At 38.9% G+C, this 288,358-nt stretch overlaps 2 protein-coding genes, 1 non-coding gene and 1 pseudogene across 4 annotated transcripts; 2 read left to right on the top strand and 2 right to left on the bottom strand.

Annotated features, from left to right (window-relative positions):
* Nucleotides 1-87,447: 87,447 nt before the first annotated feature.
* On the top strand, nucleotides 87,448-229,078 carry DGKK (diacylglycerol kinase kappa). The gene is made up of 28 exons (XM_072956510.1): nucleotides 87,448-88,080; nucleotides 137,144-137,254; nucleotides 137,886-137,966; nucleotides 140,300-140,404; nucleotides 154,314-154,449; nucleotides 154,933-155,036; nucleotides 155,365-155,490; nucleotides 189,981-190,083; nucleotides 195,028-195,211; nucleotides 195,936-196,044; nucleotides 196,806-196,945; nucleotides 197,859-197,940; nucleotides 207,489-207,580; nucleotides 208,446-208,545; nucleotides 209,505-209,721; nucleotides 211,419-211,523; nucleotides 211,978-212,074; nucleotides 213,632-213,739; nucleotides 215,939-216,035; nucleotides 216,312-216,419; nucleotides 217,292-217,405; nucleotides 218,350-218,484; nucleotides 219,702-219,862; nucleotides 220,458-220,599; nucleotides 221,592-221,678; nucleotides 225,293-225,403; nucleotides 227,627-227,750; nucleotides 228,999-229,078. Exons 1-28 carry the CDS (start codon nucleotides 87,448-87,450, stop codon nucleotides 229,076-229,078), a joined length of 3,792 nt encoding a protein of 1,263 aa, XP_072812611.1.
* Nucleotides 162,889-163,448, top strand: LOC102527900 (large ribosomal subunit protein eL18 pseudogene; annotated as a pseudogene).
* LOC116278660 (U6 spliceosomal RNA) lies at nucleotides 181,038-181,144 on the bottom strand. Its single transcript, XR_004187967.1, has one exon. It is a non-coding gene; the product is annotated as a U6 spliceosomal RNA (small nuclear RNA).
* Nucleotides 229,079-250,611: 21,533 nt separating the features above from the next.
* On the bottom strand, nucleotides 250,612-287,889 carry CCNB3 (cyclin B3). 2 transcript variants are annotated; one of them, XM_072956454.1, is made up of 12 exons: nucleotides 287,786-287,889; nucleotides 284,457-284,588; nucleotides 281,771-281,857; nucleotides 276,636-276,763; nucleotides 268,285-273,499; nucleotides 267,254-267,349; nucleotides 265,921-266,013; nucleotides 258,897-259,034; nucleotides 255,459-255,614; nucleotides 254,539-254,688; nucleotides 250,992-251,122; nucleotides 250,612-250,777 (listed from the first exon to the last, which is right to left on the bottom strand). In XM_072956454.1, the coding sequence occupies exons 2-12, from the start codon at nucleotides 284,550-284,552 to the stop codon at nucleotides 250,705-250,707; spliced, it is 6,363 nt and encodes a 2,120-aa protein (XP_072812555.1). In that variant the 5' UTR covers nucleotides 284,553-284,588; nucleotides 287,786-287,889; the 3' UTR covers nucleotides 250,612-250,704. The 2 variants fall into 2 exon arrangements, with proteins under 2 accessions (XP_072812555.1, XP_072812554.1); XM_072956453.1 differs by lacking the exons at nucleotides 276,636-276,763; nucleotides 281,771-281,857; nucleotides 284,457-284,588; nucleotides 287,786-287,889 and having other exon boundaries at nucleotides 267,254-267,352; nucleotides 268,285-273,486.
* Nucleotides 287,890-288,358: the final 469 nt, after the last annotated feature.

Here is a 288,358-nt window from a genome sequence, read left to right as displayed (position 1 = left end):
TGGTTCCTTCTAGTGTGTTATTCATTTCAGTGATTTTATTCTTTAACTCTGTTTGGATATTCTTTATATTTTCCAGCTCTTTGCTAAAAACTTCACTCTATGCGTCTGTTCTCCTCTTGAGGTCTCTGAACATCTTGGCCATCATCACTTCAAACTCTTTCTCAGATAAATTGCCTATCTCCTCATAACTTATTTCTTCTGCTGGGATTTTTTCTTGTGCCTCGGCCTGGGAGATATTCCTTTGCCACCTCATATTTATCTTTCTGTTTGTATTTTTAGGTAGGTTAGTTACTTTTCTCAACCTTGGAGAGGTGACCCTCTGTGGGAGATGTCCTGTGCGTCACAGCAGTACACTCCTCTCTCTTCACCCAAGGGCCAGGGTCCAGCTGGTCCCAGTGTAGAGTCTGGCCTGTGCTTGTGGATTCCTTCCACAGGCTTTGGGATTGTTGTTTTCTTATTTCTGGTATCTGCCCCTGGTGGGTGAGACTGGACTAGAGGCTTATGCAGGTTTCCTGGCAGGATGAGCTGGTGCCTGCTCACTGCTGGGTGAAGCTTAGTCCTGGACCTCCAGTGGATTGGGACTTGTCTAGAGGCCTACGTGGCTTAGGAAGTGTGCTGATGGGTGGGGCTGTGTACCCACCTGTATGTTGTTTGGCCTGAGGCTTTCATACAGGCTGTTGGGTGGGGCTAGGTCTTGGTGCTAATGATCCAATGAAGATGTCAGCCTCCAGGATAGCTCTTGTAGATGAACACTCCTGCAATGTCTGCCACCAGCTTTTATGTTCCTGGGATGAGCTGCAGCCATCCCCTATGTCCCCAGAAGGCCCTCCAAATCCAGCAGGGAGGTCTGGCCCAGGTTCCTATGAAGGAGTCACTGCCTCTTGCTCGTGGCCTATGCAAGATTCTGTGTACGCTTCCCAAGAGAATGAAGGCTCTGTTTCCCCCAGTTCCATGGGGCTCCTGGAGTTAAGCCCCGCTGGTCTTCAAAACCAGATATCCTGGGGTCTCCTCCTCTTCCCAATGCTGGAACCCCAGGCTGGGGGGTCTGACATGGGGCTTAGAACTCTCACTCCTGTGAGAGGGCCTCTGCGATTTATTTATTCTTCAGCTTGTGGGTCGTCCATCCGGTGGGTATGGGGCCTAATTATATTGTGAGCACACCACTCCTACCATCCTGCTGTGGTTCCCTCTTTATGTTTCCAGTTGAAGAAGCTCTTTTTCATTTGTTTCCAGTTTTTTTTTCCAATGGTTATTTAGCAGTCAGTTGTGGTTTCATCGTAGTCACGAGGAGAGGTGAGCTCGTGGTCCTACCATTCCGAACTCCTATTTACCTTTGTTTTTAATAAATTTATTTCATATAAATTTAAGTTTATATATAAGTTTGCATAATTTAATTTTGAATAACTGTTTAACAACCAGCTCACTAAATCTCTGAACATTTAGGAGTCTCTCATGAGCCATTACAAGCAGGATCCAGCGCACCACTGATTTCCTGTGACTGTCTCCCAAACATATGTCTGCAGCCCAGACTGCTCTCCTAAATTCCAGACCTATGTACACAATTGACAATTCAAATCTATTTGGATGTTCAACAGGCACCTCAAACACATTTTGACAATTATATTCACCATCAATTCCCACTGTTTGACATCTACCTCACACTTTGCCTTCCCTATCTCATTAAATGGCACTACTAGTCATCAATCACCCAAGCCCAAAACCTGGGAATCATTGGCTTCTCTCTCTTTCTAAGTTATCCAATATTCCTGAGCCTTTTCAGTCCTAACTTATTAGCTCCTTTCCCCCTGCTATTGCCTTAGCTTAGGTTTCTTCATCTCATGCCTAGAACATGACAACAATTTTCTAACTGATCTCCCTGAATTCCCACCCTATCGCCCTACTAACCTATCCTACACAAAATAACTAGGATGAAATTCACACTTCACCATGTCATTATCAAGCTTAAAACACTTCAGTGGAGATTGACTTCCAGCATGACAATGTGAGGAGCTCCACTGACCACTCCCCAGTGAAACTGGTGAAAATATTTTTAAAACAATCATTTAAATCTCTAGAAATGGTCCTAAGAGCAAACAGCAAATGAGGAGACATCTACTGAAGAAAAGTTGCAAAAATTCAGTAAGAAAAGTGAAAATCTATGGTATTTGAACCAACACTGCAGCCTCCATCCCACTCCCAGTTCAGCAAGGTGGGTAACTGCACTCCAAACTTCTGTAGCTGATAACACAGGGCTCCCCCTCCCCCAGCTTCCAATTGGAGGGCTTTCTTCTCATGAGAAGCAAGACTTCAGCACTTCTCATCATGTCCTTAGCTACTAGTTGCTAAGGCTGTCTTGAGTGACTGTGGTCAAGAGGTGGTGTCTTACTTCCTTCACCCAGCTGTCAATCATGGCGTGGAGACTCTGCCTTGGATGAGGCATGCTGAGAATACTGGGATCTTGATCACCATTTCTCTCCCTCATGAGGTGGTAATTACATGGCAGGAGAGGAAAGCTGAGAGGACTTCAGGTTACTAACTGCAACCCTTCACCAAGAGATCAGCTCTTAGAGTGGGAGTATTAATCAGAAAGAACCACACCATTTTCTTATTCCCTAGCTCCAGGGCATTAGCTCAGAGATTTTACCTGGGAGTAGGGGAAGGGGAAGCAAACCATAAAACAGATATTAACCAAAGGAACTGACTCTATTTGCAACAGAGCTTGAAGATATACAAGCCTAAGGAAACTCTCAAGAACAGTGGAGGTTGCAGTGAAAAGCCATTGGGAGGATTGGGAGGAGGTTCAAGGATTTAATAAAGATACAGTCTAGGTTGTGGGCAGGCTAGTTTGCAGGAGAGAACTGGGGAGGAAAACAGCTGAGAGGAGTCCACTTAGGATCAGAAGAAATATCAAACATTGAAGTCAGAAACTATTGCTTCTGAGAAAATGGAAATTCTGGAGTTTAAAAGTATAACAATTGAACTTCCTGTTTCCAGATCCTCATAAGGAGCTGGGAAGTTGCCACTCCATCCTAACAACAAGTAAAAAGCTAAACAGACAAACATCAACAAATCTCCTTGGATCTATAAGAGAAATGGAGACAGAGGACAAGCTGCTGCCCCCAAGATTAGAGAGACAGACAGACAAATAAATGTTATCACAAATTACCACCTCAGAGACACCAGCAGAAAGCACCTCGGGTAGGAAAGTCTGAACTGCAACTGATAAATTGCTGGAGTCTGAGTGCAGAAAACTATGAAAGTTAAAAACTCCATGGGGATCCAGTTGTGGTTGAGTCCCACAGTACTGTGGGATTTACCTCCAGGAGCTCAAACAAGATGCCATAGTAAGTTTCAGAGAAAAGTCTTCTCACACTTCCTGCAGAGGGAAGGGAAAAGGAGCCATTTTGAAATACACCAAAGCACTGTTCTTAACAAGACCTGCCCTCAGGGGAACCTAATTAACCAGAGGCTAACCTGCTGGAGTATTATCAGAACTTTTCAGGGGAAAGGAAATATTCAAATCTAGCTGTCTCTAGGTATCCTCTTTCACCTAAAGAGGGAGAAAAAAACTGAGAAACACTTGTGAAGTTCAAAGTCCAGAGGTAGAGTCCAGATTAGGTTTCTAAAAAGTTGAGACCTAATCATAGGACTATAGAATGCTTCCCATCACCCCACCAGTCACCACCACATTACTAGAGGCCTATTTGCAACTTTCTTTTACCTGGTATATCACATGTAGCTATTAAGAGAAAATTACAAGGCATATCAAAAGTAAAAAACACAGTTCAAAGAGGCAGAGCAAGTAACAGAACCAGACATGGCAGGGATGTTGGAATTACCAGATAAGGAATTGAAAAGAGCTTCAATTAATAGGCTAAGGGCTTTAATGGATAAAGAAGACAATATACAAGATCACATGGGCAATGTAAACAGAGGGATGGAAATTCTATGAAAGAACCAAAAAGAACTGCTAGAGGGGGAGGGTATAGCTCAGTGGTAAGTAGAGCATGTGCTTAGCATGCATGAGGTCCTGGGTTCAATCCCCAATGTCTCCAATAAAATAAGTAAATAAATAAACCAAGTTATCTACCCCCCCAAAAATAAATAAATAAAATATTTAGAAAAAGAAATGCTAGAGATAAGAAAACACTGTAAAAAAATGAAGAATTCCTTTGATGGGCCAATTAGTAGACTGGACATGGCTAAGGAGAGGATCTCTGTGCTAGAGGATATACCAATAGAATCCTCAGAAACCTAAAAGAAAACAAAGTCTGAAAAAAAAACAGAACAGAATGTCCAAAGACTATGGAACAACTACAAAAGGTGTAGCATACGCATATGGGAATATCAGAAGGAGAAGAAAGGCAGAAAGAAACAAAAGAAATATTTGAAACAATAATGACTGAGAATTTCCCCAAATTAATGTCAGACACCAAACCACAGACGCAGTAAACTCAGAGGACACTAAGCATGTTAAATCTCCAAAAATCTATATCTAGACATATCATTGTCAAATTATAAAAAATAAAAGATAAAGAAAAATCCTAAAAGAGGCCAATGGGGGAAAAGCACCTTAGTTATCAAGGAACAAAGATAAGAATTACATCTGATTTCTCTTCAGAACCATGCAAGCAAGAGGATAGTGGAGTGAAATATTTAAAGTGTTGAGAGAAAATAACTACCAGCCTAGAAGTCTGTACCCAGCAAAATTATTCTTCAAAGGTGAAGGAAAAATAAAGACTTTCTCAGGCAAATAAAAATTGAGAGAATTTGTTGCTAGTAGACCTACCTTGCAAGAAATGTTAAAAGATGTCCTATGGAGAAATGTTAAATAATATAGATCAAAATCTTGAATCTATATAAAGAAAGAAAAAGCATCAAAGAAGGAATAAATAAAGGTAAAATAAAAAATTTTATTTTTATTTTTCTTAACTGATCTAACAGGTAACAGTTTATTCAAAATAAAAATAGACACAATGTGTGCAATTATATATGCTTATGTATATACCTTAGTGTGTATATGCTTAAGTATGCTTATATATAAAATGAATAACAAGAATAATACAAGAGATAGGAAGAAGGAACAAAGATTATTTTGTCATTATAAGATACACTACCTACGAAGAAGTACAGTGTTATTTGAAAGTAGACTTGGATTATTTGTAAATGTACATTGCAAACTCTAGAGCAACCACTAAAAAAGCATAACTGATATGCTAAGAAAGGAGACAAAACAGAATCAGATAAAATACTCAATTAAAACAACAAAAGGTAGAAAAAAATGGAAGACAAAAATAAGAACAAAGAACAAAGGCAACAGATTACTAATAGTAATTAATATGGTGGATATTAATACAACCATATCAATAATCACTTTGGTTTTTTATTGAATATTGTTGACATACAATATTATATTAGTTTCAGATATACTACATAATGATGTGACATTTGCATAAATTGTGAAATGATCACTACTGTAAGTCTAGTAACAATCTGTCTCCATACAAAGTTATTACAATGTTATTGACAATATTCCTTATGCTGTATATTACAGCCCTGTAAAATATTATATAACTGGAGGCTTGTATCTCCCCTACACCTATGTCGCCAACCCTCCTCACAACCCTCTACTCTGGCAACAACTTGTTTCTTCTCCGTATCTGTGACTGTTTCTCTTTTGTTGTTTGTTCATTTGTTTTGCATTTTGGATTCCACATTTTTTTTACATTTTTTATTGAGTTATAGTCATTTTACAATGTGGTGTCAAATTCCAGTTGTAGACCACAATTTTTCAGTTATACATGAAAGTACATATATTCATTGTCACATTTTTTTTTTTGCTGTGACTACCACAAGATTTTGTATCTATTTCCCTGTGCTATACAGTATAATCTTGTTTATCTATTCTGCATATGCCTGTCAGTATCCACAAATTTTGAAATCTCAGTCTGTCCCTTCCCACCCCCACCCTTGGCAACCACAAGTTTGTATTCTATGTCTATGAGTCTGTTTCTGTTTTGTATTTATGTTCTTTTTTTCTTTCTTTTTTTTTTTTAGATTCCACATATGAGTGATCTCATATGGTATTTTTCTTTCTCTTTCTGGCTTACTTCACTTAGAATGATATTCTCCAGGGACATCCATGTTGCTTCAAATGGTGTTATGTTGTCGTTTTTATGGCTGAATAGTATTCCATTGTATAAATATACCACTTCTTCTTTATCCAGTCATCTGTTGATGCACATTTAGGCTGTTTCCATGTCTTGGCTATTGTAAATAGTGCTTCTATGAACATTGGGGTGCAGGTTATCTTTTGAAGTAGGGTTCCTTCTGGATATATGCCCAGAAGTGGGATTGCTGGGTCATATGGTAAGTCTATTCCTAGTCTTTTGAGGAATCTCCATACTGTTTTCCACAGTGGTTGCACCAAACTGCATTCCCACCAGCAGTGTAGGAGGGTTCCCCTATCTCCACAGCCTCTCCAGCATTTGTCATTTGTGGACTTTTGAATGATGGTCATTCTGACTGGTTGAGGTGATATCTCATCATAGCTTTGATTTGCATTTCTCTGATAATTAGTGATATTGAGCATTTTTTCATGTGCCTTTTGATCATTTGTATGTCTTCCTTGGAGAATTGCTTGTTTAGGTCTTCTGCCCATTTTTGGATTGGGTTGTTTGATTTTTTTTCTTATTAAATTGTGTGAGCTGCTTATATATTCTGGAGATCAAGCCTTTGTCGGTTTCATTTTCAAAAATTTTCTCCCATTCTGTAGGTTGTTGTCTTATTTTACTTATAGATTCCACATATTAGTAAGATCTTGAAGTATTTGTCTTTCTCCCTCTGTCATATTTCATTTAGCATAATACCCTCTAGGATCATCCATGTTGTCACAAATGGCAAGATTTCATTTTCATGGCTGAGTAATGTTTCAGTTTATATATATATATATATATGTATGTATGTATGTATGTGTGTGTATGTGTGTGTGTATATACATATACATATATATGTATGTATATATATATATATATATATATATATATATATATATAAAATCTTCATTATCCATTTGTATATTGATGAACACTTAGATTCCTTCCATATCATGGGTATTGTAAATAATGCTGAAAAGAACATTGAAAAGCATATATCTTTAGGAATTGGTGTTTTTGTTTTCTTTGGGTAAATATCCAGAAGTGGAGTTGCTAGATCATGTGCTAATTCTATTTTTGACCGTTTGAGGAACCACCATACTAATTTCATTGGTAGCTGCACCAATTCACATGCCCACCAACAGTGTACAAGTGTTCCCTTTTCTCCACATTCTTGTCAACATTTGCTATTTGTAGTCCTTTTGATGATAGCCATTCTGACAGATGTGAGGTACATCTCATTGTGGTTTCAATTTGCATCTCCCTGACGATTAGTGATGTTGAACATCATTTAGTGTGTCTGTTGGCCATCTGTATGTCTTCTTTGGAAAATTGTCTATTCAGGTCCTCTGCTCTTTTTTTACTAATTATTTTTTAGGTTGAGTTGTATGAATTTTTTGTATATTTTGAATATTAACCCCTTATCAGATAATACATTTTTCAAATATCTTCTCCCATTCAGTAAGCCAACTTTTCATTTTTTTGATGGTTTCCTTCTCTGTGTAAAAGCTTTTTAGTTTGATTAGGTCCCATTTGTTTATTTTTGCTTTCATTTCCCTTGTCTGAGGTAACATAGCCAAAAAAAATATATTGCTAAGACCAATTTTGAAGCGTATACAGCCTATGTTTTCTTCTAGGAGTTTTATGGTTTCAGATCTTACATTTAGGTCTTTGATCTATTTTGATTTTACTTTTGTATATGGAGTTAAAAATTAGTTTGGTTCTTTTACATGTAGCTGTCCAGTTTTCCCAACACCATTCATTGAAGAGTGTCTTTTTCCCACTGTATATTCCTACCCAATTTGTTATAGATTTACTGACCATAGGTGCATGGGTTTATTTCTGGGCTCTCTACTCTGTTCTATTGATTGATGTGTCTGTTCTTCTGCCAATACCATACTATTTTGATTACTGTAGCTTTGTGGTATAGTTGAGATCAGGTAGTGTGATACCTTCAGCTCTGTTTTTCTTTCTCAAGATTTTTTTTTAGTTATTCAGGGTCTTTTGTGTTTCCATACAAATTTTAGAATTATTTCTTCTAAATTAATTCTGTGAAAAATGCCTTTGGTATTTTGATACAAATTATATTGAATCTATAGTTTGCATTGACTAGTATGGTCATTTTAACAATATGAATTCTTTCAACCCATGAGCATACTGTGTCTAACCATTTGTATGATCTTCAGTTTCTTTCATCAGTATCTTATAGTTTTCTGAGTACAAGTCTTCTTTGGATAGATTTATTCCTAGGTACTTTATTCTTTTTGATGCAATTGTAAATGGGATTGTTTTCTTAATTTCTCTTTCTGATAACTTATTGTTAGTCTAGAGAAACACAACAGATTTCTGTATATTAAATTGTATCCTACGCTTTTACAAAATTCATTTATTAGTCCTAATAGTATTTTGGTGGCATCTTTAGGATTTTCTGTATATCATGTCATCTGTAGAGTGACGGTTTTACTTCTTCCATTAATATTTGGATTATTTTATTTATTTTTCTTGTCTGATTGCTGTCAATAGGACTTCCAATACTATGTTGAGAAAAAGTGGCTTGAGTGGGCAACCTTGTCTTGTTCCTGATCTTAGAGGAAATGCTGTCAGCCTTTCACTATTGAATATGAAGTTGGCTGTGAGTTTGTCATATGTGGCTTTAATTATGTTGAGGTATGTTCCCTTTATAACTACTTTGTTGAGAATTATTATCATAAATTGATATTGAATTTCATTGAAAGCTTTTCTTCTCATCTACTGAGATGATTATATAATTTTTCTTCTATTTGTAAATGCTGTGTATCACAGTGATTGATTTGCAGATATTGAACCATCCTTGCATCATTGGGATAAATCCTACTCGATCATGGTGTATGACCCTTTTAAGGTATTGTTGGATTCAGATTGCTAATATTTTGTTGAGGAATTTTGCATCTATGTGCATCAGTGATATTGACCTGTAATTTTATTTATTTGTGATGTCTTTGGTTTTGGTGGCAGGATGATGCAGGCCTTGTAGAATGAGTTCATAAGTGGACTTATGTAGGATATGTTCTATTGTGCCACCAGCACACACCTCTATGGTTACTAGAGCTATATCCTCTAAAGGTATCCCCTATGTTGGCCTTTATGTTTTGGTGACACCATCTTCTGTGGGTGCACAGGTGGTTGAGGCTGGCCCCTGGCCCAGTTGGCTTCCAGGCCCTGCCTCATACTGGGCTGCCTGCCCACTGGTGGTTAGGGCCAGGTCCTGGTGCATCTGGTTGTGCAACAAAGCAGATCTGGAGGTAGGTGGCTGCAGGACCAAGGTGCAGCCTAGAGCTGATGCCAGCCTGCTGGTGGCAGGTAACCTCCCAGTGCTAATAAGCTAAAGAAAGGACTCCAAAACTACATTTGTCATCACCAGTGTCCTCATGATAAAATGTGCTCCACAAAATGGCTTCCACAGTGTCTGTGTCTCCAGGGTGAGTCCCAGTTGCCTCCTGCCCTTCAGTAGGCTTGCCAAGATCAGCAAGTGTGTCTAAGTCAGGTTTCTTTCAAATTACTGCTCATGCACTGGGACTTGGAATGTGTGAGATTTTGCATGTGCCCTTTAAGAGCAGAGTCTCTTTTCTACAGCCCTCCAGTTCCTCTATATGCAAACCCCACTGGCCTTCTAATCTCAACATTCTGGGGGCTTGTCTTCCTGGTACAGGACCCCCAGGCTAGGGAGACCAATGTGGGGCTTGGACCCCTTGTTCCTTGGGTAGAACTTCTGCAGTCAGAAGTATCCTCCCTTTTTGTGGGTCACCCTACCCAGGGGTGTAGGTCTTGACTGTACTGCATCTCTACCCCTCCTTCCCATCTTGTTGTGGTTCCTTCTTTATATTTTTAATTGTGGAAGACCTTTTCTACTAGCCTTCAGTTTGTTCTAACAGATAGTTGCTCTGCAAATAGTCATAATTTTGATGTGCCCATTGGGAGGAAGGTGAGCCCAGGGTCTTCCTACTCTACAGTTTTTGCCACATCTCTCAATAATCACTTTGAATATCAATGATCTAAATGCATCAGTTAAAATACAGAGATTATCAGAATGGATTAAAAAACAACCCAACTATATGTTGTCTACAAGAGACCCAATTTAAATATAAAGATATATGAAGATTAAGAATAAATTAATGGGAAGAGGGTGTAGCTCAAGTGGTAGAGTGCATGCTTAGCATGCACGAGGTCCTGGGTTCAATCCCTGGTACCTCCTCTAAAAATAAATAAATAAGCCTAACTACCTGCCCCTGCCAAATATATATATAATATAAATTTTTATATATAAATATATAAAAATACATATATTTTAAACCAAGAATAAATGGATGGATAAAAATATGCCATGCTCACACTAACTAAGACTTCTGCACAGCAGAAGAAATGATCAACAAAATGAAAAAACAATCCACAGAATGGGAAAAAATTATTTGTAAGCCATATAGTTGATAAGGGGTTAATATCAAAAATATATAAAGGACTTATATGGCTCAAAAACAAAAAGAAAAACAACTAATAATCCAATTAAAAATGGGCAAAGCACCTGAATAGACATTTTTCCAAAGAAGACATACAAATGGCCAACAAATACATGAAAAGTTGTTCAACATCACTAATCATCAGGGAAGTGCAAATCAAAACTACAATGAGATATCACCTCATGCCTGTTAGAATGGGTATCATCAAAAAGACAAGAGTTGTCAAATGCTGTAGGATGTGGAGAAAAGGAAGCCCTTGTACACTGTTGGTGGAATTGTAAAGTGTTACAGCCAATTTGGAAAATAATACTGAGGGTTCTCAGAAAAATTAAAAATAGAACCACGACATGATCCAGTAATTCCTCTTCTGGGTATATATCCAAAGAAAATTAAAACACTATATCAAAAAGATATATGAACTCTCATTTTATAGCAGCATTATTTACAATAGCCAAGACATGGAAACAACCTAAGTGGCCATCAACAGATAAACGGATGAAGTTGTTATACACACACACACACACACACACACACACACACACACACACACACACTGTGGAATATTATTCAGCCACAGAAAGGAGGAAATTCTTTCGTTTGTGACAACATGGATGGACTTTCAGGGCATTATGCTAAGTCAGACAGAGAAGGACAAATACTATATGATCTTACTTATATGTGGAACCAAAAGAAAAAAATCTCATAGAAATAGAGTTCAGATTTGTGTTTGTCATAGGCAGGGCGTTGGGGGTTGGAACTGGAAGAAGGTTGTCAAAAGGTACAAACTTTCAGTTGTAAGAGAAATAAGTACTAGGGATGTAATTTACAACATGATATACAATATATAACACTGCTGTATGGTATATATGAAAGCTGTTAAATGTGTAAATCCTAAGAGTTCTCATCACAAGGAAAAATGTTTTGCTTTGTTTTGTTTTTTTCTTTGTACCTATATGAGATGATGGATGTTAACTAAACTTATTGTGGTAATCATTTCATGATACAATAGTTCCTTCTTATCCATGGGGGACACTTCCAAAATCCCCAGTGGATGCCTGAAACCATAGATAGTACTGAAATATATATATATATATATATATATATATATATTTTTCCTATACATATATACCTATGCTAAAGTTTAATTTATAAATTAGGCACAGTAAAAGATTAACAAAATTAATAAAATAGAACAATTATAAAACAATATAATGTAATAAAAGTTATGTGACTGTGGTCTTGCTCTCTCTGAAAATATCTTGTACAAATTTAATGTTTTTTCCATCTTCACTGTGTACTTATCATGCTTGAACACCATACATTTTGCAGTTTGATATACAACAGCAAAACTAGTATGAATTCCTTTTTCCTTCTTCACAATTTCACGGATAGTTTTGTTCTTTTACTGTGGATCTTAGCAACCTCAGCATATGATTTTTTTCTTTCCCTAGTAAGTGAAGAACTCTCACCTTTTCACTTAAAGAAAGCTCTTTATGGCTTTTCTTTGGCATATCCAAATTGCCAGCATTACTGCTTTTGTGCGTTGGGGCCCTCATTAAGTAAAATAAGGGTTACTTGAATTCAAGCACTGTGATTACTTAGATGGCTACTAAGTGACCAACAGGCAGAATATGCTGGACAAAATGATGATTCACATCCTGAGCAGGAAGAAGCTGGATGGCACATGGATACAGACAAACGGATAAAGATGCGTTATATATACAGTGGAATGTTAGTCATAAAGAAAAAAGAAATTCTGCTATTTGCAGCAATGCGGATGGACCTAGAGTATATTATGCTTAGTGAAATAAGTCAGACAAAGAAAAATACTGTATGATATCCCTTATATGTGGAATCTAAAAAATAAAAAATAATAATAAATGTATATAGCAAAACAGAAAGAGACTCAGAGACATAAAATACAAACTAGTGGTTACCACAGGGGATAAGGGAAGAGGGGAGGGGTAAATTAAGGTTATGGGATTAAGAGATACAAACTACTATGTATTTAAAATAGATAAGCAACAAGGATATATTGCATAGCACAGGGAAATCGAGCCATTATCTTGTAATAACTTCTAATGGAGTATAATCTGTAAAAGTACTGAATCACTATGCTTTACACTTGAAACTAATATAATACTGTAAATCAACTATATGTGAATTTAAAAATGATTTCATCATGCTACTCAGAATGGCATGCAATTTAAAACTTATGAATTGTTTATTTCTGGTAATTTGTATTTAATATTTTCTGACTATAGCTGACCACAAGTAACTGAAACCATGGAAAGCAAATCTGTGGATAAGGGGACTACTATGTATGCAAATAAAATCATGCTGTACACCTTAAACTTATACAGTTGGCTATATTTCAATTATATCTTAATAGAACTGAAAACATTTAAATTCCCTCTGCCAATGGACATTCTCACCCAACTATCTTTCCTTCTTAAATGGATTAAAAATTTCTTGTCATCTTTGACTTTTCTGTCACTTATTCCATGGCACCAATTGATCTCTATATCTAAGCATTTTATCACTTTCCTCTTCACTTCTTTCTCTCCAGCCCCACCATTATCAAACTTTTCTTTACCTTCAGTAGCTTATGTTTGATCTTTTGCAACAGTTCTTCCACTTTCTCTCTCTACCCCCATCCCTCTCTGCCCTGTCATCAGTCCAACTCCCCAATGAAAATTACTCAAACAAAAATGTAATCACATTCACCAAATGACATATAGAAGAACATTCATAGCAGTGCATTTGTAATAGCTCTAAACTCCATACAATTTATCGATAGTAGAATGGATACATATATTGTTATATAACCATACAATGTAATACTGTATTCCTTATGAAAATGAATGACCTGTACCTGCAAGCAATAAATAGATAGACAGACCTCAAAAATGTTGACCAAAAGCCACAAGAAATAAAAGAGTACATATTGTATAATTCCATTTATATAAAGTTCAGCAATGGGCAAAATTAATATATGGTGATGAAAGTAGGATAGTGGGATTTTTGGTTAGTAATAGTGGCTGGAAAGGAAACAACTGGACTTCTGGGACTGGGGAATGAGGAGAAGATAATGTTCTGTTTCTTGATATAAGCTTGGTTGCATGGGTATGTTAAGTATCTGATTATTTATTACCTTATTATCTATGTGCTTTTCTGTATGCACATTATAATTTTAAAATTTTTAGAAAATAATAAAACTCTGGGGTCAATAAATCTTTAAATGAATCTGATTGTACCACTTCCTTTCTAAGCTAGGTATAATAGAATGAGCGCAGGCTTTTGGCATCTGACAGATCTGAGTAACAATCTCAATTCTTCCAGAAAATTGTGTACAAGCTTGGACATGTCATTTCACCAATCCTCAGTTTTCTCATTTGTAAAGTGGGAGTAGTAAGATCTACCCTGAATAATATTCCATTATCTAGATGCACCACACTTTCTTTATTCATTCATCTACTGAGAGACATCTTGCTTGCTTCCAAGTTTTGGAAGTTATGAATAAAGCTGCTATAAACATCAAGATGCAGGTTTTGGCAGGGACATCAATTTTTAAGTCTTTTAGATAAATATCAAGTAGCAAGATTGCTGGATCATATGGTAAGAGTATATTTAGTTTTGTGAGAAACCACCAAATTATCTTCCAAATTGGCTGTACTATTTTGCGCTTCTACCAGCAATGAATAAGAGTTCCGGTTGCTCCACATCTTCTCCAGCATTTGGTACTGTCATTGTTCTGGATTTTGCTTATTCTAATAGATGTATAGTGGTATCTCATTGTTGTTTTAATTTGCATGTCTCTGATGAAATATGATGCGAAGTATCTTTTTATATGCTTATTTGCCATCTGTTGATCTTCTTTGGAGAGATGTCTGTTAAGGTCTTCACCCCATATTTTAATCAAGTTGTTTGTTTTCTTATTGGTGAGTTTTGAGAGTTATTTGTATGTTTTGGATACCCTTCAAGAGTTTTTAACTCTCAAGATAGTTCACACTGAGCCCCTAGAAATTCACTAAAGTTACCATTTAATTATTCCTCCCATTTCTTTGTTCCTGCAGCTTCTGCTTCTGGTAGACTGTGATCTTCCATATTTCCCTACCTCTCCAGCTTTTGGGATAGCAGTTTGTCCTGTCACCTCAGCTCTCTAATAGGATTAAGAAAAGTCATTGATTTTCAGATTGTTTAACACTTTTCTTACCATGAGGATGGAAGTGACAATTTCTAAGCTCTTTACATGTTGGAACTGAAACCAGAAATCCTCTGTTTCAAGCATTTTTGTACTATATGCTTTGTCACATAATTCCAATATCTGTGCCTTTGTTTCCTTTCCCAGGTGAGTTGAGATTTTCATGTTTTTTTGTATGTTAGTAATTTTGGATTACAACTTGAACATTTTGAATATTCTGTTATGGGACTCTGGATCTTGTTTACATCCTATGGAAAAGATGGATATTTTATTTTGGCAGACACTTGACCTTGTTCAGTTCAAGACACAAGTTCCAACTCATTTTTTGTAGGCTGTAGTTCCGATGTCAATTTCATTTTCAAAGCCTTTGCAGTGCTTTTTGGATCTGTCCTGTGTGTGCACCACCCAGTGGTCAGTCTAGAACCTGGACTGCAGTCTGTTCATTATCTCAGTTCTCAAAATCTGTGTTATGCTAATGATGTCCATACATGGACAAGTCACGATTGAGCCCAGGAATTCAAAACCGTTTTTATGGGATCATTTTCACATGCTTTCTCTGCTGTCTCCCTAGTAGTTCCTGGTTCCCTGGGCCTCCCCTTTACTGTCTTCCATCCCCAAACTGCCCACTTCTGTGATTGTGCTGCATTCAAAGTCAAACCAACAGGAGGATTGAGAGAGTGTAGAATAATCAATGGAGTTTGGCCAAGCTTTCTTAGCATCACAGCTCCACTGAACAGAGTAGAAAGATTCTTGCTCATGGATTTGGCCCTTATGGTTTCACTGCTTCCTTCTCTCCCACTGAGGAGCCACTTGTGGGCTAGGGCATGAGGAAAATGGAGGAAAAGGAAAGAAAAGAGAACCAAGGGATTTCTTCTCTCTCTAGGAGTTCCCATTGTCTTTCATTGATCTGGACGTAGAGTGTTTTTTCCTATTATCTCTCTCTGTATGTACTATAAGGCTCACTTTTAGGTTTTGGGTTGCATTGACTTTAGGCCAGAAGATTCCAGAGGAGGAAAAATGGTCAGTTTGCAACTAGTTCAGTGATACTTTGATTTCTGTCATACTTCTTCAGCTGCTATTTACATTTCTTAGTTCTCAAATAACTGCATATGAGTTATTTTCAGGTTTTATAGTTAGACTCAATTAGAGAGAAATGCTGACATATATTTATTCCATCCTATTTGGAATCAGAACTCCTTGCAGAAAAATTTTGAAACATAAATCAGATTATGTCACTCCCCTACTCTCAATTCATCATACTTAAAATAAACTTAAAATACATACTTCTAAAATGTAGTGACAATACGTCCAGCTGGTTTCCCAGGATACAATGTAGAAACCAACAGAAACTTCATTTCATGTATATCAATATCAACCCCAATCAACAAAAAGAATATCAGCAGACATGAATACGTGCTATTCATATGACACACCCTCTGATTTCAAGTAGAAGGGGAAAGAGAGAGACAAATGTAGTAAAACTAAATGAAAATCACAAATGAGACAAGAATTTTCCCAAAGAAAAATAGGTAGCTGCTGAATAAGTGAGCACAGTCATAATCTATGAAAGTTTCACAAGGAATAAGTTGTTACATGTATCAATAGTTAATTCCTTGTAGTTTGGTGCAGCCATTGTGGAAAATAGTATGGAGATTCCTCAAAAAACTAAAAATAGACTTACCATATGATCTAGCAATCCCACTTCTGGGCATATATCCAGTGGGAACCCAAATTCAAAAAGACACCTGCACCCCAGTGTTCATAGTAGCACCACATACAATAGCCAAGACAGGGAAGCAACCTAAATGTCCATCAACAGATGACTGGATAAAGAAGTTGTGGTATATTTATATAATGGAATACTACTCAGCCATAAAAAGAATAAAAATTCCTTTTGATTGCTGAGCAATATTGTACATCTAAATATCCATTGTTTGGATGTACAACAGTTTGTCTATTCACCTGTGGAAGGCCATTGGAGTTGTTTCCCTTTTTTGGCGATTATGAATAAGGCTGCTATAAATATTCATGTATAGGTTTTTATGTGGACATAGTTGTTTTTTCATTTCTCTAGGAGTGGGATTGCTAAGTCATGTGGTAAGTCTATGTTTAATTTTATGAAAAACCGCCAAACCACTTTCCATAGTGGCTATATATCTTTTTGCATTCCCCTAAGACTTGTATGAAAGCTTCAGTTTGCCATTTTCACCAACGATTGGTATTGTTGGCAATTTTTATTTTAGCCATTCTAATAGTTGTGTGGTGATGTTTCACCACGGTTTTTACCTTGCATTTTCCTAACAGCTGAGTATGTCGAGTATCTTTTTATATGTTTATTTGACATCCTCATATCTGCTTTGGAGAAGTATTTTTGTTCAAATATTTCCCCTCCCCTTTTTAAAGTTAGGTTGATTTATTGTTGAGTTTGAGAGTTTTTTTTTATTCTGGATATAAGTCCTTTGTTAGATATATGATTTGAAAATATATTTTCCCAGTTGGTAGCCTTTGATTTTTCATATTCTTATTAGTGTCTTCTAAAGATCAAAAGTTTCTTATTCTGACACATTCCAGTTTGTCTACATTTTCTTTTACAGATCTCACTTTTGGTACCATGTCTAGGAACTTTACATCAAATTTTAAGTCACCAAGATTTTCACCTATGATTCCTTCTTAAAGTTTTATAGTGATTTATGATCTCCTTTGAGGTAGCATTTATATAAAGTTTAGATAAAGGTCCATTTATTTGTCTATGGATGTCCAATTTTTCCAACACTGATTCCTCATTGAATTGCTCTTACATCTTTGTCAAAAATCAAGTGGCCATATTTTTGTGTGTGTATTTCTGGACTCTCTATTCTATTTCTGCCTGTCACTTTGACACTTCCATTCAGTCTTGATTACTATAGCATTACAGTAATTATCTCTATTCTATTCCATTGATCAATTTATCTGTTAATTTTCCAATACCGTGCTATTTTGATTATTGCAGCTTTATAGTAGGACTTTAAGTCAAGTAGTGTCAGTCCTTTGACTTTGTTCGTCTTTTTTCAGTGTGGTATTATCTATTCTGGGTCTTTTTGTCTTTCAATATAAAGGTTAGAATCAGTTTGTTGATAGCCAAAAAATAACTTGCTAGCTTTTTTATTGAAATTGCACTGAATTTATAGATCAAGATAGGAAGAGTTGACATCATAATAATACTGAATCTTCCTATCCATGAATATGAAATATCTCTCCCTGAATTTATACCTTCTCTGATTTCTTACATTAGAGTTTTATAGTTTTCCTTTTATATATCCTGTATATATTTTGATGCCTTTACACCTAAGATGATTTTTTGGGTACTAATGTAAATGGGACTGTTATTTTTTCCTTCAAATTCAAATTTAGTTGTTCATTGCTGTTATATAGGAAAGAAATTGACTTTATTACCTTTGCATCCTGTGGCATTGTTATAATTACTTATTAGTTCCTAGAGAGTTTTTTTTGTCTATCCTTTGAGTTTGTTTATGGAGACAATCATGTCTATCCACACACAAAGACAGTTTTATTTCCTTCTTCTCAATTTGCATACCTTATATTTGTTTTTCTTTTCTTAATGCATTAACTAGGACAACAGTACAATATTGAATAGGAGTGGTAAGAGGGGCATCCTTTCCTTGTTTTCAATCTTAGAGAAAAAGGATACAGTTTCTCATCTTTAAGTATAATGTTAGCTGAAGGTTTTGTATAGATTTTTTTTAATGAAGTTGAGGGAGTTACCCTCTACTCCTAGTTTTCTTAGTGTTTTTATCACAAACTGGTGTCAGATTTTGTCAAACGCTCTTTTTGCACCTGTTGATATATTCATATGCTTTCTATCTTTTAGCTTGCTCATGTTATAGATTACATTAATTGATTTTTTGAACATTGAAGCAATTTTGCATACTTGGAATAAATCCTATTTGTCGTGGCATATAATTCTCTTTATATACTGTTGGATTTGATTTGTCAACATCTTTTTGAGGATTTTTGCATATATGTTCATAAGAGATATTGGTCTGCAGTTTTTCTTTCTTTTAATGCCATTATATGGTTTTGGTATTAGGTCCTCATAGAATGAGTTAGGAAATGGTCTCTTCTGCTTCTATTTTCTAGAAGATACTATAGAGAATTGATATCATTTCTTTCTTGAATGTTTGGTTAATTTACCAGTGAAACCATCTGGGCCTAGTGCTTTCTGTTTTGGACAGTTGTTAATTATTGACTCAATTTATGTATGAATATATGCCGATTCAGATTATCTGCGTTTCATTGTATGAGTTTTGGTACTTTCTGTCTTTCAAAGATTGGTCCCTTTTATCTAGGTTTCCAGATTTGTTGGCATAAGAGTTGTTCATATTCGTTTATTATCCTTTTAATATTCATGAGATCAGCAGTGAGAACCTCTCTTTCATTTCTGATATTAGTAATTCATGTCTTCTGTCTTTTTTCATGGTTATCCTGGCTACTGGTTTATCAATTTTGCCAATCTTTTCAACGAATCAACTTTTGATTTTCTTAATTTTCTCTATGGATCTTCTGTTTTCAATTTTACTGACTTCTGACCTAGTTTTTATTATTTATTTTCTTCTACTTGCTTTAGGCTAATACTGCTTTTCTTTCTCTAGTTTCCTAAGGAGTAGAAGCCAGGATTATTTGCATTATATTTACCTTCTTTTCTAAAATACCCATTCAATGTTATAAATTTCCATCTAAACACTGATTTTGCTGCCTTTCACAAATTTTTAAAATTTTTTTTTAATTTTTTTATTTTAATGTTTTTAATATTTTAAAATTTCTTATGAGATATCGTCTTTGACCCATTTGTTATTTAGAAGTGTTTATTCAGTTTCTAGGTATTTGGGGATTTTCCAGCTATCTTTCTACTACTGACTTCTAGTTTGATTCCATTTTAATCTGAAATTATATTTTTTAAGATTTATATTCTTTTAAATTTTTAAATGTATTTCATGGTCCAGCATGTGGTCTATCTTGGTGTTGGTCCATGTGAGCTTGAAAATAATGTGTATTCTGCTATTGTTGGATGAAATATTCTATAAATGTCAATTAGATCTAGTTCACTGATGTTGCTGTTGAGTTCAACTATATCCTTACTGATTTTCTGCCAGCTGGATCTGTCAATTACTGATAGAAGGGTGTTGAAGTCTGCAACTATAATAATGAATTTATCTATTTCTCCTTGTAGGTCTATCACTTTTTGCCTCACATATTTTGATGCTCTGTCTTTATGGCAATTTTCAGGATTGTTATATCCTCTTACAGAATTGACCCCTTTATCATTATGTAATGTCTTTGTTTATCCCTGATGAACTTCCTTGCTCTGAAGTCTGTCTTGTCTAAAATTAATATACCTACTCCAGCTTTCTTTTGATTAGAATCTTGGAATCTTTCTCCATCCCTTTACTTTTAATATATTTGTTTCTTTAAATTTATATTACTTTTAGACAACGTATAGTTGGGTCTTATTTATTTACCTACTCTGACAGTGTCAGTCTTTTAATTTATGTAGTTTTATCATGCACATTTAAAGTGATTATTTATATAGTTACATTAATCTTTACCATGTCTCTAACTCTTTGGCATTTATTGAACTTGTTCTTTGTTTCTTATTTTATCTTCTGTTTTTCTGCCTTCTCTGATTTTTTATTGAGCATTTTGTATAATTCTATTTTCTTTACTTTCTTAGAATATCATTCATACTTTTTATATTTTTAGTAGTTTCCTTAGAGTTTGCAATATACATTTACAACTAATTTAAGCCCACTTTAATATATTGTAAAATAAAGTAATATTGATTCACAAGAAGCGTGGAGACTTTATAACAAAGTATTTCCAGTTCTTCCTTTTCATCCCTTATAATCTTGCTTTCATTCATTTCACTTATCCATAAGCTACAATCACTGAATATATTGTTACTATTATTATTTTGAATAAACTTTTATCTCTTAGGCCAAACAGGAATAAGAAAAAATTAAATATTTTATTTTATTTTCATTTATTCCTTTTCTACCATTCTTCTTTAATCAAATCTGAGTTTCTGGCCTATATCATTTCCTTCTCTCTTAAGAACTTTTTTTTTAACACTTCTTGCAAGGAAAGTTTACTAGTTACAAATTGCTACACTTTCAGTTGGTCTGAGGAACCAACTTTTACTTCACTTTTGAAGTATGTAGAGCTCTAGGTAGGTGGGAGATTTTTTTCTTTCAAAACTTTAAATATTTCACTCTACTCTCTTTGTGCTTGTATGGTTTCTGAAAAGAAGATTGATGTGAGTCTTATACTTGCTCCTCTACAACTATTTTATTTTTCTCTGGCTTCTTTCAAAATTTCTTCTTTGTCTTTAATTTTCTGCAGTTTGAATATGAGATGCCTAGGTGCAGATTCTTTGATATTTATCCAGCATGGTGCTCTCTGAGCTTCTGGGATCTGTGGCTTGCTGTTTGTTATTAATTTTGGAAAATTCTCAGCCATTGTGACTCTAAATATTTCTTCTGCTCCTTTCTATCTTTTCCTTTTGTTATTCCCATTACACAAATTATCCCAAATTTTATATATTATGTTATGTCTTTTTAATCCTTTTTCCTCTTTACATTTCAGTTTTGGAAGTTTCTGTTGACACACCTTCTTCCATACCTGAATCTTGTTCTGATGCTTGTTTTGTCTCTTCATATTTTTTTTAACATTTTTTATTGAGTTCTAGTCATTTTACAATGTTGTGTCAAATTCCAGTGTAGAGCACCTTTTACCACTCCTTGTAATGTTGTTGTTGTTGTTGTTGTTGTTGTTGTTGTTGTTGTTGTTGTTGTTGTTGTTGAAAGCTAGACATGATGTATCAGGTAATAAGAACTGAGGTAAGTATGCCTTTAGTTGGAGGTTTTATGTTTATCTGGCTGGGAGTTAGGCTGTTTAATTTTTCTGTAGAAAGCTTAGACTTCCTGTAGTGTCCTCATTTTTGTCTCCTCTGTTGTCCTTGAGTTTGCCTAGAGGCCCCTTCCTAGATAGAGTCCACTGTTCTTTCAGCTGTAATCCACTGTTATTATAAAGGTACACTGTTGATGTTGTGGTGAGGTGTGAGAGGAAAGAAAATATTCAATAATCATATTATTAGATGTCATTCTTTTTGTGGGCCTGTGTTTTTATCCAATTTGATAATCTCTCTTTTTTAATTGAATTTTTAAATCATTAGCATTGAATATTATTATTGAGAGATTGTATTTGTGTCTATCATTTCCCTTTTTGTTTTCTATATCTCGTGTCTGTTCTGTTCCTCTATTTCTCCTTTAATGCCTTTTTTTTTGCATTAAGTGAATATCCTTAGTATAACATTTTAATACCACTAGTGTATTTTCATTATATATTCTTACTGGCTTCTCTAGGTATTACCATATATGTCTTAACTTATCAGAATCTACTTCAGAATTATGCTAACTTAATTCCAGTATGATGTAGAAACTTTATTCTTATAAAGCTGTATTGTCCTTGTTTTGTGCTATTATTGTAATACATATTACATCTATATATGATAAAAACCAATAATATATTGTTTTAACTATAGCATTATATAAATTTATATATTTGAAAGAAGCTGAGAGATGAAAGAACAGAAAGCATATTTTATATAGTTTATTATAGTAGCCTTCTTAATTAACTATTTTTGATTTTCTTTGTTTCTTCCTGTGTATTCAGGTTACCTTCTGGTGTCATTTTCTTACTCCAAATCAGCTTTTTTCCTACTCGTATCCTTTGTCCTTTTATTAACAAATGGATCACATTCTATATGTGATGGGCTCAAATACGATTATATACATATTGCTTTATGTGATTGCTCTTTTTATATACCAACTAACCAACACATAAACTTTATCAGTCAATACCTATATACCAGGTAAGGCTGGGATAAGAAAAAGTCCTGTAAGATCTTACGTCTTATACCCCAAAAGCAGTGGCTCTACAATGAGAAGGACTTGGGGGAAGATACTAAGTCTATGTGTACATAAATATTACATGGCAATGGGGATTGATGAGGACCAATATCCACAAGTAACAAAAGACTTACTGTCCACTTCACTACAAAAGACTGTTTCAAAAAAATAAAAAATAAAAGGTCTTTGTGGTGAGCAAAGTATGAAGTTAAGCAAAGTAAGTAGTTTCAAGGATCCTACAGTAAATGTGGGCTCAGCAGTTTCTTGGTCCTGAGGTTACTTGGCCTCTTTCTCCATGCAGTTCTTCCAGAATTCATTTTTTTTTAACTACATTCAACCTGTCATTGATGACATAGGGTTACTACTTTCTTCTTTAGGGCAAAGATGGGGAATATCTGCTTATTTTCATCTTAATAAGTGGAACCTGTGTTTGCAGAGGACTCAAATTCCCCTGTTTGGGAGGTACCTTTTTGATGGGGTTGTAACTTGCTGTCCTCAGGTGTTGCCTGCATACAGCTGACTTACAGTGAAGAGCACATACTGCAAGGACACTCCAGCACACCTTACTGACTGCAGGAGGATCAGGAAGAGTTGTTAGCACCAGGCTTCATTACTGCAAGGCAGTTCTCCCTCTGGACTTGCTTTAAGTAACAGCAGTTCCCCAGATAGAACAGATGTATTGGAAAAGTGCCTCACCTTGTTCTGGCAGCCTTGATTCTTGCTGAAAAGGAACTTAGAACAGAGTCCTTGACATTCAAGTATCTTCTAATGGTGGAAGAAAATCACTGGAGTACTACCTGGAAATCTCATGGGCCTATGACAACGTCATATGTGCAGTGTCCCACAGCTCATTTGAATGCAGCTTGTATGTTTCTCCTGTCATTGAGAGGGCTTCAGATCACTTTAGGCTTCTTCCCTGTAATTTATTTCATCCTTGATTTGCCACTAGATTTGTGTATGATCTTGCCAGAGCTCTGGGTTTGGGGTGGGATATGTGGTTGAAAACTGATGTTCAAGACTGCATATCTGTTGGAAAATTTGCTTTTAAAATCAGCTATACTGTTATAATTTCTTACTTAATTACCTTTATCTGTGCTCATTGTTTATCTTGTGGACTTTAATTACGATTTGGTGTCAGTTGCTTTTAACCTGAAGAACTTTCGTTAGTATTTCTTGCAAATCATGTCTGCTAACAACAAAGTCTCTCAGGTTTTGTTTATCTGAGACTGTCTTTATTTCTCCTTCCTTTTTGAAAGATAGTTTTACTGAGTACAGTTGACCCTTGAACAATGTTGGAGTTAGGGGTCCCAACCCTCTGTGCAGTCAAAAATCTGTATAGAACTTAAAGTCAGCCTTCTGTATATGTGATTCTTCTGTATCCACAGATATAGAGGAACCTTGGGTACAGGGGAACCACATATTCAGATCCTTGAATTCAACCAACCACGGATTGTGTAGTACTATATAGTATTTACTATTGAAATAAATTTTCATATAAGTGCACTCATGCAATTCAAACTCATTCTGTTGAAGGGTCAACTGTATAAGATTCTTGCTTGACAGGTTTTTTTTTTCACCTCTTTGAAGATGTCATGGCACTACTTCCTGGCCTCCATTGTTTAAGATGAGAAGCAATTTGTTCATCTTATTGTATCACCCTTGTACATAATGAGTCATTTTTCTCTCACTGACTTCAAGATTTTTGTCTTTCATCATTTTGACTATATGTCTGTATGCGGCTCTTCTTGAATTTATTCCTCTTGGAGCTCACTGACCTTCCTGCATGTGTAGGTTAATATTTTCCATCAATTTGGGAAATTTTCAGTCAATATTTCTATTAATACTTTTCTGTTCATTTCTCTCTCTCTTCTCCTGGTATTCTCACTATGTATATGTTGGTATACTAAATGAGGTCCCATATTTATCTGTATCCCTGTTCAATTGTTTTTCACTCTTTTTCTGCTCTGTTCAGATTGCCTAATTTTTTTAAATCTATCTTTAAGTTCACTGATTATTTTCTTTTGCCAGCTGAAATCTATTTTTGAGCCATTTTAGTGATTTTTCATTTTGGTTACTTTTCAAATCCAGAATTCTCTTTGGTTCTTTTTGATAATTTCTCTCTGTAATTTTTCAATTTTGTGAGATATTTTCATCATACCATTTTTAATTCTTTAAGCAAGTTTCCCATTAGTTGTTTGAACATATTTATAATAACTGCTTTGAAGTCTTTGCCTACTAAAGTCAACATATGGATCCCCTCAAAGGCAGTTTCTATTGTATGCCTTTTTTTCCAGTATCTGTGTCTTACTTTCCTGTTTCTTTGCATATCTCAATTTTTCAATAAAATGAACATTTTAGATAATATGTTGAAACAACTCTGGGTACAGATTCTCTCTCTCCCATCTATATTTTTATTTCTTGACTTCTTGTTTGTTTGTTTTGTGACTTAGCTGGACTATTTTAGTGAAGTCTATTTCCCCTTGATACTGTTGGTCCTCAGAGGGTACGCCTTAGGCATGCACTGTTTTCCTGTCCACCAGGCATGACTGTGGCTTTAGTCTGATTCTCTTTGAATGTATCTTTCCCTGATGCTCTGTTTCTTAGTATTATACCCAGCTGTTTGCCTCTATTAATTGCTAGCTGATAGCTCTATTGTTTTCAACAATGCTCTGTAGCATAAATTGCTCCACAGTTTGATCTATTTGAGTTGGGTTCCTTGGCAGGGACAGTGTTGCCAGTCCTTTAGGCTTGTTCAGACCTGCCTCACGAAAGAAATTCTGCATTATAGATCAGAAGCTGGGGGTGGGGTGGAAATAAGAAATGGGAAACCCATTATTCACTAGATGTCCCACTTAGATCTTCCCTCTGGAGCAGGTGGGGTGTGTGTGTGTGTGTGTGTTTGTGTGCACGTGTGTGTGTGTGTATAAGAGGCACTGGAGCATACAGGAGGCACTGGTGTCACTCTCAGCTGCTGACACTATATAGTATGAATCTTTTGCAGTTCAGAGCTGGGGAGGATGGGATCTACAGTGTTCACTGGCCACTGAGTCTACCAGGTCTTCCACTGTGGAAATCTTGGCTTGGTGGGAGCTACCACTTGACTGCCAAGTGCACTGGAACAGGTCTCTTATAACCCAGAGCTCTGCAAGAAAGAGGGACTATTTTCTTCATCAGTCACCCTGCCTGGATTCTCCCTATATAGTGGGAGTTGGGGGTGGGGAACAGGTGCCTCCTGGCTACTGCCACCTATTCTACGTAGATCTTCCACATAACAGAGCTGTGGAAAATGGGATCTGACAATGTTTACCAACTTCTGAAAGCACACAAAATAGCTTTTCCACCCCAGGGGCCTGGGGAGATGAGAATTGCCACTTGGCAATGGAGCCTGCTGAAATAGTTCTATGTGGCAGAGTTGTCAGGGATGGCTGCAGTCTTTAGCTTAAATGCTGTGGCTTCTCATTGTTCTTACTGAGTTTCTATATATTTTTAAAATAAATGTTTCTCAACTTTTTGTAAGCCCTTTGGTCAATCTCCAGAGATTTTGATAATTTTGACCAGCTTACTGAATGTTTTTCTGGGCCAGAGATTTCCTTGAGCTCCTAACTTAGCCATTCTGGAAGTTAGACATTTTGGAAGTTTTGCCTTTTATAGCCATTCTTGTAGACTAAGTCATTTACACGTAGTCTCTCCACTTCCTCCTTTCATTTCCTCCTCAAACTATTGAAGTCTGGCTTCTGTCCCTACTATTCTCATATGATAAGTTTCCCAGTGACCTCCTATCTGTCAAATCAATGTACACTTTTCAGTTCTAATTTCACCTAAAACTCTTCACAGAATTTGACTTTGTGGACCAATCCCCTTTTGAAACTCTTTCCCATCTTGGTTTTTGTGATGCCATTCTCTCCTGAGTCTCCTCCTACTTTTCAAACTATGCTTTGACAGTCTATCTTTAGACTCTTCTTTATCTACCTTCCCTTTAAATGATGGGATTTCCCAGATTTCCCTCCTTGTTGCTTCTTTCTCATAAATTCTAACTAGGTAATCAAATTCACCCCTTTAGTTTCAAGTACCACTAATATTAAAGTGCCTCCCAAATATATATCGATATTACCTTGCCTGGAACTTGATAGTTGCGTATCCAAAAGCCTACTGAAAATCTTCACACATCTGTTTCTTGGGCTTTTCAATTTCAACATCTACAAAACAGGCATTATCATATACCTCCCCTCAAACTTGTTCCTTCTGTATTTTCAGTTTCAAAAAATTGCACAAATATCCACCCAGCCCCTCAGGACAGAAACTGATAAATCATCTTTAATTGGTCTCCCTTATTCCCCCACCAATCCAATCAAGTCACCAAGTCCTATTGATTTTATCCCCCAAATACCTCTCAAATTTACCCCCCAAACATCTCTCAGATTTATTCTTTTGTCTCTAGTCTTACTGTGCCTGCCTCAGTTCAGCAACCACCATGTCTAGCCTTAACCTAGTGGTCTCTAGGTTCTAGTCTAGCCCCAATACTTCCCTAGCATTCACACAGCAGCCAGAATGATGTATCTCTAACACACTAATGTTGTTGTCATTACCTTTGTAAAAACCCTGTAACAGCTTCTCATCACCAACAGGATACTGTTCAAATTTCTTATGTTCTATAAGGTCCTTCATGATCTGACCCCTGACCACTTATCTGATTGCATCTCTCACTAATTTCACCCTTCTTCCATCCCTTCCCATCATCTATCCAAAGCTACTGAATACTCTAACAAACATCTTTTCTGCTTTAGATTAGACCTCTGTTGCTTACAATAACAATTCCAACCAATTCATGACCTCTTTGTGTTACTCAGCAAATGAATCAGGCTTTTGAAATCTTCCTCATCTTTTCAGAAGTTCTTCAAAAAGTTAGAGTACCCCACTTACATATTGTGACTGCCTAACAATATCTACAAATTCTTCAAGATTCATTTCCAGTATCAACTCTTCCATGAGGCCATCCTTGGCATTCCTATACTAAATTAAGCATTTTCTCTTTCACTAGACCTGTGGGTTTCCAAGTGTAGTGTTCATCTCTTTACCCATGAGTCCTAGCATGGTGCCTAGTATATAACAGGTGTTCTGTAAATGTTTAATAAGTACATGAGTGATAGCTACCACTTACTGAGTTTCCATTATGTACAGGATGCTCTACTATTGCTTTTTTTAACATATGCTAATGCAACTCTGTCAATAACCTTAAAAATTTTGCATTATTATTATCATCATCCCTTTTATACATAAGGAAACCAAGGCACAGAGAAGCAAAGCCCCTTGCCTAAGGTCATATGGCTGGTCAGTGGCAGTGTCTGAATTGGAATTCAGTTCTTCAGGACTCTGAATCCTACACTTTATAAACTTATGGAGTGAACCTCAAGTTGGGAGTATAGTGAGTAGCATAAACAAAAGTACATAAAAAAACAAATGTGCAGAATTGATAAGAAAGCATACATTTATGGGAAATGAAAGAATTCAGCTGGTTTGTAGATCTGCAGAAGCTGGCATAGTAGGAAAAGATCTGAATGTAGATGATCTGAAATGCCAAACAGAGAAGCATGGATTTTAGCAGACATATATAGGAGTGACATGATGAATGTGTCCTTTTGAGAATATTAACCAAGTGTCACTGTACAAGATGGATTTGAGGCCAAGAGACGGAAGGACAGGAAATAATTTGGGCCCTTGATGGTACTCAGCAATCTTGTTCCTCAACATTTTCCTCTCTTCTTCCTCTCAGCAGGTTCCAGGCTTTTAAACACTTTTATTCAGCCCCTTATCTGCCCCAACTGCTTGCACTTTCAGCAACTGACCTTTATTGAGAGAAAGTTAAAAGACTTAGGTAGGAATGCCTTCCATTCTTGACTCTCTATTTCCAAATTTATTTCTAGCTTGTCCCTTCCTTAATAATAATAGCTACGATTTTGAGCACTTACTGTCTCATATAATCCTTACAAGTACACTGTGAGAAAGGTTTAGTTATCCTCAGTTTGTAACTGAGAGAATTGAGGCCTGGAGTGATTCAGTGCTTGTCAAGTACACCCAGATAGCAAGTGGCAGATCTGGGATTTGAACCTAAAGCTATTTGATTCCAAGATCACCTTATAACTACTACAGCCTGAAAGTGAAAGGTATCTATATCACTCTCCCTTTGGGCTCCATTCCACCCACCCATCTCTGCCCACCTCCTTGAGGACCTTATCCCCTATCTTTCTCCAGTAAAGTCAACCTCTCTATTTCTGTAGACTTTTTCTCTCAGTGTATATATACCCTAAAGCCTCATGTATTAAAAAAAAAGTAACAAGTCAACAAGAGTCAATTTCACCCATATTTTTCCCTATAAACATCATCCGAATTCATACTCTTTATTCCATGTGCCTGTAAATATCTGTCTACCTTGTCTCTACTTCCTCACCTCCCACACTAGAATCTGGTTTCAGTCTCTATCACTACATGACATCACTTTTGCTAAAACTACCAAACTGACAAATCCTAGTTCAGTCCTTAAATTACCTAGTCTCTCTGTTCCAGTCTTCTCCTTCTTGCCCCTCTTCCACTGTATCCTCTAGTGTTCACTTCCATACCACTACCTACAGATTCTTCAGATCCCCATCATTGCTTGTCTAAATAAATATCCTTTCCCCACTTTTGCCATCACTAATCCAATCTCCACACTGGCTGTAAGAGTGAACTTTCTAAAATGTTAAAGCTAACCATGTTATTGCCCTACTTAAAATCCTTCAGTTCAAATACAGAACTATATAATTTGTCGTACATGGCCCTCACAGAATTACAGCCCTTGTTTGAATTCCAGCTTCATCTTCCCCCACTCCTTCCTGCACACACTGTGCTCCAGCCATATGTAATATCTTGTTTACTTGTACCCTCATGCCTTTACATGTGCTTTGTTCCCTCTTTTTGGTACATTTCTTTGCCCTGGTCACTTGCTGAACTTCTCTTCCTTCAAGACTCAATTCAAATGGAGTTTCTTTCATTTTATCTGACTCGCCTTCCTGCCCTTTCTCCACTCCTGCCCTTTCCACATGTCTCAATCTCCCAGGCACAGTTTGTTGCTTTGCCCTCTGTTTCTATACAGTACCTCTAATAGCACTAACAGACTCCAACAACAATCATTTTATGCTTCAATAGGACTGTTAACTCCTCAAAGTTAGAAAATGGGTCATAAACATTGTTGTATCTTCAGTGTCTGGCACATAGTAGATGTTCAATGAATGTTGAACGTAAAGAATGAATGAATGAATGAGGCTGTCGACTTTGTCCAGATATATAAAATAACAAAGACTTGGCCTATGATAGAAGCCATAGGACTATAAAATAGAAGACAGAATAGGCCTTGACAGGATATGGAAAAGAGAAGATGAACAAAGCAGCAAAAATACTTGAAGATGTTGGCATTGATGGCAGAGAATGGAAAGCTGATAGGATTGAAGCAAAAATACTAAAATAGGACTAGTTATATTCAATGTAAACATATGACATATCCAGGTAGCAATTTGGAGCCACTGGAAATAGAGGGACAAAGCTTAGGAATGAAGTTGAGGTTTCCAGTATGGAACCTGGAAACGCCCTTCTCTTACAGAAAATAGATGTCTCGTAGGACTCAGTTTGATTGAAATGTCCCTGTATCGTTTTCTTATCTCCCACAGATTTGGGGAAGATAGTTATTAAGAGCTTCCTATTAGTTATATATAGAGATTTCTGGTCCTATAAACCAGGACCAGATTACTGTGGTTGCATGTGTGTGAGTGAATGAGTGATAAGGGCAGACATTCCAGTTCCCTTTCAGTCACTCATTCATTCAACAAATATTTAGCAAGCACCTACTCTCTACTAGACTCTGGGCAAGGGGCTGGTCTCAACTAGACAGATTAAGTTCTTGATATCCTGTGATACATGAGACTGTGAACAAAACATCATAAAACAAATAATCATATGGATGTATATAAAAGAAATGTAAATTGCAAATTATGAAAACCATGATGATATAAAAGGAGGGAATAACTGGAGGAATTCCTCAAGAATTCTTTGAGAAAGTGATATTTAAGCAGAGGCGTTAAGTTTCATCAGCCTTCTCAATGATCATCTACTTAGAAATAGGGCAAAACCTGTAAATTAAAACTCATTCAATGCTGGGGAGCTCAGCTGTGCATCCATCTGAGCCTCTCAGGCTCACTCCCATATGTATGTATGTATGTGTATATATACACACACACACACATACACACAAACACAAAACACAACCACCATCATCCCCATTCCCACAAATCTGCTCAGTTATGGTGGCAGAGAAGCCAAGACTCCTGGGATCAAGGAATAGGAAGTGCTCTATGATAGGTAGTCTCCAAAGATGACCCTTAATGAACAATACTTCCCAGTGTTCACAACTTTATATAGTTTCCCTGCATTGATTCTAGGCTGGCACTGTGACTTATTTTCACCAATAGTATGTGGCAGAAATGATGCTTTGTAAATTCTGAAGTTGGGTCTTAAGGTATCTGAAGTTTCTGTTTTCACCACTTAAGTATACTCCTTCTTGAACCCAGCTGAGTTGTTGTGAGGAAGCCCAAGCAGTCTTGTGAAGAGGCCCAAAGGAAATAAAACCAAGCCCTCAGCCAACAGTTCAGCTGAGTTCCCAGCCAACAGTTAGCATCAACCAACCGGCCACGTTAATGAGACCATTTCTGATCTTCTAATCATCCCAGCATCTCAACTGATAGCACATGAAACAAACTGCCAGGTCAACACATAGAATAATAAAAATTGATAAACCATTGTTGTTTTAAACCACTAAGTTTTACAGCAATAAGTGAAATAATTCCTAACATCCATGAAAGACCAAAAGTTAGATAATGTGTTTAACGAAAGCTGCACAAATTATCTTCTTCGTAATTTCGAGGTTTTGTTTATTTTGTATTTTCCAAAATTTTTCTTTTATAATGATCAGTAATTGCCTTTGTAATTAGAAAAACATAAACATTTTAAGACTTTTAAGGCAGCAACATTCTGGGGTGATTTGGGTGTAGCCTTGGCCAGAGGCTTGAGTGGTCACCCTGATAGATGACTGCCCACACAATTCCTTTGCTGAAATCTGTTGACTGCACAAATGAGAACTCCATATTTTTTACCTAGTCAGTGCAGTACTGGTAAAGTATCTTCCTGACTCATATGAGTCCAGTCCACTGTTAGAGGCTGAATAAAAGGCACTCCTAATTGTTAGGAGATTATGAATAGAATGGAGTAAAGCAAGGAAATTAAATTAATAATATAGAAAAAAACACAACACATAGCTAAAAAAGCCTGTAAGCTTTGGAGTCTTGGGAAGAGAGTGGCTGGACATTTCTGGGAATAGCTGAAATCCTGCTATTGGGAGAAAAGGCACAGACCTTTAAGTATCCTTGTCCCTCTCAATCCTCACCTTCCTTCTGATGAATTTCTTTGTTTGGCAAGAGGTATACAGATAATGCAGGTAAACTTCAACTTTCCAAATAAGCAGATCAAAATGAGAGTTGCCCAACTGATATTCTCTATCAGACAAGAACCCTTTCTTCTCTTGGCAAGAAGATATCCCATTTGGCACCAGAAACTTTATGGCAGCAAAACAATGCAGAGGAATTGGACACAAAAATGCATTTTCATGTCACTTGCCACAAAAGCAATGAGTTGAAAATTGCTATTTTAGCCTTTAAAAAAAGACATTTTTTAAAAAAAAACTTTCTTCACATTTATCCCTTTCACAAAAGAGAGGTAGGTTTTAAATCTTTTCTCCTCTGTTATTCCATTCAATTAGCAGGTGACAATCCATTTCCATCCAATCTGTTGATTAAATGTGCATCAACTCATTCAGATTCAGTCAACCAGCAACTTCGGTGACAGTCTTCTCTTCCATGTGTATAAATGTAACATAAACAGATATTCACAGCTTGATTATAAATATTTCTGCTTCAACAACACACAAATGCTATTTATTGCTCATCTCCAAATTAGAAATAAACTAAATCAAAGCTGAGTTCAACATTCAAAGTTTAAGACTGAGGTTATTATGAAACAGCAGAATGAAAGAAAATATGCTTTAACAATTTCAAGACAAATCACCAGTCCCAAATTTGTGCTCTGGGAAAAAGCTTTGCTAAATTCTACTTACTGAAAGAAACAGCCAAAGAAATGCACAAAGGGAAATGGTTAGTAAGTTCCTGTCTCATACCTTGATAGTGTGGGTGTTAGACTGTGCATGAGTTGATGGTACATGGACTCAACAGCAAAAAGTGCTCTATTTCTTATTCAATCAACTACGGTTTGATAAAAGTCTCCCTTTTATCTTCTCCTAGAATTACAAAATGAAATTAATATGTAAATGTGTTCTGATTTTGGTAAATACTGTGTGTGAAAACCAAGGCCTGCAGAAGTAAGAAATCTTGCCTTGGTGACACCTAGAAAGGCTGGTAAAGAGGTGACTGAGAGCTAAGAGCTGTTGGAGAAAATGTGAGTTTTGAAATTAATGATGCAAGCTTTGAAATATGACCAGTTCAGGTATAGTTACTTCAGAGGCTGGGAATATAAGGAAGGGTCTTGATTCTAGGTGATTCTGTTGACAGCATCTGAGGAATCTACAATATTTGGAATTGGACAGGAAGGGGCTCATTTATTGAGTCACCAGAAAGGCTGCAAGAAAAGAACTCTGGTCTTGAATGAAAAGTGATATTCATTCATTGATTTATTCAAAATATATTCAATGGGTTACTACTCCATGCCATGCCTTGTTATAGATTCTGGGGATAGAGCAGTGAACAAAACAAAGTCTCTGCTCTCACAGACCCTTCATTTTAGTAACTACATTGAAAATGGCAGTAAACAAAATTTTAAAATGGTTGTAAAAGCGGGATCCATTTGTGAGTGATGTCTGTAATTTCACTTGTACAAGCTGTGTCTGACTCCCGAACTGATTTAAATTCCCTTATGGGCATCTCTCTATCAATACCAGGGAGACACTCCCACCCCTGAGATTCTTCCCTTTCTGCTTTAGCTCTTGACTTTTCATCCTGCAACTCTCTGTGTCTGACTTTTAGGGAGATCAGGATGCATTAAGAAAGAATGCCAACTCCCTATTATGGAATATACCCCTCAGCTTGTTCTGGCCTCAAAGGAAGGTCCTTGAGTGTCCCCGTCTGTTGCCTGAAGGTGATACTAGATAAGAGAAGCTAGGAAGTGTGAAGGCAGGCCAGAAGGTGGGAGATGGATCTGAATTCTGACTCTGGTTGGTTAATTACTTCCAAGAGGCATCCTGCTGTGGGACCATAAAACCAAGAGTACATGATACTGCCCAAGAGTAGTCAGAAAGGGATAAAAACAGGGAAGGACCATAAGCAGAAAAAAGAACCTGAGCTAGAATACAAATAATTGTATTTTCTAGGTTAAAGGAATTTTATAACCTTCTGAATAAAAAAACTGTATGCATTTGCTGCCTTTGTGAGCCAAGGAAGGTGTTAAACTGAAAAATCAAGTAGTCTGAATCATAGTTGATACCCATAAGCATAGTGTTAAAACACACCTGCACCAGGATAACTTTTGAATAAGTTTTGAAGTGAAATTAAATATAATAAATAACTAGCCTCATCAGGCTCTAATGCCCTTGAAACTTTCCAGACATCCTCTTCAGAATTTCCACAAAACTCTCAATCTACCTCTTCATCCTCCTCTAATTAAACCTGATTTTCCTCAAGCACTAGCATTCCAAGTACATAAAATAATTTCGTATTCAATTTTATTGTTTTCTCATTTACTCACTTAAGAGTAGCCCTTTTTTTTCTTTTGCATCACAAATGTTTCCATATTTCAGCTACATCACAAACTAAATTAGCTTGATGGGCTAGCCTTGGAACCTAACAACTATTTATAAAAGATCTTCTTTCTTTCTTTTTTGTACACAGATATATTTATTACTATAAAATTCAAGAAATATTTTAGACTTTTTTTTTCTCGTAATGGATTTTGAATTTCAGTGCTTTTAGTCTTTTCCCTCCAGCTTTATTTAGGCATAATTGACAAACTGTAAGATATTTAAAGTGTACAACATGATGATTTTATACACATTTATTTGTAAATGGGGTCCCTTCATCACTTCACATATTTACTTTTTTTGAAGAGAACATTTAAGTTCCACTCTCTTAGTAAGTTTCGATTATACAATACAGTGTTATTAACTAGAGTCACCATGTCATACACTAGATCCTCGGACTTTACTCACCTTATAACTGAAGCTTGTACCCTTTTGTCAACCTCCCCTTACTTCCCCCACTCCTGCCCCCAACCCCTGGCAACCATCATTCTAATCCCTGATTCTATGAGTTCAACTTTTTTTTTATTCCACATATAAGTGATATCATGCAGTATTGGTCTTTCTTTGTCTGACTTATTTCACTTAGCATAATACCCTCAAGGTCCATCCATGTTGTCACAAATAAAGGATTTCTTTCTTTCTCATGGCTGAATAAAATTCCATTGGTATATATATATATACCACATTTTCTTTATCCATTCATCCTTTGACTGACATTTAGGTTGTTTTCATATCTTAACTATTGTGAATAATGCTGCTATGAACATGGAAGTACAGACAGCTCTTCAAGATTTTTTGTTTATAGAAGATCTTCTACAGGAAAGTGAATTAATTCTGTACTTCAAACAACTGACATACAAGTGAACTTTGCAACTTAGACCATTTGTAAATTAGCTATGCCACGTTTGTGACTGATACATTTCAGATGAATTTGCAGACAACAAATGCTATTAGAATTCAGATGGAAAGAGCCCTTTGTATTAAGAGATTCTGGGAAGGGTTTTACAGAGAAGACAAGAAAGCATCCTATGCAGGTAAAACAGTAGGAGCTGCAGCATGAAAGCAGGAATTTCCCAGGGTATATTTAAGGGTCATTGCTAGAGTGAATGGCTTGGATGGAAATTGTTGGATGAAGCCAGATTATAGAGCTGTGTGAGAGTCTATTACAACAAGGAATAAAAGTAGTATATTGAATTTATATGGTCTCCTCTGTTAGTACTCTCAGCCAAATTAAACACAGGGCAATACACAGTTCTGCATATGTGTGTATGGAAATCATCACCTTCCCTTCCAAATTATGGTCTATCCTTTTCCTATTCTCCTAATCTCAAAGGATAATACCACCATCCACCCATCTACACCAGGTAAAAACCTGGGAAATTTTCCTTGACACATTCTATGCCATTCATTCCTACATGCAAGCTACCAGCAAATCCTGTAAGCTCAGCCCCACAAACAGATCCTGAATTCACCCACTTCCCTCCTGCCGTATAAGCCTCCATGGCTGCCTGCATAATCCAAGCCACCAACGTCTCTCACCTGACTACTTCAATCTCCTCCCACATCCAGCCTTGTCACCTTCAACCAATCCACTCCATACTGCAGTCAGACTGAATTTTTCAGAAAGTCAATCTGATTGGGATACATATGTTTGAAACTACTCAGTGGTTTCCCATTGCTTTGAGAAAACAACATTTCTTAACATGGCCTTTCATGGTTTGCCCCCTACTATATCCCCAACCATACCTCAAAGCATCCACCCCCTACACTCTACACTCAGTCACACTGGGCATTCTCTCAGTCCTTCCTCCTTCCCATGTCCCTACTGCCATGACTCTGAACACACAATTCCTTCACCTGAAGTGTTCTCCCTTTTCTTCACTCTTTACCTATTGTTCTCCTATTCATTTTTCAGATCTCGGCTCTACAGCCATCCATCCCTCTGAGAAGCCTTACTTGATCTGCCAGTCTAAATTAGGCTGTCATGACTATCCTCTCACAGTATGTGGCAGATTTCTTTCCTAGAACTCTTCAACAAGTTGGACCTTTGGTTGAGGGGAGTGAGAATAGCTCAATGGTAGAAGGCATTCTTACCATGAACAAAGTCCTGGGTTCAATCCCCAGTACCTCCATTAAATGAATGAAATAAAATGAGCAAATGTTTAAAATTTTTGAAAAAAAATAAGTTGGACCTTTAGATTTGCCTAAGTCTGTCTCCCTCATTAGACTGTAAGCCCCAGGGGCACAGGGACTATACTTGTTTGGCTTTCTATTGGTTCCCTGATGCTTAGCACAGTGAAAAACATACAATGGGTGCTCAGCAGAAATTTGAATCCAAGCTTCTTGATTCAATCAGCCATACTAGGCTCCTTTCTATTCCACTAACCTATTCCTTGAACACTCCCAGCCAGGAACTTTGGTTCTTGCTCTTCTTCTGCCTGTAAAACTCTTTCTTCAACTCACTCTCTTACATTATTCAGATCTATACTCAAATGTCTCTTCTTTTAGCAAATATCCATAGTGTGAACCCCTCCAAAAGTGATGCTATAGGTGATGGTGAGGATTATTAACCCAGCCTCAGTGGAATATAAGCTTCATAACAGCAGGAATTTTGACTTTTTTTTCACTGCTATATCCCCAATTCCTAGAATAGCACCTGAAATACAGTTGGTACTCAAGAAATATTTGCTGGAAAAAAATGGATTATTCCAGGCACCTAATCAAAACTGTCCAGATTATGAACTAAGACAATTTGGAAGACTACTGAAAAATGAAGATCATTGGAAAATTATTGGGTAGCCATTGGAAACAATTTGTGTGAGGAGATGTTGGAAGATTTGCCAGTTCTTGGAGATTCTCTTGAACTTGGATTCTCTTAATGAGGAACACATCTTGAGGTTTCTCAGAGAGTCAAGTTTGGGTATGAAGGATTTCTCAGCTTATATTCTTTTCTTCGCAGAATTACCTAACATTGACTTGAAAGTTGTTCTCATAAGGATTAGTCTGATCTTCATAACTAACATACAGTGTAAACGCCTTGAGGCAACTGACTGTTTCCCTCTTGTCTCTAGGAGAGACTCAATGGTTGCCAAAACACGTGGAATGAGCCCCATTTAGGGAGATCTTCTGAAGCATCCTCTTTGCATCTGCTTGGACCAGTGCTCCCCTATCCCTTTTCTCCCATTTTTCCAGAAATACTGGAAGTCATGGAGAGGGATAATGGAACTGTAATTATTGCTACAGAAATAATCTGAGTGTTCTCAGATGAATAAGAATACTGGTTTCTTCACATATGGTCAAATGAGTATTAGAGGAATATAATAGAGATGTATTAACTCAGTATAGTTAAAAGAACTATAGCTTCTGCTCAATGGATCCAAATGATAATAGACTTCATAACTAAAATCACTTGCTGGAAACAAATGATCAAACCTATCCACAACTCTACAGCAAGTTTCATAATTCTTATCACTAAGAGAGGGGACTGTAGGATTCAGCTAATTAATGTCATGGGGCCCTGAGTATGGTTTAAACATCAGAGATGAAATACAAAATGAGCTAAAAGTTTTCAACTTTCCTGAGGTTACTTGTTAACAAATGTAAGATTTTCTTTGTTTGTTTGCTCTTCCGTAGGTTGTGTGTCCTTTCAAACTCCTTAAACAGAATATAACAGAATAATAACTATGGAATGAAAATAGCCAAACTTTCAGGTTCTTGGGTGAATATGACCTCAAACTATCCCCCAACTATTCTTCCTAACTATTTCAACAACAAGAGGAAAGGCAGTGGATGTCTTTTCCTTTATTCTTGTAAAGACAAGACATCAACTAAGCATCGCCAGGCTGTCTTTACAAAGCTGACAAGCATTTACACTAGGGAAAGAACCAAACACCACAATATATGCCATTCAAAGCCTTCAACTTACCAGACCTATTTACAATGGCCCTAATGTATGAGTATGAAAAAGGGCCAGGCAGGGTCCTGTCTTGGTGCTGTGAATCAATTCTTGGTAGCTTCTAATCTCCTGTAGAGATGACCCCCTCCCACATGCTAGTCACCTATAAGCCTATTCTGACACGTGAGACACATATTAAAATGCCCCCACATACATGGACAAGGGAATGTCAGACATGTAATCAGGAAAGAGAAATGGCCTATGAAACCAGAACAATCATATAGAACAAGAATCTAACTTTGTCATCTTTCGTAACTGTTTTTGTTTTGCTTTGTTTTTTCAAAGGTATCCCTAAAGCCCAATCCCTCTGTTATTAACTATTCTGTTTTATGGCTCAATTAGCAGTATGGAATCAGCCTGCTTCAATTCAAATCTCAGTTCTGCTTTGTGAGCCTTGGGCAAATGAATTAATTCTCTGTGTCTCTGTTTCCTATTCTGTAAAATGGGAAGACCAACAGTACCTACCTCCTACAGTTTCTGTGACAACAAATATGTTTGTAAAGGACTTAATACAGTGCCTAGCTCATAGGACTTTGATGTTCAATAAAGGGCGATGTTCAACAAAGGATAGCTATTATTATTATTTAGCTCAGGGGTAGAGTAACTAGTCAGTTGTATCAGCCAAGACAAACTATGCCTAAACTCAAGATCAGACAGCCATAATTTGTAAGCTTCTTTCTTGCAGTACACTGGCATCTTGCTTTCTTTCTGTTTAGCTTTCACATTTAAAAAAAAAAGGCTTGAGTTCAACTTGTGTCTCTGCCACTTATTATCTGCGTTATTCGTTAAGTTATTAAACTCTCTGTCTCCATTTCTTCGCTTACAAAAAGACTATATTAAAAGCACCTTCATGATAAGGTCATTGTGAAAATTAAATACGTTATTTTTCATAAAATCCTTAAAACAATGCCTTCTAGAAAGGCTGAGTGGGACAGAGGAAAGACTGAAGAAAGCCAGGGAACGTGAATTTTTAAAACGAGGAAACTGGAATACAAAGAGATTAAGTAACTTGTCTAAAAAGCTCACAGCTAGAAGTGGTGAATCCAGGATTTGAGCATAGTCCAAATGTACTTTTTTCCTAGAGTTTTTTTTTTCCCTTCCCTTATTGCCTAATTCTCCCTTGTGTGAACTGCCTTCTTCAGAGTTGTATATCCACTGGTCCTCCAATATACCCAACCTGCCTTGGTACACACTGTATACCTTGCTTGAAATGGCCTTTCTCCTTTCTTAACACCTCTCTTAATCAGGATCTAAATGAAATTCCACCTTGCAAAATGGAGCTGTGGTGACTTCATCTCCATCCACACTAATCTCTTTGCCTCTCCACTGTGGAATTCTCAGTGTCTCCATCAAACCCCTGACATTACTATTAGTAACTAACACTTACTGAGTGCCTAGTATGTGCCCAGGTATCAGGCTAAGCAGTTAAATGCATGATCTCATTGACTCCTTCCAAGAAGTCAAGAGCTAAGTACTTTGATTAGCAGCCTTATTTTACAAATGAGGAAACTGAGGCTCAGCCGGGCTGTTATTGGTTCATGGCTAGTAAGTGGAGGAGACAGAGTTCCCATCTAGGCCCTGTGATCCCTAAGACCACACTCCTCCCCACAACATTCCCAGGGCTGGTGTCCTTAGACTTCTCTTCACACGTTTCTCTCAGTTCCCCAGCTTGATTCTGAGCTAATTGAGGGGAACAACAGCATCTTATTTGTCTTTATAGTTTCAGTGTGCCTAGTAGCATACTGCTTGGCAAGGAATAGGTATCATAAATATCTATTTAATAAGAATTGGCTTCCAACTTAATCCACAATTTCACCTTGAAAATCAAACAGAAACAAACATGAATCATGTTTATGGATGAAATTAGGCAAGGGAGTGTGGCCTGATCATCAATTCCATTAGTCATTAGTGGCAGGGTGATGTCTGTGTATTCTGGAACCTGAGATAAGCTTCTTTGTGTCTTTCCCTCTTTCTTTCATCACTCACTCATTCAACAAACTGGAATAGAGGTAAAAGCATGCATAGGGTGCTGTGGGAGCACAGAGGAAATAACTGACTGGGGGAGGAGCAGGTGGAGTGGGCAAGGGGAGGGTGTTGGGAAAGGTTTCTCAGAGACAGTGGCATAGCCCCATTCAGCAGCCACTGCAGTGCCATTTCAATAAGTGGATGCATAATAAATGGCAGTAATAATACCATTACCTAAATAAATAATGGAAATGGAATAGAGTTGGCAGAGATCACTTGATTTTAGAATTCTTAGTGAAAGCAAGTTAGGGGAAGGATCTGGAGGCTTATGGGCATGGGATTTGCCAAGGCTTTAAAGCCTCGGTTCTTTGTAAGAAATAAAATGTGGGGCAAAAGACACAAATGAACTTATTTACAAAACAGAAACACAGTCACAGTCACAGAGAACAAACTTATGGTTACCAGAGGGGAAGGGGGTGGGAAGGGATAATTTGGGAGTTTGGAATTTGCAGATATTAACTGATATATATAAAATAGATAAACAACAAGTTACTACTGTATAGCACAGGGAACTATAGTCAATATCTTGTAGTAACCTATAATGAAAAAGAATATGAAAAGGAATATATGTATGTATATATATGACTGAAACATGATGCTGTACACCAGAAATTGACACAACATTGTAAATTGACTATACTTCAATTTTAAAAAAGATAGGGGAATAAAAAATGAATCCCCAGGTACTGAAGGCCTCTTAAGTGACAGATATTTGATGTATATGATATCATTTAGTCCCCAAAAGAAGCATAAGAGATGAGTTTTCCTCCTATTTTATAGTAATAACACTGAAGACCGAAAAGTGAGGTGATTTATAAATGGTGAAGATCAGTTTCACTTCAGCTTTAGTGCTCTTCCATGAATACTGGTAGCAAACTCTCATATAGACCTTATGAATTACAAAGCATGTTTCTTAGCTTATTATACTGATTAAGTCATTTAATCCTCTCAACATCCTCAGTGAGGTAGGTACTAATATTACCATATTATTTTACAGATAATGAAATTGAAACAAGGAAATGAAGAAATTTGCTCTAGATTATACAGCAACAAGTGATGGAGCCAGAATTCAAATAGAAGTCACCTGTCTCTTAAACCAGGCATACAAGGATGCTTTTGGTAGGTAGTTAGATGAGTAGGGGCACTCAGCAGATAAGGTGGAGGAGAGGGAGGATGGTCCAGAAGATGGCGTTATGACCACGTCCAGCATAAAGGGTCTTTACTTCCTCTAAGTGAATGCCAGCAAGAAACCAGTTAGAACCTGACAGCTGCAACTGCCCGCTAGTGACAAGGACCTATCTGGACATGACCCAATGCTCATTGTAATATAATTAGTATTGTGGTTTAGGCACCCCCATGGGCTTTTCTGTGTGCATCATGGGTAAGGACATGCACAAAGGGGACAAACATGACTAAGCCTAAGGGCAAGAGCCGTCAGTCAATCAAAAGAGCACCTCTAAGCGAGGGCATAAGAGAAAGGGCAGAGAAAGATCATTGCTGTCTGCCCTTGGATCAGCCCACCTCCCATTCTTGGAGGTATACTTTCCCTTTGCTAACTAAATTCTTTAAAATCCTTCGCTACACAATGTTCCATCTCCCGTCTGAATTCTTATCTTTCCAGTAAGACAAGAACTGGGGTCTTTTTCCTTATCTTTTTGGGGTATCACATTACTTAAGTCACACCTAGTTAGCTAGAAGGAGACATATGCCCTTCAAATTGTACCTGGCCATTAGCATAGATTCTTCCTGTAGAGATGATTGACTGGAGTGGATATAGCAGAGAGTAGGGAAAGAGATCCAGAGTCAGCAGGGGAAATCAGTACTTCTTACTACCTCTTTTCTTCCCCTTCTTTACCCCGAGGTCAGAGAGGTGGGCGTGTGGCCACCTGGGGGATAGAGGTCATAAACCACTCCCTCACTCCTGTCACTGAATCTAACAAGTGTCTTTTGAGAGATACTCCATGACTAACTCCTCAACCTCATCCTAGAGAAATGCACAATGACTGGTGCAAGAGCCTTAAATTTCACGTCAGTTTGCTTGTTTACTGCCCAGGATGTACCATGCCAAAGAGAAATGTCAGAGTTAACTTAAGGAAGTTTGAGGGGAAGCATAATATTTTCTAGTTCTGAACCACAGGGACCCAAGGTAAAGAGTGAAAGAATGTTCTAGACCAAAGTAAGCCCCATGAGAACTCACTGTCCTTACAGCAATGAGCCTGTTGATTTGTCCTGAGATGGGTTGTCAAAATTAATGTCACCCTTCCTCAGTATCCAACTTACCTTTCACTTCTATTGCCTTGTTTTTTGACAAAGCAGCTGACTCTACGTCATCAACATTTGTCATGGCACTTTGGTGAATGCATTTTGGTGATGTTAGTTGGTTTTAATAGATAGCCAAATAGAGTAGACAAGAGGTTGGTCCAGACTGTGCCGCCTAAAGGCACTTCCATCTGATATGCCAATCCCTCTCTGCATGCCATTCAGTGATATTCAACTCAGGCTCCCCCACATATTCGGAATTGAGTTTATCATGCCAGAGAGCCCCAACTAAGCTGACTGGGACATCCCTGCTTACAGAAAGGCATACCCTAGTTGAAATGGGCACTCCCCAAGCCTATCATGAATAAGAAATGAAGCACATACTTGATTTCCTTCCCCCCTCACAAGTTTCCAATCTGCGAGGCAGTACAGAGAGTGGTTTGTAACAAGCCAGAGAATTACCATTCTAAGTGTTTTCTGCAGCTTGACTTTATTACACTTTTAATTAAATCAATGTTGTGGCACCCACCCCCGGAAGAGGTGATGAATGGAGGTTAGCTCAGAGGATTTCTGAGGAAATAAAGAGCTTCTCCAACCTGTAGGCAGAGAAAACTGTTGGCTGAAACCAAGCCTGCAGCAACCATCCAACCGTCATGGGAAAAGAAAGAGGGAGGGGGAGGGGAGAGAGCTAAGAGGCGCACAGGGAAGGGTGAAAGTGAGTGGAACACTGGAAAGCTAAGACCAGAGAGAAGGTGAAGGATGCAACAGCTGCTGATCAAGCCCCAGAGCACAGAGCCAAGATATTTGGAAGGTTTTTTTTTCCCTCTCTGAGAAATAACCAGATCAGTGAGTATATTAAGAACATCATTGAGTAGAACTGTGGCTACAGCTGCTGGAGCTATGGATCGGGGAAGGCAAAAGACTAGCTCCTGGGTGAGAATTACTTGAGGGGGTCGGAGGTGGAGGAGAATAGAGCATAGAGGATAAAAAGGCAATGATCTATAAAAGTAGGGGAAAAAACATTAAAGGTGGGATTCAGATGTTGACATTCTCTTTGTTGTTCAGTGTCAGAGTCCCTTGGGAGAAGGAAGAATTGCACAAGCCTCAAGGTGAAAGAAAGACACGTGCAGAACCACTGAGGGGAAGAGAAAACATCAGTAAGCCATTCAAATGATGATTTGTTGTCAGGATTAGATACCTAGTGATATAAGTAAATATTCACACAGAGACTGTGTGGTGGGAACATTAATAATTCATACATTGGGATGCTTCCTAGGGATCTATTTGCTACGATTCAAATCTGAGGCATGACAGAATTTGATGTAGCTTGGAGGCCCCAGGGACAGCTGCCTATTGTGGGGTTAGAAATAAAGCTACAAAGGAGACAATCAGATAAATTTTAGAACTAAGGAATCAGCTAATTGAATCTTCCCCTTGACAGATAAAGACACTGCGGCTCAGAAAGGAAAGGCATTTGCTTAGTGAATTACTGTAGGATCTGAGCTTTCAGGCCAGGAACCAGTGCTCATCCCCATACAATGGGTCACTGGTGCCATCTGTGTGGGCCTGGAATTGAGAAGACTTGGGACAAAGTGACACTAGGACCAAATGTAATCTCCTACCCCACCCCCACCTCCAGGATCCTGAAACGGGTGATAAATAAAAAAGAAAAATGCCTGTAAGAAAAGTTGGGCCATTATAGCAAGAGAGAAATGGGCTTTTCATCTCATTATCTGAATTAATTAAATAGAAATAGTATCAAATAACATGCAGTCAAAATGACACTCAAGCATCACCTATACATTGAAAAGTATTTTTTGAGATGCTTCTATGTATTCCATACTATGTGAGGCTGTGAGAGATGGAGGTGAGGCATGATACTTAATTTTCTCTCTCAAAGAAGATCTTTGTGTGGAAAACAGCTCCAGCAAATGAATTTGGCTACCAAAGGCCAGGGTTGTCCAGATCAGTACTCATTTAAATATTCAGCTCTGTGATCCCCTTTGCAAAACAACATCTCAAACCACTGGGTTGAGAAATTTTGGTCACTCGGTCATTCAACATATAATTATTGGGTGTCTGCTGTGTGGCAAGCACTGTACAGGGTGCTAGGGATACAATGATGAATAAGATAAAGTTTCTGGCTTCATGGAGCTCATAGTCTGGTGTGAGACACAGACATGTAAACACACAATTACACTCAAGGGATAAGGGTTATCTTGGAGTGAAATAGCACAACAGGAACAGAGAGGAGAGGACACTTTTATGATTCCTGGAGGCTGAAAAGACTTCTGAGAGGCGGTGATGGCCAAGGCAAGGGCTGAAGGACAAGCGGGAATTAACAAGGCAAAAAAGACACTGAGGAAGGGGATGGAAGGATATTCCTGGTGAAGGAAATAGCACATTCAAATTCCCCAAGGCAAGAAAGCCAAACACAGAAATGACTTCAGATCAACTAAGTATCAAATGGTACATTGAAAAATATTAAGTATATTCAGTCAGAAACTGGGAAACTAAGGGTTTTTTTGCAGGGTTAGGGTAAGTGGGAATGAAAATCCAAAATACTGGACATTGGCAAATATAATTTTGACTTTCAAAAAAATGGAAAAAAAAGGGTTCTGCACACTATTGGCCAGCATGTTTGATGTTAACCCCAGTCTCTATTTCTAAATGTATTGTTGATGGATTAGTTTAAAACATACTTTTTAAAAAGAGAAAGAAACAAAGCAAAGTTCAAGAAGTGTTAGCCATGGCAGGCTAACTTCATTTTGCCTGTTTATGGCATTATTAACTCGGAGAAATGCTACAAACAGGGCATATCTGTGTGCCAGAAAGTCTCTTCTCTTCTGATATCTTTTTCAACAATTGGAGAAATAAGATGATAGTAGAATTGGATGATTCCCAACTGGGTGAATGAACATCCCCAAACATGCAAATGACAAGATGTCAGATATGATGGAAAACAGAATAAGGGGGCACAAAACTCTTCCTTCTCAACCAGGCCATAAGTACTCCATAACTAGAATGACCATCTAATTTATCATCCACACTGGAATATTTTGAGAGTGACAGGGGTCATTTTTAAGAATTATGTCAGTGAAATATGCATCATCCAGGACTGTAACAATTTATCTAATGAATGAATGAACAAATGCATAAATGAATCTCAACTAAGAACACCACTCCTCCTCAAGTCCTTTTGAGGTGTGCCACAGTCAGAAGACAGTATCAGGTATCTTTCTAAATCTCCACTGCTGCTGGGTAATTCCAAAGAATTACCCTTCATGTAAAAAGCCTCCTTTTTTAAAGGTTCTCATTTTCGGCAGGAGGTCAATACCATGTAAAAAACTTCTGGTCATTTTTCCACATTTATTGAAAACTTTGGAACCTACCCCTAATCGCTCCCTCTCTCACACAAGGCTCACTGTCATCCTCATGGGACTTCAATGGTCACTAAACCATCCAAACATTTTTTTCTCTTTAGTCCTGGTGACCTTCTCTATTCTGCTTTGATTGTAACCACACCCTAGACCTTGTTGGCACTTGGAAATGGCATTTCAGAAACTTTGAACTTGAATATCCTATTAGCTGACCATGCCCTCCTATCCTTCTAACTCTCTCACATCCTAACTCCTAGAATATCAATTCTTCATTCTCATTGAGACTTTAAGTTACTTTCTTTAACCAGTATAGAACCCTTGAGCAATACATTACCTCTTTACTCTTCTCTCTCTGCTACTCCCTTCCCATCTTGTCCCTCCATGGCACCCTGACAACCAAACTCTTACATGGGTCACCTGCCCTTTCTTCAACTATCCTAGGCTGAGTATGACTGAAGAAAAATCACACAAGTATGTGGATTACTGTCGCTCTACAATCTTGATCTCGGACATCTGCTTGATTTTCAAATGACTAGAAAATCTTCCTATGTGACCCTAATCAGACTCCTTTTCCAATACCTTCAGTGGCTATTTGAAATTTTCACCAAATACATCAAATCCCCTACCCACCATATTTCCCAATACATTCAGTAGATGACCTCGGCTCCTATTTTACTAAGAAAGCAGAGGTCATCAAGACAGAGACTCTCTCAACTTTATTCTTCTACCTAGAAACTTACATTCACCTGCAACTACCCTAACCTGATCCCTCATGCCTCAGAGGAAAAGACATGTCTCCTTCTAGCCAAGGCTTATTTCTCCATCTGTGCTCCTGATCTCATACTCTGTTTCCTCAAGAATCTTGTTGCATTATCTTTTCTCTCTTGTCTGCTTTCAACAGCTCCCTTTCTCCTGAAATGGCTCTCTTAAAGGTCTCCAATGACTACTTGGACACAGTCACTTTTTTCAAAATTTGTTTTACTTATTTTGAAATAATTACAGATTCACAGAAAATTGCAATGATAGTACAGAGTGGCCCCACGTACCCTTCACCTAGTTTCCTCCAATGATTACTTCTTAATTATGGTACAATATCAAAATAGGAAATTGATATTGGTACAGTGTGTGTGGATAGCTTAATGTCATTTTATCATATGTGTGGATTCCTGCAATTACCACCATAATCAAGATATTGAACTATACCATCACCATAAGAATTTTCATCATGCTGCCTCTTTACAGTTCAATCACCCCCTTACCCTTATTATCCCTAGCTCCTGGTAACCATGGAACTGTTTTCCATGTGTATAATTTTGTGATTTTGAGTCTGTTATATGAATGGAATCATACAATATGTGACTTTTTGATAGTGGATTTTTTTCACTCAGAATAATTCCTGAAATCCATCCAAGGTGTTGCATGTATCAATTGTTCTTTTTCATTGCTGAATAGTATTCCATGATAAAAAAAATATACCACAGTTTACCCATTCACCTGTGTAGGACATGGTGGTTATTCCCAATTTGGGGCTATAAAAAACAAAGATTTTTTAAAAAACTATTCTAGAGTCTGTTTATTTTCATATACATTTTATAATAAATTTGTCTAATGTCTACAAACAATCTTGCTAGGATTTTGATAGGAATTGCATTAAACCTATATAACGCTTTGGGAAGAACTGTCATCCTTACCAATATTGAATCTTCCAATCCATGAACATGAATCCATATCTCCATTTATTTAAGCCTTTTTTTTACTTCTTTCATTAGCATTATGTAATTTCAACATACAAATCTTATACATGTTTTGTTAGATTTATACCTAAGTGTTTAATTTTCATTTTTTGAGTGATATTGTAAATGATATTACATTTTACATTTGTTTCTATGTCTTCATTGCTAGTATATAGAAATTAATTTGACTTTTTAAAATTCCTTTTTTTAACCTTTTTTTGGGGGGGTAATTAGGTTTGTTTTTTTTTTTTTACTATTTAATGGAGGTACTAGGTACTGAACCCAGGACCTCATGCATGCTAAGCATGCTCTTTACCACTGAGCTATACCCACACCCACTAAACTTGACTTTTGTAGTTGATCTCATATCCTGCAACTTTGCTGAACTTACTCATTAGTTACAGGAGTTTTTGTAGCTTCCTGGGGATTTGATACACAGACAATCATGTCCTCTGCAAATAGGGACAGTTTTATTTTTTTCCTTTCTATCTGTGTGCTTTTTATTTCCTTATTGAACTGCTTAGAACTTACAACGCTGTGTTGAATGGCAATGGTGAGAACAGATATCCTTGCCCTGTTTTAGATCTTAGGAGAACATTCAATCTCTTTTTTTTAAATTGAGTTATAGTCAGTTTACAATGTTATGTCAATTACCAGTGTAGAGCACAATTTTTCAGTTATACATGAACATACATATATTCACTGTCACATTCTTTTTCACTGTGAGCTACCACAAGATCTTGTATATATTTCCCTATGCTATACAGTATAATCTTGTTTATCTATTCTGCATATGCCTGTCAGTATCTACAAATTTCAAACTCCCAGTCTGTCCCTTCCCATCGCCCTCCCCCCAACCTCCGGCAACCACAAGTTTGTATTCTATGTCCATGAGTCTGTTTCTGTTTTGTATTCATGTTCCTTTTTTTTTTTTTTTTAGATTCCACATATGAGCGATCCCACATGGTATTTTTCTTTCTCTTTCTAGCAGACTTCATTTAGAATGGAACAGAATAGAGAACATTCAGTCTTAAACTGTTAAGTACGATGCTACCTGTGGGGTTTTTGTGTATGTTCTTTATCATCCTGAGAATGTCTCCCTCTGTTCTTAGTTGGCTTAGAGTTTTTATGATGAACGAGTATTGAATTGTGTCAAATGTATTTCTGCATCAGTTGATAAGATCATGTGATTTTTCTTCTTTAGCCTCAATATGGTGGATAGCATTGCTTTTCTAATATTGAAGCAGCCTTGAGTCCCTGAAATATACACTGCTTGTCTTTCTCTTAGTGATTTTAGTTTGATTCTATTGCAGTCATAGAACAAACTCTATGATTTCACTTCTTTTAAATTTGTTGAGGTTAGCTTTATAACTCAGGATATGGGCTCTCTTGGTATATGTTCTTTGAACACTTGGAAAGAATGTGTATGCTGACACTTTTGGGTCCTTTATAAACATCAGTTAGATCCTTTTGGTTGATGATGTTGAGTTCTCCTATATCCTTGCTGATGTTCTGACAAGTTGTGCTATTGATTACTAAGCCAGAAGTTTTGAGATCTCCAACTATAATTACGGATTTGTTCATTTCTCCATTTAGTTCTATCAACGTTTGCTTCACACATTTTGTAGCACTGTTGGTTTGTTTACATTCAGAATTTTAATATCTTCTTTGTGGATTGACCCTTTTATCATTATGTAAGATTCCTCTTTGTTCCTGGTGATTTTCTTTGCTCTGAAAGTCTACTTTATCTAAAATTAATTTAGCCACTCCTGCTTTCTTTTGACTGTTTGCATGGTATATCTTTTCCCATAATTTTGCTTTCATCCTATGAATATCATTATATTTGAAGTGAGCTTCTTGTAGACAGCATTTAGTTAGATCTCGGGTTTTTTTCCAATTCACTCTGTCAGCCTCTGCCTTTGAACTGATATATTTAGACCATTTGCATTTAATGTAATTATTGATGTTAGGGCTTAATCCTATAATTTTATTTTTAATAAATCTGTTTTTCCATTGTTTGGTTTTTTTGGTTCTCTGTTTTTCCTCACCTTCCTGCAGGTTACTTGAACACTTTTAGTTTAGTTTTTAACTAATCTATAGCATTTTAGTGATTGATCATAGTTCTCCACTATATATGTACAACTTATCACATTCTACTGCTGTTAGTGCTTTTCTAATTACAGTTAAGTGTAGGGACCTTACTTTCCTTTATGTACCTTTGCTCTCCTCCATTTATAACATAATTATCTTAAATAGTTCCTCTATATTCAGTGAGAATGACAAAAGTGTTATCATTTTCCTCCAACCATCAAACATAATTTATAAACTCCTCAGAAGGAAAATGTATTAGTTTACTAGGGTTTCCATAAAAAAATACCACAAACTGGGTGGTTTAAACAACACAAATTTATTTCCTCGCAGTTCTGGAGGCTAGAAGTCCAAAATCAAGGCATTTTTCAGGTTTGGTTTCTTCTGAGGCCTCTCTGCTTGGCTTGCAGATCACCACTGTTTTGTGTGTACTCACATGATCTTTCCTTTATGTGTGTGCATTCCTGTGCCCTAATCTACTCTTCTTATATGGACTCCAGTCATATTGGATCAGTGTCCACCCATATGACCTTATTTTTACCTTAATTACCTCTTTAAAAGCTCCATCTCCAATAGTCACATTCTGAGGTCCTAAGGCTTATTAAGACAGCAACATATGAATTTGGGAGGGACACAATTCAGTCTCTAACATTAAGTTTATTGTATTTACCTGTATTTTTGCTCTTTTGGCTGTTCTTTCTTCCTTCTTGATGTTCCAAGATCCCTTATTTTATAATTTCCTTTCTGTTTTGAGAACTTCTTTGCCGTTCTTTTAGGGTAAATAGGCCTGCTAACCACAAATTCTCTTAGTTTCCTTCCTCCAAGAATGTCTTTATTTCTCCACCATATCTAAAGGATATCTGACTAGGTGTAAAATTCTAATTCAGAAGTTATTTCCTTTTAGCTCTTTAAAAACTCTTGTGTCACTTCCTCCCAGCCTCCGTGGTTTTTTTTAAAACATTTTTTATTGGTTTATAATCATTTTACAATGTTGTGTCAAATTCCAGTGTTCAGCACAATTTTTCAGTTATACATGAACATATATATATTCAGTGTCACATTTTTTTCTCTGTGAGCTACCATAAGATCTTGTGTATATTTCCCTGTGCTGTATAGTATAATCTTGTTTATCTATTCTACAATTTTGAAATCCCGTCTATCCCTTCCGACCCTCCGCCCCCTTGGCAACCACAAGTTTGTATTCTATGTCTATGAGTCTGTTTCTGTTTTGTATTTATGCTTTGTTTGTTTGTTTTTGGGGGTTTTTTTAGATTCCACATATGAGCGATCTCATATGGTATTTTTCTTTCTCTTTCTGGCTTACTTCACTTAGAATGACATTCTCCAGGAGTATCCATGTTGCTGCAAATGGCGTTATGCTGTCGGTTTTTATGGTTGAGTAGTATTCCATTGTTTTTGATGAGAAATTCACTGTCATTCTAATTGTTTTTCCTCTATAGGAAACACATCATTTTTCTATGGCTGCTTTCAAGATTGTTTTTATTTGCTTTAGTTTTCAAAAGTTTGACTATGATGTGTTTTGGCATAGATTTCCTGGCATGGATGTTTTGAGTTCACTTAGCATCTTGAATCTGCAGGTTTATGTCTTTTGCCAAATTAGGAGAAATTTCAGCCATTTTTTTCTCCAAATACTTTTTAGCCCCACCCTTTTTTTCCCTCCATTTCTGGAACTCCATGACATGGAATTTAATGAAGCTCTATTTTTTTCAGCCTATCATTCACATTGGGTATTTTTTAATTTTTTATTGAGGTATAATTGATTTGCAATGTTGTATTAGTTTCTGGTGTACAGCATAGTGATCCAGTTATATACATTAGGTATATATATATATATATACAAACACATATTCTCTTTCATAGTATTTTTCATTATAGGTTATTACAATATATTGACTATAGTTCCCTGTGCTATACAGTAGGACCTTGTTTATCTATTTTATATATAGTAGTTTGTATCTGCAAACTCCTAATTTATCCAACCTCCTTTCCCCTTTGGTAACCATAAGTTTGTTTTCTATGTCTGTGAGCCTGTTTCTGGTTTGTAAATAAGTTCATTTGTCTCATTTTTTAAGATTCCACCTATAAGTGATATCATGTGATATTTGTCTTCTGACTTACTGCGCTTAATATGATGATCTCTAGGTCCACCCATTTTGCTGCAAATGGCATTATTTCATTATTTTTACATTAGGTATCGTAAATAGTGCTGCTATGAACATTGGGGTGCATGTATCTTTTCAAGTTACAGTTTTCTCCTGATATATCCCCAAGAGTGGGGTTGCTGGATCATATGGTAAGTCTATTTTTCATTTTTAACAAACCTCCATACTATTCTCCATAGTGGTTGTACCAATTTACATTCCTACCAACAGTGCAGGAAGGTTCCCTTTACTTCTCCAAGGAAAACATACAGATAGATGGCCAACAGGCACATGAAAAGATGCTCAACATTGCTAATTATTAGAGAAATGCAAATAAAAATCACAATAAGATATCACCTCACACTGGTCAGAATGGCTATCATCAAAATTCTGCAAATAATTAATGCTGGAGCGGGTGTGGAGAAAAGGGAACTATCCCCATTTTACTCATAAAGAGAATGAGGCACAGAGGGCTCATACAGTTAATAAGAAGCTAAGTGAATATATCATTCTAGGATCATCCCTCCCCAATCCAAGCTTACACTGGGTACACCTTTTATGTGCTTCTACATAACTCAAACACACTTATAACTTAGCATTTACCTATTAGCCTTTTTATTGTCTACTCCTCCCACAATACATGGAAGTTATGGGGCTGTTTTTGTGTCCCAACTCCCAGCACAGGACCTGGACTACTAAATGTTTTCTGAATGAATGAATGGGATGATGAGTTGAATGAAACAGAATGAAATTTAACAGGAATGAATGTAAGGGACTGCCCTTGAGTCCCAAGAGCCAAGTCTACAAGATAAGATGGGCAGCTGTGTCTTCACACCAGTCTGTGTAAGAATCATATAGATATGTGGTTTGACAGTGACTCCCATTGCAGCCAGTAGTAGGATGTAGCTGTCAAAAAAACCTAAGGGGATAGCAACACTCATTAGCTCAATCCCTCGCATCTAGTCACTACAACTCAGCCCTGTCCTCATCATGAGCCATTCTGACTTAGGCAAGCCATGTAGTACATTTCACGTTGAAGATAACATCAAGTGGAAGCTACAGCCAAATTTGAAAAATATCAAAATGAAAAAATGGCTGAGGGCCATTGTAAGATGACATTGACTTTAAGATTCCATTCTGTCTTCAAAGAAAAGAAAAGCAGGCATCTTCTGATTAAAACATGAGTATCTGCAGTCTTAGCCACACCACTTGGTGGGACATAAGATAGCCTCACCAGCCATCCATTGGCAATGCTAGGGCTAACCACAAAGCTTTCCTATAACTTCTGAGTTACAGCACTTCCTTAAAATTTATTCCACTTTTCCCACTTCCTCCCACTTTTTGATATTAGTCCAAGCAGTACAACAGGGTGTCTCTCTGTCTGTCTGTACTCATTTCTTTCTTAAGATTCTACTCTTCTGGCCCTATGCCAAACCCTAGTCCATGGGGATGAGGCTGAACCCAGATCTCTGAATCTTCCAGTCCCCAAATGCAACCTACAGTTATTAAGTTGATTTCCAGACGGGAAATTTGAGGGAAGCCCTTTGAGCTTTTGGCTCTTCATCAGATTTTTCCAGTGGCCTGAGGCTTGCTCCATCCTTTGGACATGATGCATTAGACCCACTGGTGGCCCCTCAAAGCCTGGCCTATGCAGCCCAGTTAGTGTCCGCAGGACTGCTCGGCTCTCTTATGAAAAGCAGCCTCACAGCTGCTACAAGAGCAGCTCCAAAAACACTTCATCATGGCTTGAAGCCTGCCGCAGTGTTTAAAGCACATTCACTGCTTGATTATCAGCCTGTGGATCATTTATTTGGTGAATTATCTGTGGTCATTTACAGCCCTTGTTGGCCCCTCCTCACAATTTCAGGGGCTGTATCGAGGCGTCTCCATTCCCAATCACCAGGCTCCCCCCTCCCTTTGCCAACAATTCATGTGTGCGCAGGAAATGCAAACTCATTCTAATATTGGCCCAAGAAAAGCAGAATTAGAAACAGAAGTGGCTATAAAAGAAAATTTTCAATCCATCTCTAAGCCAAAAAGGAGAGAATTTGGAGTTTATCAGTACCAATGATAACCTTGAGGAGTGCATATAATTAAGAGTGGGCTTGATTCTCTGAAGGCATGCTGAGGTCCATACAAACATGTAATATGATGAAGTTCATGCAGCAAAAAGAGGCACTGTATATATTGTAGCTGTCCAGAGGTAGACCATGTTTGATATCTGGTTGAGAATAGACCAGAAATCAGAGAACTTGATAAAACCCCAGAGGAAAAGAATGGAATAGTCTGAAAGCTCATTGCCACTGAAAAAATAAAAGATTTATAGATTCTAAAGAGACCAGGGTGGGGAGATGAAGAACTAACAGATAGGGGTGAGGAGAGGCGGGGAAGAAGAAAGAGAGGCAGGAGAGAGATTTGTAGACACACTGGGGATGTTTGATGGTAACAATGATGAAGATGGAGAAGAAAATCAGCAGTGCTGACTTTCTGCCTGCCGCAGACTAGGGCAGTGAAGCGGACTCCGGGGTAGTACATGCTCTGGGTCGACTGTAGTTGGCAAGAGGCGGCTCAGGGACATCTATAAGGGTGAGCTATAGGTATTTGTGTTCATTTTTCAACAGGCTCAAAATAAAAAAGGACAAACAAGAGATGGTGGGGGAGGAAATGGTAAAAACAAGTGATAAGGAAAAGGAAAACCAGAAAATGGAGTCCTAAAGAGGCTGGAGCAGTAGGGGGGGGGGAGTGGGGGGGACAAGGACCAAGAGAAGCATGTAGAGAAGATTCAAGCTAAAAAATACTTGAGGGCCATGTTGGGGGAGGGTATAGCTCAGTGATAGAGTGCATGCCTAGCATACACAAAGTCCTGGGTTCAATACCTCCATCAATCAATAAATAAGTAAATAAATAAATAAATAAACAAACAAACAAACAAACAAATAAATAAGCCAAATTACCTCCCCCAACAAAATTTTTTTATAAGTAATTGAGGTCCAGTTATTTTAAGAGGCATCTGATGTGGAGAGCCAAATGAGGCACAGCCTTAGTCATCACTGTGCACTCAGTGCCTAGTTCAGTGCCTGGCTTATTGTGAGTATTCACGAGGATTTGGCATGACTCGGGCTGTGTTCACAAATGCAGGCACATAAACGTTCATACTCCTCCAGAAAGTTAGGTGTGAGCTCAAAAATAAAATTCTCTTCAGAGATAGAACAAACCTAGCGGAGTTTATTTTATCTCTATCTCCACAAATGCTTGGTCCTCCAGATCATATCAAGCCTCAATAATGCCCCCCTTCTCAGGACCCCAAGTGCCCCATTTATGGTACCCGCCTTGCTCTGAGAGTCTGATTAGACAGATTGTTGACTGTTCTGTGCAGTCATTGAGCATAGAGAGCAGTTGTCCACAGCACTGCTTGGAACAGAGCTAGACACATAGTAGGTGCTCAAAAAGAGTATAGAGTGAGTGAATTAAATAAGTGGAAAAATCCCAGTGTTCTTCAGATAAATAATGGGTTGATCTTATTCTCCAAGAAACTGTCTTAAGGTAGAAAAGAATGGCAACTTCCCAGCAATGGTGGCTGAAGGCTGCTTATTGCTTCAGAGAACATGGTAGTTGGGGCTGCTTGCTCGCTCTCTCTACTTTCTCCTCCCAGAGCATCCTGACCCCAAAGGTCATACTGGGAATCAGAATACTCTGTTCTTATCCAATCTACCTTCCTGAAAGAACCCCTTTAATATATTCCTACTACATGATGACAGCTCTGCTGCATGCAAAGTGTGCCCTGACATTTTAGGACAAAGGCCAATTTTAAGGCATTCTTGTTTTTTTATTTTTTCAGGAAAATAAATATATCTCTGTATATTATGTTAAAGAGTTTATAGGCAGTTTGCAGGGATGAATCTCATCTTGCACACAAGAAAAAGGGTCCTTATAAATGCCTTAACAGAAATAGGACTATGGGATGATGACAACACCCAACATTTGTGTAACACAATCTGGTTTGCAAAGGCTCCTCATATCTATGTCACTTTTAATCCTCACAGCAATAGTGTGAGGTCCAGTTTACCCTGTCATTTTAAAGATTAAAAAAAAAACCTGAGGTTTGGAGAACTGAAGTGACTTGCTAGTAAGTGGTAGATGCAGAATCTGAACGTGTGTAGATTGCAAGGATTAATTCTACCTAGAAACATTTTCTGCCCAGTCCCACCTGAAAGAGCAGCTTGGTATGCCTTTCTGATAACTATAATTAATTGAAAGCTCTTTCCTGGGGGTGGGGGTGGGTATGGTTCAATGGCAAAGCGCATGTGCGAGGTCCTGGGTTCGATCCCTAACACCATGACTTTGAAAAAATATGAAGAAAGCAAGCTCCTTCCTTCAGGAACTGTTCTACCTCTCCATAAGTTGTCTGAGCCATGGGCTGGCTTATCCTCCTCACCCACTAGCCTTCTTTTAGAGGGCCCAATCTTTCTACTGGCTGCAAATGAGTGGTCTCTGTAAAGTCTGGCTGGATGATCACGAACAAATCACTTAGTCACTAGGAGCCTCATTCCCTCTCCATGGGGCAGTTATGAAAATCAAGTGTGGCAAGGCGTGCCAATCTTCCAGCACAGTACTGATAACAATGACAACAATCATTGTCAGACTATGTGGTCAGCCATGCTTCATTTAAGGAAATATGACACATACACACAGAAACACATGCTCACACGTGTGCACACACACATGTACACACACACTCACACACACATTCCAAACACATACTTCCAATGGCTTACTGGGTAGGGGATAGCCAGTTGTTTACTTTAAAATAATGTTAAGCTGTGTATTTATATTTCATGCATTTTTCTATATGTATGCTATATTTCACACATAAAAAATGTTTTATAAAGTTCTGTTGTTTCTCATTGACATAGTATTATCTTCATTCATCATAGTCTGCCTGTCTCTTCCCCTACTTGTGCCTACCTCCAAGCCTTACCACAGGCTGTTTCCTCTGCCTAGAACGCTACCCCTCATTTCCAACCCAGCTTTTACTTGGCTAATCTGTACTCATCTTCTATCTCAGCTTAGATGATACTTCCAAAAACCCATCCAAGGCTACCCAAAGTTTGACTTGATGCCATTCCTCTGTAATCCCATAGCACCCTGTTCTACCCCTTTTATAGACCTGATCACACTAGATTGTAATGGCTTATCTGTAGTCTGGTTCACCATGATAGTCTCAGCATCTGTTGCAGTTTCCAGCACATAGTGGCTGCTCAGTGAAGGCTATTGAATGAATAAACGAAAGAAAACTCATTTCTGTGTAAACTTCCCCATCTCTCTCAGTCAGAGAAAATTGCTCTTTCCATATTTCATAGCACTTTGTTACACACCTCTATTCTAGGCTATCTCCTATTATAACTACTTGTATACTAGATGTCTTCCCTCACAATCTTTCATGCTTCCAGGGGGCAAAGGAAATAACCTCATTTATCTTTGTATTTTTACTAAGACCTACCCTCTTCCTTATTTGTACAAAGTAGACCTCAATAAATGTTTGTTGAATTGAATTGAATTTCTCTGCCCTATAGCCCCACTGTCACACAGTTAATGATTAGCAATGATTGGTTCATGATCTGTAAACAAAAATTTAACTGCACTAGGGAAATTGCTATTTAAAAGAACCAGTTAGCAAATGGTTGGGGATAGCAAAGAAAAAAAAAGACTATTGTGTAATGTGAATAATTATCTCTTAGTTTATCTAGTTTATAAATCCAAGATTTCATAAACAGAGTTTTCTTCTTGCAAGCAGAAACATACTCCTTTTATTATTTTAAATTTTGCAGTTTTACTATTTTACTGGCTTTGCTTCTTGGCTTCTTGGAATATATATATATATATATATATATTCTGGCCTTCATATATATATATGAAGGACAGAATTCATTTTAGAGAACTAAATGAGAAGACACTACAATGTCGTATGCACACACACACACACACACAGGAAGAGTGTTGTAAATTAGAGAGAACATTTTGGTCTCAGCTCTAACTTGAGAGGGTCCCAGTTAACTGAGATGAGAGGCAGCATAATGAACATAGCCTGACACTTTTGCAAGCCACTAATTTAAACTCCAGGCATGCATATTCAGTCTTTTTAATTTGTTGCTTATATTGCATACTTGTCCAGTCACAACTTTGAAAAATTAAATGGAACCTTGCCATCTCTACTCCATGGATCTCCCAGTTAAACCTCTTTCCCTTGCACAATCCGTTTTCCACAAGCTTGCCGGAGTGCTCTAATGAAAAAATTAACCTGGGGGTGGTAAGGGATAAATTGGGAGTTTGATGTGAAAATACTAATTACTATGTATAAAATGGATAAAAACACATTTCTTCTGTATAGCACGGGGAAATATATCCAATATCTTGTAGTAACCTTTAATGAAAAAGAATATGGAAACAAATATACATATGTACATGTATGACTGAAACATTATGCTGTACACCAGAAATTGACACAGTGTAACTGACCGTACTTCAATTTAAAAAATTACAATAAAAACCATAAATCATATCATGTATGTATACTGCTTAGAACTCTCCAATGGCTTCACATAACAAAATCCGAACTCCCTATCTCAGCCTAGCAGGTCCCAGATGACTCAACCCCTACCTACCCCTCTTAGCTATTCTTCACTTTGCTCCGATTTTCATTCAGTTCCTTGAATAAGCCAGGCTATTCCCAGCTTAGAGCCTTTGAAAATACTGTTCCCTTGTCTGGAATGCTCCTCCCTTAGATCTTCCCAGGGCTGGTTCCTTTTCATATTCTTGGTCTCAAGTCAAATATCATTCCCCAACATTGGTCACTATCTAACTCATGACCTTTGCAGTACTTGCCACCATCTAAAATCATTATCCTATTTATATACTTGCTTATCATGTGTTTTCTTCTTTAAGAAAGTGAGTTCTGTTAAAGCAGAGGCCTCATGCACGGCTGTATCCTCAGCAGCTAGAAGAGTGCCTTGTACAGAGTAAGTGCTTAATAAATATTCATGAAATAAATTATTGTGGAAATCAGTTGGGATTCTTTTCAGTACTGAGTTAGTTCAGTCTCTTGCCAAGGGCTGAGAAATTCAATCTGATTCAATTTAATTTAGTTCAGCAAGAATTTATTTGTTTTTATTTACCTCTGATTCTCCAGAATCTAGGAACAGGGCCTGGCACATTGTAGATGATCAACTAACAATGGTTAAGTGAAGGAATGAACTGTCCACCTACTGTGTGCAATATTAGAGATTGGGGTAGCCCCTGGGGAAGGGGACCACAATAATAAAGAAAGCAGCCCAGGAGCTATTTGTTGATTGCCAACAGGCTGAAGGCAGAGGCTGGGCCTAGTCTCCATGGCAACCTTCCAATAGAAAGCATAGGAAGGAATCTCTCTTATACCTTTTCCCCAGGCCAAATAGGAGCTATAAGGAAGATGAAAAAAGGAGAGGCATTTTTTTTCCCAGGCTCCATGTCACCTCTCCTTTCTGATAACAGGGTGTGGATCTTCAAACTGCTTGCAGAGTACGTTTGGGGAGGGGCCTCTCCATCAATCTTGTTCCCACCGGAGCTCACTGATGGAGGAGTGCAGCACAGCATGTTTCCTAGTAAGGTGATCCCTTGAGGCCTACCTGAATCACTGTGGGGGAGGAGTTTCCATGGAGAGGGCTGCTTCCCTTAGCTCTATTAGGCCTAGGTGAAAGGTGGGGATGGCAAGGGGGAAGGGTCCTAGCCTAGATTAAAGCTGCATCTTGGGAAGCAGGAGACAGGCTCTGTGCCACTTCTGGGGCTCTTCCTACAGCTGCATCTCTCTCCCACCACGCTAGTTACACTATCGGCAACATCTTTATGGAAAAGCACCATCTATACTGTAGATTCTACAGAAAGGTTCTTTCAAAAAGCACTGCTGAGCTGGACTACCTATGAAGAATTGGTCCCAAGTATATGACTTCCATTTCTCCCAACTCTCCAAAGTAGGATAATACTAGCCCCATTTCACAAAGGAGAAAACTGAGACTCAAGTTAAGCTGAAGTTTAAAAGCTGAGACTCTGAAGCCTGACTACCTGTGTTGAGCTCCTTCACTTAACCCTTCAGAGCCTCAGCTTCCTTATCTCTAAAGTCAGGGGAAGGGGGAAGGGTATAGCTCAGTGGTAGAGCATCTGCTTAGCATGCATGAGGTCCTGGGTTCAACCCCCAGTACCACCAATTAAAATAAGTAAATAGATAAATCCAATTACCACCCCCACTAAAAATAAAATAATATAATTTAAAAATTAAAAACATAAATAATGTCAGGGTAAAAATAATATACAACTCCACATGGATTACAACACACATGCACACTAATCCCTTGAAAGCGCTTAGCACATTATCTAGTAAATAGCACATCATTGCTCAATAACTATTAGCTGTTGTCATTATCCAAGGTTACCTAAGTAGTGCAGAGATCAGATTCAAAACCAGGTCTGTCAGGGCCCCGACCTCAAATTTCTTCCATTATACCAGGAGTTCTCAAGCCTTAGCAGGTATCAGAATGATTTAGAGAACTTGTTAAAATACAGCTTTACTAGGCATCACCCATAGTGTTTTTAGGTCTGGGTGGAGCCTGAGAATTTACATGGCTAACAAGTTCCCAGCTGCTGCTGCTTCTGGTTATTTGGAGACCATGCTAAGGGCCACTGCATAAAACCCCAAAACCAGAGCTTTATTCTCAAAGAACATCTAAAAGCAGCTCAAGAGATTTTAGATGATAATAAGGTATGAATGCTTCCAGAGCAACTGCATTTTAAATAGGGGATTATGGAAGCTTCAACTCTGCCTACAGGGAAGCACAAAGTAGGGTTGCTTTTTTAGAGCAAGGAACTGGCTCCTCCAATCACAAGAAGCTATAAGCCAGCTCTTCATCCAGAGACAATAAGAAGGCCCTAGGAGAGGATCTCTTCTTGACTGCTCACCGGAGCCACAAGGGCAAACAGCCAACCCTGGGGCAGAGGGGAGGTGTTTGGAGCTTTTCCAGCCATGTCCAAACCTTATTGTTGGCACTGGTTCAGGCCAGACGGAGCTCACACCTTGGGGATTTGCAGGCTAATGGGAGAGATGGAGCCTTTAGGTCTGTTTTAACAGTGAATCCTCTTGGCTAGGATGGACTTTTCCTTTCAGTGGACAGCTATAAAATACAGGGAACTATGTTCAATGTCTTGTAGTAACCTATAATTAAAAAGAATATGAAAATGAATATATGTATGTATATGGATGACTGAAACATGATGACACATTGTAACTGAACTATGTGTCAATTAAAATAAACAAAAATACTGCCTCATCATTCATTTCCAAAAGGATAGAAATTGGAGACATGAGCCTTCTCAGTTCTCCCACAAACTAAAGTCTATGCTTAGGAATTCTATACCCTGGAACATCCATATTGACCTTCCTAGACTCCTTTCTCTAGTCCAGCTACAGTCAGAGGTAACAATGCACCACCTGGGGCTTATGCTTAATGCCCATAGCAGCTATCCATTTCCACTGTAGACTCTCAGTTATTTAGTTCTCCCTCATACCAACACCATCATAGGCATTCATAAACCAGATTTCAATCTCCTGGTAGACAGAATTTCCTCCCAATTTTCCCATAAACATTGGTTCAAAATGTAGTCCTTGGGCATAGACTCCTCCAAATGCAAAGGTCCCTGGCAGAATAACACTTCCGAACACAGTAAGTCTTAATTGCTGAATGTCAGTGATTCTGGGAGTCCCTTCCAAGTGTCAGCAAGCTAGGAAAAGATGTGGCATGGACCTCAAGCTTATGGAGAGCTGGACCTATGAGGAGCACATCTCCATATTGATCCCTCTAGGAAATCCCTGCTTTTATTCTGCCCTGTTTCTTTTGGTATTTTGTTATTTCTTTGGGAAAGGCAGGTGAGTGTCTACATATGTTAGCTACCAAGTCTTTAGAACATGTCTGTGTATTGAAAATGTAGAAAATTTGCATTACTACCATCCTAGGTCCCCAGTTTTGAATTTTGTAAACAATAGATAGCTTTCTTTCCAGAAACGGGAAGCGCTCTCTCTGTCTCTCTCTCACACACACACACACACACACACACACACACACACACACACACACGTCTCCTCACGTAATGTTACAGCTGGAAATCCCTTAACAATCATCTATTGCCAGTGTTTTCAATTGAAGGCATACATTAGAATCAGCTAGGTCCCTTTAGAAAACCACAGACACCTAGGTCCTACTCCATATCTATTGAGGCTCCAACAAGGGAACTTGGGCAACAGATTTTCAACAACAGCAAAAAACATACCTCCTGTTGCTTCTAATGCACACACTTTGCTGATTTAGTTCACGCTCTTCATTTTAAAGATATAGAACCTGAAGTCCAGAGAGGGAAAGCACTTGTTCAAGGTCATATAGTCAGTTAATGGCAGAACTGACTTTTCAGCCCAGTCTTGAAAGAGGCAATTGATTGCCTTTACTCACAACTTTGTCCAGAGCTGCTCTTTCTCTTTGTGGCTTACAAATTTAAATGTACCCAGCAAAAGCTGTGAAAGAAAGGACACAAAGAGAAGGGATAAAGTTAAAACACGGAGTGGGAAAAAGAAAGTATACTGGATTTCAAATGAGTCAAGGACTTAGAGGAGGATAAGGACATGTGAAGGCCTGAAATTTCCAATACTTAACTAACTGGACAGAATCTGTACAGAAATTATTTGAGAGTCACACTGAAAACACTACTGGGAATTATATGATCCCCCAGCTCAGTCACTGTCATCTTTGTATTGCTATTTGTCAGCTTGGCTTGGTCTTCCATTCCCCAGTATAATCTTTTCAATTGTCCTTATCCTCAGGCTGTGTTATGTGACGCTTTCACCCCACACCAAATCCTACCCAATCTTCTGTCTCTTTGTGGGTCAGACAGGCTCCCATGCATCCTGTCTGTGTTAAAGCCACTTATGGATGGGCAGAGACAATGTCCTCATGGACCTACTTATATGTGTTAGTTTTCTTTTCAGATTTATTTGGGGGAAGGAGGGGGCTGGAAGCCTCTAAAGCTTTTTCTGCCAACACATCAATGGCATCCCCAATGAGAGGAGGGATTTTTTAAGCTGTCACAATTGTCTGTTTGAAATAGGATCCTGAAAGAAATCAAGATTATATTATAAATTCAAGATTAAGAAAAAAAAGCTGGCTAGTGGATTGTTAACATCAGTTACTCAACCACCTTAACCTTCTGCCAGTACACAAGTAACCCCCTACCTTGTGCATTTGTGATTTCTGCCCTTCTGAGCCTTGATAGAAGAGGTCATAAAATTATTCCAAAGTCATTTTATACACAGCTTTGGGCTCTCCCATTACATTCCCCATAATGTCTGTCACATACTTTGCTCAGTCAAGCCCCTCAACTCAATCTTGCCTCCCACCTTACTGAAACCAAAGTCATTCTAAGTGAGTGCCATAGTAGTCCCTTCTCCCTAAATTTTCACCCAACATTCTCTTCCTTTCTTTGTATCACCTGCCTTCTCTGCAATGACTGCCTATATCCATCTACTTGCCCTTTCCTTAACCTCCACCACTGACATCTATCCCCACCACTCTGCAGCACTCTTCCACTTTTATTAGGAAACCCATGAAGTGAAAGAATGACATCGAATAAGCACTTGACAACATAGTAGGTTTTCTTAAATATAAGCAAGCACATGTATGCACCCAAACATGTGCATATACACACGCGCGTGCACACACACACACACGCAGTCAACTCCAATGGTTTTTCCTTTCTCATTCTTTACCTCTGTGTGGCATTTGACACTGTTGACCACACTCCTTCCATTCCTAAAACGTTATCTCATTGAACACCAGGGACATTATGCATTAGTGTAGTGTCATTACTTCTTTCTCTTTTCCTCCTATCCCCTCCAAAGACAGTCACATTCCAAGGTTCACACCGAAATCCCATATCTCTCTAGATTGTATTCTCCATAGAGCACTGCCACTCAAACCATAGTCCACATACCAGTGCTGATCCTCAAATTGTTACTAGTCCACAGTGAGATAAAAAGCGTCTCCAAAAGGTAAATCACTCACATCACTATGCACAAAGTTCAGCTGACAGTTTTTGGTAACAAAGTTTTCTCCATGAAGGAAGCTGTGCATTTATTTACATTCTGCCATGGAGGAGGAGGTGTCTCCTCTTGTCAGGGTCTGGTGCTTTGAGGAGCATTGCCTTGGAGGTCCTTTACATTGTTATGACTTCAATACTCTCCTCTATTCAATAACTCCAACCCCAGCTTCTCCACAGAGCTTCAAACTTGCATCTCTAGCTACCTGCTAGACCCCAACCACCACCAACAACTTGCATATTACATGAGCTCTTTCAACTCAACGAGTCAGAAACCAAACTCATACCTGAAATCCTTTTTTGAAACAAACAAAAATATACATCTCCAAATATGTCTTTTTATGTACATTTTAACCATATGCATTCTTACATGAATTCATTTTTCTTAGAAAAATGATAGAGCTACTGATAAGGTTCATTTTGCAAACTATCAACAGTCAAGGTCCACTCCTCTTCTCCTCTGAAATAGTCATTGTTGACAGTTTGGGTTTGAGTACACTTTTAGATCTTTTTCTACACATTTGCATACATATACAGAATATTTACTTATAGAAAACATAGGTCATTTTAAAAAATCAGTGTTATATTGTAATGTATCATTCTCAAATTGTACTTTTCAATCAACAAACTATTCTGTAGATCTTTCCATGTCAGTTCACATAGATGTATCTTATTCTTTTTTTAATGCTGAATAGTATTCCATAGAAAATACATCCCTAGTTTAAACATATCTCCACATAATAAAAGCTATATATGACAAACCTACAGCCAGCATAGTACTCAATGGTGAAAAACTCAAAAGCTTCCCACTAAAATCTGGGACAAGACAAGGATGCCCACTATCACCACTCCTATTCAACATAGTCCTGGAAGTCCTAGCCACAGCAGTCAGGCAAGAGAAAGAAATAAAAGGGATCCAAATTGGAAAAGAAGAGGTAAAAGTGTCATTATATGCTGATGACATGTTACTATATATAGAAAACCCTAAAAGGTCCACACAAAAGCTACTAGAGCTGATTGAAGAATTCAGCAAGGTAGCAGGTTACAAGATTAACGTTCAAAAATCAGTTGTATTTCTTTACACTAATGATAAATCAACAGAAAAAGAAAGTAAAGAAAGAATCCCCTTTAAAGTAGCACCCAACGTAATAAAATATCTGGGAATAAATCTAACCAAGGAGGTGAAAGAATTATACACAGAAAACTATAAACCATTGATGAAGGAAATTAAAGAAGACTTTAAAAAATGGAAAGATATTCCATGCTCTTGGATTGGAAGAATCAATATTGTTAAAATGGTCACACTGCCCAAGGAAATCTACAGATTTAATGCAATCCCTATCCAATTACCCAGGACATTTTTCACAGAACTAGAACAAATCATAATAAAATTTATATGGAACCATCAAAGACCTAGAATTGCCAAAGCATTACTGAAGAGAAAGAAAGAGACTGGAGGAATAACTCTCCCAGACTTCAGACAATACTATAGAGCTACAGTCATCAAGACAGCATGGTATTGGTACCAAAACAGACATATAGACCAATGGAACAGAATAGAGACCCAGAAATGAACCCACAAACTTTTGGTCAACATATCTTCAACAAAGAAGGCAAGAATATAGAATGGAATAAAGACACTCTCTTCAGCAAATGGTGTTGGGAAAACTGGACAGCAGCATGTAAAACAATGAAGCTAGAACACTCCCTTACACCATATACAAAAATCAACTCAAAATGGATTAAGGACTTAAACATAAGACAAGATACAATAAACCTCCTAGAGGAAAATATAGGCAAAACATTATCTGACATAGATTTCAAAAATTTTCTCCTAGAAGAAATAAAAGCGAGAATAAACAATTGGGACCTAATGAAACTTACAAGCTTCTGCACAGCAAAGGAAACCAGAAGTAAAACAAGAAGAAAACCTACAGAATGGGAGAAAATTTTGGCAAGTGAAACCGACAAAGGCTTGATCTCCAGAATATATAAGCAGCTCATACAACTCAGTAAGAAAAAAATAAACAACCCAATCCAAAAATGGGCAGAAGACCTAAACAAGCAATTCTCCAAGGAAGACATACAAATGATCAAAAAGCACATGAAAAAATACTCAATATCACTAATTATCAGAGAAATGCAAATCAAAACTACAATGAGGTATCACCTCACACCAGTCAGAATGGCCGTCATTCAAAAATCCACAAATGACAAATGCTGGAGAGGCTGTGGAGATAGGGGAACCCTCCTACACTGCTGGTGGGAATGCAGTTTGGAGCAGCCACTATGGAAAACAGTGTGGAGATTCCTCAAAAGACTAGGAATAGACTTACCATATGACCCAGGAATCCCACTCCTGGGCTTGTATCCAGAAGGAAATCTATTTCAGGATGACACCTGCACCCCAATGTTCACAGCAGCACTATTTACAATAGCCAAAACATGGAAACAGCCTAAATGTTAATCAACAGGTGACTGGATAAAGAAGAGGTGGTATATTTATACAATGGAATACTACTCAGCCATAAAAACTGACAACATAATGCCATTTGCAGCAACATGGATGTTCCTGGAGAATGTCATTCTAAGTGAAGTAAGCCAGAAAGAGAAAGAAAAATACCATATGAGATTGCTCATATGTGGAATCTAAAAAAAACAAACAAACAAACAAACAAAACAAACAAACAAACAAAAACAAAGCATAAATACAGGACAGAAATAGACTCACAGACAGTGAATACAGACTTGTGGTTACCAGGGGTGTGGAGGGTGGGAAGGGATAGACTGGGATTTCAGAATTGTAGAATAGATAAACAAGATTACACTGTATAGCACAGGGAAATATACACAAAATGTTATGATAACTCACAGAGAAAAAAATGTGACAATGAGTGTGTATATGTCCATGAATGACTGAAAAATGGTGCTGAACACTGGAATTTGACACAACATTGTAAAATGATTATAAATCAATAAAAAAAATGTAAAAAAAAAGAAAATACATCCCTAGTTTAGCCATTTCCTAATGATGGATCTTGTGTCAGAGACACTGCTATGTGTCCAGCAAACTACTCTATTCTCCTCCTGGGCACATACAAAGTCAAAGGTGGGCAATAGGGCTAGTTCTGGCCAATGGAATGTGGATGGAAGTGATACATTCTACTTGTAGGCCTTGGTGCTAAAATCTACAACAGATTCCTCTGCTCTCTCTCCTTCTCCTCCATAGTGACCATAGGGGCCATGTGTGGAAGATGATGATATTGCATAATGGGAGAGACTGAATCTCTGAATGACTGTGAGGAGCAGATGATCCCTCACTGACCACACTGGACTGCCATATGAGCAAACAATACATACGGTGTGAAGTCACTGAAATTTTAGAGTTGTTTATTACAATATCTATCATTGCTTATCCTAGCCAATATAGATCTTTAGGTTGCTTTCAAGTTCTTGCTACTTCAAACAATGCCACAATGGACAACTTTTGTATGTGTGCAGTTGCTTTCCTATGTTAAATTCCTTTCTTACAATTTAGCCTCTGCTCTGGCTTAAACCTCATGATCATTGTTAACTGCACCCATTTTTTGCCCTTCTCCTCATCCAATTAGTTACAAAGTTTTGGTAATTTTTACCTGGTCATATCTCTTACATTTTTCTTTTTCCCAAACCCTCTAGGATCAACCAAGGTCAGGGCCACAGCCTTCTATCTGATCTCACTGCCTCAGTCCTTGACCCGCTGTAATCTAGCCTCACAACTACAGCTGATCTAAGTTTCATAAACCTCCACTTTGACCAAGAAATGATCATTAGCTCCTCATTCCATATAAGATAAAATATAAACTTCTTGACCTGACACCAAAGGTCACAAATCTAGCCCCTTTCTGCCTTTCCAAATTTGATATCAGTTACTTCCTCAGAGAAACTCCATTTCCATCAGAAGTACCTTCCCTTAAATCTGAATTTGCTGCCTATATTTACAATGCCACTTTTGTTTAGTCTTCTTCTCCAGTTATCTGAGTCCTACTATCTTTTAGGACCAACATTATACCCTTTTTCTTCTGTGAAACCGTTTCTGATCAGTTTACTTTGCTGGAATCTCCAAGTCCACAAATTCCTTCCACACCCTTATGTCTTCATTTGGCTCATGGATCCTCTCTGGTTTTTAACCGTTTTGACAAACGGTTTGATACTACCGCCCACATCAAGACCTTTCTGTAGAATAATACAGCTTTCTTGTCTCAGGATATTATCTGTTCTGAGATTTTCCCAAATTAAGGTCAAAATGGGTAAGGGTGGGGGGCTACAAGTACAAGTGTTGCTGCCTCGAGGAAAGCAGGAGCAACAAAAGATCTTGTGGTCACATCGGGCAGTTCTTGGGAATTTCATAAAAGAGGGCGGAGGTTAGGTATAAAAATGGGTAGAAATCATCCCCAGGAGTTCTAGATGAAAAGTATGGATTAAGCATTCTAGCGGAGGGAAAAAACCAAGGTAGAATTTTGTGCAGCTATGCAAAAGCCACTAGGTTCTTGTATTGAGAAAATAGGCTGGATGGAAACTAAGGGCCAAGTGTTTAGGTAGTGAAAATATACCACTCCTGGGTAGCCAAGAATCTATGATGGCCTTAACATTTTCTTCTTTGTTCCATTCATGATTCATGCAAAAGCTCTAATTATGGTTGATGAGTATAAAAGCAGTGCTGATGCCACCAAATTAAAGAATTGAGAGCCATGCTTTAAAGTGAAATTAAACATGATTTTTAAAAAAACCTGTGTAGCATCTTCTAAAGTCCTTGAAAGTGCCAAAAGTCCTATTCAGAATCTCTACCGAAGCCTTCATGTTACTTCATCCCACTCCTAGTTAAACCAGGTTCTCTCCAAGTACCAGCATTAAAACCCATGTCTTATTCAACTTTATAGTTCATTTTATTTAATTCATAGTACAACAATATTATTTCTCATGTGCATTTTCATAACAAATATACAGCATTTCAGCTCTGTCATGGGACAGATTGGATTTATGGATGCACCTATAAAAGTATCCATCTTTAGCAAGTTCCTGATATAAAATGCTCTAAGTTCCAAGCAACTGCCTTACAACCCAGCTTTAAAAGCACCACCTAGTCTTTACTTTTTTATATGTTTGTACCTGGCTTCATCAAACAGTCCATTTACACCTCAAAGTTAGGGAACCCGCCATTTTCATCTTTTATCCTTCTCTGTGTTTCCCCAGCACTGAGCCAAGCCCACAACCTATATCTTCTCCAAAGAAGAAGAATGGGTTCAGATAAGAATTCAGTTAAATGACCAATGAAACCTACTTTCTCTGTTCCTTTCACTTTCTCTCTTCCTTCACCACCTCACTTCTTAAAAGGCTTGTCTTTCTCTTTCTGGCTTACTTCACTTAGAATGACAATCTCCAGGTCCATCCATGTTGCTACAAATGGCATTGTTTTATTCTTTTTATGGCTGAGTAGTATTCCATTGTATAAACTTACCACAACTTCTTTATCTAGTCATCTGTCAATGGGAGTTTGAGATTTGCAGATACTAACTAATATATATAAAATAGATAAACAAGTTTATACTGTATAGCACAGGGAACTAAATTCAATATCATGTAGTAACTTATGGTGAAAAAGGATATGAAAACGAATATATGTATATTCATGTATGACTGAAGCATTGTGCTGTACACCAGAAACTGACTCAACATTGTAAACTGACTATATTTCAATAAACATATTTTAAAAAATTCTTTAGTTTTAAGGTACTCAAAAGGTGTGGGGTGTTGTCAGGATGTCACCCAACCTTTCTGAATTAGTTTCCACACCTGTATCCTAGTAACACGGTAATTTGCTTAATTGATGTAAAACGTTGAGGACAATGTCTGCCTATTTAACAAAAGTAACCCATCATTATAATCTCTCTTCTTGGCTCCCTGTCAATGAACTACTGTTACTGATAGTGCAAGTCAGACCACTTCCCCCTCAAGGTGTACTAGAGTGAAAAAGGATTAAGCACCATTGTCTGAAATGGTGCCTCCATGGATTTCAGAGTTTAGCCTTCATAAATTCCTTAAGGATCCCTGATGGACTCAGGAGTGCTCCCCAGCCTTGCTCTGCAGGGAAGTCTTTATACCCAGTAAAGGTACACAGAAAAAGGTGTGGTCCGATCATTCATAAATTCAGATGCTTCCAGGAAGGAATCACACCCTTCAGGATAACATTTCCTCTAGGCTGGGACTGGGGCTGCTTTTAGGCAGATAGGAGCTTTTCCAAAGCCAGAGAAGTTAATAGTTCTATGGGCTTTACTCTCCAAATGGGAGCTCCCAAACTGTAATTGATTGCTTAAACTTTCAGAAACAAAAGACACCCTCATACACGTATCTTTAGTATATTATATGAACCACAGTACAATATACAAAAAGAAATGCTAAATATTAGATACAGTTACAAAGCATCTGTTGCTAATCATTCTGTTTAGCTACCTCAGTGTACAACAGATGCTAAGCACAAGATTCGTTGTTACTGGAAAGTTGATAAAGCCATATTTCAAAGTCAAAACAAAAGGTAATATGCACTGTTAGTTTCCACTTCCTTCCCTCCTCTTTGTGTCTCTGTGCACTTGGCCTGGGCTTCTTCTGGCACAGTTCTACTGAATATGCTCTCTGGAAGGCCACCAATACCCCCAAGTAATGAATCAAGTGGGACCTGCTCCTATCATCACCTTTCTTAACCTCTATGGAATATCTGACACTGGGGACCAGACCTTTCATTTCTCTAGGATTTCCTTCTACCATTCTGATTATTCATTTTCCTCCCAATAACTTCTCTTTCTGTACCTCTCCCTTAAAGTTTCCTGTTTCTAGAGGTCCTATTCATAATGCCCTTTTCATATGTCTGCATGATTTCCCAGGGAAGTCTTCTCCACTCTCATGGCCATAGTACCACACTGATGATGCTTATATTTTTATCTCCAACCTACACGTCTCTCCTCTACTCTAGACCTGTGTGCTCAACTATCTACTGTATCTCTTCAACTGTTTTCTATGAATGGCCCTGTCATCTGTCAAGTCACCTAAATTGGAAAACTGGGAGTCTAACAAAACTTATTCTTCTCCTAAAAAAAGTGAATGAAGGGCTGCAAATGGCAAAATATCCTTCCTTCTTATAGGTTAGTTGTATTCCATTACATATATATGGTACATCTTCTTTATCCATTCATCTATTGATGTGCACTTAGGATGCTTCCTTATCTGGGACAATTATAAAGAATGTTGCTGTTAATGGCAGGGTGTATGTATCCTTTTGAATTAATTCTTATTTTGAGGTTGGCTTTATTCCTTTGATAACTATGTAAGTTTAAAAAGCTAAAGCTCTAAACATTCTTAGAAACAATGAACAGTACATACATGTAAATTTGAAAAATATGTGCAGTGCATTGTGTATATATATTTACCTGCAATATATTGTATAAGTGCATTCAAATTATAACAATTCTACCTAATAAAACTGAAAAATGAAAAAAAAATTAAAAACTTTTTCTTCTCCCTAGTAACTACATTCCACTGGCCACAAAATACTATTATAATATTCTTTAGAATTGCCTCTTAATCATATTTCCTGCTCATTATTTCCACTGTCACTTCTTTATTCTGACCCTTATCATCTCTCTTGGATTTTTGTTTGCCCTCCCTGCATTCATTCTTGCCTTCTTCCAGACTGCCCTCCATGTAGTTGCTGGAGTGAATGTGGTCAACTGTCAATAATATTATGTCATGCTTCTGCCCCCAAGCATTCAAAGCTAAATCCAAGTGCTTCAAGGAGGTCCTTCATAATCACTCTAGAAAGGGCAAACTTTATAGCAAATCACCTGACACTGCTTCAGTCAAACTGAACTTCTTGCAGATCCTTGAACACTCTATGCCCCTTGACATTTCTGTGTCTTTTCAAATACTGTTTCTTATGCCTAGAATGACTTTTCCCTTCTTCTCCTTTTTTTTAAACATAGTTCAAACGTCACCTTCTTTGTGAACACTTCCCTGGTCCTCTGGAGCAAAGAGAGACTATTCTTCTTCTGAGTTAGCATTTTGTCTAGGCATCTAATCATCACACTTATTATTCTGTATTTCAATGATTTATATATGGCTTTGTCTTAAAGAGAGATCTGTCTGTAGAGCTGTAGGTACATCAAAGGCAGTGAATTGTATCTTATGTGTCTATACCTTCAATACCTATTGCAGTGCCTGGCACACAGTAGATGCTCAATAGTTGTTTGAAGAAAGGATAAATACGGTTGGCTGCCTAGAAAGGCACTAAACCAAAAAAATAAATTAAATAAAACAACCCTCCCCCCGCCCAGAGTTGCATGCATGAATTGAGCCCCATGAATTAGTTGGAGCTCAAGCATCTGGGTTCACAGTCAATGGCTATATGAACTCTATTCTAAATGTGCCTAGGGCAATAATGGAAAATTCTATAACAGCAACCAGAACTACAATAACCAAGAAACAGTTACTTAGTTACTTATGGCACTGTGATATTCCTTTCTAGTTTTTAGTACATTCATTCTCAGCACTGAAGAAGAAAAACACTAACCCTTAAACCTAGTGGTGGAGGTGGGAGTGGAGGAGGGGGAGTGAGGATTAGCTGACTTCTTCAGTCTAATTCACACATTTTGGTTTCCATGGAAGAGAGAGAGCACACGTGTGATGTCGTCAAGACTACAAAATCTTCCCTCGTCATTCTTGTCTCCAAAGAAGTCAAACCTCTTTTAAGAACTCTATCCTCTGACTTACACTCACCCACTTTCACTAGTCACACAAAAAAGAACTTTTATCAAGGGAGGGACGTCTATGATATTTCAGTTTGTAGTCAGTCAATCTAGTCACCTCTTTTATCATCATACCAGAAGTATGTCTTGATGAAGCTTAATATAGCACAGAAGAAAGAGATTTACAGAGAAGGAGTACAAATCCAACCAGAACTCAGCAGAAAGAAAATGATTAAAGGCAAAGAGTGAGTCATCTCTATAAGCACTGCTACAGCTAATGGTACCAAGGAAAACAGGAACATCCAATCAAATCTCACCTACATTTGCTAACCGATTTTGTTGTCAATGCCCTATATTCTCACTATATTGATTAATACTGGGGAGGAGATTCAATGAGGACCCAGGAAAGCAGAGTTTGATCCTCTGCCATGGACTGAATTGTGTCTCGCCAAAATTCACCTGTTGAAGCCCTAACCCCTAATGTGATGGTATTTGGAGGTGGGGCCTCTGGGAGGTAATTAGGTTTAGATGAGGTCATGAGGGTGGAGGGATTAATTCCTTTCAAGGAAAAGACACCAAAGAGCTTGCTCTCTTATTCTCTCTTTACCAAATGAGGATGCAGTGAGAAGGCAGCCATCTGGAAATCAGGAAGAGAGTTCTCACCAGAACTTAACCATCTTGATCTCAGACTTCCAGCTTATAGAACTGTGAGAAATAAATTTCTATTGTTTAAGCCACCCAGTCTATGACATTTTGTTATGGCAAAGCAAGTTGACTAAGACATCCTCCTAGGCTTCCCCCAGGGGTCCCAACCCCAAGTAATTAGTGATGAATTGATTTAGTGTATATTGCCTGCTCTCCGTTTCCCCAACTTCCATTCTTCAAGAAGCTCAGGAAAAGTTTAAAATCACATTAAAATCACTTCTCCCTGATCCTCTTTTTGGCCTCCTTCTAAGCTGTGTTCATGTGTACAATTTTAGACATTTTCCTTCACACAACTTTTATTCCCCAAATTTTATAGAAGTTTGCAGATTGGGTCAAGTTCTTCTCATTTCCACTCCTACCCTCTATTTCTTCTATGAAGGAGTTGTGGAGTCAAATAAGGCTGCAGTTCTGCTTCAGCTAGAAGAAAGCACAAGAGAGGAAAGGCAAAGCAAGAATGGGAGGAAGTGGTTAATGGGGGGGGCAGTATGGATAAAGAGCAGGTGCCCCCTAACCACAAGTTGGGAGTGTTCAGCAAATGAGTAGGGATGTAGATGACTAATGTAATGCCCTTCTACCACTTCTAGAGACCCTGACTGAATTGGTAGTGAAAACTAGTCTCCCCAGAACTTGATTGATTTAGAAAGTATCCACTTGAGTGGAAAGGAAAAAAGAAAGAAAGAAAGAAAGAAAGAAAGAAAGAAAGAAAGAAAGAAAGAAAGAAAGAAAGAAAGAAAGAAAGAAAGAAAGAAAGAAAGAAAGAAAGAAAGAAAGAAAGAAAGAAAAAGAAAGTATCTGCTTGAAGAATCCAATGGTAATGAACTTCATATGGGTATCTACTGCACAGAGCTGTTAGGGAAATTAAATGAAGAGATATATAGAAAGGGTTTAGCATGACTTATAGTAATCCCTGTATAAATGGGAGCTGTTGTTGTTGCTATTGTTGTTGTTGTTGCTGTAATTGGGATCTCCTTATCATGGTAACTATGTTCCTGGCCATGTGAGGTTTGCTGTGAGTCAGTCTTGTGGTGACATCAATTGTGGTCGTGAGGGGAGACAAGCGAGTTGATAGCAGTCCTGGAAAAGAACCTGACAGACAGTGAATCAAGAAATAGATGAAATGTACCATCCATCCTGCTACACGAGCTTAGGAGTCATCAGTGACCTCTCTCTCTCTCTCTCTCTCTCTCTCTCTCTCTCTCTCTCTCTCTCTCTCTCTCTGCCCCTCACTCTCAATCTACTACCAAGCTCTATTTATTTTGCCTCTGACCTATCTCTTGACTGACTACCTAACTGTTCTCCCAACATCTCTTCTTCCTCCCTCATAGTCTATTCCTCACAAAAATGTTAGTGTAATCTTATTAACATGTAAATTATGACATCCCATCAACCATAAAATTTGAACACATGCACTTACCTCCACTCCTTTGGCAAACTCACTAAAATGATAGTAATTGGGGGAGAGATGATGATAATCATATAATTTTTGAAGGTAGAAAATAGAAATACAAGTAAAACTGATGTCGCAGACTTGAGGAAATTGAATCCAAAACTGGCAGTGGGGAAAGTTGATAAGCTATGCAATTCAAAACAAAGAACCTCAAAAGGCTCAACAATTGGTGGTATCAGCACTTCTGGAAGGGAGGGTGAAAGTAAGGCTGAAAAGGAGAATACTGCTTGAAATTTTTATGAAGCAGTTAGATCCCAAGATCCTCTCTACAACTTCACAGAGTTAAGTGATTATCTCTGCCCTCCTCTCCTCCAGAAGATGTGTGGTTTATTCTCTGGAGAGTGTAAAACAGGGAGCTGAGCACAGGTGAGGCAGAAGTATTATGTGGAAATAGAAAAATTAAGAAGTTTACATATTGATTGTTGAGACTCCTAGGACCTTATCCCACTTGGTTCTCAGGATGCTGGCAGTCAAACTTACAGCCACCAGGTGGGCTATTGGAATATTCTTTGGGAATATGAGAAATCCAGGAAATGACTTAAAGATGCTGGCATAAGGGGTTGTCCAATGAAATGACTCAGCAGATCATCTTGCAGTGAAGACCCTTGTCATAGACAGATCCTAAGGTGATATTCAATGAGTCCCACCTCCTGATATTCATGCCTTTGTGTAATTCTCTTTCCTTGAATGCCATTGGACCCGTGACTTGCTTTTAATCAATAGAATATGGCAAAAGTGAAGGGAGGGACTGATTCATTCTCATCATTAAGTTATGCTATAATAGGTGCTCTACCTTAGCAAGCTGGAGCCAGGTTTCCTTCTTCTGGACTAAAAAAAAATAAGAGGTTATGCTGGACAAGCCCACATGGCAAGGAATTGCCAGTAGCCTTAAGGAACTGTGGGTGGCCTCTAGGATCTAAGGGTGGCCTTCAGCCAACAGCTAGCAATAAGCCAGGGCCATCAGTTATAAGGCCACAAGGAAATAAACTCTGCCAAAAACCTGAAGTTGGAAGCAAATTCTTCTCCAGTCAAATTTTTAGATGAGAATGCATCCTGACCAACACCTTGATTCAGCCTTTGAGAACTTGAATAGAAGACTCAGCTATGCCAGGCTCCTGATGCATAGAAACTGGGATAAGAAACATATCTTATTTGTGGTAATCTGTTACACAGCAGTAACAAACGAGTGCACTCATACTGTACAAGTCTCACTAAGCACCTTGATCATCTAATCATATTTTTTAGGAACCTACTTAGAAATATGAGAAGACAGCCAAGGATGATGCAGTTTCTGAGGAAAGTCTGATATCAAAGATAGAAATCTAAACCAACAAATAAACCAGAAAGTTAAAAGAAACAAAGAGATTAAAAAATAATCATTATTATCCTCAAAGAGATTAGAGAAACTGTTGCATCCACCAAATAAGAACAGGATGATATATATGGTAAAGAAAAAAAGATACTCAGAAAACAAAAAATTGCTCTTAAAAATTCCTGCTCTTGAATTTCTTATTAGAAAGTGTCATATAATAAGGAATTGTCTGGTCTCTATCCCAGGTTCCTGGAATGGAGCTTTTAAACCCTTGGAACTTCCTGAGTGATAGGAGTATCTTTGTTATTTATGGTAGACCCCTGGGACTGTGCCTGAATTGATGTTAATGAGGTGACTTATGGTGGGCCCCTAGGTAGTTTCAGGATGGGGGCTGGCCTTGCTGAAAAGACCAGCTATATGATTAGAGAGTTGGCGCTTTGAGCCAGATGATATAAGCCCAACTTGATCTCTGGGGAGGGAAGGGGGAGCTGGAGATTGAGTTCAATCACATGGTCAATAATCCAATCAATCATGTCTACATAATGAAACCACATTAAAAACTCTGGACACCAAAGCTCAGGTGAGCTTCCTGGTTGGTGAATACATTGTGCCAGGAAAGTGATGCATCCTGTTACCACAGGGTGGGGAGGGAGGTATGGAAGCTCCACTTTTGGGACTCTCCCAGACCTCATCCTATGGGTCTCCTGATTTGGGTAGTCCTGCTTTGTATCCTTTATAATAAAAATGTAATTGTAAGCATAGCACTTTCCTGAGTTCTGTAAGTTATTCTAGGGAATTACCAAATCTAAGGGGGTCCTGGGAACCCATAAGTTGGTACTCAGTTGGTCAGAAGTGTGCTTCGTCTGGGGACTTCTGAATCTGCAGCTGGCATATGAAAGGAGGGCAATGTTATTTGGAACTGTGCACCCAACCAGGGAAGTCTGTGCTAACTCTGGGTAGTTAGTGTCAGAATTGCATTATAGTATTGCAGAAGGGTTGGAAGATTAAACTGATAAAATCTCCCAGAGGTAGAGCAAACAGACAAAGAGAAGGGAAATAGAAAATAAAATATAAGGAAATTACAGGATCAGTTCAGGAAGTCCAACATAAGAATAACATGACTTCCAGAAAAACAAGTCAGAAAAATTGGAGATAAAACCATGAAATGAATAAATCAAGAAAATTTATCAGAATTAAAAGATAGTTTGGGGGGAGGGTATAACTCAGTGGTAGAGTGCATGCCTAGCATGCATAAGGTCCTGGGTTCAATCCCCAGTACATCCATTAAAATAAATAAATAAATAAACCTAATTACCTCCCCCTCCAAAAAAAATAAAATAAAATAAAATAAAGACAGTTTTAATATTTAAAGGGCCCAAAAAATGCCCAGCACAATGGAAAGAAAATAGACAAGCACTAGGGTATATCAGTGTGGCATTGCACACTAAAGGCAAAACAAAGAACCTAACAACTTCCAGAGAAGAAAAAAAGGAAGTGTAGCTTACAAAAGATCAGATATAAGAAGGGTTCCAGGCTTCTCAAAAGTTCAGCACTAGAATGAAGCAATGTCTTCAAAATTATTAGGGATATCACAGGATGAGCACAATGTCACAGATCTAGAGAGCAATTAGGCCATATTAGAGTAATTCTAAAAGGATGTCTCCCAGAAGACGAAACTGATGGAAGAGCCAATCTTCTTAATGTTTTCAATCTTCATATATTAGGAGACAATTTAGTCAATTGGGGAACATATTACAGGTGAAGTAATATTAAGTATACAGAAAATTACTAACTACTATATATACAGTAGGTAAACAACAAGGTCCTACTGAATAGCACAGGGAACTATATTCAATACCTTATAATGGCTTATAATGAAAAAGAATATGAAAAGTAATATATATATATGTATGCATAACTGAATCACTATGCTCTACACCAGAAATGAACACATTGTAAACTGACTATACTTCAATAAAAATAATGATAATAAAAAGAATATGAAAAGGAATATGTGTGTAAATGAATCACTATGCTGTACACCAGAAATTAACACATTGTAAATCAACTACACTTCAATGAAATGTTTTTAAAAATAAAAAGCATATAGAAAATTAAGAAATAGAATAAACAAGACAATCATCAGCTCCATTAAAAACAGATGTGCAAGAAAGGAAAGGTAACCATAGCATGTTACGTAACTCAACTGTGTGTAGGATTTCCATAATAATAATAATATAAACACTGAATATGGATGTAATCACATTATGACATAACTGTACCAGCAGAGTGGTAGAGTGGGAAGTTTGTGTTTGTGTGTGCATGGAGGCTGATGCTGAAGATGAGCTAAACTCTCCTCTTCCATAGAATACTTTAATCTGAAAATTATGTATTAGCTGGATAAGCATGTTATTTGGCTAAAGGAATTCAAAGCAGTTGCCTCTGGGGAGTAGATAATGTGGGCAGAGGTGCTGACAGCTGTGACAAATAACTACTTGTTTCTTTAACCTGCATATAAAGTAAAAATTTTAGCAAATAAAAACTACTTTTAAAAGAAAATTCAAATCAGATTGTGTCACCAAATTGCTTCAAACTCCTAGTGGCTTGCCGTTGCAATTGAAATAAAAATCCTCCTTCCCATGACATATACTGCTCGTCACGATCTGAATCATACCCATCTTACTTCATTTCGTACCACTTCCCCACCCCATCAGTATCTGGGCTGCAACCACTCTGGTCCACTTTCTCTTCCTCAAATAAAACAAGCTTGTTCCTATCACACAGCCTTTGTGGTTGTTGTTCCCTCTGCCTGGAATCACCATCCTCAGATCTTTGCATGACTGGATCCGTCTTTTCATTCAGGACCTAGCTAAAATTTGCCTCTTTTGAGATGCCTTTCACAATCAGACAACTCCAAATTGAGGGACAGTCTAAAAGTCAACTGACCTGGACTCTTCCAAAATGTCAATGTCTTGGAAGACAAATTAAAGCTGGGACTAGTCTACATTAAAGGACACTAAAGAGACAAGAACAACTACATGCAATTGATGATTTAGCTATTATTTTTACAAAGTTATACAGATCATTATTGGGACAATTGGAGAAATTTTAGTATGTATTGTATATTAGATAATATTAATGTATCATTGTTAAACTTACTGAATATGGTAATCATGTTGTGTATGTACAAGAATGCTTTTGTTCTTATGAGATATATGCTGAAATGCTTATAGGTGAGTGTCATGATGGCTGCATCTTTCAAATGATTCAAGTGAGAGATAGAGAAAGAGAGTGTTTATAGATATCAAGTAAATGTGGCAAAATGCTAACAACTGGTGAATATTAATGAAGAATATATGTGTTCACTGTATTATTTTTGTAACTTTTCTATAACGTTGAAAACTTTCCAATCAAAAGTTGGTGAAGTGATAAAATGGGAGTTGGAGACTTGCAAATACACACTACTATATATAAAATAGATAAACAAGTTCCTTCTGTATAACACAGAACTATATTCAATATCTTGTAGCAACCTATAATGAAAAAGAATATGAAAAGGAATATATGCATGTATATGTATGACTGAAATATTATGCTGTACACAAGAAATTGATACAACATTGTAAACTGACAGTATTTCAAAAAGTTGGTGGGAAAAAATCTTGAACTTTATTCAGTAGGTTTGTCAACAGTCATTTTGATGAAGAAATTTCAAACCATTTTGGATATTTAAGGATTAAGCAAATAAGTAAAAGTACTGACGAAAGTAGCCCTCTAGACACTTTCTATCACATCATCTTGTCTTGTTTTCTTCATCGCATTTATTATTTCTAAAATATTTATTTGGTTTAGATATTTGCTTGTCTGTTTAATGTCAGTTTTTCTCCAGCCTTTATCCCATAAATGCTATTTGAGCGGAGATATTGTCTCTCTTATTTACTTGTGAATCCCCAGCATTCAAACAAATGCCTACCCAGCACATAGATTTTCAATAATTACTTGTGGAATGAATGAATGAATGAACGAAGCAATCCCCCAAAAAATCTTGGGTAGAAACGATAATCAGGCAGCTGCATTTTTGCCCCAAGGGCCAAATTAAAGCTCTGAGACCCAGCTGGGAAAGGGCATTGTTATTTTAGAGACCTATGAAGCTGAGAAAGGAAAAGGAGAGGGAAGTCAGCCTCATTCTGGCATTTGGAGTGTGGTTAAAGGGAATAAAATCTACCAGAAATGGCGGTGTGACTCCAAAGGTTACAACTAGAGGATAGGGACTTAAAACTAAAAGGTGAATGATGACAGTGAGGTCCTGGAAGTGACTTTTTAATGCTTTAATCTCCATCTAAGACAACTGAGTTATGTGACACCTTGTCCTTGCAAGTCACTTCAATTGTATGAAGACGCTTCCCTGAAATTCCCTCTTCCCACAGAGCCAATGAATTGTGCATTTTTTGCTCACTCTCAGTAATGGAGGAGGAGAACTATAGGGGAAGAGAAAAAGAGGCACCTAAGAGCAGAGTAGGTAATTCTTTGGAGGAGAGTAAAGCTCCTGCACTCCCAACTCTTTTCATCACAGCAATTCTGCCTATCAACCTCTCTTAATTTCCTTTTCTCACCTGTTTCTCCTTCCTCCATCATCCCTCCCCACCAGGCTGGTGCCAGAAAGAAGTGTTTGTGGAAAGTAGTGGGATAATAAAGTAATTTTGTATAGGGACAATCGTTACTAAAATAATCTCTTTTTTTTCCATTTTTGGATAGAGATACACACACATTCAAATACTGAATTGCCTCCATTATTGACATCACACCATGAGGGTTCCAAGACAAAATATTTTCCAGTCTTTCTAAACATCATCACCTCAGGAATACTATCAGCTCTACACTCTCCCCCAACCTCGCCCTACCCTCCCCCTGTGACCTGTCACACCAATGTCGATTACTTCTTTCTCCTTGGCATTAGAGCAATCTGTTTTCTTTTATTAGTCTGAGCTCAGTTTAGATCCTTGGAAGTTCTTGACTGGATGGCTGTTTCTTATCAGCTTTTCCCCATATCTAAGTCATGGGAAGTTGAAAGATTCTACCAAGATCCGTTTTCCTTATCCTCCTACAAATTGTCCTCGATCTCGTAATTGGCTTTCAGGTCCACAACCATCCCATCCCTGCCTGCCTAAGAAGACGTTTCTCTCATCTTCTCCATTCTGCTGGCCATTCATTCATTATCAGTTAGAATTTCAAATTAGGGATTCTATTAGCATATTGAGTCCATGGAAGCCAAATGACCCATGATGGACTGAATCCAAATGTATAGGCAGGTGGTTAAGCAGGTCGGGCCAGCAGCTTTGGCAATGCAGGCACGAAACTAGAGATCAGAACAAAAATCAAGAAAGAATTATAATTTCACAGATGACCCCTGAACTAACTGGATACCAGCTGAAGGGGAACAAAGTAGATTTGTACGTGCTTCCAGAACAAAGTACACTGTCAAGGATAACTTTTCTCACTGGTTGGTTTCACCATGTCACCCCTATACTCAAACAATCTTCATTGGCTCCCAATTACCTTTAAAATCAAATCTTCAAAACTTTCAATCTGGCATTCGATGCCTTTTACATCTCCTCTTCTTCCTACTACTTAATCTGCTCTAACCTCATCTCTCATCAACCCTTGGTATGGCCCCCTACTTCAACCAACATGGTGTGTTCTCACCACCAGATTTCGATTCTTGATCCTCTCCTTGCCTGTACTATTTTTCCACTTCCTCCTTGCTGATCTATATTAACTGAATCATTCAAGACCCACTTCAAGAATGCCCCCTTCCAGGAAGTTTTCCTTGATTCACTCACGGTGTCCCTAATATTTTGTGCAAGAACAGACTTGAAAGCTAGCTGAGCAAGTTCAACTTTTCCCCTCCACTTCCATTTTTCACATGAGAACACTTGAGGCCCATAGGTATTAAATGATTTGTATAAGGTCACACTGTGAATTTAGTGGTAGAAACTTAATCTGAAGCCAGACTTCTTGATTCCCTTTGTACTTTCCTTTCCACACTGTCAAACATTGTTCCCTACTATCACACCCCACACGCACAAGTACAAAGTGTAGTGTCATGATCAGAAACTGACATCTGTGTTTGAATTGTTTTTTGCCTGTATTTGTCTTATCTCAACCACCAAGTTCTAAAAATTCTTGAAAGAAACAATCGTGTCTCGTATCCTCTTCTCCTTCCCACTGACACCTAAAAAGGACTGTATGCACCTCAGACTGGCAGTAAATGCATCTTAACTGTGGACTGCTTCATTTCAAAAAAATATAAAAACTGAATCATAGGGTTGGGGATTAACAGACATATATTACTATATATAAAATCTATAAACAACAACGACCTGCTATAGAGCACAGAGAACTATATTCCAGTTCTTGTGATAACCTGTAATGTAAAAGAATCTGAAAAAATATATATTTATGTAGGTATATGTGTAACTGAATCACTTTGCTATACACCTAAAACTAACATTGTCAGTCAACTACACTTCAATAAAAAAATTAAAAACAAAACAAATATAAAAACAGAACCAATAAAACAAGTACACTCTGAGTGGATTATTACATTACATACATATTCAAAAAGGTTCCTCTAAACAGGGACCTCCTCGAGTGAGTGTGGTTAGAGATCATTAACTACCATCCAGAGAAAGAGTGAGAGCTGAGAAACCTCAGGATAAAAATGTAAGAATCACTGCTCCTCTTACAGGCTCAACAAATAGAGGGGCGTTAAGACAGACTTTCCACATTGTGATGGAGAGGATTTACACAGCCCCTGCCTCACAACCCCCAACTCAGCACGGCGTTCTGGGAGTTTGAATGACACAAGTTCTAAATGTCTGTTTCACCACCAATTATCTCTGTGACCTAAGACATAGCACTTAATCTCAATGGACTTGTGTGTTCTCATCTTTAAAAGGTTAGGGAGTGGGGATGTGGGATGAAAGTCCAGACTTGCTCGGCCTCACACATTTGTTGTGAGGCTCAAGTGAGATAATATATGTGAACATCCTTTAAAAAGCAAAGGCATTATATGAACACAAGGTATTAACTTTTTAAGTCCTAATCCTGGAGCAATTAAATCCTAGGAGACTAGAGCAAGTGAAAAATAACAGTTTTGCATTTTAAGCCCATTGAAATGAATTGTCTGAACCCTCTACCTTCCTCAGTAAATGCTGTTCTTCATCCCATCTCTTTATTTTATTTAGTAGAGTATTATAAAGGTTGTTATTTTGGCTTTGCACTTTGCCAAGGTGGCAGAAGTCGGGGAAGTTGGCAGCTGCTAAGACTCAGGAAAGGCACCTATTTCTTCCCTAAATTGCTCTAGAAGGGAGGGCTGAGGAAAATTGAAGCTATTGGTCAAAGGAGAAAAAGGGCTTCCACTCAAGCTCTGCAGTGTCACACCCTCATTCAATAATGAAAAGAAAATGAAAAAAAAAGAGGGATAAGAGCTTTAATTTTGCCACATTTCTCAAGTTTTCTCTCCTTTGCCTCTCCAGAGTTCCTAATGCACCTAAAATCAAAGAATCTCTGACTTGGATGGACTTTATTTTGGGTGGAATCAGATAAATGTTGGGGGTGGGGTGAGGTAGCACATTACATACTCAAAGATATGAGCCCACTGTACTGATCTACCCTTCATCCAGCCCAATTGGGTAACATGTATAACAAATCCAAAAGTCCCACTTTAGGGACTGTGCCTGTCCTGGGACATCCAGAACCATGTCCACCCAAGCCTCTGTGGAGATGGTCGTCATTCTTATTCTTACGTAGCTCTTGGCCCTTATATCAGTATTGTTCAATTAGAAAAGCACCTCTTAGGAGATCATCAATCATCTGAAATATCAAATACTGTTTAAAAGCAATGCAGAATAAAAAAAGACACCCTAACTGGTAACCTTCAATGAATCACCCATTTAGCAGAAAATTCCTGAATCCTTACTATGGCCTCAGCCCCTGGTTAGGTTTTGAGGAAAAATACACCAGCATCTAAGTAAATCTCTCTCTGTTAAGAGACCAGTAGACTATAGGGGAGAGGAAGGTATAGATAAGATACAGCAAATATGCCTCCCTAAGTCAGGCACCAATGAACACATTCTAACCAACCTCCCCTGTGTCCCCTCTCCATGGTCCCGTGTAAAGCATTGTATTCAATGCTGGGCTGAGGGGAGGCTAAAAAGTAAGACAAAACCTTGCTATAACATAAGCTAATAAGGCAGCTTATGATGTGCTGAGAATTTTTTAAATTAAATTAATCATAACAATCCAGCCAGTATATCTCTAGTAACCCACCATCATGGAGCAAAAGCCATGCACAAACAACTACTTCAACTTTCATCTTCAAACTAACCTTGCACCAAGAGTTTACATCATACATTTTGGACTCCTTCTGATTAAGTATAGAACTATAGATGAGTATCAATGACCATATATAAAACAATAGCTCCAAGTTGTCCCCTGGTGGTGTCCTGCTTGATGACACCCAGTCTATGCCCAACCCCACCCCATCATTCTCCCCAAGAGGCCCTTCTACTCAAGACTCTCTGCCTTCAGCCCTTCTAACTATATGCCAGGGCCTAGTGAAAATGAGATTTAAATGTGAGCTAATGGCCCCTTCTAAGGACAGAGATGTCATCAAAGTCTGAAAGCCTGAAAAGTAAGCCCCAAGCATAGGCTTACTGGCTGGTTAGATCTGGCATTTGTATGTTTCAGTCCTGAACTCTTAGGGTTAAAAGCAGCTTGGCTGCTTAAGTGTGGGATAGAATAAAGGCGAAAAACCCCCAAGGAGGATGAAGAGGATGAGCCCTTTGTGTGGGTTTACTGGAAGGAGGCCTGCCATCATTGAGGGACTTGATAGACAGGGCTCACCTCCCCTGGGCTTCTCCAGCCCCAGAGGTTAGGGATGGTCCCCGCACTAGCTTAATAGCTGCCAAGCAGTACTATAACCCTTCTCCAAAAGAGTGGGCTTAGACTGTGATGCTGCAGTGAGGATCTGGGAAATGCAGATCTCATCAGAGATTCTGGTCTTCGGAGGGGGCTAGGTGAGACTGTCTTTTGTGGCGTTATTTACTGCTGGGACGTGGTGTGGTGTAGGGAACAGAAAAATGTTGCAGGTTCTAGAAAATTCCGGGTGGGTCAGTGTCAGCTGGCAAAAGAAGAGGGATGAGTGAAGAATATGGTCTGGGAGGAGATGGTGGAAGGAGGGGCTGCAGAAGGAGGGCTGCCATCCACAACTGCAGCGTTATGTGTGTCGGAGATAAATTCACTTGTCATATTTCAAATTAGGTTTATAGGTGCTCCTTCCCCCATCCCCCCACTCAGTAGTGGCTTAACGGGTGGTCTTCTCAATCATTAACTGCAATTTTGCAGTGTATTGGCGTCTAAAGTCTAGGTCTGACTGAGGTGATGGTTTGTATGTATGTGTACGTGACTAACAATCGAGAGAGCTTCTAAAGTCTCCCGATGTGGTGGGAAGGGTGCTGCGGCAGGGACTGGCCGTTCTCTTCGCAAGAGAATCTTCCATCCCTAATTTCAGAGCGCTTCCGAGGTATCAGGAGGTGAAAAAGGTGTCGGTGTTGCAGTGAATTTCCCCCAGCCCAAGATACACACACATATATACACATTAACAAGTTCGGTAAAAAAGTCCTCTTGATGCCTGGGAAGTCCAGCTGAAAGCAAAAGGCAGTCTCCCATGGCAAAGGCGAGCCAGACAGACGCCCCGATCGCTGCGGAGACCCGGGCAGCCTCCCCTCTGGAGCGCGCAGCCCAGCCGCCGCTACCCGGGCACTCTTGCCTCACTCTCCGGGCTACATCTGCAGGCTGCAGAAAGCCAGGGCTCCCACCCACCCTCAGCACACACCTTTCCCGAAGCATCCCCAAACCCTGTACCCAAAGGCAAACCCTCTCTAATCTGGCAAAGCTCCGAAACGCAAAAACTGAGAGGGGGAACAAATTCTACTTCAATTCAGGGGCTTGCATAAACACACACACACACACACACACACACACACACACACACACACACACATTTTACTTCAACCCAAAAGACTGAACACACACACACACATCCCAACCCCGTGCCCCTTAATTTCTTTTCCCAGGTTAGAAAAAAGGGTTACTTGCCCACAGAGGCTTGGAGATGGGGGGCAAGAGGTTGGTCCGAGGCTAGGTTCACCTGCTGCTGAGGTGAGAGAGCAGACACACAGGATGAAAGCTGTTCTGAGCAGCAGCTCACAGCTGAGTGGTTAGGGGGATTGCAAAGACCCTCAAGTTCGCCTAGAGCTTTTTTTATTTTCCAATCGCGTCACTAAAGGGTTAAACGCGGCCGAGCTCCAACCGCCCCCACCTCCACGCCTCCCCACTCCCCCTCCCCTTTTTGTCTCCCCCCTCCCCTCCCGCGCGTCGCTAGGAGGTCATCAAGCGCTCTGTCCAGTCCGCGTTCGCAAGCCCCTCTGCTTCCCGCCCATCGGGCCCGTGGCTGCTTACGAAGAGGTGTGCGCTCACCGAGGGGCGTGTTCCAGCTCTGGGAGACGCCGAGCACCCCCGAGTTAGTCCTCAGAGCGGAGCCAGCCATGGAGCGGGGCGGGGGAAAGTTTGGCACCCTGCAAGGGGTTGTCGAACTGGGGTGGGCGGGGCGCCCGAGGGTACTTTAGCCCTCCGAATTCAGGGGCGCCGGCTGCCGGGACCTGAGGCGGTGCGCGGCCATGGACCGCGGAGCGGCCGCGGCCCAGGGCACTGCCCCGCCTCAGGATGGAGAGCAGCCCGCGGAGTCTCCGGAGCCGCCGCCGCCGCCGCCGCAGCCGCCGCCGCCACTGCCGCCGGCGCGGGCTCCTCCGCTGCTCCACGCGCCTTCGCCAGAACCGGCACCTCAGTTCTGTCCAGAGCCTGCTCCAGAACCCGGTCCGGAGGCGAGCCCAGAACCAGCCACAGAACTCGACACAAAACCGATCCCAGAACCAGATACAGAACCGGCCCCCGAGCCGACCCCTGAACCAGCCCTAGAACTAGACACAGAACCGATCTCAGAACCAGCCACAGAACCGGCCCCGGAGCCGGCTCCTGAACCAGCCCCAGATCCGGCCCCCAAGCCGGTCCAGGAACCAGCCCCAGATCCGGCCCCAGAGCGGATCCCAGTACCAGCCGTAGAACCGGCCCGCAAGCCGGTCCCAGAACCAGCCACAGAACCAGCCACAGAGTCCTGCCCTGAGCCGGCTCAAGTGTCCCGTCCGGAGCCGAGCCCAGCACCACGTCTATTGCAGTGTCCGGTGGTCGCTCCAGAGAAGGGTCTAAAGACCTCGCCATCGCCCCGAACGCCAGTGCCGTTGTCCAGTATAAAGGTAAGAAAAAGACCCCCTGGGGCGGGAGGGAAAGAAGCCAGGCGAGGCCGGATGGCTACCCGACTCGCGGGACTCTGGGCATCCTTAGCATCACATTTGGCTGCTACTGGCTAGCAAAGATGCTCAGAAAGATGCGGGGATAGGGGAGCCCGGGGGAGTGGGAAGCGGTTAGGAGGCGGGAAGCAACATGTGGAAGTGAGAGTGGGCTCTTTGGGGCTAGAAACGGAGGTGATGGCATGGGTTGGGAGTCGGAGCAGTTTTCCCCATGAGAAGTGACAGTGCGTGAGCGCCTATATCTTGAAAAAGAAGAGGAACACGGCCCAGGCGGCGCAAGAGACCTCGAGAGGTGTTTGTGGCTGGCCCAGGGTACACAGGGATGGGATTGAGTGAGGGCGGTGGGACACACCTCTTAGCCGCGGTCACTGCCGCAGAGGCCCAAGCTGCGGAGCCGCAACCGTCTGCTCGGCCCCCTCCCTGCCACTGGGGAAGGGGTCCTCAGCTGGGGCGCAACTGGCAGCGCTCCAGGGAGGGGACCGGAGTCTCCGTGGGCTGCTGGGCGCTGGTACTCAGGGTGGGGATGAGGGGTTGGGCGGCGCCCACGCGCACTGCAGGGGAAGGGCAGGGTTCGCAGGGGAGGAGGGGGAGAGCATGCGTGTGTCGAAGCCACCATTCCATCTGTCTGCAGGATTTCCCGGCAGGTAGGTGCAAACACAGTGATACAGTGATGGGCCGCGTCACAAACGGGCGACTGGCATCCCGCACCGCAGCCAGTTGCAAAGGTACAGGAGTCCCGGTTTAGAGACACGAAAATGGGAGTTGGTATTTGAGAGCGTTATGAATGGGAACCCTTATCTCTTCCAGTCTTCAGAGATGCCTTCGTAAACGTTGCACTTAGCCGGGAGAAGACCAGTGGAGGATCCTCGGTCACCCGCCCAGGGGGAGGAGGGAGGAAGAGGGTTTTCGGTGTTTGCCTTGGACCTCTGAAACCCCGTCCACTCTTCAGAAAGAGCCTGTCTGTCTTTCTTGCTTTCTCTGTGCACCCCCTACTCTTCGTTTTCCCCAAACTTCATTCCACGAGACTGTGAAAATCATAGTCACGCATACATAGACTTTCATTTAGCTTCTCCCGAAAGGAAAACAAAACAAAACACGGAAACAAACAAGTAACACACCATACCAACAATGCCCGTCCATCCTGCTGCCTAGCAGGGCAGAGGGACATGGCTCTGGAATCGTTCTGCTCTGCACTGCACACTTGTAGAATGTAGGGGAAGGGGGCAGAGGTTGGCATCTCGAAATGGAAATGAAAACGCCGGTTCCTTCCTCGTTTATGGGTAGGGAGGCTCGAATTCGCAAAATAACTGCAATGATAAATGACTGAAAAGAGAGGAAAGCTAAAGGGGAAAGTTTCACAGGGAAAAAAAGTGCAGAGGTTTGAAAAGAAAGAAAATAGAACTGTAGGGGACTCAGACATTTTTTTGTTAATCTTAACAACTCCGCTCTCCCGAGGGGATGAATCTCTCCCTCTTCCTGCAGCAACCTTTTCCTGCAGTGATCTCTGAAAGAGAAAGGGAAGAGCAGCTAGACCTGGGAGTTCACCCTAGCCAGGTGCTTGCTCTTGTTTTTCTGGAAGAGTTTGCATAAAGCTGGTGAGAGCGTGTGCAACAGGGACCACCTGACCTGTGGCCTTCTTAAATGAGATTCCTGGAACCTGGCTGAGAAAATGACACCTGGGGGCTTAATTTCCAGGCTGGTCAGCGAATGTATGGCCTCTTTGGCCTCTGGAAGACTGACTGGAGGCCAGGAGCTCAAAGGATGAGCCCTGTGACTGTGGGAAAGTGTGTCCCACCAGCTTGACAAAAAAAAAATGTCTATTGCCAGGCAAATAAGGAGGATCAAGGTAAGGGGAACCGGGTTAGCTTCCTCTACATAGTATCCACTCAGGTATGCTGGCCAACTGACCAAGCACTTGTCAGCGGACCAGGATCACCCCTCCTACCCCAGTCTCCAGGTTTGATTTTGCCAAGTAGAGCTGGTCATTTATTTATTCAGTCACTTATCTTGTAGAGTAGGTTTAAGAACCCTGACCATCTGCTAAGAGGGCCATACAAATGAACCCATCAGTGGCTCTAAAGGATTTTGAAGGATGCAAAGATCTGGGTAAATGCTAAAATTGCTGAAAGCAGAACCCTTCTCCAATACCCTAGGTGTTGCTATGCAATTGCTCCCTGGTGCAGATGAGAACATTTGATCTTCAGTGATAGGACCATTCTCTGCTGCATTCTCCTCAGGCGAATAGCATCCGTAACCAGCTGACTTGCATCTTAACATTCAAGGCAAACAGGTTGCCATCTTAGCTATGGTGGCATTGTTCTCAGACACTGCCTCCTTGAGGCAAGCTTGGGGAATGACATATATATATATATATATACACATAAATATTCACGTACACACAATCTCAGAGATAAAACAAAATATAGCTCTCATCGCACAATGAAATCTTATGTGGTAAGGGACAGTCAGTACCTGTAGCATGAATGAAACTAGCCTGATAAGTCAAAGGATAAAATGAGCAAAACCAAGAGTTTGGATGTGACTGCAGGTTTCTCCCAGGTAACTTTGCCGACCTGCATAGCAACAACAACAACAATAACATCTCCAGTGTGTGGTCTGCTCTCTTTTGGGGTTCAGAACTTGCTGGTTGCAAATCTATGCCAAGCATGAGGGTAGGGACTGAGAAAAGGGGGCTCACGTTTTCTTTTTGAATAGCTACCAGGATAACAGTCTGTGAACCAAAGCTGTCGATTTCCTTCCTTTCTGAAAATGGCTTGATTTCCAGGAAGTGAGCCGGGGGTCTCCCACCTGCTGGCAGCAAGTGTGAGTAAAGATGTGTGAATTGGTTCTTTAATGATGCTATGACCCTCTTGCCGGGAGTGGGGCTTACACGTGGATCTGTTTCTCTCCTCTCAGCTGTGATTGAAGATAGACAGTTTATATTTTTATTCATTGGGTTTTGACCAGCTATGAAATTATAATCACACCATACAGGTGATTGATGAAAATCTAAGAAGAAAGACACTTTTGTGGCTTTTATTTCTGGGATGGGGAGGGTCTCCCTCCAGATGACTACATGGCAATTACTATTATACCCCAAACCATAACAGAACAGTTTCCTGGTATTTTTTTGCACACATTTTCTCACAAAGTAGCAAGCATTTGCTTATATGACATCTAGTTATTCTTGCCTGAATGCTTTATTATCTTACCCAAGTCTGAGCTTCTCAAAGGTAGATGCTGTCTCTCCCACCCAGTGCCTGATACAATTCAGTCCTCCCTATTTTTGCTCAATAAACACTTGCTGAAACTTGAAACCCATCAATTCCATTTTCAGCAATGACGTAGAGACTGCTGCTGTGAATGAATAAAAATGCATTTTCACTCATTTCTGAGTGAGAAGTAAATGCTTATTTAAAAAGCCTGGAATATATAGCCCTTAAGGAAATGCAGTCAATCTTTCCATTTTCAGAATGGATGTTAGAACCATAATTAAGAAGCAAATTAGTAACAATTAAAAAAAATGATTTGGAAGGTGTCCTTATCCCCTGCAGTCCCAGGAGCAGCAGACTAATGATGATGTTGTTGGTTTCAGGGGTAATAAATTTTTTTTCTAAGTGAACAGAATATCTGCAGTGACTGTAAACAGCTTCAGGACTGTAGAGTTGAATATTTAACCTGTTGAAGGTCAGGATGAAATTACTTTCTTTCCTCATGTGTTCTTTCCCCGCTCCTTGCCAGGTTTTGATGATACTATATGATTTATTTGATATATTCTGAGAGCTCCTGAGTGTTTTCTGCAGGATGTTCTGGAAAAAAAAAGATAATGAGATATTTGGTCAGTGGTCTTTCTTTTCTGAGAATAGAGTTCTTCTGTGTTTATTAAAATCGCCAACTGGGGCTTCTGCAGAACTGCAGCCCAAAAGGCAAGGCTGAGCCGTCAGTTATCCAAAGTGCTTCCAGGGAAGGGGAAAAAATCCGTAGAGTCCAGAAAACCATTCAGGGGCATTAAAATAAATATTATATAATCTCTATTGCTGGTATGGCACTTTACAGTTTGCAGGATGCTTTCCGCTGTATTATTAACTCTTTTATTCCCCGGAAGAAGAGGGCAGGGTGGGAGAGAGCAAAAATAGGACTGGACACCTAATAGGCTATAACTATTAATTTAGCTTTTGTGGATTTTTAGACATATCCAATGTCTGGCTTTCTGTGACACATAGGATCCTCATTTGTCTGAAAACAATCTTTAAGCTGACATTCCATCAGCCTTGATTTTTTTCCAAAACAGTGATGGTTGTTCCCTGTCTGATGCTCCCAGAGGGGTCCATAATAGAACAGGAGCCTGAGAAGGAAGAGGAGGTACAAGACCCTGAACCTATTACTCCCAAAGAAGCCCCCATTTTCTGGAAAGAAAATAAATAAAAATCCTGCTAGGGATACGGTTCCCAACCTTTTCAACTGTAATTCTCTCAGTGGGGGAAAGAAAAAAACTTTTTAAGCATTTAAGAAGAAAGCAGCCATTCCTAAAGGGAGATGCCCCCACCCTCACCAAAGCAAATAAACCTTATTCTCAAAATAGAAAAACAAATCTACAAATTTAAAAAAAGAGAGAGAGAAAGGGACAGTGATCCCAGATAATGAAACTTATCCTCCCCCTGAAAATTATTTTAAGAAAAAAGAAGAAATTCTAAAGGGAGGTGCTCTTCACCCTCAACAAAACCCATGAAACTTCTATCCCCAAGAGAAAAAAAAATTAAATAAAAGAATGAGACAGCATCTCAAGGTTAAACAGCATTTCTAACCTTAAAAATTTCTTGAAATTTATAAACTATTTGCACATCATAGCCCATTCCCAATTCCTCACAAAAATTATGGAGGCAAAAATAAATCTTCCCAAGTGTCCAGCAATCTCACTAAAGTTCCCTAATGTTATTTCTTCCAGTTATAAGAAATGTCCAAAATAGGCAAATCCTTAGAGACAGAAAGTAGATTAGTGGTGGCCAGGAGCTGGGGGAAGGGAGAGGGAAGTGTGAGTGATAACTAAAGGGTTTCTTTGAGGGATGATAAAAAATGTTCTGAAATTAGATAGTGGTGGTGTTTGCATGATTTTGTGAATATACTAAAAACCACTGACTTGTACACTTTAAAATGGTGACTTTTGTGATATGTGAATTATATATCTATTTAAAAATGAGTAAAAGAAAGCAATCATTCCTCCAACTATATGATGATGAACCTACTACCTTCCCACAAATAAACAAAGGAACACATGAATAAATAAGGAAAAAAGAAATTTTAAAAAGGGGAATCCTCTTAAGGGCATGGCCTCACCAAGAAAAATAACTTTTATTCACCATCCCACACACACACACGCACAATTTTTCTTCTTTTGAGAAAAACAAACAAAAAAGGAAATATTTTCAAGGGCAGATACTTTCAAAATCACCAAAGTCAATGAAACTTACAATCTCTCCACCTCAGATAAACAAATACATTTTAATTTAACAAAAAGAAAGAAATATTAAAAGGATAGGGTCCTTGATCTTACCAAATCTCCTGAAGCTTTAACTCCCCCCAAAAGAGAGAAAAAGAAACAAAAGATATAAATCCCTACTAGGGGAGATGTCCCATCCTCAGCAAAGCCCATGAATATTATCTCAAAATATAATTTTTTTAAGATTTATTTTTTAAACTTCTAACATTTATTTATTAATATTTAACAAGTGCTTTACTATGAAAACTTTCTCAATGTCCATGATATAGTGCACTTTTACAATCCAATAAACAACTCAAGGAATCATCCTACTATTTTTGTGGAAAATCCACAGCCATTTTTTTTTTTTTGGTAGTAATTGGATCCAACAGTATTATAATTCTAATGAACAAGTTAAATCAGGGATCTCTAAATTTTGAAATCCCAGTATTAATCAACTACAAATAAGTATTAAAAGAAAATTAATAATGGAAAAGCATCTATGTTAGTAGAGGAGATAATATCAATGAAATGAAAACAAAATCCTCTTAAAGAAAAATGCTCCAGGCTCGCAAAGACACATGCATTTTTTTGTCAAAACACAACCAAAGCAAATGCAAAAGAAGTTTTTAAAAAAGAAAAAAAAAGGAAATTCTTCTAATAAGAGGTGACTCTAATTTATCCACACCAAAAAAAGCTTTGTTCTTAACACAGGAATTTTAAACTTGGAAGGAAAAGATAGGAGAGAAACAGAAGCAAGACCAAGAAAATCCTCTTAAGGAAAGATGTCCCCAGTCTCCACAAAGCCCCCTTTTTTTCTCAAAACAAGAAAATACATTTAGAATCAGATGGTACAGAAGGAAGAAAATGAATTGGCTACTTTAAAAGAAAAACCTCATTTTGGGGGAATGAAGATGCCCCAAAACTCACCAAAGTCCCTGAACATTTTTCTCCAAGCAAAAACATAAATATAAATAAATAAATAAATAAATAAACAAATAAACAAATAAACAAATAAATAAATAAATAAATAAATAAATAAATAAAAGGTAGAGGAGGGAGGGAGGGAAGAGAAGGAAGAAGAAAATAAACTAAGGGATAATTTTTAGAAGGAAGAAATTCTCCTCAGGGAAGATGAACCCATGCCTTATTGAAAATCATGTATATGATTCCTGATAATCAACCCACTCTACCCCCCACAAATAGGAGACAAGAGCCATCAGATCTCTTTCTAAAGCTTCTTCAAAGGGAGATGCACCCAATCTCACCAAAACTCAGGTACCTTGTTTAGCTTCCAGCCTTTAAGTATTTCTTTTTTTCAATAAAAGAAAAGAAAAAGAAATTCTTTCAAAGAGAGATGTTCCCAATCGTGTTTCTTCCAAATATATTATTTATTTTAAAGAAAAGGAAAGAAAGAAAAATCCTCCTGAGGAGGGCTCCCCAACATCATTTAAACCAGTGGCCCTTATAGCTCCTCTCCACAAAATCTAGTTTTTAAAAATTGGAAAGCCTCCATACCTAAAGAGAGGTGCTCCCTCAACCCTACCAAAAGCAAGGATTCTTTTCCCCAGAGATGCTTAAAAAAAATCCTTCCATCACAAAAGATACCTTCAATTTCACTAAAATCAACAGATTTTATTCCTCCCCACACCCAAGAGGAAAAAAAAAAGAGAGAATTTTAAGAGGAAGAGAAACTCTCCTAACCTAAGGCAAATTGGCCATAATCTCACCAACACTCTTGAACTTGATTCCCCTAAAGAGATTTTTTTTAAAGAGCAGAAAAAGAGGTGGGGGGAAGGCCTGTCTTTTAGGGAAAAGTACCCTCTCCACCCACCCAACTCTAAAGACTAGAAAGTATTATACAAAGAAAAGTTAATATCATTCTAGAAGAGTGCCAGTGAACCTTAAATTCAGCACGTGAGGCTGAAGGGTAGTCAATGTTTAATCCTGGGCCGGCTTCCCTCTGCCCCCAGCCCATTTCTGGTTACCTTTTCCATCAGTCAGTCAGTCAGGCTTTGCCCTCAGGAAAGGCAAACCCTGTCCATGGAAAACAATTAGGAAGGCAAACCTTCTGAGGAAAAATCACATGCCTCTTTTCCAAACCAACCAGAAATGATTTGAGGATTAGGGCATCATGTTTCCTCTCTAATACTGTTGAAACCCAAGAGTTGATGATAAACTTCAAAGCAATGACACTCCTACTGTTAACTTTCTAATTAGATACACACCCCTACCTAGGAGAGAAGGACCCTTAGCCAACTCCGTAACAGTGGTTGTCTAATCCTGTGCTCACTTAAAAGTCTGTCCTCATAAAGTAATAAAGGGCTTGCCTCTCACAAATGCATAACATTTGCAAGTCAGATTTATAAGCAGAGATTAAGACTAAATGTTTTCCAATTATTTTAATTCATTAATTTTTAAAAAATTAAATTGAGTACCTGCTCTATGTCCTATATGCTTAGCACTAAGGATTCCACACTGGTCAAAACCACATACATGAGACTTCCTTTAAGTGACACTGGTGAATGAGGGACTCGGTTACCAAAACAATATACAGGGAGTGATTATTTGTTTTACTAGATGTGCTTAACTGAGGCATTTAGTCAATCAGTTCACCTCTTCTTAAACAAAACTGCAATGTAATAAAATAAAGGAATATATGCTAATTTCAGAGAATCTGGAAAACCCAGAAAGCTTCCAAAAAGTAAGTAAAAATTATATAGCATCCCATCATTCAAGAGATAATTGCTGTTAATATTTTTATTTTTTCCATTTATTTTCTCTGAATATATGCTTGTGGTCTGCAAAAGTAAGACTTTAGGAAATGGGTAATTGTGTCTCAAGCTTTCCCCTGCCCCAGTCACCTCCCCCACTTAATTATTAGATCATGTGCATTGTTCTACATTGTATTTAGGAAACACATTAATTGTAGCTTAAAGTGTATCTAGTCAATCACCTGTATGATCTACTTGATAAACGTACTTGAAATGTAACTTTTCAAGGATGTATTTGCAGTCGAAAGCAATGAGAGTATACATTTTATGTAGACAAAATTGTATCCACACAAAGCAAATGTCCCTTATATAATATAGCACTTTGTGCTTGTGTTTCCTAAGTGCACTTTCTTGGTCATCTAGATTTCATTTGTCCAGCTAGCTTTTGTGACTTGTCTTTGGAGGAGACCCGGAACAAAAATCCACTTTATTCCCACCGTTAAATTCCCAAAAGGAAGACCTAAATTTCTGAGACTCTGTTGGGTCACTTTTAGCCAGATAAAGAAATGTACTGATGGTTTTGTCTCTTTAACACAAAGTTACAGAATCAGGCTCCTCTGGGCGCCTCCTTCCCAGAAGGGAAATACCTGTGTGTGAGGACATTAGCAACAATTATTAGGAGATAGACTATTCAATTCATCCAGCTTTCATTAACCAAATGTGGTAGAAAATTGAGAGTTAATAAACTGTATACCATCCAGCCAAGGTTGAATCAGTAATTTAAAAGGCGAGTGTAATGCAGTATTGAGTGAGATCAGAATCTTCAGCCTTGTCTGTAGCACTTAGAGATTTTCATCTTCCAAAGCATTACAGGCATTTGCTATTTAAGCCTTTTTCTTTTAAAGAGCTTGTTAAAGAGATATTGGCCCCTGAGGACAGGGATTCTCATCGTCTGGTTTCCCTCATAGCAGCATAGGGCGAGGCACTTGAGACTGTGGGATTCTGAGAGACAGGCGTGATGCTCCCACCCAGAGATTTGCAGAGTTCTCCTGAAACTAGAGGTAATGAGCATGTGGACTGAGCCTGGTCCCTGCCTCTAGAAATGGGAAAGCGCTGGAAGCACTGCCTGCAGGACTCAACTAAGAACATTCGGGATCCTGAATGTTCATTCATTTGCCTTCTCCTGCAGCTAATGTCTCTACCTGTTCTCTTCTGGGATTTTGCAGCTTGAGGCAGGAAATGAAAGGTACCTGCTGAGCAAAATTTGTTAATCTTCTTGGCCATGAGTAGAGACACTTGAAACCAGGAAAATTTTCATTAACCCTGGGCTTTGTCAATGGAATCCCCATTCTCCTGAAGCCACTCCAGCATCACAGCACCATCCCCTGAGCCCCCACTCTAACAGTAGTTTCCATATTCTGTTTTAGAATTGCCTTGATTGTTAACTTTCCTTTAATAAATGTCATTTGCCTCTATTATGTACCTGTACCATATCATGTCATGGTGTATTTACATCACTGTACATCTCCCTTGCAGTATGAAAGGTAATTGCGATGTAGCTTTATTAAAACAGCTAAGCATAAATGGCAAAAGAGGAAAGCAAATGAGGCTACAAAACAAGATTATTGATTTCAGAAAATTAACAAGTTGATGCCCTTCTCACTAACCTCAATTAATGCTTACTGTGACAATTTCCCTCCTGCCAGTCTTGAGTAGAACGTAACTTTTCTCTTACCCATAATTTGGAGATTGCTGTCCCTTTCTCTCTCACATTAATTGACTTGACTGTTAAGACTAATTAAGATGATAATTTTGGCATTGCCAGTGGTCTCCTTTGCTTTAATTTCCTCAACTTGGTGACAAGATCTCTAGGGCATTTTTATTTGGTTTTGGCTTCACTTTGATTTTCCATGGAATCAAAGCACCCATTTAGTGGCTCTCTTCATGGTTTTCCTATTTTATTGCTTCTCACTAGTGAGTCCTTTGGCTAGAAGTTCATGGAAAAGCCTTACTTTTCCTTTCCATCATTCCTCATCAGAGCTAAAGTTTTACAAAGTTTTTTTGAAAAAAGGAAGAAAAAGTTTTTTCTTCTAATAGTAGAAAAGAAAGACATTCCCAGATAGCCTGAAAGTTTGCCATTTTTCCCCTTTGTTTTGTTTGTCTGGCATCATTGTGAACTACATGTAAACATATCTAGTAATGAGTTCCTTAAGTACTGAATAATTAGGTAATTGGGATTATAAATGCTTTACAATATGATACATATCTGGAGGATTGTTACACAACTATTTTAGAGTGTTTTAGTGATATCTGAGGAAATTGGCTGGGGGGTTGAAGATGGAATTCCAATTGAGAAGAATGGAATGCAGTTTCCCACTATCCAAAATTCACTATTCCACAAGTTTTCAGGGATGGATTAGATTCAAATATGAGGGACTACTTGATAACAAATTCACTTTGATATAAGAAATTTAGGGGAGGGGAAAGGGTATACCTCACTGGTAGAGTGCATGCTTAGCATGCACGAGGTCCTGGGTTCAATTCCCACTACCTCTGTTAAAATAAATAAATAAAATAAACCTAATGCCCTCCCCCACCAAAAAGACATTTATGGTGAAAACAGCTTATTTGAGGTAAATGGGAACAATATCTTCCTCACCCCTAGAGAAAACAGAATTAAATTAAGCAGTGATAAGAAAAAGTATCAGGTAGGTAGAATTGAGGTTATGCTTGAACTGGGCAGGTGAGGCCAGAGCTTACAGACTGGAGAGTGAGGCTCTAGCATATGGAGTTAGAAAAAAAGGCCACTTTGATAGAATCATAGAGTACAGACTGAAATCTTGTGGAAATAAAGTAGATTGGGGAAAGTCCCATTGAAACGTTGAAGGCAACCTACAAAATTATGAATATCATCTGACTGATGAGGCGCCACCATTGGAGGGCTGCTGATTAGCAAAATAATTGCCAAAGCAGAGGGTTGGCTGATGGGACATGTAATTAAACACTATCTAACTTTTAATTTCTTTGTATGCCAAATTCTAAATTATACTACTAAAGCTAAAAATGGAAGAAAATAATTGCACAATCTAGTGTCCCTTTTCTACTGTTTTGGGCCTTCTTTGACCACTTTCTACTTTTGTAAGGGTCTCTCTGGTCTGCTTTCTCTTTCATGATCTTCCTATTTCATAGCACAGGATTTTCTACAGCAAAAGTAAGAAACCATGACGGGAATCCAGTGAAACCTTTTATCTGAAAGGGACCTTTGCAGATCAGCTAACCCAGTGTTTTCAAAACCTTTTTAGCAAGTAGAACCTTTTTCTATTTTGCTCAATGAAATCAAATGAAAACATAATATTTAACATAAATACGAGAAGTATTTCATTAGGCCTCCTCTATGCTAGTTTGGAGTTGTAACTGACACACCTTCCCAATTCTTTATTTGAAGCTAGTAGGAAAGTGAGTTTGCACTCCCTGTTTATTACTGGCTTCTAAGCAAGGGTGCTGGTGATGTAGGAACACACTGCATAGTAAAAAGAAGCAAGTCAGAGTTTAAAATTTGGCCTAAAATATTCCAGAAAGTAGATAAATACTTTCCTGGAAACATGGTCATTCTAGAGAGTTCCTCCCTACCCCCCCCAGGAATGTATTACAACTATATTATAAGGTGGGTTGTCATAATGTGCACTGTCTTTGCTTGTAGGAACATTTTTAGTATTGAGGATTGTGTTCCTGACTAAGGACACCACACCAAGTAAATTGTAGATATAACTAAAAATATGTAGTAAAAACTAATATATAACCATAAGCTTCTGTCATAATTTAAAAGAGCAAAATTGTTCCAGGACCTATAAAATGGGCATAAATGTACTATACACATTGATTTTATAAGGGGCCCCAGTGGACTATAAAGTATACATGCAGCATATAAAAGAACCAATTCTACATAAATTTAATCTATTGTTATTATTTGTTTAGAATTTGCACTCTGCCTGCATCCAGAAAGGATATGAAATGTCTTACAAAATTAAACACATATAAAACAAGACAATTAAACACAAATAAAAACAGGACAAAACTAATTCAAAGCAGTGGTGAATGAGACTTTAAACTAAGATATGCTAGTTATAATAAACCCTGATTACACATTTAATTAGCAGACTTTTGTTTGCTGCCTTTGGTGGTGGAAGAAATTCAGGGAATGATTTGAATGACTCAGGCCTCTTAAAGTTGGTATCCGAGGAGGTTTGAGCTAATGCCTCATTTTTATGCAATACATCTTCCTGCAGCAAACTGCAGCAACCACAAAATGAAGAAGTTAAAGTTGCCAGAATTGTGGTAGAGGTGTTAATTAGCTGTCCTAATAGACTGCAGGCTCGGGTTATTTTGGTGTACCTGAACTTTTCTAACATTCTAGTACATGTATGTGTCTGTGAGGCAGATAACTATGGAACTTTCTCAAATAAAATGTTATTTCAAAGAAAATTTATCTCTGAAATAAGTCCAAATGGTACCTTGTAGCCAGAGGTTCAATAGCTTGGACTCCTTCTTGGATGGAGAGTTACTTCACATTGGTTCTGGTCAGGATTCCACTATATATAGCTGTGTAATGTGGGGTAAATTGCTTAATTTTTCCATGGCTTAGCTTTTGTGTCTGTTACATGAAGCCAGTAATGTGAGGCTGACTCAGCTCAGCAATTTTCTCCAGCAAGTCTTCACTAGTATTCCAGCTGGTCTGGATACCCTTCTCTGGGCTCCCAGAGCATCCTATACAAACTTTTGATTCTCATTTGCGCCTCATATACTGAGATGATCAGCTTGAGTATCCCATTAGGGCCATAAGGGTAAGACCCTTAGGGCCTAATACACTGCCTTCCACTCAATGCATGGTGGCTGAACTATAAAGATATCATAAAGGCTGAATGAGAAATTAGATTTAAAACATATATTTTAAAAATAAGAAATATGCAAATACTAGCTTATTTTAGTATCATCTGTGTATGTGCCATGATATTTGCTATCATTACCTTCTATCTTTAGCTATGCAGGTAAACTTTAATATTTTCTCCCCTCAAAAGATAGACTTAACAGCTCAAATGTATTACCAGTAGGCAATGGTAGGCAGGGCTGCCTCATATCCTCCCAGAGGGCTATAGTTTATTCTAACTCACACAATGGGACCCTACACATTAGTAGCAGCTGTATATTGATCATGTGAACTTGAATTACTAGTCTTTGGTTATATATGTGGTTAATCTTTTTTTTAATGGAGGTAAATGGGATTGAACCCAGCACCTCATACATGCTAAGCATGTGCTCTACCACTGAACTATAGCAACCCCCTATACATAGTTAATCTTGGTAAAAATGAGAATGATGAGTTATCTAATCAGTTCTTTCAAAAAAAAAAACAAAATGCAAATTTATTAAAAGTACACAAGGATAGCAACACTAAAAATATTATACTCAATTATAGTATATAGAGAGCAGGGTTAAACACATAGCTAGGTACCACTTGGTACTCTTTTCACTAATCTTAACTGTTAATCAAAATTTAATCTGTTTATGGTATTCTTTTCACCTTAATTGAAAAGCTCCTGACTCATTATCTTGGTGTCAAATTTCCTCTGTATCTGGCACTTGAATTTGGAGCTAGGTGTCAATATGACTATTCTGAGATTCTCCCTTTCTTATGAGGAAAAAGAAGCAACAACTAAGATTTGATGTCCCCTTGGCAGTTCAAGTTTTATCCAAAATAGCTTTCTACTGGTTACAGTCAAAACATTAACTTGTTTCACCAATGCCTATGATCAGATGAGTACCCTGAGCTTGAAAATGTTCTGATCAGGAAAGATAATATAGAGTCTCTACTTAGACAGCAGGAAACTCTAATGGCCATCTTGTTTCCAGTCAGAAGAAACTTTTCCATTCAATGAGAGAGAAAGCTCCTACCCTTTCTAGAATAGCTTCTGGGCAGGATCACTACATAAATTTGTGCAGGTTGTACACTACATGAGGCTGGCATGTCTAAGGGGGCACCTTCACAAAGTAGACTTTGTATTTATATTTATATTTATATTTATATTTATATTTATATTTATATTTATATTTTCTAACAATTTTCCTGCAGGTGGCAATCAAGTGCCTCATGCTAACAAAATCCACTGACCCCTGAACAACTCCAGGGTTAGGGTCGCTGACCTTCTATGTAGCTGAAAATCTGCGTGGAATTTATAGTCAACCCTCCACGTCCAGGCTTCCTCCTTTTATGCACTTCCTCCATATCCAAGGTTCCACATCCATGGATTCAGCCAACTGCAAATCATGTAGTTACTGTCATGCTTACTGCTGAAAAAACCCACATGTAAGTGAACTCACACAGTCGAACCCATATTGTTCAAGGATCAACTGTATTACAACAATTTTCTGACAAACGGAAGTAAAATATCTTTAGCGAATGGTGCCTTTTCCTAATTTGCCAAAAGGTATCTTATGGTCTGTTCATGATACTAATTCCTTACATTTAAGTATAAGTGGGGAGGGTATAGCTCAGTGGTAGAGCATGTGCTTAGCATGCATGAGGTCCTGGGTTCAATCCCTAGTATCTCCATTAAAAATAAATAAATAAATAAATAAACCTAACTACCACCCCCCCAAAAAATTTAAAATAAAAAAAATTGGACAAAAAAAATTATTCTCTCATTTAAAAAAATAAAAAATAAATACAGTGGTGCTATTAGCAACTCCCTAGAAGCCTATAAACCATATGCTCAGAACTGATTTCCAAAAGTGCCTATTTTATTTCATATCACATTTAACCTCAGCATCACTTTAAAACAGAAAACTGTGACAAGGGTTTGAGCCAGGAATGTATAGGGGCACAGTCATGGGCAGGCATACATTCAAGGGTACACACTACACAAGGAAAATACACAAGTATATATATTCCAATAGCTGAACAGCCTGGTAGGTAAACACACACACACACACACACACACACACACACATTCTTAGCTGGACATTGCAGTATATAAAGAAGGAGACTGGCTGTTCACGCTGGTGCCAAACTCTCGCCCAGTTCTCCTACTTAACATATTTTCAGCCTATCTCACTCCCACACAGCAATAAGTTCCCTTAAGTTTACATGCTTTTAAGTGAGTTCAATTCAACAAGGCTTTCTTAGGGCTTAATAGTGACAAAGAACTGTGTTAAGTAGATATAGAAAGCCATTCAGTATGGAAGGTTATTAGAAGGAGGTTATACCTGAACTGAAGATTAAGTTGGACTTTGATAGGCAAACATGGGGAAAGAGGTAGAGGAAATATCTTAAGTCTAGACATGGAAGAAGTAGAAAGGGTGATGCTCTGAGAATCCCACAAAGAATGGATATGATTGGAACATTTAGTACATCAGGAAGAAAGGCTGGAAAAGGTATCTGGGAGCTAAATTGCAGAGGGTCTTGAATGCCAGCTTTAGAAATGTGTGTTCTATTCCATAAGCAGTGAAGATTCATGGAAGGCTTTTTTTTTTATTTTTACTGAAGTATAGTTGATTTACAATGTTGTATTAGTTTCAGGTGTATAGCAAAGTGATTCAGACATACATATATGTGTGTGTGTGTATATATATATGTGTGTGTATATATGTGTGTGTGTGTGTGTGTGTGTATATATATATATATACACTTTTTCAGATTCTTTTCCATTATAGGATATTGAATATAGTTCCCTGGGCTATACAGTAGGTCCTTGTTTATCTATTTTATATATAGTAGTATGTATATGTTAATCCCAAACTCCTAATATATCCCTCCTGTGCCCCATTTCCCCTTTGGTAACTATAGTTTTTTTTTTCTCTATGTCTGTAAGTCTATTTCTAGTGTGTAAATAAGTTCATTTGTATCATTTTTTTAGATTCCACATGTAAGTGATATCATATGGTATTTCTCTTTTTCTTTCTGGCTTAATTCACTTAGACTGATAGTCTCTGGGGTCCATCCATGTTGCTGCAAATGACATTATTTAATTCTTTTTTATGGCTGAGTAATATTCCATTGTAGATATATATACTGCATCTTCTTTATCCATTCATCTTGATTTGAGTGTAACATGACTGGGTTTAGATCTAAGATAACTGTCAATATATAGGATGATTTTTGATAGGAAGACTCTAGAGAAAGGGACATCAGTCTAGCAAAGAGGTACTGAGGAGCTAAAGCAATCAGTATGGGAACAAGTTAATACAAGAGATGCTGATGGGATTTGATTTATAACTGATTGGGTGTGGATGGTGGGGAAAGAGAAGTGTGGATGGTGTCTCTAAACTTTCTAGCCTAGAGTTGTTAAAATTATAAAGAAGACAGGAGCAAGCACAGGCTTAGGTGTTCCTAGCCTTTGAGGAATCTCCACACTGTTTTCCACAGTGGCTGCACCAAACTGCATTCCCACCAGCAGTGTAGGAGGGTTCCCTTTTCTCCACAGCCTCTCCAGCATTTGTCATTTGTGGATTTTTGAATGGTGGCCATTCTGACTGGTGTGAGGTGATACCTCATCATAGTTTTGATTTGCATTTCTCTGACAATTAGTGATATTGAACATTTTTTCATGTGCCTATTGATCATTTGTATTTCTTCCTTGGAGAATTGCTTGTTTAAGTCTTCTGCCCATTTTTGGATTGGGTTGTTTGTATTTTTCTTATTAAGTCATATGAGCTGCTTATATATTCTGGATAACAAGCCGTTGTCAGTTTCATTTGCAAAATTTTCTCCCATTCCATAGGTTTTCTTCTTGTTTTACTTCTGGTTTCCTTTGCTGTGCAGAAGCTTGTAAGTTTACTTAGGTCCCATTTGTTTATTCTATGTTTACCATATGACCCAAGAATCCTGCTCCTGGGCCTATATCCAGAAGGAATCCTACTTCAAAATGACACCTGCACCCCAGTGTTCATAACAGCACTATTTACAATAGCCAAGACATGGAAACAGCCTAAATGTCCCTCGACAGATGACTGGATAAAGAAGAAGTGGTATATTTATACAATAGAATACTATTCAGCCATAAAAACGACCACATAACGCCATTTGCAGCAACATGGATGTTCCTGGAGAATGTCATTCTAAGTGAAGTAAACCAGAAAGAGAAAGAAAAATACCATATGAGATTGTTCATATGTGGAATCTAAAAAACAAAGCATAAATACAAATCAGAAACAGACTCATAGACATAGAATAGAAACTTGTGGTTGCCAAGGGGGCAGGGGGTGGGAAGGGACAGATTTGGATTTCAAAATGTAGAATAGATAAACAAGATTATAATGTATATCACAGGGAAATATATACAGGATATTGTGGCTCACAGCAAAAGAGAATGTGACAATGAATATATGTATGTTCATGTATAACTGAAAAATTGTGCTCTTCACTGGAATTTGACACAACATTGTAAAATGATTATAACTCAATAAAATTTTTTTTTAAAAAAGAGCAGGCTTAGGTAGTAGCTAGATGAAGAATATGAGTACAGTTTTGGAAATTTTGAGTTTGAAGTGTTGGTCAAGAAAGTGATGGATGTGGGTAGGGTATAGTTCAGTGGTAGAGCATGTGCTTAGCAGGCATGAGGTCCTGGGTGCAATTTCCAGTACCTCCACTAAAACAAACAAACAAACAAACAAACAAACAAAATTACCACCCCCTCCGAAAGAAAGAAAGAAAGAAAGAAAGAAAGAAAGAAAGAAAGAAAGAAAGAAAGAAAGAAAGAAAGAGATTAGATAAAGATAGACTTCAGGGTTAAAGGACAAAAGTATTTATGTGTTGTCATGAAAAGTAGGCAGAATGGAAAATGGTTGTTGCCTCAACTCCACCACCACATCCACACTACTTGAAAACAGTGAATAAAATCAAGATAATTAGATAATGGAAGAAAGATGAACATGGACAAATAATGTTTGGGGAAATAGACAGAAAAAATATTGATTTAGAAGTTGAAGTATTGAACGAGAAGGAAGAAAAAAGAGAATGTAATTTTTTTAAGGAACGTTTTCTTCAAAAGTGTTGATCTTGAGTAATTTTTTCAACAACTTTTCTATCCTCTCCTTCGGCTGTTTTCTCTTTGTTGATAAAAATCCTCTGAATGGTCTTGAAAGGAGAAGGGATATTGTTATTGTGTTGTCCTCGGACAGAATGCCAGTAGCTTTTCTCTTATTACCAACGGCTTTTTTTTTAAAAGCCTAGGAATATACTGTGTTTAGGGAAACTAGTAGGGTTGATAGTTATCTAGTTATTAACAGAAGGAGCATGAGAACATTTCTCTTGTGTCAAAAAAGAATATATTATCCTCTACATCAAAGATTCTATTTTAAAGCTCTTCACGATAGTTGAATTTATAAGAAATAACAAAATAGTCTTATATATATGTGTGGGGTGTGTGTGTGTGTGTGTGTGTGTGTAGAATGACATTAAGATATCTCCAAAGAGAGCAAGCTAAAATATATTTAGAGTATTGTAAGATTTGCTCTGAAAATGTTGAAGGGGAAGTGGAGATTTTCTTAAAGAAGACTATCCTTACCAGGTAAATTTTGCCTCTTACAAATGAACTGAATAATAATCCCCTTAAAATAGCAGCAGACAGTGGAGGAAACAAAGGGAAAGCCAGCCAGAATAATCAGGAAATAGATTGACAAATGTTTGAAAGTGTGACCTTAAGGTCTGTTAAGTCCCCAGCTCTTTGCTACTTGGCTTGGAAAGAATAAGGGTAGAAGTGAAGTCTGCAATCTCACTGGGAAAACAAAAGCAGAGATAGGTACTTAACAATACAAGAAAATATATGATTGGGTTACAGCAGGTGTAGGTCAGAGAGTAATGCTGTAGAATTATAAAAGAGGAACAATAAGGGATGGAGTAGTTAGGGAAGGCTTCCTGATGGAGGTGAGATCAATTGAACTTAGATCTGGGAGCAACATACACGAAGACCTGGAAGCAGCAAGGACTCTATTCAACTGCTATCAAAGAGCTTTGAGAGAAAGGCAGAAGATTTGGACTGTATTCTGTACAGCAGGATGTTATTTAAGGTTCTCCTACTCAAGGAGGAGAGGAACATAAAGAAAGTAATTTTATGAGACATACTTTGTGACAGTGGGAAGGATAGATTGGAGAGGGACAAGATAGGAGGCAGGGCTAGGCTGTTGCAAAAATCCAGGTGAGAGATGATAGTGCCCTGCTTATTGAAAGCAATGATGATCATTCATTCATTCATCTAAAATATTTATTAAACACCTGCTCTGGGACTGGCCCTGTACCAATAACTGTAAATTACCTCAAGGAAACTATAGCCAGGTAAATAAAATAAAACCAAGTGTGCAAATAGAAACTCTGAGTTCAAAGGAGATAAGAACTGATTGGAACCTAGCAGGATGGGGTAGACTTGGGTTGGGAGATGAATAAAAGAACATTCCCAAATATTTCTGATTTGAGGCAAGATGCTTGGAGGAGTGATAAGAAGAGAATTTTAAGCAAACAAAACAGTGTGAGCAAAGGAACCGAGGTGAGACAACACTGGGTCTTTTTTGGAGACCAGAGGATGTGAAGCTTGTGGGGTACAGACAGAAATGAAGATCTAGGAGAAGGCAGGGAGAGGATGAGTGAATGGGGGCAGGTAAGGAGGAAGGGAAATGGTCAGGGAAGATGCATAGGACATTAATAATTTCTCATTTTCTTTTTGCTTTGCTACTCATCCTTTCTTCAGACTCTGTCTGGATTCTCTCTGGGATGCTTTTGTTTCATTTCTGCCCTGCCCACTTCTATGCACCATCTTCTCTGGCATGAGAGGATAGGGTCCTGACTAACAGTCAGAGGTGCCCTGGTCTTAGAAGGAAACTGATTCTTCCATGCATCTCATAGAGGGCCAGTTTCGACACTAAGCAGAATCTATATTCAACCTTTGGTGTTCAGGAACATCTTTTAGTCTCATTTTGCTGCCTGTATATGCCTGTTTGGCACACCTTTGGGATGCCTTGCCATGCATATAAGGACCACTGTTTCTAATCAGTTTCTCAGTACACTTATAATATTGAAATTCCAAACTGAGCCTTCAGAGACCCTTCCCAATCAGATGTGTTATAGCCAAAAAGACGTAGTGGTCTTTGTAGACTACCACTTGGTTTGTTTTTTTTGGGGGGGGGAGTAATCAGGTTCATTTATTTATTATTTTTTAATAGAGGTGCTGGAGATTGAGCCTAGGTAGGACCTCGTGCATGCTAAGCATGCACTCTACCACTGAGCTACACCACCCTCCACCAACTTGATTTTTGTATCATACTCTACAGCCTTCTAAAATGCTTCCGTATTTCCCATGTCCTGTGTCCTTAAACTCTCACCCCAACCTGTATGTGGTATTGATTTCATCCCCATTGTGTAGATGACAAAAGTAAGGCTAACGGGCACTTCACTACTAGTATCAGAGTAAAAATTCAAGCCCAATTCTCCTGAGTCCAAAGCCAATCCCTAATTCATGTCAGGAAAGTTAGTACAAGGTTTTCAAAGCAGCCCTCTTGAGCCCAGAAATGATCTAGTTTCCTCTAAACTCAGTAGGATAATGGGGGCCATCTGCCTTTATTTCGGGACTAATTACCTGCTTTAAAGCTAACCAAATCCACAGGCTTAACATGAGACACAGTTTTAAGGTGGTTGTCATGGTTGTTTTCTAAAAAACGCTGTTGGATGTTTATAATGATGATTCATCGTGTAAATAGTTTGGGACTTCCTGAGATCAAAATTCTCAAAAGGTTCTACAGTTCTTAAGAGATTAAAAACAACCAGTTTAGTGGTTTGGGCCCAGAATTGAGATTTAAGAGGCTGATTCTATTCCTAGCTGTGCCTTTGTGATTTTAGGTAAATCCTTTAACCTCTCACTTCTTATTTATCCACTGATAAATAAGCATAATTCCTACCATATAATATCTGGGAAGCATTTTAAAATTCTATGCTCAAAGGTATTTTAAAGCCTTACAAATTCTGTAAAGCACTTTGCACAGCTTCAAATTGACAGTGACATCAATACACGGTGGAATTAGTTCATTAAAAACAAGTAAAGTGTACGAAGACAGGGTTAAAGCACGGATTTCTGCCTGCCTGCTACTGTTTTTTATTAGGCACAGCTTGGGTCTGTGTTCCTCTTTCATCTCTGCCACAGTGTGGTGTTGCCACAGCAAGTTGGATCATCTTGCATGCCACCTCCTGCGGGGTCATATGTCACTACGACTGATATCCCTGGGTGGGGATTTTTCTGAGGGAGAACCCTAGTGAAGAAAGCTAATTCTCTAATTCATTTCTCCCCTTTGAAAGCTGGATTGTGTGGAAGGGAGAATGTTTTAGACTCTTTGAAATAATACTTCCCTGTCCTATGCCTTAATGTCCCTGGCTATGAAATGGAGTTATTAAGATCTGCTCCCACCTGCAGGGGCAATGTGTGAGACTTACAGTGGGAGTTGCACTATGACATAGTGGGCTTCAGGGTCAGAGACATCTGGTTTGAAATCTCAGATCTCTCATTTCCTAGCTCTGTGACCTTGGACAAAACCCTTACTCACCTCTCTGAGTCTCATTTTCCTCATTTAGCATATAAGACTAATAATTCCCACTTTGTATGGTTGCTCTAAGGATGAATGGTATATCAAATGTTTAGTTTTAGTGCCTGGTACCCAGTTGATTCTTTCTAAAAAATGGTAGCTGCTATTCTATAAAAGACACTGATGATCTTATTTACAAAACAGAAGCAGACTCACAGACATAGAAAACAAACTTATGATTACCAGAGGGGAAAGGGGGTGGGAAGGGATAAATTGGGAGTTTGAGATTTGCAGATACTAACTACTATATATAAAATAGATACACAAGAAGGTCCTGCTGTATACCACTGGGAACTATATTCAGTATCTTGTAATGAAAAGCAGTATGAAAAAGAATATATGTATGTATATATATGGCTGAAACATGATGCTGTACACCAGAAATAATTGACACAACATTGTAAACTGACTATACTTCAGTTTAAGAAAAAAAAAGACACTGGTTTCATGTCAAGCAAGTACTAGACTTGCTCACTGTCTCTGCCCCCCTCCCCTTTCAAAAGTGGTGAGTGCTCCATGAAGAATAAGGAAAATGTGGAAACAAGGGCAGATATCATTGCTTCTTAACAATCAATCTTAACATTGGAGTCATGTCCCCCTTTTACTTACTGCTGTTTTCTTCTGGTTAAAGGGGCATGTCAAGAGGGAAACTTGCAATTCAATTCAACAAGTATTTTTGAGCACTTAGTAAGTGCATCTCTGACTTCTTTAATAATAGCTTCTCTCCTCTTGCCATAATTTATTGGTAGGTAACAGGTATTTCATTCATATTAATTAACTATAGAATTCTAAGTTTTTAGTTAATAAAATTATTTCAATCCTTCCTGATATCTGAGCTACCACCATCTCTCAGGATTTTTTCCCAGAAAAGCAGCAATTTTAATTTGAAAGCAATTTTATGTGTGAATGAAAGAGGGGAGAAAGGAACCCCCAAAAGAGCTGCAGGGCAAAAATCATGCACCTGTAGCACCCTATCTCTGCAGGCTGGCTGCACAGAGAGAGAGAGAGAGAGAGAGATGATAGATAGATAGATAGATAGATAGACAGACAGACAGACAGACATATGATATGACAGGTGACAGATGATAGACAGAGATGACATAGGTAGTGAGATAGATAATAGATAGGGATATGATATGATAGAGAAGAAAGATAGATAGATAATAGGTAGCAATAGATGATGATATGATAGATGATAAAGTATATATAGAGATAGATAATAGTTATGTAAATATGTAGATATATATGATAGATAGATGAAAGATAAAGATAGATGATAGGTAGATAGATAAATAGATAAATGGATAGATGATGGATGGATAGATAGATATAGATGACAGATGATGATAAATAGAGGTAGATAGATAGACAGACAGATATCTAATCTCATACACAGTATTGGCACCAATTTAATTGGGGCTGGCCTCCAGCAAGAGTGTTAGTTACACTTGAGTGATCTTCTTTCAGTCATCAAGGATGATGATGAACTTCCTTCATTAAAGATGATGATGAACTTTCATGATCAAGGAATGAGAACTTACAAAGTCTAGTGTTAACTTTATTCCAACTTTTGAAGAAGTTGCTGCAGAAACCTAAGTCCTGAAAGAGGCTTTTTTCACTTGGAGACTCTTCTAGGGAGATTTTTCAAGCAGATTTGAGAGGTGCTAATTCAATGCCTACATAAGATTTTTCCCTTTAGTTGGAGGACTAGATAAATGCCATTAGATTTCAAAGCTCCGTTTCTTTTTTTTTCCATTTAGAAAGAAAATTATTTTGTGTTGCATTTACCCCATCCCTTTTGATAAGAGTTGTTCTGAAGCTGCTACCAAAGAATACAGGCGACTATATTTTCCTAGTATTGCCTTATAATTTAAAGTTCCAGCACAGCAAACATGGCTGACACAATCTCTGATGCTTGAATTTCTATCTATGAGAAGACAAGGGCACAAGGATGTTTATGCACTGATATTACAACCACATTTGCTAATAGGAGACCTGCGCTCTGATATCAAGTTTGGATTCTTTGACAAGGTCTCCAAGATCCTAAGGCTCTCAAGGTTGATGCTATTATATATAACCAACTCTCCATCTCTAACAGAAATGAAGACATATTTAGGTATTTAATCCATGGTGCCAAGCAGCCTTGAGATTTTATGGAAGAGGCTCATGGCGGAGCCCGTCTCTTGTCTTCTGGGAAATTCTTAGACTCAATAGTTTAAAAATAACATTTGAATTCCAAGGGTAGTCGTTTAGCTACTGCTGTGGTTAAATGGTTGTGTTTGCTAAGCACACCTCAGAAGACAGGCAAATGATTATAAATGGCAGTACAGATGCAGCACTGCACTTCTGGGAAGCATGAGGCAAATCCAGCTTATGTGTCATCTTTCAACAGGATCAAATTCTGTCCACAGATGCCACTCAGCGGAAAGCTACCATTTAAATCCCACCAATGGAACAAGGAGGACAGTATCAAAAAGGCAGGGCAAATCTCAAAATTTGCAAATATTAACCACTATATATAAAAATAGATAAAAACCAGATTTCTTCTGTGTAGCACAGAGAACCATATTCACTATCTGTAGTAACCTATAATGAAAAACTATAAAAACGAACATATGTATGTATGTGTATGACTGAAACATTATGCTGTACACCAGAAATTGACACATTGTAACTGATTATACTTCAATAATTTTAAAAAGACCATAATCTGAGTACTAGGGATGCTCATAAAAAAAAAGGCAGGGCAGCCAACATCTGAGGTCCCATCACTCCTCAACTCCCCTGTCTTGGCACTGTGTGGATTATAAATGGAAGCTGGAAATTCAGCAACCAGTATGTGATGAGATGAGGAAATCAGAAGCCTAGAGCTTCTAAGATACAATGAAACAGAGCACGACTTGACCTTGGACTCCTAGCAAATGAGAGTGTATGCACAGGCCATTCTAGTCAGGAATTCTCAGAAGTAGAATATCTTTTAACATATTATTTTCCATTACAAATCTAAATCTTATTTGCAAAAATATGAAGAACACCAGGCATGAGTAGTGGCTAAGACTGGCCTCAAGGATAGGGTTTGTGTGTAGAACATGGAAGAGATTGACACCACAACTAATTATTTGCAGCCATGCATATAGACAACTAGTCATTCCTCTCACCTGTACCACCTTCCAGCATGAAGGGCAACTCTATGTGCCTTATTTTTAAGTCCATATCTCAGAAGGCTGATATACATATACATTTTCTATGATCTGGGGGTGGCCGGGAGGGGGGCGAGAAAAAGAAAAGAACACACTACACAAGCCTAGTCATCCTTTCTAGGCTAAAGTCAATCCTACGAACTGACTCTTGGTTGCCAGGGGGAGTTTTATGGAAAAAGTTAAAGTAGTGTAACTGGAGAAGTCAGGCATGAAAGCTTCCACTCACTGTAGGAGCTGTTGAATCACTCTATACTCTAAGTGTGTCTGAACGAAGGTGGGCATCATACCAACAGCATAAATGGTAGCACGAGGGTGCTCTAATGGCCAGAATGCTCCATTATTGGTTTTTCTCTCTAAGCAGCCTGGTAACTGGTGCTTATACATGACACACTGCATTCTTTGCTCAGAGGCAGCAGAGGTTATCTGTTCTCTGGCCTAGGGCTTCTTTCTAACTCTGGGGTGGAGAGAGGAAAAGCCAACAATTAAAGTACTGGTTGCCCTTCTCTCTCTTCTGTCTTCTAGCCTATTGGTATTGCACTCTGTCTTAGCTGTTTTAATCAAGCCTTCCCCCACAGCTGACATTTCCTTTGTGGGATGGTTGTTGGTGGGGAATCTGAGTATTTCATCACCTACGGGCAGGCCTCTCCCAGGTTCCACTTGAGGAGGGGAAAGGTGGGAGGAGTGACGGAGGAGAGGAGGCTCCAAGTGGGGAATATCTCAGATGCTGTTATTTCCCTTGTCTACCTTCTGACCCCTCCCTGGGCTGCCATCCTAAGAGGGCACAGAGTTCCCGGGTTTTGGCATCACCATGTGGTTTAGCGCGTTTAGCTTGGATTTCTTGCCTGGCAGCAGCAGTGCAGTGGTGACCTCCAGAAAGAAGGAAGTTGATATTTTTTGTGAAAAACAAAGCTTGTGTGGGCAGGCTGCTTATGCTGTGAGATGACAACAGTGACCTCCATCTTACCCTGCCCCTGCTCTAGGAAAAAGGGCCAAAGAACCATTACAGGTAAAGATACTACTCAATATCCTGACAATTCTTTTGTCAGGGTGGATACAGAGACACCTTCCCACCCCTCCCAACTTCATAGGTCCCTGTAGCCCCTCTGGGGCAGTGAGGACCATTTTTTTTTGTATTGACGTATGGTCAGTTAGAATGTGTCTGTTATAATGTGTCAATTTCTGATGTACAGCATAATGCTTCAGTCATACATGAATATACATATATTTCTTTTCATATTCTTTTTCATTAGAGGCTATTACAAGGTATTGAATATAGTTCCCTGTGCTATACAGAAGAAACTTGTTTATCTGTTTTATATATAGTACTTAGTATCTGCAAATCTCGAACTCCCAATTTATCCCTTCCCACCCCCTTCCCCCTCCAGCTCCATAAATACAAGATTGAAGGACCATTATTTGTAGCAAGTCCTGCAGGGGGAGTTCCACGTCAGGAGGCAGGATGGAGCCCTTAGCTTTTATGGAATGCAGCTTGGTTCACTGTTGGGCACCTTCCACAGTGACTCATAGTAGGCACCTGATCTTCTGAGTCACCACTATTAAGGGATGCTGGTTATCTAATCTCATTATGAACCCTGGAGAGCTATGCAGACTTTACAGACCCTAAGAAGAACAGGAGAATCTATTTTGAAGCTCACCATCCCCTTCCGGCACCCCCTCTATGCATTATTGAGTCCATTTGTGGCTTGCTGTATACTTAGGCACATTCATATGAATTTTCCCCTGCTGATGTATACGTGCTTCTCTTCCTACCAGTGTGAGTTAGTGTTTTTGTGTAGGAGCCTTGCATTATATTTTTAAGTCAAGTCCTCTGAGGGGCATTCTCAGGAGAATTAATAGAGTAATTTGTTTAGAAAGCACTTCCCACCTCCAGATAGCCCTAAGCAGACCAGGCTGATTACAAAAAGGACCAACTCAAATCACCACTCTTAGAGAAGTGCCCAGAAGATCAAATAGCCCAATATCAGGTCAGCCATTTGTGATCTAGGGAAAGATACTGGGGCTAAAGCAAACTGGAAGTACTGGTTATGGGATGGCAAAAAAGAAGGCGAGAAAGGAAATTTGGTAAAAGATGAAAAAGAACAACAACGAAAAAGGACATAGCCCCTGCCAGATGCCTAATTTCTCTTTTAATGTTTGGAAATACCACACAAATAGCTCTTGCATTTGAGTTGTCCAGGTGGCTGGAGATCTATTTATTTTGCATTTTACCAAGGGTCAAAGGATCTTTGCTGATGTTTTTGCTTAAGGGTTCCAAATAAACTTTCCACCATGTTTATCTACGGGTGGACTAGAGTAGAGGTGTTTTATTCAGTACTCAAGTTATTTTTAGATCACCTTTAAGTCACTCCTTTGGAAGAAAGCAGCATTTATGTCCAGAAGGATTTCCTAAAAGAATACAGAAGTGCTGGGTTACTGCCCCCTCATTCCTGACTCTGAAAGAATTTCCCACTAGGAATCTGAGCAAGTCATTTGGACTCACTATTTGCCCTGATCTCAAAGGGTTATTGTGCAAATAACTGGAATTGGTCAAATAGTGATACACACTAAGGCAAGGTATCAGAGATCTAGCCCTACCTTACACCAAGTTAAGTTCCAATGGCTGATAATGACAATTAGTCAGTGCTTCATAATATAAACTCATGGAATCTGTCTCCATATGAAGCACCTAAAACCAGTGAGTAGCCTGCTATGAGTTCCATTTTACTCAATTTTGATTCATGTTGTCATCTTAGTGAAGTAGGTGTGTCAAGCATTTGTTATATAGTAGCCTCAGGTCTCAATTTCTTTTATTTATTTATTTATTTATTTATTTAAATTGAAATATAGTCGGCTACAATGCATCAATTTCTGGTGTACAGCATAATGTTTCAGTCATACATGTACATACATATATTTGTTTTCATATTATTTTTCACCACAAGTTTCTGTTAGATATTGAATATAGTTCCCTGTGCTATACAGAAGAAACTTGTTTATCTAGTTTATATATAGTAATTAGTATCTACAAATCTCGAACTCCCAATTTAGCCCTTCCCACCCCCAGGTCTCGATTTATGTAAAAGTATATACTGCTTCTCTAGAAGCTAAAGAATTTTACATTTTTTGCCTATGCCTGAGCACATAATTTTCAAGGTAGAAACGTCACAGATTTATATAACATTGTATATATACTAGTCGTGCTTCTCTATTTTTTCTAAATGGAGAGCAGTATAATTTGAAAAGGAATTGTACTTTTATGAGATATTTCTCCCCTGCTTATATCAAGCATGGTAAACAAACTGTCACCAGATAATGTATTTTGTTGTGTTATACTCAGGTCCAGGAGTCCCATAGTAGTACATATGCATTAGAAATTATACATAAACAATAAGCTCACATTCTTCTATTCAGGCCAGTCAGCGTGCGTGCACACACACACACACACACACACACACACACTTACCCTCACAGAAAAGCCTTCAGAGTCATGAAAGATAGCGGAAAATCATGGGGAATGTTTCTCCAAAGATGTTATATAATAGGCACATAACAATATGATACCAAAAGCCTGATCTGAAAAAGTAAAAATTGGTAGACCAGACCTCATCAAAGTGTAAAACTTTTATTCTGTGAAAGACCCTGTTAGTAGGATGTAAAGGCAAACTACAGACTGGGAGGCAGGGGACTGTATAGCTCAGTGGTAGGTTGCGTGCCTAGCATGTATGAAGTCCTGGGTTCAATCCCCAGCACCCTCATTAAAAGTAAATAAATAAATCTGACTACCTCCCCCCAAAAAGAAAACAAAATTTTTTTTAATTACAGACTGAGAGAAAATATTTTCAAATCATATATCCAACAAAGGATTTGTTTTTAGAATATATAAAGAACTCTAAAAGCAACGTTTAAAACCAAAAATTCCAGTTAGAAAATAGGCAAAAGACATATGCAGACATTTCATCCAAGAGAATATACAGATGGCAAATAAGTGCAAGAAAAGATGTTCAGTATCATTAGCCATTAGGGAAATGCAAATTAAGACCACAGCAAGATGTCACTACACACCTATAAAATAAAATAGTAGTGACACCACCAAATGCTAGAAAGGATGTAGAGGAACTAGATCATTCATACATTGCTGGTGGGAATATAAAATGGTACAGGCATTTGGAAAAGTAGTTTGGCAGTTTTTTAAACTAAAAATAGATTTACCATACAGCCCAGCAATTGCACACTTGGGCATATATTCCAGAGAAATATTTCATGCAGAAACATGTACACATATGTTCATAACAGTTTTATTCATAATAACCAAGGGGGGAGGCTATAGCTCAAGTGGTAGAGCACATGCTTAGCATGCAGGAGGTCCTGGGTTCAATCCCCAGTACTTCCTCCAAATAGAAATAAATAAATAAACCTAATTACCTCCCCCGCATAAAACAAAAAACATAATAACCAAATACTGGAAACTACCCAGATGTCTTTCATTTGATGAATGGCCAAACAAACTGTGGTACATGCATACCATAGAGTACTACTCAGCAATACAACTTTGATGAACCTCAAGGAAACTATCCTGCATGTAAAAAGCCAATCTTAAAAGGATGTATACTGAATGATTCCATTGATGTAACAACTGTTAAATAATGAATTACAGAAATGGAGAACAGATTTGTGGACGCTGTGGGTTAAGGACAGGAGGGGCAGAGGAACTAGGTGCGGCTATAAAGGAGTAGCATGAGGGAGTATTGTGGTAATGGTATGGTTTTAATATCTTGGTTGGCGTGCTGTTTACTCAAAGCTACACATGTGATCAAATTGTATAGAGGTACACACACACACATACAAAACGAGTTCATGTATAACTGGTGAAATCTGAATAAGCTCAATGATTTGTACCAAGGTCAATCTCCTGCCTTTGATATTGTATTACAGTTATACAAGATATTAACATTGGGGGAGGATGGATGAAGGGTGTACAGGACTTCCCTGTACATTTCTTTGCACCTTCCTGTGAATCTGTAATTATTTCAAACTTTTTTAATATTTGAAAAAAAAGAGTAATATTTTGGGGATTCTGCATATTTTGTTTTATATGTAAGGCACAATTGATTTATTTTGCATATTAAAATAATTCCTGTGTCTTAAAAATAATTTTGTCTTTTTGTGCCAAAATACAGCATATTTTTAAAAGTATAGCTTCTAATGTAAAAATATGTTAATTCTCTGGTGTAGGGATGTGATGGTAGAAATACCTAACACAGCTGAACCCAGAGCTTTACAGCCCATTGCTAAACTTTAATTGACAAATTTAATAGGATTGTGTGCTTATAATTTTGCAATAATCAGTCCTCTGTTATGGTATGGCTATTAAAATACATTTATGATTGGCTTTAAGAATGGGTTTTATGCTTTTGCTTAAATATGTTTATATAAGTCTGAGTGACTTCATATTCCATTCAGAAATTTATGGTATTACATCTTAGACTCATGCAAAGTACCCAACTAAGGCAGAATACCTTCTTGAGACTTGAAAAATGTGTATTTCACATATTTCTTAGCTCCTAGTTACTCTTGGTTGTTTATTATGTGGAGAAACGGCCTTGTGACATTTACCTTGAGGAAATTAAACATTTTGATTCAAGAAGCCTCTTTTGGGGCTGTAGGTTGCATTAGAAGTCAGAACTCAAGAAAAGAATAAAGAACATTATCAGTAAACTTTCTCAAGATGCTCTGTTGAATTGTGTCAATGATATCCTGAAAGCATTTGTGCCCAGGAGAATGGTGTCATTTTTATTTATTTATGTCAATTTACTAAAAGTTTATACCTAGATTAAAATCAAGATGAGATACTGACCTCACCTATTAAAATGGCTAAAGTAAAAAATACCAACAATAAAAAAGTTTATACCTAGATTAATATATATATCTACACACGTATTCTGAAAAAAAAATCTAAGTGGCAATAATACAAAGTGACCATGGTCTATAACACATTTTGACACTCTTAGAAATAGATGCTGTTGAGAAAATATAATGTTTTACTGCACTTTAAATCTGGAGAAGGAAAAGCACTAAGTGTACCTATTGAAGCAATGAGTTACAAAGATGATTGCCTACTTCCTCATTGCCTTTGTGTAATGTTGTAAGGATAAATCAGGCACTGTATAAAATAGTTGAAGTTTTGTGTAAAAATATATGCTTGAAACATTTTTCCATACAGTAGGAGCTTTTCTACACACCGAATTCTGCCTTCCTAAAAGTCCTTTCACTGACACCTTCTCCTCTAATTATTATTTCTTTTTTGGGGGTTATAGTCAGTTTACAATGTTGTGTCAATTATCATTTCTATCCACTCTCTCCAGAGCTACCTTCTTTCATTCAAATATCCATATACTTACCCTCATTTCAAGCCATCAATTAACATGTCCTCCTAGAACATGCTCTTTGAAGGACATGTACATGTGGGACTCAATTTGGAAAGTGAGATAGACCAAAGGGCATCCCAAGGCACCTCTGAGTCTTTGAATGAAGAGATTATATATATATATATGTACTTTACACATGTTGGAGTCAAAAAGATTGTCTCCTTTCACACTTACTCAAGGTTTATGAGGTTTTCAGTTCACATTTCCCTTGTTATTTTTCATTATGTAAGTTGCTACTCCTGGCTAAAAATAGTTCAGTGAATCATGAGCCTGGAAAAGAGTCTTACCACGTCTCCAGGTGAGAAAGACCTGGAGAAATCAAAAAGCTCACCAGTTGGGAATACCACGGTGGAAGTTCTGCCCATCAGGAAAACCACAGGGATTGTAGGCAGACCGGGAGTCCGCTTATAGCTCATTTCTTGTAATAATCAGAGAGAGTTCATTGGCATGAGCAACCTCCATGTACTCTACACTCACTTCTCTATAGTAAGAGTGGTCTTGGTTTTCCACTGGTCTCATGTTAGTAGAGGAAATTTTCAACTGCTCCTGCAGAATTGAGAGCTAAGAAGAATGAGCATCTCCTTTCTCTGCGTCAAGGATAAAAGGAAGAGAATGAACTTTAAAAAAAAAAATAGTGAGAACAGCCATTTGGAGGGGATAGCTTAAGGATATAGTCATCCCATATAGCCATGGGCAAGGAGATGGCTTTGTTGACTATGAAGTCCACTTCGCCCATCCTAAGCTTTTGAAAGGGATATAGATTAACACGCAGATACATTTACCAGTTTTCATTGTATAGCTGTACATTTCGAATTCCCTTGAAAGCCCAAGGCACATGAATAGCAAAGTAGAAACAAGAAGGGGTTGGAATCTTTGCTTTAGGATAAGTCCATGGCACAAGCTCTCATGTGGATAAATGCAGACTTCTGGGTTCTGTCCAGTAAAATTGTAAAAGATCTAGTCAGTCGGTATGATAAAATCCTGCTTTTAGTTATTTATGGGGGAAAATGGCCTTGTGACATTTACCTTTATTTCATTTAACTAGCTTTAAGTTTGCAAGGTTAGACTTCTAAAAGCTGATGATTTCCTCTTAGATAATGGACCTGGAATTAGATATACTATCAGTAGAATAAAATGCCACCAGGTAAATGGCAGTGCCTTAGTTACAGAAGATTATAGCAGCTCTTGAAACTATGCTTCCTGTAGTGGTGGTTAATGGAATACAACAGGAGAGGATGTATTCAGCTCAGCTATCCTTTTTGTCCTTCAAAAATTGCCTCGCTGTTTTAACATAAACATTAAAGAGGATTAGATTTGAAATATCTATCTGCTAAGTTTAAAGAGATACAGAACTACATTTAATATCTTTTAATAATCTATAATGAAAAAGAATATATATGTATAACTGAATCACTATGCTATACACCAAAAACTAACACAACATTGTAAATCAACTCTACTTCAATTAAAAAAAATTTGAGAGACACAAACACTTGGGCTCATTAATCCTAACTGTTCTAATCACCACCTGTTCTCACTGATTTCTCTTCCAGAATTGAATAGAATGTTTCTCTTAACTTACCTTAAATATTCAGATCTATGATCAGAAGCCCTTCTGATTTTCTTTTTTCTGGGGGGCAGGGGGGCAAAATTCCCGGCAGTATGAGTATCTTTACAGGGACAGCAGACACAGATTTTTTCTCCAGACTTCAATTTGATTTTCTATTTATAGTCTTTGTTTCCTTTCCCAGTGATCCCTGCTCTCTTACTCATGGGAAGAAGAAAGTCTGTGCTTTGCATGGACTAATTCACAAAAATCAAAAGTACACTAACTACTGGTAGTAAAGACCCACTGGGCTTAGCCTATTACCATGTAAGTTATACTCCCAAATTTGGGGCAAACACTGATTTCAAATTAATCCCCCAATACCCCATTGCAACCACATATATGCTTACACATGATAAGTCTTGTGGTAAAATTTAGGGGTCAAAAATACTGCCACCAAATCCACAGAAGGAAAGAAGAAATATGTATTGAATTTCTACTTGACACTAAGTCATGTATTCCCTTGACCCTTATTATGAGTTGAGTGTCCTTATATGTGTTTTTGCAGAGAAAACTGCTGAGGTTTGTAAGTTAAATTACTTGTCCAAGGACACACACTAAATAAGTGATGTAGCTGAGTTTCAAATCCGGGTTTGTTTAATTCCAAAATATATACTCCTTTTTACTGTCCTAAATTGGCTTTTGCCTAAATATATGTGTTTGGAAATATAAGGATCTGCATGTTTTTCCTACAACAGCAACTAGCTTTTAGAAGCCAATTGATAGGACATGGATCCCTGAACATTTGAGAACATCCTTTTTCATTGTCCTCCCCAGGTATGTTGTACCCCACTCACTTTCATTTTATGAATATTTATCAAGTACCTACTATGGGTAAGTTGTGGCACTCTGGGTACTTTGCCTGTCAGACATAACTCGGCTATGACACATATTAGTGACTTACCAAGAGACCGTTATACTGAGGTTTGCCTTCCTGGCATGCTCAGTTTTGAAATAATTTCTATTCCTGGGCTCAGGATGTATCCTTTGCTGCCATCTTTAATTTGATGGGAGGCTACTTTATGGCAGTAGACCTGAGCAACATTAATCATTTTGTTCTGTTATGTCTTGGTCTTCCCTTCTTCTCTTGATGAAGCAAATACCAAATTTCAGCATCTTTAGCAGCAGTTCCTAACAAGGAGGTGGTAGGTTAGGGAAGTGGCATGATTTGCTCATATAGCAGTTTACTACTGGAGCCCAAGCTCTGTGGAATTTATAGTCCATTAAGCCCACTGTCTTTCCCAGGTGCCATGTTGCTGCCCATACTGCATCCATGTACAAATGTTTCTGGGAAAACTCACTAGTTGGATCATTCAAATTTCTTGTGGTTTTGCAAATTATCCACTCTCTCTCACCCCACATCAACCCTCAGTTTCCAGCAGAGAGGTGCTAGGTGTACAGTATAATGAATAGAAATGTGTGTAGGCTTTAGAATCAGATAGACCTGGGTTCAAAGTCATCCCCCTTTGTAAATGCATGTGATCTTGGAAAAGTCAGTTGACCATTCTGAGCTTCAGTGCCTTATCTGTAATATGAGGCCAATAATATTACCTTGCAATATTATTGTATTAACATTAATGGATATAACTTGTTTAGCAGGATGCCTAACTATAGACATTTCAGAAAAGGTGTGGATATCAGAATTTTGTTTGTGAGTACACTACTTTTTTAATTGCCAAATAGATGATTTTTTTATTGAAGTATAGTTGATTTACAGTGCTGTGCTAGTTTCTGGTATACAGTATAGTAACTCAGTTATACATATATATATTCTTTTTCATTATAGGTTATTACAAGGTATTGAATATAGTTCCCTATGCTATATAGTAGGAACTTTTTGTTTATCTATTTTATATATAGTAGTGTGTATCTGCTAATCCCAAACTCCTAATGAACCTCTCCTCCCTTTTCTCCTTTCCCCTCTGGTAACCATAAGTTTGTTTTCTATGTCTGTGGGTCTGTTTCTGTTTTGTATATAAGTTCATCTGTGTCATGTTTTTAGGTTCCACATATAAGAATTATCATATGATATTTGTCTTTCTCTGACTGACTGATTTCATTTAATATGATAATCTTTAGGTCCATCCATGTTACTGTAAATGGCACTATTTCATTCTTTTTTATGGCTGAGTCATATTCCATTATATATACATACATATATATATATATACGTATATATATATATATATATATATACACACACACACACACACACACAAATATACATACACATTACATCTTCTTTATCCAGTCATCTGTCAATAGACATTTAGGTTGTCTCCATGTCTTGGGTATTGTAAATTACTTTTTAATCACATTATGAGGAGCAAAAGGGGTTAGCTGTGTCTCTATATTTCCCTGTGTGTCAATTGTAGTGTATGTATATTTCTATTAGTGAGTCTGTTTCACACTGACTCTCCCCCACCACTGCCCTGTTCCTTCCCTTTCTTAAGCAATCCTAATTCGTAGGCCCTGTTTCCAATTAAAGAATGGTCCCCTCCCCCTACCAGAGGACAATTTTGCCTACTGTTTATTTTTTGTGTAATTCAGGTCTTGCTTCCCCCCCAAGTCTCAGTTGACAATCCTTCTCTTCCCATTTTAGTCAGCAGTGCTCTCTCCCCAGCAATTTAGACCAGGGAGTTGCACACGTGGATTAAGGCACCATCTCAGGGCATATGAAATGGTGGTTGTGAGATGGTTCCAGACCTGGTGAGAATCATATGTATCACTGATGGGAAAATGAGTACCATTTGTCATCTACAAGTCTGTGAGTGTTTGCACCCCCCAGCCACCCCTCCATGCTCATTCTAGTCTTATTTCTTTTCTACTCCTCCTCTCTCCCTCCTTTCCAGGCCTATCAGCTTGACTTATAATACCACTGATGTCTTTCTTCCTCTCTCTTGCTCCCTCTCCCTTAGTGCATTTGTATTTTTTTGGTGGCCCCTTCAGTTAGGCTATCAAGAGTTGAGCAGCACAAAATCCAGATGGTAGAAGGGTTTGGGGTATAGCTCAAGTGGTAGAGTTTGTGCTTAGCATGCACAAGGTCCTGGGTTTAATCATTAAATAAAATATATAAATTAACCTATTTACCTCCCCCCAAAAAGAAATTTTTTTAAAAGACAAAAATTAGCAAAGGAGGTGAGTAGACCATTTTCAATAAAGGAAAAAAAATACATGTCTTAAACATATGAAAAGATGCTCAGCCTCACTCATAATCTTCCTCCTCTCAAATTGGCAAACATCTCCATGAAGTCTGAGAGGCACAGTTGGTGGGGTGGCAGGCAGGATCACACACTGCTGGTGGGAGGGCAAAAAGGTAACTTCTCCACCTTCTATCAAGAATAGATCCTATGGGGTAGGGGGTGGTGAGTATAGCTCAGTGGTAGAGTCTGTGCTTAGAATGCATGAGGTCCTGGATTCAAACCCCAGCACCTCCATTTGAAAAAAAAAAACAACTCAGATGGTAACAGTCAGCCTCACTCTAAGCCCTGGCTGGTGGGTGTCAGAATTTGATTACTGTAGTTAGTAGCTATTTAGGAGTTGAGCAGTCTTAATCCCTTAAATATAGCCTGGCTAGAAAGCAGGGTGGAGTTGGGTGCAGGTTTACCAGGTGTTTGCCTGCAGGGAGAAATTGGAAAAGGATGGATGGTGTTTCAACAGGAAAATAAATGAAGGCCCAAAACTATGAAAAGAGTAGCAGTAGGTCTGAGAGTAAAGCATCTGAACAAGCTGTGGGAAGTGGCCCCTGAGAAGGGAAGGGAACAGTCTTTCCTAGTAAGACCCTTGTAGAATGTTTTTGTGCAGTAGTTGCCGGGCCAAGTTAATTGTTTATTGTTGCTACTAGGAATCATCCAGGTCAGAGAAGAATTTCCCTTTGGGGATCAGCATGGTATTACCTTCATTAACCACGAGGATGCCTGCCAATGGGACACTTGACCGTGCGTGTATACCGGCACTGATGGCAAAGAGTTATATTGCTGGATGGCAGAAAAGGGACAAGAAGAGAGAATTGAACTTTTTTTTTAATTGAAGTATAGTGAGTTACAATGTGTCAATTTCTGGTGTACAGCATAATGTTCCAGTCATGCATATACATACATATATTCATTTTCATATTCTTTTTCATTAAAGGTTATTACAAGATATTGAATATAATTCCCTGTGCTTTACATAAGATATTTGGGGTTTTATCTACAGTAGTTAACATTTGCAAATCTCAAACTCCCAAAGTTATCCGTTCCTACCCCGTTCCCCCCATTTTTTAAAAATACAAACTATTAATCAAAATGATAGACAACACAGAAAACATAAAATGTAGAGATACAGTGAAAAGAGCCTTGCACTAGAAGTCAGGAGGCCAGACTAGTTTACAGAGTGACCTTGGGCAAGTCACTTCACTTCCCAGAGTTCACAGTGTTTTAATCTCCAAAAAAGTCCATAGGATTATACCTTGCTGACTCCTCAGGGTTGTTTTCAGAATCAAGTGAGAACCCTCAAGATCTTTATAGCTGATAAAGGGCTGTGTAAATTAAACAATTCTTAGTACCTTAATTACTTTAGCACATAATGTTAAAAACAGAAATGAAACTAAACCATATAGCTGTGATTCACACCACCAATCTCCCCGCCCAGTCCTGCCTCCTTCTGTCAACTGACATAGGATACAGTATAACTTGAAATAAGACCAGTGATTTAAACCTTCCTTTTTTTCTTTCAGTGAAGGAAGAACTGGTCTTCCATGTCCTGTAAAACTCGAAGAGAGATTTTAGCTCTGCCATTTATTAACCTATTAGGGAAGTTACCTAATCTCTCTAAGCTCAGTCTTTCAGTCTATAAAATGAGGATTGTTATGGCACCTACATTTTAGAATTGTGATTAAGCTCAAATGAGATACCCCATATACCATGATTTAACACAGTGCTTCCCACATAGTACAGACTCACCAACTGTTAGTAATTCATATTACTACTACTACAACTACTGCTGCTGCTGCTGCTACTCCAGGAAGGTTGTTCCTTTTAGCAACTGGCACAGATTTTCAATTTTGTTACCTGGCCAGGAATTTCTCTGTCACCAAAACCAACAACATAATCTCTTCCTTGACAGATGAGTGTCTCCTTCAATCACAGCTTTTCCGTCCATATTCCCTCCAGGTGTGGTGGGCTATCAAACTACCATACCTCCTGCCTCCACGTGAGGCAATTTTGCTCAGCCACTGACAGTCCCCTGTTCAGAGGCAGCAAGGTTATCCACAGCTTTAGGGGTTAGTGGAGGCTCCCACGGGTCTTCCCCCCACCCTACCCCCAAGCAAATCCCACTCCTGAGGTGCCCTGAGACCTTGCTCCTGCTCTCACCTACCACTGATGGAGCAATGCAGGCAAGCAAACACACACACACACACACCCTAAATGCACACGTGCCTCCCACTCCCCCCCACACACACACAACCTCTAGTGAATTAGTGAGTTTCATCTTCCCTAGACTACTAGTGCTGCAAGAAGCAAGCAGAACCAAATGGTTCTAGCATCAGTTTCTGTCTACCAACCTCACAATTCTTGTCAACACCACTTCATAAGGCTAAGAAAAATATATAAAAATAGATTAAAAAACACATTTATTCTGTATAGCACAGGGTACTATATTCAATATCTTGTAATAACCTTTAATGAAAAAATATAAAAATGAATATATGTGTGTATATGCATGACTGGGACATTGTGCTGTACACCAGAAATTGACACGTTGTAACTGACTGCACTTCAATGAAAAAATAAATAAAGGTAACAACAATCATGAATTAAGATGACTAATGCAAAGTAAAATAATTCAATTAATATTTGCTGGAAAAAAATGAAAACTCACACATCCTCTCTTTGTTATCTCATCACTTCAGCTGCCAGAGGACCTGTTAGTGAAGGTCTTCTTAGGTCCTGTGTGTGTCTTCAGATGGCTGTCTGCATGGGGCCAGTTTGGCAATAAGGCAATCTCCCCAACTCCTCAAGTACATGTGGTTAGGGGACATGGGCTCACGGCACCCACATTATTAGAGGCATCGGAAGCCATGAATGGAAAGAGGTGTGTTTAAAGACCAACGCACAGGAAGCACCAATTGAATCTCCATCACTTCGCTATTTGAGTGAGTTGTAGGCAAAGGAGCTACACATTTACATACTTACAAGGTTCCTTTTGGCCTTAGGTTGCAAGCATTCTAAGACACCTCTAAAGGCTGAAGTCCTTTAAGGGGGGAGGGTATAGCTCAGTGGTAGAGTGCATGCTTAGCAAGCATGAGGTCCTGGCTTCTATCCCTGTTATCTCCATTAAAAATAAATAAATAAAAATTAAAGACTGAAGTCCCCAGGTTTAGGGACTCCTAGACATGGTCCAGCATATTTTTACAAAGTATCAAAATATGCAAAATATGGCATTATGACATTTTAGGCACCTCTCCAAAAAAAAAACTGATTTTTTCCTCCCCATTTGTGAAATCATTTGCAGTACCTAGTCTTCTTCAGCTAAACTAGTGGGAAGTCTGCAGACATTACTGGTCATGGCTCCTCCTGCTAGGTGAAATAGTGGCCCCTGGGGGGAGAAATAAGTGGACTGAAGTGATCCTTAAGTTGGATCTGACACCCAAGCCAGACCATGACCATCATCCTTTAGGTGCTCAAGATTTTGAGAGGACAGGTGGTAAACAGACCTGAGTCAAACAGGCCTGGCTTTAAACCCCAACTCTGCCACTCACCAAGATTTGGAATGAGTCAACCTCTCTAATCTTCAGCTTCTCCAGCTCCCTCACAGGACTGTTTCTGTGGACGTGAAATAGATCATGCCTGTAAAGCAAGGACAAATAGCAGTTATTTGTCAGCCAGAAACAACTCTCTTCCTTTGGAGAGGGATAGTTGAAGAGAAACTTAGAGAAGATATTGCTGCCCTAGCTGTTTCTATGAGGACATCACCAGAGTCAGAACAGGGTCCACTGGTCTCATAGTAGGTGTTAGGAGAAAGAAGTCATGTGGTTTGGTGGTGGAACCTAAGGGCTAGAAGTAGTTGTCAGGGAGTAGTGTCCTCAAGAGAAGAAACATCCAAAGAATGTTAGATGATCCTATCCATCTCTGGCTACTGATGATCAGGTGAAAGGATGGAGAAGAAACCAGTTGAAAGCAGGCATGTTTTGTCATTCTTCGTAAGTCAGCGGCACTAGATAAGATAACGGGTCTCCTGGCATCTGTGAGCTTGGTTAAGTTAAAGACCAGTATCCAAAATTCCCTGGTGTCTTTCCTTTTGGGACTTTGTGTGACCAGAGAAGTTCCTTTTCATGGCAGTAGCAATAGGGGTCTTCCACTAAGCTTCTATGTAGACTGCTCCTTTCACTGGATTTCCTGCTTGCAAGCTTTTGGTTCTCCCAAGTCTAAAAACCAATCCTTCCTTCCCCTAGTTGACATCTTTCATCTTCCCTGCATTTGCAGAGCAAAACCAACCATTTGCAAGAAGCCTTCCCCTAAGTCACTTCTCTCAAATTTCCAAAGCTATGACCCAGTCTGTCTCCTTGATCCCACTCTTGGAGTCAAGCCATGCTCCTGCTGGTCTCCTCACATCCCTTTCCATGCTATTCTGCTGAAGCCCCCCAAAACTATGTGCATAATCCAAGAGTTACTGCCAATACAGGGCAAACTCAATGGCTGTGCTTATAGGAAACCACTCACATTCAAGAGGTCAGTGAGGATTCTCCACACCACTGAAATAGAGTGGCCAGAAGCCCAGTCCTGGTTCTGTCACTAATCTGCTCTTTGATTTGGGTAAGTGTAGCCCCTCTTGGGGTCTGATTTTCATCATCATTAGCAGGATAGGGAGGGAGATTACACATTACTAAAATCAGGTTAGCTCTGAAAGTTAAAAGGCAGCTTTGTGGCAAGAGCACAGACTTTGAACCACATCGACCCAAGCTTGTATCCCCACCCTGAGGCAAGTTTCCAGTGGTCTCTCCTAGCAGTGAAAAGGCTTGTTCAAGGCTGCACAGTTCAATGCAGCACAACCAGCATTCAAAACCAGCATACAAAAGACTCAGCCCAGCTCTTCCCCCTTATGGCTGCTGCTAGTCCCAGGACAATTACCAAGAGCCAGGTTACTGCTTTCTGCGCTTTGTCAGCCTGAGTCCAAATTGCTCACCTCCTCCTTAGTCCACAAGCAATTAAAGTCCTTACCATCCCTCGGAAACTCCAATCATAGAAAAAGAAAAAGAGGAGAGCGATTTGAGAAGACATCTGGTTTTAGGCTCTATGGTCCCAGTGGACTAGTTTTAATGTTACCAACCCTTGATATTTATCTTATCAATGTACTCACACCAATGTCAAATTGACATGTATATACAGAATCATTGCAGCGTTGTTTGTAATAGAATAAGATTTTAAACCATGATCCATCAATAGGGCACTGTTTAAATAAATCATATTACATTCATACAATGGAATGCCATGCAACTAGAAAAAGAAATAAGGCAGCCCAAGTATGTAGCAATATGGAAAGTACTCCGTGATATATTAAGTGTAGAAAGCAAGAAACAAAACATTGTGCCTAGAGAGTTATGATATACGTGAAGAAGAAAGAATATATGTGTATACATGTTTGTGCTTGTGTATAAAGTATCTTTGGAATGATATATAAGAACTAGTTAAAGTTTATGCCTATTCATGTAACATCGCATCATTTTCAACTGTTTTAGTTCACGAATAGAGAGCAGGGACATGGTTGCTCCACTGTAATTCTTCCTTAGCACAGGAAGCAGTGGGAGGGATTTGCAATTGTAGTCCTTGCAGACCTGAACAGTAGGAAGACCTGGCTGCTGAGTGCTAGGGTGACCAGCAGATCTCAGTTTGCCCGTGACTCTCTTGGTTTTAGCACTGAAAGTCCTGAGAAAACTGGGACAGTTGGTCACACTAGTCCTCATTCTTCTGCTTGAGTCAGCCAGTCTCACTAGTACCAGGGAGGGGATCTCCCAGTAGTGGGATGAGTGGAGCTGGGGCACAGCCCCTGCCTCCACCATCCACAAGGGACAGACACTTAGAGAGTGGCTGGCAGGTACAAACTCTGCCAGCTATTCTCAGCCAACAGACAAGGAAATTGCGGCTCAGAGAGGTTAAGTGATTTGCCCAAGGTCACACAGCTAGTAAAGGCTGGAGCCAATCTGTCTGACTCCTGCTCCATCAACAGGACCTTGGGGAATATAAATCTTTCAGTGAAGCAGTGGGCCTGGACTTTCTTAATGCCTAAAGCACCCGGAGTTGCATTTTAACCAAATCAAACATTGTTGCTCTGAATCAACTTTGGCAGGCCTGTGTTAGGCAATGGCTTTCTTCCTGTCACCGCCACCCCCAAAGCAAAGAGAATAGATGTTCCAGGTTTGAGGACTGAAGGAACCGTTCCTAGCCAGAAATCTGGCTTCCCCAGCTGTGCTCCTAGTGGAAGTCCATTTTCACCAGGGGAGTGATAATCTACTCATCCCAACTTGATCCAAGCCTCCCTCCCAAGAGCAGCATGAGGAAGGAAAACCAAAGAGCAGCCAGCTAATAACAGGTAGTGGTGGAGGTCATGATGCTTGCCTACTTTTTGATTGGGTGGAGGTGGAATTCAATTTGGCTGTGTGACAGGGGTTTCTTTTGCTAGGAAAGGGTAGGAGAATCCTCCAAAACTTCAGCCATCAAAAACCTGCTGAGCCATAGAAAAACAGATAGTCAAAGCTTTGGGGATTTTGGAGGAGCACAGGAAAAGTTCACAGAGGCAGCCATACTTGCCCTTTCCCAATTAAGCAGCAGGCAGGTGTTAATTATATAGAGGCAATTGGGCCACTTTACAGACCCTGTTGAGATATTTTATAGAAGATATTTTATAAAGATGGAGCAAGGGAAATGCTCACCATCACTGTTGGCAATTAATTTGTATGTGCTGAGTTGTAGAGCGTCAGGGAGAGAGGTCACTGGGGCCAGAGTGCAGGAGTTTCTGGGAATAATGGATTTGGGGATGGGCTTATTAAAGAGGATGCAAAAGGAAACTGGAACAGAGCTTTCCAAAGTCTAGCTTTCTTTGCAAGGGCTGCCACAGTTTATGCAAAGACATTTTGTGTGAATTTTGTAATAGGATATGATTTTAAACCACCTATTACAAAATTACTATTTTGTAATTACAAAATTACTATTACAAAATTACTCAGTACCTCTATCACCTATGCCTCGATAAATCTTGTGCTCTTGGATTTGAATGAAGCCAGTTGATGTCTGTGGTGACTGAACTCGACACCACACTCACTCCCACTACAAAACAGCCAGCCTTGAGAGTTTAAGAGTAGAGGCATCAGTGCTATTTGGGTTTTTTTTTAACTTTTTTTTTATTTGGGTTGGTGGGGAGGTAATTAGGTTTTTATTTATCTTTATTTATTTAAATGGAAGTACTGGGGATTGAACCCAGACCTCGTGCATGCTAAGAATGGACTCTACCACTGAGCTATGCCCTCCTCCCCCCTCTATTTGGGTTTTAATGTCAGATAGAATTCTCAGGAAAGACTTGAAGATCTGCTGGCAATATATTCCAGTTTAAGAAGCATTAGGTGGGTTACATGGCGTTTCAGGATGTACAAGGATCCAATAACCCTGCCTAATGTCTTCCTACCTGCAGCCTCACAAATATTGCCATGGGAATGTGGCAGCATGGATCAAGAGGATTATAGGTGTGCCCCAATTTATGAAATAACCATGTGCCTGTAAAGGTGACCATGAGAAAAAAATTTGGAAGAAATCCTATTCTTCATTGCCTTCCAAAATATCATTAGAAATGAATTTTCTGACACACATTATAGCCCCAAGATGTGGCAAAATCTCAAAAATGTCCAACAAACATTGATGATCTTGAGAGTAAAAATTTTAAATAGCTTGAAGATCTCTTGAAAGAAACATACGGGCAAGCCACTTAGGGAAACCAAAGTTCAAGGTGTCCTTCATAGGTCAGAATTAAGTTTGATGCCCTTCATTACCTACTTCAGACAGCTGCTGGGAAGATTCAATAACAAAAGTAAAAGCACTTTATCCATTGCAAAGTGCTGTATATTTGTGAATTCTCCTTACCCTTCTAGTTATTTTTGGACAGTGAGTTTAAAAGAAAAAAAAAAACAGGAGAATGCCCCATCTGGAAATTGGAAGTAACACTACATGGTTATGGCAAAGGGTCAGTGAAATGATGTTATCTGTGAGAAACCAGGAACTGGGAAGCACTCTACAAATCCTCTTACAAGATAGACCAGGGCACTTCTGCCAATGCCTCGCTTTGCAAGATGTATTTGTTTGTTTGTTTCTCCAATTTTTGTCTCCTCTCCTTGTTAAGTTTAGTGGCCCCAAGCAGGTACAGGTTTCTTTGCATGCACGTATTTTACTGATTTGAGGTAACCCATTGATTGAGTGGTGTTTAACTTCTGCTTGTTCAGACTGGCTTCTGGCGGCTGCTTACGGTGTTTTTAAGTAAGCCATGGTTTATTTAGAAACATCTCCCAAAGGGGGACAATGTTTAAAGGGAAAGAATCTACAGAAACTCTACCTTCTCCCAACCCAGATTTGGATATTTGTGGAAGTTCAGAGTTGACAACATAGAGCCTGTGTTTAGAATTTAAGAAACTCTTATATGGCCTTCTAACCTTTCTCCCTACTAGACATCAATCATATAAACATTTATCTGTCCCCAACTTGGCAATCTATATCTCACATGTACAGGCTCCTCACACACAACCTCTGAACTCATAATAATGCAACCTCCTCTGATGCCAAAAATACCTACCACTCACTCACTTTGTCCTCTAGAAAAAGTGACAGTAATTATAGTTCAGAGATTGCAAACCGGTTGCCTGTGCACTGAGTTTGGCCTCGTACATGTTTTATTTGGCACCCACAAGCTTTTTATCTGTTTGTTTTTGTTAGTAGTTAATATTTCCTTATTACAAAAATTCGCCCAAATTTTTGCCTGGATCGCCAGCTTCTCTTGAAAAATGGAATGAACCAGTAACACCAGTAACCATTCAGTCATGATCACCTAGAACTTCACAGCAACTAGGCTTGGGCTTGCCAGTTCTTCCAGCTATGTTGTTGACTTTTCTATCACCAAGTAGCTTTCTATGGGCACTGAGTAGACAGCCCTACACTTAAAGCTAGTGCCTTCAAAGTGACCAGCTTAATATCGTGGGATGGAGAGGAGATAATTGTGATTTGGCTGGTGTACTCAGTGACAGGATGTGTGAGTGGATAGCCACTACCTTGATGGAACCTCTCATTTGAACCAGAAGGTAAACATTTAGGGCAATGTACATTGAAGCCCCTAAGGCTCTTTCAAATGGTTTCCTGAGCTCACATAACTTCACGTTTTTCTACGTGAATTATCAGTCCCTTCCCCTCCACTCCCACTACCCGTATCTTTGAGACACGGAATGTATGTGCAACTTCTTTACCTGCCCTAAAGGACCTAGCAAAAAGTGGAGTCCATAGTAGAAGCTCAGAAACTATGAATTAAGCACTCTATCCAATGATAAATGCATCATGAAGTCTTTCTTTACTTTTCTTGACTGTGACAAATGCTAGGTTCATGGAATGAGAACTGAGGGTTTTGATGATTCACTGTGTCCTCATATTAATAGATTAATTAACTAATTAATTAACTGGTTTGTTGTGTCCTTGGATGGATAACAGGATGCCATTAATTAGCAGGGTACAAGTAAGGGAAGAAAAGAGGACATTTCTTAAGTACCAGAAAGTGCAATTAAAAAGTGATCATTGAATATCAATATCTTGTGTAACCTATAATGAAAAAGAATATGAAAAGGAATATATGTATGTATATGTATGACTAAAACATGATGCTGTACACCAGAAATTGACACAGCATTGTAAACTGATTATACTTCAATTTAAAAAAAAAGCAATCATTACTAAGGGTTGATGGAAGGAAGTAGCTGGGGAGAAGAGGCTAAATTCTATTTATTTTAGTATGTCAGATCACCAGGGTATGGGAATTTTCTGAAAGAACCAAAAGGTCCAGGATTCTGGGAATCTTCTGGAAAACAAACCCCCCTCCTGGTTTCCTCATTGCCGCTTCACTCTATCAACCTACCCCTGAAAGGAACAGGATGAGAAGAGAGCTGGGTAGAGTAGCAGAGGTAAGAAAAAGCAGTTGAGGTAAAGGGAGGTTTTAAACTGAAAATGGAGGGAAGGGGAAAATATCCAGCCAAAAAATATAAATGAGTTATTACAAGGGACACCATATGTGACAAAATAAGAACAAGAGAAGCATTTAGTCACTGACAGAGCAGAATAAGTTGGGGAAAGGATAGAAATAATGGGTGTGGCTTCAGTGGTACATACTTGTAGTAGTGAAAATTTCAAACTTCAGTCTTTAGCAGAAAGGGGTAAATACGATGGCCAAGGTATCATGAAGACTTAGTGTGGAAGAATATATGACATAGAGTTGAGGTCAGGATAGAGAGAAACAAATACCATTATATTGAGAGTGTAAATCATAGGCCATCTGACCAGAGAAAGGAAAGAGTGATGCAATCACAATGCTTAGACAAGAGTTGTTTTCTCACTGATGACTCAATTTAACAATATAAATGTAATTTCTCACTCTCCACCCCACCCTCCCACTTCCCACAAGATCTTATTGGTCTCTTTCTCTTGACTCCTTGGTGCTATTCTTTTGTAAACCTCTCAAGGGTGGCGCAACCTTGAAACTCCCATAAGTTATCAAGAGGATTCAGGTAAACTCTGATTGCAATGAACTGACTTTTCAATTGACATACAGAGGTTCTATCCGTTAGTACTAACTTATTGACTAGAGAATTGAAGAGGTAGTGGAATAGATGTGTGTATATTTGGGAGAATGGGGAGTACCAAAGGATTGTTTAGACAGTTTCCCAAACTTAAATACCCACTGGAGTCAGATGCCCCATCTGAAGGGAGTAACTGCTAGTCCATTCCAGCAGATTACTGCCATGTGAGGAGATGTTACCAGATGTTCTGGTTTAAAAAAAAAAGAAACTTGGATTTTTATTTGAAATTTTCTTATTTTTAAATATTATCAACTAATTAAAAACATTTTTTGCATATATATTCTAATTTCTTTATTGACTTTTTTCTTAAAAAGTTTATTTATTTTTTAACAATATAACATTTTTTGTTGATTTATAATCATTTTACAATGTTGTGTCAAATTCCAGTGTTCAGCACAATTTTTCAGTTATACATGAACATATATATATTCATTGTCACATTTTTTTCTCCATGAGCTACCATAAGATCTTGTATATATTTCCCTGTGCTATACACTATAATCTTGTTTATTCTACAATTTTGAAATCCCATCTATCCCTTCCCACCCTCCACCCCCTTGGCAACCACAAGTTTGTATTCTATGTCTATGAGTCTGTTTCTGTTTTGTATTTATGCTTTGGTTTTTTTTTGTTTGTTTTGTTTTGTTTTGTTTTAGATTCCACATTTGAGTGATCTCATATGGTATTTTTCTTTCTCTTTCTGGCTTACTTCACTTACAATGACATTCTCCAGGAGCATCCATGTTGCTGCAAATGGCATTATGTTGTCGGTTTTTATGGCTGAGTAGTTTTCCATTGTATAAATATACCACCACTTCTTTATCCAGTCATCTGGATAAAGATGGACATTTCGGCTGTCTCCATGTCTTGGCTATTGTAAATAGTGCTGCTATGAACATTGGGATGCAGGTGTCATCCTGAAGTAGGGTTCCTTCTGGATATATGCCCAGGAGTGGGATTCCTGGGTCATACAGTTAAGTCTATTCCTAGTCTTTTGAGGAATCTCCATACTATTTTCCACAGTGGCTGCACCAAACTGCATTCCCATCAGCAGTGTAGGAGGGTCCCCTTTCTCCACAGCCTCTCCAGCATTTGTCATTTGTGGATTTTTGAATGATGGCCATTCTGACTGGTGTGAGGTGATACCTCGTTGTAGTTTTGATTTGCATTTCTCTGATAATTAGTGACATTGAGTATTTTTTCATGTGCCTAAAACTTTGAAAAACACTAGGTGGGCCATAGAAACAAAACCACTTCCACAACCACCAAGGGGTGAATTCTAATTTAGATGGTAGATGGAATTCATAGTAGAGCCTTGATTTGGTGATTTAAACTAAATCTGTCTCTTGGTCCATTCAGAATGGGTTTGGTGTCAGCTTGGTGGGTATGAGTACTTCTCCCAAATGGTAGTCTTGCATATTGATTTGTATCCTATAAATGTAACTGAGAACCTTCTCAATAGTAAAAATGATAAGTAGACTCTCTGCTTGGTTAGTCCAACAAGTAACTGAAAAATCACTTGGTCAGATTATGAGATGTGGAAAGAAAGTAATCAGAAGGTAGTTCCTTTTTGGTGCCCTTTTTGTGTTCGCCAGATCATGAATCCCTTGAGGGCCATGGAAAAAACTTTGGATTTGGTTTTAAAAGTGGCAGGAAGCTATTGGAGACTTGTGAGCAGGGAAGGGGTGTGATCCAACTTAGTATTCTCAAAGTGACACTCTAAGAAAGCTGACAGGAAAGCTTTGTCCATACCTACAACCTGGAGACTTCTAGAAAACCTGCCTTTCCTGAACTCAGCCTCTTCCCCTACCATTTGTTCTTCCTTAGGAATATATTCTTGCTCCTCCTCCCCTCCTCCCATCGCCAATGGAGATGTTTTCCATGGTTCTCGGGCCATGTATCCTAAGAAACTTAGAGCCTATATCATCCTGAATGTGTTATCCAAGGGTAACCAATGCCTTTTGTGACTGAACTAACTTCCTTGTGTTCTTGCCTGGCCCTCAGATACATGACAGAGATAGAGCCTTCCAGATACTGGATCTTCTCGACTGAGAAGACAAGTGATACAGTCTTGCAAATTGATCTAATTACTCAACACTATGCTTCTATCTTTCAGAAAATACTGAAGGAAGGACCACTGCTGAAGAACTGTAACTCCTTCAAGAGATGGAAGCTTAGATATTTTCTGGTTCGAGGACAAAGGCTCTGCTTTGCACACCATCCTGCGGTAAGAGAATATATATAGTGTGTGTGTGTGTGTGTGTGTGTGTGTGTATATACATACACACATATATATATATATATATATATATATATATACACACATATATATATATACATATATATATATATATATATATATATATATATATATATATATATATATATATATATTTTCAATTGGGTTAGTGGGTGGATACCAGGAAATGTTTTGTGGTGAGATGGGCCAACAGGTAAAGATATGTTGGTAAGCATTAAGGTGGATAACCCTTATCTGCTTCACTAGAGCCCTAGCTAGATCAGATCCATAGACCATATCTTTTCCAGCATAAACCCTTAGTTTTGAATAACCCTGACTTACCTAAGCTTTCCTATAAATCCACACAAAAGTTTTGGGAAGAGTTATGTTTTGGTTTGTTTTTTGTTTGTCACATGATATATCCATAAAATCATGATGCCAGATAAATCCCATGATGCCAGATAAATCCCAACATTCAAGCCAAAGAGATCATGGGATCATGACTGCCAAACATGCCTATTAGTATGCCTTTGTGTGTGTGTGTGTGTTTACCTTTTAGTGTCTCTTTGCCTCATTAACCACATTGTTCCTTTTCCCTCTCTCTCTTATACCTTTCCAGTTTGCACGCTTTGAAACAATTGATCTGTCTCAAGTTGCCTTGGCAGAAAGCAGCTGTAGAAACCTTTGCCACAGTTTTTGTGTAAGTAAGATTAGGGATGACTGAATGGGCAGGGGTGGGAGCTAGCTGAGCAGAGGGGTGGCCATACCCAGGTGTTGCCTATTTGGAGTTCAGATTTCCCAAGTCTCCTTTGATCCCAAAGTGTGTATGGAAATCCACTTAAAGTAGCATCACAAATGAGTGCTAAAGATTATTCATGTGGGGGGAGGGTATAGCTCAGTGGTAGAGTATGTACTTAGCATGCACAAGGTCTAGGGTTCAATCCCCAGAACCTCCATTTTTAAAAAAAAATTTAAAATAAATAAATAAATAAACCTAATTACCTACCCCCCCCAAAAGAAAAGAAAAAAATTTAAGGAAAAAAATAAAGATCATTCATGTCAATATTTGCTACCAGCCCACCGATGGGGGAAAAAAGTGATAGCCCTGTTCCCTATTACCAGCCTGATATAAAGCTGAGCTGATCTTGGGGTAGGGGGAGTGACTATTGTAAGAATCATAATAGATAAACAAGATTATACTGTATAGCGCAGGGAAATATATACAAGATCTTGTGGTAGCCCACAGTTAAAAAATGTGACAGTGAATATATGTATGTTCATGTATAACTGAAAAATTGTGCTGAACACTGGAATTTGACACAACATTGTGAAATGAATACAACTCAATAAAAAATGTTTAAAAAAAGGAATCAATCTTCCTGGTGAAGGTAATTTAAGATTATCATTGGGAAGCTTTCAAGGGACTGCTAATATGTTGTAGAATATATCAAAATAATCGAGCTACATAATATTCTCTCCTTTGATGAAGTAGATAAGAACCTAAATCCAATGTGAAAGCTACTCTATGCTGAGATTACTGATGAGAGTACCTCAAAGAAAGCAGAGGATTTTCTAGGGAAGTATTCAAAGGCTTGTCACTGCTGATACAAAGCCTTGGTCATTCAAATAAATCCAGACCTGAAAGCTCATTGAAAAATAGCAAGTCCATTGGCCTAGGACTTCTCCTACCCATCTCCTCCCAGAAATGCCTTTTCCCAGCCTCACTGGTGGCTTACGAAGACTAGGGTTACTCTTCAGGCAGGTGGAGGGTGGTACTTAGCAGACTAAATTGCTACAGGCCCAATATACTGCTTCCTTGGCTGGTCCACAATCCATTCTTTGAAAGGAGAGCAGTTGGATATAAGAGGAAGACCCTGCTCTCATTTCTCTCTCATTCCATTACACTGACCCAGGATAAAGCTGAGGATTACATTGACCCAGTCCCCAAAAGCTTAACCTTTCGGTGATGAGTATACAAACTAATGTTTTTGGTCTCCATTAGACAAAGAAATTATAAGGGCTAGGTTTCCTCTTAGCCTAATTAAAACACAGAGGCCCTGTTCATCAGCCCCACACAAGAATGAGTTTGGACCAAAGGAGTGGCTGTTGTCATGATTCTCACTAGTTCCTGTTGCCATTTAACACAAAATGAAATTGCTTGTTGGTGTGATGAGCTCTATCTCCAAGATTTGGGGGTGGAGTGGGACTGGTAGTGAAGACAAGTAGGACCATTGAAACGATAAGTGCTGCTATAGCTATCCATGCTCCCTCCTGCTCCCTGGGAAAAGACAAAGTCCTGATGATAGTCTACCTCTGCTAGACCCTCAGCATGGCTTTCTCATTGTTCCTGACAAGGTTCTTGCACCAAGCAGTACTAAGAGAGAGTATGGTAAAATTCTCTCAGGTTGTACCCGACCATAAGAAAGAAGGAAACTGGATTTTCAGTTTCCTCACTCCATTCTAACTCTCCTCACAAGCAGATAGAGGCACATCCCAATGAAAAATATACCCTTTTACCATTTTCAAGTAGACAGAGCAGCAGTAAGCAAGGAGGATTTTCCAGCAACCTTGTTTGAGTAGCACATGGCTTAGTGTTTAAAAGCATGTGTGCTGGAGCCAAAGAATCTGAATTTTAATTCTGGCTTAGCTTTTTACCTGCTAGGTGGTCCTGGGCAAGTCATTTAACTCCCTTTGCCATGGAAAGATTTCCTGACTATGAAGTGAGAAAAACAATAATGCCCATGTCATGGGGTTGTCATGAAGACTGAAATAAATTATACACAAAAAGTATAATAGAACAGTGCCCAGCATGTAGTAAGTGCCATTAAAATGTTGTTTTTACTATTGTCATCATCATTATTATTTAGGGCAGATATCTAAGGAACTGTGGGTACCTCTGGGAACTTCTGTCTTATATTTAAGAAGTGGCTTGGGTTGTGCATGGCAGATCTGTCTGGTTTCTTGGAGAGTTCAAAGTCTCTGTTTGGGGGCAAAGTTTTGGAGTAAGAGCTTCTAATGTGATTTTTTGTGTAGGTGATCACACCACAACGAAAAGTTACCCTGGCTGCACCCAACCGGAAAGACATGGAAGAATGGATTAACGTAATAAAAACTGTCCAACAGGGAGAAATTCGTAAGGTAAGAGAAATAGTAGAGGATCCACATGACTCCCAGGGGTAAACATTTAATTTATTATATTAGTTAAGCCACCTTTCAGACAGGGAAATAATAAGATGGAAGCAGATACCATCTGGTCAGGAATTATGGATGAATATCATTAGGAAACCTGTTTAGACCTATTTATAAATAGGAGTAATTCACTTAGACTCAAACATTGGTGACTATGTGGTTTAGATACTTTTGTATGCACTCACTTGGTATGTAGATATTACTGTATGCTCAGTGGATGAGGGACTCGAGATGTATGTGAGCAGCTAACTTAGATACACTTATGTTAGCATAGGTGCCATCAGCTGTCTTGACTTGGGTCTGCTGAGTGATTACAGTAACAACTAAGGAAACAGACTCACGAAGGAGAAGGAAGCAGACGAAGAAGAAATAACTACTCAGTAGCAAAGCCAGGATTTGGACCTAGGCTGTGTGACCCTAAAGCCTATGTCTTTAACCATTATGCCATTCTGCCTTTCTGTTTACTGTCTACAATAAAGTAAATGTAGAGGTAACAGCAAGGAGCCATCCTCCTCAAAGCTGAGCAAGGTTCCTTTTTTCCTTAGCAATACCAAACCCCTGGCCACCTCTTCCAGCAACAAGTGCTACCACCATTCAAACTCTGGGCTATACCCTCAGCTCACTCTTCTACAAATCTACCACACTTAGAAGTTATGTAAGTTTCAGGAGGGGAGGAATTTTTGTCATTTGTCTACTTAGAGCAGTGTTTTGCACAGTTTGAGGCTCAATAAATATGTATTGAATGAATAAATGAATCTAAGGGTAATCTTGGAGCCAAGGTTTAGAAAGGGAATGATGAATGGTTCATCTTAAAGAAATATTCTGCTGTGAAGATCTTGGAGATAAAAGGGGGAATGAATCCATCCTTTAAGAGAACCTGATGTCTTAAATAACTAACAAAGGGTAGAAGATTGTTATAGGCATTTGGGATGGAGCAGTGTAAAATAATGGGTATTAGTGGGTTTTAGAAGTAAAAGCACTGCCTCAGAGAAAAACCATCTGTCCTCACTCCCCAGGACTTCTCAGGTTTTTGACCACTTAGTTTCCAAACGATACACTCTGCTACTCATGTCTATGAGTACATGGCAAGTTGACTGAACTGGGGACTAGGTATCTCTCCACACACCATTAAGACTTCTTCCAAGTCCACGCTGTGAATACTTAACTGAGAGATTCTTTGCTTAGAATCTGAGGATGGTCTTTATGTGACTTAGCACTCAGCATTTCACTCCTTTGTTACTTTTTTCTTCTTTTCCTAATGGAGAAGTACATCTCATCCCTCCTGCCCGTCCGCCCATAAGGTCACTATGGCTTAGTATTAGAGGTGGCCACAAAAAAGTGATTTCCATGTTCCTTTCCTGTGGACCAATCCCTTTTCTTCCCTTGGCTTATCTGTATCCAAATTGAAGGACTTCTTAATTTCATGTTGGCATAAAAGGCCACATAGAATATTTTAAATTTTAATTATTAGTCCAGGAATGCAAAAACTTGTAGAGAAAGCCATCAGAGCATTGATGTGCCTTTCCTGACTCAACTGAATTAAACACCTTCATGTTGACTACCCAGCACAAACTAGAAAGGAAAAAAAAATCTGCCTGTTAACTCTCTTGAAGGAGTTATGTTTCAGGTTATAATCACAACCTCTGTGGAGCTCCTCCAGGGGCCTAAATCTATTAAGGAACACTTTTAGCTGGTAGTAAAATATCTTACTACCAGCATCATAGCAATTTGTCTTGCTTGAGGCATAAAGAATTAAATATGATTTCTCTCATATGCACCTTATCTCTAATGGTCACCACCAATGCCTGACAGGGGCTGAAAGATTAATCATGGACTTAATGATCTATCAAAGTCAGTACAAAGTAATAGAGGAACCTATCAGAAACAAGTCAGTACACATTAAAAAATGAGCCCAAACTAGGTGCCCAGTTTTGTTCCACAGAGACTTGAAAAGAAGGTGTAGTCTTGGCTCCTGGCCTCAATGAGCTTTTTTAGTTGGGGAGATAAGATATACACACACACAAAAAAACAGTTAATGACAGTTTTCAAGAGAAATAAGTTTTCAGAGGTGTTACAAGGCAGTGAGTGATTGATTGCCAGCCAGATGAATGAAACAGACTGTATAGTGGTATAAGAGTTCAGGGCTGGAGTCCTTTGGGAAGAGTTGATAGAGGAGAGATTGGAGACTGACCTTGAAAGATGAATAGGATTTTGTTGGTGGCAGGGAAATAGGGCCAAGGGGAGGTCCCAAGTAGGGGAATTGGCATAAGCAAAAGCTGAGTAACAGAAAATAGAACCTTTTAGGAGTAGAACAGAAGGGGGCTTTATTTAGCAAGGAATAGTTTGGGAAAGTGAGTTTAATAAGTATGTCTAAAGATTTATGATTATGGAGGATTATCAATGCCAAGATAAGAGTGGGGAAGAATTTTATTAATCTGTATATATCGATGTATTTACCTTCACCTGTGAGATTTATCCTTTCATATACGTTCTTGTTGCTGTTTAGCATGTTTTCATTTCAATTTGAAGAGCTACCTTAAGAATTTCTTGTAAGGCAGGTACACTGGTGACAAACTCCCTCAGTTTCTGTTTGTCTTGGAAAGACTTTACCTGTACTTAATTTTAAAGGATAATTTTGCCAGGTATAGTATTCTCAGATATAAGGTTTTCTTTTTGTTTTTCTTTCAGTGCTTTGATTACATCATCTCCCTCTTTTTCTTTTGCTTTTTTTTTTTTTGGCCTGCAAAGTTTCTGTTGAGAAAATTGCTTATAATCTTATGGGGGTTCCCTTATACATGACGAGCTTATTTTTTCTTGATGCTTTCAAAATTTTCTCTTTGTTCTTGACTTCTGACAATCTGATTATAATGTATCTCAGTGCAGTATCCTTTAGGTGGATATTATTTGGAGATTTTTGAACTTCAAGAATCTCGATGTCCATTTCCTTCTGAAGATTTAGAAAGTTTTAAACCACTATTTCTTTAAATAGCTTTCTGCCCCTTTCTCTCTCTCTCTTTTCCTTCTGGGTCTCCCATAATGTGTATATTGGTTTGCTTTCCTTCATACTTTCATTCTTTTCCTTTCATTCTTTTTTTCTTCTCTAACTAGATAATTTCAAATGACCCATTTCAAATGTCAAATGACCTATTCTTTCTTCTGCTTGATCAAGTCTGCTGTTGAAGCTCTCTTTTGTATTTTTCATTTTATTCATTTTTCAGTGAATTTTTCAACTCCAGAATTTCTGTTTGATTCTTTTTTATGATTTCTATCTTTATGTTGAACTTCTCATTTTGTTCATGAATCGTTTTCCTGGTTTCATTGAGTTGTCCATCTGTGTTCTCTTGTAGCTCACTGAGCTTCTTTAAAACAATTATTTTGAATTCATTTTCAGGGTACTCATAGATCTCTATTTTCTTGAGGTCAGTTACTGGAAAATTATTATAATTCTTTGGTCGTGTAGTGTTTCCTTGATGTGTGTGTGTGTGTTTCTGGTAGCCTTGTGTTGATGTTTGCACATTTGAGGGAGCACTCGTCTCTTCAAGACTTTATGGACTGTCTTCAGGGGTGAAGACTTTTACCTATAGGTGGGTGTGACAGTCCCAACTGGATTGGATGTAGTGGCTCCAGCTCCAGTGTGTGCAGGGAGGACACAGAGGCATAACTCCTGTAGAGCTCCATAAGCTGAGATCAGCATTGGGAAAGACTGAAGTGGACTTCAGTGACCAAGTATGTGGGTATCCACAGTGATGTTGCTGGGTCCAGTGCATGGGCATGCATGTGTTAGCAGTGGTGCCAGGATCAGGGGGCAAAAACACATTTGTGGTGGCAATGGTGTTGGTGTCTGGAATGTGAGGACCTGCAGAGTAGCTATGGCACCAAGGTTGGAGCTCAGGGACATCTAAAACAAACCACCTTGGACTGGTGGGCAGGTGCATTCATCATGATAGCCCTAGTGTGTGAGGCATGGGCGTGTGCTGAGCAGCCACAGAACTGGGGTCCAGGGCATGTACATGGTTGCAGGAGTCAGGGTTGTGGCTCTGGCATGGGGGAGCAGGATGCTATGTTATCAGCTTTGGTGAGGGGGCACAGAGGCACTTCTTCAGTGGGGGTGCAGGGGTGGTAGTTTCCCTGGGGAGGAGAGTGCTGCAGCAGCTCTTTCTAGTAGGTGGTAACAGCAGCATGGGTTCCAGGCAGTTCCATCAGCTAGGTTCAACATCAATGAAGAATTCAGGGCACCTCCATGGTGAAAGCTGCTTGTGTCCAAAGTATTGATGAGGGCTGCTGGAGTCCTCCTGTCCTCCTGCTTTCCTTTTCCCTTGTCTTAGGGGAGGTCAAGCCAAAGGGATTCCTCTTGGTCCCAAACTCTGCCAGACTGGGGGATGGGGCAATGAAGGTAAACTGTTTACTACACTTTTCTATGGGACCATTCTGTCTCTGTGCTCCATAGCATTTCTGCAGCTTCTTTGTTGTATTCTTGGGCTCTCTCAGAGCTATTCTAGTTGGCATGTAGTTGGAAAACAAAAAAATTTGTTGTTTTTGTGGGGGAGAGGAAGAGCATTGGGAATGTCTAGTCTGCCATCCTGTTGATGGCACTATGAAAATTTAATTTTCTATACAATATTCCCAGAAGCAATTGTTTAGTTTGCTTTGAATACTCTCAAAGACAGGGAGCTTCTACCTCAAAAGACAGCTGATGATATTCTTGAAGCTCACACTGAATGTTCAAAAGTTCTTATAGGCCAAAGATTAGGGGGAAATTTTTCTAAAATTTGGAGCTTTTGGTACATTGAATAGAATCTTTTGCAAGAAACTTAGTTCTCCATCTTTGGAAGCATTCAAATAAAGGCTATGTGACTTGATCTAAAGATGCTTCAGAATCTAGAATCTGAAGTCTAGATGATTTTAAGGTCCATTCCTGTTTTCATGGTCCATGGTTCCATGACAATTCATTAGAAGGAGAGAGCCTTTTAATCTAGTCTTCTAAGCAGCTCCTTATTTCTAATTGTCTCTTTTTTATTCTTTCTTTAAGTCTCCCAGGCTGAAATCTTTCACCTGCCAGAGGTGTTTCATTAATGATTAGGGTGCATGAACTACTTTTAACCCTAATGTAAAAGTTAGTAGATAAAAATTTGTTAATGGATGAACAATATTTAAAAAGCAAACTCTGTACACAAGAACAAAAAGTATAAGCGTTAGGGGGGGAGTAAAAGTATTTTTGTATACTGTTGTTTAAGTTGTTAACAACTTAAAATAGAAGGTTATAACTACAAGATATTTCAAGCAAGCCTTGAGCTAAACACACACACATGTGCACATACACAAAACACCTATAACAGATACACAAAAGACATAGAGAAGAAAACTAAAGCAAATCACTATTTAAAAAATCATCAAATAACAAAGGAAGACAGCAAGAGTGGAAGAGAGGGGTGGGAAGGGATAGACTGGGATTTCAAAATTGTAGAATAGATAAACAAGATTATACTGTATAACACAGGGAAATATACACAAAATGTTATGAAAACTCACAGAAAAAAAATGTGACAATGAGTGTGTATATGTCCATGAATGACTGAAAAATTGTGCTGAACACTGGAATTTGACACAACATTGTAAAATGATTATAAATCAATAAAAAATGTTTAAAAAAATTGCAAGACATACAAAAAGCAATGATCAAAATGGCAATATTAAGTTCTCACTTATCAATAATTACCATAAATGTAAATGATTTAAGTTCATCAAACAAAAGACATAGAGTAGCTGAATTGATTTTTTAAAAAAGATCAGAAATACCCTGTTTACAAGATTCAGTTTAGAATTAAAGACACCATAGTCTGAAAGCAAAGGGATGGAAAAGATATTGCATGCAAATGGTAACCAAAAGAAACAAGGGTAGCTATACTTATATTAGACAAAATACGCTTTAAGTCTAAAACTGTCTCTAGAAACAAAGAAGGACATTATATAATGATTAAATGGTCAATACAACAGGAAAATATAATAATTATAAATATACATATGCACCCAACATCAGAGAACCTAAATATATAAAGCAAATAATTGCAGATTTGAAGGCAGAAATTGACATCAATATAATAATAACGGGGGGCTTCAATACTCCACTTATAATAATGGATAGAATATGCAGACAGAAAATCAATAAAGAAACAGTCAACTTGAATAACAATATTGACCTAACATATACAGCAATTCCCACACAACAGCAGCAGAAGACACATTCTTCTCAAGGGCACATAGAACATTCTCCAGGAAAGATAACATGTTAGGTCACAAAACAAGTTATAACAAGTTTAAGAAAATGGAAATCATTTCAAGTATCTCTTCTGACCATAACAGAATGAAATATAAATCAATAATAGCAAGAAAATAGAAAAATTAACAAATACATGAAAACTAAATAATATATCCTTGAACAATCATTAGGTCAAAGAGGAAATCCAAATGGGATTTTAAAAATATCTTCAGAAAAAAATGAAAACACAACATAACAAAACATAGGGATGCAGCAAAAGTAATTGTAAGAGGGAAGTTCATAGCAATTAACACCTCCATTTAAAAAAAGGATCTTAAATAAACAACCTGAAGTCACATATCAGGGAGCTGGAAAACCAACAGAATAAACCCAAAGTTAGCAGAAAGAAGGAAATAATAAATATCAGAGCAGAACTAAATCAAATAGATTTTAAAAATTATAAAAAGTCAACAAAGCTAGAGGTAATTTTTAAAAAATGAGTAAAATTGACAAACCCTCAGCTAGAGTAAAGAAAAAAAAAGTAGAGAGGACTCAAATAAAGTCAGAAATGAAAGAGAAGACATTACAAAAGATGCCTTAGAAATAATAAGGAACATAAGGAACTATTATAAACAAACTAGATAACCTAGAAATTGATACATTCCTAGAAACAAATTACTAAAATTGAATCAGAAAGAAATAGAAAGCCTGAACAGACCAATAACAAATAGGGAGATTGAATCAGTAATCAAAAATCTCCCCAGAAAAGAAAAGTCCAGGACCTGATGGCTTCATGTGTGAATTCTACCAAGCATTCAGAGAACTAATACCAATTCTTCTTAAACTCTTCCAGAAAATAAAAAACAAGAGAATACTTCCAAACTAATTTTATAAGGCCAGCATCACTCTGTTACCAAAACCAGGCAATGATACTAAAAGAAAAGAAAGCTGCAGACCAGTATCCCTGATGAACATAGATGCAAAAATCCTTGATAAAATACTAGCAAACTGAATTAAATAGCACATTAAAAGGATTATACACTATAACCAAGAGGAATTTACCCCAGGGGTGCAACAATGGTTCAATATACATAAATCAAACAATATATAGATTTCAATATATTGAAATCAAACAATATACATAAATCAAACAATATACATAATCAAACATGGTCATCTCAATAGATGGAGAAAAAGCTTTTGACAAAGCTCAGTGCCCATACTTCATTAAACTTTTCAACAAAATAGGTACAGAAAGATCCTACCTCAACACAATAAAGGTCATATATGAAAAGCACATAAACAACATCATAACTGATGAGAAAAAACTGAAAAGCTTGCCCTCTAAGATCTGGTACAATGCAAAGATGCCTACTCTCACCACTTCTTTTCAACGTAGTGCTAGAAATCCTAGCCAGAGCAATTGGGCAAAAAAAGAAATAAAAGGCACTCAAATTAGAAAGGGAGAAACAAAACTGTCTCTGTATACGACATGGTCATATATGTGGAAAAACCTAAAGATGCAATAAAATTTTTGTTAGAACTAACAAACAAATTCAGTAAAGTTGAAGGAATCAACATGCAAAAAGTTTGTTGGGTTTCTATACACAAACAATGAACTATTCAAAAGAAAAATTAAGAAAAAAAGCCCATTCCCAATAGTAAGAAAAAAAATAAAATACTTAGGAATACACTTAACCAAAGAAGGGAAAGACTTGTACACTGAAAATTATAAAATATTGACGAAGGAAAGTAAAGAAGACATACATAAATGGAGAGACATCCCATGTCCATGGATTAAGAATTAATATTGTTAAAATAGCCATACTACCCAAAGTGATCTACAGATTTAATGTAGTCTCAATCCCAATCCCAATGGCATTCCTTACAGAAATAGAAAGAGTAATCCTAGATTTCATATGGAACCACAAACAACCCCAAATAGCCAAAGCAATCTTGAGCAAGAAGAGCAAAGTGGAGACATCACACTTCTTGATATCAATATATATTACAAACCTATAGTAATCAAAACAGTATTTTACTGGCATAAAAAGACATATAGACCAATGGAACAAAATAGACAGCACAAAAAGAAAACCATGCTTCTACAGTCAACTGATTTTGAGAAGGGTTCTAAGAACACAAAATTGGGAAGGATAGTCTTCAATAAATGGTGTTGGAAAAATTAGATACTGATACACAGGAGAATGATATTAGAGCATTATCTCACACCATATACAGAAATCAACTAAAGCTTAAATGTAAGACCTAGAACTATAAAACTGCTAGAAGAAATCAGAGAAAAGCCTTCTTGACATTGACTGGGGCAATGATTTCTTGGCCGTGATACCAAAAGCATAAGCAACAAAAGCAAAAATAAACAAATGGGATTACATCAAATTAAAAGTCTACTGCACAGCAAAGGAAACAATCAACTGAGTGAAAAGGCAACCTAGGAATGGGAGAAAATTTTTGCAAACCATATATATCTGACATGGGGTTAATATCCAAAATATATAAGGAACACCTACAACTTAACAGCCAAAAACCCCAAATAATCTGATTTTAAAAGGAGAAAAGGACTTGTATAGACATTTTTCAAAAGAAGACATAAAAATGGCTAAAAAAATATTACGACCAGCCCTTTGTAAACAGTTGTAATAAGTTGGACCCACATTAGAAAAGGAAAGCTACTGGAAGCTGGTTGAATGCCTGAGAAATAGATAAACAAGTTTATACTGTATAGCACAGGGAACTATAATCAATATCTTGTAGCAACCTATAATGAAAAAGAATATGAAGACAAGTGGATGTGTGTATATGTATGACTGAAACATACTGTATACCAGAAATTGACACAACATTGTAAACTGACTATAATTCAATAAAAAAATTTTTAATTAAAGAAATGGCTAACAAGTTAAGTGGTCAACATCATTAATCATTAGGGAAATGCAAATCAAAACCAGTGAGATAGTACCTCACCTTTGTTAGAATGGCTATTATCAAAAGTCAAGAGATGAAAAGTGCTGGCAAGGATGTAGAGAAAAGAGAAACCTTGGGCACTTTTGGTGGGAGTATAAATTTGTACAGCCATTATGGAAAGTAGTATTAGGTTTCTCAAAATATTAAAAATATAACTACCTTTTGGTCCAGCAATTCCACTTCTGGGTATATATCCAAAGGAAATAAAATCAGGATCTCAAAGAGATATCAGCACTCCTATTTTTATTTCAACATTATTCACAATAGCCAAGATATGGAAACAATCTAAATGTTTAATTTAGGATTTAAATTAGTGGATTTATGGATTAAATCAATGGATTAATTGATAAAGAAAATGTGGTATACATGTATACAATGGAATATTGTTCAGCTTTAAAAAAAGAAGGAAATCTTGCCAGTTGCAACAACATGGATGAACCTAGAGGACATTGTGCTAAATTAAATAAGCCAGACACAGACAATACTACATGTTATCATTTATATATGGAATCTAAAACAGTTAAACTCACAGAAGCAGAGAGTAGAATGGTGGTTACCAAGTACTGAGGATAGGGAGAAATGGGGACATGTTGGTTAAGGGATACAAAGTGTCAGTTATGCAGGATGAATAAGTTTTGGAGATCTAATGTACAATAATGTGACCATAAGTAGCGATCATTTATTTTATACTAAAATTTGCTAAATGGGAAGATTGTAAGTGCTCTCAACACAAAAAGAAAAAAGAAGGAAAGGAAGTAGTAACATTCTGAGGTGGTATGTTAATTAACTGGATTCATGGTGATTATTTTGCAGTATATATGTATCTCAAATCATTAAATATATACAACTTTAATTGTCAAACATACCTTAATTATTTACACTCACTTTTTTCATTTATGTACTTATTTATTTTTCATTTTATTGAGTTACAGTCAGTTTACAATGTTATGTCAGTTTCTGGTATACAACACAATTTTTCAGTCATATATAAATATACATATATTCATTTTCATATTATTTTTCACTATGAAGTACTACAAGATCTTATATATATTTCCCTGTGCCATGCAGTATAAACTCGTTTATCTATTCTATATATAGCTGTCAGTATCTACAAATCTCGAACTCCCAGTCTGTCCCTTCCCACCCCCCTCTCCCCTGGCAACAACAAGTTTGTATTCTATGTCTGTGAGTCTGTTTCTGTTTTATATTTAAGTTCATTTGTCTTCTTCTTTTTTAAGATTCCACATATGAGCGATCTCATATGGTATTTTTCTTTCTCTTTCTGGCTTACTTCACTTAGAATGACATTCTCCAGGGACATCCACGTTGCTGCAAATGGCATTTTTATGGCTGAATAGTATTCCGTTGTAAAAATGTACCACAACTTCTAATTATCTTCTTTATTTCCTCTAGTCCCCACCCCTTGTGATTATGGGGTAGTCTGATAGACAACTAAGTGATACTAAGCCAGACAACTAGGTTGTATAGATCAACAAATAGATTAAAGTTGGCTAAATGACTCTCTAGCTCATATATGGTGTCTCCATGGCTAGTGGTTTGCTCAGGATGAACACAGTTTACATTTATTGTCCCAGCATAATTACACATTAAAACTTCCCCCTTTCACTCTTCAGAGTGTCCTGATTTGGGTGATATGATCACCCCACCAATGGCCAACCTGGAAGGCCCTAACATTCTGTAGTTTCCAAAGCCTTGGTATAACAAAGAAGTTGAGTTCAAGTTACAGCCCAAACCACCAATTTTGTTTTATCTAAGCACAAGCCATCCTAAACAAGATTCTTTTAAGGAAAGACGTCTTTAGAAAATTTTGTGCTTTGTGGGATGATTCGTTTGAGACTTTTGTGCACTTTGCAAATACTTAATATTATTAAGTCCTCACATTTGGATTTTGCTTAGAATTTACAGGACACCTGGACAAACAAGATCTCCTTTAACCAACAAACAAATAATTATTGTACCTATCTGGGTTCTAGATTATGCTAACGGGGATTCAGGAGATGGAGATAGCCTTAGCTGCCCTAAAACAGTAAAGAATTTGATTGGAGTGATGGTCTCTGCATGAATGTATTCCCTTAAGTATTTTAGAGAGGATAAAAATCAAACACAAAACCCAACAACCACACATTGAAAGCTGTTAAGTCAGACTGCCTTCCTCAGCGTTTGGAGAACCAGGGTTTGTATACATGAGTTTTTCATCTGTCTTCAAAGTGGACTGTTAATCTGTGTCAATTATTAGAAAGGTAATATCATACTGTGTTAATCTCCTTGGACCGCCATAACAAATCTGCAAACTGGGTGAATTAAAACAATAGAAAACTTATTCTCTCACAGTTCTGGAGTCCAAATCAGTGTGTCAGCAGGGCTATGCTCTTTCTCTAAAGGCTGTAGAATAAAATCCTTCTTTGCCTCTTCTTAGCTTCTGGTGATTACAGGCATTCTTTGGCATTCCTTGGCTTGTAGACACATCACTCCAGTCTCTGCCTCTATCATCACATGGTGTTCTCTCCTATGTCTGTGTTCAAATATCCCTCTTCTTATAAGTCACTGGATTAGTGCCTACTCTACTCACTAATGAACTCATCTTAAGTTAATTGCATCTATAAAGATCTTATTTTCAAATAAGGTCACATTCCCAGGTACCATGTACTTAAACATATTTTAACAGGAGACACTCACCCAGGGTTGTATGCATCAAAGTTTCCTTGTACATGCACATAAGGAATATAAATCCCATCTCTTCCATGGCTAAACCAAAACAATGTCCATTTTTATATATTCTTTTATATTCTGTAGCTAATTGGACCATGAAATTCAGTATTCTACCAGGCAGAGTTCTTCGTTTCTTCCACATGTCCTGTAGAATCTTGAACATTCAAGGAGAGCTCACTTGTCACTCTATACTGTTTAAGAAGTTGTCTCCTATAGTAGACTATGAGCTCCTTGAGGACAAGAACTATGGGGTCATTCATCTCTGTATCTGTAGTGCCTAGCTTCATAGATGACACAAAGTAGCTATTAGTAATTATGGGAGAAGAGAAGCAGGTTGGAGGGAAGGAAGGTATTCATAGAGTTATGATCTAGTGGTTTAGGACATAGAAAGAGGCTGGAAGCTCACTATGCCAAAGCCAAGACCATGTCACTTCTTCAGGACTCTCTCCTCTCTACTCTGGTCTTCATAGAACTTTGCCACAGTCTCAGTATGCAAAATATAATACAATCACAAAGTGATCCCATACCACGTGAACCTTTAGCTCTTAAAAGTAGCTTTTCCTTCCAGAATCTTCCTAGTCAGTCCAACAGCAGCTTAGCACATAAAAAGCATGCCAGAGGGGGAATGAGAGGTCAAAGAGTACCATGTGCAGGCTATGTTTTAGACGACTAATCCCTATAAATTGATCAAGGTTGAACACTAAATGTGCCAGAGCCCTCAATAGCTCAAATGCTCACGCTCTCTCTCTCTCTAATGGACCGTTATCAACTGGTATCAGAGAGAATATATAGTTCGTTTTGAAGTCTTATGCCTTTACACACCCAATCAATTATAGTGTCAAAAATAAAAAATCCGAATATATACACCTATGTCTACATTCCAGAGGGAGGCAGAGAAGGAAGAGATCTGACATTGACAGGAATTAGAGAAAAGTTGGAAGTGTCCCATGGAACACATGCCCAGAACAAATTTGGGAGTTTTTGGTGCCCACCCCTCCCCTTCTTCTTTTAATCCCCAAACTAGTTGCTGGCATGTCCCGTGCCTGCCCCACAGCCATGAGAGTCAGGCTATGAGAAACAAATACAGCATTCACAGGAAGGTTAATAGTAAATGTCAAATTCAATACCATAAAAGAGGACACCAAACAGAACACCCTTCCATGGTGGCCAAGACTTTGACTTGTTCATCACTATATCCCAAGTGCCTTGAAAAGTGTCAAGCATGGAGTAGTGATTCAGTAAATATTTAATGAATTTTGAATGAATCAAATTTATTAACCAGGAAACTTCTATAGGCAGTCAGAGCATGGTAGTCAGAAAAGAATGCTTGGGCCAGAAGCTTCTGAAATGAAACTCTTGTCCCAGCAATGCAATGCTCTTCTTACCTGGCAGTGTTAGGGCCAGGAAGAGTCATATATATCTCCAGGAGGGAGCAAAAGCCTAACAAGCATTCCTTAGGCCAGAGTCAGAGCCCTGCCTCCTCCCTTTCTTGCCTGGCTAAAGGACTTAGATATCACTGAATGTCCAACTTACCACTTCCTTTTGCTGCCTACTCAAAGACAGCCAAGGCCAAGGCTAACAGAACTAATTTTGCTTAGGCTAAACCAGTGCAATTGTTTAGCCAAGCAGAATAAAGATCATCACTCCTGCCTTTAGTTCCTATTCCAGCTACTTGCCCCCATTCTTTTTCACTCTCCAAAACCACTGGGGAAAAAATGGAGGTGGGAGATTTTTAGGTATCAGCTCCAACTTTCATCTTCCTCTTCCCATGCTCTGACACCTTCTATAGCTGGCCATTTCAGCCTTAGCAGCAGAATTTCTGGCCTCCCCTAATTCACCTCTGTCATTAACTCTCTATTCTTTCTTTTCTTTCATCTATTTTAGATACCTGCAGCAGAAAACAACCCTTTCCTTGTTGGAATGCACTATTGGTACTCCAGCCACAGTCCCCGCACCCAGCACTGCAATGTTTGTCGGAGGAGCATTCCTGCCTTATCAAGAAATGTTATCATCTGTGAAGGTACCTTTCTGATTCCTTTAGGAAATGGAGCTCAGTGGGTGGAGATAGGGATGAAGGAACTTGTGTGGCTTTAGTATCACTGACTCACCCTAGGTCACTGACTCTAGTGTAAGGTTAACCCTAACACTTAACAGACTGAGGAAAGACTGAGGAAAGGAGTTAGAAGGAAACTGGCATGAGGAGGAATTATCATATATCAAAATGGAGGGTTGGATCTGGGAGGATTGGACAATACGGTCACAGGGCTGGGAAAACAGAAATCACCTCATTCTTACCATTAATTTCCATTCAAGTCAGATAGTAGAAAATTTAACCAGGAAGGATAAAAAGAAACTGAATTATATGGAGAATAGGACTTTAGAGTTAGGTCACTTCTAGCTTAGATGCATCTAGGTTCTAACTTTTAGAACAGCTTAGGGAAACAAATTAGAATCTTCATTGTCACCAGATTCACATCCACTGTTTTTCTTCCTTTTTTTACAGTGTGCAAAGTGAAGTCCCACAGATTATGTGCTTTGAGAGCAAGCAAAGATTGCAAATGGAATACGTTATCTATCACTGATGACCTCCTCATGCCAGCAGATGAAGTGGTAAGTACCAGCCATGCTTTCTCATAGTCACCTTTTCCACCTCCCCTTCATCCAGGACACAAAGGGGAAGGAAGACATCTTCCTCTTTCTAGGCAACCTAAGTAGGCTTCTTCCCCAGGCTCATGATCCAAACAATCTAGAAGAAGGAAAGCTGCCTCCAGCTCCCACCTGTCATTGTCACTAGCATTGGAGTTAGGAGGGCAGGATAATGTAAAAATTCCTTGGGGTTACCTAGTATCCTCTATGGGGTAGTATAGTTATCCCAGCTGGGCCTTCCTCTTCTTATATCACTAACTTCTATCTTCTGTCTCTTTTTACCCTTCAGAAAACTATGCCCCATCAATGGGTAGAAGGAAACATATCTGTCAGTTCTCAGTGCGCAGTCTGTCATGAGAACTGTGGCAGTTATCAGAGACTTCAAGATTTCCGGTGTCTCTGGTGTCATTCTACGGTAAGACTCTTCCCATTTCCTTGATACTTAGAGAACTTGACTTCTAGAGAAGGGGTTGGGTTGAAGTTTGATTGTGCATACACATAGATAGAAATCTCAGAGACCCTTACCCAAAAATAGATTATACAGATTCCATAGTATAGATCTCAGTGTCCTGCCTTTCCAGAATTGGCTATGGAGTCTTTGAGATGAAGACTTAATGCTCCCTCTTATCTTTGATGGGTCTCAAATGGTGAGGCCTACTTGCAAATGGGAAAAGCTGAACTCTCTTATAATAGTATGGACAATTAAAAAAATAAGTTCTGAGTCTGCCCTTATGAAAACTTCTTCCCTCATTCACTATTTCCTAGGAAATTATAATCGTTAATTAATTATGGTTAATAATATTACCACATTTTTATTGCCACTATGTATTGAGTGTTTTATATACACGATCTCATTTAATCCTTACAACAATCCTAAACCAGCCCTCACTGTCCCCATTTACAGAAGAGGAAAGTGAGGTTCAGAAAAGTAAAGTGATTTGCTCAAGGTCATGCAGCCAGTAAATAAGAGTCTTGATTCATACATAATTCTGCAAAAACTGTGCTCTAAACTGCAATATTACCATGCCTCTAAACCAGTGGTTCTCAACTGCGGTTATTTTTGCCCATCTCCCCAGGAGACATTTGACGATATCTGGAGACTTTTTTTTATCCAATTCTGATGGAATGTTTTTTAATTTATTGAGGTATAGTTTATTTATTTATTTATTTATTTATTTATTTATTTATTTATTTTTAACATTTTTTATTGATTTATAATCATTTTACAATGTTGTGTCAAATTCCAGTGTTCAGCACAATTTTTCAGTCATTCATGGATATATACACACTCATTGTCACATTTTTCTTCTCTGCGATTTATCATAACATTTTGTGTATATTTCCCTGTGCTATACAGTGTAATCTTGTTTATCTATTCTACAATTATCCCAGTCTATCCCTTCCTAAAATTGTAGTTAATTTATAATGTGTAAGTTTCAGGTATACAACATATGACTCATAATTTTTAAAAATTATACTCCATTTATATATATTATAAAATATTGGCCATATTCCTGGTGCTGTAAAATATATCCTTGTAGCTTATTTGTTTAATACATAATATTTTGTGCTTCTTAACCCCCTACCCCTATCTTACCCCTCCCCATTCCTTCTCCCCACTGGTAACCACTAGTTTGTTCTCTAGATCTGTGAGTCTGTTTCTTTTTTTGTTATATTCACTACTTTGTTGTATTTTTTAGATTCCACATATAAGTAAAACCATACAGTATTTGTCTTTCTCTGTCTGACTTACTTCACTAAAAATAATACCCTTCAGGTCTATCCATGTTGTTGCAAATGGCAAATTTTCAGTCTTTTTATGGCTGAGTAGTATTCTATTGTACATATATACCACTTGTTCTTTATCCTTTCATCTGTTGATGGACACTTAGGTTGCTTCCATATCTTTGCTACTATAAAGAATGCTGCTATAAACATTGGGGTGCATGTATTTTTCTGGATTAGTGTTTTTATTTTCTTCCAATATATACCCAGGAGTAGAATTGCTGGACCATATGGTAGTTCTCATTTTAGTTTTTTGAGGAATCTCCATATTGTAGTGTACAAGGGTTCGCTTTTCTCTACATCCTTGCCAACATTTGTTATTTGTAGACTTTTTGATCATAGCCGTTATGACAAGTGTGAGGTGATATCTCATTGTGGTTTTGATTTGCATTTCTCTGATGATTATTGATGTTGAGAATCTTTTCATGTGCCTGTTGGCCATCTGTATGTCTTCTTTGGTCAAATGTGTACTCAAGTCTTCTCCCCACTCTTTGATTGGGTTGTTTGTTTTTCAATATTGAGTTATATGAGCTATTTTTTGGATATTAACCCCTTATTGGTCCTATTTTTGCGAATATTTTCTCCCATTCTATAGGTTGTTTTTTCATTTTATTGATGATTTCCTTTGATATGCAAAAGTATTTAAGTTTAACTAGGTCCTATTTGTTTATTTTTGCTTTTATTTCTTTGCCTTAAGAGACAGATCCAAAAAATATTGCTATGGCTTATGTCAAAGTGTTCTGCCTATTTTTTCTTCTAGGTTTATTGTTTCAGGTCTTACATTTAGATCTTTAATTCGCTTTGAGTTTATTCTTGTATGTGGTGAGGGAAAATGTTCTAATTTCATACTTTTACATGTGGCTATCCAGTTTTCCCAGCACCACTTATTGAAGAGACTGTCTTTTCTTCATTGTATATTCTTTCCTCCTTTGTTGTAGATTAATTGACAATAAGTATGGGGGCTTATTTCTGAGTTCTCTATTCTGTTCCATTGACCTATGTGTCTGTTTTAGTGCCAGTACAATACTGTTTTGATTACTGTAGTTTGTAGTATAGTCTGAAGTCAGGGAGTGTGATACCTCCAGCTCTTCTTTCTCAAGATTGTTTTGGCTATTCAGTGTCTTTTCTGTTTCCATACAAATTTTGAAATTACTTGTTCTAGTTCTGTAAAAACACCATTGGTATTTTGATTAAGATTGCATTGAATCTGTAGATTGCCTTCAGTAATATGGTCATTTTGACAATATTAATTTTTCCAGTCCATGAAAAAGGTATATCTTTCAATGTGTTTTTGTCATCTTTCATCAGTATCTTATAGTTTTCTGAGTACTGGTCTTTTACTTCCTTAGGTAAGTTTATTCATAGGTATTTTATTCTTTTGGATGTGATTGTAAATGAGATTCTTCCCTTAATTTCTCTTTCTGATATTTCACTGTAAGTGTATAGAAATACAATTGATTCCGGTATCTTAATTTTGTATCCTGGAACTTTACTGAATTCATTCATGAGCTCTAGTAGGTTTTTGGTGGTGTCTTTAGAGTTTTCTATGTATAGTATCATTTAATCTGCAAACAGGAACAGTTTTACTTCTTCCATTCCAATTTGGATTTCTTTTATTTCTTTTTCTTGGCTGATTGCTGAGGCTGGAACTTCCAATATTGTCTTGAATAAAAGTGATGAGGCTGTCATCATTGCCTTTTTCCTGATCTTTGAGGAAATGCTTTCAACATTTCACCACCATTGAGCATGATATTAGCTGTGGGATTATCATATACAGCTTTTATTATGTTGAGGTATGTTCCCTCTATACCTACTTTATGGAGAGTTTTTGACATAAGTGGATACCAAATTTTGTCAAAAGATTTTTCTGCATCTCCTCAGATGACCATATGGTTTTTATTCTTCAATTTGTTACTATATCACATTAATTGATTTACAGATACTGAACCATCCTTGCATCTTTGAGATTAAATACCATTTGATCATGGTGTATGATCTTTTTGATGTACTGTTAGATTGCTAATATTTTGTTGAGAATTTTTGGATCTATGTTAATCAGTGATACTGGCCTGTAATTTTCTTTCTGTGTGTTATCTGTGTCTGGTTTTCATATCAGGGTGATGCTGGTCTCATAGAATGAGTTCAGAAATGTTCCTTCCTCTGCAGTTTTTTTGGAATAGCTGGAAGATAGGTGTTAACTCTTCTTTAAATGTTTGGTAGAATTCATCTATGAAGCCGTCTGGTCCTGGATTTTTGTTTATTAGAAGTTGTTTTATTACTGATTCAATTTCCTTACTGGTAATTGGTCTGTTCATATTTTCTATTTCTTCCTTGTACAGTCTTAGGAGATGGTACCATTCCTAGGAATTTGTCCATTTCTTCTATGTTGTCAATTTTATTGGCTCATAATTCATAGTAATCCCTCATGATCCGTTACATTTCTGTGGTATCAATTGTACCTTCTTTTTTTATCTCTGATTTTATTCATTTGGGCCCTCTCTCTTTTTTTTTTTTTGTTTGATGAATCTGGCTGAGAGTTTATCTATTTTGTTTATCTTTTCAAAGAACTAACTCCGTTTCATTGATCTCTTCTATTGCATTTTAGTCTCTATTTCATTTAGTTCTGCTCTGTTCTTCATGAATTTTTCTCTACTAATTTTGGGTTCTTTGTTGATCTTTACGATCATTACCCTGAACTCTTTTGCAGGTAGATTGCCTGTCTCCACTTCACTTAGTTCTTCTGGGGTTTTATCTTGTTCCCTTGTTTGGAACATGTTTCTCTATTGTCTCATTTTGCCTAAGTTTCTGTTGGTGTTTTTATGTTTCTGGTAGGTTGGTTATGTTTCCTGATCTTGGAGAAGTGATATTTTGTGGGAGAAATGCTATATGTCCCAGCAGTGCACTCCTCTCTTGTTACCAGAGCTAAATGCTCTAGGTGTGCACCCTATGTGGGCTGCATGTGTCCTTCTGTTATGGTGGGCTGACTACTGTGGGTGGTCTGGTAGGCATGGCCAGCCCCTAGTCTGGATGGTTGCCAGGTCCTGCATTGTTCAGAGGCTGCTAACTGCTGGTTAGTGAGGCTGGGTCACTAGGCTGCTGGCTGTGAAACACCAAGGGGCCTCAGGGATAGTGCTGGCTCACTAGTGGATGGATTCAGGGTCCAGGAGATCCCAGGGCTGGTGCCCACCCACTGGTGGTTGAAGCCAGGTCCTCAAGCTAGTGGAGGCCCACTGGCCAGCAGAGCCATTTCCTATGGTCTGGCTGCAGAGCCCAGGGCTCCCAGGGCTTGTATCAGACTGCTGGTGAGTGGAACCAGTTCCTGCCACAGCTGACTGCATGGTCTGGGGTGTCCTGAAGCTTCTGTTGGCCTACTGGTGGGTGGGGCCAGGGATGGTGCTGGCCTGCTGTTGGGTGGGCTGGGTCTGCAGGCTATGGGGCTGCAGTTGTCTTGTGACTGGTGTCTAACCACTCATGAATGAGGCTGGTACTTAGACTAGATGAGGCTCACTAGTGAGTGGGTCTGTGGCCCAGCCAGTCCCAGGCAGGTGCTGGCCTGCTGGTGGGTGAGCTTTGTCTTTAGGCTGCAAGGCTCTTGTTGTCCTAGGGTTAATGTCTGTCCACTGGTGAGTAAGGCTGATCCCTAGGCTAGAGAAGGCTGGCTGATAGGTGGGGCAATGGATTCTGGGGCTTGTGCCTGCCCACTAGTAAGTGGAGCTGGGTCCCAAGTCTCTGGCTACAGAACCCTGGGGGTCCCAGGTTAGTACACACTTGTGTGGGGGGATGGGTACTGGGACCTCTGGTAGGCAAGGCCTTGTTTAGAGATGGCTGTGGGCTCAGAGGATCTTAAGGCAGCATGTCTACTGATGGATGGGGCTTGGCCTGAGTCATCCCAGCACTGGTGCCTATAGGCTGTTGGGCATTGGCAGGACTGGGTCCTGAGGCTAATAAGCTTGAGGGATGATTCCAAAATGGCACTTGCCAACTTTAGTGTCCACATGGTAGTGTAAGCTCCCAAACATGGCTTCCACTTGTGTCTGTGTCCTCAGGGTGAGCTACAGTTGCCTCCTGTCTCTCTGAGAGACTCTCCAAGATCAGCAGGTAGGTCTGACACAGGCTCCTTTCAAATCACTGCTTCTGCCCTACGTCCTGGAGAATGTGAAGTTTTGTGTATGCCCTTTAAGACTGGAATCTATTTCTCACAGCCCTCTGGGACTCCTGAAAGTAAGCCCCACTGACCTTCAAAAGCAAACATTCAGAAGTGGGCTGTCTTCCTGGTGCAAGACCCTCGGGCTGGGGAGCTGGATATGGGGCCTCTTTTCTTGGGGAGAACCTCTGCAATTGTAATAATTCTCCTATTTGTGGGTCACCCACCATGGGGTTTGGGACTAGGCTATTCTACCCCTCCTACCCATCTCGTTGTTCCTTCTTTACATCTTTAGTTGTAGATCTTTTCTGCTAAGTTCTGGTCTTTTTCATCAATGGTTGTTCTGTAAATAGTTGTAATTTTGGTGTGCCAGTGAGAAGAGGTGAGCTCAGGGTCTTTCTACCCTGCCATCTTGGTGGATCTCCTTGTCTAGAAACAATTTTGACTATTACAACTCAGGGGGAAGGGTGTGCTGCAGGCTTCTGGGATTCTACTAAACTTCCTACAGTACACAGGACAGCACAAAGAACTATTTAGCCCAAAATATCAGTAGGTGATGATGTTAAGAAACCCTGATGTAGACTTTCTAGCCTTTTAGATGATTCCTAAAGCTGATTATTCTAGACAAGAAGAAACTAAGTATGGACTTCTTCTTAAAAGGTTCCTTTTCCCTCTGCCTTGCTCCCACCAATGGGTATTATCTTTGTGCTCTCCTTCTTTGCTCAAGCTCACCAGTATCTCCTGTAAAGGAGCTTGTACCTTCATCAGGTGCCCCCAGGGGACACCTCTAGATCACCTGGATCTGATGGCCTGCAGGGCTTATGCCCATGGGTTCCAAAGAACTCTAATAAATGAAGAAAGAGTTCTTATGGCTGTCACCTCCAAGGCACAGCAAGAAGCAACAGTCTGAAGAGCCCAGTTTTTCTGCAAAAGAGGTCTATTAGCTTATCTTCATAGTTTCAGCCTGAGGAGCAGATTTTTAATTAAACATACATCTAAGGGCCAACTCTAATCCTTCCCAGAGACCTCAGAAGGCAGGTGCTATTTCATGCTCTCCTTCTACTATGACCCAGTGTGCCAGTGTCTCCTGGAGAGGCACTGTTGCACAAGTCTTGTGCCCGGTATTTTGCAGTTGCTGCCCAGGAAACACCCTTTCATCTCCTGGCTATGGTGGCCATCAGGGCTTGTATTTTGGGGTCCCATGGGACTATAACAGAGAGACAGTTCTTGGCCGACAGCCACCCCAAGGGCACAGCACACAGAGTAAGCTAAACCACAACCTCAGTCTTTCTGTGAAAGAGGCCCATTTGCTTTTCCCAGAGCTTTGGCCTGAAGGCCAGGCCTCTGATTTGACACACATCTAAAGGCCTACTGAGATGCTCTCTGAGGACAGAGGCTGGCAGATGCCATCTTTGTGCTCTCCCTCTGACTTGCAACATTTCACAGACATCTACTAGAAAGGATCATGTACATTCATCTGACATCCCAGTTTCTGTAACTGCCATGCAGTGGACATCTCTAGGTCACCTAACTATGACAAGCAGTGGGACATACAGATTCAGTCCCATAGAACTGTATATATTTGCACATTCTAAAAGATGCAGCCTGAGGGTCCAGCTACTAATCAGCCTGAATCTAGGTACTGATTGAGATCCACCCTTTGGGACGCTGAGGTCTTGGGTACCCTCAACTACTGGGAGCCACTAAAAAAATAGCTTGCTTGAACAATCACAAAACTTGAGAAAAAACCAAGAACTAGGGCAGGGTTTAATGACAGATTCATCCCCTCCATGAGGCCATTCCCTCAAGATTGGGAGAGGAGGCTGTTAGTGCTAAAAAACAAAGCTCTCTCTTTCTGGACCTGGCTAAGGAGGGGGCCCCATCATGGGAATTGACATCCTCCACAACAAGGAATGAAAGATTTGGTGCAAGGACCCCAAGAGCCAGGACATCTACCTAAGGCTATTGGTCAAGCTGTACAGGTTTCTGGCCAGACAAACCAACTCCACCTTCAATCAAGTTGTGAAGAGACTGTTTATGTGTCACACCAACTGGCCACCTCTGTCCCTTTCTCAGATGATCCAGAAGATGAAGCTTCCTGGTTGGGAAGGCAGAACAGCTGTGGTTGTGGGGACCATAACCGATGATGTGCATGTCCAAGAGGTGCCCCAGCTGAGGATGTGTGCCCTGTGAGTGGGCAGCCATGCCCAGAGCCACATCCTCAAGGCTGGGGGCAAGATCCTTACCTTCAATCAGCTGGCCCTGGACTCGCCCAAGGGCTGTGGCACTGTCCTGCTCTCTGGTCCTTGCAAGGGCCAAGAAGTATACAGGCATTTTGGAAAGGCCCCAGGAACTCCACACAGCCATACCAAACCCTATGTACCCTCCAAGGGCCAGAAGTTCAAGCCAGAGGGCAATGCACCAGCCGCAGCTACAAAAACTAACCCCAGATCCTGCCTTGTTATTAAAAGATTTTGGATGCTGGAGAAAAAAACACAGAAAGTCAAGAACAATGAAGAAACAGAGTAATATGTTCCAGATGAAAGACTAAAATAAAACCTTAGACAAAGTCTGTAATGAAACAGAGGTAAGTGATTCACCTGCTAAATAGTTCAAAATCATGGTCATAAAAATGTTTACTGTGATGAGGAGAAGAATGGATGAACACAGTGAGAACTTCAACAAAGAGAAAGAAATTATAAGAAAGTACCAAACAGAAGTCACAAAGCTGAAGAATACAATACCAGAAGTGAAAAATGCACTAGAGAATTTCAATAGCAAACTAGATGAAGCATTCAAAAAGATAAGAAAATTGAAAGACAGGACAATGGAACTCATCCAGTCAGAGCATCAAAAAGAAAAAAAAACACTGAAAAATGTGAAGATAACTTAGGGGACTTATGGGACAACATCAAGCGGATTAACATTGACATTATAGGGGTCACAGAAGGAGAACAGAGAGAAAGGGACAGAAAAATTATTTGAAGAAATAATAGCTGAAAACGTCCCTAACCTGGGGAAGGAAACAGACATTCAAGATCCAGTTAGCCCAGAGAGTTCCAAATAAGAGGAACCCAAAGACAGCCACATGAAGATACCTTGTAATTAAAATATCTAAAATTGAAGACAACAAGAGAATCACAAAACAAACAAGAGAAAAACAATTTGTTACATACAAGGGAATACCCATAAGACTATCAGCAGTTATTCAGCACAAATTTTGCAGACCATAAGAAAATGGCACAATATATTCAAAGTGCGGAAAGAAAAAAAACTTCCAGCCAAGAATACTCTACCAGACAAAGCTGTTCTTCAGAATTAAAAAGGAAATAAAGTTTTCCAGACAAGCAAAAGCTAAAGGAGTTCATCACCACTAGACTGGCATTACAAGAAATATTAAAGGGACTTCTATAAGCTGAAAGGAAAGGGCAGTAACATGAAAACATAGGAAAGTATAAAGCTCATTGGTAAATGTAAATATATAGTAAAATTCAGAATAATATAATGTTGTAAAGGTAGTACATTAATCACTTATAAAAAGTAGTTTAAAGGTTAAAAGATGGAAGTGGTAAAAATAACTATAACTACAATAATTTGTTAAGTGATACACAAAATAAAAACGGGTAAATTGTAAAATCAAAACATAAAAAGTTTTTATGGGGAGAGTAAAAATGTGGAGCTTTAGAAAACATTCAAACTTAAGTGGTTATCAACTTAAAATAGGCTGCTATAAATATAAGCTATTATATGTAAACCTTATGGTAATGACAAAGCACAAACCAGATGTAGATACACAAAAGGTAAAGAGAAAGGAATCTAAGTATACCATGACAGAAAATTATCAAATCACAAAGGAAGAGAGCAAGGGAAGAAGAAAGGAACAGAGGAAATACAAAACAGCCAGCAAATGATTAACAAAATGGAAATAAGTGCATCCCTATTAATAATTGCTTTAAATGTAAGTGGCCTAAATTCTCCAATCGAGAGACATAGAGAGGCTGAATGGATAGAAAAACAAGACCCATCTATATGCTGCCTACAAGAGACTCACCTCAGATATAAGGAAACACACAGACTGAAAGTGAAAGGAGATATTTTGTGCATATTCAATCCAAAAGAAATCAAGGGCAGCTACACTTATATCAGACAAAACAGACTTTAAAATAATGAATGTAATAAGAGACAAAAATGGAGACAATCCAACAAAAGGATATAATATTTGTAAATATTTATGCATGCATCATAGGAACACCTAAATTATAAAGTAAATACTAACAGACCTAAAGGATGAAATAGACAGCAATATATTAAGTGTAGGAGACTTTAATTTTCATTCATAGGTAGATCATCTGGAAAAATCAATAAGGAAACTGGCTTTAAATGACATGCTATATCATATGGACTTAACAGGTATATACAGAACATTTCATCCAAAAGCAGCAGAAAACAAATTCTTCTCAAGCACATATGGAACATTCTCGAGGATAGGTCATATGTCAGGCCACAAACAAGTCCTCATAAATTTTAAAAGATTGAAATCACATCATCTTTTCTGACCACAATAGTATGAAACTACAAATAAATTATAGGAAGAAAACTGGAAAATTAACGAATATGTAGAGATTAAACAATATGCTACTGAACAACAAATGGGGTCAATGAAATAAAAAAGTGAAATGACAAATGAAAATGGAAAAACAACATACTAGCATATGGCATGCAACAAAACAGTTCTTATAGGGAAGTTCATAGTAATACATGCCCACATCAAGAAAGAAGAAAATTTCCAAAACAACTTAAATTTACACCTCAAGGACTAGAAAAAAGAAAATATGGAGCCCAAAGTTAATAGAAGGAAGGAAATAACTAAGATCAGAGTTGAAATAAATGCAATAGAGACTAAAGGGAAAACAGAAAAGATCAGTGAAACTAAAATAAACAAAATTGACAACTTATTAGCTAGACATACCAAGAAAATAAGGGAAAAGATTCAAATAAAATCAGAACTTAAAGAGGAGAAATTGCAACCAATATTAAAGAAATAAAAGGAAGCATTTCACAAAATTCAACATTCACTTAAGATAAAAACTCTCAACAACATGAGTATAGAGGGAATATACCTCAACATGATAAAGGCAATGTATGACAAGTCCACAGCTATCATCACACCCAATGGTGAAAAGCTGAAAACTTTTCCTCCCAAATCAGGAGCAAGAAAAGGATGTCCATTCTTACTACTTTTATTCAACATAGTATTGGAAGTCCTAGCCACAGAAATTAGTTAAGAAAAAGAAATAAAAAAACATCAAAAGCAAAAAGGAAGAAGTAAAACTTTTTGGAGATGACATGATGTATTTTTTCTTCAAGTTTTATATGTTTCCAATTATAATTGACATATAGCACTGTATAAGATTAAGGTGTACAGAATAATGATTACACTTACATACATCATGACATGATTGTCAAAATAAGTTTAGTGAGCATCCATCATCTCATATAGATACAAAATTAAAGAAATAGAAAAGATTATTTTCCTCATAATGAGAACACTTAGGATTTACCTTCTTAACAACATTCAGGTATAACATACAGCAGTGTTAATTATATTTATCATGTGTACGTTATATCCCTAGTACTTATTTATTTTATAACTGGAAGTTTGTACCTTTTGACTGCCTTCAGTTACCTCTGGTAACTACAAATCTGATCTCTTTTTCTATGAGGTTGTTTGTTTGTTGTTTTTGAAGTATAATGACCTACAATACTATGTTATTTCCTGTTACACTACATAGTGATTCAATATTTCTATATATTTCAAAATGATCACCACAATAAGTATAGCTACAATATGTCGCTATACAAAGATGTGACATAGTTGTTGACTATATTCCCCACACCATTTCATACCCATGACTCACTTATTTTTGCAACCAGAAGTTTGTACCTCTTAATCTCCTTCACCTAATTCTTTCCTCCACCCATCACCCCTTCTTTCTGGCAACGACCTGTTTGTTCCCAATAGCTATAACTCCATTTCTGTTTTGTTATGTTTGTTCATTTGTTTTCTTTTTAGGTTCCCCATATAAGTGCAATCATTACAGTATTTGTCTTTTACTGTCTGACTTATTTCACTTAGCATAATACCCCATAGGTCCATCCATGATATCATAAATGGCAAGATTTCATTCTTTTTAATGGCTGAATAATAATCCACTGTATATCTATATCACATGTTCTTTATCTGTTTATCTATGGATAGGCAACTTAGGTTGCTTTCATATCTGGGATATTGTAAATAATGCTGCAGTGAACTTGGAGGTACATATGCCTTTTCTAATTAGCATTTTTGTTTTCTTCAGATAAATACCCAGGAGGGGAAAGGCTGGATCATGTGGGAGTTCTATTTTTAATATTTTTAGGAATATTCATAGTGTTTTCCATAGTAGCTGCACCAATGTACATTCCCACCTACAGTGCACTGGGATTCCCTTTTCTCAACATCCTCGCAAACACCTGTTATGTGTTGTCTTTTTGATAAAAGCCATAATGATAAATGTTAGGAGATATTTCACTGTGGTGTTTACTTGCATTTCCATGATGATTAGTGATGTTGAGCATATTTTCATGTTGGTGTTGGCCATCTGTATGTTTTCTTTGGAAAAATGTCTATTCAGGTCTCTTGCCCATTTTTAAATCAGAGTCTTTGTTTTTATGGTGTTGACTTGTATGAGTTCTCTGTATATTTTGGGTATCAAACCCTTATTGGATATATCATTTGCAAATATTTTCTACCATTCAGTAGGTGGTCTTTTCATTTTGTTGATAGTATCCCTCACAGTGCAAAAGCTTTGTAATTTCATGTTGTCCCATTTGTTTACTGTTGCTTTTGATTCCTTTGCCTGAGCAGACATATACAAAAAAATAATAATACTAAGAGCAACATCAAAGAGTTTACAGCCTATGTTTATGTCTAGAAGTTTTGTGGTTTCAGGTCTTACATTCTAAGGCTTTGATCAATTTTGAATTTATTTTCTGCATGATGTGAAAGAGTAGTCCAGTTTGATTATTTTGCATGTACCTGCAAAGGTTACCCAATACCATTTATTGAACAGGCTGTCTTTTCCCCATTGTATATTCTTGTCTCCTTTGTCACAGATTAATTGCAAAAAAAATGTGCATTCATTTCTGGGCACTCTGCTCTGTTCCATTGATATATGGCTTTTTGTACCAGTACCAATCTGTTTTAATTACTGTAGCTTTGCAGTACAGTTTGAAATCATGGAGGGTGATACCTCCAGCTCTGTTCTTTTTCAAGATTGTTGTGGCTATTTTGGGTCTCTGTGTTTCCACAAATTTTAGAATTATTTATTTTAGTCTGCAAAAAAAGACTTTGTCATTTTGATAAGGATTGCACTGAATCTGTAGATTGCCTTGTGTATTATGGTCATTTTAACTATATTAATTCTTCCAACCCATGGTAGATCTTTCTATCTGTGTTATCTTCAGTTTCCTTCATCAGTGTCTTATAGTTTTCCAAGTGAAGGTCTCAATTTGTTAATGTGGTATGTCACATTGATTGATTTGTAGATATTGAATCATCCTTACATCCCTGGGATAAATACAACTTGATCATGGTGTATGATCCTTTTAATAATGCATTGTTGAATTGAGTTTGCTAATATTTTATTGAGGATTTTAAAAATATTTAACAACTTTATTGAGACATAATTCACATGCCACATAATTCACCCATTTAAAGTGTACATTCAGTTCTTTTTAGTATATCACAGTTTTGTTCAGTCATCACCACAATCAATTTTAAAACATTATCATCACCCCGAAAAGAAACCACGTATCCATTGGCAATCACTTCCCAGGACCCCTCCTTCCAAGCTCTGGCAACCACTAATCTACATTTTGTCTCAGGATTTGCCTATTCTGGACAATTCATATAAATGAAATAATACAGTAGTGGCCTTTTGTGACTGCTGCTTTCATTTAACTTAATGTTTTCAAGGTTCAGCCTTGTTATAAAAATGAACGTAGTACTTTACTCATTTTTATGGCTGAATAGTATTCCATTCTAAGAGTTTCAATTTCTTCACATTGTCATCAATGCATTTTACAGCATTTCTTTTGTTTTGTTGCCTTTTTAAATTTAAGTATAGTTGATTTACAATATTACATTAATTTCAGAAGGATTATTTGACTTTTTTGCAGGTTATATTCCATTATAGGTTATTATAATAATATCCAAGATATGGGATATAATCCCCTGTGCTATATAATAAATTTTTGTTGCTTATCTACCTTAAATATAGTAGTTTGTATCTGTTAAACCTATACTCTTAATTTGTTCCTCCCCTACTTCCTCTCCCCTTTAATAACCATAAGTTTTCTATGTCTGTGAGTCTGCTTCTGTTTTGTATATAGATTCATGTGTATTATTTTTAGATTCCACACAAAAGTAATATCATATAGTATTTGTCTTTCTGACTTCTTTCACTAGACATAATATTCTCTAGGTCTGTCCATGTAGCTCCAAATGGCAAGATTTCATTCTTTTTTATGGCTGAGTGATATTCCATTGTGTATATATATCACACCTTCTTAAGCCAATCATCTGTTGGTGGGCACATGGGTTGCTTCCATGTCTTGGCTATTGTAAATAGTGCTGCTATGAACTTTGGGGTTCATGTATCTTTTCAAATTGAGAGTTTTTGCTTTTTCCAGATATATACCCAGAAGTAGAATTGCTGGATCAAATGGTAGTTCTAGTTTTAGTTTTTTAAGGAAACTCCATATTGTTTTCTATAATGACTGTACCCATTTACATTCCCACCAACACTGTAGGAGGGTTCCCTTTTCTCTACATCCTCTTCAGCATCTATTATTTGTAAACCTCTTGATGATAGCCATTTTGACTGGTGTGAAGAGATACCTTACTGTGGTTTTGATCTGCATTTCTCTGATGATTAGCAACGTTGAGAATTTTTCATATGCCTATTGGCCATCTGTATGTCTTTTTTGGTAAAATGTGTATTCAGGTCTTCTCCCCATTTTTTTGATTGGGTTGTTTGTGTTTTTGATATTGAGTTATATGGGCTGTTTGTACATATTGGATATTAATCCCTTATCAGTCCTACATTTGCCAATATTTTCTCCCATTCCGTAGGTTGTCTTTTCATTTTGTTGATTATTTCCTTTGTTGTGCAAAAGCTTTTAAGTTTGATTATGTCCCATTTGTTTATTTTTCCTACTATTTATTTTGCCTTGGGAGACTGATCTAAGAAAATATTTCTATGATTTAGGTCAAAGAATATTTTGCCTATTTTCTCATCTAGGAGTTTTATGGTGTCAGATCTTACATTTAGGTCTTTAAACCATTTTGAGTTTATTTTTGTATATGGTTTGAGGGAATATTCTAATTTCATTGTTTTACGTGTAGCTACACAGTTTTCCCAGCACCACTTGTTGAAGAGAAACTCTTTTCTCCATAGTTTATTCTTGCCTCCTTTGTTATAGATTAATTGACCATAAGTGTGTGGGGTTATTTCTGGGCTCTCTATTCTGTTCCATTGATGTATGTGTCTATTTTTGTGCCAATACCATTGTTTTTTTTTAATTGAAGTATAGTCACTTTACAATGTGTCAATTTCTGGTATAGAGCATAATGTTTCCATCATATATATACATACATATATTCTTTTTCATTATAGGTTACTAACAAGATATTGACTATAGTTCCCTGTGCTACATAGAAGAAACTTATTGTTTATCTATTTTATATATAGTAGCTAATATTTTCAAATCTCAATCTCCCAATTTATCTCTTCCCACCTCCTTTCCCCCGGTAACTGTAAGTTTGTTTATTGTATCTGTGAGTCTGTTTGTTTTGTAGATAAGTTCATTAGTATTTTCTTTTTTCTTTTTTTAAATTCCACATATGAGTGATGTTATATGGTATTTTTCTTTCTCTTTCTGGCTTACTTCACTTAAAATGATGATCTCCTGTTCCATCCATGTTGCTACAAATGGCATTATTGTATTCTTTTTATGACCGAGTAGTATTCAATTGTATAAATATATCACAACTTCCTGATCCAGTCATCTGTCGATGGACATTTAGGTTGTTTCCCTATCTTGGCTATTGTAAATAGTGCTGCTATGAACACTGGGGTGCATATATCTTTTCAAATTAGAGTTTCCCCTGGATATATGCCCAGGAGTGGGGTTGCTGTATTATATGATACGTCAATTTTTAGTCTTTTCAGGAATCTCCACACTGTTTTCCGTAACGGCTTCACCAAACTACATTCCCACCAACAGTGTAGGAGGGTTCCTTTTCTCCACATCCTCTCCAGCATTTATCATTTGTAGACTTTTTAATGATGGCCATTCTGATTGGTGTGAGGTGATACCTCACTGTAGTTTTGATTTGCATTTCTCTGATACTTAGTGATATTGAGCATTTTTTCATGTGCTTATTGACCATTTGTATGTCTTCATTCGAGAATTGATTGTTTAGGTCTTCTGCCCATTTTTTGATTGGATTGTTTGGTTTTTGTTATTAAGCTGTATGAACTGTTTATATATTCGGGAATTTAAACCTTTGTCACTCACATTATTTCCAAATATTTCCTCCCATTCTGTAGGTTGTCATTTTGTTTTGCTTATAGTTTCCTTTGTGTGCAAAAGCTTACAAGTTTAATTAGGTCCCATTTATTTTTGCTTTTGTTTCTACTGCCTAGGTAGACTGCCCTAGGAGAGCATTGCTAGGATTTATGTCAGATAATGTTTTGCCTATGTTTTCTTCTAGGAGGTTTATAGTGTCTTCTCTTATATTTGCGTCTTTAAGCCATTTTGAGTTTATTTTTGTATATCATGTGAGGGAATGTCCTAACTTCATTGATTTACATGCTGCTGTCCAGTTTTCCCAACATGTTGCCCAAGAGACTGTCTTTTCTCCATTGTATATTCTTGCCCCCTTTGTCAAAGATTAACTGATCGTAAGTCTCTGGGGTTTTATCTGGGCTCTCTATTCTGTTCCATTGGTCCATATGTCTGTTTTTGTGCCAACACCACATTATTTTGATTACTGTAGCTCTATAGTATTGTCTGAAGTCTGGGAGGGTATTCCTCCAGCTTCATTTTTTTTTCTTCAGTATTGCTTTGGCAATTCTGGGTATTCTGTGATTCTGTATAAATTTCAGGATTATTTGTTCTGGTTCTATGAAAAATGTCCCGGGTAATTTGATAGAGATCACATTCAATCTGTAGACTGCTTTGGGTAGTATGGCCATTTTAACAATATTGATTCTTCCAACCCAAGAGCATGGGATATCTTTCCATTTCTTTAAGTCATCTTGAATTTCCTTAACCAGTGTTTTGTAGTTCTCCATGTACAAGTCTTTCACCTCCTTGGTCAGATTTCTTCCTGAGTTATTTTTTTGGATGTGATTTTAAAAGGGATTGTTTCTTTAATTTCTTTTTCTGATATTTCATTTTTAGTGTAAATAAATGCAACTGATTTCTGTATGTTAATTTTGTATCCTGCTGCCTTGCCAAATTCTTTTATCAGCTCTAGTAGTTTTTGTATGGAGCTCAATATCACTGTTTTGATTACTATAGCCTTATAATATAGTCTGAAGACTGGAAGGGTTATACCTCCAGCTTTATTCTTTTTTCTCAGAATTTTTTGGCAATTCTGGGTCTTTTATGGTTCTATATATGTTTTAGGATTATTTGTTCTGGTTCTGTGAAAAATGTCATAGATATTTTGATAGAGATTGCATTAAATCAGTAGATAGTTTGGGTATTATGGCCATTTTGACAATATTAGTTCATCTATTCCAAGAGCAAGTAATATCTTTCCATTTCTTTGAAGCATATTCAATTTCCTTTATCAAAATGTTATAGTTTTCAGACTATAGGTCTTTCACCTCCTTGCTTAACTCTATTCCTGTATGTATTTTTGATGTAACTTTAAATGAGATTTATTTTTACTTTATCTTTCTGCTGTTTCATTATTAGTGTCTGGAAATACAACAGATTTCTGTATTTAATCTTATATCCTGGTACCTTGCTGAAATCATTTATTAGTTCTAGTAGGTTTTGTGTGGCAACTTTTGTATTCTTTATATAGAGTATCATGTCATCTGCAGATAGTAACATTTTTACCTTCCTTTCCAATATGGATACCTTTTCTTCCTTTTTTTTTATCTCATTACTGTGGCCAGGATTTAGTATATGCTAAATAGAAGTGGTGAGAGTGGGCATCTTTGTCTTATTTCTGAATTTAATGGGAAGGCTTTTAGCTTTTCTCCGTTGAGTATTACATTCACTGTGGCTTATTGTAATGGCCTTTATTATATTGAGATATGCTCCCTCTATACCTACTTTGATGAGAATTCTTTTGTTGAATTTTGTCAAATGCTTTTTATGCATCTATTGAAATGATCACGTGATTTTTGTCTTTCTTTTTGTTAATGTGCTGTATCACATTGATTTGCATATGTTGAACCATCCTTGCGACCCTGGAATGAATCCAACTTTATCATGGTGTATGATCCTTTTTATATATTGTCAGATTCAGTTGGCTCATATTTTGTTGAGGATTTTTACATCTACATTCATCAAAGATATTGGCCTGTGATTTTCTTTTTTTGTAGTGTTTTTGTCTGGTTTTGGTATCAGGGTAATGGTGGTCTTGTAGAATGAATTTGGGAGTGTTCCCTCTTCTTCAATTTTTTTGGAATAGTTTAAGAAATGAGTGTTAACTCTTCTCTAAATGTTTGATAGAATTCACTTGTGAAGCCATCTGGTCCTGGCCTTTTTTTTCTTGAGAGTTCTTTTATTACTGATTTAACTTCATTACTAGTAATTGGTCTGTTCATATATTCTGTTTCTTCTGGGTTCAATCTTGGGAGATGACACAGTTCTAGGAATTTGTCTCTTTCTTCTACATTGTCCATTTTATTGTCATATAATTGTTCATAGGAATCTCTTATGATTCTTGATATTTCTGTGGTACCAGTTGTAAATTCTCCTATTTCATATCTGAGTTTATCTATTTGGGCTGTCTCCCTTTTTTTCTTGATAAGCCTGGCTAAAGTTTATCAATTTTACCTTTTCAAAGAACCAGATCTTAGCTTCATTGATCTTTTCCATTTTTTAGTCTCTATTTCATTTATATATTCTTTGATCTTTTTCATTTATTTCCTTCTACAAACTTTGGATGGTGTTTGTTCTCTTTTTCTAGTTCCTTTAGATGTAAGGTTAAGTTGCTTATATGAGATTTTTTTTTGTTCCCTGGGGTAGCCTTGTTTCACTATAAACCTCCCCTCAGAACTTCTTTTGCTGAATCCCATAGATTTTGGATCATTATGTTTTCATTTTCATTTTTCTCCAGGTATTTTTTTATTTTCTCTTTTATTTCTTCAGTGATCCACTCATTGTTTAGTAGCCAAATGTTTAGCTTCCACTTGTTTCTGTATTTCAGTTTTTTCTTTTAATTGATTTCTAGTCTCATACATTGTGGTCAGAAAAGATATTTGATATAATTTCAATTTTCTTAAATTTAGTGAGACTTCTTTTGCAGCCTAGTAAGGGATCTAGTCCCGAGAACTTTACATGTACACTTGAAAATAATTTATATTCTGCTGCTATTGAATGGAGTTTTCTATACATAACAATTAAGTCCATTTCATCTGATGTGTTAAGGACAGTGTTTCCTTATTGATTTTCTATCTGAATGACCTGTCCATTGATGTAACTGGGTTGTTAGTCTCCCTTCCTATTATTGTGTTACTATAAATTTCTGCCTTTATTTCTGTTAATATTTCCTTTATGTATTTATTTGCTCCTATGCTGGGTGTGTGTATATTTCAATTGTTATATCTTCTTGGATTGATCCCTATATCATTATGTAATGTCCCTCTTTGGCTCTTGATACAGTCTTTGTTGTAAACTCTATTTTGTCTGATATAAGTATTGCTACCCTGGCTTTCTTTTAATTACCATTTGCATTGAATATCCTTTTCCCTCCTCTCACTTTCACTCTGTGTGTGTCTTTAGATCTAAAATGAGTTTCTTATAAGCAGAATATATGTGGACCTTGTTTTTGTATCCTTTCAGCTACTCTGCGTATTTTGACTGTAACAGTCCATTTACATATAAAGTGATTGTTGATAGGTATGTACTTAGAACTATTTTGTTAATTGTTTTAGAGTTGTTTTTTGTAGTTATTTTTATTCCTTCTATTTTTTGCTAGTTTCCTTTGTGATCTGAAGTATCCTTAGTGCTATATTTGGATTCCTTTCTCTTTTTTGTATATTCATCTATTTTAGATTTTTGGTTTGAGGATACCATGAGGTTTAAATGTAGAGTTTCTGATCTCTTAAGCTCAAATGCATTTTAACAACCCTGCATCCCCACTTCAAGTTTGCTGTTTTTGAAATCATATTTTACATCTTTTTGTTTTGTGTAGTCCTTACCTGCTTATTGCAGATTATAGATGATTTTTTCTACTTTTGTCTCTTAATCTTCCTACTAGCTTTATACATTATTGATTTACTAGCTTTACTATATATTTGCCTTTACCAAAGATATTTTTTTTCTTTTGTGATTTTCATATCTCTAGTTGTGGTCTTTTCTTTTCTGCTTACAAAAGTCCCTTCAACATTTCTTGTAAAAGTAGTTTGGTGATGCTTAACTCTTTAGCTTTTGCTTGTCTGTAACCCTTTGATCTCTCCATCAAATCTGAATGAGATCCTGGCAAGGTGAAATATCCTTTGTTGTAGGTTTCCACTTCTGATTACTTTAAACATATTGTACCACTTCCTTCTGGCCTGCAGGGTTTTTGCCAAAAAATCAGCTGACAGCCTTATGGGAGTTCCCTTGTATATAACTTGTTGCTTTTCCCTTGCTGCTTTTAATATTTCCTCTTATCTTTAATTTTTCCATTTTAATAAATTGTGTCTTAGAGTGGCCCTCTTTGAGTTGATCTTGTTTGGGACTCTTTGTGAATCCTGGACTTAGATGTTTCTTTCCTTTCCCAGGTTAGGAAATTTTTCAGCTATTATGTCTTCAAATGTGTTCTCTGCCCCTTTCTCTCTCTTTTTTCCTTCTGAGACATCTATGATGCAAATGTTACTACACTTAATGTTGTTTAGATGTTTATTAAACTATCCTCATTTCTTTTTATTCTTTTTCCTTTTTTCTTGACAGCTTCAGTAATTTTTACTACTCTGTCTTCCAGCTTGCTGATCCATTCCTGTGTACCACTAAATAGACTACTGATTCCTTCTAGTGTATTTTTTAAACATTTTTATTGATTTATAATCATTTTACAATGTTGTATCAAATTCCAGTGTACAGCACAATTTTTCAGTTATACATTAACATATATATATTCATTGTCACATTTTTTTCTCTGTGAGCTACCATTTGATATTGTATATATTTCCCTGTGCTATACAGTATGATCTTGTTTACCTATTCTACAATTTTGAAGTCCCAGTCTATCCCGTCCCACCCTCTGCCCCCTTGGCAACCACAAGTTTCTATTCTATGTCTGTGAGTCTGTTTCTGTTTTGTATTTATGCTTTGTTTGTGTTGTTTGTTTGTTTGTTTCATTCCACATATGAGTGATCTCATATGGTATTTTTCTTTCTCTTTCTGGCTTGCTTCACTTAGAATGACATTCTCCAGGAGCATCCATGTTGTTGCAAATGGCGTTATGTTGTCGGTTTTTATGGCTGAGTAGTATTCCATTGTATAAATACATCACCATTTCTTTATCCAGTCATCTGTTGATGGACATTTAGGCTGTCTCCATGTCTTTGGTATTGTAAATAGTGCTGCTATGAACATTGGGGTGCAGGTGTCATCCTGAAGTAGGGTTCCTTCTGGCTATATGCCCAGGAGCAGGATTCCTGGGTCATACAGTTAAGTCTATTCCTGGTCTTTTGAGGAATCTCCACACCGTTTTCCACAGTGGCTGCACCAAACTGCATTCTCACCAGCAGTGTAGGTGGGTTCACCTTTCTCCACAGCCTCTCCAGCATTTGTCATTTGTGGATTTTTGAATGATGGCCATTCTGACTGGTGTGAGGTGATACCTCATTGTAGTTTTGATTTGCATTTCTCTGATAATTAATGATGTTCAGCATTTTTTCATGTGCCTATTGATCATTTGTATGTCTTCCTTGGAGAATTGCTTGTTTAGGTCTTTTGCCCATTTTTGGATTGGGTTGTTTGGTTGTTTCTTAGTAAGTTGTATGATCTACTTATATATTCTAGAGATCAAACCTTTGTGGGTTTCATTTTCAAAAATTTTCTCCCATTCCGTAGGTTGTCTTTTTGTTTTACTTACGGTTTCCTTTGCTGTGCAGAAGCTTGTAAGTTTCATTAGGTCCCATTTGTTTATTTTTGCTTTTACATCTATTGCTTGGGTAGACTGCCCTAGGAGAACATTTTTGAGATGTATGTGAGGCAATGTTTTGCCTATATTTTCTTCTAGGAGGTTTATTGTGTCTTGTCTTGTGTTTAAGTCTTTAATCCACTTTGAGTTGATTTTTGTGTATGGTGTAAGTGAGTGTTCTAGCTTCATTGCTTTACATGCTGCTGTCCAGTTTTCCCAACACCATTTTCGGAAGACACTGTCTTTATTCCATTGTATATTCTTGCCTCCTTTGTCAAAGATTAGTTGACCAAAAGTTTGTGGGTTCATTTCTTGGCTCTCTATTCTGTTCCATTGGTCTATATGTCTGTTTTGGTACCAATACCAATCTGTCTTGATGACTGTAGCTCTATAGTATTGTCTGAAGTCTGGGAGAGTTATTCCTCCAGCCTCTTTCTTTCTCTTCAGTAGTGCTTTGGCAATTCTAGGTCTTTGATGGTTCCATATAAATTTTATTATGATTTGTTCTAGTTATGTGAAATATGTCCTGGGTAATTGGATAGGGATTGCATTAAATCTGTAGATTGCCTTGGGCAGTGTGACCATTTTAACACTATTGATTCTTCCAATCCAGGAGCATGGTATATCTTTCCATTTCTTAAAGTCTTCTTTAATTTCCTTCATCAATGGTTTATAGTTTTCTGTGTATAATTCTTTCACCTCCTTGGTTAGATTTATTCCTAGATATTTTATTACTTTGGGTGCTATTTTAAAGGGGCCTGTTTCTTTACTTTTTCTGTTGATTCATCATTAGTGTAAAGAAACTGCAAATGATTTTTGAATGTTAATCTTGTAACCTGCTACCTTGCTGAATTCTTTGATCAGCTCTAGTAGTTTTTGTGTGGACCTTTTAGGGTTTTGTATATATAGTAACATGTCATCGGCATATAGTGACACTTTTACGTCTTCTTTTCCAATTTGGATCCCTTTTTATTTCTTTCTCTTTCCTGACTGCTGTGGCTAGGACTTCCAGGAGTATGATGAATAGGAGTGGTGATAGTGAGCATCCTTGTCTTGTCCCAGATTTTAGTGGGAAGCTTTTGAGTTTTTCACTGTTGAGTACTGTGCTGGCTGTAGGTTTGCCATATATAGCTTTTATTATGTTGGGATATGTTCCCTCTATACCCACTTTGGTGAGAGTTTTTATCATAAATGGGTGTTGAATTTTATCAAATGCTTTTTCTGCATTTATTGAGATGATCATATGGTTTTTCTCCTTTCTCTTGTTGATGCGATGTATTACATTGATTGATTTGCATATGTTGAACCACCCTTGTGTCCCTGGGATGAACCCCACTTGGTCATGATGTATAATCTTTTTTATGTGTTGTTGGATTCTATTTGCTTATATTTTGGTGAGGATTTTGGCATCTATGTTCATCAGTGATATTGGCCTATAATTCTCTTTTTTGTTAGTTTCTTTGCCTGGTTTTGGTATCAGGGTGATGGTGGCTTCATAGAATGAGTTTGGGAGTATTCCCTCCTTTTCAATTGAGAAGGACTGGTATGAGTTCTTCTTTGTATGTTTGGTAGAATTCCCTAGTGAAGCCATCCATTCCTGGACTTTTATTTGTAGGGAAGTTTTTTATTGCTATTTCTATTTCCTTTCTATGATCGGATTGTTCAAGTGTTCAGTTTCTTCTTGATTCAGTCTTGGTGGACAGTGTTTCCAGAAACTTGTCCATCTCCTCTAGGTTATCCAGTTTGATTCCATATAGTTTTTCATAATATTCTCCTATGATATTCTGTATTTCTATTTTACTTGTTGTAATTTCTCCATTATCCTTTCTTATTTTGCTAATTTGTGCTCTCTCTTTTTTCTTCTTTGTGAGTTTGGCCAAAGGTTTGTCAATTTTATTTACTTTTTCAAAAAACCAGCTTTTGGTTTGATTGATTTTTTCTATCTTTTTTTAATCTCTGTTTTATTTATTTCCTCCGTAATCTTTATAATTTCCTTCCTTCTGCTGCCTTTTGGGGTTTTTTGTTCTTCTTTTTCTAGTTCTTTCAGCTGGTGGGTTAAATTGCTTATTTGAGATTGTTCTTCTTTTTTGAGGAAGGCCTGTATCACTATAAACTTCCCTCTTAGTTCTGCCTTTGCTGTGTCCCATAAATTTTGTGTGGTTGTGCTTTCATTTTCATTTGTCTCAAGGTATTTTTTAATTTCAGCTTTGATTTCCTCATTGACCCATTGTTTTTTTAATAGCATATTGATTAATCTCCATGCTTTCCTTTTGTTCTCCTTTGTTTCTCTGTTGTTGATTTCTAGTTTCATGGCATTGTGGTCAGTAAAGATGCTTGAGATAATTTCTATCTTCCTCTTAAAATTGTTGAGGTTTCTTTTATGCCCAAGTACATGATCAATCCTGGAAAATGTTCCATGTGCACTTGAAAAGAATGTATATCCTATTTTGGGGGGTGTAATGCTCTGAAAATATCCACCAAATCTAATTTTTCTATTGTATTATTTAATTTCTCTGTTGCCTTATTTATTTTCTGTCTGGAAGATCTGTCTAGTGATGTTAATGTGGTGTTAAAATCTCCAACTATGATTGTATTCCCATCAATATCCCCCTTTATCTCTGTTAGTAATTGTTTTATGTACTTAGGTGCTCCTATATTGGGTGCATATATATTAACGAGTGTAATATCCTCATCTTGTATCACTCCTTTAATCGTTATAAAACGTCCTTCTTTATCTTTCTTTATGGCCTTTGTTTTAAAGTCTGTTTTGTCTGAAATCGTACTGCAACACCTGCTTTTTTGGTTTTTCCATTTGCATGGAATATCCTTTTCCATCCTTTCACTCTCAATCTATATGTGTCTTTCTCCCTAAAGTGGGTCTCTTGTATGCAGCATATTGAAGGTTCTTGCTTTATTATCCAGTCTGCCACTCTGTGTCTTTTGACTGGAGCATTTAGTCCATTAACATTTACAGTAATTAATGATAGATGTGTGTTTATTGCCATTTTGAACTTACCTTTGCAGTTGACTTGTTATTTCTTCTTTGTTCCTTTCTTCTTCCTTTTGTAGTTTGGTAATTTTCCTTTGTATTATCACAGATTTTATTTAGTTTTTGTGACTCCCTTGTAAGTTTTTGGCTTGTGGTTACCCTTTTTTGTAACTCTATTAGCCTATTACTATAACTGCTTTTATTAAGCTGATAGTAACATGATCTCAAACTCATACTACTGAGAACAAAAAATTTAAAAAAGAAAGAAAAAATATATTCTATATTTTCCTGCCTCCCTCTCCCAATGATTTAGATGTCTTCTTTTACAATTTCGTGTTTATTTGTAATTCATGAGTTATCACCTTTCCAGTTGTGAGTTTCTCATTTCTGTAGCATCCTGCTGCTTTTCTATTTAGAGTAGACCTTTCAATATTTCTTTTAGCATGGGTTTAGTGTTTCTAAACTCTTGTTGTTTTTTCTTATCTGTGAAATTCTTTATGTTTCCTTCTATCCTAAAGGATAGCCTTGCTGGATAAAGTATCCTAGGCTGCATCTTTTTTTCATTCAGGACTTTGAATATATCTTGCCACTCCCTTCTGGCCTGTAGTGTTTGTGTAGAGAAAAAATATGGAACACTTCACGAATTTTCGTGTCATCCTCGTGCAGGGGCCATGCTAATCTTCTCTGTATTGTTCCAATTTTAGTATATGTGCTGCTGAAGCAAGCACTTCTAGTGTTTTTTTATTTCAGTTACTGTATTCTTCTTCATGTTTATTTGGTTCTTCTCTATGTTGTGTAACTCTTTGCTAAATACATCTAACTTCTCATTCTGTTCATCCAATCCTTTCCTGAGTTCCTTGAACATCTTTGTGATTACTACCTTGAACCCTTTTTTTGGGTAGGTTGCTTACCTCCACTTCACTTAGTTATTTTTCCTGGATTTTATCTTGTTCCTTCATTTCAAATATGTTCCTCTGTCACCTCATTTTGCCTAATTTGCTGTTTTTGTTTCTGTGGCTTGATAGGTTGGTTATATTTCCTGACCTTGGAGAAGTGGCCTTTTGTAGGAGACTTCCTATGTGTCCCAACAGTGCACTCTGCTCTGGTGCTCTAGTCGCCAGAGCTGTATGCTCTTAGGGATATCCCCTCTATGGGCTGCATAGGTCCTACTGTTGTGGTGGGCTGACTACTGTGGGCAGTCTGGTAGGCTGGTTGGCCCCTCGTCTGGTTGGTTTCCAGGCCTCACCTTGTGTGGGAGATGTCAGCTCCAAGTGGATGGGGCCAAGTCATGAGGCGGTTGGCTATTGAGCCCTCAGGGAGTGCCAGGGCTAGTGCTGGCCCACTGGTTGGCTGAGCTGGATTCTGTGGTGGTTGGTTGTGGGGTAAGTGGTCCTTGGATTGGTGCTAACTTGCTGGTGGGCAGGACTGATTCCTGACATATCTGGCTGCAGCATCTGGGGTATCCCACAGCTGGTGTCAGTGTGCTGATGAGTGAGACTGGATCCCACAATGACTGTCTGTGTGGGTCCAAGTTGTCTTAGTGCTGGGGTTGGTCTGCTGGTAGGCAGGGCTAAGGCCCAAGGAGTTCTGAGGCTAGTGCCAGTTCACTGTTGGGTAGATCCAGGGGGTCATGGAGTTGGTGTGTTGACCTTCTTTTAGGCGGGCCCAGGGCCCAGGGTGTTCTTAGGCTGGTGTGTGCTCACTTGTGGATAAAGCTTGTCCTGGAGCTAGTGCTAGCCACTGATTTGTGGAGCCAGTTCTAGGGTCTCTGGATGCAGGGCCCTGGTCTTGGAGTTGGTGCCAGTCCACTGGTGGGTGGAGCCAGGTCCCTAGGACTGGCTGTGAGGACCCTTGGGAGTCCTGTGGCTAGGTCCAGTGCACTGGTGTGTGGGGCCAGGTCCTGGGCCCTCTGATTTAAGGGCTGGGTCACAGAGTGGCTGTTGGCTCAGGAGGGACATCTTAATGTTTTTGGGTGGGGCTCTGTCCATGCTCAGCTAGCTACTTGGTCTGAAGCATCTCAGTACTGGTGCTAAGAGGCTGGCAGTTGGGGCCGGGTCCCTATGCTACTAAGCTAGAGGGAAGATTCCAAAATGGCCCTTGCCAGCACCTGTGTCTGTATGATAGAATGAGCTCCCCAGAATGGGTGCTGCTAGTGTCTATGTCCCAAACATGAGCTCCATTTGCCCCTCTCTGGGAGACTTTCAGATCATCGGGTGAGTCTGACCCAGGTTCCTTTCAAATTTTTGTGCACCCTTTACGAGTAGAGTCTCTTTTTGTCACATTCCTATGGCTCTCCTGAAATTAATCTCTCTTGGCCTTCAAAGCCAAACTTTCTGTGTTCTTATTTTCCCAGTGCAGGCCTCCCAGTCTTAGGAGCCCAATCTTGGACCCCTCATTCCTTGGGGAGAAAGTCTACATTATCCTCCCATTTGTGGGTCGCTCACACAGGAGTATGGGTCCTGACTATACTGCATCTCCACTGCCCAACCCATCTCATTGTGGTTTCTTCTTTATACCTTTGATTGTAAAACTTTCATGCTAGCCTTCTGGTCTTTCTCATTAAGACCAGATGTGTAAATAGTTGTAATTTTGGTGTGTCTGTTTGAGGAGGTGAGCTCAGGTTCTTCCTTCTCTGCCAATTTGACCACTCCTGGCTGTTGATGACATTGTATTATATATAGAAAACCATAAGGACTCTACCAAAAATCTGTTAGCATTAATTTAAAAATTCAGCAAAGTTGTAGGATTCAAAATCAATATACAAAAGTCTGTTGCATTTCTAGATACTAATAGGAAATTATCAGAATATCAAATTAAGAAAACAATCCCATTTATAATCGCATCAAAAAGAATAAAATATCTAGGGATAAATATAACCAAAGGAGTGAAAACCTGTACAATAAGGCATTGATGAAAGAAACTGAAGACACAAATAAATGGAAAATATTTCATGCTCATGGATTGGAGAATATTGCTAAAATGGACATTGTACACAAAGCAATCTATTGATTCAGTGCAATCCCTATCAAAATTCCAAGGACATTTTTCACAGAAAGAGAACAAATGATCCAAAAATTTATATCATACTATAAAAGCTCCTGAATACTAAAGCAGTCTTGAGAAAGTAGAACTAAACTGGAGGCATCATGCTTCTTGATTTCAAACTATTTCAAAGCCATAGTAATCAACACAGTATAGTATTGGTATAAAAACAGACACGTAGATAAATGGAATAGAATAGAGAGCTCAGAAAGAAACCCATGCATATATGGTCAGTTTATTGAAGGCAAAGGGGTTAAAAACATACATTGGAAAAAGGACAGTGTCTTCAATTAATGGTGCTGGGTAAACTGTACAACCACATGCGAAAGAATGAAATCATACCACTATCTTACACCATACACAAAAATTAACTCAAAATGTATTAAATATTTGAATGTAAGACCTAATACCATAAAACTACTAGAAGAAAACATGGGCAATAAACTCATTGACATCGGTCTTGGTAATGATTTTTTTTAATTTGGCCCCAAAAGCAAAGGGAACAAAAGCAAAAATAAATAAGTGGGACTACATTAAATGAAAAGCTTCTGCACAGAAAAAAAAAAGACTATTAAGAAAATGAAAAGACAACCTACTACTTGGGAGAAAATATTTGCAAATCATATTTCTGATAAGGGGTTAATATTTAGAATAAAGAATTCATATAATTCAATAGCAAAATAACACTAAATGATCCAATTAAAAAATGGGTAGAGTATCTGAATATATTTTTTTCCCATGAAGACATACAGATGGTTAACAAGTAAATGAAAAGGTGCTTCACAGCACTAATCATCAGGGAAATGTAAATCAAAGCCAATGAGATATCACCTCATACCTGTCAGAAAGGTTATTATTAAAAGAACGAATTAACAAGGGTTGGCAAGTATGTGGAGAAAAGGGAACCTTTGTGCACTGTTGGTAAGAATGTAAATTGGTGCAACCACTATGAGAAACAGTATGATGATTCCTCAAAAAATTAAAAACTGAAATACCATATGATCCACAAATTTCACTTATGGGTATGTATCCAAAGAAAACGAAGACACTTTAACTCAGAAAGATATATATACCTCCATGTTTGCTACAACATTGTTTGTAATAGGCAAGCTATGGAAACAGTGTAAGTTTCCACTGACAGATGAATAGATAAAGAAGATGTGGTATACATAAACAATGAAATATTATTTGGCCATAAAGAAGAATTAAATCTTGCCTTTTTGGCAACATGGATGGACCTTGAGGATGTTATGCTAAGTGAAATAAGTCAGAAAAACCAAATACTGTATTATCTCACTTATATGTGGAATCTATAAAACCACAATCAAGCTCCTAGATATAGATAATAGATTGCTGGTTGTCAGATGTGGGGAGTATGGTGGACAAAATGGGCGAATGGAGTCAAAAGGTAGAAACTTCCAGCTATAAAATGTCCTGGGAATGTAATGTACAGTGTGGTAACTATAATTAATAATGCAATATTGCATATTTGAAAGTTGCCAAGAGAGTAGGTAGTATAAAAATACCTGATCACTATTTTGCACACATGAAATTAATATAACATAATGTTGCATGTGTGCAACATAGTGATTAGATATTTTTATACATTATGAGATGATCACTGTTATAAGAGCAGTTACCATCTATTAATCATAAAAAACTGTTACAATATTATTGACTATATTCCCTATGTGTACACTACATTCCTGTGATTTTACAGCTAGAAGTTTGTACCTCTTAAGTTCCTTCCCCTATTTCCCTCATTCCCCTCAACCTCTTCCACTCTGTCAACCACCAGTTTGTATGAGTCTGTTTCTGTTTTGTTTTGTTTGTTCGTTTGTTTTGTCTTTCAGATTCCACATGTAAGTGAAATAATACAGGATTTGTTTTTGTCTGTCTGACTTATTTCACCCAGCATAATACCCTCTAAGTCCATTCACATTGTCACAAATGGCAAGATCTCATTCTTTTTTAATGGCTGAGTGATATTCCATTATGTGTGTGTGTGTTTGTGTGCATGTATTACATCTTCTTTATCCATTCATCTATGGATAGACACAGAATCCATCCATACCTTGGCTATTGTAAATACATGTATGTTTTCAAATTAGTGTTTTCATTTTCTTTGGATAAATATCAAGAAGTGGAATTGCTGGATTATATGGTAGTTCTGTTTTTAGTTTTTTGAGGAACTCTCATAATGTTTTCCATAGTGGGTGCACCAATTTACATTCCCACCAACAGTGCACAAGTGGTCCCTTTTCTCCACGTCCTTGCCAACACTTCCTGTTTCTTGTCTTTTTGAAAGCAGTCATCTGACAAGTGTGAAGTGATATCTCATTGTGGTTTTTATTTGTATTTCCCTGGTGGTTAATGATGTTGTGCACCTTTCCCTGTGCCTGTTGGCCATCTGTATGTCTTCATTGCAAAATGTCTATTCAGGTCCTCTGCCCATTTTTTAACCAAGTTTTTTTTAAAATATTGAGTTGTATGAGTTATTTATATATTTTCCATATCAACACTTTATTGGATATATCATTTGCAAATATCTTCACCCATTCAGTAGGTTGTCTTTTTTTTTTTTTTGGTTGGTGTTTTCCTTCACTTTTCAAAAGCCTTTGTTTTATGTAGTCCCATTTATTTATTTTTGCTTTTGTTGCCCTTGCCTGAGGAGACATACACAAAAAATGTGTCAAAGAGCTTACTACTTATGTTTTATTCTAGTTTTATGGTTTTGGGTCTTACATTTAAGTCTCTAATTCATTTTTAGTTTATTTTTGTATATATGCAAGAAAGTGTTCCAGTTTTGTTCTTTTGCATGTAGATGTCCAGTCTTATTGAAGAGACTGTCTTATTCCCATCATATATTCTTGTGTCCTTTGTCATAGATTAATTGAACATATGAGTGTGAATTTATTTCTGGACTCTCTTGATCTGTTCCATTAATTTCTATGTCTTGTTTTTGTGCCAGTACCATACTGTTTTGAATTCTGTAGCTTTGTGGTATAGTTTCAAGTATATGAGTGAGACACCTCTAGTTTTGTTCTTCTTTCTCAAGCTTGCTTTGGCTGTTAGGAGTCTTTTGTGTTTTCATTTTAAAAATTCTATTCATTTTTTCTAGTTCTGTGGAAAACGCCATTGGTATTTTGAGAGGGATTGCATTGAATCTGTTGATTGCTTTGGGTAGTACGAACATTTTAACAATATTGACTTTTTCAATCCATGACCATGGTATATTTTCCCATTTTTGAATGTGTCATCTTCAATTTCTTTAATCAATGTCTTACTGTTTTGAGACTATAGGTCTTTTACTTCCTTGGTTAAATTTATTCCTAGATATTTTATTATTTTTAATGTAATTATAAATGAGATTGTTTTCTTCATTTCTCTTTCTGGCAGTTGACCATTAGTGTATAGAAATATAATAAGTTTCTGTATATTAATTTTGTATCTATAAATTTCTGAATTCATTCATTAGCTCCAGTAGATTTGGGGTGGAGTCTTTGATGTTTTCTACATACAGTATTCTGTCATCTGAAAATAGTGATTGTTTTACTTCTTCCTTTCTTATTTTTATGCTTTTTATTTCTTTTTCATGTCTCATTGCTGTTGTTAGGACTTCCAATACTATGTTGAATAAGCATGGCAATAGTGGTCATCTTTGTCTCATTCCTAATCTTAAAAAAAGCTTTCAGCTTTTCACCATTGAGTATGATGTAGCTATGGGTCTGTCATATATGGCTTTTTATTATGTTGAGGTATGTTCCCACAATACCCACTTTGTTGAGAGGTTTTTCTTTTTAATCATAAACTGGTATTGAATTTTGTCAAATGCTTTTCCCTGCATCTATTGAGATGATCATGTGATTTTTATCTTTCCTTTTGTTAATTTGGTGTATCACGCTGATTGGTTTATGCATGTTATACTATCCTTGCATCCCTAGCATGAATCCCACTTGATCATAGTGTATGATTCTTTTAATGTATTGTTGAATTTTGTTTCTTAATATTTTGTTGAGGATTTTTACATCTATATTTATCAAAGATACTGGCCTGTAATTTTCTTTTTTGTAGCATTTTTGTCTGGTTTTGGTATCAGGGTAATGATGGCCTTGTAGAATAAGTTTGGAAGTATTCCATTGCCTTAATTTGGGGAGAATAATTTGAAAATTATAGGCATTAACTATTCTTTAAATATTAGGTAGAATTCACTTGTGAAGCCATCTGTACCTTGACTTTTGTTTTGGGGGAGTTTTTTGATTGCTGATTAAATTTCATTACTAGTAATCAATTCTATTCATATTTTCTATTTCTTCATGATTCAGTATTGGAAGATCATATAGTATAGAAATTTTTCCATTTCTTCTAGGTTGTTTAATTGTTGACATATAATTGTGCATAGTATTCTCTCAAGATCTTTTGCATTTCTGTCGTGTCAGTTGTAATTTTTCCTCTTTCATTTCTCATTCTATTTATTTGGGCACTCTCTTTTTTGTCTTGATGAGCCTGGCTAAAGTTTTGTTGATTTTGTTCATCTTTTCAAAGAACCACCTCTTATTTTCATTGATCTTTTGTATCTTTTTAGTCTCTATTTCACTTATTTCCTCTATGATTTATTATCTTGTTCCTTCTACTAACTTTGAGCTTTGCTTAGTCTTCTTTCTGTAGTTCCTTTAATGTACATTTAGATTCTTTATTTGAGATTTTTGTTTCTTGAGGTAGGCCTGCATCAGTATGAACTTCCCTCTTAGGACTACTTTTGCTGTGTCCTATAGATTTTGGACAGTTATGTTTCCATTTTCTTTTGTCTCAAAGTATATTTTGATTTCTTCTTTGATTTCTTTGTTGGCCCATTGCTTGTTTAGAATAATGCTGTTTAGTCTCCAAGTGGTTTTTTTTCCAGTTTTCTTCTTGTGGTTGATTTCTAGTTTCATAGTGTTGTCAGAAAAGATGTTTAATATGACTCTGATCTTCTTATATTTAGTGAGACTTATTTTGTGGCCTAATGTGATGTATCTGGAGAATGTTCCATGTGCATTTGAAAAGAATATGTATTTTGCTGCTTTTTGATGGAATGTTCTATGTATATATCTATTAAGGTAATCTCATCTGTGTTATTTAAGGCCAGTGTTTTCTTATTGATTTTCTGTCTGGATAACCTATTCATTGACATAACTGGGATATTAAAGTCCCCTACTATTATTGTATTTCTATTTCTCCAGTTATTTCTGTTAATGTTTGAGATATATATATTCTCCTCTGTTGAGTACATAATTGTTTACAAATTTCTATTCTCTTGTTGGATTGACCCCTTTATCATGATTTAATGCCCTTCCTTTTTTTGTTACAGTCTTTTTTTAAAGTATATTTTGTCTGATATAAGTGTTGCTACACTAGCTTTCTTTTAATTTTCGTTTGCATTGAATACCTTTTTCCATCCTATCACTTTCAGTCTGTGTGTGTCTTTAGACCTAAGTTGTTTCTTGTAGGCAGCATATACATGGGCCTTGTTTTGTATCCGCTCAGCCACTCTATGTCTTCTGGTTGGAACATTATTAGTTCATTTAAATTTAAAGTGATTATTGATAGACATTTACTTGTTGCTATTTTGTTAATTGTTTTCTGGTTGTTTTTTTGTAGTTTTTCTCTGTTCTTGTCTTCTCCTCTTGGTTTCTTTCTTTGTGTTTTAATGGATTCATTTAGTGTTATGTTTAGATTCCTTAAGAAAGTACATCTTACAAGTTCTCATCACAAGAAAAAATATATAACTATGTATAGTGATTGATGTTAACTAGACTTATTGTGCTGACAATTTCACAATATATGCAAATATCAAATCCTTCTGTTATACCCCTGAAACTAATGTAATGTTTATTTCAATTATACCATAATAAAAAAGAAGAATCTGATTGTCCTCTAGATCTCTTTTAATTGCTCTTGCATAATTAGTCCAGGTTCATGTCATCTAGGAACTGTGTAATTTTCCAGGAAGTAGTCATTGAAGATACCAAAAATTTGGAAAGTATGCCATTAGTAGGGAAGGCAGCAGAGTCTCAGCTTTTTCATTTCCCAGTTGTTTGACCTTGAGCAAGATCCTTTACCTCTCTGAGCTTTGGTTTCCTTGTTTCTAAAATGAACTTAATAATGTGTTCCATACCATACACAGTTGTTGTAAGGATTAAAGTATAATAACATTATCAGGATTAGCAGGATAGCAAGTAAACTCCCCATTCTTTAGACCACTAAAATTGTGCCCTAGGACTGGCATCTACTCAATGCCTGTGATGAATATCTTCTAAAAGCCACCTGTGAAAGGAACAGAATTCAAAGGCCACACTCAGGAATGGTGCAGACTCAAGACAGAGAGAGAGGTTGAGTCAAGGGTATATGTATGATGCCTAATCTCAGAAAGGGAGTTTTGAATACTGAGTACTTAAATTTTGGAACTGGAACAAAATGGTAATCTATGTTATCCTTTTCTCACCCAACTCATGTTTTTTCTTTCTTCTGTTGTCGTTCCAGGTGCATGATGACTGCCGGAAACGGTTTTCCAAGGAATGCTGGTTTGGAAGTCATCGCACATCAGTCATTCCTCCCACTGCCCTCAGCGACCCCAAAGGTGATGGTGAGTAGCTAAACTTTAACTTCAGAAATACATTGGGGAGGGAGGGAAGGTGCAAATCCTGGGGGAAAGGACCGCAATTAAATTAATTTGCTCAACCAGTCAAACATTTCTGGGAGTATGAGTGTGCGTATGTGTAGAGACAGCTTATGTTTTTTGTTAGATCTTTGCAGTGGTGAACATTGATATTTATGGTGTATATGTATGTGGGCATGTTCTCTGGAGCCTCTGTCATCGTTGTTTCCAAATAATCAGAATTGATTTCAGCTTTTTCATGATTTCTAGACACTAGATAATCCATGAAATAATTTTGTTTGCTTGCTGCCTACTTCATTGCCAAGGAAAATCCAGTATTAGCTGGGAGCAAAAAAAGGAAAATAAAGAAGAGTATATAGTTTCCTTAGTCAGAGGACAGAAGGGAGTAAGGATTTCTGTAGCCATTACAACAGTTCTAGAACTAGACATAGCACACATGTACATGTGTGCACATACGTGTACACACACTCTGAGCCACTCTAGTCTCTTCTAGTTAATTTCTCAACCCCAACACAGATACAGACAGACATTGGTACATGGAATGAGCCACTCACACAGTTTTCTGCAGGAAAGCATAGTCATATGTCCCCATAATGACATGCACAGACACATGTCCCTCATTCAGTGATGCATCTACTCAAATATTTGAACACTCAATATTCAAAACTCACTGTCTAAGATTTAGTCATAGCTTATTCTCTAGATTGCTTATCACTGAGCCTTACCTATAGGCAGTATTCAGTAACTGGATTAATGAATTCATGTAACAAATCTTGACTGTGCATATATCATGTATCTTGGTTTGAGTTAAGTGCTAGGGATACAGAGAACTCACAGTCTGGAGTGGGAGACATATATTGATGAATTATAATGTAGTCAGGATATGTATGACCAAGACAGCATCCCTTATTCATATGGGGGCAAAAGAGTATAATGCAGTTTGTCAAATGTGAGAATGCACTAGAATCATCCAGAAGGCTTGTTAAAACACAGATTTCTAGGCCCTACCCCCAGAGCTTTTGATTCAGTAGATCTGGGTAGGGCACAAGAATTTACATTTCTAAAAAGTCCCCAGAGCAATCTCCTGGAGGACTCCATCCCCCTGGAGCAAATTCCATCATTTTACTAACTGTGTGAACTTGGGCAAGTTACTTAGCTTCTCTGTGCCTCATGTATCATTTGTTTTCTGCCAATAGGGAATAAAAGTTATACTCAGGTTCATTATGAGGGTTAAATGAGGAACAGTAAGCCACCTGTATGCTAATTTAACATCCTTCTGTGGTATGAACTGAACAAATTTGAGAGGGACTGTTGGCTCGTTGGTTTGGGACACTGTGATTATATTACTGTAGCTCAAAGAAGCATGAGCTTTTTTTTTTTTTTGAAAGGCTCTTCCAGTCTGTTGACTCATCTGAAGCTTAAAGTCAGCTGAATCCCCTAAGCCCTTTTCACACTTGATGCTGCCAAGCCAAGTTTCTATTGTCCTGTTCTGCTGCAATTTACATCCTTGAGCCTAAAGGCCAAGCTTCACATTTATCCCCTTTTCAGCTTGTTGACTTTGACCCGACTGCCTGTTACGGTCATTTTTCAATCTTGATTCTATCATCCGGTGGCTCTCTCTCCCGCTTTGGGTGCTTCAAATTTGACAAGCTAGACTTCTATGTTTTTATTTTAATTGATTAAAATTCTGAATAGTACAGGACATTCCTTTACAATGAACATCAGCCTGTTATAAAGCAACCTTGTGGGCATGATCATTTAGTTGGCTATGAATCCATTGCTATATTCCAGCCCACAGTACCATCCATTTTTGTTACCTTGTTCATAGGATTTTCTTGACCAACTTGGCCTTGCTCTAATTCAGATGTCCCCTGACTCTGGGGGGAAATGCTAGATGGAGCCACCCTTGTAGTCTCCTGGGAATGGCTTCCAGTCAGTGCTGCTTCTCCTTGTCTTTCCATCTGTGACCCAATTATGTTTTATACTGAAGTCTGAGTTGCCTAAATTACAGAATTTTCTTTTTATCTAGAAGCTTTCTATCCCCACCCTGGATTATTTTATTAATAATTGCAACATGATGCTGTTGTACCCAGGGAGAGATGAACACCCAACAAAGTTAAGATGTTTGCTTTTTGTTAATAAATAAACCTGGAGGGCAACCAGCTGTGGCACACAGCTGCATTGTCTTGTAGAAGTCCACTGCAGAATTAGTTTGTTCATCTTTTCACCTTTATGAGCCAGTTTATATTTCCTTTTCTCATCAGTGTAACACCTAACTTCTAAACATTGGGCAATATCTTAGTTTTTTGAATAACCCACTTATCCGATGAGGAAACCTTGGCACAAATAGCTCACAATAGTTGGACTCAGGGCTACTGCCACCTCACTTTTAGAGAAGTAACCCAAAGGACCTCTGACACTGTTAAAAAAAAAAACATTGGGGGCATAGACAGGTCTGTTTCAGGACCTCTGGCAGGGGGAGTCTTGCTTCCAAGCATGTGTGACATATCCACTAGATGTTGTCAGGAAGCTGTTCCCATGAATCCTTTAATTGGGGTACAGACCGGAAGTGCCACACTCACCTGCAGGATGTTGACAAAGAGGTTGTTGAGTAAGGAAGGGAAGCACAAGCAGAATCATGTTCTAAGACAAAGGAGAAGACAGGCCAGGCTATGAGTTGGAGCCTGCATTGTTGGTTAGCAGGGGAGCAAGAACATAAAAAGATCCCAACTTTTGACTATTTTCTTCATATATCTTAAGATCTGACCCCTAATGTTTCAATTCCATACTGAATAGTTTCCCCCTTCTTTTTAAACTGTTTCCTCTAACATCTTGTTGTCATTTTATCTGGCTTCTGCCCCCTCCCTGATCTCATTTTCTGTCACTCTCTCCCTCACTCACTCCACAGCAGCCATGCTATTCTCTTCCCTGTCCTCAGACACCCCAGGTAACCCTCCTTCTCTGGATCCTAGCACTTATTCTTCCATCCACCCACCCCCCAAAAAAACCTCTTCCCCCAGATATCTGCATTGCTCACTTCCTCACTTCATTCAAGTCTCATCTCAAATATCACCTCCCTAGAGATGCTATCCCTTACCACCTTGTCTAAAATAATGCCACCTTCAGTCTCCATCCCTTTCCTGCTTTATTTTCCTTCGTATCAAATTATTTTCTATATTTTTGTCATAGTCTGTCTCCTTCCAAATGTAGGTTCCATAAGAGCAAAGATTGTTTCTATCTTGTCCACCACTGTATTCTCAGAACATAACAAGGACAGGCATAGAGAATGCCCTCAATACATATTTGTTGAATGAATGAATGAGTTAATGTCTTAACTACCATTGTGTTAACATATTACCTTTTGTTAAAAAAAAATGTTGGGGAGAGGGTATAGCTCAGAGATAGAGCACATGCTTAGCATGCACAAGGTCCTGGGTTCAATCCCCAGTACCTCCATTAAAATAAATGAATAAAAACCCCTAATTACCTCCCTCCTTCCAAAAAAAACCAAGACAAAACAAAACAAAAATGTTGAAAAGTGTACTACTTTGGGATAAGGTGTTCAGGTAGAGTAATTATTTCCAAGCTATGCTACTAAAGGGACATAGCAGCCCCCTCTTGTAGCTATGAGCCCTAGCAAGCCCTGAAAGTTTGGTGCATGACTGGCTAGGATGCCTTCAAGCTTTGCTGGCCAGTAAGTAGAACTTGGCCCAGAGAGGAAGCCTGCTTTAGATTTTTCCAGGTAAAACAACCATGAAGTCCACTCAAGTGAGCAGTCTTTCTTCAGGCTCCCTTTCACCCAGGCTACAACAAATGGGCCATTTCCACCCACCTCCCTCCCCTGACCCACCCGATTCAGGAGCAAGCCACAGGCTTTTTCCTCTTTGCATTTATTTTTGCCAGGGCATCCCTGGCAAGTCACGAGCTCAGAGCTTTGGGAGCTCACGATTTGTTTAGCATCTCCTGTGAGTCCATTGCTCACTGCCAGTCTCCCTGCCAACAGGCTGTATGACTCAGCATGAGCTGGCAGGCTTTGGCAATTTAGACTGCTATAACTTCACTTCTCTACGGGGAACTTCAGTGTTGGGGATTATTAAAAGCCTCTCTCTTGTCCAGACAATTTCCCTATAGTCTTGTTTCCCCCTAAAAGTTGGTATGATAACTTAGATGACTCTGCCAGAGCCTTTGAGGAGTAACTAAAATTCCCCTCTTCACCCCACACTGATATGTTCTACCATTAGCTCCTGGCTAAAAGGCAGCCTTTCCTCCACATTTCTCCTGACCTGGTATCTTCTCAGTGTGAGAACTGAGATATCCTAGGTAGAGAGAGGACTAGTTGGTGCACCAATCCCCATCCTGGGCTCTCTACCTTCTCCTTCCTCAGTTTCCCCTTGGCATTTTATTGATCTTTGGTTGTGGCACCAATTTTCTTATTCCTTGTGTTCCAACATACTCTTGTGTATGAGGCTTTCTCCCCAGCTTAAGGGCTAGGGATTGACCCCTAGAAGTATTTAGCATGATGATTGGCACGTAGTAGTTGCTCAGCAAATGTTGGTTGCCTGGCAACAGCTGGGCAAAGACCAGCTGTTATTTTTTTTTAAATAAAAGCCCCTTTGGATTATGTCTTGATTTCCCCTCTGGTCCTCAGTCTTAGAGGCACAAGGAAGCTGTGGGAGGTGTTGGATTCCTTATTACCTTGATTGTGGTGATGGTATCATGAGTGTTGGCGTATGTCTAAACTCATTAAACTGTACACATTAAATATGTGCAGTTCTTTGTATATCAGTGATACCACAGTAAAGCTGTTTCTTAAAAAGTCTGTGAAATTTGATGCTAAGTCATGCCTTGCTTCCATCTCAACAGCCCTTTTCTCTTTTTTTCCCTCTTCTTTCTGTTGTGTGCATGTATTAGGCCAATTAGTAGTATCTTCAGACTTCTGGAATCTCGATTGGTCTTCAGCCTGTTCATGTCCCCTTCTCATCTTCATCAACTCCAAAAGCGGCGATCACCAAGGGATCGTCTTCCTCCGGAAATTCAGGCAATACCTTAACCCATCTCAAGTGTTTGACCTGTCGAAGGGTGGACCTGAAGCCGGGTAAGCATGGGGTATGGGATATGGTTGGGTCTATAGAAGGGACTCCCCCTTGTATGCATTCTAGACTAGGTTAGGCTCCCTGGAATTAGTTCTAGGACCTGGGCAAGAAAGATCTCTTTTCTCAAGTCAGAACACAGACACAACTTTTCAGGTGGATGGCTGGAGAACTTATAGCCCTCTCCCAGAAATCCTTTCAAGATGTCCTACTCTTAGATTTCCTTCACCTTCTCCAGTTGGAAGAGGTAAAACTATGTCTCCTGACTTAGAGGAGGAGACAAATGGATATTGCTGTCCACATTTCCTGTCACTCATTCTCTCTTTTTCCCAGGGCCAAGTAGATATATCTCTACTACAGGCCTGTTTTATTTGTGGACCGTCTGTCTGTTCAGTCCTGGTTTCTGTGAACCCACTGGCCACTGTGCAAGGCATTCTTCCTGGGCCTCAGCTAGTAGATTTGGCTAGGTGGCTAGTAGCTTCCAGAACAAGGTTGGGCACAGAAGAGTCAGGCTGAGTTGAGGCCTGACTGCCAGGATTACGTGTGGGAGAACTGATTATGATCTTAGGGGTTAAGAGAAAAGAAGAGAGATAGGGGTTAAAGGAAAGAAGGCAGGTAGCCTATTAGCAGGGTGCAGAAGCAGCCGTCCTTGGCCCTAGCACATTGTAGGAAAGAGTTGTAAAACTCATCAGTTCATTAAATGACTCCCTTTCCCTCTCTTTCTTCCAGGCTCTGCATGTTCAAGAACTTTGCTCGCTTTCGCATTGTGGTTTGTGGTGGAGATGGCAGCGTGAGCTGGGTCTTATCTTTGATTGATGCCTTTGGATTACATGAAAAGGTGAGTCCCTAGCTGACTTAGCTTAGACTCCATGCTAGAGGTACTGGGGGGTGGAACTGCTTATCCCAAGGAGTCCCTGGTCTTTACTCTCCTTGTCTGAAAAATACACATTTCCTACTGGTTTCATAGTCAACCTGACTGGTAGATTCGCAATCTAAGCCTGCTCATCTATACCATTTTCTGGTTGTCTATCTGTGGGAAGGAGAAATGAAAAAGTTAGCAGAAAAAAATGAGCAGTGTTCTGTTCCCCAAGTCCCAAAGTAAGGACTTGAAGTGTAGGAAAGAAAGCAAAATAGAAGTGGCATCAGGAAGCATTCAGCCCCCAATTCCCTACCCCTCCTGAGGCCACTGATTTTCTTCCCTGAAGTCTCAAGAGTAGCAGAAACATTCCTCTACCTCTCCCCCATCTCTGTAAGCAGCCCCCTGCCCTTCTGCCTGAGGAGCTTTGTCTCCTTGAAGCATCTCACCTCCTTGGCCCAGCCTAGATAGAAATTTGTGGCTATATTTCTCTTTTATAAGCATGGCTATAAATATTGGCATATTCCAACAACTTTTCCCCTTACTGAGTAGGTTCTGTATTGCCAAGACCTAATTCCTTAGGGAAAATTTTACTCAACATCAAGCATCTTCCTAAAATCAGAAGTCCCTTAATGCCACTGGCTTTGAGACCATATTCTTTCCCAGATAGCACCTGCTGTGTTCTTTTATGGTTGGATCGTGGTAAGATTGTCTGAAAAGGGTACTTGATTTTGTTCTTGCAGTGTCAGCTGGCAGTCATCCCGCTTGGAACCGGTAATGATCTGGCCCGTGTCCTAGGCTGGGGTGCATTCTGGAACAAAAACAAGTCGCCTCTGAACATCCTCAACAGAGTGGAGCAAGCTAGTGTGAGGATTCTAGACAGGTGAGTGGCTGAAAGATCTCAGGCTGTTGTGGCTCTTCCAGTCCCATGCCAGTTACTCCCAGTTACATCATCTCAATCAGGAATGCTCCAAACTCCCTCACAGAGCCTCATTGCCTTTCTGGCTTCAGTACAGGGAAATCTTGGGGACCTTGTCTATTAAGAAGCCAAGGTCTACCATGTATTCTTTAAACATCACTGAATCCCCTCTTCAAATTTATAAGATCCTAGAGCAGGAACCCCATTGGTAAAGTTCAAGGGTTCTGTTAACCTCCCTCAAAGTGCAAAGCTAATTATCTGTGTAAGCATATTTTTTTTCCTTGAGAAAGTTTCCATCTTTCTAGTCTATTCTAGGATAGTATAGAAACTATTCTATGGCTTCATTAGGTTCTCAAAGAAACTGAAAACAATGAGGGTTCATAAACAATAGGCCTAGATTATCTGTGCTCTAGAGAAGAGAGAGTTATTGCCCTCCAATCTTCTAAGAAAGACTTTCTATGTAGGGGCATAGTATTTGATTTATGGCTGCTCAGAAAGATATCCTGGGGAGCTTTTTCAAGGTACCAAGCTGGGCCCTACCACAAATATTCAGTAGTTCTTGGATTGGGCCCTGGTATGTGTCTTTTACAAAAGTACCTGAGATCATCTTGATAGTTACCACTGCTTGAGAAGCACAGCTCTCTGTGAACTCCGTGATGGAATTCCTTCCATCACACTGGCCTTGAGAAGTCATGAGGCAGAGGTCCCTCTTGGGGTACACCTTGAGATCAGGTGACCGGAGATAGCTTGTACATGCCCTACCACTCATCATGCCCCACCACATAAAACATTTTGACCTCTTTCTTGGCATGTGAAGCATGATGCCAGTCTTTAATGAAACAGAGCCCTCAAGATCTTTCTTTAAACTTCATTTTAGATGGAGTGTGATGATCCGTGAGACTCCCAGACAAACCCCATTGCTAAGAGGACAAGTTGAAATGGACGTACCCCGATTTGAGGTAACTACTGCCTACCTATAATTCAGGCCAATATCTTTATTACACATAGAAATAATAGGCAAAACCCAGAGAGAGGCTTTTGTATTGTCCATGGGTTTGAAGAGGAGGAGATCATTGAGGATTGGGGACATTTCAATCAGCAGTTATTTACCAAAAATTGTGTTAGGTGTTGGGAGCTATAATTTGGTCAGCCATTTAATTATTTATTCACTCAAAATATTTATGGAACAACCTAAGTGTCCATCAACAATGAATAGATAAAGATGATGTGGTATATATATATATAACAGAATACTATTCAGCCATTTTTTAAAAATCCAGTTTTGCCATTTGCAGCAATACAGGTGGACTTGGAGGGCGTAAGTGAAAATGCTAACTGAAATAAGTCAGACAGGGGAAAATAAGTACTGTACGATATCACTTACATGTGGAATCTGAAAAATACAACAAACTAGTGAATGTAATGTAAAAGAAGCAGACTCACAGATATAGAGAACAAACTAGTGGTTACCAGTGGTGCAGAGAACAACGTAGGGGCAGGGGAATAGTAGGTACAAACTACTGGCTGTAAGATAGGCTCAGGGATGTATTATACAACTTGGGGAATATAGCTGATATTTTGTAATAACTGTAAATGGAAAGTAACCTTTAAAATTGTATAAAAATTTTAAAAATTAAAAAAAGGATGAAAAATATGTTTATTAGAACTATTTGTAATAACATAAATTACAAGCAACTTAAAGAAAAATAAATTCAAAGTCCTTACTGTAAAACATAAAATAATTTATGGAAAATATTTATGGATTAACTACACAATGTGTGAGATACTGTTCTAGGAGCTGTTCTTATATGCTAATTGGTAAAGAAGAATGATACAGTCAATGCTGTCCTGGAGCTCATAGTCTACTTGCAGTGGTAGAAAAATAATTTGATAAAGTAGTATGAGTGTTAGTATATAAGGAAATAGAGGGGAATGGGAATACCCAGCAGGTGTACCTAGCCCAGTCTCGGTGAAATCAGGGAAAACTTCCCAGAAGAAGTGACATTTTGGAAGAGATACAAGGACCAAAGGGAGTTAATCAGGATAATAAGAAAGAAGAGGCCTGTTCCAGACAGATGGAACAATGTGTGTTGTTACAAAGGAAAGAGACAGCAAGTAGTATTCACAGAACATAAATATATTTGTAGTGGCTGAGGCATAGGTGCCAGGGAGTGGGTATGCAGGGAAAGTGACCAAAGATGAGGCTGGAAAAGTAATCAGGGGCCAGGCCAGGAAAGACCTGGTAAACCATAGCAGAAGTTTAAACTTGTAAAAAAATTTTAGTTGATTTACAATATATTAGTGTCAGATATACAACATAGTGATTCAATATTTTAAAGGTATTACAAAATAATAGCTATATTTCCCTGTGCCATATAATATATCCTTATTGCTTATTTATTTTATACACAGTAGTTTATATTTCTTAATCCCATACCCCTACCTTGCCCTTCCCACTTTCCCTCTCCCCACTGGTAACCACCAGTTTGTTCTCTTATTTGTGAGTCCATTTCTGTTTTGTAATATTCATCCTTTTGTTTTATTTTTTAGATCCCACAGATATAGGTAACATAGAGTATGTGTCTTTCTCTGTTTGACTTATTTCACTAAGTATAATACCCTCTAGATTCATCCATGTTGTTATAAATAGTAAAATTTCAGTATAAACACACACACACACATACATACATTCCACTTTTTTATCCATTCATTTGTTGGTGGATATGTTCCATGTTTTGGTCATTATAAATAATGCTGCTAATAAAACTGGGGTACATGTATCTTTTCAATTACGTGTTTTTATTTCTTCAAATATATTCCTGGGAGTGGAATTTCTGGATCATATGGTAGTTCTATTTTTAGTTTTTTGAGGAAATACTGTTTTCCATAGTGGCTACACCAATTTACATTCCCATCAACAGTGTACTAGGGTACCCTGTTCTCAATATCCTCACAAACACTTGTTTGGTGTCACCATTCTGACAGGTGTGAGTACCTCACTGTGGTTTTTATTTGCATTGATCAGAAGATTAGTGATGTTGAGCATCTTCTCAGGTGCCTGTTGGCCATCTGTATATCTTCTTTGGAAAAATGTCTATTCAGGTCTTCTGCCCATTTTCTAATTGGGTTGTATGGTTTTTTGATGTTGAGTTGTATGGGTTGTTTATACATTTTGGATATTAACCCCTTATTGGTCATATCATGTGCAAATATTTTCTCCCATTCAGTAGGTTGCCTTTTCATTTTATCAGTGGTTTCCTTTGCTGTGCAAAAGCTTTCAAGTTTAATTAGGTCCAATTGGTTTATTTTTCTTTTTGTTTTTTTTGCCTTAGGAGGCAGATCTGAAAAAAATATTGCTGTGATTTAGGTAAAAGAGTATACAGCCTTTGTTCTCAGTCTATGTTCTAGGATTTTTGTGATTTCAGGTCTTACATTTAGGTTTTTAATCCATTTTTAGTTTATTTTTGTATATAGTATGAGAAAATGTTCTAATTTTGTTCTTTTACATGTAGCTGTCCAGTATTCCCAGCACCAGTTATTGAAGAAACAGTCTTTTCTCCATTGTATATTCTTGCCTCCTTTTTGTAGATTCATTGACCATAAGTGTGTGGATTTATTTATGGGCTCTCTGTTCTGTTCCATTGATTTATGTGTCTGTTTTTATTCCAATACCATGCTGTTTGACTACTGTAACTCTGTAGTATAGTCTGAAGTGAAAGAGTGTGATACTTCCCACTTTGTTCTTTTTTCTCAAGATGACTTTGGCAATTCCAGTTCTTTTGTGGTTCCATATAAATTTTAGGATTATTTGTTCTAGTTCTATGAGAAATATCCTGGGTATTTTGATAGGGATTGCATTAAATCTGTTGCTTCAGCTACTATGGACATTTTAACAATATTAATTCTTTCAATCCTAAACACGGGATATACTTCCATTTCATTATATCATCTTCAATTTCCTTCATCACTGTTTTATAGTTTTCAGAGTATAGGTCTTTCACTTCCTTGGTTAAGTTTATTCCTAGGTATTTTATTCTTTTTGATGTAATTTTAAACAGGATTGTTTTCTTGCTTTCTTTTTCTGATAGTTCATTATTAGCATAAAGGAAAGCAACAGATTTCTGTCTGTTAATCTTGTATACTGTAACTTTACTAAATTCATTTATTCTAATAGTTTTTTGGTGGAGACTTAAGAGTTCTCTCTATATAGTATCATGTCATCTGCAAATTATGACAGTTTTACCACTTTCCTTCCAATTTAGATGCTGTTATTTCTTTTTCTTTTCTGATTGCTGCAGCTAGGCCTTCTAATAATATGTTAAATAGAAGTAGCAAGAGTGGATATCCTTGTCTTGTTCCTGATTTTAGAGGAAAGGCTTTCAGCTTTTCACCACTGAGTATGGTGTTGGCTGTGGGTTAATTGTAATGGCCTTAATTATGTTGAGATATTTTCCCTCTATAGCCACTTTGATGAGAGTTTTTATCATGAATGGATGTTGAATTTTGTCAAACACCTTTTCTGCATCTACTGAGATGGTCATGTGATTTTTATCTTTCCTTTTGTTAATGTGGTATATCACATTGATTGATTTGTGAATGTTGATCCACCCTTGTGAACCTGGAATAAATCCAACTTGATCATGGTGTATGATTATTTTATATGTTATTGGATTTGATTGCTAATATGTTGTTGAGGATTTTTGCATCTATATTCATCAAAGATATTGGACTGTAATTTTCTTTTTTGTGGTGTCTTTGTCTGGTTTTGATATCAGGGTAATAGTGGCCTCATAGAATGAATTTGTAAGTGTTCCTTTCTCTTCAGTTTTTTGGAATAGTTTTAGATGATAGGTATTAACTCTTTTTTGTATGTTTGGTTCAACTTCATTATGAAGCCATCCAGTTATGGACTTTTGTTTACTGGGAACTTTTTTTAATTACAAAATCAAATTTTTGTAATCAAAAGTGATTAGTCTGTTCAGAATGTCTATTTCTTCATGATTCAGTCTTGGAAGATTGTATATTTCTAGAAATTTGTCCATTTCTTCTAGGTTGTCCAGTTTGTTGACATATAACTGTTCATAGTATTCACTTACTATTTTTTTAATCTCTGCGGTTGTGTTTGTTACATTTCCTCTTTCATTTCTTATTTTGTTTACTTAGGTCCTCTCTCTCCTCCTCTTAGTGAGCCTCACTAAAGCCTTTATCAATTTTATCCTTTTAAAGAACCAGCTTTTGGCTTTGTTGATCTTTTCTGTTGTTTTTGGACTCTATTTTATTTATTTCCTCTCTGATCTGTGTTATTTCTTTTCTTCCACTGACATTGGAGGCTTTGTTCTTTTACTGATTCTTTTAGGTGGTAGGATAAGTTGTTTATCTGAGATTTCTCTTGTTTCTTGAGGTAGGCCTCTATCACTGTAAAAGTCCCACTTAGAACTGCTTTTGCTGTATTTCACAGATTTTGGAAAGTTTTGACTCCATTTTCATTTGTATTTTTGGATTTCCTCTTTGATTTCATTATTGTCCCATTGTTTTTTGTTTTGTTTTGTTTTTTAGTATCATGTTGTTTAGTCTCCACATGTTTGTGTTTTTTCACTTTTCTTCCTGTAATTGATTTCTAGTTTCATATTGTTGTGGTCAGAAAAAAATGCTTGATATAATATCTAGCCTCTTAAATTTGCTGAGGTTTGTTTTGTGGCTTAGCATGCTACAATGTATATCAAAGACTGTTCTGCCTATGTTCTCTCCTAGGAGTTTTATGGTTTCAGGCCTTACGTTTAGGTCTTTAACCATTTTGACTTTATGTTTGTATATGGTTTGAGGAAATGTTCTAATCTCATTGTTTTACATGTCGCTGTCCAATTTTCCCAGAACCACTTGTTGAAGAGACTGTCTCTCACTTTCAGTGTATGTCTGTCTTTAGATCTGAAGTGAATCTCTTGTAGGCATTTTGTGCATATATATGTATATATGTATTTTTTGATATATGTGTTTTGTATTTGTATCCATTAAGCCATTCTGTCTTTTCATTGGATTGTTTAGTCCATTTACATTTAAAGTAATTATTGATAATTATATACTTATTGCCATTTTGGTAGTTGTTTGGGAGTTTTGTCATTCTTTTTTATCCCTTATTTTTTGTGCTCTTCCCTTGAGATTTGATGATTATAGTGTTGTTTTTGGAATCCTTTCTCTTTTTTGTGTGTAAATCTATTACAGATTTTTTAAATTTTGGTTACCATAGGGTTCATATATGTTCATCTATATCTATTTGTTTTAAACAGGTAGTCCTTTGAGTTCAAACACATTCTTAAAGATCTACCTTTTTTACTCCTTCCCCACAACACTTTGTAATTTGATGTCATATTTTACACTTCATGTTTACCCCTTTACTGATTATTGTATTTATAATTTATTTTACAATTTTTCTTCTTTTACTCATTGTACTAGTTTATATAAGTAGTTGATCTTCAGCCTTTACCATGTATTTGCCTTTATTAATGGGATTTTTCCTTTCCTATACTTATTTCTTTTAAAAAATTGTTTTTATTGAAGTATAGTTGGTTTACAATATTATATTGTATAGGATAGTGATTCAATACTTTTGCAATTATACTCCATTGTAGGTTATTACAAGATAATGGCTATAATTGCCTTACTATACAGTATATCTTTGTTGCTTATCTATTTTATTCATAGTACTTTCTATTTGTTAATTCCATACCCTAATTTGCCCTTCTTCTCTTCTTTCCCTTCAGTAAACACAATGTCTGTAAGTCTATTTTTGTGTTGCATACATATGTCCATTTGTATTTTTTAGATTCCACATGTAAGTGATATCATACAGTATTTGTCTATTTCTGACTTATTTCACTAAGCATAATATTCTCTAAGTCCATCCACATTGCTGCAAACGGCAAGATTCCATTCTTTTTTATGGCTAATATTCCATTTTGTGTGTGTATGTATTAAGATATGATATGTATAAGAATTTGGTATATATACATATACTTTTTTTTGAGGAACCTCCATACTGTTTTCCATAGTGGCTGCACCAATTTACATTCCCACCAACAGTGTACAAGGGTTCCCTTTTCTCTACATGCTTGCTGCAATTTATTATTTGTAGACTTTTGATGATAGCCATTCTAACAGGTGTGAGTTGATCTCATTGTTATTTTGATTTGCATTTCTCTAATAATTAGTGATGTTGAGCATCTTTACATGTGCCTATTAGCCATCTGTATGTCTTTTTTGGAAAAATGTCTATTCAGGTCTTCTGCCCATTTTTTGATTGGATTGTTTCTTTTTTTGATATTGAGTTATCTGAGTTGTCTGTATATTTTGGATATTAACCCCTGTTGGCAACATCATTTCCAAATATTTTCTCCCCTTTCATAGGTTGTATTTTTGTTTTAATGAATGTTTTATGCTGTGCAAAAGTTTCAAGTTTAATTAGGTCCTATTTCTTTATTTTTGCTTTTATTTCTTTTGCCTTGGGAGACTGATCCAAAAATAAATAATGTTACAATTTTTGTCAACAAGTGTTCTATGTTCTCTTCTAGGGGTTTTTTGGTGGCATGGCTTACATTTAGGTCTTTGAACCACTTTGAGTTTATTTTTTATATGGTCTGAGGGAATATTCTAATCTCATTGTTTTACATGTGGCTGTCCAGTTTTCTCAGTACCACTTGCTGAAGAGATTGTCTTTTCTCCATTGTATATTCTTGCCTCCTTTGTCATGAATTAATTGACCATAGCTGCATGGGTTTATTTCTGGGTTCCTTGTTCTGCTCCATTTATCTGGGTGTCTGTTTTTGTAGCAATGCCATGCTGGGTTTTTTTTGGTTTTTTTTGTTTGTTTGTTTGTTTTTGTTTTTTGTTTTTGTTTTTGTTTTGTTTTTGCCATGCTGTTTTGATTACTGTGTCGTTGTAGTATATTCTAAAGTCTGAGAGAGTTATACCTCCAGCTTTGTTCTTTTTTCTCAAGATGGCTTTGGCAATTTGGGGTCTTTTGTGATTCCATATGGATTCTTATTTGTTCTAGTTCTGTGAAAAATGTCATTGGTATTTTGATAGGGATTGCATTAAATCTGTAGATTGCTTTGGGTTCTATTGCCGTTTTAACAATATTAATTCTTCCCATCCAAGAGCATGGAATATCTTTCTGTTTCTTTGAATAATCTTCAATTTCCTTCATCAGTCTTTTACAGTTTTCAGAGTATAGGTCTTTCACTTCCTTGCTTAAGTATATTCCTAGGTATTTTATTCTTTTTGGTATGATTTTAAACAGGGTGATTTTTTTTTTTTACTTTCACTTTCTGGTATTTCATTATTGGTATATAGAAATGCAATAGATTTCTGTATAGTAATACTGAATTCATTTATTAGTCCTAATATTTGGGGGCAGAGACTTTAGAGTTCTCTATATAAAGTATGTCATCTGCAAATAGTGACAGTTTTATCTTTTCCCTTCTAATTTGGATGATTTTATTTCTTTTACTTCTTTGATTGCTGTGGCTAGAACTTACAGTACTTGTTAAACAGAAGTGGTGAGAGTGGGCATCCTTGTCTTGTTCCTGAATTTAGTGGGAAGACTTTCAGCTTTTCACCATTGTGTATGATGTTGGCTGTGGGTTAATTGTAATGGCCTTAATTATGTTGAGATATGTTCCTTCTATATTCACTTTGATGAGACTCTTTACCATGAATGGATGTTATGCCCAGGATTTTCACAGCTCAGCCCTCCTATTAGTCCCACCATTCCTCCAACCAGCCAAGGGGGCTTGTCTTCCCTTTGTTGGACTGGGGTGCCCAATATGTGGCTTGAACTGCTCATTCCTCAGGGAGGGTGTCTGTCCATGTAATCTCCCCTTTCCTCTGAGTCCCCTCCTGGGGCACAGGTCCCAACCTGATCATTTCTCTTCCCTTTCTATCTGATACTGTATGTATCTATCTTATAGCCTTGGTTGTACAGGAGTCTTTCTGCCAGTTTCCTGTTAGTTTTCAGTGAAGATTGTTCCACATGTAGATGTATTTTGATGTGTTCATCAGGGGAGGTGAGTTCCATGTCCTCCTACTCTACCATCTTGATTTGAGTCCCTTGGTGTCTAGGTTTCTTACAGCCCTCATGTTAGTCACACAGGTTTTCTAACCAGCTAAGGGGGACTTGTTTTCCCGGTATTGGACCCCAGGAATGTGGTGCCTAGTATGTGGCTTGAACTGCTCGCTCACCAGGGAGGCTCTCTGCCTTTGTAATCCCCTCCATCTACTGTGTCCTCTCTGGGGCACAGGTCTCAACCTCATTGCTTCTTTTCCCTTCTTACCTGACTCCATGTGGATCTTGCTTACAGCCTGGGTTGTACAAAAGTCTTTCTACCAGTCTCCAGTTAGTTTTTGGTGATAATTTCTCCACATTTAGATGTACTTTTGATGTGTTCATGGCAGGGCAGTGAGTTCCATGTCTTCTTAATGTGCCATTTTGATCTCTTCTTCCAGGAAGTTTGAACTTTTATCCTAAGAGCAATGAGAATTATAGAAGGATTTTTCTTCTCTTATTTTGAAAATTTCAAACATATAAGAAATTTTAAATGGTAGATTCTACCATTAGTATTTCACTACACTTCATCTATCTGCTATATATTATATATCTATCAGAATATTTCCATGATATGTGGAGAAACAATTGAAGGAATAAAGATTAGAGGCAAGGAAAAAAGATAGTTGGTGCTGTAACTGCCCAAGCAAAAGATGATGGTAATTTGGACTGATGAAGTGGTAACAAGGATAAGGAGAAGTGGACATATTTAAAACATATTGAAGGGATGGAATCATCAAGACTTGGTAGATGTTTGAATGTAGTGGGTGATGGAGAGGGATGAGTAAAAGTTATAGTTAGGACTGCAGACTCAAGAGCCAGACTACCCGGAATTGAATCCTGGTTCTGCCAATTATCAGCTCTCCCTTTCCTGTGCTTCAGTTTTTTGTTCTGTGAAATGGGGATAATAATTCTATTTCATAGGATTGTTATAAAGATTAGCTGAAAAATATGCATATCTTAGAACAGAGCCTGGCCCATAGAACAGAGCCTAGCCCATAGTAAATACTATGTAAGTGGATGGTATTATTATTTTTAATATTATATATAAGAGGGGATACTCTGGTTGGAAAGATGTGGGTTCAAATCACAGATGTATTATTTACTAGTTATGTAATATGAGATTGTTTGTTCATTTGAAACATTGGAATAATACCTCCTTCATATAAGTTTCTGAGTATTAATTTAAATGAGAGGAAACAATATATATGTCTCTTATTTTTAAAATGACCACAGGTCTAAGATTAGCTGTGGAGATCTTCAACAAGAATTCTTTAATTGTGATTATTTTCAGAGAGGCAGTTGAGTTGCTGGTAAGACATCAGTAAGAAATATTGAGAGGGCTGTGATGGGTAGCACACTATGTCACAGTGCTAAGACTTCAGGGATGAACACTCCCTTTCCCCCTAGGCTGCTGCTATCCAACACTTAGAATCTGCAACCACTGAGTTGAACAAAATCCTGAAGGCCAAGTACCCAACAGAGATGATCATCGCAACCAGGTCAGTCTTCCTTTGGCTCTCAAGCTTTGGGGTGTTTTTGCCCCTCAGGGGCTGTTCCTCAGTCACAGATGGGGCTCATTTTAATAGCTTAGGGTTTTGAGGCCAAGGAAAGCATATGTTTACCTTCCCCAATCAGATTTCTCCCAACTCAAACCTCCCGAATGGAAAGCTTAGGGGGAAAAAAAGATGAGATTAGAGTGAGGGCTCCTCCTACTCCAAAAAGACAAAATTTGTAAGCCATAGATTTGGAAGAAGGGTTACAAGAAGGGAAACACAATGTTCAATACTATTCAAGAGCACAGCATTGCTCTCTACAGTAGGAACCTTGCTTTCCATCTAATACCTGGAAAGGTCTCTGTAGTACCTAATATAGCTGCTTTCTCATAACCTGAGCAACATATTCTCTCTTTCTAAATATGTAGGTCATTCATTCCTCCTGGGACTCTGGAGGGTTCCTGATAAGTCTACCATATTCTCCTTTGAGAAACACTCCCATACAGGGACAGTCATACAAATGTCATTATGTTTGTACTAAATTAGCTGGGCCCTTGAACCGTACCTGATTTGACCCAGGATGAAATCCTGACCAAAGTTGGACCAATTGAATTCTGCTTTCTGGAAATTCGGAATTTGGGTTAAGAAATGTTAAACTCTCTCAGGTACTGGCATGTTTCACCATATGCACAGGAAGAAGCAGAGTAAGCAAAGAGTGGAGAGGGAGTAGGAGCAGAGGGAGAGGGAGGAAGGAGAGATCAGGAAATAGAGATGGAGAAGGAGGAAGATGGAAACTAATGACATTATAAGAGAGAAAGGCTCTGGACTTCATGGTCTATGTCACATTGTGCCATCTATCTTATCTTTCCAGATTCCTGTGCTCAGCAGTGGAAGATTTTGTGGTTGATATTGTAAAGGCCTGGAGCCGGATAAAACAGAACAATACAGCAATAGAGTCTGTGATTTTGAAAGTAAGTTTCCATCTTTTTGTCTTGTACTCTTTGTGGCACGAGAGCTCCATTTTTAATAAAAGCAAACGTGCCTCTCGCTGGGAATTGTAAAAGGGCAAGGAGGAGCAGCTAGTAAGCCTCCCTGACAGAGAAAATCCACATCAAACTTCTATCTTTCACCAAATAAAGAGTGGCACTTTGCATGCCATGTACCTAAGCAGATGTCAAACATCTGTCCACACCTAGACACAAGTATACATCAAGCAGGTATGCACGTGGTTGTATACCAGAACATGCTTGAAAATATAAACAAGTATATACTAACAATACACCCACATGCTCTTCTATAACAACAACAGTAACAATAATTGCTAACACATATATAGCACATACTCTGTGCCAGGAACTATTCTAAGCACTTATAATGTATTAATTTATTTAATCTTCACAACTGCCCTAGAATATAAAAGCACAAAGAGAGTAAGCAGTTTGCCTCAGTTCACAAACTATTAAGTGATGGAGCTGGGAATCAAGCCATAATCCCACAGTACACCCTCAAACATACACACAGACAAAGGCAGACACCAGGCACCCATGCAGAGCCACATCCACATCCACAGGAGCATGTTCATGAAAATGTCAATCCAGACATATTTCTCTTTCCTCAAGTTTGTCATGTTACATATAATTTTACAGGCCATTCTGACATAAGATTAGCCAACACACATTTATGCCTGCAGCTGCTCAGAAACAAATAATGTTTCTTTGACCCCCCCCACCAATATCCTTGGGTTATCTTATCACATCTACCCAAGTAGTTCTTTCCCCAAACTTTCTCCATCCCACTTGTAGCTTTCTATGCTCAATGTTCCTGGCCAACTATTAAGCCTCCCCTCCTCTCCCCATACCATCTGACTCCTCATTCTGTCCTTTCAAGCACTAATCCCTCATAACAATGCTCTGTCTCCCTCCCCATACAGAGCGACTTGATGTATGACAAGCTTAGTGTCCTGATTGATATCCTGGCTGAGGATGCAGCAGTTGAGAAGAGTGCAGCATATGCAGACAGTGCGAAGGCAGATGGAAAGCCCTTTGTCCCCCAGATAGACCACATAGCCAAGTGCAAGTTGGAGCTGGCCACAAAGGCCCAGAATCTCCAGGAGTCCTTGAAACTCATCATATTCCAAGTCAAACAAGGTAAGGGTCCCAGGGCTGTAGTGACTGAGGTAGAGGTGAGAGAAGGTTCCTGTGGATAGTTTACTTGTCTTCCTCACTCTGGGTCAGCCATTTGACACCACCATGAAAACCTGACTAGATTCTGCATTCACATAGCATCCAAATGAAGTCCTCAGGCTCTGATGATTTGAAAAGTCTGTCTTGATAAGCTGCGCCTTTGGCTCCTCCTACCTCCCAGGCACTCAACTCTTGCTACTTATTTATTTTTGGAACTAACACTCATCCTAAACAATTACAGCTGCTAAGTGGCTTGGCTCATAGCTCTTGTCAGCTTCCACCTCCAGCCATGGAATTTTTTTCCACCTGCTCCTGTTCCCTTCCAACCACTGAGCCTATGACGATTTTAGAAAGAAAATAGTGTTCATCTCTGCATGTATTAACCAGTATTAATCAGGCACAAGGGCCCTGAGAGTGGTCCCGGCAGCTCTGGCATTGACTGAATTTCCCATAACTCATGACAATCTGCAAGCTTCCAACACAGTATGAAAGCTCTTTTGACTTCTCCAACTTCTTAATTTAACATTTTGGTTCCCACTTCTTCTCCACAATGCTTCTTTGAAAAACAGAGTAGAAAATGGTATAACACCAAGTGCATTCTACCTGAGCTATTGGATAGATTGAGCAGAAGTCCATGTAGCAAGGAAGTCCCTTTGGCTGGCCTTTGACTTTTAGCTGTGGTACATTCTCCTGCCTTGGTACCTTTCAGTACAACCTCAGCCAAGTTTCCAGGGAAAAAAGGAAATCTCCCTTCTCCACTGTGAAAGAATTAAACAGCCTCTATTTCTTTAGGTAGTTTCCAAGTAGCAGGGATCAGATTAATCTGATGTAGCCATGACCCTTTCACAGCTAACCCTCAGTCTGCTCCATCAATACATAAATCAGATTTAGAAGTGCAGTTCATGGCCATGGAACAGAGAAAGGTAGGGAAAGGATTGAACCTATGAGCTTTGGCATAGGATGAGCCCCTGAGCTATACAATATATAGGCTGGTGAAAGGAAGGAGCCTTCTCAGATATTCTGGGTATTGGTGAGACACCTGAGTGAAAGAATGGCATGGTCCTAGAAGGTTACATTTAGAACAAAAGTCATGGGTGTGGGGAGGGTATAGCTCAGTGGTAGAGTGCATGCCTAGCATGCACAAGGCCCTGGGTTCGATCCCCAGTACCTCAAATAAAAACAAAATTTTTAAAAACCTAATTATCCCCCCAAAAAAGAAGAAAAGTCACATGAGTAAATGAATTAACAAAAGAGGTGAGAATGGAGGTAGAGGAGCAGAGGGTTTCCCACCCTGTCCCCCCTTCCCCTGGCCCCGAGCTTCTACTCATAACCATGTTTACTGGGTGATAGAAAAAGAGCAACAAGCAAAACAGAGAAAGCTCAGGCATGGATATAAAGAGACATGGGGCTAATACTGTGAGAAAGGTGAAACCACAAACAGCATCATGGAGGAGAGGTGATGATCAAATGGGAGTCTCTGTTGTCTTCCCACACACTGACTGGTATAAACTAAACAAAAGAGATGCTCAAGAAATGTGACCAATCCTCCCTCCCTCCTTTCCTTCCCTTTCTTCCTTCTTTCCTCCCTCCCTTCCTCCTTCCTTCCTTCTGTCCTTCCTTTCTCCCTTCCCCCCTTCCTTCCTTCCACTTTTTCTTTATAGTTCTTGATGAGCAAAGCCGACAGACAATATCAGTCAAGAACTTTAGTTCAACTTTCTTCCTGGAAGATGACTCAGAAGATGTTACCCAGATGAGCCCAAGACACCGTAAGGATCTTTCTCTTCTTTTATTCTAAGCTTCATCTCTGTCTTCTAGTTCCCAGAGAATAAAGGTGTGTTTTCATGCATCTCCCTTTAGCCATAATCCTACTCTGCAGTAGATATCCATCCATCTTCTCCAGAAAGCTCACACTATAAGATCCCATGCCTATGTCCAGAAGTAATGACCCCGTTAGATACTTTGAAAAGGCTGGCCTGTTGAAACCCCAAATTTAAAGCTGTTCCACTGCCAGCAAGCAAGCATCCCAGTCTTGCTATTCTCTCAGTGGAAGTCCCTGTCCATCCAAGATGATCCCTCTTTGGAATGAAAACCCTGAATATTATTTAGAAGAAAGTCATTGAGCTTGACTCTGCTCCAACAGAGAAAGTAGGGTATAATGCAAGTCATGGGAAGGGCTTTCTTGTTTATATCTGATACCAAGGTAATGTCTTTTGTGTCCAGGTTCTTGTCTTGGTACTTTGTCTTCTATATCTTCTCTCAAAAGTGAAGATCTAGATAACCTCAATTTGGAGCACTTATATTTTACACCTGAAACTATGTAAGTATCTAGGCCTATCACCTTGTTGTGGCTTTGTCCTTTTTCTGGTTAAGAGAATAATCTAAGGATACACAGAGTCAAATGCTGACTCTACTTTCTAGTTGCATGACTGCAAATAATTGAACCAAGTTTCTGTTTCCTCATGTATAAAATAGAGATAATTGTAGAACTTGCCACATAGGTTTCCTGTATTTTTTGAGTTTATATACCCAAAGTACTTGCATTGGGCAGTGTTTGGCACTCAAAGTTAGGTTGTTGCTTATTATTGTTATTATTATTATAAACATAATTTCATTTCATCTCTAAGGACCTGTTTTTCACTGTTGCCTTTAACAGTAAATGATTGGAGATGCTAAGAAAAAAGTAGGCATTTAGGGGACTAGGTAGCAAATCTAAAGACATCCGTCTCAGTAGCCCTGTCTCTTTAGAATTTTCCCAGTAGCCACGGTTCATCACATCCACTCATTTTGAGTTCTATTAAGAAGATCAGTTATATCAGTTATAGGAACCTCAATTTCTGGTCTGTGGTCAAGGGAGGCAAATCTCACGTAAGAGATGTAAGGTCAGTTTAGTCATGAATGAAAAACCCTATGATTAAGTAGTTAAAGTGTACCTATTTTCAGTTTCTCAAAGGAAAGTCACAGCTAACAATTATTTAAGTTTCTGAAGCTCCTATATCCAATTCCCATTTCCCTCTACCTTACCATTGGCTTAAGCTCATGTCTGAGGCTTCAATGGACCTACCTAATGAGTTTTGATCAATGGTGTGCTGAAAAATGTTAAACAACCAGCTCTCAGGGCAGTCGGGGGGGGCCTGATTTATTCCTGGTGTAAACCCTCACATCATGGCCTATTTCAAGCTACTGATATACCGTCATCGAATGCAAAGTTGGAAAGTAATAGGCATATCAGTTTATAAGATGACCTGAAGTAGCTCCAGTACACTACTGATTTTAGTGGATGGATGCAGAAGAATAAAAAAACTGCTTGGATATTTGTTGTTGTTGTGTATGTATGTATGTATGTATGTATGTATGTGTGTATGTGTGTATGTGTATATATATACCCTCTTTTATCAGTTTTCTTTCCCTCAAATGTGTAGTCACTTTGCCCTTTGATGTGAAAGTGCTACAAAGGAGTTCAGACACCTCTGAGAACAGTACTGCAGACTTTAATCTCATCATATATTTTTTAGCTGAGATTTTAAAAGTATTTTATGGGAATAAGTTCATGACTCTTATTTCCCTTTACTATGTGTAGGGAAAATACTGGCCATTCATACAGGACAGCCTACAAAGATGACTTCTTTATTATGAGTCCCAATCCCATTGAATCCTCCCAACTGGCTGGGTGTCCTCTCTTACAGCTAACAAGCTAGTTGTTAACACAATCAGACATCTACATGTGCCTCTCAAGAACATTAAGCCTTGTTCCCAATGTACAGGAGGCCTCCCCTCAGCGGTTTTCCATCATGCAGATATAGTCTGCCGCTCAATGATAAAAGCACTTATTTCCTGCACCAATGTCTATTCCCTTCTTCCCTTTGGTTAATTTCAGACGCTTCAAAGAAAAGTGTGTCATGAACAACTATTTTGGAATTGGACTAGATGCTAAAATTTCTCTGGAATTCAACACCAGAAGAGATGAGCACCCAGGACAATACAAGTAAGGAAAAGAAACTCCCCACCCTACATGCCAACCCCAAATCACATACACACATGTATTCCTACATCCCCTACCTCGCAGACCAGCATCAGAAAGAGGTTTGTCCTTTGGAAGTAAAAACACATGGGTTCCAAGGTTAGCCTAGTGGGATAACTTGCCCAAATGTTGGCCGGATATGTGAGGACTCAGCATTGGCATCTTGAATTTGGAGCTGCCTTCATACATAGTCTTGACCTGGAGACTGCTGTGTAAACCCAGCTATGTTACTGTTACTGAAAACAGATTGCATTGACTCGATTCAGCAAATGGGCTATCTTTGTTCTGTCGCTGAGAACTTGATGGGGTCCTAATAGTGGTTTCAGGTCTGTTTTTGCTAGGCAAGACTGCAAACTATCAAAGATCACCCTATTGGTTCTTAGTGTTCCTAACCTGGTTCCCCTGGACCTACTGATTTTACCCCATCCAGTGTTGGCCTACTTGGCACCTTCTGATATTTTTGCATTAGAGACATACCCTAAGGCAGCCTCAGAGTTCTTGTCGGAAATTGAGACTACAAGTAAAAAGAAGCATGCCCTTTACCCAACACCACCACCCCTACCACCTGTCCCTAGAACTTCTTTCTCAGAGCAGGCCTGGGTTGAGGAAGCAGTACTTTATCAGATATGTTTTTTTTTACAAACATTGTTTCCCAGTTGCTTATCATTTTTTGTTGTTGTCACTTGTCTTCTCATTTTTTTTAAAATAGTATCTTTTGAAATACAAAAGTTTTGAATTTTGATGAGTTCCAATTGATCATTTGTTTTTACAGACCAGGCTTTTGATGCCATATCTAAGAAATCTTTGCCTAACTCGAGATCTTAAGAATTTGCTCCTATGTTTTCTTCCAAAATTTTTGTTTTTGTTTTTGCTCTTACATTTAAGTCTGTGGTCTGCTTTGACTTAATCTTTGTGTATAGTCTGAGGTAAGAGTCTACGTTCATCTTTTTGCACATGGACATCCAATTACCACAGCACCATTTTTAAAAAACTATCCCTTCCCACAATGAATTGTGTTGGCACCTTTGTTGAAAACCAGTTGGCCATAAATGTAAGGGTTTTTCTACACTCTCACTTCTGTTCCATTGGTCTACTATGCAAGTACCACACTGTCTTGATAACTGTAGCTTTATAGTAAGTTTTTTTTTAATTGAGGTACTGGGGATTGAACCCAGGACCTTGTGCATGCTAAGCATGCACTCTACCACTGAGCTGTACCCAGCCTCCAACTCAAGAGCTAGACTACCTGGAATCAAATGCTGGCTCTGTCAATCTGTTCTTTTTTCAAAATTGTCTTTGTTGTTCTAGGTATTTTGCATTTCCATATAACTAAACTCCTATTTTTATAGTTAAGGAAACTAAAATGCCCAAGAACTTATGGTTTAAAGCAGAGTCCAAATAATTTTGTGCTAGCCTTCTTACATCCAAAATTCATGCCCTGTGGTGGCTCATTTCTGTGGCTCTACTTTAAAAGCTCATAGTAAACTCTATCCAGCCTTTCCAGTGATTGTAAGTGCCCTGCTTGTTTTCATCAGAGACTCTACAGTCAGCAGGACCCTGGCCTTCCCACCTCCACCATAAGTCTCCTGATATCCTTGTCTGTCCCATATTCTCTCCACTGGCTCCTCCTTTATAGTCTGCCTAGTAAGCTTCAGTCTACTCTATATCACTGAATGAAGTGTTTGATCTTGGGAAATCCCTCTACTCTGCCAGAAAAGTTATACTTCAAAGAAATCACTGTCTAAGATTCACATGTTTCAAATGAAATTGATTCCAAGCCACTGAAGTCTTGAGCTCCCAGAGTGGCACTTGCTGGGGTACCCGGTGTGTACCAGCCAGTTATGCTTATAGCTTTTTATGAGCCTTACTTTCTAAATATAGCCTGTCTCTTCCAAGTTGGAACCAATATCAGCAGCAAGTAAAAGTGACAAATCAACAAGATGCTGAGGGCTCAAGGGGACCCACTGCAGCAGGTGTTTGCATGAGATTATCAGTTACACTATCCTAGCATTCCCTCTTGTGTTCAGTTACCATTCAACATGACTCCTCTCTATGAGAAGGCACTTAAGAAATAAGATGGTGTCTCCTCTTACTTTTCTTCATCCATTTATCTTTATATTGCTTACCCTCTGACTACCTTTCTCTACCCTTATCTCCCTATAGTAGCCGCCTTAAAAACAAGATGTGGTATGGCCTTCTGGGAAGCAAGGAACTTTTCCAGCGCTCTTACAGGAAACTGGAAGAACGAGTCCACCTGGAGGTTAGTGGAAAAGAGGGTGATCCTTCCTGGGCATGAAAAAAAGGAAATATCATGACCTCAGGAATCAACTTTCCTCTATAACCTTAGTGCTTCCCAAGCTTTAACTCTGATCCTCACGCACAGCTCATGGGAGGAAGGCAGGAAGATAGATTTCTACTTTATGGATAAAAAAATGATAGCAAGAAGAGGAGACAGAGCCCTTCCCCCAGCTCTATACATGTTCCTTCCCATTGGTATCTGAAAAGCCAGACAATACAGGCTACTCTTTCCTTTCAGTGTGACGGAGAAGCCATCTCCTTGCCAAACCTGCAAGGCATTGTAGTGCTCAACATTACCAGCTATGCTGGAGGCGTCAACTTTTGGGGAAGCAGCACGGCAACCACAGTGAGTATGGAACAGGGAGGGAGAAAGGCTTGACCCCTCTAAGTCTATAAGAAAGGAGAGCTGAACTGTAGGGGGAAGGAGGAGATGGGCTGGGCACTGTCATTAGCAGCAGCTGTCTGATCAGTCTTTTCTTTTTTTAAAGGCAGTTACCACCCCAGAATCAACCAAAAACTCCAGGATCAGGTCAATTCTTAGGTGTTGCCTGGACTTTGAATTTTCTACTCCTCTGTCCTGATAGATCCTTGAAAGGTTACCCAGGCCATGTTCTTTTCTCCAAGGAGGTCTGTCAATAAAGTTTTTTGGGGAATTGGCCATGGCTCCTTTCCTCTGAGCTCACCTAAGAAGGCCATGGGGCCAATGAGACAGACCTTGGGGGATTTATGATGCTATGCTGGACAGCAAGGGAACCAGCTAAGAGCTGTGATCTCAAAAGGAATTGAGTTTTGATCTCAGTGCCCTTATCCAAGATTGGCTTCCTGATCTTCATATAGGATCATATGATAGGATCATATAGTATGATCACATAGTATTATATAGTATATATACTTCATGTAAGAGCTTTTCGGGAAGGCAGACATCTTTCTGATTCCAGTATGTTGTCCCATGACTTAGAATAGTAACAGCAACAATCACAACCAAAACTGAAAGTGCTTAGTATGAGACATTGAATAAAATGTTGGCTAGATGGATAGGTGTGGAGATGGGTATATGGACAAATAGATGGGGCCCTCTTTCCTCTTTTAATATGTAGTTTCTCTACTCTCCATGAACTAGAAACATTCTCACCAGGAGCTTTCAAAGCATACCTGCTTGCGATCGACAAGGTGTAGTTTCTCCAGGGTGAGATGTGTGACACAGTTCTTCCTCCTCAGGAATATGAGGCTCCTGCAATGGATGATGGGAAACTGGAGGTAGTGGCAATCTTTGGTTCCGTACAGATGGCAATGTCCCGGATCATCAACCTCCATCATCATCGCATCGCCCAGGTAGGCATAGGGTGGGTGGGCACCAGAAAGGGTTTAACTTGTATGTAAAACAGAAACAGACTCACAGCCATAGAATACCGACTTGTAGTTGCCAGGGGGGAGGGGGTGGAAAGGGATAAACTGGGAGTTCGAGATTTGCAGATACTGACTGGTATATGTGGACTAGATAAACAAGTTTATACTGTATAGCACAGGGAAACATATTCAACATCTTGTAGTAGCTCATGGTGAAAAAGAATATGAAAATGAATATATGTATATTCATGCATGACTGAAGCATTGTGCTGTACACCAGAAATTGACACAACATTGTAAACTGACTACCTCAATAAAAATTTTTAAAAAAGAAAGGACAAAAAAAAAGAATCAGCAGATGAAATAGAAATATAATATATTCACAAAGGCCAGATATTAGAATTATAAAATGAGAATTCAAATAATTGTTACTTTATGTTCAGGGAGATAAAAAATTGAATATTGAAAATTTGAATAGGAATTTTATTATTAAAAATTCAACAGATATATAAAATTTCAATATAAAACTAGATACTAAACTATTTTAAATGAACCAAAAAGAAATTCTAGGACTGAAAAATACAGTAAGTGAAATTAAAAATCCAAAAAAATAAAATAAAACAAAATAAAAGGGTTTGAGTTCTGTGGCTACAACCCTGGGGAAGCAGCATCTAAGAGTGGCAGGGTGGCAGTAGCAGGTTATCTGGTAGGCAGCCAGGTGCTGGCTGAGGTTGGAAACAGAGGTAGTAAGGGCAGAAGGAGCAAAAAGCCCATAGGAAGCATGTTTCCTCCCTGGGATAATCTGATTCATATTTTCACCGGTCCTGTTCAGATATACATTTAGGCAATGAGTTTATCAGATTGGGCTATAGTGGTTATATCATTCCCCTCACCACTTCCCCATTCTCCCTTCTCCTCTTCTCTGGCAGTGCCGTGAAGTGATGATAACCATCGATGGTGAAGAAGGTATCCCAGTGCAGGTGGATGGGGAGGCCTGGGTTCAGAGGCCGGGCCTTATCAAGATTAGATACAAGAATGCCACCCAGATGCTAACAAGAGATCGGGTAAGAAGGGGAAGGCTCCTCTTGGGCTCCTACATTGTCTCATCTACAGCTATCACTGTGGGACTGAATACTTCTAGTCAAGCAGAATTCCTCAAAGAGAGGTCTGCATGACACTTAGAGTCACCTTGGGTGCTTGTTACAATGCACATTCCTAGGCCCCACACAGACCCACTGAATCAGAATGGGGATGGGTAGTTCCTGGGAACTTGCATTTGCAGACATGCTCCCTGAGATGTTCTGATATATATTGATATTTGCAAACCACTGTCTTAGAGCTTGAGACAAGGAACTCCCCTCCTGTGGATTCAGACAGTGTTGTCCTCCTCCCTCCACTGCACAGAGAGCTAAAGGCCTCAGGTGGTTATGGAGTAATCTGCTCCCTCCACAAGAGATTCTTTATTGAATATGACCTTTAGATTCCTCTAAGGCTTCTTAAAATACTGCATTCACAAATGTCACCCACTTCAACTAAACTACCTAAAGCTAAAAAGGAACCATTATTGATCAGATGCTCAATGCTTGGAGGCATTCTTCCTCTCTGACCCATGGATGGTTCATAGAAACAGCAATAGAGGAGGGAGGGGATGTCTAGCTTATAAACTGCCTACTTTGCATTGGGCATTTTACATGCCTTCTCTCAAGTAGGTCCTCTTCAATAATCCTATGAGGTAGATATACTTATTCCCATTTTACAGGTGAGGAAAACGAGGACCAGAGAGGTTAAATACCTTGCTAAAGGTCACACAACTAGTAAATCACAGAAGCACAATTCAAAATTAAACTAGATATGTCTGGCTCTAAAATCCATCAGAACATATTGCCTATTGGCAAAGAAGGGACCATGAAAGGCACTCCACTGTCTTACCGATCTTCATATCAGATCATATGATAGGGTCACATAGGATCATACAGTATTATATACTTCATATAGCAGCTTCTGGAAGGCAGACATCTATCTGATTCCAGTATATTGTCCCAAGACTTAGCAGAGTAACAGCAACAATGGCAACAAAAACTGAAAGTGCTTAGCATGAAAGAGACATTGAATAAAATGTTGACTAGGTGGATAGTTGTGGAGATGGGTGTATGGAGGAATGGATGGGGCCCTCTTTCCCCTTTACCCACTGTACCGGCAAATATCAGACTCACAGACAGATCTGTCACATGCCCTCTTAGCTACAGTGATCATTAGGCTCTGCCACTGTCTCCATCTCCAGGATTTCGAGAACTCCATGAAAATGTGGGAGTGCAAGCATGCTGAAATCCAAGCTGCCTCTCAACCGCAGCTGGACTCCCAGGAATCTCAAGAAATCCTCTCTGATGAGGAGTATGCCCAGATGCAGTACTTAGTTCAGCTTGCAGAAAGCCTCATCAGCAGGTAAGTGGACTGACCCAGATACAGGGCTGGGAATCCCATCCCAAGAGGGGATAGGCAGAAGAAGCCAACTTGTGTCTATTGGGTACGGCAGAGCCTGGCCTCAGGAAGGAGTCTTGCCCAGAGCTCTGAAGATGACAGGGGCCCTGACAATCCAGGCAGGAAATAGTCTTTGTGGTCAGCAGTAAGCCAGCTTGGATCTCTCCCATTAGGCCCAAAGATGAATTTTGAACCCCTCCTGCTGCCCCAGAGCCAACAGGATTAAACATGCTTATCCTTGTCCTTAAACATCAGGAGGGCCTTAGAGTCCCTGGAGTCAGCCACCTGCCTCTATTCTGGCCTCTCACTCTCCTAAAGCACCCAGTATCTAATTCAGGTGAGACAAGGGTGGAAAAAGTGAATGCCCAGAGAAGAGGATGAACATCTTCTGGCATCAGTGGTTACCTCGAAATGAGTAGAAAGAAGAGGAGGGAGTAAAGAATACAATTGGGGTACCCAGGGCTTTCCTTTTTACCCTTAATCCCAACCCTCACCATCATCTGAGGCCAGAAGTCCTTCAGAACTCTAGACTCATTTATCTGGCCCTGCTTTATTACAGACTTACTGACCTGAGCAAGGTCCACCAGCATGTGTCTGTCCTCATGGATTCTGTGAATGCCAGTGCTAACATCCTGAACGATACATTTTACAACCAAGACAGTAGCAATGAGGCAGGTGCAGCTTTCTGCAGTCCCATTGAGGTAAGTAGGGAAGCAGCAGATGAAGAAAGGAGTCAAACTAGATAGGAAAGGGGACAGAAGGGAACGGAGTGGGGTTGGAGACTGGGTGGAGAAACTGGGCAAATGGTATGGCAGGAAACTGATGGATAGAGTAGAGGGGAAGGTTAGGTATTCCTTGACTTGTTACAGGTCCAGAGTGGCGACTGGAAGAATCCCATAGCACATCTCACCAGCCTGAGAGCTTCCTACCACACTGGCCTCAGGGGAGAAATAGTCTTATGAATGGAGAGAAACTTGACTTTGGCCTTTCCTCATCCCAGGTGGATCACTGTATAACCTGTTAAGATGACATTTGTCATTGAAACCTGAGCTCCAGGCTGCCTTGGTTTCCCTCTCGAGGGAAAGGTCTAGATTAGGATACTTGATGTAAAATGTACCATCTCATGACTTTAACCCCCTGGCAGACAATTTAAGTGATGCTTTTAAAAAGTAACTTTAATGCAAGGCAAACGATACAAAAGGGCCACATTCAGGGTTAGGGCCTCCTGAAATGTTGGTTACCTATTTATTTGGGGCCAGATCTTAGTTGGAGGAGGCCTGGAGTTTCATGAAGAGAGATGGTTAGGCCTAACTCCACCTACCATGGGAAAGGTGGCTTTAGCCTAGTGGCAACCAGTGGCCTCAAACTTACTCTCTGGTTTGCATATCTCCTATTTCCTTATACCCGCAATACTCAATCAATGGTGCCAAATGCCATCTTGTGCTATGCCATGAGACAGGACACACCAATGCAGCTGTACCAGAAGTTGACAGCTGGCATCCATTCTGACTGCTTGGTGCCCATGTCGTACTACTAGTTGTGCTATATTTTGAGTGTTACTTTTTCACCTGCGGCCACATCCTACTAGCCTGCTCCTACCTTGCCACAGAGAAGCCAGCTGCATGCTGACTAACCAACAACTCCTCTGTCTTTGTCCTTTCCCTTCCTTTCTCTTCCTTTCTTCTCCTCTCAGACTCTAAGCAGAAATGACGCAGTAGATGTTACATTTAGTCTTAAAGGGCTCTACGATGACACCAAAGCTTTCCTGGATGAAAACTTGGTGAGTGGAGGGGGTTGGAAAAAGGGAGGGCAAAGTATCATATCTGAAGATGGTCACAGTCTGTGCTTGGTTCTAGGGTATTGGGAGACAGGTAGGAGCATTTTGGCCATGTGTTTACCTGGCAGTCCCTGCTGTGTCATCCTCACCCAGGGTTGTCATTGACTCTGTCACCTCATAGGTTATGCTAATCCACAGAGACTACCATATCCTTGAAGCAAAGTCTCTCACTTTCCTTTGGCAAATGTCTCCTGGGTCTAGATCAGGCAGAACAGAAGCAGGGTGTTCTCGCCATACCGAATACAGCTTCAGGAGAAAAGGGTGAGCCCTTTGGAGCTGCTCTGCATCTCCCAAGTTTCCACCTATCTCTTTCACCATGTGGGAAGACAATATGGAATAGTGGGGAAAGTTGGGGGGTCTCTGGGTTCAAATCCCAAATCTGCCTCTAGCTAATTTCCTAAGGCTGTTGTAGCAGAGCGCTAAAACCTGGGTGACTTAGAACAACAGAAATGGATTGTCTCACAGGTCTGTAGGCTTAGAAGGCTGAAATCAAGATGTCAGTAGGGCCATGTTCCCTCTGAAACCTGTAGGGAAAATCCTTCCTTGCCTCTTCCTAGCTTCCAGTGACTTGCTGGCAATCTATGGTGTGTTCCTTGGCTTATACATGCATTACTCTAATCCTCCACATTCACATGGTTCTCTCCCTGTCTCTGTCTTCACATGGCCATCATCTTAAAGGTCACCAGTCATACTGGATCAGGGCCTATCCTACTCCAGGGTCCAGACCAGGCCAGTGACTTCATCTTAATAACTAATTACATCGGCAATGACCCTATTTCAATATAAGGTCACATTCGAAGGTACTAAGGGGTTAGGAGTTCAAGATATCTTTTTGGAGGGGACACAAATGAATGCATAACAGTAGCTATGTGAAGTAACTTCACTTCTCTGGGTCTCAGTTTCTTATCTACAAAACAGGAATTGTAATCTCTGCCTCTCCAGGTTGTTGTTGTGAGCAAACTACTGTATTGTTGAGTGCCTAGCTCTGCCTAGCAGCTTGATAGATGGTAGATTTTTTTTTCAGTGTATAGAGAAAATGGACTGAGGCTCAGTTTTAGAGCTACAAGAAGAGTTGCATGTTTCTCATAATGCAGAGCCCATAGGCACACTTGGTGACTGTGCTCTAATGAGCCAACTGATCATGACCACCCCACTTTGAAGTTCACTGCTAAGGCCCTGAGGAAGGTGTTGTTACTGCCTCTCATCTAATTAAAGTTTATTTGAAGAGGGGCTTCTGAGTTGGTTTTGTAAGAAGTACATCCACTTCTCCTTTTCCATTTGCACATCTAATTGGCACACTGCACAGGTGGCAGAGTGGCTCAAGCAATAAGGCCAGGCTATCCCAGCATCTGAGCCCCAAGCTAGAGTCTTTCAGTCTTCTGTGACAGCAACAGAAGTACCAATTATATATAGGCAGAATTCAATAGCCTTGCCAATTTGGGCAGCAGGAATTATGGGAGCTTGGCCTCTCGTTGCCACTCTGGCTTTCTTCAGACTCATGGGCTCATGAAAATGGGTTTGTACCAGCTAACAACCCAAACTGAGCACATACCACACTTAATATAGAACCTGGTAAGGACCCCCACACACCTACACACATCCCAGTGAAACCTGGGTGCAAATGGCAACTAAGTAAGAATGACCATGTGTCTCCAAGGTCATAGCATAGAGGTGGCATGGACATAAGGCTTCTTTCATTTGAATGTTATTATCCTTCCCCTTGAAGAAGGAAGACAATAAGGAGTTCAGTGTTGGGAGAGGGATATAGCCTTCTGGTGAAAATCCCACCCAGTAACTCCTACCTCCCTTATTTTGGCAAACACACTTAGTGATGTGTTAGGACGGGAACCAGGAAATGAACAACAGAGACCTCTGAGTCAGTCTGCACATTAATCTCAGAGAAGAGTCCTGGACAAGGTCTCTACTGGAGCCAGAAGGACAGGAGAATAGAGCATGAGACTCAAGCCCACCCAGTATACTATTTTTTGGAGCCTGAGTCCCTAGATGCCAAATAGGAAGTCACTGGGAAGCCACTTTATTCCTCTCCTGTTATGATTAGGAATCATTTTCTAAGGCCCCCAATTCCTCTTCTCTGTGGCTTGGGTTTCACTACCAAATCCCTCTTGAGCATTGCTGGTAAGTATGCCCCTATGTCCTCCCTGGCCCTCTCCCCCTTATCTTGAAGTGATGGCCATTTCTACCTGACACCACTGTTCCCCATCCCACCACCATGTGCACACACATGTACTGTGCATCTGGGATACTCTGGACTGCCCTAAATCATTAGTCATAAAGCAAAAGCAAGAGATGATCTGTCGGCATGACTTGTTTCTCACTCATCTCCCATGCTGCTTGGTCGTAACTTCCAATCCCATCCCCCACTCACTCACCTGCCACCCATTTGTGGCAGTTGGCAAGGTTTCACATAAGGCTGGCCCATGCACAGCAAGAAGCCACATAAGTACCAGATTGAAAGTAGAGTTCATGCCAAGGAGGAGAGTGGAAGCCAAGTTAGGTGGGCTGCAAAGCACGTCAGGGCTGATGATATCAGCATGCATCTGTTCTCTCAGCTCACTATTTAATAGAACATAAACTATCTCACCTATGTTGTTGGTCTAGAAGTTGGTTCTGAGTTGGAGATGGTCCCAGAAGAATCTATTTTTAAATCTCCCATAGACCGTCCAGAGTTAATCCTGTGGGTGCCCGGGGTTAATAGGGGATGCTTAAGCTTTGTTTTTTGAACCTGTGGGACAAGCCATCTGGAACTCATTTCTTCATTACTAAGAGTGAATAGCTAGCGGCTAAAAGCACAGCCTGGTGAGGCAGACCCACTTTGCCAGGAAGGGAAAATCTGAGCCAATCTCTCTCTAACTCTCTCCTTCCTTCACAAAGCAGTCTTTAAATTATGGTGACTGCGTAACAAAGATCCGCCCCAGCATCTGGCCACCCCATATATCCTTTCTGGGACGATGTGGTATTAGATGGCAGGCTATAGCGTTAAGTAGATCTGGGTTTCTATCTAGCCATGTGATCTTGAGCACTAAACTTCTTTGAGTCTGCTTTCTCACCTATAAAGTGAGAAGAGTAGTACTTTGCAAGGTGTTATCAAGTTATTGGGAAGACAGAATGAAATCATGTATCCACAGTGTCTGGCATATAATATGTGCTCCCAAACTGGTAGCTGTTATTAGGGGGATGCTAAGAGGCCTCCAGGAACTTGAGAGTCAAGGATAGGACCCTGTCCTACACCCTAAGCTGTAGGGGTACAACTCAGCGTTCATTGACACTGGTCAAAGGCCTCTCTGCTTACCAAACTGTGAGCATGCCCAGCTCCAAGAAAAGCATCCCTATCTGGGCGTTTCCTGGATCTCCCTCCCTATTGAGAAAGTAAAGATCTGGCTATACTTTCCAGGGACCCCCTGGGCCAAAGGTGACACAAGTTGGCACCCTGTGGTCTCATGGCCACTAGCAGGGACTGGGAGTTGGGTAGAAGGCAAGAGTCTATGAAGGCAATGTGCTAGGTGTTGGACACTCACTCTTTTTCCTGTCTTCACCAGCTAAGAAGTGCTGAGGATGAGACCATACTGCAAACTTCCCTGGATGCCATGAATAAGGAGTTTGAAAAGCTATCCGAGATTGACTGGATGAATTCAGTCCTTATTCCGGAGGTATGTCACCTGTGGATTGGGAAATAAAGGGGAAAAGGGATTCTTCCTTGGGGTCTTGCCTTCCAGTGTGGGCCAGGACACAGTGACTGATGTAGCAGAGGGAATCCAGAAGTGGCTTTCAGCTTGAGCTTAATGGAGCCTCCTCCTCCCATCTCTTCACCAGAGGTTGACAGGACAAGGCAGAAAGCACACTGAAAAACTAGATGACCATGGGGGAAAGAACCAGAAAGAAAAAACACTCTGTGGCAGAAGACAAGGAGAGAATGAGCAAGATTGGTCTTTTTTCTGTGCTGTTCTCCTGGCTGCCATTCCCCTCCCTTGCTCCCTTGCTGCCAGGACTGAATTGCATCTGGTACCTACTATTATGGTCCATACCAGTTGTTTACAGCCAACATCTGTTGTAAATGGTTAGTGCCCAGGCCATACTGGTGGTTAAATCTTCCAAATGTCACCTCTCCTGGCTGTTTCCTGTCCCTCTTACTCTGGGAGGAAAGCAGGCTTTCTCAGTCCCTTCCCCTAGCAGGTGTGTGGCTTAAAACAAAATTAAGCATGGCAGCAGTGGCTAAAATATAGCTATGAGGATGTTGTCATTTTTTGACAATTCCAAGTGCTTCCCTCAGATGACTTCATAAATAAAATGATCCAAAGATATCCACCTATCACTAGGTAAATGTCTCCCTTAATGATCCCACAGGGGTTTTCTTTAAATGGCTCCACCATGGAACTAACTGTTCACTTCATCCTGTAGGAATCTCTGGTTCTCCTACTCACTATACCTGTTTTCTGGCTCCATACACCAGTTCTATGCATGTGAGCAAGCCATATAGGCATGTTTGGACTAGTGCAGCAATTAGGCTCCCATTTAAGAGAAAAAGCCATTAGCAAATTCAGGTCTTAAAGGATTTAATAACTTTCTCATATGCCTTTGCTGCTCTTGATCAATAGCCCTCTGGGGAAGGAAAACATGTGGTTATGCAGAAAAGGAAGCAAATTCTTATAGAATCCCCCATTCTATTATTACTCAGTTCAGCTATCCTGCACCAAGCTCCTGACCTAGGCAAATGGACTGGATTTTGAGAGAAATAAGAGAAAACAGTCCATGCCCTGAAGTCTCAGCATGTGAGTCTGCCTGGCCTGGGCGTAATCTCTTTCCTGGACTTCAGTATTTCCATAAAGATGAAGAAGTGAGGCTCTAAAGGAATTAAGGCTCTAAAGTGAGGATCAACAGGAAGACAGGAAGATGTTGCTCATTCATCTGACACCAAACTTGCTCACCTTAAGGCCACAGAAGATTCAGCTCCACTTTGTTGGGGAAAATCAGGAGAAGAGTCGGTTATTCATTGGGCTTTTCAAGGCTTGGGCCGAAAGGGAAGGTCCTGTGTCCTTCCTTTAGGTTTCTTCTGAAAGGCAATTCTGACGGTCAGTGTACATAACCTAGAGGAGGGAGGGTAAGTGGGATTCAGCAGGAAGAGGAGGAGGACAGGTTTACACTCTCCTAAAGGAGAGGATCATAGGTATAACTAATCTTCAAGAAAAGAAAACCCCAAGATTTCTCAGTATGTGTTTGGATGAACTTTCTGGCAACAAAGTTAATCTTAGAATTATGTTTTCCTGAGAGCAGTAGTAAAACAAGCAACACTTAGGAAGGATTAGGAAGCTGAGCTAGAATTAGGGAGCCTACACGATCTGTATGGCAGAGAACCTGCATTCATCGTTAAGAGTCATGTGCAGAGAACTCTCTTTGCATTCCAGACAGGGAAGCAGGTGGCCTGGGAGGCAGATGCTTCCCTGTATTTGGCCAAGGGAGTGAGCTGGGGCTTACCAAACCATATTGCTGAAGGAAGGGCTGCTTTTTCCTAACTCATCGAAGTGGCCCTCAAAATCTCACCCTTCCAATCCCTAGCTACATGACCTCAGGTGAAATATTTTACCTCTCTGAGCCTCTGCTTCCTCATCGGGTATGATAATAGCACCTTGCCAGGTTGTGAGCATTTATTAAAAGCATCTAGCAAAGCACCCAGCACAGGGTAGGATCTTGGTAAAGATCAGATGCCTTCTATGGCATAGAACTAGGGATCAGGGTTGTCTTTCACACCTGGATAGATAGTAGATCTGCTTGCTTCCTGCAGCCACCCTTGTTCCCCACCTTGCCAGGCCTCTAGGAATTGTTTCTGAATATTAGGCAGCTAACATTTTGACCTTCCTCTTGCTGTGATTTGCCAGGAAAAATCTTTAGACTCTGACAGTAGAAGCCTCAGACTGAAAGTTAAGTTCCCCAAATTGGGGAAGAAGAAGCCAGAAGAGGAAGAGAAGCCTAAATCCGGCCAAGGCATCCAGGGTTTTATTGGTAAGTTTCCCCCACAGGCATAGAGGTCATGAAGACTTCCCCAGCAGCCTGGGTACCTCCCAAAGACCAGAAGCTCCCATTAGAAATGTTCATAGATATGATGGTGATGGAGGAGGAGTCCAGCTGGGAGCCAGCTTTAGGCAGTGCCAAGTAGTCTCTTGGATGGATGTGCATTAGAAAGTGATGTGAAATGTGACAATGAGTGTGTATATGTCCATGTATGACTGAAAAATTGTACTGAACACTGGAATTTGACACAACACTGTAAAATGATTATGAATCAATAAAAATGTAAAAAAAAAAAAGAAAGTGATGTGGACACTGACACAGGGAGAACCTGAGAGGTGACCTTGCCGGGTAGTCTCTGCAATATAAACAACTGAAGAGAAGAATGAGAACAGTCAGTTACCTTTCTGCTTGACCCATTCCTTTCCCCAGTTGGTAAAGTATGGCAAAATAGTCATACCTAGATCTCTCTCCCAGTCAAATAGAACTACAAGCTCTTGGTCCTGCTCCAGAAAGCAGTTATTATTTGAGATGGGTTGGAGGTGTCAGTGATGGGCACCTACAGGGTCAGGAACAGGTCCCATGACCTATCTAAACACTTTTATTCCTTATCTGTTACAATAAGTCCCTGGAAATGCAAAATATATTTCCTTATTTGAATTTTGGCTCCATCCCTTCTTCAGAACTGGACTTAAATGTCAGTGGGGCTCCAAAGAAGGTTCCCTTTGACTTGTCAGTTATGCCAATTCTGAGATCAATGGTCTCTCCCAAATTCTGGGCCTAGACAACCTGGCAGCTTGAGAGATATAACAATGGTGGACATGGGGGAAAGGGATGGAGGGTGGCAGTTTGTTTTGTTTTTGAGGAACCAAGGGTTTGCACAGATGCCAAGAGAGAATCTCCTGGACCAAGGTGTGTTTTCTCAGGTTTGGTCCAACTGGTTTGAGTCCCTAAGAATCTGCCAGTCGGGAGACCATGGTGTTTGAGAGCCTTTCTGAAGACTCTGAAGGGGTCAATAGCAGTTTTCATGGATTACCAGGTTCTGAGAACTCATCCCATTTGTGTTTGACTCACATGGTATCAGCTGATTTTCAAAGATGGTTCAGAGATGGTTGGTACAATAGGAACAAACCAGTGTGTCTCCTTTAGGACTCTTTGTTTGCTCTCTTTAGGGTCCATACATTTGGGCATCTGGCAATGTATTAACCTCATTATTTCCATGCTTGCTTTTTATTCCTAAAGGAAATTTGTGGCGTCGCAGACATCATGAAGATGAAGCAAAAGACGATGATCCTCCAACATCATCAGGATCTCAACTATAGTCCTTGAAAGCTAGAAGGAGAACTCACATTTAGGATTCTACTGAAAACTCTTGAAACCTCAATACAGGCTAGACTAAATTATTTCAGAACAAACATGAGCACCACCAAGAAAGATCCTCCAATTCTTTACTCTAATACATTTTTTTCCTGGACTCAATCAGGTCTCCTTAGAGGTTTACATTTTCTCATTGGCCAAAGATTCTTGTTCCGAGTTGTCTTGTTCAGTTCTCCTTCTCTTCGTGCATCTTGAGCAACTACAGTATTTAACTGAGATAAGCTTTTTTTGTGAATGGCCTGGGATCTACAAAGGATTCGAGGAAGTTCACCTCTTCAGGGAGTTTGGGAATGTTTTTCTCTGACTAGCAGAGACACTGTTGATGCTAGGGAATGAATGAATGAATGAATGAATGAATGAATGAAAGAAATACTCTCAGGGAGATGAGGAGAGGGGTCAGGACAGCCAGACTTGGTGGTGTTTCTCCCCCAATCCCTGCCAAATGCAACTTGTGACTTCAGGAGGTCTCTTCTAGTTGGCTTCTTAAGATGAAAACTAGGTCCTGGGGGCTTGTCCACTTGCCTGTTACAATGGCCATGTGAAATATTTTCTTGCGGTGACTGCTCTCTCTGCAAACCCTTTCTGTTTTTCCATGTGCGCACATATGTCTTTGCACATGTCCAGGTGGTGCTCTGGTGGCTGGGTGGGCCCATTGGTTGGAACTCACCCCTATGGCAACCATACAGGCTCCCCTCCTACTGCCTTGATCCTAGCCTGCATGCCTCCATGGAGTGTTTGCCTGCATTCTCGCTGGATTTTTTAACTAAATGTTTTGCCGCTGTGCTGCAGTATAGATTATGTATAGAGACATATAAAGGTATACATATATATATATATATATATATATATATATATATATATATATATGTATGTATATTTTTAAGAACTGAAAATACAACTCGACCTCTAAGTGACCCTATAATTTATTGTGCTAACCCAGGAATCCCTCCCCACCCTGATCCTATCCCCTACACACACATATGCCTCTACCAACTGCCCTAGTTCTTGGTGGAGCTTCTAATCTTCTGGTGCATTTTCAGCGTCTTAGAAGTGGCTGGGATCTACCTATGGCCCAGCTGATTCTGACGCCCCCTTAAAATTCTGAGCCAGGCCACAGAAAGGACAACAAAAACACCAATGCCCTAGAGAAGGGGGCTAAGCTGGCATGCTGCCTTTTTTGCTCTATCTGTCCTGGACTCTACATCAGCAACTGCCCCAACCTTTGGCGTCCCCTTCCCTAAAAAAGACTATATGGAGCAACCAGGCCTTGAGCTCAGTGACTCAGATGCCTGAGCTAGTCACAGCCTAGGCCCTTCCCCACAAGCTCCATCTTGGCCTGCATCTTCTGGGCAGGCTGATGGTTAAGTCCCCAAATCACCTTTGAATCTCCCTTCTTGCTCCTTTCCCTTGAGTACAGAGGGACATTCAGAGTGACCAGAAAGAACATGGGCCTGGGAAAATGGAGGCGAAAAGCTTCTGCTTCTCCCATGGTTCTTCTTCCAAATTTCTCATGAAAACCAACCAGGCCAAAATTGCTCCAAATCCTAATTAGCATTTTTCATTGAATGCCTGCACCCAATCAGGCAAATCTAATCAAACTCCAGTACTTCTCCAGTGGTTCTCTCTAGCCCATATTGTATCCCCAACCCACCCTCCACTTATGCCTTTGGGTAAGTGTCCCTTCCCACTGATCAAGAGAAAGCCAGAAAACTGGCCCCTCCCCACTTCTCAGACAAACTTAGCGTGCTCAATTACCTGACTCAGTCCATTGGCTGGTTCATCGAGGTGCACAATCCAGACTCTAAGCACTGGTTCTCAACTCTGGAACTCCACCAGCCTAGCCCACTTAAACCAGCCACCTGTGTTCCACCTCTGCAGGGGTGAGGAGAAAAATACTAACAAGGGGATAGTCCCCAGACATCTGATGGCTGTGCCAAACAAACAAGTCCTAGCTCTACAACTAGAGAAGAAAGTTAATGGAAAAAACATTGAGAAGAAAACATTTAAAACTTATTTAAGCTTCAGAACATGTTAACTTATTGTATGTATTTAAGTGGGGAATGTGCTGTTGCTGTGTCTTTGGCTTTATCTGCATCACTCTTTCTCCCCAGGAGGAGGTATTAGATCAAATCAGTAAGGTCACTGATGCAGCCCAACTTGGCTCCTCCATGGCTGCACACGTTAACAGCTGCACACATACTCACAGAGTTGGGAACTAAGTTGCATTTTTCTCAGAAGAGCCTTTTTTTCAAAATGAAAAATGTGCAAATGAGCAAATTTCAGGAAACAAAAGGAAGTCCTGGGAGAGGGTAGCTTTATCTTGGCAGTGCCTAAGCAGGGCTGTGTCTTGTAATTATTTTTATCACCGATGACAGTGAACTGTACTAGGATTCCACCTCTTGTGCTTACTTTGCTGACTTACTCTACGTCTTTGTACACTGTAATGCTACTGTTGCTCTGTTGTACCATCTGGATTCCCTTTCACCCACCCTGTCCTCCCACCCTAGGTCAGAATGATATTGAATTAAATCACTAGGACTGGGGGCTGGAGTCCACTCACAGAGCAGAACTGATTGATAGGCGATGAGACCCAAGAGCAGGTGTGGCTTGCTAAATTGCAATGGTTACCTCCTCAACTGTTCAGTTACCAATTGCTTCCCCAAATGGAAGACAGCTTGCTGAACACCTGTTCTTGCACATACTATAGCTTGGAAACAAGGCAAGAAGTGGGGATTTCTTTCTCAGGGAGTTGGCTTAGCTTCTCAATGCAGAAGCTCCTTTCAGGACTTCATTAAATACTTGCAGGAGTACAATTGTTCAGATCGTGGGACCAGACACCAAATATCCACCTCAATTAGGGTCAGAGATGTCATCAAGAGCCAAAGTTCTGGGGTTTGGTTGCATCTTTGGAGCATTTTCTGAAGGATTGACTGAGTGGGTAATTCCTAGCCAGAAGAACAGTGGGGAAGGAGAATGCCAGCAGATTTGGACTGCCATCAACTGCTTTTGGTGTCAGTACTACAGGTCAGCAGCTATTAGTCCCCACACCAAAAAGGACCTGTGTTATGTCCAAAGGGGCAAGGGAGACATTTTCAACTTAATAAATTAGGTTAAAGGTTGATCAGAAGAAACAGTTGGGGTCAGCATCATCTTCCCTCAGGACACAAGTAGAAGAATTTTAGTTTCATAAGAAGTAGAAACTAATACCAAAGCAACCAAATCCATTAACACCATTCCATCCTGTAAAGGACCTTGATTGGCTTTATGGTTTGTGGAACTGCATTTGTCTATTTGTCTGCTAATCTTTAATATATATTGTTTCCTGTTCTGTGATTTTTTTGTTTCCTCAGAGGCCCCTGCAAATAAGCAGCAGGGCCAGGGGCTGGTTGGGGGAGGAAATTGGGGTAGTTATGGGGTAACAGGGAAAAGCAGAAAGAAAAGGTCCACAAAGTGTGCCTATTCCTCCTCCCCACAAAATGGAACACCAGTCCTCAAAGTTAATAAAGTTTTGCTTCTTAAAGTATTTTAATAAATGGATAAACGTAAACACTAGTGTCTTGTCATTTACCTCAGCATGGGAGAAGTTGAATTGTGATGGAAATGGGGAGTGGGCTTGGGTGGTCATGCAAGCTCTAAACAAGAGATATGCAAGTAGGGATGGCAGGTGGGGGAGGCCAGCAGCAGCACAAGCCAAGACTCGCCATCAGGGTGATCTTCACACTGAGAGGTCTGCCACAAAAAGTTCTAAAACCTAAAGCAACTAAGGCCAATCCTGTGGGTAAACAGCTGCCACTGCATTTGTTCTAGAAGCCAGTTTTCTGCAGGATCCAGATTTCAATGAAATGAATTAGTTATGGGGAATGGTGAAGTGAGGTAGAGGAGTACAGTCCCAATTGCTAAGAAGATGCATAAATGCAAAAAGCACCTGGAAAAACTTTTGACAACACAATCTGCTCCTCTAAACCATACATCACATACTCCTCTCCTCTCCAGAAGGGTTAAAGTGGGAAGCATGTTCTATTCAGATGCAGAATTGGCTAGGCCTGGGATCTTCATTGTGGTGGTGGTTTCATAGGCGTATACTACTAACAGTGACTGTGGCAGGGAGCCAGTTATTAGTCAACATTTAACAAGGAGGCAACTGAGGCTGTACTAGATCAGGATTCCACAAAATCCTACACCAGAATGAGAACACGGATATTCCAAATCCTAGACTTTCCAATACTAAAAATTGTCTTTTACTTAGAGACAAAACAGTTGTGACCTTCAGGGCCACAGTTCAGTCTACTCCCATAAAAACTACATTCTTATGCTTTATGAGGGAAAGAGCCCTTTCGCAGAGGAGCTGCCACCAAGGTGGGACCCAGAATTCATGTTAAGAAGTTTAGACTACTTCCTATAAGCTAGTAAAGTACCTCAGAATTGAATATGTCTGTTTTTTAAATCATCATAAAATAAAATTGCCCTTTTCTTCTTTTGGTGTATAATTCAGTGAATTTTAACACATGTCGATATTCATGTAACCACCACCATCAGGACACAGAAGTTTCCACCGCCCCCATAAATCTCCTTTGTATCATTCCTTTATAGCCACACCTTAACCCTACCTCTAACCACTGGTCTGTTTTCAATCCCTACAGTTTAGTCCATTCCAGAATGTCATAGAGGAGATTCTTTTAAAAAACTGAAAATAGACTTACCATGTGATCCCAGCAATCCCCACTCCTGGGCATATATCCAGAAGAAACTCTAATTCAAAAAGATACATGCACCACAATATTCATAGCAGCACTATTTACAATAGCCAGGACATGGAAGCAACCTTAATGTCCATCGACAGATGACTGGATAAAGAAAATGTGAGATAGATAGATAGATAACATATACTTATATATATATATATATATATATATATATATATATATGTGTGTGTGTGTGTGTGTGTAAATATATATATATATGTATATAATATATATATATATAATGTAATACTACTCAGCCATAAAAAAGAATGAAATAATGCCATTTGCAGCAACATGGAGAGACTTGGAGATTGTCATACTAAGTGAAGTAAGCCAGAAAGAAAAAGAAAAATACCATATGATATCAATTATATGTGGAATCTTTTAAAAAGTGACACAAATATATTTATTAACAAAATATAAACAGACTCACAGACATAGAAAACAAACTTATGGTTACCAAGGGGGAAAGAAGTTAGGGAGGGGTAAACTGGGAGTTTGGGATTTACAGATACTAACTACTATATATAAAATAGATAAACAATAAGATCATACTGTACAGCACATAGAACTATGTTTAATATCTTATAATAACCTATAATAGAATATATATACATAACTGAATCACTATGCTGTACACCAGAAACTAACACATTGAAAATCAACTATACTTCAATTAAATTTTTTAAGTAAAAATGCCTTAGAAATATGTAGCCTTTTGTGACAAGCTTCTTTAACTCAGCATAATGTCTTTCAGCTTCTTTTAAGTTGTTATGTGAATCAGTAGTTTGTTCCTTTATATTGCTGAATAGTATTTCATTGTATTGATCTACCAGTTTGTTTATCCATTTAGCCACTGAAGGACATTTAGGTTGTTTCCAGTTTTGGGCAATTATGAATAAAGCTGTTATAAACATTCATATACAGGTTATTGTGTACCTAGGAGTGTGATTGCTGGATTATATGGTAAATCCATGTTTAATTTGATAAGAAACTTCCAAACTATTTTCCAGAGTAGCTGTACCATTTTGCATCCAAACTATTTATGTTTGAAAGTTCCACTTGCTCCACATCCTCACCAGCTCTTGGAACTCAGTAATTTTTATTTTAGCCATTCTAATAGGTGTTTAGTGGCATCTCATCATAGTATTTCTCTAATAGTTAATAATGTTGAATATCTTTTTATGTGCTTATTTGTCACACTTAAATCCTCTTTGGTGAAGTGGCTGCTCAGATTCTTCTTCTTTTTTGTACCTGTGTTTTCCATTTACTCATTGTTGAGTTTTCAGAATTCTTTATATACCCTGGATCCAAGTTCTTTGTCAGATATGTGATTTATAAATATCTTCTGCCAGTCCATAGTCTGTCTTTTCATCCTCTCAACAAGAAAATAGTTTTATATTTTAATAAAAAGAACAATTCATGGTTTTTTTCCTATGGATTGTGCTTTTCTGTGTTATATCTAAAAAGTCTTTCTCTAGTTCAGTGTTTCTTTACCAGGAGTGATTTTGTCCCTAGGGACATTGGACAATGCCTGGATACATTTTCGGTTCTCACCACTTGGGGGACAAGGGACTACTGGTTTCTCATGGGTAAAGGCTGGGGATGCTGTAATTAACTATCCTACAATGCACAGCAAAGTTCCTACAACAAAGAATTATCAGGCCCCAAATGTCAATGGTACTGCTGCTCAGAAACCCTGATTTAACCCCAGGTCACAAAGATTTGCTCTTATGTTGATTTCTAAAGGTTTTATCGTTTTATGTTTTAATTTTGGATCTATGACTCGTTTTGAGTTAATTTTTGTATAATGAATGAGATTGAGGTGAAGGTTCATTCTTTAGGATATGGATGTCCAATTGTTTCAACACCATGCAGTGAAAAAGACTCCTTTTACCACTGAATTGTTTTTGCACCTTCCTCAAAAATCAAACAGCCATAGTTGTGTGGGTCTAATTCTGGACTCTCTACTCTGTTACATTGTTCTTTCTCTTCCCCAATAAACACACCATATTTATTACTTTATAGCAAGTCTGTAAATCAGGTGTTGTGATTCTTCCAACTTCAGTCTTTTTCAAAATTGTCCTAGCTATTTGAGTTCATTTGCCCATGAAATTTTAGAATTACTTTGTCTATATCTACAAAAAAAAAATCCTGCTGGGATTTTGACTGGTATTGAGTTAAATCTACAGGTCATTTGAGAAATGACATCTTTGTTCAGTTTACACTTCTATCCCATGAACACCATGTCTCTCAATTTACATGATTTCCACTTTGTAGTTTCCACCACATAGATTTCGAAAATGTTTTTAGACGTATACCTAAGCATTTCATTTTGGGGAGCTACAATAAATGGTATTTTAATGTTTTAATTTCCTTGTACATTGTCAGGATACAGAACTGTGATTGATTTTTATGTGTTGATCTTGTGTTCTGTTACCTTGTTAAACAAGTGTTAGTTCTAGGATTTTTTTTTTGGTAGATTCCTTGATATTTTCTACACATATAATCATGTCATCTGCCAAAGAAAGTTGACTTTATTTTTTCTTTTCCAACCTGTACTCTTCTAATTTCTTTTTCTTGTCTCATTGCACTGCATAAAACTTCTAGTATAATGTTGAATAGGACTGATGAGAGTAGACATCCTTGCCTTGTTCCTAAACTTAGGGGGAAAGTATTCAGTCTTTCACCATTAAACATGAATGTTACAGGTAGATTTTTGGAAACAATCTTTATCAGATTGAGAAAGTTTCTATCTGTTCCTAGTGTGTTGATCATTTTTATCATGGATGAATGAATTTTGTCAAATGCTTTTTTACATGTCAATTGGTATGTGATTTTTCTTCTCTAAACTGCTAATATGATTGATTACATTAACTGATTTTCAAATATTGACCCAGCTCTGCATTCCCAGGATGAACTTCATTTGTCTGAGTTGTACTGTTTCTGGACTGGATTTGTTAAAGTTCTTTGAGTCTATGTTTATAAGAGATATCAATCTGTAATTTTCTTTTTTTATAATGTCTTTGCCTGGTTTGGGTTATATGGATAAAACTAGCCTCATAAAATGGGTTGAAAAGTATTCCCTCTTCTATTTTCTAGAAAGATAGTGCAGAATTGCTGTTAATTCTTTAAATGTTTGGTAGAATTCACCAGTGAAACCACATCATAATGGAGATTTCTTTGGGGGGAGGTTTTCAACTATGAATTCAATTTCTGTATTAGTTATAGGACTATTCAAGGTTATCTATTTTATCTTGGATGACATTTGATAGTTTAAAGTTTTCAAGGAATTGGTCCATTTCATCTAAGTTGTCAATATTATGTGCATAGAGTACTTCTTAGTATTCCTCAATAGCCTTTTAATGAATATGAAGTCTGTAGTGATTTCCCCTTTTCCATATCTGATATTGATGATTTGAATCTTCTCTCACTTTTCTTGGTTTAGCTTGGCTAGAAATTTACCAAATGTACTGATCTTTTCAAAGAAGCAGTTTTGGATTTCATGGATTTTCTCTATTTTTTCTTCTGTTTTCAATTTCAATACTTCTTTCCTTGTGCTTGATTTTATTTCTAGTTTAAGGTAGGAGTCAAAGTTACTGATTTCTGATCTTTCCTGTTTTCTAATATGAGCATTTAATGCTATACATTCCCTCAAATCACTGCTTTTTGCTGTTTTCAACTAATTTTGATATAGTGTATTTTCATTTTCATTCTGTTTACAATATTTCTAATAACTCTTGGGACATCTCTTTGACCCAGGGATTATTTAGAAGTACATTAATTTCCAAGTGTTTGGAGATTTTACTATCATTTTTCTATTACTGATTTCTAGTTTAATTCCATTGTGATTGGAGAACATACTCTGTATGATTTCAATTATTTTTAACTGGTTAAGACTCGTTTTCTGACAAGCCTTATGGTCTTGTCAGATATGGTCTATCTTGGTGAACAGTCCATGTGCACTTGAGAGATTGTGTATTCCTGCTGTTGTTGGGTAGAATGTTCAATATCAGTTGGATTCAGTTAATTGATGGTGTTGTTCATTTCTTCAGTATCCTTTCTGATTTTGCCAGCTTGTTTCCATCAATTACTGAAACTTTAATTACAGATTTTTTTCTATTTCTTCTCTCCGCTCTTTCAAGTTTTACATATTATATTTTGAACCTCTATTATTAGGAGCAAACACATTTAGAAATGTTAGATCTTCTGGGTGAATTGACACTTTTATCAGTATATAATGCTCTTCAATATATAATGTTCTTCAGAGCAATTTCTTTGCTCTGAAGTCCACTTTGATGCTAATATAGCCACTCCAACTTTCTTTTCATTAGTTTTTCTTTCTTTTCTTTTAATTGAAGTATAGTTGATTTACAATGTTATATTACTTTCAGGTGTATAATATAGTGATTCAATATTTTTATAGCTTATACTCCACTAAAATTATAAAATATTGGCCATATCCTCTGTGCTATACAATATATTCTTATAGTTTATTTATTTTATACATGGTAGTTTGCACCTATTAACTCCCTACCCCTAGAGTGTCTCTCCATCCTTCCCTCTCCCCACTGGTAACCACTAGTTTCTCTATACTTGTGAGTCTGTTTTTTATTATATTCACTAATTTATTTTTTAGATTCCACATAATAGGTAATAACATATAGTAATTGTCTTTCTCTATTGTACTTATTTCACTAAGCATAATGCCCTCCAGGCTCACCCTATGTTGTTGCAAATGGCAACATTTCATTCTTTTTTTAATGGCTTTTCATTAGTTTTTGAATGATATCTGTTTTCATTCTTTTGCTTTCAACCTATCTGTAATATTGTATTTGAAGTGAGTTTCTGTAGATGGCATATAGTCAGGTCATATTTTTAATCCATTCTGACAATTTCTGGCTTTTCACTGTTGTCTTTGGACCATTTAATATAATTATTGATATCACTGGATTTAAGTTTGCCATTTTACTGTTTGTTTTCTGTGTGGTTCCTCTGAATTTTTTTTCCTGTTTCCCTTTTCCTGCCTTCTTTTGGATTATATGAACATCTTTTAGTATACAATTTTAATTTATTTATTGTGACTTTGACATCTCTTTGTATAATTTTTTTAGTAGTTGCTCTAGAGATTACAAAACACAACTTTTCACAGAATATTTAGAATCGATATTTTACCACTTCAATTGCAGTGTAAAAGCCTTTCCAGCATTTTGGGCTCTTTACCCTCTCCACTGTATGCTATCATTGCCTTATGTATTACATTTACATACATTGAAAATCCCATCAGAAAATGTTGTAATTTTCATTTTCAATCAAAACTCAAGAGAAGAAAAACAGTCTATTATATTTACCCACTTCTGTCTTCTTCATTTGTAATGTTCCAATTTCCCTTCAGGTATCATTTCACTTCTTTATGAAGAAATTCCTTTAGCAATTCTTTACCAGCAAGTCTGCTTACTATGAATTTTCTTAAGTTTTCTTTCATCTGAAATTGTGTTTTCAATTTTGCCTTCATTCCTGAAGGATTTTTTTTTTTTTGCTGGATCCTCTGGATTGATAAATCTTTCAACCCTTGAAAAATTGTTGCTTCTTTCTGATAGTTTCTGATGATAAATCTGCAGTCATTCAAATCATCATTTCCCTATACATAATGCACCATTTCTCTCTGAATGCTTTCAAGATTTTTTCATTATTATTCAGCAGGTTTCTTATGATGTATCTATCTGTCAGTTTCTTTTGGCTTATCCTGGTCGAGATTTACTCATTTTCTTGAATCTATAGGTTAGTGTCTTTCACCAAACTTGGGAATTTTTCAAGCCATTATTTCTTCAAAGATGTTTTTCAGCCCTGATGTCTTTCTTCTCTCCATCTAGGTCTCCAGTGGCATGACTGATAGACCTTTTATCATTGTCTTATGTGTCCTTAAGGCATTGTTTTTTTTTTCCTAATCTTTTTTCCTCTCTGTTGTTCATATTACATAATTTCTACTTATCTACCTTCAAGTTTACTGACTCTTTCCTCTGACATCTCACCTCTGCTATTAAGCCCATCTAGTGGTTTTTTTTTTATAATTCAGTTATTGTATTTTTTAATTCTGAAGTTTCCACTTGGTTTCTACTTCTTTAGATCTTCTATTTAGCTGATTAGACTTTGTATCTTAACATTTGTTCCAAGAGTGTTTGAGTTGTTCATTTGAGTTTTTAATAGTAGCTGATTTAAAGTCTTTGTCAGATAATTGCAACATTTGCATCCTCTTGTTATTGATATCTGTTGATTCTCTTTCACCATTCAAGTTGAGGTGTGTATGATTCTTTGTATGCCTGGTAATCCTGCAGTATATCCTGGAAATTTTGAATATAACATTATAAAATTCTGAGTCTTGCTTAAATTGTATGGAAAACATTTATATTTTTGCCTTAGCAGTCAATCTGATTAGGTTCAGGCCACACATTCCCACCAGCCTTCCATGAGCTGATGGTCCACTGTCAGTTCAGTTTTCAAAGTTTTTACAGTGTTATTCAGATCTGTCTGGGTTGTGTGCATGTGTGTGTGTGTGTGTGTGTACGTGTGTGTGTTTAACTAACTAGTGGTCAGTGTGGAACCTAGATGGATGTCTATTATCTCAATTCTTTGGTATACTAATTAAGATCTGATCAACACAGGTGCAGATTAGTGGTGAGTATCCAAGAGCTCATTTAAAAAAAATTATAGGATCACTTCTCAGAATTCCTACCTCTCCTCATTCTCCCCAGTGCTACACAATTCCTGGGTCTTCCCTTTCTTCCAGTTGGAAATTGTTCACTTCTGCAGTTGTACCACATCTGGAGACAAGCAATGGGAGTACAGAAAGATATAAAAGCAACAGTGGGTGGCTCTGGCTCTCTCGTGGCCACAGCTCCATCAAACAGAGACTAAGGGTTCTTCTCTCCAAGAGTCTGAGTTCCTGAAGGCTCTTACTGCTGCCATTGTTGCTGCCACTGCATGACTGCCTTGGGGTTGGGATGTAAGAAAAGAGGAATAAAGGAAAAAAATGGGGCATGTCCCCACTCTCTCATTTGTCATGCAAGAATTAGAGGGCTTCTCCTGGAGTTCTCTGCCTGTACTACAGGACTCACTTCCAGGTTCCCAAATGCATTAAGTTCAGGGCTGGGAACGGGGTGGGAGGAGAGGGAAACTCACCATTGGTTTGTTGGCTCCTCAAATTCAGGTGTGGTGTTCTTCAATCTTCCTTTAGCTATTTACTTTTCAGAATTCTCAAATAGCTGTGCCATGACTTCTGTCCAGGTTTTATGATTGTGCTCAGTGATGGACAAAGAGTAACAAAGTACTTAACCATCTTACCCAGAACTGTAATCGAGAACTGAATTTTAAATAAATCACTCTGGTGGTTATACGGAGGGTGAATTTCACAGGGAAAAGATTGAAGATAGGGAGACCAGTTAGAAAAGTACTATAGTAATCCAGAAAATAGATGAAATCTCAAACCTGGGCAGTGGTAGTAGAAATTATGATGAGAATGCCAATTTAAGAAATATTTGGGAGGTAAAATTGATGACTTAATGAAGTTGTCTTCTTACAAAGTCATAACTGAAACATGGAAGAAAGGAATTGAAAGTGATCAAGACTATAAACAAGTTAACCCACCACCTGAATGAATTAGAAAAAGAAGAACAAAAATCCCCAAAAAGCAGTAGAAGGAAGGAAATAATAAAGATCAGAGAGGAATTAAATACAATAGAGATTAACAAAACCATAGAAAAAATCAACCGAACCAAAAGCTGGTTTTTTGAAAAAGTAAATAAAATCGACAAACCTCTGGCCAAACTCACAAAGAAGAAAAAAGAGAGACCAGAAATTAGCCAAATAAGAAAGGAAAATGGAGAAATTACAACAAACAAAATAGAAATACAGATTATCACACAAGGATATTATGAAAAACTATATGGAACCAAACTGGATAACCTAGAGGAGATGGACAAGTTTCTGGAAACATACTGTCCACCAAAACTGAATCAAGAAGAAACGGAACACTTGAACAATCTGATCACTAGAAAGGAAATAGAAATAGCAATTAAAAACCTCCCTACAAATAAAAGTCCAGGACCGGATGGCTTCACCAGGGAATTCTACCAAACATACAAAGAAGAACTCATACCAGTCCTTCTCAAACTCTTCCAGATGATTGAAAAGGAGGGAATACTCCCAAACCCATTCTATGAAGCCACCATCACCCTGATACCAAAACCAGGCAAAGACACTACAAAAAAAGAGAATTATAGGCCAATATCACTGATGAACATAGACGCCAAAATCCTCACCAAAATTTTAGCAAATAGAATCCAACAACACATAAAAAAGATTACACATCATGACCAAGTGGGGTTCATCCCAGGGACACAAGGCTGGTTCAACATACACAAATCAATCAATGTAATACATCACATCAACAAGAGAATGAACAAAAACCACATGATCATCTCAATCGATGCAGAAAAGGCATTTGATAAAATTCAACATCCATTTATGATAAAAACTCTCGCCAAAGTGGGTATAGAGGGAACATATCTCAACATAATAAAAGCTATATATGACAAACCTACAGCCAGCATAGTACTCAACGGTGAAAAACTCAAAAGCTTCCAACTAAAATCTGGGACAAGACAAGGATGCCCACTATCACCACTCCTATTCAACATAGTCCTGGAAGTCCTAGCCATAGCAGTCAGGCAAGAGAAAGAAATAAAAGGGATCCAAATTGGAAAAGAAGAGGTTAAAGTGTCATTATATGCTGATGACATGTTACTATATTTAGAAAACCCTAAAAGGTCCACACAAAAGCTACTAGAGCTGATTGAAGAATTCAGCAAGGTAGCAGGTTACAAAATTAATGTTCAAAAATCAGTTGCCTTTCTTTACACTAATGATAAATCAACAGAAAAAGAAAGTAAAGAAACAATCCCCTTTAAAATAGCACCCAAAGTAATAAAATATCTGGGAAGACATCTAACCAAGGAGGTGAAAGAATTATACACAGAAAACTATAAACCATTGATGAAGGAAATTAAAGACGACTTTAAAAAATGGAAAGATATTCCATGCTCTTGGATTGGAAGAATCAATATTGTTAAAATGGTCACACTGCCCAAGGCAATCTACAGATTTAATGCAATCCCTATCCAATTACCCAGGACATATTTCACAGAACTAGAACAAATCATAATAAAATTTATATGGAACCATCAAAGACCTAGAATTGCCAAAGCATTACTGAAGAGAAAGAAAGAGACTGGAGGAATAACTCTCCCAGACTTCAGACAATACTACAGAGCTACAGTCATCAAGGCAGCATGGTATTGGTACCAAAACAGACATATGGACCAATGGAACAGAATAGAGAGCCCAGAAATGAACCCACAAACTTTTGGTCAACTCATCTTCGACAAAGGAGGCAAGAATATACAATGGAATAAAGACAGTCTCTTCAGCAAATGGTGTTGGGAAAACTGGACAGCAGCATGTAAAACAATGAAGCTAGAACACACCCTTACACCATATACAAAAATCAACTCAAAGTGGATTAAAGACTTAAACATAAGACAAGATACAATAAACCTCCTAGAGGAAAACATAGGCAAAACATTATCTGACATACATTTCAAAAATTTTCTCCTAGAAGAAATAAAAGCAAGAATAAACAAATGGGACTTAATGAAACTTACAAGCTTCTGCAGAGCAAAGGAAACCAGAAGTAAAACAAGAAGAAAACCTACAGAATGGGAGAAAATTTTGGCAAGTGAAACCGACAAAGGCTTGATCTCCAGAATATATAAGCAGCTCGTACAACTCAATAAGAAAAAAATAAACAACCCAATCCAAAAATGGGCAGAAGACCTAAACAAGCAATTCTCCAAGGAAGACATACAAATGATCAAAAAGCACATGAAAAAATGCTCAATATCACTAATTATCAGAGAAATGCAAATCAAAACTACAGTGAGGTATCACTTCACACCAGTCAGAATGGCTGTCATTCAAAAATCCACAAATGACAAATGCTGGAGAGGCTGTGGAGATAGGGGAACCCTCCTACACTGCTGGTGGGAATGCAGTTTGGAGCAGCCACTATGGAAAACAGTGTGGAGATTCCTCAAAAGACTAGGAATAGACTTACCATATGACCCAGGAATCCCACTCCTGGGATTGTATCCAGAAGGAAATCTACTTCAGGATGACACCTGCACCCCAATATTCATAGCAGCACTATTTACAATAGCCAAAACATGGAAACAGCCTAAATGTCCATCAACAGGTGACTGGATAAAGAAGAGGTGGTATATTTATACAATGGAATACTACTCAGCCATAAAAATCGACAACATAATGCCATTTGCAGCAACATGGATGCTCCTGGAGAATGTCATTCTAAGTGAAGTAAGCCAGAAAGAGAAAGAAAAATACCATATGAGATCGCTCATATGTGGAATCTAAAAAACAAAAACAAAAACAAAAACAAAAACAAAAACAAAAACAAACAAGCAAACAAAAACAAAGCATAAATACAGGACAGAAATAGACTCTCAGACAGAGAATACAGACTTGTGGTTACCAGGAGGGTGGAGGGTGGGAAGGGATAGACTGGGATTTCAAAATTGTAGAATAGATAAACAAGATTACACTGTATAGTACAGGGAAATATACACAAAATGTTATGATAATTCACAGAGAAAAAAATGTGACAATGAGTGTGTATATGTCCATGAATGAGTGAAAAATTGTGCTGAACACTGGAATTTGACACAACATTGTAAAATGATTGTAAATCAATAAAAAATGTTAGAAAAAAGATTTCTTTAATAAAAAAAAAGTGATCAAGGCTGCTGGCTTCATTAAAAATAAATAAAATACTTAGGAATAAATATAACAATAAGTAAATAAATTAATTAATTAATTTAATTAAAAATATAACATGTATAAATATATAAAATATATAATAAATATATAAAATAAATATAATAGAAATATAAAACTTATACTCTGATAATTATAAAACATTGTTGAAAAGAAAGACAAACAGAAAGACATACCAGTTGTAGTGTAAGCCCTGACAGTTGGATTTTCTCTTTTTTTGTAATGCAAGTAACCAATTTAAGCCTTGATTGCCCAGATAGCCACTTCAAAGAGGCACCCACTTCAAAGAGGCACCCACTTCAAAGATGGATACCTCAAAAAATAGATTGCTAACTGCCCCCAGCCCCATTCCCACTCCTTTGTTTTAGCAATTTGGGTTGATTTTGATAACTGACCGTTTGGGCTGCTTGGTTTTTTTTTTTCCTTCTTCTTCTCTAGCTTAGAATTCCACTCTTGTATTTTAAATTCACCAATACTGAGTAAACACCAGAAACCTAGGTCCCCACTCTCAACTTACATAAAAACAGAACCCCAGGCTTGCTCACTCACTTTCTCTGTCTCCCTCACCCTCTCTGTCTCTGTCTCTCTATCTCTCTCTCCCTCCTTGACCACAGAGTGGGTTCAGCCACAACATTGGTTATGAACAGGCTGAGACCAGCACAAAACACACATCCATAGATTAGATGATTTAATATGGTTAAAGTGGTAAATCTCCCCAAATTGACCAACAAATTCAATGCAATCTCTATCAAAATCTCAATTTTATTTTCAGAAACTGACAAGCTGATACTAAAATTCATATAGAAATCCAAGGGACCAAGAATAGCCAAAACAAACTTTAAAAAGGAGGACAAAGTTGAACAACTCTGAATTTCAAAACTTACTAAAAGCCACAATAATCAAATGTTATGATACTGGCATAAGGATAGACATATAGGTAAATGGAATAGAACTAAGAGCCCAGAAATAAGTTCTCACGTTTACAGTCAATTAATTTTTAACAAGGGTGCCAAGATAATTAAGTGGAGAGAGTATAGTTTTTTCAATAAATGGTACTGGGGCTGAAACAGAGTAAGACCCAGTGTGGTTCTCCCTGGTACAAATCCTTTCCATGTCCCCCGTTTCTTGTTTTTAGGAAACAGGATTTATTCAGTTTCCTTGACCTTCCCTGACTTCCAAAGGGCAACTCAAACAGTTGCTAATCAGGTAAAGGAGGGAATGCAGAAACAAGGGAGGAAACAATAATGCAGTCTTGGGGCAGGGTCCTGGTTCCTCTTCAAGGAACATACAAAACAATACCTTTAAGTTCTTCTGCAGGAAGTAAGGCCCCCGCCCTGGTGGAGGATGGCAACTTCAGGCTGAGCACAGGATTTCTGGAACACCACCCCTGCAATCTTCACACCAAATTTTGCCTACAAAAACCTCTCCCCGAAAACCATCAGGGAGTTCAGGGGTTTTAGCACAAATGACCTGTTCTCCTTGCTTGGCTCTGCAGTAAGCCTTACTCTGCTCCAAACTCCAACATTTAGGTTTGGCCTCATTGTGTGTCAAGCACACAAACTTTTGCTTGATAACAAACAGGGCAACTGGATACCTGTTACCAAGGCTGTTGCCCCAGAATCATACTCCTGCCCCTCCCTCTAATGGAAACTAATTGCTCTTATCTAAATTTCTGGAGGAAGCTGCAAAGAGGAAAAAAAAAAAAAGAACTGGTGAGAACCAGCTAGGCCCAAGGTGGTGGAAGATATGACTTCCAGTAGAACTTGAGCTTCATTATATACTCACTATAATACATTAGCATGCTAAATGACACACCCACCAGCACCATGACAGTGAAGAGTTGCCATGACAACAACTGGACAAGCCCACACAAGGACTAATAAAAAATGTTGCCTCAGTTCCAGGTCCAAATGACAACCCCATTCTCAAATAAGTCATGAATATTCCTTCCTCTCTTTCCAATTCCTTCCATTTTACCTCAGCCTTCCTCTATATATATATGGTGTTTCTACCCAAATGTGGTTGAGAAGTTGATTTATGAAGTTTCCACTTCTCCATTCTTTAGCCATTGAATAAAGCTTGTGTTGTTCCAATCTCAGCATCAGTTTCATTATTGGCTGTGCAAATCCAAGTGGATAAAGAACCTCCCTGGCCAAGACTGTTACGGAAATGACAGGCCAGCCAAGAAACAAGCACCACTCGGAGGGTTGGAGTACTCAGATGTACTACGCCGGCGGGCTCAGAGGGGCTTCTGCTCCAAAACTCTGAGCACCTCCAAGACGTATGCATGAAGTTTTATAGGGTAAAGTACAAGCTTGGGGTATTCAGCCAATAGGCATGGAACAGCTTTAGCAGCATCATTATCACAAAAGTGGAGGCAGGGAGGCAGCAAACCAACATTCCAAAGTCAGATATGTATCTTTGAAAATCCAGCTGGCTAGCAAAAAAAAAAAAATGAACAGCAAACCAACACTAATTAACTTAGATTTACAAGTTAGTCCAGCAGAACTCAGATCAGTATTCCGATACTTAGATTTGTGAGTTATCTTGTTAGCCCAGCCCAGCCTCTCCTTCACATTCCTAGACTTGTGAGTTATCTTGTTAGACCAGCCCGGCTTTTCCTTCACAAAACAAGGGGTCTCAGCCTGGTCTAGGACCCTGGCACTGTTGCAGGAAAAATGTGTTACAGCTTAGTGTTACAGCTCAGTGGTGACAGCAACCTGGATCTGGGCGAGAGACCAAGCAGCACTCGGAGACTTAGAGAACTCAGGTTTATTACACCAGCTGGCCCAGAGGAGTTAACACTCCAAGCTCTGGACCCCAGCTGAAGGTTTACACCGGCTTTTATAGGCTGCCAGTTTACACTTTGCAAAACCATATGCAAATGAGATATAAAGAAAGTTGACTAATTAGGAACAAGCTTTGTAGAAATGGACCAATCAGGAGGGAGAGAAATAACCAATCAGGAGTGAGGGAAATGGACCAATCAGGAGTGAAGGAAATAACCAATCAGAAGTGACCTCAGGGAACCAATAGAATTTTATGGGTAAGTAAGCCGTTTCAGAGGCAAAAAGTGAGAGTCTCTGGGCCAGGGAACCGGATGGTGCTGGCAGGAGAGTAGTGGCCCTGCCTGGGGGGTCCTGCCTGTCTTTTTATGGGGCTTCCCACCTCAGCACAGTCCAGGCAAACAATTCAGTAACATATCCACAAGAACGAAAATGAACTTGGACCCTCTACAGCACATCATATACAAAAATTAATTCAAAATAGATTTAAGATCTAAATGTAAGAGCTAAAACTATAAAACTCTGAGCAGAAAACATGGGGATAAATCTTCATGAACTTGAATTAGGCAACAGTTTCTTAGACACGACACAAAAGCAAAAATATCCAAAAAATGGGAAATTAGACTTCATCAAAATTAAAAACTTTTATGCTTCAAATAACACAATAAAAAATGTGAAAAGACAATCCACAGAATCAGAGGAAATATTTGCAAATCATATATATAACCAGATTATGTAAAGAATTCTTACCACACAATAATAATGAGAAATATAATCCAATTAAAAATGGGCAAAGAATTTGAATAGACATCTCTCCAAAGAGGATACACAAATGGTGAATGATCGTGTGAAAAAAAAGAGTCCAACATCATTAGCCAACAGGGAAATGTCAATCAAAGCCACAATAAGATACCACTTTATGCCCATTAGAATGGCTACAATACAGACAGATAACAAAAAGGGTTAGACAGGATGTGGAGAAACTGGAACCCTCATACACTATGGGTGATAATGTAAAGTAGTGCATAGTCCAGCAATTTCCCTAAGTGTATACCCAAGAGAATGAAAACATATGTCCACACAAAAACTTGTACATGAATGTTCAAAACAGAATTATTCATAATAGCCAAAAAGTGGAAACAATCCCAATTTCCAGCAGCTGATGACTGGATAAATAAAATGTGGTATATCCATACAATAGGATATTTTTCAGCAATAAAAGGAAATGAAATACTGATACATGCTACAACATGGATGAATGCTAGAAACATTATGCTAAGTGAAGGAAGCTAAACACAGAAGGCTACACACTGTCAGATTTAACTTCCATGAAGTGTCCAGAATAGGTATATCTACAGAGACAGAAAGTAAATCAGTGGCCATCTAGGGGTGGGGGGTGGGGATAGGGTGGGATGGAGACTGCTAATGGGTGTAAGGTTTATTTTTTTTAACATTTTTTTATTGAGTTATAGTCATTTTACAATGTTGTGTCAAATTCCAGTGTAGAGGTTTCTTTTTTGGGGCGATGAAAATGTTCCAAAATTAGACTGTGACAATAGATGTACAACTCTGTGAATATACTAAAGACTGCAGAATGGTACACTTTAAATGGGTGAATTCTGTGATATGTGAATTATATCTCAATAAAACTGTTAAAATACATAAGGTTACAAAGGAAACCAGTTATATTGAACTAGAGTAATCAAAATTGAAACAAAAATTCTTAACAAATAAAATATATGTGCTTCTTTAATAAGGCATTAAACAAGATCCTAGAATAGAGTCTTAGAGGTCTCCTGCTGCGACACACACTAGATTCAGTTGCTAGATTGCAGGGAGGTCCCAGAGGTCCTAGAGGCAAGATAGAGGCAGCGGTTCTTCACCAACCGGCACAGAGGATGTTCAAGTCCTCTGTTAACAACCGAAGCTGTATCAGTACACATTACAGCAAAGACGGTGGAGGTGGGGGAAAGAGAGAGAGAAAAAGAGAAGAACCTCCTTAAGGCTTTATGGAGGAAGGACTGAATAAGCTGTCGATGCTTGCATTCGTGGGTCATCTTGCTGATATTACAGGTAGAAATTTCTCCTCTTGATAAAAGATAAGGACCAAAAAATATTTCAGTGCACCATTCCAAGTTTTTTTTTCAAATGTAGACTCTAGAAAGCCATCTAACTACAAAAGTAGCAGGGGGAGGGTATAGCTCAGCAGTAGAGTACATGCTTAGCATGCACAAAGTCCTGGGTTCAATCCCCAGTAACTACATGAAAAATACATAAATAAATAAAATAAAGAAACAAACAAACAAAATTGTAGAATAGATAAACAAGATTACACTGTATAGCACAGGGAAATATACACAAAATGTTATGATAAATCACAGAGGAAAAAATGTGACAATGAGTGTGTATATGTCCATGAATGACTGAAAAATTGTGCTGAACACTGGAATTTGACACATTGTAAAATGATTATAAATCTATAAAAAATGTTAAAAAAAAAGAGAAACAAACAAACCAAATTACCTCCCCACAAAAAAAAAAAAGTTTGGGTTAAAATCCTAATTCCTACCTTCTCATCATCTAGGAAGATGCAAAGAAAGCAGGCAACCTGAAATGGGGACCAAAGGGTACACACTTTCAGCTCTCCCAGATCTGAACACTGAGTCCTGTCTGCCCAGTAGCAGGTCTCTCGCCTCGGACTGCCCCTCCCCACCACCAGGAGCCTCCTTCTACAGACTCATCCATCATTTCACACGTAGCTCAACTCCTCTTCCTGTGATAAGAAGGCCTCCAAGTAGAGAAGAAAACTGGATAAGCTAGACCCTGAGGCAGAGCCTTTACAAGGCTCCTGCGTGGGGCTCCTGAGCAATAAGGAGGGAAGTGAGCCATTTGAACAACAACCATTAATTTTTTTATTAAATTTATAATCAAATACTACAAGAGTTTATTCTCTTTCATAAAGAAAAAAACTTAAATATTTACTACATTATCAGTTTAGCAAAAGACAAACAAAGACAGTAAAAATAAAGAAAAACAGTGAAAAGACAAATTCAAGGACAGAATAAATATGGCCTGTGTACATCTCTGCCTGGCCTGGGTGGCTGCTGCCAGAGCACCAGACCCTCAGATTCAGAATCAGCAGCAGTTCAAAATCTCCTCCAGTTTCGATGGGTCCAAGGGGGGTATTTTGGTGACTTCAAAGAAGACCCTGCAAAAGGAAGAGGGGTCTGTTCAAATAGGCTGAGGCAAGCAGGCACCAGGGAATAAGTGGGCTATAGGCCCTTGGTTCCCTATCTTGCTTTGACCCTGGAGCAGAAAGTAAGGTAAAAAGTACCTGAAAATTTCTTTTCCCTTAAGTGAGGTGAGTCTGGCCCTTCCCATGACTAAGCGCAAACCCAATGTCAACTGCACTTGGTACTTACTGGTGGGAATACTTGGAATGGACAGTCTTGAGCGTATTGCAAGAACGCGAAGTCAGCAGGGTGTTCAGCTGCCTGACCAATGGGTGAAGATCAGAGGTCTTGTAGCCACTGTAATACTCCAGGGTAGGAGCCTACAAGAAGCAACATGAACAGTGACTTTTATAACAGGAAGCAGACCCTTCCTGTCTCCAATACGCCAAGTTCTAACTTCTTATCCACAGTGCAGCAGAGAAGACTGTCAAACATTTCAGAGACTCATACAGCACAGACACTGACCAATAATCCTGGGGTACTACCTAGAAGAAAATGTTCCAGCTGCAAGCTAATGGTATGGCTAAATCCATTATCACCAGTTGGATAGTAACCCTGGCCATAGGTATGCATGGGTGCTGAAATCCACCAAAGAATTTAAGGAATAGGACTGACCTTGTAATTTACCCACTCTCAGGTTAATGGCCAGGCAAACCTCAGAACAAACTTGAGGTCCTAACTAAACAGCCAATAGCTATCATTTCATACATTCATTGTCTCACTCAACTTTAAGGATGCCTAGTTTGTGGCAAAAGCAATACAGCAGAGTGTTCAAGAGAGCAAAGGTTCTAGAGGCAAATTTCGTGGGTTCAGATTCCATCTCCACCAACAGCATGGCCTTGAACCAGTTACTTAACCTCTCAGTGCCTTGGTTTCCAAATCTGCCAAATGGGGTTCATTACAGTAATTACCTAATAGGATTAAATGAGTTAATATACACAAAGCACATGGAACAGAGTCTAGCACATACTAAGTAGCCAAACATGGTAGCTAGGATTACTATTATCAAGCCCCGTATAGGATGCTGAGAATACAAAGATGACTAGAGTTCCTGCCCTTGAGGAGTCTGTAGTCTAGTGGGGGAGACAGACATGCACATAGAGAATTAGAAAATGTGTGGGAGGTGCTATGATGGAAGGGAGCATGGGACACTGGAGGAATAGAGCCACAGGATCCACAAATTTGGGCTGGGAGAATCACAGAAAGCTTTGAAGAGGAGGGTACAGCTGCAACAGGTGTTGAAAGCCAAGTGGGAGCTCCACACGTAGAGAAAGGAAGATTTATTATTCTGTGAGGTAGTGGTTTTCTAAAAATGTCTTAAATTACTTTCCCTGAACACTTTTTTTCCCCAAATATCTTACCTGGAATTAGGGGTGGGTGCTAAGAAGCCCATCAGTTTGGCTCCCTTCCCCTTTTACATGGCGCCTGAGATACTTCTGCAGGGATCCTGGGATCTACTGAATACTGTTTGGCAAAGGGTAGGCTCCCGCATGTTGAGGAGGGGAATAACATATTAACATATGGGGGAACGCATCATATCAAGGTGTGTTAAATAAAATTAATAGCCCTATTGTCACTGCCCCAATTGTTCACATCCCAATGCTTCACACTGACTATTATAAAAACCTACTCACTGGTGTTGCCACTTTTGTACACTCTCTCTCATCTAATATACCTTCTATACTGCTATATTAGTATTGTTCCCAAAACAAACAGGAATATGTCACTATCCTGCCTAAAAAAAAACTTGTATTGCCTTAGTATAAAATGGGTCTTTCAGCATGGTAGCAAAGACCTCTCCCAATCTGACCACTCTCTACCATTCTGGTCTCACCTCTCACCATTCCCTATTGATACCTCCCCTGTTCTAGCCATAGCAAATGTCTTATTCTGCCCCAAAGACATCACACTGTTTTCTTACTGCCCTCACATGTTTTTAATTATTGTTCCCTCTGCCTAGAATATCTCCTCTCCCAGGTTCCCACTCATCTTACAAGACCCAGCTCAAAAGTCACCTCCACTGTGAAGCCTTTCTTATCTATAGAAGCAGTGCATATAGCGTAGAGGACTGTGGACTGTTGGGTTCAGATCAGGGCTGATGCTTAGCTGTTACTCACTGGCACTGCCATGCCACATGGTGAAACTGAAATATTTCTATACTGATTGGCAAGTAGGTTGCTATCCTGAGCCTCTCAACTGTACCCCCTCCAGGACCTATCACACTTCCCCAGGATCCAAGGGTCAAAGCCTGGGTCAGCATGGGGTCGCCAGGATCATCGCTCTGGAACTATGGCCACATCCATTCTGATTACAGAGCAGGTGTACAATTTGAACAGTACTCCTAGTTCCCAAAGCCTAGCTCTGCCTCTCATTAGCAAAACACGGAAAGTTACTTCTTATCTGTAAAACAGGGGTAATGTTGATCTCATAGGGTTGTAGTGAAGATTGAGTTAATACACAAAGTGTTTAGATCATTGTCTTAGTGCTCAATAAATGTTATCCATTATTATTGTTTTCTTTTTCATCATCATCACTGCCATTTACTGAGCGCTTTCTTGAGCCAAAGAAATTTCAGTGCCTTGTCCAAGTTGAGACAACTGTTAACAGGGATCCTCCTCGGCACACAGAGGTTTCCCCATCAGTAGTGGTGCTAGAGCCCATCAGGAGGGGCTTAGGAGTGGTTGGGAAAAGGACACTCATCTGCGACCATACTGTTTCTACTTGGATGGCATGTTACGCATCAGTAAAAATTCATAGTTTTCTAAAGTTGCTTTTAGTCACAATTTTTTCTAAAAAATGAGAAAGCATCAAATATGCATTTTACTTGTCTCGGGGAAGGAGGCTGTGGGGGCCTTCCTCCTCAGAGAAGAGCACTATAGTATGCCTCTGAGTCCCCCATTTTACACATGGACAGTTGCTTGCTTTCACTACTCTGTCCTCTGAGTCAGTGCTTTCCAAATCCTGTTCCCACACACTCCCTTGGTAGGGGGAGGGTCAACCTTGCTGAAGCGACTGCAAGGAACAGGGGTGGAATGGGGTCAGGTAAGAACTGGGCCCACCCCACCCCCTGCTGCAACCAGAATGACTTCACATCAGTCTGCTTTGTGACACTGGGCTTTCAGGTCAGTTTTCTTTGCATCAAAGGGTACCGTGATTAAGCAAAATGAAATAAAATACTTCAAACACAAATGAACTTATTTACAAAGCAGAAACAGACTCCCAGACATGGAAAACAAACTTATGGTTACCAGGGGGCAAAGGGGATGGGAAGGGCTAAATTGGGAATTTGAGATTTGCAGATAGTAACTACTTTATATAAAATAGATAAACAACAAGTTTCTACTGTATAGCACAGAAACTATATTCAGTGCCTTGTAGTAACCTGTAATGAAAAAGAATATGAAAACGAATATATGCTTCTATATGTATGACTGAAACATTATGCTGTACACCAGAAATTGACACAACATTGTATACTGACTATACCTTAATAAAAATAAAATAAAATAAAATAAAAATAAAAATAACTTCAAGACCATTGCTATAGAAACCCTTTAGGCAGCCAGGCCCCTACGATGTCAAGATGTTAAAGAATGCAAGTCTGCTGCAGTTTTGTCACAGAGTTTCCCACGGCCCTAATTTAAACCTTCCCCCTCAGCTGACCCTGGGCTTTTAAATCCCTCTCCTTTCTCCCACATCTCCCCCCACCCTCCAACCCCTGCCCACAAGTGTTTACCCAGTGTCCGAGTTTCTCCATGTAGAGGGCCAGCAGGAAGGAGCCAGCAGCTAGCTTGGAAGCCCTCTCCTCAATATAGTCGTATTCCTGCAGGGTCATCTCACAGATGAAGCGGGACAAGGTCAGTGTCTTCATGCTGGCATGGACACACTACAGGCAGGAAAGAGACTGGCTCAGCAATCAATCTAGAACTCTGGCAAGAGCAGAAGAGCCCCTGCACGCACCCTCTCCATTATCTCCCCTCAGGCCTAAAGGGCTTTCTGCCTGAACCATGTACCTCTTCTGCGAATAGAAGTCACACTAAGGCCCCAGCCCCCAAAGCACAGAATCTTTAGGAGGGAGGATTCTGCAATTGGCAATGGTATTTTGCCACCTTTAGGGTTTTAAAGCAATTTATCAAGCGTGCTTGTCGTACCTTCCCACCTCCCTTTTCTGTACATGTCATCCTTTGAAGAGCCAAAGCCCTCCAACTGTAACTTTGCACCTGGCTCCAGACTAGGAGGTATTCCATTCTCCAAAAGAACTCTTTCCCTTTTGTGGTTTGAATCTTTGAAAAATACATATAACCTATAATAAGACACACTTGCTGAATACAAAGAATAATTTATAAAGTGGCTTTCCCTGTAACCAATACTCAGGTGAAGGAAGAGAACTTTGCCAGCATCTCTCCCAAACTTCCCATGTGCCCCTTCCTGCTCAGAGAACCTTCCTCCCCTCCCCTACTCTGCCCTCACCTCAAAACTTTATAGGCATACCATGGAAATCTGCAATTTTCTTCCCCCCACACTCCACAAAGATCACCAATCTAGGAGGGGGGATTGAAGGAATTCCCCTGTCCCTAGTTGTCTCTTTTCCTTTTCCCACCACTCACGCAGCCAACTGAGCAGTGGGAGAATGAAGATGTGCCTCCTGCCTCTTACCCGGGCATATCTGCGCAGAAAATGATAGGCGATGGGAATGTTGACATCAAATTTGAGGGTTTGCAGGATGCTGATTTCCATGGCGAGCATCTCATCACGCTTATAAATATCTTCGCAGATGTACAGGAAGTCATCCACATACTGTGGGGAGGACTCCTAGGGGTGGAGAGGAGAGACAGTCACAACGGGGCAAAGGCAGCCCACTCTCCTCTCTGCTTGGCAATGAAAGGCAGAGGAGGAGAGTGGGGAAGGACAGGAGGTAATAACATTTCCTGGCATAAACCTTCAGGATAGTTCTGAGAGTCAGCTTCTGGTTGATCTGAGGGGTCCATCTGAAAAACAAAATCAAAGAGACAGAAGGAGAGAGGATAGGGCCTCCTGGGGTAGATTCTTACGGCACTGAAAGCGGCATAATGTGACACGGGGACTGGGAGCAGTCATCCCTCTTCTGATGAGTGGGAGTCAGGGGTGGGAAATCTAAGGCCTGCTCTGGGGAAAGGGAGGAAAGGAGACCACAGAAAAGGGAGCTAGAGATGGAAAATAAGACTACACTTGGTTTCCTAGTGTAAGGAATGAATAAGGATGTTTGGGAGGCGGCCCTGCCGGGCTTCCAGGCAGTGAGAGAGAGGGAGACAGGCACAGAGGGATCCTAAACAGAGACTGAGGACTGTGGGGGGTGGGGAGGACTTTCAGGGGGTTAGACTGGGAAGACTCAGGCCAGACCAAGGGTGAGAACTCCTGTCCGGGAGCACCTTCCCATGTCCTGCCTTCTGCAGGCTGAACCTTGGTTTGGGGTAAGAGGACCAGAAGCATGAAGACCCCTGCATCTTGTCTTGAGCTGCATCTCACTGCCCACACCAGCCTTCTTCACACACCTTTCTCTATTTTCACATCACAAATGGGACCAACCCTCTGGCTTTGCAGTCAAGGAAATTGAGGTCCAGAGAGAGGAAGCAACTTACTTAAGTTCACACAGCCACCTAGTGATAACACCAGGGCCAGAAACTCTCCTTTCCATTGCCCTATTTGCTAAGCGGCTCCTTCCTTTCTTCTCTTCTCATACCATCTCCATACCTACCCTGGCAAGAGGCTTTCTGTACTCCTCAATCTTGTGAGGGGAAGACACCCTTCTCCAAAAAAAATGCAGTGTGTGTGTGTGAGGGGTGGTCCTTTATCCAAATAATTAGATGAGGGGTGCTGCCGGTTTCAAAATTTGCTAACAAGTACCCCTCACACTCTCTTCCTCCCTCCTGCTCTCTGTTGGCCAAGGACCCCAAGCTGCTTTCTTAACCCCCTTGAGGCTGAGGCAGGGGGTACTTGCTCAAGCCACAAGGATATCCCTACATAGGGGGATGGAGGAGGAGGGAGAGGAGGGAGAGAGGGGAAGGAGAGAGGGAGGGGAGCAAGGTAATGAACCAGGAGGCCAGTGAGCAGGGAAGGAAATGAGCCAGAGAGGGAAGCAGGGAGCAAGGGAGAGAGTGAGGGAGGAGGAAGGGAAAGAGGAAGAAAGGGAACAAGAAGGCTAGGGAGCAAATGTGGAAAGGGAAGGAGGGAAAGAAGGAGCCAGGGAGGGAAAGAGGATGGAAGGGAGCGAGTGAGAGTGGGTGGGAGAAAGAGATCAAGGAAGTGAGTAAGAGGGAGAGGGAGCTGAGCAGAGAAGGAATAGGGAGTGAGAGAGAGCAAGGGAACCATGGAGCAAGTGAGTAGGGAAGGAAGAGAGCCAGAGCAGGGAAACGGGGAGAAGCAGAGGGAGGAAGAAGAGAGAGAAGGGGCAGAAAAGGAAGAAGGAGACAGGGAAGGAGGGTGGGAGGGAGTAATGGTGGGGGATTGTCATGGTGCCAGGGTACCATGGAACAAGAGTAGGAGATAGGGAGGGAAGGAGCAAGCAAGAGGGGAGAGAAAGAATAAGCAGAAAAGGAAGGGGGGAGGGGAGATGGAGGAGGGCAAAGGGGAGAGCGAAATAGAAGGGAGGAGAGCAGAAATCAGAGGAGCAACACAGAGGAGAGGGAGGGAGGAGAGAGGGAAATAGGATGGGACAAAGGGAAGAGCATTACCATGGGAAGGAGAGAAGAAAGTAAACAAGGGAAAGGGAGAAAGGGAGGGAGGGTGGAAGGAAGAAGAATGGGGTGGGAGGGTGGGAAGATGGCAGGGAGGGAGGAAGGCACAGACAGTGAGGGATGGAACCACGGTGGAGGGAGCAGGGCATGGAAGGAGGGAGCAAGTGAGAAGGGGAGGGAGGGAGTGAGAGAAGGGTCCAGAAAGGGGGAAGCGGGAGAAGAGCAATAGAGAGTGGGTGGGTGCAATGGACGGAGGGAACCCAGTATGGAGTGAGTGAGTGTACAAAGTAGGGATTGAGGGATGGAGGGAGGGATTGAAAGAAGGCTGGAGGGAGGAAGGGAGCTAGGGAGCAAGAGCAGAAGTGGAGTGAGGGCAGAAGTGGAGTGAAGGCAGAAGTGGAGTGAAGGCAGAAGTGGAGTGAGGGCGGAAGTGAAGACATAAGTGGAGAGAGGGCGCAAGTGAGAAGGCACAAGTGGCAAGAGAGGGAGGCAGGTAAGGAGCAAAGAAGGGGGATTGGAATTAGAGAGGGAGGTTCTGACCTAGGTAGGAGCTAGAGTGAAGGAGAGATGGAAGGAGGGAAGCAGAAAGTCATTTGGAGATAGAGCTGACAAGAGAGCACAAAAACAAACCCACAGTTCTGGTACTCAGTAAAAGTTGCTATTTCTCTGCTCCTAAACCTCAAGGCTTTATACAACTTGCCTATGTGAAGGAAAAATGAGAGTTGAACAAGCTCATTTAGTATCTAAGGAAGAGGAAAGAATCAGGTAAGTTAGACGGATTATACTTATGAAGGAAAGGTCAGCTACTTGCTTTTCTACTGCTACTTCAAAAATAAATAATTTACATGGACTCACTACATTCTACACCAGGCCATTTTCTTTTAAATGTCTCAAGCACCTAGATTTGGAAATGCTTTCTTATGTATACAGCTCAAGACTCCACTAGACAGAGATGGAGTTGGCAGAAGTAGAAAGGGGGGTGAGGGGAGAGAATTGTGGTCCAGAAGGAAATTTTAAAAAGAACAACCCACTTAACTGGGCACATGCCTACAACATACACACATCTTCAAAGAGGAAATGGGAGAACTTTGTTAATGCCAGGAAACAAATATACCACCATTTGCACCCAACACCAGCTTCCCCGCTAAGGAAGACAGACAAAAAATTGGTAGGAAAACTTATTTGTGTGCACAATGTACACACATGTATGTATATGTATACACACATATATAATATGTACACATGCATACATATATTCATATGCATGCATATATACACCCACATATACGTACATATGTAAATAGATGTACATACATATATATCTGGCTTCGATAGAAACCAATTGATTAGTTTTCTCCAGATACTATGGAGTCAGGCTCACCTCAAATTTTGCTGCAATCAGAAAAGCAGTGACACCAAGGAGTTGTAGCTCGTCCTTCTTGCATATTACCTCCATAAGGTAGTGATCCACAAACTTCACTGCCAAGTACAGGGTCTCGTGGCTCATCTCAAATGTAATCTGGAGGAATACACAAACAGGACAGGAATCTGCATATCGTTCAACTCCAAAGCCACAGCCAGATAGGTCTAACTGTCTGGTCTGTGGCATTGGAGACAGTGGAGCTGCTAAGACCTGGCCAGCCAGCTGAAACTCAGCTATGAATGCCAGAACTGCTTCAGCTAGGTGCCTGGCTATATCTCTTGTGTCTTTGAGGACCCTGGCATTATCTATCCCTACACTTCTGGGTAAGTGACCAATCTTACATCAGGAGAGATGCTCTGCCTTCTCTGTGAGCATCTGGAGTGAACACACCCTCTCTCCTTGATCTCTAAAACTTAGATTCTTGCTTTCCCCATTTGCTACCTGTAGCGTAAACCCTGCCAGCTGGCTTTTCTTTCTGTAATGCAAGTGCATGACTTAAGGTTTGATTGCCAAGATATCCACTTCAAAGAGGCATCCACTTCAAGGATGGCTATCTCCAATGAATGCACTGCCAGCCACAAGACTAGATAAAGAGCCAGGCCACCTCCCTCACTGACACTGCTTTGTTTTAGGGATCTTGGTTGGTTTTGATAACTGACCATTTGGGCTGATTTTTTTCTCTTCCCGGGCTTTAAATTCCTGCTTTTATGCTTTAAATTAACCCGTAAAGAGTGAGCCACAGAGACCCTAGGCTCCCACCCTCGGCCCAGTAAAAGCAGAATAACCCCCTGGCCCCCATGCTCACTTGCATGTACACACTCTCTCTGTCCCCCTCTCCCCAACCTCACTGTGTGGCCCCAGGTGTGCTGTATAATTTCCAGCTCCCATAAGTAATAAACCTTTATTTTTTTTCAAAGTTTCCTGATGGTTATTGCTGACGGGCATCTCACTATCATAATAAGAACCACAAGGGCTAGTTCAGCCACAACACTGGCTATTGATAGGCTGAGACCAGCACAAAACACGACTACCTTATACAGTAAACTCCCCAAAGAGATTTTTATTTATCTCTAAAATGCAGAGACCTGTTTACTAGCTTACTCATTCATTAGTTTCTCTTCCCAACTAGATATGCTATTAGAATATCTGGATTGAGAGCAAGTACCAATAGCACCATTTGGAAGTTAGCTGAGGTGCTGGAGGCCAGAATGAGATCAAAGCATTAGTAGTATAACCCCTTCCCTTCTTTCTCTTATTTATTCTTGTTCTTGCCTTCTCAAACTCCAAGAAACCATCTCCTATAGCCTTAGTACCAAAGTTAGTGCTGGCCCATACAGCATCTTTGTGCAAATGCAAAATAAGGTGTCTCTTTGGTGAATGCAGCCCTGCAGGCACACATTTATCAAGTAGGCAATACTTTTATATAAATTAGCAAAAGGTGCCCGTGCCTCAGGGCACAGCAACCCCACAGCCAGAAGCCACAGCTTAGCAAACAGTATGATCTGGATTACATTGCCTGCTTTTGCTTTGGCTAGAAGCTGTGTGTAGGCACAGTTTGCACTGTACACAGGGGTCCTACCCAATCCTCAGTGGTGATTCCTCCTCACCCTTACGTTCTTAGGATTCAAAAACAATAAAATCTATACTAGTCCAACACCTTAATCAATGGATGAATCCTCTCTTTAATGTCTCCACCAAATAGTTGTTCAGTTCCTGCCAAAGAACCTCCAAGTACAGCCAGATTTCTCTTTGAATGTTTTTAACAGAAGATTCTTCCTTCTGCTGAGTAGAAATCATCCTCACTATAAACTTCACTTACCTGATTGGACCTCCTTTTGCATTGGCTACTCTTATTGACTGGAGCCTAGATGACCAAAAAGTAGGTCCATAAGAAGCACTGGAGAAATAGATGTATATTTGCATAGGCAAATTATCAGAAGATGCTTGAAGACATTGGTTTAGCAACAGATATACTACATTTATCAATAACAGAAATACCAAGAAGCCATTCTTACTGTTCTTGGGATATGGCCTTGGATCATCTCATAAATCTGTCTTCTTTAGTTTCCTATTGCTTCTGTAATAAATTACTACACATTTAGTGGCTTAAAACAGCACAATTTCATTACCTTACAGATCTGGAGGTCATAAGTCCAAGGACTCACTGGGCTAAAAAAATCAAAGTGTTAGCAAGGCTATGTTTCTTTCTGAAGGTCCTAGAAAAGAATCCTTTTTTAGCTTCCAGAAGCTTCCCACATTCTTTGGTCTGTGGTCCCTTCCATCTTCAAAGTCAGCAATGGCTAGCCAAATCTTCCTCACATTGCATCACTCTACACCTCCCTCTTCCACATTTAAGGACCCTTGTGATTATAATCAGGCCCACTTGGATAATCTGGGATAATCACCCTATCTTAAATTCAGCTGATGATAATCTTAATTCCAGAGTCTAATTTCCCTGTGGCATATAAGGTAATACATTCACAGGTTCTGGGGATTAGGTTGCGGACATTTTATTCTGCCTACTGTATTTTCCAAAGGGATGTCATAAGAAAGGTATGAGAAGAGTTCATGCAGATGAAGAGAAATGACTATCACCTTTAAGTATGAAGAAATTGAGGTTGGGGTGGAGGGCAGGCAATAGGTCAGTGGTAGAGTGCATGCTTAGCATGCACAAGGTCCTGGGTTCAATCCTCAGTACCTCCATCAAAAAAAAATCAACATAATCCACCATATCAATAGTCTAAAGCCACAAAAATCAAACCAATAGATGCAAGGGAAAAAGCATTTGAGAAAATTAACATTATCATGATAAATATGTATCATCAAACTAGGAATTATCAAAGGTATCTACAAAAACTCTACAGTTAAGATCATACTAATGGTAAAAGCTAACTGCTTTCTTCCTAAGATCAGGAACAAAGCAAGGCTGTCCACTCTTACTGTTCCTATCAACATCATAATGAAGTACTGCACAGTGCAATAAAACACAAAAATGAAGTTAAAAGCACACAGTTTGGAAAGGAATTAAACTGTCCCCATTTGCAAATGACATAGTGTCTGTGTAAATAATTTCAAGAAATCTACCAAAAAAGAACACCTAAGAATTAATAGGTGAGCTTTAGCAAGGTCATAGAGTACAAGGTCAACATACCAATATCAGTATTTCATACTGCCAGTATATAAATGGAAACCTGAAATTTTAAAAATACCATTTACAATAGTTCCAAAAAAAGAAAATATTTTGGTATAAATCTAATATGTACAGGATCTGTATGGTTAAAAAAAGAAATCAAAGAAAATCTAAATAAATGAGAGGCATACCACATTCATGAGTTGGAAGATTCAACGAAGACAAGAAGTCAGTTCTACTCAAATTCACCTATAGATGCGTGTCAGGGGTACCCAGGACCACTGCCAGTGATTTCTAGGATGACTCACAAGACTCAGTATATAGTTATATTCATGGCAATTATTTATTATAGCAAAAGATACAAAGCAAAATCAGCAAAGGGAAAAGGAGCATGGGCAAAGTTTGGTGAAAACTGGAAGTAAGCTTCCAAGAGTCCTGTTCCAGTAGGGTCTCTCAGGATGTACTTAATTCCTCCAGCAACGAGATATAACAAGACATGTAAAGTATTGTCTACCAGGGAAGCTCATTAATGACTTGGTGCCTGAGACTGAATTGGGATCTGGCCACATAAACACTCTGCCTCACATGTACCAAAACTCCAGACTCCCAGAAGGAAAGCAAGTGTTCAGAATAAACCACATTGTTTGTACAAAGAGTTTAGGCACAGTTATCATTAAAGGAGAGTTTTACAGCAGTGTAGGAAACTGTTTACCAGTCAAGTTCCCAGATGCCAGCCAAAGGCCAACCTTGCAAACAGGCCTTTCTAGGGATAGCAGTACCATGCCTGTTACGTTAACTCTTTTCTGCACAAGATAGAATTCGATTTCAATCAAACTCTTAGCAGGATTTTGTTTTATAGACATGGACAAACTGATTCTAAAATTTATCTAAAGAGGCAAAGACACTAGAATAGCTAAAAGAATTTTGAAAAAAAATACAGAGTTAGAAGAATCATGTTACCTAGTTTTAAGACTTATTATAAAACTACAGAAATAAAGAATGATGTTGGCAAAAGGATAGACACAGGGATTGATGGAACAGAATATTGAAGTATAGAAATAGACCCACACAAATAAGACCAATTGATTTTTGGCAAAGGTACAAAAGCAGTTTAGTGGAGAAAGTAAATTTTTCCACAAATGGTGTTAGAACAATTAGACAATCATATGCAAAACAATGAACTTTGACTTCAAGACCTTCATACCTTATACAAATTTAACTCAAAATGGATTATAGATTTAATGTTAAAGCTATAAAACTTTTAGATAAAATGTTGAAGAAAATATTCATGACCTAAGTTTAAGCAGAGTTCTTAGACATGACACAGAAAGCATAATCCATAAAGAAAACATTGAAAAATTGGACTTTATCAAAATGAATATCCAGAATATGTAAAGAACTCTCATAACTTGACACAAAGAAGCCAACCTACTCATTTTGAAACTGGGCAAAACCTTAGAAACTTCACCAAAGAGCATATATTGATGACGAAGAAGTATGATGTTCAACACTATTTTAGCCCTTGAAGAAATGCAAATTAAAACTATGGTGAGATTCCTCTATACATCTATATGGCTAAATTCAAAAAAAAAAAAACCCAACAATACCAAGTGCTGACAAGGATGTAGAGCAACTAGAATTCTCATAGGTGTCAGGGGAGAACACAAGATGATATAGTCACTCTGTAGCAGTTTCTCATCAAGTTAAACATACATTTAGTATATGACCCAGCAACCCCACTCCTGGGTATTGACATTGGAAATGGAAACTTATATTCACATAAAACCCTGTTCATTAATGTTTATACCAGTTATTTGTACAGTTTTAGAAACTGGAAACAAACCAAATGTCCTTCAGTGGGTGAATGGCTAAATAAACTATGGTAAACATACCATGGAATACTACTCAGCAATAAAAAGGAATGAACTATTGATACACACAGCTTGGATAGATCTCGAGGGAATTATGGTGAGTGATAAAAGTCAATCACAAAAGGTTACCTACTGCATGATTCCATTTATATAACAATCCTGAAATTATAAAATTTTAGAGGTGGAGGAACAACTTAGAAGTTTCCAGGGACAAGAAGGTGAGGGGAGGGAGACAGCTGTGGCTATAAAAGGCTAAAATGAGGAATCCTTCAGGTGATGGAACAGTTCTGAGTCTTAAATGTGGTGGTGGTGCTTATGAAATTTACAAGTGTGATAAAATTACATAGACTAAACATACACACAAATAAGTGCACGTAAACTGGAAAATTTTAAATAAGGTCTCCAGACCTTGATTTTGACACTACATTAGTTATGCAAAATGTTACCACTGGGAGAAACTAGTTGAAGGGTACACAGGACCTATCTCTCTATACTATTTTTTACAACTTCTTGTGAATCTATTATTTCAAAACATTGTTAAAATTTCATAGACCTGTATGCCAAAAGTCAATTTTACTAATTATTTTAAAATATAAAAATCAAAGTTATAAAAACACTATAAATAATATCACCATTTCCAGAACTGTGATTCTCCATTGAAAGGTATACACTAGCATCACTTGAAGAGCTTTAAAAAATGTGTGTCCTGGGACACACCCCCACAATTCTAATTTGGTACATCTGGGATGGGATGTGGGCATCTCTGATTCTGTGATCTGTGCACTAAAGATGCACCCCTAGTAAATAACCACCACTTTAAAAGTGGGGGGATAATATACACACATGAATGCTAACACTGTCTGTAAGTTGTGGGATCACAAGTAATTATAATTTCTTATTTGGCTATAATAAATGTGAATTTTTGTGCAATAAAAATAACAAAAAATAACTTTAAAAAAAAGATTCGGGGCATCATTCTAGCTGGTAGAGATATTTTATCTATTATCCATGTATTTCCTAACCCTACTCCCAGTCTCATGTCATCTGTGAATTTGGTAAGTCTCTGTTCTCATCTACATCACTAATAAAAATGTTGATGAAAACAAAGTCCATGGCAGTCTACTAGAACTCTCTTTTTTACTTGATGACAAGCAGTAATCTTTGTGGTCAATTTTACTTATTTAAGATCTACTCAAATTCTACTCTTATCCAATTTACTATTCTTCATCATTTCCATAAAATGAGAGACATTTTCATGCTTTGCTGATGTTCAAGTATACCATGACTACCACATTTCTCTAGTCTGTCACTCCAAAGTGAGCCTGAACCACTCCTCTGGTACTTACAGAATATTAAACTATATTACGTCTTCTTCCCAATTACATAGTTAAGACTCCACTGGGCACAGGCTATGCCTTATAATTCCTTGCAAATTCCATTCCATTCACTCAACAAATATTTATTGACACCTACTACATCCAAGTACAATTGTGGGCTAACCTTCCTTAGTGTAAAGTGATAATTAAGTATTGACAGCAGTATACGCTCAACATCCAACCCTGGAAAAATATCCAACTGCCATGTTTGGTGCAACACTGTCCTTATTATCCATCCCATCCCAAGCTTGAAGGACTTTGTCACTGAGCCTTATCCAAACCATTAGATATACTTTTACGGGATTTTGAGGATGACTAAACTACCATATCATTGTCTTTTCTAGAAATAGCTCTCCTTCCACTAGGTTCTCACAGTGTCTTATTAATAACATTCTTAGAGTACTTAGTATATTCTACTTTGTATTGTACTTATCAGTCTACATGTCTTATCTTGCCCCAAGGTCATAAGCTCCCTGAGGACAGGAATCATGGCTTATTCCGCTCTGTAGACCCAGTAAATTTTTACTGTTTGGTACCTGGCAATGCTGAATGAATAATTGATCAAGAGAAGAGCAGTTCTTTAAGGCAGCAGTTGTCAGGCTTACCTGCACCTCCACCAACCAGTCCACAAGAATGGCCCTCATGTCACTGTCGATGTCAGTCTGCCTGTTCATGTATTTTTTAAGTATGAACTTTTCCTGGCAGCAAGAAGAAAGAGATGGTAACAAACGAAACTCTTCTTGTAGTTCAAAAATTGCAACTTTGGAAAAAATATTCGCAACTAGTATCTCAGAAGAAAATTATAACAAGTGACTTCTTCCTGATTCTAATTCATTACTTTCAACTGGCCTCAGATAGGGGCTGATCAAAGTATCCTTTTCCAACCAAGTTCTAGCTATCCGTGGACACACAAAATAGTCAAGGGTCAGGGTGGATATTGAGGAGTCCCAGGGAATATGGAATATTGGCAGGAACACACTTATGACTATAGATAAATACCAAAGAGGTTCTGCTCCCTTTTTTGCAATTCAGTTTAAAGTCCAATACCATGCTGTGTAGAAGAGCCCTTCTCAAACTTTAACATGCATAAGTTAAAGATACTTGGGGATCTTTAAAATTCACATTGTAATTCAGAAGGTCTAGGGTGAGGCTGGGTTTTTGCGTTTCTAACAAGATCCCAAGTGAAATCAATACTGCCAAGCTAAGGCTGGCATTTTTAGTATAGCAAACTTATCTCTTGCTTCCTCCAAGGTATACCAAAAAAAAGTGCAGGCTCTGGAGTCAGTTAATCTATCACTGTCTCTAGAGAGAAGATGAGATATTCATCCTTCCTCTTATACATGGCCTGCTAAAATTCTAAATTCTAGTTAGTAGATAATTTTGGTCCCATCTGCTCCACTGAGAGACAGAAGAAAATTTGAAATTGATGAATATTAGTGGTAAAGGAGACTGGCAGATTTCAAAGGAGAAAGAAAATTTCACCAGATTGGAGAGCTGGAACAAAGGGCTTCGTTTTATATATGATGCCAGAAATTTGCGTAGAGAAGGGAAAAGATCTCTCAGAGCAAAGTCTCAGAAGGAGACTACTTGATCATTTCTGTGTCTGAGATTACCTCCTCAGCAATTAGAGGTGCAGGCTTATGGTCTTCAAGGTAATCAGACTTTAGTTCATATCCCAGATCAACCACATACTAGTTGTGTGACTGAGGAGTTTCTCTCAACTCTAAAAGGGAGATAATGACACCTACCATTATGAAGTTATTGGGAGAACTAAATAAAATAATATACATACATCCCTTAGCACAATGTTTAACTCACAGTAAGATACCAGTAGATGTCAGTTTCTGCTATTATTATTTTCATCATCATTATTACCTTAAATGTGATGAGGAAATGAGAACTAGAAATCATTACCCCTCGGCCCCACCACCTACACACCTCTCTCTCCTTCATGTAACTGAAGATATCCTTGGCATACACTGAGTTGAAATGTGGATCATTGTGGTCCTTGTCAGTATCCTCCAGGGGGGTCATCTGCTTGGAAATCACCAAAATGACACATTAGGAGATTAGGAGAAAGATTTCCAGGAAAGCTTAACAGATACACACACACACACACACACACACACACACAGATGCCTCCTTTCTTCCCACTGTCATCTTCTGCTAAGGTTCCTCAAGCCTCATATGTCCTTGGCCATAACAGAGCATCCCTTGGCCCTATAATCCTCATACTGTTGAGTAACAAGAAATGCTTAGTCTGCCTTGTACACGCCTGCTCTTCCCAGAGAACCAGGCACTATTTTTACAGCTGAGGTCAAGATTCTCCAAGAAAGACATTCTTATTTCACTCTTTCAGCTTATGTCACCTGTCTTCTTAGGTCCCTTGTTATGTCTCAATGCTTTGATCTGGCCCAATTCATCTTCTCAGTATTTTCCTCCCTTCTCCACCTTTAACCAGGTTGTTTTGCCTACAAGAGAAGTCTTTCTCCTCCTGCTTGCCAAATCTCATCCCTTAATCCTTCCAATTCACAATTTAAAAACCATCTTCCTTGGAAAATGCCTCTGTGAACTTAACTCATCTTTGGCTAAGGGCCAATGTAACACAGATTGCAACTACTAAGAAAGGCAACTTCCTTAAAGAAATTGTCTAACCACTACTGCAAAGTATGCGCACGTGCACGCACACACACACACACACACACACACACACACACACACACGCACACACAGTATTCCAGACCCTTGAGGGTATTCCTGGAACAGATATTTTCTAATTGATCAGGTATATCACTATACCAATCAGGAAGCCAACTTGATTTACTATAGCTTACTATATACAACTCAATTGCTTAAGGCAAAAAAACAAAAACAAAAACAAAAACAAAAAACAAAGAATCTCTGCTAGCAGCCACCCCAGGACAAAAAAGAACACTCCATCTAGTTTAAGAAGAAAGAAAGCAGAATACCTCCTTCTGTGATTTCTTGTCCTGAGGTGAGAAAGGCTTACTGGAACTGAATTCACAAGCACTGGACTTGCTCATGGTACTAAACTTGCCCACATTGGACATGGTGACAGTGCTGGACATGCCTGTTCTAGCTTCAGGGGCAGTGGTAGATACATGTGGGCTGGTTTCAACTTGGAGGATCGAGAAATCTTTGAGAGACGTGTCTTCCTTGTGAGTGAGATTCTCTTGCAAGGCCAATGGCTCCTTGATGAGGGTCTCCTTACTCCTGGGATTTTCCTGCAAGTCCAAGGACTCCCTCAGGATGGTCTCCTTTTCAATGCTGGGCTTCTCCTGCAAGGCCTGTGGCTGCTTAATAAGGGACTCCTCTTCACTGGTGATGTCCTCTTGCAAGGCCAACTGCTCCTTCAAGAGGAGGACCTCTCCCTGGGCAGTGGGCTTCTTCTTTAAAGATAATTGCCTCTCTGTGCTCGTTGAGACTTCAGTGGAGAGCTCTTCCTTCAGAAACAATGGTTTCTTGAAAAGGGATTCCTCTTCCATGGCGCTTTCCTCCGGCAAAGTCAACAGCTTCTTCAAGGAGCCCTCTTTGGTATCAGTCTTCTTCTCCAAGGTCAAAGCCTTACAGAGGAGGGCTTCACCATTGTTGGTAGGTTTAACATGCGGTGAAAATGGTTCCTGAAAGGGGAATTCCTCCTCAGTGGTAGGCTTCTCCTCCAAGGTCAGTGGCTCCTTAATATGAGATTCTTCTTCGGTAGTGATCTTCTCCTGTAAGGTCAATGGCTTCTTTGAGTGGGACACATCCTGCAGAGTAGTAGGCTTCTCTTTCAGTACAGATGGATCCTGGAAGAGGAACTCCTCTTCAGTTGTAGACTTTTTTTTTAAGAACAACAGCTTCTTAGACAGTGACTCCTTTTCAGGGGTGGTCTTCTCTGTGATCAGTGGCTTCTTTAAAAGGAACATCTTCCCCTGAGCAATTTGCTTATTTTTTAAAGATAATGGTGTCTTGGTAAGAACTGCCTCATCAGTTGAAGACTTCTTCCGAAATGACACTGACTCCATAGAGAAGGAACCTTTACCTTCTGCAATTATATTCTGCAAGTCCAACAGTTCTTGGCAGATGGGTGCCATTATTGGAATGATACACATTTTTTTCTTTAAAGATAATGGCTCATTGGCACAGTCTGCCACATTTGTGGTATGTTTCTTCCAAAAGGACACTGGCTCCATAAGAAATTCATCTTTACCATCAATATTCTCCTCCAATGCCCATGGCTTCTTCAAGACAGCCACATCCTCCTGAGTGGTGTGCTTTTCTTGCAATGCCAATTGTTCCTTGACGAGGGACTCCTCCTCAGTGGTAGGCTCCTTTTTAAAGGATAATGGTTCCTTAATGAGTGACTTCTCTTCAGAGGTGACTGTCTGTAATACCGGTGGCTTCATGAAGTGGCACACCTTCCCGTGAGTGGTACACTTCTCCTTCAAAGTTAATGGCTTTTTGGTGGAGGTTGCCTCCTCAATGGTATGCTTCTTGAAAGCCAAAGGCTCCTTTAAGAGTGACTCTTTTTCATGAGTTGGAGTCTTTTGCAAGACCAAGGGCTTCTTTAAGATAGATGCCTCCTCTTCTTGAGTGGTGTGCTTCTCCTGCAATACAGATGGCTCTTGGAAAAGGGACTCCTTAGGGATAGGCTTTTTCTGAAAAGATAACGGCTCCTTAACGAATGACTTCTCTTCAGAGGTGATCACCTGTAATACTGGTGGCTTCAGGAAGCAGCACACCTTCCCATGAGTGGTACACTTCTTCTTCAAAGGTAATGGCTTTTTGGTGGAGGTTGCCTCCTCAATGGTATGCTTCTTGAAAGCCAAAGGCTCCTTTAAGAGTGACTCTTTTTCATGAGTTGGAGTCTTTTGCAAGACCAAGGGCTTCTTTAAGATAGATGCCTCCTCTTCTTGAGTGGTGTGCTTCTTCTGCAATACAGATGGCTCTTGGAAAAGGGACTCCTTAGGGATAGGCCTTTTCTGAAAAGATAATGGCTCCTTAACGAATGACTTCTCTTCAGAGGTGATTGTCTGTAATACTGGTGGCTTCAGGAAGCAGCACACCTTCCCGTGAGTGGTACACTTCTTCTTCAAAGGTAATGGCTTTTTGGTGGAGGTTGCCTCCTCAATGGTATGCTTCTTGAAAGCCAAAGGCTCCTTTAAGAGTGACTCTTTTCCAAAAATTGGAGACTTTTGCAAGACCAAGGGCTTCTTTAAGGTAGACTCCTCCTCTTTAGTGGTGTGCTTCTCCTGCAATACAGATGGCTCTTGGAAAAGGGACTCCTTAGGGATAGGCTTTTTCTGAAAGGATAACGGCTCCTTAATGAATGACGTCTCTTCAGAGGTGACTGTCTGTAATACTGGTGGCTTCATGAAGTGACACACCTTCCCGTGAGTGGTACACTTCTCCTTTAAGGGTAATGGCTTCTTGGTGGAGGTTGCCTCCTTAATGGTATGCTTCTTGAAAGCCAAAGGCTCCTTTAAGAGTGACTCTTTTCCAAAAGTTGGAGACTTTTGCAAGACCAAGGGCTTCTCTAAGGTAGACTCCTCCTCTTTAGTGGTGTGCTTCTCCTGCAATACAGATGGCTCTTGGAAAAGGGACTCCTTAGGGATAGGCTTTTTCTGAAAGGGTAATGGCTCCTTAACGAATGACTTCTCTTCAGAGGTGATCACCTGTAATACTGGTGGCTTCAGGAAGCGGCACACCTTCCCCTGAGTGGTATACTTCTCCTTTAAGGGTAATGGCTTCTTGGTGGAAGTTGCCTCCTCAATGGTATGCTTCTTGAAAGCCAAAGGCTCCTTTAAGAGTGACTCTTTTCCAAAAGTTGGAGACTTTTGCAAGACCAAGGGCTTCTCTAAGGTAGATGCCTCCTCTTCTTGAGTGGTGTGCTTCTCCTGCAATACAGATGGCTCTTGGAAAAGGGACTCCTTAGGGATAGGCTTTTTCTGAAAGGATAACGGCTCCTTAACGAATGACTTCTCTTCAGAGGTGATTGTCTGTAATACTGGTGGCTTCATGAAGTGGCACACCTTCCCGTGAGTGGTACACTTCTCCTTTAAGGGTAATGGCTTCTTGGTGGAGGTTGCCTCCTTAATGGTATGCTTCTTGAAAGCCAAAGGCTCCTTTAAGAGTGACTCTTTTCCAAAAGTTGGAGACTTTTGCAAGACCAAGGGCTTCTCTAAGGTAGATGCCTCCTCTTCTTGAGTGGTGTGCTTCTCCTGCAATACAGATGGCTCTTGGAAAAAGGATTCCTTAGGGATAGGCTTTTTCTGAAAGGATAACGGCTCCTTAACGAATGACTTCTCTTCAGAGGTGATTGTCTGTAATACTGGTGGCTTCAGGAAGTGACACACCTTCCCGTGAGTGGTACACTTCTCCTTTAAGGGTAATGGCTTCTTGGTGGAGGTTGCCTCCTTAATGGTATGCTTCTTGAAAGCCAAAGGCTCCTTTAAGAGTGACTCTTTTCCAAAAGTTGGAGACTTTTGCAAGACCAAGGGCTTCTCTAAGGTAGACTCCTCCTCTTTAGTGGTGTGCTTCTCCTGCAATACAGATGGCTCTTGGAAAAGGGACTCCTTAGGGATAGGCTTTTTCTGAAAGGGTAATGGCTCCTTAACGAATGACTTCTCTTCAGAGGTGATCACCTGTAATACTGGTGGCTTCAGGAAGCGGCACACCTTCCCGTGAGTGGTATACTTCTCCTTTAAGGGTAATGGCTTCTTGGTGGAGGTTGCCTCCTTACTGGTATGCTTCTTGAAAGCCAAAGGCTCCTTTAAGAGTGACTCTTTTCCAAAAGTTGGAGTCTTTTGCAAGACCAGGGGCTTCTTTAAGATAGATGCCTCCTCTTCTTGAGTGGTGTGCTTCTCCTGCAATACAGATGGCTCTTGGAAAAGGGACTCCTTAGGGATAGGCTTTTTCTGAAAGGATAATGGCTCCTTAACGAACGACTTCTCTTCAGAGGTGACCGTCTGTAATACTAGTGACTTCTTGAAGTGGTACACCTTCCCGTGAGTGGTACATTTCTCCTTTAAAGGTAATGGCTTCTTGGAAAGGGTTGCCTCCTTAGTAGTAAACTTCTTCCTAAAGGAAATTTGCTCCATAAGAAATTCATCTTCACTATCTTTTTCTTCCTGCAATGCCCATGGCTCCTTCAAGAGGGTCACCTCTCCATCAGTGGTGTGCATCCCTTGTGACACAGATAGCTCCTGGAAGAAGGACTCCTCCTTAGTCGTAGGCTTTTTTCTTAAGGACAATGATTCCTTAATGGGTACCTCCTCTCCAGAGGTGGTCTTCTGAAATACTAATGGGCTCGTTGAGTGGGGAATCTTCCTCTGAATAGTGTAGTTCTTCTTTAAACATAATTGCCTAAAGATGAGGGTTTTCTTAGTGGTAGGTTGCTTCTTAAAAGCCATTGGCTCCTCAAAGAGGGAGTCCTCTTCAGTGTCAATCTCCTCCTGCAAGACCAGTGATTTCTCAAAGATGGACACCTCTTGCTCAGTGGTGTGCTTCTCTTGCAATGCAGGTGGCTTCTGGAAGAGGGGTTTCTTCTCAGTGGTAGGCTTTCTCCTAAAAGACAACAGCTCCTTAGTGAGTGACTTCTCATCAGAGGTGGTCTTCTGCAACACCAGTGGATTCTTCATACGGGATATCTCCCCCTGAGTGGAACACTTTTTCTTTAAAGATAACAGCTTCTCGGTGGGGGTTGCCTCCTCAGTTTTAGGCTTCTTCATAGAGTTTGTGGGCTCCACAGGGAAAAAATCCTCTTCATCACTGATGTCCACCAAGGTCAAAAATTCCTTTGAACAGGACTGCTTCTTCTGATGTGTGGACATATTCGTTAAGGATAATGTCCTCTTGATGATGGCTGCCTCCTCAGCTTTATGATTCTTCCCAAAAGTCATTGACTCTACAACATCACTCTCAGTCTCCTCCAGCAAGGATAGTGGCTCAAAGAGGGCCACCTCCCCCTGATTTGTGCACTTCTTTAAAGATAATGACCTCTTGATGAGGTTTGTATTCTCAGTAGTGGGTTTTTCTTTTAAAACAAATGGCTTTTTGAGAAGAGATGCCTCTTCAATAGTGGGTGTTTTGGAGATGGTAGATATCTCCGGAATGAGTGGTTTGTCTATAATATTTGGTACCATGGTGGTTGAGACTACTACTGATGAGGGTTCCAGTTTATACCTGTAAAGGAAGCAATGCCTGGAATAAGAATAATGTAGCACCGAGAATCTTCACTTACCATCTAATTTTGCCACTATATTTACTAAATATATGGAAAGGGCAAGAGCTTCAACTCCAAGAGACAGACTAAAGGGCAAAAATCAATGGGTACCATAGTGAATCATAAAAGTAATACACTGTAGAGTTTCTATGACTTTCTATGACCCCACATTTTTCTAAAAATTTCCCCCTGAAATCCATCTTATGCTTTCTCATATATGATTTCTTACCTTTACTGATACACAAATGCTTTTATTACCACATACTTACCACAATGTAAGAGTTACTTGCTTATATATCAGTCTCCTTCTCTAGCTTGATTTATTTGTCTTTGTCTATCAGCACCAGGCATCTGGTAAAATTCAGGTTGATATTAATATTGTTTGAAGGCTTATGAGAGACGATTGTAAGAGAGAAGCTTATAAAAGGCTTACGAAGGCTTATAAGAGAAAAGTGGACTGGTACTTAACCATATTCCCTTTACTCTAGGCTATTCGCAAGCTCTTTCCTAGTAAAGGTATTAAAAAGACCAAAATAAACATTTGTTCACATGTGTCAGATGCAAAGCTCTGTTCTGAATAGGACTGCATGTCCAATAGAGTGACTAACCTGGTGTGACCAAATCATTGGATGACTAGAAATTAGAATAAGAGAAAGGATTAAAGGTAAATGCAATCTTCAGTTGGAACAAGGGTAAGTACTTCCAAAAGACTAGATATTATATGATTCCATTTAATATCCAGAACAGATACGTCCATAGGGGTATATCCATAACAGAAAGTAGATTGGTGGTTGCCTGGAGCTGGGGAGGAGGGGGGAGGTGGATAGAAAGGGGTACTGGGAAAGAGAAGGGACTATGGGTATAAGTTTCTTTGGGGGGGTGCTAAAAAAGTTCTAAAATTAGATAGGTAATGGCTGCACAACCTAACTTGAAAAAAAAAACACTAAATTAAAAAAAAAGTGCCTCAAAAGACTCCATCTGATCAGATAGGCTCCAGGTCCCTCCAGATGAGAACTTCTAAAGGTAGTCTTCAGATAGTCTAGTTATGATAAAGAGCATGCATTCTGGATCTAGACTGTCTGTATCCAAACCCTGGCCCCTCCACTTCTTGGCTGAGTGATCTTGGGCAAGTTAATGTTCTATGTATCACCTTTTTCACCTATAAAATGAGGGTCATAATATTACCTCCTCTATAGGCTTACTGTGAAGACTTAATTAATTAATATGTATAAAAACTCTTAAAACAAACAACTGTTAGAAACAGTTGCACACCAATAAATCAGATAATTCAGAAGAAAATGGACAAGTTCCTAGGAAGATACAAACTACCAAAACTGACTCAAAAAGAAAACAGAAAATCTCAACAGATCTGTAACAAGACATTGAATTAATAATCAAGAACTACCCGCAAAGAAAAATCTAGGCCCAGATGGCTTCACTGGTGAATTCTATCAAACATTTAAAGAAGAACTAATACTAATACTTCATGAACTACTCAGGAAGAGGTAGGAATATTTCCCAAGTTATTCTATGAGGCCAATATTACCCTGATACCAAAAACAAGGAGATCACAAGAAAACTCTAGTCTGATATGTCTTATGAATACAGATGCAAAAATCCTCCTGAAAATACTAGCAAACCAAATCCAGCAGTACATAAAAGGGTTGTACACCATGACCAAGTGGGATTTATCCTAGGAAAGCAAAATTAGTTTAGCATCTGAAAATCAATTCAAGTATCACACCACACTGATGGAATAAAAAACAAAAGCTACATGATCATCTCAGTAAATCCAGAAAAATCATTTGACAAAATCTGACACCTTTCATGATAAAAAGTATTCAACAAATGAAGACTAGAAAAGAGATTCTTCAACTAAGCAAGAGCATCTATGAAAATCCCAAAGCTAACATCATAGCTAATAGTGAAGGACTGATGCTTCCTCCCTCTATGAATATACTAAAAACCATTGAATTGTATGGTTTAAAGGGGTGAGTTGTATGGTATGTTAATTACATCTCAATAAAGCTGTTACCCCCCAAAAAAAATCCTTAATATAATGCATGATTATAGTGAGCTCTCAACAGATGTTAGTTCTAGTACTATTATTAGGATCCATTCCACTGAACTCTGAACGAAGACAAGAACGTATATGGCATTTCCGCTAAAATCAGAATGATGAATGATATTCAAAAGAAAATAATGCAGGGAATTAAAGTCAAAATATTCATGCAAATCCCGAGAACTCCATTTCATCAAGAAACCAAGTAGGGCTAAATGCTAATCTTCTGGTTTGATTTCTTTCTGATGGGTAGTTAGCAAAATGTCCTATGGACCTGGCATGTTAAGTTTTTGGAGTTTTCACAGACTTTCTCCCTTACCATTTGGAACCCCTGCTTAGCCCTGCTGTAGCTACCTAGCTAATCTATTCTATTCTTCCCTGAAGAAGTAATCCCCACTAGAATGAGAAGAGGATATAGAAAGGTCTCATTTCACTTTTTAACTCTTCTTCCAATAAAAGTTTTCCTAGGAGTAAATCCTTTTTCCAATCCTAGATGAGAATACTCATATCTACTTGCAGAACCTGTAATCAGTTCCCTATAACAGCTGGAAAATACACATTTCTGGCCTAAGGAGATAGTAATTTCTCTACAGTAACAAGAAACAAACCTCCCCCAAGGCTTCTAATGGGATAAGCAGACTGGCAAGCTATCAGCCAGCTGCTGAGAATCCCCTGAAAAGTTAAGTTGCCCCCACATTCTCAAGCACAGACTGGCTCAATCAGGGACTGAACTACTAAAAGAGAGAAAAGATGCACACAAGATCTTTTAGCAAACTCTCCAATGACAACAGCTCCTTCAGTAAGTACACACCATGGGGGTGGGGTGTAGGGGGAGAGAGAAGAGGCCTGCAATGCTTCAGTAACTTAGCAAACCACAGCTGTTTGCAAAGCCACCTAAACACCCAGGGTTAATGGAGTACTCACCACTGTGCCCTATTAAAAATGTTCTCAATGGGGACAAAAGAGGGTCAAAAGGATGTCACATGTTCTCCTTTACCATCTAAACAAAGCCATCTGAATCCCCTCTTACTCACCTTTTTACATTCATCTTGTTTTTGTCCAACTCACAAGCAGGTGTGTTCCTGTTTGTCTTCTTGGAAATATCTTTAACAAACTCATTGTTGGCTTCCTTTTTGGGCTGAGCAGGTTGACTTTGAGAAGCCTGCAAAAAAAAAAAAAAAAAAGAAAGAAGGGTTTAGGGGGTCAGGTGAAGGAAGCAAGAAAATGGAAAGAACCTCAAATTACCCAATAGGTGGCTCTTATAGGAAAGTCCTGAACAAAACTCTCACACTGGACACCTTGTTGGGTTGTTCCCAGGAACACCAATCAAAACATCTCACAACCAGTATGGTACTGCTGCCGACTAATCATGATGGAAGCTAGCGGTACAGTAGTACTGGTACATATTAGCTAAATAGCAGCCCTACGTGATTCCAACATACATAGGATGTGGTTCTGATCTCCATGTCAGGCATACTGGCTGGAAAATTCACAAAAAAGATACTTTGTAAATATCACATTCCATTTTGACCCCACAGGATGTTCAGAGGGGGAAAAAAGGCAATCAAACTGGCTTTGCTGCCTGGGTATATACCAAGATCAACTAGCTTTTCAGGGTAGACCTGTATCACAACACTACCTGTGATACATCTATCCCATCCCGCTGAGGGGATATTTATTTAACATGTGCTCTGAGGGGCTTCATCACAAACTCTAATCATGACTATTTCTATTAAACAGTAGAGGAGACCATGAGACTGTGAATCATGTCAGTAAAAATAATTTTAAAAGTTATGCCTTCAAAATGAAACAAAGGGAATCTAATTATATCCCAAATAGATACCATGACCACATTAAAGGACAAAAAAAAAACAGAAGAAAGTATAAGACAAGAAACAACTAATCCAGGTAAACACAGGGTTAGACTATCTACCTTCAACATATACATCCTCAGTCAGTATTGGTTTGTATGTAGGGTGGTGGAGAATATTGCAAACAAATCTGGAACTACTTTTAGTAGGTTTGTTTATTATGGTGGGGTAGAAGAAGTAATTTTGAAACTCTTTTAGATGTATTATAGTATTGAGTAAATATGTCGGTTATCTTGGGAAACATGGTTCTCATTTTAGAAGAAGGAATACACATATATGGATTGAGAAATATAGGAAAGAACCCTGTGTGTTGGAATGGGACCTGTTCAGACTCATGATTTCTTAAATAAGTATAGGTATACATACATCTGAGTATATGGGGACATGTGTATTTGTATATATAGATATATGTATATATGTTTCATTATAGATACGTGTGTATATACATGCAGACATTTCCTAGTTCTGTCTACTGAAGGGGCAGGAAAAAATGCAGACACCCCAGTAGTACACCTAGCACTGAGATTTTGGCTCTAATATCATTCCCCACTAAAAGGAACAGGAATTCTTCAGAAAAATGGCTGACTCCAAGGCTGGGATAAAATAGATACAAGATGAACCTAGAACATCCTGTTATGCTGGAAAGAAAATGCTCAAAACATTATAAGTATGTCACAAAGATACAGTAGTCAGATTAAAGGGGACCATAGTGGCCAAATCTGAGATAATCTGAGCACCAAAATAATTTAATACAATAATGAGCAATAAACCACTGAAAAAATAGGAATTCATAAGTCTATACCAATAATAAATAAACAGAGAAGAAGGGAAGGCCCTGCTTGTAGTAGAATGCCATGGGTAGACTGGTAAATGGAGAGCAAGTGCTAGAGATGGAAAAAATATCTTAAAGGTTGGTTTAGGCAAAAATCATCAACAGATGCTAAATCTGGGGGACATTTTGATGAAGAGCAGATTATCGGCCAGCTCTTAAGAGTGTGTCCCATAGACTGCCTATTCATTGCAAGAGGGAAAAAAATTAACAGTAATTATACGGTGGAGAAACCAGACAACATCCAGACTGGGTGATCAAAATGAACATCACCAATGAGGGGCAGAGGGACATCGTGTGCCTCCAGATGTGATACTCTAAGAAGGAGAGAACATAATCTACGCATTTTCCAGCCAAGCACGTATATAACGTCAAACTAATCACATGGAAACATCAGATAAACACAAAGTGAGGAATGTTCTATTTTTAAAATAGGGGGGTTGGGTGGGACTGTATTCTTCAAAAATGTCATAAAAAACAAGGAAAGGCTATGGAAATGTCCCAGATTAAAAGAAGCCAGAGATATGACAAGTAAATGATGCTAGCCTGGATTCCCTCACTAGAGGGGGAAAAAGGCTTATAACATTGACTTTATAAGGTCAGCTGAAAAAAAATGGAATATGGACAATAGATTACATAAAAATTACATTAAAATACTGTATCAATGTAACTTTATAAAGTTGCTGACTATACTGTGGTTACATAAGACAATTTCCCTGAGGAAACATACACTGAAGTACTTAGGGGTAAAGGGCCATGATGTATGTAGGCAAGTGGGATGAAATGTTAATAACAGGTGAATCTAGCTAGGTAAAAGGTATATGTGTGTTCTTTGTACTGTTTTTTTCTTTTTACAGCTTTTTGTAAATTTGAATTTCCAAATGAAATGTAAAAAAAATTACACCTTTGTATCATTATTCCATAATAAGCAACTACAATCCAATAGGAAATTCTTTCTTAGGCCCTCAATTGTTGTCCACTTCTGCTCCTCAAAGAGCTTGGCACAGTTTTCATTTCAACTTCACCTAAAGTTTTACAAATTCCCTATGTGTTCACTGAGATTTGGAATTGGAAAAGAGGTGATTTTTCTTAGCAGGAGAGAGGTGGAGACCCTAATCCCCAGGGGGAAATTTTCTCCTTGCCATATGTGAAGGTTCAGAGCACTAATTATTTTAAGATCTAAGCTCAAGGGGACCTTTCCCAGTACTTCCCCCATAATTCTTTCACCAAGAAGTAGGAAAATAGAGATGAAAATCTTCCTGACAAAGAATAATTTAGGTAAACATGGATATAGACCTTATCTTCTCATCCACTGGCTTAGGACCAGCTCTACCAAATTAAAAGTCCTTCTCATGCTGGAATGATGAAGGAGAGGGGGAAAAAAAGAACACTTACAGCAGATTAACTAAGTAAAACAGATTAATTCTTTTTTTAATTTATTTTTTCATTGTTTTTTAATTTATTTTTATTTTTAAATTTTATTTATTTATTTTTAATCAGTCTTTTTTGGGGGGTGGGGAAGATAATTAGGTTTTTATTTAATTTATTTATTTTAATGGAGGTCCTGGGGATCAAACCCAGGACCCCCTGCATGCTAACAATGCGCTCTACTACTGAGCTATACCCTCCCCTTAAAACAGATCAATTCTTTCAGCAGGCCAGGACCTCACAGTGGTGAAACTTGATGAGATAGATATAAGGCATGGAGACCTAGTAATACTGACAGGAAGAAGCAAATCATCATAAAGGGAATCCCCAAAATTCAGAGAGAAAGGAGCCTTCAACCCTCCAAGAGATGATCTCAGACATCTGCATAAAGACCCAACCCTGGAGTGGCTTAGGTACATTGTAATGATGGAACTTTCTCTGGAAAGCACTAAAGACAAGTCAAGGTGACCAAAGTTGATTCAGGCCTTGAACTCAAAAGGGAAATGGGCTTTCTGAGCTTCTGAAAAGCTAGAGGCAGAGGTTCTTCTCAGGGGTGCCTTGCTTCTCCCACCCCACCCTGGATAAGTACGTGGCCTAACAGATGTTGAATTCAGTTGGAGAACCGGGAGGGTCCTAGATAGCTGCATGTATTTCCTATTCATTTATTTGTGTTTGTTCTTTATAAATGATGATATAAACCTCATGAAAAAAAGGACTGAGAGCAAGTTTCTCATATGCTGTTAGGCCTTGCTCTGCACAGTGTCATCAGGGACTCTGAGGGCCAAGGGAAGCTACACTAAGATTGGCTGCATCTGCTCCTGATTTGTGTGGCCACCTTATTTCAGCTAAGTTTCTAGATCCACAGTTACATCAGTCAGGAAATGAATCTAACCTTATAGGCCTGTATGGGAGGTATCTCTTTCAACCAATCTAGAGTAAATCTGATTATAATCATACATGTTGTAATCTGAATGGGAAAGAGACTGTTTGAGTACAAGAGTGAGTGGTCACATAGCATGTAGAGAGCAGAGATACAAGCAGAAAACTTTGCCAATGCTTATCCAATCCCACTTTAGAGGGTAAAATATTATCTAGCAGATATGAGAATTCTGGTAGCCACAGAAAGACACTCTATTATAGAGGGCAGGAATATTTCACCAGGGTTCTCTGTATCCTAGATGAACCAGACTTCAAAACCAACATTGGGCAAATATTTTTCTGTAAGGTGAAGATAATTATAGTATCTGCCTCATAGGATTTTATGAGGATTAAGTGAGTGGATACATGAAACAGTGCTTAGAATAGTGCCTGGCACATAGTAAGCACTCAGTAGGCATCAGCTATTATTTTCAAAGACCAAAGATTACCTTTGGCCCAATTTTATATTCAATTAGGAACATTTTAACTGTTAAACCTGATTTTTTTTGCTAGTACCTTAATAGTATCAGAAGGGAGCTAACTTGGAAGTAAACTCAAGAATTCCAGTCAAAATTGAATTTCTAGATCTCCATAGTTGGAACTGTGGTCCTTAATGGTTCTGTGCATCAGAGGGCATTTTTGATTGTTACTGCCACTGGGATGCTGCTGGGACTTAATGCCTGGGGGCCAGGATGCTGGCTGAGGTCAATTCTACACAATAGAAACATTGTCCTGTCCAAAATGCCCCTAGTGCTTGAATGGATAAACACTGCCCTAGTTTACAATGAATCCACCTAAGTACTTGCCTCCAAGGCCTAAGCAGCCAGTTGAGTCACCTCTGGACTTTATCTAAATGCAAGATCTCATATTTCTCATTTGTCTACAATTTTGTATCTGATAATAACTCTGCTGCTTCCAGAGAGCTCCACCATTTACTCCAGATGGTATGTGCCAGCAGAAGAGCCCCCGCAGTTTCTGAAATTGGGTCATGGATTCCAAATAAAGTTGGCTCTCAACGTTCTACAGAAGGGTCAGGGTCTGATAAACTGGAAAGGCCACTCAAGGAAGAGGTGATCTAAACCATATACAACACCATGGTAGAGGATTGGACTAGCATACTCACATTGGTGAGATCTTCAAAAGCTGATCTCTTTTTGAGTGGTCCCAGAGGTGAAGATGGAGATCTCTTTGTTTGGCAATTCTCCCCTCTCTAAAAAAAGTAAAAGAGGTAAATGAGTAGATCCAATTGTGAACAGTCTTTTAAGGGACTTTGGGTCATCTCTGGGGCTTGGGGAAATGCCAGAATCTCCAAGGAACTGGGGATGCATCTAATAAACCCCAAAAAACCACAACACAGGGAAATGTCAGCACTCACTGCTGCTTAGAGCATTCTTGAAGGAGGTCATCATTGATGACAGGGACAAGGCTGTGAGGAGACAAGATGACCTTCAGTGTAACTCTCAGAATGAGCAAAATAGCTTAGTGAAGGTAATTTTCTCTCCTATTCCTCTCATGTTTCTGGCTATCCTAGCCAAGATGAACCATCACCACCGCCACAACCCTGCAAATCCCAGTCATTCCTTTAATATGGATGCTCCCAGGTAAATTAGTTCAATAATTTAACAACATTTAAGTATTTCTTACGTTAAATAGTTGATTTAAGACGTTCCCAATAAGGACAATAACATGCCTATCTAGACACTGGTCCAGGACCAGCTCTTTACTAGCTGGTGACCTTGAACAAGTCACTTAATTTCTGAGCTTCAATTTTCTCATCAGTAAAATTGGAATGATAACCTACCTTATTTGAGGATTCAATAAAAGAATGCATTTTTAAAGTTTTTTTAAAAAACTTATTTACTTGGGGGGGTAATTAGGTTTGTTTGTTTGTTTATTTTTAGAGGAGGTACTGGGGATTAAACCCAGGACCTCGTGCACACTAAGCATGTGCTCTACCACTTGAGCTATACCCTCCCCCAACACAAGAACAGACAGGTTTTTTTTAATTTACATATGTGTACTGTTCATTGTTTCTAAGAACAGTTTAGAGCTTTAGCTTTTTAAACTTACATAGTTATCAATGGAATAAAGCCAACCACAAAAAAAGAATCAACAAAATGCAGTAATTCAATCATAAAGGACAGTCAAATGTGCTTATACATGAGAATGCATGTTTTTTAAAAAGTCTATATAAACTGCAAGTGGACAAAAATAGTATTTTTAAAGTACACAGTCCAATATGATTTTAAACCCTATAGGAAAAATTCGAGTTTTTTTGAGGGGGGAAATTTTATATTTTAGGAAAAGAGTTTGGTAATCCATATTAATCCCTAATTGTTAGTGTATACTATTTTGGAGCAAAGGAAGCTCTCTTTCTAGGTAGCGTTTAACTGTACATCCCACTCTCAAAAGAGCAAGACTGTCTCTATGGGGTTAGAGGTCAAGGTACACCACACTGTAGGGATCTTCTATTCCCAACAGTTTTTATTTGGTGAAACTTTCCCAAGCATCAGATTTCCCTTATGAAATGAGAAGCCTGCCCTACCTATGTCCTAGAGTTGTTATAATGTGAAGCAGAACATGGGGATCAGACCATTTATTTGCCCTGTTCTCTATTTATACCATGGGCAGTTGGTACATGGCACAGTAAGTGATTAGAAATTTACAGAATTGGATCCCTATTGTAATAGACCAATCTAGCCCATTGGAGCAATCCTATAAGAGCTGAAAAGAATGATTTCTGTTTCTAAATGAGTAAGCTAAGAAATAAGTAAACTTCTTAGTCTTTTATCTAGTTCATGATAAATAATCCTAGTGGAAATAATTAGCAAGTAAATAAATTATTATTTTCTTACAAATTAGCCAGTTTCTTACAAATTAACTGTTGGTCTGTTATCCAATGCCTACTTAATATTACTGGCAGAAATAATCAGCCCCAAATAAAATTAATGGGTGAAAGTGAACTCAATAAAATTTTTATTTGCAAAATGTGCCCTGAGGGAGTTGGATTGGGAAAAATAACTGCCACAAAAGAAAACTTACAGTGGTAGAACTCTAATCAGAATATTTGATATGGACAAAATCTGACCAATGTACTAAATCTTTCTTGCAAAATTTACACAGGAAAAAAAACATTTGGCCCCTCCCAGAAAAAATCATTCTAGTAAGACAAAAATGAAAATAATTAGAAAATGTTTATCTGTGCTGAGAGAAAACCAATCAAGGAAATGAAATTGGCCTAATGCTGTTTGCTCCAGGAAATACTTCCTTAATGACAATTCATCAGTGTTAGTAAAATTCTGATTAAAATATGAATGATGATGAACATAGAACATCATCGCAGGGTCAGAATGACAATGTCAAACTATCCACAAGGTCAAAACAGCAGAGTCAAAATGAACCTATTCTTCAAATTTAATAGCTGTAAAAAGCATTATAATACATTTGTTGACCTAATCTTCATACTCTCTCCAGGATGTAGCAAGCAGCCTCCTGGCAAGGTACTTTGAGCACCTCAGAGAAAGTAAGAGTACAGACATGATCACTAAAGAGAATTGAGTACTGTTTGCTTTTGAAGGTTGTGGAGGATGGCCTTCATCTTAGCCATGCATTGATGGGAAAGAAGACATCACACTTTCTCCCCAAGTTCTAATTTGCTGGTCTTTTCCAACTACAAGGTCTGCCACCCTTTCCCACCTTCTCAGATTAAACCACACGTATTCCAAACGATGAAGGGATAAGGATAGTGACTGAGCCAATACAGGAAGAGGCTACTTGGGACACCATTGGAGTAGACAGCTGGCTCTAACCTTTTGAGATGTGCCATGATCACTGGGCACAATTTTGCTGGACTGAGATTTCTTAGTCTCAGGTTTGGAGCATCGGGGTGGTACTGGCAGTGGCATCTCTTACAGGTTCAGCAGTATCTATCCAACGCAGGGCTGCAATCAGAAAAGGATTCTTTAAAACATCATTCACCAGAAACATCACAGAATTCTCTGAAAATTCTTGAGAAATCCCAGACTCTCTACAGCATTTTCGATATACAAGAAACCCTTCCCACTCAGGTACAACAGCCCTTCCAACTCCACTCATATTCAGTCTCCAAGTTCAACTTAATTTTTTAATAGAGATACAGGGGATTGAACCCAGGAACTCGTGCATGCTAAGTGTGTACTCTACCACTGAGCTATTATCCTCCCCCCATCAAGTTCACTGCATTTGACAAAGAACAGGCTTCTATAAGAGAGACCCTAAAGGCAATGCAGCAAATTTACCACTATATACCAGATACTTTGGGCAATGGAGATACAAACACAAATAAATCATATATCTTATCCTAGAAGTATTCACAGGCACAGCTCTAATAGCAACATAAAAATGTGACAAATGATTTAATAATGGTAGATACAAAGTACTTTAGTAACATAATGGAAAGTCAGTAATCTTGTGGGATACAAGAAATGGAGGAAGACTTCACAGAGGAGGCTATATTTGATCTGGACTCAAGTGACAAAGATGTTCCCACATAGACAGGGGAGCTTTCCAGGCAAAGAAAGCCTGAGTCCAGGCAGAGGCTTGAATAGGCAGAGCACAGCAGGTTTGGGAACATCCAAGTTGTCTGGAATGTGAAGTATAAAGAATGTGTCAGGGTTGAGTTAGAAAGAGGCTGGAAAGCTGGGCTGGAGTCACACTGGTAAAACTGTAGAGGACCCTGAAGTTTGAGGGGAAAGATTTAAGAAAGGAGAAAGGCTAACTTGGGTTTTGCTTTGGACGGAGAATACTAAATATTTTGTTGGTGAGGAAAAGTCAGTACAAGTATATGCCTTCACATTTATTACATGTTAGTCCTCCCAACAAAACTGTGAGGGTAAGCAGGACAAATATAATTCTTTCCATTGTATAGTCCCAAGTGAGTTAAGTGACTTACTACACAGGACAAACTTTTTTTTAATGGAGATACTGGGCATTGAACCCAGGACCTCCTGCATGCTAAGCATGCACTTTGCCACTGAGCTATACCTTTCCCCCACAGGACAAGCTATTAAGCAGCATAGATCACCCAGCTCTTCCCAGGGCTCTTTTCTAAAATACCATGAAGTCTCTCATTGTATTCAAAAAGATTCCAAAACAGTCCACAGTCCAAAGTGAAAGGCCATAGTGTGGTAGTATGAGGTATTAGAATAAGCACAGGCTTTTTTTTTTTCCCAAGAAGAAATTGCAGGGGAGGGTATTGCTCAGTGGTAGAGTGCATGCCTAGCATGCATGGATTCAATTCCCAGTATCTTCATTAATAAATAAACAAACAAACAAACCTAGTTATCTAGCCCCTCCAAGAAAAAAAAAAGAACCAATTGGGTTTCTAAATCAGCCACCTTAGCATCTCTGAGCCTTCAGTTTCCTCATTGGTGAAAGAGCTACACCACCTCTTACTTGCGGAGATATTGTGTGGCTCAGTTTGTGTGTGCAAAGCTTAACACATGGTAGGCACTCAGAATAAATGGTATGTCTAATTCTCCTTCTCTTCCTCCCAATCCAAACCTGTTTTCCATCTCATCCCTCAAAACTCAGCCAAGCAGCAATAAAGCTAAATTAGGTGAACCCACCCTTAACTGCACTGTATGAAAACCACTTACTCCACTATTACTATTCACACCTCATACAATTTTTTATGGATGGCCACAGACTTGTGTTCTGAAATCTTTATCTTTCAAGCAGAAAGAAAAAATCAAACTGGAGTCAACAGGTCAGAAAACTTTCAGTTGATGATGTCACAGGTTGACTTACCCTCCAAGAAAATAAGGTTTTTCAGATGATGGTCATATAGCACCTTCATTATTCTGAACAGTAATCACTTGCTTTGAGGGACACAGACACTGACTTAAGTAATTTCCCTGCCACTAGGAGAGGGGAGGGGATTGACACCACCAAAAACATGCTTCCATAAAAGAACACTCTTGCTCTACCACCTACAGAACCCTTAGCCTTACTTGGACAAGAAAATTAGAATCCTTTGCACTTTCCAGACTTTCCATCTCCCCTACATACACACTGATAAGTGTTGGAGACTCCACTGGGCACCCCAGGGCTGGTGCTGAAACTCACACAGGAGCAAGTTGGCTTGTTCAGAAGCCCAACTGCTCAGAGTCCGAAACTGCAGATCAAGACAGTCTCAGGAAACAGTAGCAACTTTTTATATATGAAGGTAGGTTACAGATAGCAAGACACTGGGGAGAGAAAGCAGCATGGTGTCAATGAAAGTAGCACTGGGCTGGGAAGGATGCCTAGGGTCTAGTTCTGAGCCTGCCCCTAGCTGGTTGTGTGACACTGGACAGGTCCCTTTTCCCTCTCCAGGCCTCATTCCCCCACCTAATAAAAAGAGACAGTGGGTCCAGCGCCTCCTTGACAGATATTTAAACCGTGGTCAATGGACCAGCAACATTAGCATCACCTGGGAGCTTGTTAGCAATTTAAAACCTCGGGCCCCAAGCTAGGCCCTACCAAATCAGAAAGTGCAAGTTAACGATATCCCCAGGTGCTATGTGTGCACTTTAAAGTTTAAAAAGCACGGTTCTAGGGTCCCTTCAACCTTTGACATCCTAGGATTCTAAGGGGACCATAGCAGAGAACAGTAGGAAAGCCAGAGTTGAAGGGGTTGGAGGTGGTGATGGAAGCAAGCCAGTGAGAGAAAACAGATAACAAGGGAGAAAAGACACGTTTTCATCCCCCATTCACATTCTTCAACCTGTAGTTCAAAAGACACCTCTCCAGGAGCACTCTGGCTTAAATCCGTCTTGTGAATGAAACTGATTCTGTACGGTTTCACTTGTGAAAAGACGTTATGTAAATATACTGATTCAGTCATGTGTACTGCTCGCTCCATCTAAAAGCCTGGACCCAGTCTCGTTGGCTTTGCCATCTCACCTTCAAGTACACCCTCCCTGCCCAACCTCGTACAGGGCTCTCTCTGCAGACTGCTTTCTGACAGGAGAAAACAAAGTTTTCGTGACAGGGATGCCGTTCATCCCGGCAAAAGAAGGTAGCGAGTAGCAAGGGTATGGAGTGAGGTTTAAGGACTGACATGTGTGCGGCAGAGCCGGACATTCGAGCGGGCAGTTTAAAGTTCAAAGGCGCCTACCTCATATCGAGACTGAGGGCGGAACAAGAAAGACCACGGACGCACTTCTAGCCCAGGAAAGGCCCGGGAAATGAACAGAGCTCCGTGTTGCTGAAACTCTCGCGTCCTTCTCAACTTACCGGGTGCTCTCTCAGATCCTCCCAGTAGCCAATTTTGAAAATTACACCCCCGGGAGGAAGAGCAGTGATGATTGGCCAGCAAGGGCCAATCAGCGTGCAGTTGAGACTTGCACTGGCCTAGCGGGGAGGGGCGGGGCTGGGTATTCTTTTAAACTGAACTCTGCTAATAGACTTCACAAGGGGGCGTGGCTTCGAGTACCGTTGGTTGGACCAGGCTACGCTGACAAGCAGGAGTACTGGGTCTCTTTAAGACACGTTTTCATTTAAATAATCCTGCTGGAGAATGGGGGAGAGTGGCTGTATTATGTAGGTTCAGACTAATTAAAACATTAATATTAATAAGCTTTTGTAGAGTCAAACGTTAACTCCTGCCGGCTTCACAAATCGCCTTGTGAGGGAAGCAGAGCAGAAATTATTCCCCCCTATTTTATGGATAAGCACCGAAGCGCAGAGA

Source organism: Vicugna pacos, chromosome X, assembly GCF_048564905.1.
Source record: "Vicugna pacos chromosome X, VicPac4, whole genome shotgun sequence".
NCBI classification, from domain to species: domain Eukaryota; kingdom Metazoa; phylum Chordata; class Mammalia; order Artiodactyla; family Camelidae; genus Vicugna; species Vicugna pacos.
The sequence above is the reverse complement of the archived record's forward strand: the minus strand, read 5'-3'. Positions and strand labels throughout refer to the sequence as shown.

Coding starts and splice junctions, on each gene's coding strand:
- DGKK (XM_072956510.1), top strand. CDS start 87,448: ATGGACCGCGGAGCGGCCGCGGCCCAGGGCACTGCCCCGCCTCAGGAT. Junction 195,212..195,935: donor AAGGGTGGACCTGAAGCCGG/GTAAGCATGGGG, acceptor TCTTTCTTCCAG/GCTCTGCATGTTCAAGAACT. Junction 218,485..219,701: donor AGATGCTAACAAGAGATCGG/GTAAGAAGGGGA, acceptor CTCCATCTCCAG/GATTTCGAGAACTCCATGAA.
- CCNB3 (XM_072956454.1), bottom strand. CDS start 284,552: ATGCCACTGCCAGTACCACCCCGATGCTCCAAACCTGAGACTAAGAAA. Junction 259,035..265,920: donor ACTGGTTGGTGGAGGTGCAG/GTAAGCCTGACA, acceptor GTATTCCTCCAG/ATTACATTTGAGATGAGCCA. Junction 255,615..258,896: donor TGATTGCAGCAAAATTTGAG/GTGAGCCTGACT, acceptor CTCCACCCCTAG/GAGTCCTCCCCACAGTATGT.